General features: G+C 71.0%; 20 protein-coding genes across 29 annotated transcripts; 14 read left to right on the plus strand and 6 right to left on the minus strand.

Annotated features, from left to right (window-relative positions):
* The first annotated feature begins 903 nt into the window (after positions 1-903).
* On the plus strand, positions 904-29,247 carry PLEC (plectin). Its single transcript, XM_037527491.2, is given in 34 exon segments — positions 904-1,441; positions 8,759-8,820; positions 9,086-9,175; positions 9,817-9,894; positions 10,005-10,097; positions 10,777-10,943; positions 11,296-11,411; positions 11,496-11,602; positions 11,679-11,798; positions 11,870-11,965; positions 12,069-12,196; positions 12,438-12,531; positions 12,967-13,121; positions 13,224-13,533; positions 13,645-13,722; positions 13,803-13,964; positions 14,124-14,228; positions 14,314-14,409; positions 14,513-14,638; positions 15,300-15,452; positions 15,523-15,677; positions 15,759-15,885; positions 15,959-16,142; positions 16,213-16,370; positions 16,461-16,639; positions 17,672-17,709; positions 17,712-17,809; positions 17,902-18,258; positions 18,333-18,416; positions 18,524-18,628; positions 18,727-18,825; positions 19,532-22,912; positions 23,023-29,101; positions 29,104-29,247. Coding segments are annotated over 34 exon segments (14,061 nt in total). The 3' UTR covers position 29,247.
* Positions 29,248-55,148: 25,901 nt separating this feature from the next.
* EPPK1 (epiplakin 1) lies at positions 55,149-68,084 on the plus strand. Its single transcript, XM_037527605.2, is given in 25 exon segments — positions 55,149-55,177; positions 57,680-58,905; positions 58,908-60,749; positions 60,752-63,466; positions 63,469-63,549; positions 63,552-63,584; positions 63,587-64,035; positions 64,038-64,068; positions 64,071-64,183; positions 64,185-64,274; positions 64,276-64,387; positions 64,390-64,431; positions 64,434-64,578; positions 64,580-64,707; positions 64,710-65,087; positions 65,090-65,161; positions 65,164-65,430; positions 65,433-66,110; positions 66,113-66,541; positions 66,544-66,584; positions 66,587-66,740; positions 66,743-66,826; positions 66,829-66,966; positions 66,969-67,355; positions 67,358-68,084. Coding segments are annotated over 24 exon segments (10,302 nt in total). The 5' UTR covers positions 55,149-55,177; positions 57,680-57,695; the 3' UTR covers positions 68,041-68,084.
* Positions 68,085-72,856: 4,772 nt separating this feature from the next.
* On the plus strand, positions 72,857-80,321 carry NRBP2 (nuclear receptor binding protein 2). Its single transcript, XM_037493400.2, is given in 20 exon segments — positions 72,857-72,979; positions 73,368-73,490; positions 73,552-73,653; positions 73,761-73,850; positions 74,009-74,049; positions 74,131-74,144; positions 74,147-74,224; positions 74,418-74,441; positions 74,505-74,588; positions 74,664-74,719; positions 74,804-74,899; positions 75,771-75,903; positions 75,971-76,051; positions 76,054-76,072; positions 76,162-76,212; positions 76,282-76,417; positions 77,040-77,093; positions 77,173-77,236; positions 77,494-77,549; positions 77,632-80,321. Coding segments are annotated over 20 exon segments (1,494 nt in total). The 3' UTR covers positions 77,701-80,321.
* A 1,344-nt stretch (positions 80,322-81,665) lies between these two features.
* On the plus strand, positions 81,666-91,139 carry PUF60 (poly(U) binding splicing factor 60). 7 transcript variants are annotated; one of them, XM_037492059.2, is made up of 12 exons: positions 81,666-81,747; positions 84,136-84,222; positions 85,956-86,051; positions 86,129-86,218; positions 87,032-87,082; positions 88,991-89,152; positions 89,225-89,317; positions 89,406-89,619; positions 89,713-89,903; positions 90,024-90,159; positions 90,416-90,651; positions 90,723-91,139. In XM_037492059.2, the coding sequence occupies exons 1-12, from the start codon at positions 81,724-81,726 to the stop codon at positions 91,020-91,022; spliced, it is 1,680 nt and encodes a 559-aa protein (XP_037347956.1). In that variant the 5' UTR covers positions 81,666-81,723; the 3' UTR covers positions 91,023-91,139. The 7 variants fall into 7 exon arrangements, with proteins under 7 accessions (XP_037347956.1, XP_037347613.1, XP_037347783.1 ...); XM_037491637.2 differs by having other exon boundaries at positions 81,709-81,747; positions 84,139-84,222; XM_037491716.2 differs by lacking the exon at positions 87,032-87,082 and having other exon boundaries at positions 81,683-81,747.
* A 519-nt stretch (positions 91,140-91,658) lies between these two features.
* SCRIB (scribble planar cell polarity protein) lies at positions 91,659-103,636 on the plus strand. Its single transcript, XM_037506953.1, has 37 exons — positions 91,659-91,823; positions 91,991-92,108; positions 92,175-92,253; positions 92,327-92,416; positions 92,497-92,553; positions 92,644-92,707; positions 92,783-92,857; positions 92,921-93,065; positions 93,357-93,475; positions 93,580-93,779; positions 93,860-94,026; positions 94,091-94,221; positions 94,327-94,452; positions 94,859-95,023; positions 95,149-95,514; positions 95,838-95,900; positions 96,357-96,446; positions 96,537-96,614; positions 96,822-97,151; positions 97,220-97,300; positions 97,371-97,625; positions 97,798-97,908; positions 97,984-98,277; positions 98,354-98,530; positions 100,500-100,610; positions 100,690-100,746; positions 101,280-101,534; positions 101,645-101,728; positions 101,842-101,955; positions 102,040-102,199; positions 102,278-102,419; positions 102,501-102,686; positions 102,776-102,918; positions 102,997-103,028; positions 103,138-103,212; positions 103,374-103,425; positions 103,494-103,636. The coding sequence occupies exons 1-37, from the start codon at positions 91,665-91,667 to the stop codon at positions 103,634-103,636; spliced, it is 5,094 nt and encodes a 1,697-aa protein (XP_037362850.1). The 5' UTR covers positions 91,659-91,664.
* Positions 103,637-103,844: 208 nt separating this feature from the next.
* Positions 103,845-114,616, minus strand: IQANK1 (IQ motif and ankyrin repeat containing 1). Its single transcript, XM_054692790.1, has 14 exons — positions 114,542-114,616; positions 113,470-113,692; positions 113,191-113,376; positions 108,779-108,906; positions 108,541-108,705; positions 108,235-108,426; positions 108,035-108,160; positions 105,605-105,747; positions 105,486-105,546; positions 104,902-104,994; positions 104,668-104,782; positions 104,508-104,595; positions 104,294-104,428; positions 103,845-104,217 (listed from the first exon to the last, which is right to left on the minus strand). Exons 1-14 carry the CDS (start codon positions 114,614-114,616, stop codon positions 103,845-103,847), a joined length of 2,103 nt encoding a protein of 700 aa, XP_054548765.1.
* A 5,797-nt stretch (positions 114,617-120,413) lies between these two features.
* Positions 120,414-125,610, plus strand: FAM83H (family with sequence similarity 83 member H). The gene is given in 11 exon segments (XM_037528708.2): positions 120,414-120,740; positions 120,743-120,939; positions 121,614-121,778; positions 121,857-121,981; positions 122,111-122,301; positions 122,304-122,965; positions 122,968-123,289; positions 123,292-123,360; positions 123,363-123,680; positions 123,683-124,428; positions 124,431-125,610. Coding segments are annotated over 11 exon segments (3,519 nt in total). The 5' UTR covers positions 120,414-120,493; the 3' UTR covers positions 124,908-125,610.
* A 655-nt stretch (positions 125,611-126,265) lies between these two features.
* On the minus strand, positions 126,266-131,104 carry MAPK15 (mitogen-activated protein kinase 15). The gene is made up of 14 exons (XM_037507052.1): positions 131,036-131,104; positions 130,052-130,150; positions 129,840-129,869; positions 129,651-129,741; positions 129,142-129,272; positions 128,910-129,073; positions 128,618-128,757; positions 127,946-128,003; positions 127,605-127,742; positions 127,426-127,531; positions 127,170-127,332; positions 126,886-127,079; positions 126,650-126,825; positions 126,266-126,323 (listed from the first exon to the last, which is right to left on the minus strand). Exons 1-14 carry the CDS (start codon positions 131,102-131,104, stop codon positions 126,266-126,268), a joined length of 1,617 nt encoding a protein of 538 aa, XP_037362949.1.
* A 5,191-nt stretch (positions 131,105-136,295) lies between these two features.
* Positions 136,296-137,807, plus strand: CCDC166 (coiled-coil domain containing 166). Its single transcript, XM_037507099.1, has 3 exons — positions 136,296-136,745; positions 136,880-137,338; positions 137,457-137,807. Exons 1-3 carry the CDS (start codon positions 136,296-136,298, stop codon positions 137,805-137,807), a joined length of 1,260 nt encoding a protein of 419 aa, XP_037362996.1.
* Positions 137,808-139,382: 1,575 nt separating this feature from the next.
* Positions 139,383-145,065, minus strand: ZNF623 (zinc finger protein 623). The gene is made up of 2 exons (XM_037493632.2): positions 145,027-145,065; positions 139,383-142,549 (listed from the first exon to the last, which is right to left on the minus strand). Exon 2 carries the CDS (start codon positions 142,488-142,490, stop codon positions 141,063-141,065), a length of 1,428 nt encoding a protein of 475 aa, XP_037349529.1. The 5' UTR covers positions 142,491-142,549; positions 145,027-145,065; the 3' UTR covers positions 139,383-141,062.
* A 2,035-nt stretch (positions 145,066-147,100) lies between these two features.
* GFUS (GDP-L-fucose synthase) lies at positions 147,101-151,433 on the plus strand. Of its 2 annotated transcripts, none has more exons than XM_037495097.2 (11): positions 147,101-147,161; positions 148,133-148,289; positions 148,622-148,736; positions 149,576-149,704; positions 149,818-149,891; positions 150,031-150,164; positions 150,251-150,315; positions 150,520-150,586; positions 150,707-150,786; positions 150,902-151,001; positions 151,138-151,433. In XM_037495097.2, exons 2-11 carry the CDS (start codon positions 148,144-148,146, stop codon positions 151,191-151,193), a joined length of 966 nt encoding a protein of 321 aa, XP_037350994.1. In that variant the 5' UTR covers positions 147,101-147,161; positions 148,133-148,143; the 3' UTR covers positions 151,194-151,433. The 2 variants fall into 2 exon arrangements, with proteins under 2 accessions (XP_037350994.1, XP_037350901.1); XM_037495004.2 differs by lacking the exon at positions 147,101-147,161 and adding an exon at positions 147,461-148,028.
* A 1,710-nt stretch (positions 151,434-153,143) lies between these two features.
* On the plus strand, positions 153,144-155,764 carry PYCR3 (pyrroline-5-carboxylate reductase 3). 2 transcript variants are annotated; one of them, XM_037495519.1, is made up of 6 exons: positions 153,144-153,234; positions 154,066-154,130; positions 154,535-154,714; positions 154,928-155,155; positions 155,358-155,450; positions 155,583-155,764. In XM_037495519.1, the coding sequence occupies exons 1-6, from the start codon at positions 153,144-153,146 to the stop codon at positions 155,712-155,714; spliced, it is 789 nt and encodes a 262-aa protein (XP_037351416.1). In that variant the 3' UTR covers positions 155,715-155,764. The 2 variants fall into 2 exon arrangements, with proteins under 2 accessions (XP_037351416.1, XP_037351456.1); XM_037495559.2 differs by having other exon boundaries at positions 154,943-155,155; positions 155,583-155,750.
* A 1,465-nt stretch (positions 155,765-157,229) lies between these two features.
* On the minus strand, positions 157,230-160,416 carry TIGD5 (tigger transposable element derived 5). The gene is given in 3 exon segments (XM_037529876.1): positions 157,230-159,607; positions 159,610-160,158; positions 160,161-160,416. Coding segments are annotated over 3 exon segments (1,938 nt in total). The 3' UTR covers positions 157,230-158,474.
* Positions 160,417-164,134: 3,718 nt separating this feature from the next.
* On the plus strand, positions 164,135-171,094 carry EEF1D (eukaryotic translation elongation factor 1 delta). Its single transcript, XM_037497669.2, is given in 11 exon segments — positions 164,135-164,302; positions 165,149-165,779; positions 165,782-166,183; positions 166,186-166,225; positions 167,299-167,419; positions 167,578-167,653; positions 170,079-170,177; positions 170,263-170,363; positions 170,437-170,655; positions 170,729-170,923; positions 171,006-171,094. Coding segments are annotated over 10 exon segments (1,923 nt in total). The 5' UTR covers positions 164,135-164,302; the 3' UTR covers positions 171,045-171,094.
* A 983-nt stretch (positions 171,095-172,077) lies between these two features.
* NAPRT (nicotinate phosphoribosyltransferase) lies at positions 172,078-175,999 on the plus strand. The gene is given in 14 exon segments (XM_037492314.2): positions 172,078-172,180; positions 172,183-172,302; positions 173,174-173,301; positions 173,369-173,451; positions 173,696-173,826; positions 173,909-174,024; positions 174,236-174,432; positions 174,503-174,643; positions 174,875-174,959; positions 175,048-175,128; positions 175,200-175,302; positions 175,368-175,522; positions 175,613-175,720; positions 175,798-175,999. Coding segments are annotated over 14 exon segments (1,614 nt in total). The 3' UTR covers positions 175,861-175,999.
* A 1,271-nt stretch (positions 176,000-177,270) lies between these two features.
* MROH6 (maestro heat like repeat family member 6) lies at positions 177,271-181,332 on the plus strand. The gene is made up of 14 exons (XM_037507228.1): positions 177,271-177,504; positions 177,663-177,815; positions 177,958-178,112; positions 178,586-178,703; positions 178,830-179,008; positions 179,079-179,216; positions 179,293-179,407; positions 179,478-179,621; positions 179,690-179,863; positions 179,950-180,117; positions 180,348-180,467; positions 180,704-180,806; positions 180,907-180,972; positions 181,085-181,332. The coding sequence occupies exons 1-14, from the start codon at positions 177,271-177,273 to the stop codon at positions 181,330-181,332; spliced, it is 2,115 nt and encodes a 704-aa protein (XP_037363125.1).
* Positions 181,333-183,714: 2,382 nt separating this feature from the next.
* GSDMD (gasdermin D) lies at positions 183,715-188,602 on the minus strand. 2 transcript variants are annotated; one of them, XM_037493828.2, is made up of 12 exons: positions 187,871-188,602; positions 187,169-187,235; positions 186,303-186,523; positions 186,025-186,217; positions 185,526-185,694; positions 185,339-185,441; positions 185,054-185,107; positions 184,829-184,888; positions 184,562-184,734; positions 184,344-184,485; positions 184,188-184,261; positions 183,715-184,092 (listed from the first exon to the last, which is right to left on the minus strand). In XM_037493828.2, the coding sequence occupies exons 3-12, from the start codon at positions 186,517-186,519 to the stop codon at positions 183,853-183,855; spliced, it is 1,425 nt and encodes a 474-aa protein (XP_037349725.1). In that variant the 5' UTR covers positions 186,520-186,523; positions 187,169-187,235; positions 187,871-188,602; the 3' UTR covers positions 183,715-183,852. The 2 variants fall into 2 exon arrangements, with proteins under 2 accessions (XP_037349725.1, XP_037349647.1); XM_037493750.2 differs by having other exon boundaries at positions 187,169-187,241.
* A 1,486-nt stretch (positions 188,603-190,088) lies between these two features.
* ZC3H3 (zinc finger CCCH-type containing 3) lies at positions 190,089-230,330 on the plus strand. The gene is made up of 12 exons (XM_037507302.2): positions 190,089-190,176; positions 191,319-192,627; positions 193,034-193,230; positions 205,935-206,088; positions 219,615-219,772; positions 222,710-222,752; positions 222,831-222,995; positions 223,356-223,425; positions 224,707-224,838; positions 228,152-228,324; positions 228,717-229,087; positions 230,073-230,330. The coding sequence occupies exons 1-12, from the start codon at positions 190,131-190,133 to the stop codon at positions 230,102-230,104; spliced, it is 2,850 nt and encodes a 949-aa protein (XP_037363199.1). The 5' UTR covers positions 190,089-190,130; the 3' UTR covers positions 230,105-230,330.
* A 4,441-nt stretch (positions 230,331-234,771) lies between these two features.
* On the plus strand, positions 234,772-235,773 carry MAFA (MAF bZIP transcription factor A). The gene has a single exon (XM_037494816.1). The coding sequence runs from the start codon at positions 234,772-234,774 to the stop codon at positions 235,771-235,773; it is 1,002 nt and encodes a 333-aa protein (XP_037350713.1).
* Positions 235,774-255,493: 19,720 nt separating this feature from the next.
* On the minus strand, positions 255,494-261,658 carry RHPN1 (rhophilin Rho GTPase binding protein 1). The gene is given in 15 exon segments (XM_037507422.2): positions 255,494-256,030; positions 256,218-256,379; positions 256,477-256,623; positions 256,824-256,900; positions 257,032-257,226; positions 257,322-257,363; positions 257,366-257,636; positions 257,897-258,090; positions 258,292-258,458; positions 258,539-258,663; positions 258,894-258,971; positions 259,405-259,480; positions 259,591-259,716; positions 260,160-260,278; positions 261,584-261,658. Coding segments are annotated over 15 exon segments (2,103 nt in total). The 3' UTR covers positions 255,494-255,781.
* Positions 261,659-262,798: the final 1,140 nt, after the last annotated feature.

The following is a 262,798-nucleotide window of genomic DNA, read 5'->3' on the forward strand; positions in this document are numbered from 1 at the left end:
GTGTGCGCTGTGTCGGGGCGCTGTTTGGAGCCGGCTCTGCGGCGCCATGGCGACGGCCCGTAGACCCGCCCGCGCCGCTGCCCGCTGGCCGCCCGCCCGCGGCGCCGCCCTCGGCGGGATCCCCCACCCTCGCCCTATTTAGAGTCGGCGCCCGGGCGGAGCGCGGTGGGAATGGGCGTGTCGGGGGGGGGGGGGGGAGGCCCGGCGGGTGGGCGCTCTGTCGGGTGTGGCCGCCGGCTCGGCCCGGCCGCCCCCCGCGCCCCCCATCCCCGCGGCGCTGCGCCCGCGGCCCCGACCCCCCCGCGCGCTCCTCGGCCCGGCTGTCCAGCCCCGGCGGGCGCCCGGCTGGGGCGCGGCGTCCGCGCGGCCAGTGTCCCGGGGCGGCCCCTTCGCCGCTTGACGGACAGCGGCCAGCCGGCCGGCCACGTGCGTGTCCGCGCCGCGGCGCCCCCCGCCGGCCGCCCTGCGGGCCGACCCGGCCTGGAAGGCCGCGCCCCCGCACCCCCGCACCCCGCACCGCTGAGGACCCCCTCCCGGCGGCGGCTCTGCCGCCCCTGCCCGGCCCGGAGGAAGTGCCTGGCCGCTGACGTCATTTCTGCCTGGGCCGGGCGCTGCCCCCGGGGGCGCCGCGGTGAGGCGCCCCCCACGGTGCCGCCGGAGGGCGGGCGGCGGCGGGAGGGGCGGCCGGCGCTGCTGAGTCAGAGGGGCCGGCCCGGCGCGGGGGCGGGCGGCGCGGGCAGAGCAGGCCGGATCCCGGACGGCGCACTCCGCGGCGCGCGCTCCCCCGGCCCAGCGCCCCGGCCCGGGCTCTGCTCGGCGCTCGGCCTCCTCCCGGCCGCCTGCCCGCCGCCCCGCGCCCCGCGCCCCCGCCCCGCGCCCCCGCCCCGCGCCGCGGCGGCAGCCATGGTGGCCGGCATGCTCATGCCGCTGGAGCAGCTGCGCGCCATCTACGAGGTGCTCTTCCGAGAGGGCGTGATGGTGGCCAAGAAGGACCGGCGGCCGCGCAGCCTGCACCCCCACGTGCCCGGCGCGACCAACCTGCAGGTCCTGCGGGCCATGGCGTCCCTGCGGGCGCGGGGCCTGGTGCGGGAGACCTTCGCCTGGCGCCACTTCTACTGGTTCCTCACCAACGAGGGCGTCGCCCACCTGCGCCAGTACCTGCACCTGCCGCCGGAGATCGTGCCGGCCTCCCTGCAGCGCGTGCGCCGCCCCGTCGCCATGGTGATGCCCGCGCGCCGCGCCCCGCACGTGCAGGCTGGGCAGGGGCCCCTGGGCTGCCCGCCCAAGCGGGGGCCGCTGCTGGCCGCGGACCCAGCCCGTGAGGAGCGGCGCAGCTACCGCCGGAAGGAGCCCGAGGAGGGGATGTCAGAGCCCCCTGCGGTGCCCGCGCCTGCCCCAGGGCTCCTGGCCAGGCCTAGCCTGGAGCCCGCGCCAGCCACAGGTTAGCCGAGGGGCCGGCCAGGTGGGCGGGAGCGGGCCCCGGCTCTGCTGGCCCCAGCAGGTGGCGCTCTCTCTGCTTGGGGGTGCGGGGCCAGTCGTGGCCCGCGTGGCTCCTGGCTTGGGGACGCAGGCTGGGAGGCCTCAAGGCCGCCAGCCACTGCGCCCCTCCCCGGGCGACCTCAGCCGGGCGGCCTGGACTGGCAGCAACAGCTGGTGTGGCAGCCCTGCCCGCCCAGCTCACGCGGCCTCCTCCTGTGCCCTGCTTGGTGCTCGCTCCTTCCCGCCCATGGCCTGTCTGTCCACCCGCCCTGTGGGCAGGGGGCTGTGCTGGGGGGGCTGGGGCAGGGCCCGGCTCAGCCTCGCCTGCCCGGCCGTGCTCATGTGGCTCCGGGGTGGCGGCTGCTGGGCCAGCTCAGGGATGGCGATGGCCAGGGACAAGAGCAAACCTGAGGGGCATCCCAGAGGCCAGGCCCAGCCGGCATGTAGGCGGGTCTCCCTGGCTCGGGTGGCCAGTGGCCCACAGTGGCTGTGACCCTGGTCTGAGGCCTCCTGCACCCTGCCTGCTGCCCCAGGTGGACACTGACAGGTGCCCCATGGCCTGAGGTCCGCCTGGTTTCGGAGTGGCTGGAGGGGGTGCCTGGAGTGAGGCCAGCAGGTGGCAGGAGCTGGCCAGGCAGATAGGGCCCCAGAAGCAGGCCCCAGGTGTTGAGCAGCGTCAGCGGACTCAGCCAGGGTCTGGCTGGACCTGCCTGGCCACGCCCTCGGGGAGGATCAGCTTGTCAGGGCCAGAGCTGGAGAGGCCTCCAGGGCCGTGGAAGTGGCCAGTCCCCTGCCCCCCCCGCCCCTGTCAGTGGGGGACAGTGTCTTCTGCCAGGCCTGCAGTCCCTGTGCTGCCCCTTCTCTGATGGGGGTGGCCAGTGCAGCCCCCTTCCCCCTCCCCCTTCTGGCCTGGGGCCGGGGCTGGCCGGCTGCCTGGGCTGCCGGGGCTGCTGGGCGTTGGCTGCTGGCCGGCCGGGGCTGGGTGTGGCTGCGGTGGGGACCCCAGCCCTGACCGAGGTGACTCAGTCTTCCCTTCCCAGCCGCAGCCCCGCGGCTCAGAGTTTCCAACAGGAAATGAGGTCCAGGCCGGGCTGCCGGGAGCCTCCCCCCCCCCATCCTGCAGGCTGGGCCTGGCCTTCTCCCCACGGCCACCCAGGGCAGCGTCCTGCCAGGGACACCCCTGCTGTCGTCTTACACGTTGTCACACAAGGGTCACACGGCCTGTCCCCCCCCCGGCTCTCCCAGGGCCCCGCAAGGACCCGGCAGTGAGGGGCGCGCCGGGGGCCCCTCTGAGGGCTGGAGCGGGATGGGGGGCGATGGGCTGCGTGCTGGCCTCATCTGCACCTCAGAGAGACGCTCTCCGGCCCCAGGTCACGATGAAGCAGGTGTTTACAGGGAAAGGGCCGCCCCAGCGCCCGACGGGGCAGCTGTGGGCATGGCCGCACCCGGCTGCGGGGCCCGGCTCCCATCCTGGGGGACCCTGCGGCAAGGCAGCCAGCTGCGTGTGGGGGCCCTGCCTCTGCAGGCCACGTGGCGGGGACCTGGGGTCGGCCTGCGTCGCTCTTGGGGCCGCCCGAGCTGGCAGGGCCAGCCTGGAAGGAAGGGTCACCTCTGCCCTGGGGTCCAGGGTGGCAGGGACTGGGCCGGCCGTGGGGCCGCAGGGGGAGGGAGAGGCTGCTGTGGCTGAGGGTGTCCAGGAGGGTGAGGCAGTGCAGGGCTGCTGCTGGGCCTGGGGGGCAGGGGAGGGGAGGACGGGGCAGGCGGCATGGTGGGGGAGCTGGGCCCTTGGGCTGGCCACTGACTACGGGCCTAGGGGGCGGCCATGAGGAGGAGCCTGTGCTGCCAGAGCTGGGTGGGGAGCGGGGGTGAGCAAGCCCTGCCTGCCCCCTCCCGCCTTCCTGCCTGCCTTCCCTTCCTCTCGCCTCTGCGCGGCCCGGCCCGGCCACCATGGACAGGTACAGCATGGAGGAGCTCATTCAGCTGGGCCAAGGTAGGGGCGCGGCCAGGGCCGGGCCCGCGAGCCGGGGGCTCCAGGCTCCCCACCAGGCTGGGCTCCCGGGCAGGCAGCACTGTTCGTGTGGGATGGGGACCTGGAGCCCAGGCGCTGCCCCGTGGGCGGGGGGCCTGGGGGGAGGCCTCTCCCCTGCCTGGAGGAGCAGCTGCCGGGCCGCGCTGCGGAGGCCCCTCCAGCCGGCCAGGCCTCGGACGCAAGCTGCTGGGGCAGGTTGGCCACTGGAGGCTGGGGGCCCAGCCCCCTCCTCTGTAGCCTCTCCTGGAGGCCCCCACCCGGCGGCCCGGACTCGTCCCCCAGGTGTCGGGCCGACGGCATGGCCTAACTCAGGAAGTGCCGCGGGGATGGACGCCCCCGTCCGCTCCCCACTCGGCCCCTGCCCGCCCAGGAGTCTCGCCCGAGAGGAGGCTCGGCCCCTCCCCCTCTGCCCTGACTGCCCCACTGCCAGCCCTGGCGCCCGGAGGCCCAGGCCAGCACAGGACGCCCTGGCCCGGCCCTGGTGCGGACCGGTGGTTGTGGGGGCGGCGGCAGCTGCTCTCCCGCCAGGAGGGTCCTCAGCACCCTGGACGCCAACATCAGGCGCCGCCAGGTTGGAGGAGCGGCCTGTGCTGGGGGTGCCCAGTGTCCAGCCTGGCTAGGGCCGCCTGCTCTCCAGGCGGTGGAGTGACCGGGCGGTGCGCGGGGAGGGGGCAGCGCCCGTGTCCTCTGGCCTCTCCCGCGTTCACCTGCCAGTGACTCCTGATGGGGAGACGGGCGGGGACTGTACCCCGCCCGGGGTCCTGCTGCCTGGGACTCCTGCTGCTGCTGCTTATTATTAGACTCCCCGGGGGTGTCGGGTGGCGCCGCCCAGCTGGACGCCCCGCAGGGCCAAGGCCCAGCGCCCCGGGCTGCGCGTCATGTTCTAAGTCTGGCCGAGTGACGGCCGCAGGCGCCTCGATATTTATATCCGGGGCCCTGCCGCCCCTCCCCCACGGCAGGCTGCGCTGACCGCCGCGGGGTGCCCTCCTGCGCCGGCCACCAGCGACCCGCTCGCGCCACTCCGGCCCGACCCCCCACGCCCGCCCCTCGGTCTGCCCCTGCACCCCACCACTGCCCCCATGAAGGTCGTGCCGGGTAGGTGGGGTGGCGGGGGCCGGGCTCCCAGAGGGCTGGGCCGGGCTCGGGCCAGCGGGCGGGGGCTCTCCAGCCCCCCTCCGGCCGCGCCCCTCCCAGCCGGCCTGCTGGCCCCTCGGGGTGCCCCGTGCCTGTCTTGAGCGGGCCGGTCCGCTGCAGGCTGGGGCCAGCGAGGGCCGGGGCAGCTGGCGGCGGTCGCCAGAGGGCACCCGTGGGGCAGGGGGGTGCCGGGCGGCGCGGTCACCGCGGCGCGGGGGGCGCCGCGGCTGGGCCCGGGCGGCAGGCCCCTCCCCCGGCGGGTGTGGCCGCGGGGCGGCAGGGGTTAAGGCGCCGCTAACCTTGAGCGGGCGGCGCGGGCCGCACAGCCGGGCGCGCGGGCGGCGCGGGCGGCGCGGGGCTGCGGGGCTGCGGGGCGCGGCTCGTGCGGCCCCCGGGGCTCGTCCCCGGCGCCGGCGGAGAGTGCGGCGGGGCGGTCCCGCAGGCGGGGCGGCGCCTGGCTCTGGGGTGCCCCCCCGCCCGCCTTCCACGCACGGGAGGAGGGAGGGAGGGGGCTGCCCGGCCTCGCGCCGCCGGCTCCGAAGGGCGGGGCCGCGCGCTCTGCCCGCAGCCGGGCGGCCGAGCATGGAGCCCGCGGGCGGCCTGTTCCCGTCGCTGGTGGTCGCGGGCCACGCCGCCACGCTGGCCGCCGTGTGGCACTGGCGCCGGGGCGGCGGCGCGCGCCGGAGGAGCAAGGTAGGCGCCGCGGCGGAGCGGGGACCCGGCCTCGGGCCGGCGCCGCCCCCGGAGCGGCCCCGCCCCTCCCCCTCCGGCCCCCGCGCCAAACCCCGGCACGTGGTGGGGGGTGTCGCGGCCCCCGGCGGCCCGGGCCCGCTGTGCCCCGCGGCGGGGCGGGGGAGCCCCCGGCCGCCCCCGCCGGGCCGGGCCGGGCCGGGCCGGGCGGCGCCGCGGGCTCAGCGCGGAGGCTGCAGGTGGCCGGTGCCGCGGGCGGCCCGGGGCGCGTCCGGGGAGGGGCGCGCGGCGCTGGGCCCCGCCCCCGGCTGAGGGGCGCAGGGGCCGGGCCGGCGTCCGGCGCCTCCACCTGCGCCCGGCGGGCGGGCCCGGGCGCGGGCTGCGCGCTGCCCTCCTGCTCAAAGTCACCGCGGGGGCGGCCGTCCGGCGGGCGGGCGGGCGGGGCCGGGCTCGGCGGGGCGGGGCCGCGGCCCGCGCGTCCGAGGGCGGGAGCGGCGCCCCGGCCTCCCGCCGCCCCGCGCAGACCCCGGCCTGAGGCCCGAGCCGGGACGGGGCTTCCGGGCGCGGCTGGTGACTCAGCGCCGGGCGGTCAGGGCCGCGCTCGGGCCTGGCCGGGCCCCTTCGGCCCTTCCCCCCCGACGGCTCGTCCCGCCCTCCCCCGTCTGGCCGGCTTCCAGCCGCGCCGCCCGCGGGCTCCTGGGCTCCGTGCCGGGCTGTCCCCCGCGCGTCCTGCCGGAGCCGCCTCCGCGTGGGCTTCGGGCCAGGGGTTCCCCGGCGCCCGGGCGTCCCCCGCGTCTGGGCGGCTCCGGGACGCCCCTCCGCGGGGGCTCGCGGCCGCCTCCGCCCCCTCCCGGCCCCGGCCGGCGCGGCGGGGTCCTCTGGCTGCAGCGGGGCGCGGCTTCCCGGCGCGCTGGGCGGGGCGCCGGCCGGGGCAGGGCGCGGGGCGCGGGTCACCCCGCTCCCTGTCGCGACGGCCCGGCGCCGGGCTCATGGCTGCCGCCGGCGCGGGGGGCGCGGGGGCGCGGGGGGCGCCTTCGCCTCGCAGAGGGCGGCGCTGCTGGAGCGGCCGTGCTGGCTGGACGGGGGCAGCGAGCGCGCCCGCAGGGGCTTCCTCCACGCGCGCCTGTGCTGCGCAGGTGGGTGCGGCCCGCGAGGCGGGAGGGGGCGCCGGTCCCCGCCCGGCCCGGAGGGGCGGCCTGCCCGGTGCGGCCCCGCCCCGCCCCGCCCCGGCTCCGGGAGCCCCCGGGAAGCGGGCAGGGGGCTGTGGCCTCGGTTTCGGGGCGAAGGGGCGCCCGGGCCGTGGGGTGGGGGACCCGCCGCGAGGGGCCGCTGAGGCGGGATCCAGGGCAGCCGCCGTCTGGGCGCCGCCTCCGCGGCCGGTGCCCTTCTGGGCTTGGGGGCGCCCCATCCCGAGCGTCCTCACGAGCTGTGGCGCCCCATCTTCAGTGTCCACATCTGGACCCGCGCCGCGGGCGGAGGGGTCCCGCGTGGGGGTCCTGGGGAGCCGCCGAGCGCGGCCGCGGGGAGGGGGCGTGTGGGCTCCGCGGCCGGCGGGGGCGGACTTCCGGGGGCAGGCCCCGGCCTTGGGGGGAGGCCCGCCCACCCCTGCGCCCCGGAGACCCCTCGGTGGCCTGGGAGGGCCGGGGCCGGCGGGGGCTGCCCTGCGCCCCGCGGGGGCCCGGGCTGCACCCCTGGGGAGCAGGCGCTGCTGGGGTGTGCGCCCCGGGGCCCGCTGGCGCTCCGGTGTGGGGATCACATTGGGATCGGGGGGGCCTGTGCCGGGAAGGAGCCGAGGGCCTCCCTGCTCCGGCGGGCCGGGCCCGGCTGCGCCCCGGGCGTGGGGCGTGCCCGGCTGGGCGGGGCGCGGGGCTTGGGCGCCCCCAGTGGCCGCGCGCGGTGGCGGCCTCGCGGCGGCCGGGCCTTCCCGAGCGGGGAGGATGGGGGGGCGCGGGGGACGGGGGGGGGCGCGGGGGGGCGGGCCCCGCAGCTGGAAAGCGTCGACCCGACCCGCCGTGCGCGCCGGGACATTCCGGGGCGGCCGCGCGCCCCCCCCCCCGCGGGGTCGCCGCCCGCAGTCCTGAACCCCACCCAGCGCGGACAGCCCCCACCCGCCCTGCCGCGCTGCCCCCAGGTGCGGCTTCCTTCCCAGTGAGTCACAGCCCGGCCCCCCCAACCCTGACTCATGCGGCCCCTGGGGCGCCCCGCACCCCGCTGTGGGAAGAGCTGCAGTTCGGGCTGGTGAGTCACCGCTCAGCCACGCGCCCCCCACCCGCGGGCGCGCCGGGCCTGGACTGTGCCCCCAGCCCCGACAGGGTGGGGAGCGAGGGGGGGCCTGGAGTGAGCAGGGCCCCCGCGGGCGCGGGTCCAGCCAGGGTCGCGCAGCTTCGGGGACCCAAGGGCAGCCCCCCAGTTCCCAGCGTGGGCCGACTTTGCACCTGGCAGCCCAGCGTCCCAGTGGGGGGCAGCCACGCCCCCCTTGGGGGGCTGCCCGCCCCCGGCCGTGGGGGTCTTCGTGGCCCAGGCCCCCGCGGTCTGCAGTGAGCCGCCGTTCCCCGCCCCGCCCCGCCCCGCCGGCGGCGGCCAGCAGGGTGGGTGAGGAAACCCCGGCTTCCTGCGCCTGGGTGTGGCCGCGGGGGAGGGGCGGCTTCCTCCTCGGGACACTCCCTCCCTGGGGCGGCGCTGGGCACGGGCAGGGAGCCCCGGCTGCCTGCTCCACCACCAGTCCTCCGAGCTGAGCTGAGCGGGCACCGGCGCGCCAGGGCAGCCTCAACCACTCCTGTGCGGGCAGCGAGGGGGGCACAGACAGGCTGGGCCGGCACCATGTCCCAGCACCGGCTGCGGGTGCCCGAGCCCCAGGGGCTGGGCCAGCAGAGGAGCAACTCCGAGGACAACCTCTACCTGGCTGTGCTCAGGGCCTCCGAGGGCAAGAAAGGTAGCGGTGGGGCGGGCAGCCACTTCCTGCCACAGGAGGCCTGGCTCGCAGGCGGGGGTTGAGGCTGAATTTGGGAAACGGGCTCTGGGCGGTGCTGGGGCTCGGCATATGCCACCTGGCTCAGGTGGGGCCGCAGGGAGGCGCCCTGCCCTACCGGGGATGGCACCTGCTGGCCAGCCGGGGGCAACATCGGGGCAGCCTTGCGCAGCTGGGAGAGGCCCCTGGCACTGCTGGGGGTTTCAGAGTCCCTCTCCCCTTCCTGCCCTCCCCAGCGGCGGGCACTTTGGGGGGGTGGGGCAAGCCAGGCCCCTGCCCTCCGGCTCTGGGCGCGCCCTCTCTCACCAGGAGGTGTGGAGGGCTGGGGGCACTGAGCGTGGAGGCCCCTGTTGTGGCCGCCCGGCCGAGGGGTGCTGCCTCCTCCGGGTGTGATCCTGGGGCCTTCCTGCCCCGGGCGCCCGCCGGGGTCCAGCCTGGTAACCGCCCATCTCCCCCAGATGAGCGGGACCGCGTGCAGAAGAAGACCTTCACCAAGTGGGTCAACAAGCACCTCATCAAGGTTGGTGGCCGGGGCGCCCGGGGCGGCGGGGCGGGGCCTTTCATCTCTGAGACCTGTTATTTCTGTCTCCTCCTCCCACGCCGCTCGCTGGCCTGTCTCTGTCCTGCTCTCCTCCTCCCTCTCGGGCCCCGCTGGCCCTCCCTTAGCACTGGCGGGCAGAGGTAGGTGTCGGGGGCACGCTCATGGCCGCCCCCCTGCCTCTGGGGTCTGCGCCTCAGGGGCCCGTGGGCGCGGGATCTGCGTCCAGCACACCCTCTGTCCGCAGGCCCAGAGGCACGTCAGTGACCTGTACGAAGACCTCCGTGATGGCCACAACCTCCTCTCCCTGCTGGAGGTGCTCTCGGGGGACAGCCTGGTGCGTGCACTCCCGCCCCGCGGCCTCAGCCCCCCACCCGGCCCCGCCCGCGCCCCCGGGCCGGAGCGTGGGCCGACCCCGCTGCTGCCCTCGCGTGGAGCCCGACTTGACCTCACGCTCTGCTCTGCTTTGGTTTCCTCTGCTGCTTGGACTCTGAACCTTGACCTCTGCCCTTTACCCTTTGCCCTGCTCTGGCCGGGCAGCCAAGAGAGCGGGACGTAATCAGGAGCTTGCGCCCGGTGAGTGGCTGTGCCTGCCGGCCACGCGCACGTGGGCTCCGCGAGGCCTGGAGCCCGGCTCACCCGGGCCGCCCTGCCCGCCCGTTGGCAGGTGGCACGTCGGCTGCTGTCCCCCCACCTCCCGCCCCGTCACCCCCTCCATGCTCGGTTTCCTGGCTATTGTCTCCTCCCCACCCCCTTCCTTCCTTCCCACAGCCCAGGCCTGGCCTCCAGGTTTCCCGAGGCCCCTGCTGGGCTGGCCCTGGGCCGGCGGGGTCCTTGCCCAGCCAGGGAGGGTGAGCCGGGTCACGGGAGGGTGCGGCCGCACGGGGCAGACCCACGGCCGGGCTCTCGGTCAGAGCCATGCTGTGCGCCTGGCCGTGCCGGGGCCTGTGGACGCTGACCGCCGTGCCTCCCTCTCAGCCCCGGGAGAAGGGGAGGATGCGCTTCCACAAGCTGCAGAACGTGCAGATCGCCCTGGACTACCTCCGGCACCGCCAGGTGAGATAGTGCCCCCCAGGCCCTGCAGGTGCCCCCAGCCCCGCCCAGGCCCCCGCCAGGCCCCCGCCAGACCCCCACCAGGCCCTGCCTGACCCAGCGGCCTCCTGCAGGTGAAGCTGGTTAACATCAGGAATGACGACATCGCCGATGGCAACCCCAAGCTGACGCTGGGCCTCATCTGGACCGTCATCCTGCACTTCCAGGTGCGCCGGCCTCCCGCCAGGTCCCTCCCCGCCCCGCGCTAGCCCGGGCCCGAGGGCCCAGTCTCCCACCAGGCCCGCCTGTCCATGCCTTTTGGCCAGGGCAGGGCCTGCGGCGCCTCCCCGCCCAGGAATGCGTTCTCCGCAGCCTGCCCTGGGAAGGTCTGCAGAAGCGGGGCTGGGCGGCTGACTCACCCCAGCCTGCCCTGGCCACACAGGAAGCAGCAAATCTGAGATGGGGCAGGCAGAGGCTCGTGGGCATGGCGCTGAGTCACCGGGCGGGCGGGCTGGCAGACAGACAGACAGACAGAGACAGACGGCCAGGGATAGGCCAGCAGACCCAGGCCCAAAGGCTCAGCCTACAAGCTGTGCCAGGCAGGCCGGACCCCCACTACCAGCCAGGGGGCGTGGCCTCCCCGGCCTCTGCGAGAGCTTCTTCCCCCCGCGGGGCACCCCCACCTGGGCCTGCCCTGCGGCGTGCATCCCGGCACCTCCCCGCCGAGGGACAGGGCACTGGCCATGGAGAGCAGGGGTAGGGGCGGCTGCTGGCGGGTGGGGCCCGGGCATGGCGAGTCGTGGCCGCCCCGACCTGGAGGCCCTGGGGTGGGGGGCTGCCCTGGCCCTGGACGGGCGGGGGTGACGCGCAGGCTGAGCTCGGACCCCTGCCCACGGCACGGGGCAGATCTCGGACATCCAGGTGAGCGGACAGTCGGAGGACATGACGGCCAAGGAGAAGCTGCTGCTGTGGTCGCAGCGCATGGTGGAGGGCTACCAGGGCCTGCGCTGCGACAACTTCACCACCAGCTGGCGCGACGGCCGCCTCTTCAATGCCATCCTACACCGGCACCGGTATGTGGCCCGGCCGGCACCCAGTGGCGGCCCCGGACAAGTTGGGGCAGGGCAGGCAGGCGGGAGGGCGGCCCGAGAGTGGCCTGCTGCGGAGGGGCGGTGCCCGGGCCAGCCCCTGCTGCCCGCCCTGGGCCTTCCGGCCTCCCTGGCCCGGAATCCATGCCCTCCCCCTGCACTCTTGGGGCTGGGCCCTCGGGACCTGGGGCCACTGGGGACCTGGCCGGCTGCCCGCCAAGCGTGGGCCGCTCTGGGCCCCTGGGGGGTGCGGGGCCTCCGTGGACAGGGCGGGCCGTGCTGCCGGGGCGCGTGTGCGCGCCCCTCATGGTGCGCTGACTGACGGCCCCACCCGCAGGCCCGCCCTGGTGGACATGAGCCAGGTGTACCGGCAGAGCAACCTAGAGAACCTGGACCAGGCCTTCGCCGTGGCGGAGCGGGACCTGGGGGTGACACGGCTCCTGGACCCGGAGGGTGCGTGTTCTGCCCGCCTTGCCCCCGCCTGGCCTTCCCTGCCCCCACCTGGCCCCCAACCTGCTCCTCTGTGCTCCCCCACAGACGTGGACGTGCCGCAGCCTGACGAGAAGTCCATCATCACCTACGTCTCTTCCCTGTACGACGCCATGCCTCGCGTGCCCGACGTGCAGGATGGGGTCAAGGCCAACGTGAGTGGGGCGCGGGGCCGGGCGGCGGAAGGGTGTGGGGCCGGGCGGCAGCCCTCATGGCCGTGCCTGCCTGCAGGAGCTGCAGCTGCGCTGGCAGGAGTACCGGGAGCTGGTGCTGCTGCTGCTGCAGTGGATCCGGCACCACACTGCCGCCTTCGAGGAGCGCAAGTGCCCCTCCAGCTTCGAGGAGATCGAGGTGGGCCCCCGCCGGGCGGGTCCTGGGCACACTGGGGGCTGGTCATGGCCCTGACCCCCCTCGCCCCACAGATCCTGTGGTGCCAGTTCCTGAAGTTTAAGGAGATGGAGCTTCCCGCCAAGGAGGCGGACAAGAGCCGGTCCAAGAGCATCTACCAGTCCCTGGAGGTGAGTGAGGCCTTTGGGCCCGAGCGGGGGCAGCTGAGCAGCTGGGGCAGGGCCCGGGTGGGCCGCAGGCCTGGCTGCCGCCTGAGCTCGGCCCCACCCGCAGGGGGCTGTGCAAGCCGGCCAGCTCAAGGTGCCCCCCGGCTACCACCCGCTGGACGTGGAGAAGGAGTGGGGCAAGCTGCACGTGGCCATCCTGGAGCGGGAGAAGCAGCTCCGCGGGGAGTTTGAGAGGTGGGCGGCAGGGGAGGGCGGCAGGGACGGGCGGGGCCTGCGGTTGCGGGGTGGGGGGGGGCGCGGGGAGGGGGGTGGGGGTGGGGAGCCACCCGAGGGTGAGTCACTGCCTGGGAGGAAATTCTCCCCCCCGGGCTGGGAAGCCAGTCTTGCTTTCGCGTCCTGACGGCGGGCTGGGCGGCCGGGGAGCGGGGAGCGGGGGCCGGGGGCAGCCAAGCCACGGGCCGGCGCTGTGCCGTAGGCTGGAGTGTCTGCAGCGCATCGTGAGCAAGCTGCAGATGGAAGCCACGCTGTGCGAGGAGCAGCTGAACCAGGCCGACGCCCTGCTGCAGGCGGTGAGGGCCGGGGAGGGAGCCCGTACCCGCCTGCCTGGCGGCAGCAGCAGGCGGGGCATAGGCCCAGCTCCTCCTCCTGGGGTGCGGCCAACTCTGATTGCTGGCTTGGCACAGCCAGCTTCTGGGCACCAGGCAGGATGCAGGAGAGGCCGCCCCGCCCTGACTCAGCCTGCCCTGAGCGTTTGCTGCTCGGATTGGCTGGTGGGAGGGACCCAGGACCATGGGGCCCAATAGCTCCTGCTGTTGGGGGAGTGGCTGTTGGGAGTGGGGGGAAGTGAAGAAGGCACGGGGACCTGGGCATGAGGCCCTGAAGGATGTGGATGCTTGGACCCAGGAGATCTCTGCCCCTGAGCCCAGTTCCCCTCAGAGCAAGGCCCTTGGGGGGACGGGCAGGGCAGGGCAGGGTCCTCAAGTCACAGCACCCGTGCCCCGCAGGATGTCCGGCTGCTGGTGGCAGGCAAGGCGCCGCAGCGGGCAGGCGAGGTGGAGCGGGACCTGGACAAGGCGGACAGCATGATCCGGCTGCTGTTCAACGACGTTCAGGCTCTCAAGGATGGCCGGCACCCGCAGGGCGAGCAGATGTACCGCAGGTGGGCCTGGGGCCGGGGCTGCGGGCGAGGGGGTGGGGGGGGCGAGGGGGTGGGGGGGCGACGCCCCCGCTGGCCTGGCCTCCTGACCCCCACTGCCCCCAGGGTGTACCGCCTGCACGAGCGCCTGGTGGCCATCCGCACCGAGTACAACCTGCGCCTGAAAGCTGGCGTGGCAGCGCCCGTCACCCAGGCCACCCAGGTGCCCCTGCAGAGGCGCCCCGAGCTGGAGGACTCCGCGCTGCGCTACCTGCAGGACCTGCTGGCCTGGGTGGAGGAGAACCAGCGCCGGGTGGACGCCGCCGAGTGGGGTGTGGACCTGCCCAGCGTGGAGGCCCAGCTGGGCAGCCACCGTGGCCTGCACCAGTCCATCGAGGAATTCCGCGCCAAGATCGAGCGCGCACGCGCAGACGAGGTGGATGGCTGTGGGGGAGGGGGCGGGCGCTCGTGGTGGGGGTGGGCGGCTGTGGGGGGACGGCGCGGGCATCAGCCTTGGCCCTAGGTCTCAACCCCCTGGTCCCTGCAGGGCCAGCTGTCCCCGGCCTCCCGGGGCGCCTACCGCGACTGCCTGGGCCGCCTGGACCTGCAGTTCACCAGGTTGCTGGTGAGTAGGGCGGGCGCAGCTGCGGGCGCGGGGGCTGTGGGGCAGTGGGTGGGGCAGCTGCTGACACCCCCGTCCCCCAGACCTCCTCCAAGGCCCGGCTCCGCTCCCTGGAGAGCCTGAACGGCTTCGTGGCGGCCGCCACCAAAGAGCTGATGTGGCTGAGCGAGAAGGAGGAGGAGGAGGTGGGCTTCGACTGGAGCGAGCGCAACGCCAACATGGCCGCCAAGAAGGAGAGCTACTCGGTAAGGCGGGGTGCCTTCCGGAGCCTTCCATGCCTCCTCCCCCAGCTCAGGGGGCAGCGGCTCAGATTCTGCTCCAGGCTCCATGGGGTTCCTCCCGGGGTCCCCAGTGGGTCCCTGGTGGGACCCTGACACCCCGTGAGATTGCCTTCCCCATGCCAGGCCCTGATGCGGGAGCTAGAGCTGAAGGAGAAGAAAATCAAGGAAATCCAGAGCACCGGGGACCGGCTGCTGCGGGAAGACCACCCTGCCCGGGCCACGGTGGAGGTGGGTGCTGTGCGGGTGGGGACCCGTGGTGGGGGAGGGGCGCGTCCCGGCTGTAGGGGTGGCCCTGACCACCGTGGCCCCGCAGTCCTTCCAGGCCGCCCTGCAGACGCAGTGGAGCTGGATGCTGCAGCTGTGCTGCTGTATCGAGGCGCACCTGAAGGAGAACACCGCCTACTTCCAGGTGAGCGCTGGCCCGGCCGGTGGCCCCTCCGCGCCCCCCACCCCCCAGCGCAGTTGGGCACTTGGGGGCTCCGGCTGGCACGTGACCCTGCTCGCTGCCCCAGTTCTTCTCAGATGTGCGGGAGGCGGAGGAGCAGCTGCAGAAGCTGCAGGAGACGCTGCGCAGGAAATACACCTGCGACCGGGCCGTCACCGTCACGCGCCTGGAGGACCTGCTGCAGGACGCCCAGGTGAGCCGCTGCCCCCGCCCCAGCCGGGAGCAAGTGCGGCCTCTGGGCAGCGGCCGGTGGGCTGGGCGTGGGGGGCCCAGCTGGACGCGGGAGCGGCCAGACTGTGTTGGGAGGGGCTGGGCCTGCAGGGGCTGGGGAGGACGGGACGGCTGTGGGTGAAGACGCAGGCGTCGGCAGCGGGTCCTGGAGGGCTGGCCCCCGGCCCCTGGGGTGGAGACGAGCCGGCCACTCTGTCGTCAGCACCTTGGCTGGGGCCCGATGTCTGGGGCAGGACCCGTCCGAAGGCCTGAGGAGGCAGCTGGAGGCCGGAGGTCTCCTGTGGTCAGGGGTCAGGGTCAGCGAAACCTGGGGTCAGCCTGGGGGGCACGAGAGTGTTGGCAGCTTCAGAGGGGGCGACTCTCACCTGCAGTTGTGGACAGTGGGGCCCCTTGGAGGGGATGGGCAGTTGGCAGGACCAGCGACCTGCCGCCAGAGGAGACAGGAGGGGGAAGATGCCCCCCAGTGAGGGGACCAGTGAGGGGGCGGCTAGACCTGCAGCCTGCCCAGCCCAGCTGCGCCTGGGGCAGCAGGAGGACCCCTGGCCTGGGGGCAGGCCAGCATGGGACAGGTGGGAGGGCCTGGGCGCTGGTCACCTGCTCCCATGAGCCCCTCCTGCCCGCAGGAGGAGAAGGAGCAGCTGAGCGAGTACAGGGGCCACCTCTCCGGCCTAGCCAAGCGGGCCAGGGCCATCGTGCAGCTAAAGCCCCGCAACCCAGCGCATCCGCCGCGGGGCCATGTGCCGCTGCAGGCTGTGTGTGACTACAAGCAGGTGGAGGTGAGAGGGCCATGGGCAGTGGGTGGTGGGCAGCAGGCGGCGGGCAGGACGCTAACTTTGGCTGTCCCAGGTGACTGTGCACAAGGGAGACGCATGCCAGCTGCTGGGCCCCGCGCAGCCGTCCCACTGGAAGGTGCTGGGCAGTGCCGGTGGCGAGGCGGCCGTGCCATCCGTGTGCTTCCTCGTGCCCCCGCCCAACCAGGAGGCGCAGGAGGCCGTCAGCAGGTGGGTGGTCGGGTCTGGGGCTGGAGACCCGACCAGTGGCCTGGACGGTGCCCGATACCCTGACCGCCCTGTGTCCCGCAGGCTGGAGGCCCAGCACCAGGCCCTGGTTGCCCTGTGGCACCAGCTGCACGTGGACTTGAAGAGCCTCCTGGCGTGGCAGAGCCTTAGCCGTGACGTGCAGCTCATCCGCTCCTGGTCCCTGGTCACAGTAAGCGCCGGCTGCGCCCGGGCAGGGAGGGGGCCCCGGTGCGCCCGCTCAGCCCCTACCCCCGCCTCCACAGTTCCGCACGCTGAAGCCCGAGGAGCAGCGCCAGGCCCTGCGCAGCCTGGAGCTGCACTACCAGGCCTTCCTGCGCGACAGCCAGGACGCCGGCAGCTTTGGGCCCGAGGACCGCCTGCAGGCCGAGCGCGAGTACGGCTCCTGCAGCCGCCACTACCAGCAGCTGCTGCAGGCCCTGGAGCAGGGTATGCGGGCGCGGGGCACGGGCGGCGGGCGTGGGGGGGGCGGGCACGCGTGAGCTGGCCACATCCGCAGGTGAGCAGGAGGAGTCCCGCTGTCAGCACTGCATCTCCGAGCTCAAGGACATCCGGCTGCAGCTGGAGACCTGTGAGACGCGCATTGTGCACCGCCTGCGGCTGCCGCTGGACAAGGAGCCCGCGCGGGAGTGCGCCCAGCGCATCACCGAGCAGCAGGCAGGCGGCCCCGCCCCGCCCCGCCCCAGGCCCGCCCCGCCCCCAGAGGCCCCGGCCCCGCCCCGCTCACCTTGCCCCTCCCCTCCTCAGAAAGCGCAGGCCGAGGTGGAGGGCCTGGGCACAGGGGTGGCCCGGCTCTCTGCCGAGGCGGAGCAGATCCTGGCCCTGCCTGAGCCGTCCCCCGCAGCGCCCACCCTGCGCTCCGAGCTGGAGCTGACCCTGGGCAAGCTGGAGCAGGTCCGCAGCCTGTCGGCCATCTACCTGGAGAAGTGAGTGCGCGGTCAGTGGCCGCGAGGGCGTGAGCAGAAAGGGGCCTGCCCGGCCTGTGCCGGTGGGCGACAGGATGCTGGTGGGCAGCGGGCAAGGGCAGCCCAGGGGTCTGCTGGGGGATCTGGCCCGAGATGGCCCGTGTGGACCGGGAGGCAGGGAGACGGGTCTGGCCCCGCCTGCCTGGCAGAGCGGGGACTTCTTATGCCTGAGGGGGGCGGGAGGAGGTGTCAGCGTCCGGGTGGGGCCCACTGAGGCGGGGACTGACTGTGGGAGTCCGGACATGGTGGGCCCACTGGGGGGCCCGAATTAAAGGTTGTGGCCAGAATGGAGGGCGGGCTCGACGGGTCAGGAGGACAAGGAACAACAGAGGGAGATGCCAGGGTGTGAGTGTTGGGAAGGGGCTTCTTGGCAGAGGAGAAGGATCAAAGGGGTGGGTGGTGGGTGAGGCAGCAGAGACCCCAATGCCTAGGCCTCCTGGGGGCCTGCACCCTCCCGCAAGCCCCTACTCCTGCCAGAGCCCCCTCCCCTGCAACATCCTCCAGACCGCTGTCTCGGCTGTTTCAATTCAGCGGCCTAAGGGGACATGTTTATGAGCCCCAGGGCGCATTTTCAGAAGTGTGGTCCTCTTCCTGCGGCCCGGTCAGTGCCTGGCCCTCGCCTCCCTTGTCCACTGTGGGCTCTGAGGCGTGCTCGCACCTCCAGCACGTGTGCTCATGCACACGCACGCCAGCCCCTTCTTCGCAGAGCTCTCAGTTGGGCCTCGCGCTGGCACATGCCACCCGCCGCCCAGACTTGAGGCTAGAGGGCTGCGCTACTTCCCACCCCAGCACCTGCAGTGGCCGCTCCCCGCCAGCTCACCCTCGCGCCAGCACTCAGGCAGGCGGCGTCCCTTCTTCCGAGAGGCTGCGCCCCCTCTCCCCAGGCCTGTTTCCCCTGAGGCCTGCACCACTGGGGTCAGCCGCCCACCAGGAGCACTGCTCCCTCGCGGCCGGGCCGCCCCTACCCTGCCCTGAGCCACGCTTGTCCCGCAGGCTGAAGACCATCAGCCTGGTGATCCGCAGCACGCAGGGGCCGAGGAGGCACTGCGGACCCACGAGGAGCAGCTGAAGGAGGCCCAGGCGGTGCCCTCCGCCCTCCCAGAGCTCGAGGCCACCAAGGCCACACTGAAGGTACTGTGGCCGGGGGCGCACCGACCACAGGGGCCAGGGAGGTGGGGGCTCGGGCGCCCAGCTGCAACGGCAGCTGCTCTCTGGCCCCACAGAAGCTGCGGGCCCAGGCGGAGACGCAGCAACCGGTGTTCGAGGCCCTGCGGGACGAGCTGCGGGGGGCGCAGGAAGTGGGCGAGCGCCTGCAGCAGCGGCACGGCGAGCGGGACGTGGACCTGGAGCGCTGGCGTGAGCGGGCGGCCCAGCTGCTGGAGCGCTGGCAGGCGGCGCTGGCCCAGACGGACCTGCGGCAGCGAGAGCTGGAGCAGCTGGGCCGCCAGCTGCGCTACTACCGGGAGAGCGCCGACCCGCTGGGCGCCTGGCTGCGGGACGCCAAGCAGCGGCAGGAGCAGATCCAGGCCTTGCCGCTGGACGACAGCCGGGCCGTGCGGGAGCAGCTGCGGCAGGAGAAGGTGGGCTGGCAGGGCACGGTGGGAGGGGCTGCCGCAGGAGGCGGTGTGCCAGGGGCTGACCGCATCCCCCTCAGGCGCTGCTGGAGGAGATCGAGCGCCAGGGCGAGAAGGTGGAGGAGTGCCAGAAGTTCGCCAAGCAGTACATCAACGCCATCAAGGTGAGGCTGCACCCGGGCCGCCGAGCCCAGGCCTCGCTGGTGAAAGCCTGGGGTGGGTTCGGAGATGGGAGGGAGGAAGTGCTGCTGACCGACCAGTGTCCCCGCAGGACTATGAGCTCCAACTGGTCACATACAAGGCACAGCTTGAGCCGGTGGCCTCCCCGGCCAAGAAGCCCAAGGTCCAGTCCGGGTCTGAGAGCGTCATCCAGGAGGTAAGGCCGAGGGGCTTGGCCAAGCCTGACCCGGAGGGTGGCCAGGGCGGGCGCGAGGCCCGAGCCCTGGCTGACCCCGCCTCTGCCCCCCTGCCCAGTACGTGGACCTGCGCATGCGCTACAGTGAGCTGACCACGCTCACGAGCCAGTACATCAAGTTCATCAGCGAGACGCTGCGGCGCATGGAGGAGGAAGAGGTACAGCTCGCTGCCCGCGGTGGGGCCCTGGCCTGGCACGCTCTGCCTGGTGACTGCCGCCCGGCGCCTCTGCTGGCACGCCCCCGCTGCCCTCCGCTCTCTTGCGTGTCTTTTCTCGGGATCCTGTGCTGGCCTGCCCACCCGCTCGGGAAGAGGTGGGGGTGGGAGGTGTGTCCTAAAGCTGCGGCCAGTGTCCTCCTATCCTGTCCTCCTGCCTCCCGGGTGGTGCCGGCGTCTGGCCTGCCGTTGGCCACCTCTCTGCTCGTGGCCCTGGCTCACCGGCCCTCTTCTGAGCTATGCCAGCTCTGCACTGCCGTCCCACACTGGCTGCCCCCCCGCCCCTCCTGCGGTGCTTTAGGATCGGGCACGGGTCCGGGAGAGAGACTCTGGCCGGAGCCAGACCAGCAGGTCTCCACGGCGCCTTGCTGGCTCTGCCAGCCTCCTGCTTTGTGCGCTCCCGTCCATCTGTCTCCGCCACCTGTGGGACAGGGGAGGACACCTGGCCCAGGCCGCTAGGCACCGTGGGCCAGGCCGCGCTCCGCCCCGGCGCCCGGGCGGGCGGGTGCACGCGGCTCCCTCCGCTGGGCTGTGACGCCGCCCTCCGCGCGCGCACGGTCGGCCTCAGCTGCGGTGGTGCCGCGCCAGTTCGCGCCTGGCGCCGCGCTCACGCTCTCTCTGGTTCTCTCCTTCTCTGCCTCGGCCACAGAGGCTGGCTGAGCAGCAGCGGGCAGAGGAGCGGGAGCGACTGGCCGAGGTGGAGGCTGCGCTGGAGAAGCAGCGGCAGCTGGCGGAGGCGCACGCCCAGGCGAAGGCGCAGGCGGAGCGCGAGGCTCAGGAGCTGCAGCAGCGCATGCAGGAGGAGGTGGCCCGGCGGGAGGAGGCGGCCGTGGACGCGCAGCAGCAGAAGCGCAGCGTCCAGGAGGAGCTGCAGCAGCTGCGGCAGAGCTCGGAGGCCGAGATCCAGGCCAAGGCACAACAGGCGGAGGCGGCGGAGCGCAGCCGGCTGCGCATCGAGGAGGAGATCCGCGTGGTGCGCCTGCAGCTGGAGGCCACGGAGCGCCAGCGGGGCGGGGCGGAGGACGAGCTGCAGGCGCTGCGGGCGCGGGCGGAGGACGCCGAGGCCCAGAAGCGGCAGGCGCAGGAGGAGGCCGAGCGCCTCCGGAGGCAGGTGCAGGAGGAGAGCCAGCGCAAGCGGCAGGCGGAGGCGGAGCTGGAGCTGCGCGTGAAGGCCGAGGCGGAGGCGGCGCGGGAGAAGCAGCGGGCGCTGCAGGCGCTGGAGGAGGTGCGGCTGCAGGCGGAGGAGGCCGAGCGGCGCGTGCGGCAGGCGGAGGTGGAGCGCGCGCGCCAGGTGCAGGTGGCCCTGGAGACGGCGCAGCGCAACGCGGAGGTGGAGCTGCAGAGCAAGCGCGCGTCCTTCGCGGAGAAGACGGCGCAGCTGGAGCGCACCCTGCGGGAGGAGCACGTGGCCGTGGCGCAGCTGCGCGAGGAGGCCGAGCGGTCGGCGCAGCAGCAGGCCGAGGCCGAGCGCGCCCGCGAGGAGGCGGAGCGCGAGCTGGAGCGCTGGCAGCTGAAGGCCAACGAGGCGCTGCGGCTGCGGCTGCAGGCGGAGGAGGTGGCGCAGCAGAAGAGCCTGGCGCAGGCGGAGGCCGAGAAGCAGAAGGAGGAGGCGGAGCGCGAGGCGCGGCGGCGCGGCAAGGCCGAGGAGCAGGCGGTGCGGCAGCGGGAGCTGGCCGAGCAGGAGCTGGAGAAGCAGCGGCAGCTGGCGGAGGGCACCGCGCAGCAGCGCCTGGCGGCCGAGCAGGAGCTGATCCGGCTGCGGGCCGAGACGGAGCAGGGCGAGCAGCAGCGGCAGCTGCTGGAGGAGGAGCTGGCCAGGCTGCAGCGCGAGGCGGCGGCCGCCGCGCAGAAGCGCCAGGAGCTGGAGGCCGAGCTGGCCAAGGTGCGCGCGGAGATGGAGGTGCTGCTGGCCAGCAAGGCGCGGGCCGAGGAGGAGTCGCGCTGCACCAGCGAGAAGTCCAAGCAGCGCCTGGAGGCCGAGGCCGGCCGCTTCCGCGAGCTGGCCGAGGAGGCCGCGCGCCTGCGGGCCCTGGCGGACGAGGCCAAGCGGCAGCGGCAGCTGGCGGAGGAGGACGCGGCGCGGCAGCGCGCCGAGGCGGAGCGCGTGCTGGCGGAGAAGCTGGCGGCCATCGGCGAGGCCACGCGGCTCAAGGCCGAGGCGGAGATCGCGCTCAAGGAGAAGGAGGCGGAGAACGAGCGCCTGCGGCGCCTGGCCGAGGACGAGGCCTTCCAGCGGCGGCGGCTGGAGGAGCAGGCGGCGCTGCACAAGGCCGACATCGAGGAGCGGCTGGCGCTGCTGCAGCGCGCGTCGGAGAGCGAGCTGGAGCGGCAGAAGGGGCTGGTGGAGGACACGCTGCGGCAGCGGCGGCAGGTGGAGGCCGAGATCCTGGCGCTCAAGGCCAGCTTCGAGCGCGCGGCGGCCGGCAAGGCGGAGCTGGAGCTGGAGCTGGGCCGCATCCGCGGCAGCGCGGAGGACACGCAGCGCAGCAAGGAGCTGGCGGAGCAGGAGGCGGCGCGGCAGCGGCAGCTGGCGGCCGAGGAGGAGCAGCGGCGCCGCGAGGCCGAGGAGCGCGTGCAGCGGAGCCTGGCGGCCGAGGAGGAGGCCGGGCGGCAGCGCCGGGCCGCGCTGGAGGAGGTGGAGCGGCTCAAGGCCAAGGTGGAGGAGGCGCGGCGCCTGCGCGAGCGCGCGGAGCAGGAGTCGGCGCGGCAGCTGGCGCTGGCGCAGGAGGCGGCGCAGAAGCGGCTGCAGGCGGAGGAGAAGGCGCACGCCTTCGCGGTGCAGCAGAAGGAGCGCGAGCTGCAGCAGACGCGCCGGCAGGAGCAGAGCGGCCTGGAGCGGCTGCGCGGCGAGGCGGAGGCGGCGCGGCGGGCCGCGGAGGCGGCGGAGGAGGCCCGCGAGCTGGCGGAGCGCGAGGCCGCGCAGTCGCGGCGGCAGGTGGAGGAGGCGGAGCGGCTGAAGCAGGCGGCCGAGGAGCAGGCGCAGGCGCGCGCCCAGGCGCAGGCCGCCGCCGAGCAGCTGCGCAAGGAGGCGGAGCAGGAGGCGGCGCGGCGCGCGCAGGCGGAGCAGGCGGCCCTGCGGCAGAAGCAGGCGGCCGACGCGGAGATGGAGAAGCACAAGAAGTTCGCGGAGCAGACGCTGCGGCAGAAGGCGCAGGTGGAGCAGGAGCTGACGACGCTGCGGCTGCAGCTGGAGGAGACGGACCACCAGAAGAGCATCCTGGACGAGGAGCTGCAGCGGCTCAAGGCGGAGGTCACGGAGGCCGCCCGCCAGCGCGCCCAGGTGGAGGAGGAGCTGTTCTCCGTGCGCGTGCAGATGGAGGAGCTGGGGAAGCTCAAGGCGCGCATCGAGGCGGAGAACCGCGCGCTCATCCTGCGCGACAAGGACAACACGCAGCGCTTCCTGCAGGAGGAGGCGGAGAAGATGAAGCATGTGGCCGAGGAGGCCGCGCGGCTGAGCGTGGCGGCCCAGGAGGCGGCCCGGCTGCGGCAGTTGGCGGAGGAGGACCTGGCTCAGCAGCGGGCCCTGGCCGAGAAGATGCTCAGGGAGAAGATGCAGGCCGTGCAGGAGGCCACGCGGCTCAAGGCGGAGGCCGAGCTGCTGCAGCAGCAGAAGGACCTGGCGCAGGAGCAGGCCCGGCGGCTGCAGGAGGACAAGGAGCAGATGGCCCAGCAGCTGGCTCAGGAGACACAGGGCTTCCAGCGGACCCTGGAGGCTGAGCGGCAGCGGCAGCTGGAGATGAGCGCAGAGGCAGAGCGGCTCAAGCTGCGGGTGGCTGAGATGAGCCGGGCCCAGGCCCGGGCGGAGCAGGACGCCCAGCGCTTCCGGAAGCAAGCGGAGGAGATCGGCGAGAAGCTGCACCGCACGGAGCTGGCCACGCAGGAGAAGGTGACGCTGGTGCAGACGCTGGAGATCCAGCGGCAGCAGAGCGACCTGGACGCCGAGCGCCTGCGGGGGGCCATTGCCGAGCTGGAGTGCGAGAGGGAGAAGCTCAAGCAGGAGGCCAAGCTGTTGCAGCTCAAGTCCGAGGAGGTACCTGCGCTCTGCCCGTGCCGGCGGTGGATGGGTGGGGTCTGCTGCGGGTGGGGTGGCGTGCCCGGGCCCCTGCTGCCTCTGACCTCTCTCCCCCCCCCCCTTTCCAGAGGCAGACGGTGCAGCAGGAGCAGCTGCTGCAGGAGACGCAGGCGCTGCAGCAGAGCTTCCTCTCCGAGAAGGACAGTCTGCTGCAGCGGGAGCGCTTCATCGAGCAGGAGAAGGCCAAGCTGGAGCAGCTCTTCCAGGACGAGGTGGCCAAGGCGCAGAAGCTGCGGGAGGAGCAACAGCGGCAGCAGCAGCAGATGGAGCAGGAGAAGCAGCAGCTGGTGGCCAGCATGGAGGAGGCCCGCCGGCGGCAGCGGGAGGCTGAGGAGGGGGTGCGGCACAAGCAGGAGGAGTTACAGCGGCTGGAGCAGCAGCGGCGGCAGCAGGAGCAGCTGCTGGCCGAGGAGAACCAGCGGCTGCGGGAGCGGCTGCAGCGCCTGGAAGAGGAGCACCGGGCCGCGCTGGCACATTCCGAGGAGGTGGCTGCCTCCCAGGCCATGGCGGCCAAAGCCCTGCCCAACGGCCGAGACACTCTGGACGGCCCCAGCGCGGACGTGGAGCCTGAGCATGCCTTCGAGGGTCTGCGGCGGAAGGTGCCTGCCCAGCGGCTTCAGGAGGCGGGCGTCCTGGGCGCCGAGGAGCTGCAGCGCCTGGCAGACGGCCGCACCACGGTGGCTGAGCTCGCGCGGCGTGAAGATGTGCGCCGCTACCTGCAGGGGCACAGCAGTATCGCCGGGCTGCTGCTGAAGCCAGCCAACGAGAAGCTGAGCGTCTATGCCGCCCTGCAGAGGCAGCTGCTGAGCCCGGGAACGGCCATCATCCTGCTGGAGGCCCAGGCAGCCTCGGGCTTCCTCCTGGACCCTGTGCGCAACCGAAGGCTGACCGTCAACGAGGCTGTGAAGGAGGGCGTGGTGGGCCCTGAGCTGCACCACAAGCTGCTCTCGGCCGAGCGCGCCGTCACCGGCTACAAGGACCCCTACACCGGGGAGCAGATCTCTCTCTTCCAGGCCATGCAGAAGGGCCTGATCGTGCGGGACCACGGCATCCGCCTGCTCGAGGCCCAGATCGCCACGGGCGGCATCATCGACCCCGTGCACAGCCACCGCCTGCCCGTGGACGTGGCCTACCAGCGCGGCCTCTTTGATGAAGACATGAGCCGCGTGCTGGCCGACCCGGGCGACGACACCAAGGGCTTCTTCGACCCCAACACGCACGAGAACCTCACCTACCTGCAGCTGCTGGAGCGCTGCGTGCAGGACCCCGACACCGGGCTGCGCCTCCTGCCGCTCACGGATCAGGCTGCCAAGGGCGGCGAGTTGGTCTATACTGATTCGGAGGCCCGTGACGTGTTCAAGAAGGCCACGGTCTCCGCACCGTTTGGCCAGTTCCAGGGCAGGACGGTGACCATCTGGGAGCTCATCAACTCTGAGTACTTCACAGCCGAGCAGCGGCGGGACCTGCTGCGGCAGTTCCGCACGGGCAAGGTCACCGTGGAGAAGATCATCAAGATCGTCATCACGGTGGTGGAGGAGCATGAGCAGAAGCGCCAGCTCTGCTTCCAGGGCCTGCGTGCCCTGGTGCCCGCTGCCGAGCTGCTCGAGAGCGGCGTCATCGACCAGGCCCTCTACCGCCAGTTGCAGCAGGGCGAGCGCTCCGTGCAGGAGGTCGCCGAGGCAGAGGCCGTGCGCCGGGCTCTGCATGGCACCAGTGTCATTGCCGGCGTGTGGCTGGAAGAGGCAGGGCAGAAGCTGAGCATTTACCAGGCCCTGAAGAAAGACCTGCTGCAGCCAGAGGTGGCTGTGGCCCTGCTAGAGGCCCAGGCTGGCACCGGGCACATCATCGACCCCGCCACCAGCGCCCGGCTGACCGTGGATGAGGCCGTCCGTGCTGGCCTGGTGGGGCCGGAGCTGCATGAGAAGCTGCTGTCGGCCGAGAAGGCCGTGACGGGCTACAAGGACCCGTACTCGGGGCAGAGTGTCTCCCTGTTCCAGGCCTTGAAAAAAGGCCTCATCCCCAGGGAGCAGGGCCTGCGCCTTTTGGACGCCCAGCTGTCCACGGGGGGCGTCGTCGACCCCAGCAAGAGCCACCGCGTGCCTCTGGACATCGCCTGTGCCCGGGGCTACCTGGACAGGGACACCAGCAAAGCCCTGTCGGCGCCAAGGGACGACGCCAAGACCTACTATGACCCCAGCGCGCAGGAGCCAGTCACCTACAGCCAGCTCCAGCAGCGGTGCCGGCCTGACCAGCTGACGGGGCTCAGCCTGCTGCCCCTGTCGGAGAAGGCCGCGCGGGCCCGGCAGCAGGAGCTCTACTCTGAGCTCCAGGCCCGGGAGGCCTTTCAGAAGGCCACAGTGGAGGTCCCCGTGGGCGCCTTCCAGGGCAGGACGGTGTCCGTGTGGGAGCTCATCAGCTCCGAGTACTTCACAGAGGAGCAGCGGCAGGAGCTCCTGCGGCAGTTCCGCACGGGCAAGGTCACCGTGGAGAAGGTCATTAAGATCGTCATCACCATCGTGGAGGAGGTGGAGACGGCGCGGCAGGAGAAGCTCTCCTTCAGCGGCCTCCGGGCCCCTGTGCCCGCCAGCGAGCTGCTGGCCGCCGGGGTCCTCAGCAGAGCCCAGTTTGAGCAGCTCAAGGATGGCAAGACATCAGTCAGGGACCTGTCCGAGGTGGACTCGGTGCGGACGCTCCTCCAGGGCACTGGTTGCCTGGCTGGCATCTACCTGGAGGACTCCAAGGAGAAGGTGACCATCTACGAGGCCATGCGGCGGGGCCTGCTGCGGCCCAGCACAGCTACCCTCCTGCTGGAGGCCCAGGCGGCCACTGGCTTTCTGGTGGACCCGGTGCGGAACCAGCGCCTGTACGTACACGAGGCTGTCAAGGCCGGCGTGGTGGGGCCGGAGCTGCACGAGAAGCTGCTGTCAGCCGAGAAGGCTGTGACGGGCTACAAGGACCCGTACTCGGGCACCACCATCTCCCTGTTCCAGGCCATGCAGAAGGGGCTGATCGTGCGGGACCACGGCCTGCGCCTGCTCGAGGCCCAGATCGCCACGGGCGGCATCATCGACCCCGTGCACAGCCACCGCCTGCCCGTGGACGTGGCCTACCAGCGCGGCTACTTCGACGAGGACATGAGCCGCGTGCTGGCCGACCCGGGCGACGACACCAAGGGCTTCTTCGACCCCAACACGCACGAGAACCTCACCTACCTGCAGCTGCTGGAGCGCTGCGTGCAGGACCCCGACACCGGGCTGCGCCTCCTGCCACTGCGAGGGGCAGAGAAGGCCGAGGTGGTGGAGACCACACAGGTGTATTCTGAGGAGGAGACCCGGCGGGCCTTTGAGGAGACACAGATCGACATCCCCAGCGGTGCTGGTGGCGGCCAGGGCGGCTCCACCATGTCCCTGTGGGAGGTGATGCAGTCAGACCTGATCCCCGAGCAGCAGCGGGCCCAGCTGATGGCCGACTTCCAGGCTGGCCGGGTGACCAAGGAGCGCATGATCATCATCATCATCGAAATCATCGAGAAGACCGAGGTCATCCGCCAGCAGAACCTGTCCTCCTACGACTACGTGCGCCGCCGCCTGACGGCCGAGGACCTGTACGAAGCCCGCATCATCTCCCGGGAGACCTACAGCCTGCTCCGCGAGGGCACCAAGAGCCTGCGCCAGGTGCTGGAGGACGAGTCTGCCTGGCGCTTCCTCTACGGCACGGGCTGCGTGGCCGGCGTCTACCTGCCCGGCTCCAGGCAGACGCTCACCATCTACCAGGCCCTCAAGAAGGGCCTGCTGAGCGCTGAGGTGGCCCGTGTGCTGCTGGAGGCGCAGGCTGCCACGGGCTTCCTGCTGGACCCGGTGAAGGGTGAGCGGCTGACTGTGGACGAGGCGGTGCGGAAGGGTCTGGTGGGCCCTGAGCTGCACGACCGGCTGCTCTCGGCGGAGCGGGCGGTCACCGGCTACCGGGACCCCTACACGGAGCAGACCATCTCGCTCTTCCAGGCCATGAAGAAGGAGCTGATTCCTGCCGAGGAGGCCCTGCGGCTGCTGGATGCCCAGCTGGCCACGGGTGGCGTCGTGGACCCACGCCTGGGGTTCCACCTCCCCTTGGAGGTGGCCTACCAGCGCGGCTACCTCAACAAGGACACACACGATCAGCTGTCGGAGCCCAGCGAGGTGCGCAGCTACGTGGACCCCTCCACGGATGAGCGCCTCAGCTACACGCAGCTGCTCAAGCGGTGCCGCCGAGACGAGGGCAGCGGCCAGCTGCTCCTGCCGCTCTCAGACACCCGCAAGCTGACCTTCCGCGGCCTGCGCAAGCAGATCACGGTGGAGGAGCTGGTGCGCTCCCAGGTCATGGACGAGGCCACGGCGCTGCAGCTGCAGGAGGGGCTGACCTCCGTCGAGGAGGTGTCTAAGAGCCTGCAGAGGTTCCTTGAGGGCTCCAGCTGCATCGCCGGTGTCTACGTCGACGCTACCAAGGAGCGGCTGTCGGTGTACCAGGCCATGAAGAAGGGCATCATCCGGCCCGGCACGGCCTTCGAGCTCCTGGAGGCCCAGGCGGCCACCGGCTACGTCATCGACCCCATCAAGGGGCTCAAGCTGACGGTGGAGGAGGCCGTGCGCATGGGCATCGTGGGTCCCGAGTTCAAGGACAAGCTGCTCTCGGCCGAGCGCGCCGTCACCGGCTACAAGGACCCGTACTCCGGGAAGCTCATCTCCCTCTTCCAGGCCATGAAGAAGGGCCTGATCCTCAAGGACCACGGCATCCGCCTGCTCGAGGCCCAGATCGCCACGGGCGGCGTCATCGACCCCGAGGAGAGCCACCGGCTGCCCGTGGACGTGGCCTACAAGCGCGGCCTCTTTGACGAGGAGATGAATGAGATCCTGACCGACCCCTCTGACGACACCAAGGGCTTCTTCGACCCCAACACGGAGGAGAACCTCACCTACCTGCAGCTGATGGAGCGCTGCGTCACCGACCCCCAGACGGGGCTGTGCCTCCTGCCGCTGAAGGAGAAGAAGCGGGAGCGGAAGACGTCCTCCAAGTCCTCGGTGCGCAAGCGCCGCGTGGTGATCGTGGACCCGGAGACGGGCAGGGAGATGTCGGTGTACGAGGCCTACCGCAAGGGGCTCATCGACCACCAGACCTACCTGGAGCTGTCGGAGCAGGAGTGCGAGTGGGAGGAGATCACCACCTCCTCCTCGGACGGCGTGGTCAAGTCCATGATCATCGACCGCCGCTCGGGCCGCCAGTACGACATCGACGAGGCCATCTCCAAGAGCCTCATTGACCGCTCCGCGCTGGACCAGTACCGTGCCGGCACGCTCTCCATCACCGAGTTCGCCGACATGCTCTCGGGAAACGCCGGCGGCTTCCGCTCCCGCTCTTCCTCCGTGGGGTCCTCCTCGTCCTACCCCGTCAGCCCCGCCGTCTCCAGGACCCAGCTGTCCTCCTGGTCTGACCCCACCGAGGAGACGGGCCCTGTGGCCGGCATCCTGGACACAGAGACGCTGGAGAAGGTGTCCATCACGGAGGCCATGCACCGCAACCTGGTCGACAACATCACCGGGCAGCGGCTGCTGGAGGCGCAGGCCTGCACCGGGGGCATCATCGACCCCAGCACCGGAGAGCGCTTCCCCGTCACTGAGGCCGTCAACAAGGGCCTGGTGGACAAGATCATGGTGGACCGCATCAACCTGGCCCAGAAGGCCTTCTGCGGCTTCGAGGACCCACGCACCAAGACCAAGATGTCGGCTGCGCAGGCCCTGAAGAAGGGCTGGCTGTACTACGAGGCCGGCCAGCGCTTCCTGGAGGTGCAGTACCTGACGGGCGGGCTGATCGAGCCTGACGTACCGGGCCGCGTGCCCCTGGACGAGGCCCTGCAGCGCGGCACCGTGGATGCCCGCACGGCCCAGAAGCTGCGCGACGTGGGCGCGCACTCCAAGTACCTCACCTGCCCCAAGACCAAGCTCAAGATCTCCTACAAGGACGCGCTGGACCGCAGCATGGTGGAGGAGGGCACGGGGCTGCGGCTGCTGGAGGCCGCCGCCCAATCCAGCAAGGGCTACTACAGCCCCTACAGCATCAGCGGCTCCGGTTCCACCGCCGGCTCCCGCGCGGGCTCGCGCACCGGCTCCCGGGCCGGCTCCGGCGCGGCAGCTTCGACGCCACCGGCTCCGGCTTCTCCATGACCTTCTCCTCCTCCTCCTATTCCTCCTCGGGCTACGGCCGCCGCTACGCCTCGGGGCCGGCGTCCTCCCTGGGGGGCCCCGAGTCTGCGGTGGCCTGACCCCCTGCCCGCCCCCCCCCCCCCCCCGCTCTGCATGTGGCCAGGCTCCCGCCAGCCGCTGGGGTCTTCAACGATTGTAACGGTGTCTTCCTCCCAAGTGGTGCCTCACTAAGGTTTTACAAAAAGACCAGACTAATAGACTAACCCGCGCCCGCGTCTTGAGGAAGGGGCCGTCCCGCCCCGCCCCGCCCCCGTCTCCCCGCCCCTCTACCTGCCACTTGCCACAGCCAGGTGCCTTGGGGGGTCCAGAGCTGGGCCCCTTCCTCCCCTCTCCCCAGGGGGGTTCCGTCCCGGGGAGGCTCCCCGGCAGACCCCTTCCTCCCCGCGGGGCCCGCGGCTGGCGTCCTGTTCCCGGCCGGTCAGCTCGCTCGCGGGCCCTGCCGGGGAGGAAGGGGGTCCCGCCTGGGCCCTCCCCTCCAGCCTGCCCAGAGAAGCCCCTTCCCCATGGGAAGATGAGGGTCCAGTCTGCCGAGCCAGCTGGCCCGGCCAGCCCCCGGCCTGTCCCCGCCCCCGCAGGCTGCGCTTGCTTCATTTAGCTGCTGACCCCACGCCCCTAAGGCCCCAGGCCTCTGGCTCCAGCCTTCTCTCGCCTCAGCTCCCTCATAAGTGCCTTCTGTGTTCTCCCTCAGGCCCCGGTGCTGGGGGGGAGGGGCTCACCCCGCCCAGCTCTCAGGCTGCGCTCTCCTGGGCCCCCCAGCCTGTGGTAGCCCCCTCTGGGGGCCGCCTGTCTTGTCTGGGAAGCTCCAGCCCCTCCATTCGGCCCAGCTGGGCGTCTGCGTCGCCCCTCCCGCTCCAGCAGCCCCTGGCCTGGGGGCTCCCGCTGCCGCCACCCCCTGACTGAGTTTTGCATGTCCCACTGACCCGGGCCAGTGGGGTGGGGCCCCGGGCTCCCTGCTGCCTCCGTGAGGGCAGAACACTAACCCGACCAGGGTGGGCCTGCGGCGCTCGCCCCAATAAAAGCGATTCCAACCTCCCTGGAGTCCTGCGCCTTTTCTTTCCTGGGACCCTGGTGGGGCAGGCGGCGCCCGTGTCCTGGCTGACGGGCGGTGGGGCCAGGTGTCGGGCAAGAGAGGGCCTGGGCCTGGGGCCACCTGCCTTGCCCTTGCCCCTTGGGCAGGCCAGGGTGTCCCTGGGGGCTCGCCCTGTGCCTGGAGGCCACCCCCTGCCTTGGGCGGGGAGCAGCGTGCTGCCCTGCCTACCCGCTGCGGGTGGGCGGCCTCCAGGGAAGGGTGTGGCCGTGGCTGGCCAGCTGAGGCTGCCGGGTGGGCACCTCCCATCCTCGCGGGTTTATTCCAGCTCCTGGGCAAGCTCACAGGAGGGGTGAGTGGGGCTCAGCGCAGGGGACCCTGGACCCGAGCGGGCCGGCCACCCACTCTGCTGAGGGAGGGGCGGGCCTGAGGCCTGGTTTTCTGCTCACTTGAGGGGCGGGACGCCGACTGCCCAGCGTGTGGGGCCTGAGCCCACAAAATCCGGGCTGGAGCAGGGGTGCCTCCTCAGGGCCGAGTCCCGAGCCCAGCGAGTCAGCGCTGGTGGCCCTCCAGCCCCTTGGGCCTCCCGCCAGGGCACTGGGAAGGCCGAGAGCCAGGCTGACCTGCAGCTGGGCACCCCCTAGTCAGCCCTGGGCCAGGGTGCCGGCAGCGAAAGTACAGGTGCCGGCTGTGCCCGTCCACGTCCAGATGTGCCCCGAGGCCGGCGGCCCCGCCCTCCCCTGCTGCCTTCACCCCGCCGGCCCCGGCCCGGGCTTCACGGCGGGACTCGGCCAGGGCGGCCGCGGGGCCGCGCGAGGGGCGGGCGCGGCGGAGCCCCAAAAGGCCAAACCCGAGCCGGGGGCGGGCGCAGGCGACACCCCCGGGGCCTGCGGCTGTAGCTGGGCGCGGGCCGGGCCGCCGCGGCCGGAGACCCCGGGCTCCGGAGCGGGCGCCCTCGGGCGCGTCGGGCCGGGCGGCGGCCGGCATGGGCGGCAGGGACGGCGCCGCCGCGACAAGCGGCTCCTCGGGACGCCGGGTCCGGCGCGACCCCCAGCCGCCCCCGCGCTTCACAGGCTGGCCCGGCCAACGACGGCCGCCGCCAGCCCTGGCTTATAGCGGCTCTTGGGTGCCCCGCCCACAAGTCTGATTGGACCATTTTTCAATCCTGTGGCTGATTGGCCATTTAGCACCAATCACCTCATAGCCCACACCTGATTGGCCTATTCCACGATCCCGGAAGTACACAGTTGCATAAAAGAGCTCTGCGGGCTCTTGCTTCTGGTGGAGCAGCAGGGTCGGGGCGCGGCGCCCCCCCCCCGCCCCCGCCCCCGCCCCCGCCCGCCCCCGCCGCGGCCCGGCTGAGGCCGCGGCTCGGTTTACAACCCGGCTCCTCCGCTCAGACCGGCCGACCCCGCCCCCCGCGAGGACGCGTCAGGGCCGCGCACCCCAGTCGCCCTAGCAAGGCCGCGCCCGCCCGCTCCGCCTGCACCCCGCGGGCTGCGGCGACCTGGGGGCGCGCGCCCCAGCCCAGCCTCTGCGGAGGGGCCGCCCGGGGCCCAGGGCGCTGACCGAGGGCGGCGAGGGGGAGGTTTGGGGCGCGGTGGGGCTCAGGGGCCTCCCCCAAACGACACTTGGGGACCCGCGCGGACCTGGAGCAGAGGTCGCGCCCCGAGGCTGCGCCCCAGGGGGGGCCTGGCCGAGGCCCCGCGCCGCCGGCAGTCGCGGCCGGGCTGCCCGGGGCGGGCGGGCGGGCGGGGCGGGCGGGCGACCCCGGCCGCGGCCCCGGGAGACGGGAAGGTCCGGGCGAGGGGGTCTCCGAGCAGGCGCGACTCGGCCGCGCTGCCCCGCCGACGGCCGGGACCTGACCCACGGGCCCCCAGTGAAAGCGGGGGTCGGCGAGGCCCCGGCCCCCCGGGGGACCGCGAGCGGGGGCGGCGCGCGGGCTGCGGTCCCGGCGGCCCCGGCGGAGGGGGGCCGGAGGGCGGGCGGGCGCGGGGCCTGGGAGGCGGAGGCGGAGCGAGGCGCGAGCCGGGGCCGCCGCGGGCCGCGAGACCGGCGCCCCGACAGCGAGCGCGCGGGGGACAGTCGGACGTCGCAGCCGGCGCCGGAGAGGCCCGGGGCGCGGGGCTCCCGAGCAACAAGCGCTGGTCTCGCCCTTCGCGCCGCGCCCTCCCGCGGGGCCCCACGAAGCCCGGCCCCCCCAGGCGGACGCGCGCTGCCCCAGGCCGGACCCCAAGAAGCCCGGCGCCCCCAGGCGGACGCGCGCTGCCCCAGGCCGGACCCCAAGAAGCCCGGCGCCCCAGGCGGACGCGCGCTGCCCCAGGCCGGACCCCAAGAAGCCCGGCCCCCAGGCGGACGCGCGCTGCCGCAGGCCGGACCCACGAAGCCGCGCCCCCAGGCGGACGCGCGCTGCCCAGGCCGGACCCCACGAAGCCCGGCCCCCCCAGGCGGACGCGCGCTGCCCCAGGCCGGACCCCAAGAAGCCCGGCCCCCCAGGCGGACGCGCGCTGCCCCAGGCCGGACCCCAGGAAGCCGGCGCCCCCAGCGGACGCGCGCTGCCCCAGGCGGACCCCGAAGCCCGGCGCCCCAGGCGGACGCGCGCTGCCCCAGGCCGGACCCCAGGAAGCCCGGCGCCCCCAGGCGGACGCGCGCTGCCGCAGGCCGGGACCCGGGGCGGCGCGCAGCGGGGGTGGCGCGCAGGGGCCTGCGGGGGGGTCCCGGGAACGCCCGGAGAGTCCCGCGGCGGCCCGCGGCCGCGCCCGACGCCCGGCGCCAGCGCCGAGGCCCAGGCGCGGGGGCCGCACGGGCGGCGGGGAGGGCCCGGCTGAGCCGCGCGCCGCGCCCCGGGCCTCGCGCCGCGCCCGCCGACGGCGCTCGCTGCCCGGGCCGGGGGCGCGCTCGGGTCTGTGGCGCCCGCCCCCGCCCCCGCCCCCGCCCCCCGCCCGCGCGCCTCGGCCGTGCCCGCCCTGCGGCTCCGCGCGCCCCGAGGGAAGCGCGGTCTCCCCGGCCGAGCGCAGGGAACGGGCGTCCGCGGCTCTCCCGCCTCGCCGGAACCGCGGCCTGGGGGGGGGTGTGCGGGGGGCCTCGGCTTGGGGGGGCGGCCCTCGGCGGTGCCTGTGGCGCACCCCCGGGCCCGGGGCGAGGGGACCCCAAGACGCGCAGCGTGTGAACGACACCCAGAAAGAGGATATCCTTTCGAGGAGGACAGACACGGAAGAGGGAAGGGGGCGCCCCGTCCAGAACCCGACTCCCGGCCCGGCCCGCCCGCGACCCGCGGCGCCAGGCGGGAGCCGGAGCAGCCTCGGCTGCCGCGGCCCCCCACCCCCCCGCCCCTTCGGGCTCTGCCTGTCACCCCAGATCACCAGGGAGCCGCCCGCAGAGACGGGGCCCTGCCCAGCAAAGCGGGGTGCACGGCCGCCCACCTGTGACCGCAGGGCCCCCCCCACGCCCCTCCGCTGCCGGGGCCCCGCCGCCCGCCTGTGTCCGGAGGTGGCCGCGGCCGCCCTGGCCTCGCACCCCCCGCCCCCCCTCCCCCGTCTCTGACGTCGCTGCCTCGCGGAGAAACCCGCCGGGAACCTCACCTGGGGACGCCTCACCCCGAGTCACCCCGAGGACCCCGCGCTCTGCAAGACCCCGTCACTCTCACCTAGAAATTCCACTTTGGGTCGCCGCCCGGGAGCAACTCGGGACTCCCGCACTGTGCAGCCTGGTCAAGACACCAGGCCCCGTGGCCACGATGAAGGGGTGTGCACACACCACACACACCCCACACACCCCACACACACCACACCAGCCATCCCACACCACACACACACACCCACCACACACCACACACCAGCCATCCACACCACACCACAGACCAACACACACACACACCACACACACCCCCACCACACACACACCACACACACACACACCAGCCCCACATCCCACACCACACCACACACCCACACACAAACCACACACCACATGCACCACACACCACATGCACCACACACCAGCCATCCCATACCACACCACCCACCACACACACATCACACACCACGTGCACCCACACACCACACACACCACAGATCACACACACACCACACACCAGCCATTCCACCCACACCACAGACCACACACACACACCACACACCACACGCCACACACACCACACACCAGCCATTCCACACCACACCACAGACCACACACACACCGCAACACCCCCCACCACACACACACCATACGCACCACACACACCACACCACAGATCACACACCACACACACACACACAGCCATTCCACACACACCACAGACCACACACACACACCACCCACCCCCCACACACACCACCACACACCACATACACCACACACCACACCAATACACCACATACACCACACCACACACATCACACATACATCACAACACACACACCACACCACACACACCACATACCACACCAAGACCACACACCACACCAATACCACGCACACACCACACCACATACCACCCATACCATACCCCACGCACACCACACATACACACCAACACCACATACCACCCATACCACACCACACCACAGACCATACACACCACAACACATGACACCACCACCACACCACAGACCACACACACACCACACCACAGACCACACACACACCATACCACACACACCACACCACACATCACCCATACCACATCACAGACCACACCACAGCACACACCTCAACACAACACCACCACACACCACATACCACCCATACCGCACCACACACCACACCACAGACCAAACAGCACACACCACACCACACCCACACCACAACACACCACACACGCACACCACACACACCACACATCACATACCACACATACCACACACACACACTTACAAATATTTAACTTTTTTAAAAAAGATTTATTTATTTATGCATACATAACTGGGTGCTGGCCAGAGTTGTGGGGGGGAGAGGACTCCCAGAGACAGAGTGGGGAGCAGACCAGGTGGATCCACTAAAAACCACTGCTGAGGGAGCAGCGGGGAGACAGGAGAGGTCTGCTGCGCCCTGTGGGTTGCTCCCTGCCTGGGGATGGACTCAGGCCGCAGAGGCTGCTGGCAGCTCCATGTGCTGGACTGACCCTGCGCCCCCAGGGAGGCCGGGAGTATTTGACCCTGCGCCCTCGTGGCAGACAGGAGGCTCACGGTCCTCACTGCCAAACTCTGTCGCCGCTGAAGGACGCGCCCTTCCTGCCGTCGCCCCCTCAACGAGGTGTCCCCATTGACACCCAGGCACTCTGCAGATGCGGGGGCATGCCGGGGGCCTCTCCCACTCGGCACCACCCACTGGACAGCGAGCAGGCGCCCCCAGGTTTACACACATGGCGAGGGCGCTCACGGAGGGGCCGGCACCGGCAGCTGTGATGCCCCCGCACTGCCCGGCAAACCTCAAAACCGCGGTGCCGTGTGACCCTCTGCTCCAGCTCTGCAGATCCTGGGAGTGGAGGGCACCTGGGTGGGGGTGCAGAGCCCTTAGTGATGGGGCCCAATGTGTGGGCCAAGGGAGGTTGCCACTGGGGAGGGACCCACTGGGAAGGCCCCACGCAGGGGGCACCACGTGGCCAAGTGGCTGCGTCCCATGCACAGAGCTGAGCGGCAGAGGCGGCAGCACGGCCTAGATGGCATGAGAGGGGGGTGCTCGTGCCAGGGGCTGAGGGTGAATCGCCTCAAGGACACGCGCGGCCTGGACAGTCTGCAGGCGCCACCTCGGGCCGCAGGAAGAGGGGGAGCGCTGGCCTGCCCGGCCAAGCAGAAGGTGCATCTGGAAACTATGGAATGTGACTTCTCAGGGAAGGGGAGGGGGTTGGCCAGCGGGCACCCAACAGGAAGCAGTGCTGGAGGAAAAAGGGATCCTTTGTCAGGAAGCGGGTGGGGCTGGCAGGGCAGGGCAGGCAGCAGGGAGGGGCGGGCAGCATGGGGGGCAGGGGCAGGGCCTGCCAGCACTTGCAGTGGCTGGTTGCGGAGCCATCGCCACCCCCCCCCCCGCACCCACCGCTGTCTCTGCTGCTTGCTGTTCTGTGAACCCCGGGAGACAATTCAACATGCAGAACATCGTCCCTGAATCTGCGGACCCGCGTCGAGGACCCGCGTCGAGGACTCGCAGGCAGCCGCTGGCCCTAACGGCTGGGCCTGGACATGGTGCTCAGGACCAGGCCCAGGGTGAGGCCTGTGAGGCCATGGCCCTCCCGGCTCACGTGGGTGGGCCCGGGGCGCCCACTTGTCTGGAGGCCTCCCTGGGCCTGTCCCAGGATGGGGGCATGTCTGCAGCCTCCTGGGAAGTAGCTCCCCACTCTGGTCTCCTCACAGAACATGAGGCTCGAATGTAGAATGTGCTGGAAGGTGGGCTGACGTGGGCTGCAACGCACACGCTGGGAAAACACCAACCGCTCATCTTTCGGGAACCACGGAGACCGACTCGCTAGATGTGTTTTATGTATATTCTGAAACTGACGAAGAGAGGAAAGAGCAGCCGTGCCAGGAGCCTGCGTGGTGGTGGCGGCGGCCCCGCGCCTGTCTGCTGCTGCTGCTGTGGGCTGGGCGGCTGAGGGAGTCGGCGGCTTAGATGGCAAAGCGCGGTCCACGCGGTCAGTTCCAGCTACTCACCCACACCCACTGTGTGCGGCAGCTCACTGCGTCCCCACACTCGGCTTGGGGGGCCGACATGGATGCAGAGGCGGGAGCCATGGTGGCAACGGCGACCGCGACGGCCGTGACGATGATGATGGTGAAATAGCAGACCCGGGGGACGGAGCGGATCTGATTTCCGGAGTCAGTGTCTCCTTAGAGCCAACTCTCCGATTCTCCACAAAAGCAGTCCCAAGGCGGACGAAGAAACAGGGCCGCACAGGCCGCTCTCAGGAGGAAATGCGTGCACACAGCTGCCCGGAACAGCCTGCTGTCAAATGCACGCGACAGAGACCTTCAAGCAGGAGCTGAGTGGCGCGCAAAGAGCTCGGCGAGGTGGTAGGGCACGTCCGGAGGATGGCGCGAGCGGAATGGAAATACTAATAGACGGAGAGCCGAGGAGAAACCGAAAAGAAACAGAAATGGAAAATTCCCTGGTAGGTTTCGAAGGCCGATTTGGGTGCCTGGAAGAATCAGGGCCCTGCAGAGAGAGCACTGGAGCAGACGGGGAAGGCTGGAAGACCGGGGAACAGTCCCAGGACCAGCCAGCACGCCTGGGGCTCCGCGCCGGGGAGGGAGGGCGGGAAGGGAGAGAGAACGCGGGAATAAGCGCCCGAAAACTCACCAAGCGGGATGAAAGGCGTGGAGGAGACGCGGGAACTCCACGGAAGGCGACCCCAGAGCGCGCACAGAAGAGCGAGCGACCGAGCCTCGGCGGGCTTGCCTGGGCACCCGCGTCCGAGCCCTTGCAGGCAAGAGGCCGGCGGCCGGCCGGCCAGCTGCTGAGAGGGAAAGCGCTGCCCGCCAGGAATCTCGTGGGTCCTTCAGACGTGAGGGATAAATCAAGAGAGTCCGGATCACCCGGCGCCGAGGGAGTCCCGCACCAGGGAGTTCCTCCTGCGGGAGCCCTCGCCGGGGTCTGTGGGCCGACCCGGGAGGCGGCGGACAGAGACGCGGCGGCTGATGTCATGGGCGGCGGCTGATGTCTTGGGCGGCAGCTGATGTCATGGGCGCCGGCTGATGTCCTGGGCGGCGGCTGATGTCCTGGGCGCCGGCTGATGTCATGGGCGGCGGCTGATGTCATGGGCGGCGGCTGATGTCTTGGGCGCGGCTGATGTCATGGGCGCCGGCTGATGTCCTGGGCGCCGGCTGATGTCTTGGGCGGCGGCTGATGTCATGGGCGGCGGCTGATGTCATCGGCGGCTGATGTCTTGGGCGCCGGCTGATGTCATGGGCGTCATGGGCGCCGGCTGATGTCTTGGGCGGCGGCTGATGTCATGGGCGGCGGCTGATGTCATGGGCGCCGGCTGATGTCATGGGCGGCGGCTGATGTCATGGGCGCCGGCTGATGTCATGGGCGGCGGCTGATGTCTTGGGCAGCGGCTGATGTCCTGGGCGGCGGCTGATGTCATGGGCGGCGGCTGATGTCATGGGCGTCATGGGCGCCGGCTGATGTCTTGGGCGGCGGCTGATGTCATGGGCGGCGGCTGATGTCATGGGCGCCGGCTGATGTCATGGCGTCATGGGCGCCGGCTGATGTCTTGGGCGGCGGCTGATGTCATGGCGGCGGCTGATGTCATGGGCGCCGGCTGATGTCATGGGCGGCGGCTGATGTCATGGGCGGCGGCTGATGTCTTGGGCGGCGGCTGATGTCATGGGCGCCGGCTGATGTCATGGGCGGCGGCTGATGTCATGGGCGGCGATGTCTTGGGCGGCGGCTGATGTCTTGGGCGGCGGCTGATGTCATGGGCGCCGGCTGATGTCTTGGGCGGCGGCTGATGTCATGGGCGGCGGCTGATGTCATGGGCGGCGGCTGATGTCTTGGGCGGCGGCTGATGTCATGGGCGGCGGCTGATGTCTTGGGCGGCGGCTGATGTCATGGGCGCCGGCTGATGTCTTGGGCGCCGGCTGATGTCATGGGCGTCATGGGCGCCGGCTGATGTCCTGGGCGGCGGCCTGCGAGCAGACGGCGTGGCGCTGACACGAAGACAGGCGCAGAGGCCGAGGGACGAGCCGCGCTCGCGGGCGCCGAGGGACCCTGCACAAGGGCGCCGAGACCGATGCGCGACGACAGACTTTTCCGTAAATGACGCCGTGACAACCGGACACCCCTGCGCAAGATGAAGAGGCGCCCTCGCCTCCCGGCAGGTGTAAGAACTAACTCAAAATGGATGAAAGGTGAAAAATACAGAGAACCCCAGAAGGCCTGGCGGGACGAGGCTGCCTGTCGCTGGCCGGGCAGCGGCGGCTCGGCTGTGGCAGGCGGCGGGCGGGCCGCGGCAGGGCAGGGCGGACTCTGCGCTGGTGAAAATGTCGGGTTGCCCGGAAAGGCACCCGCGCGCCAGGAGCGCCCACGACGGCAGAGGACCCGCAGGCCAGGCAGGAGGCTCACGTCCAGAGGACAGGAGGGGCCCTGAGTGGACATTTCTCCAGAGAAGGCAGGGGCTGGCCAGGGGGCGCGGGACAAGGCCTGGTCGCCAGGGGCCACCACCTCGCAGCCGCTGGGGCTTTATGAAACCCCGGAGACAAGGCTGGTGAGGGTGCGGAGTGAGAGTGTCGGCGGGCGCCGTGGGGCAAACACAGAGTAGGATGCCCCTTCCCTGAGGAATCAGAGGGGCCGCCCCCACCCCGTGCCCCCCGCCCCCGCCCGCCGGCTCAGGAGACAGGCGGCCTCGCCCTCGGGCTGCCCGTACCTCATCGCCACGTCCCCGCAGCTGCAACGTGGTGAGGCGGGCACCTGCCGCGGACGCTGCGTCAGAGGCATTGCCTGGGCGTTGCGTGGGGCCTCACGGGCACCGCTGGGCCGTCCTGCTGCGGCCTGGGTGGGCCAAGCGCCGCCTGTGGAGTAACTGCCCAGCGCCCTGCACTGCGAGAGACGGCGCCTGGGGAACTTGGGGGCGTCAGAATCAGGGAGACGGAAAGTGGGGGCCAGGGGGCGCTTGGTGCGTGGTCGCAGGTGGAGATTGCGGGGGGTGAGGGGTACCGGCTGCACAGTGTGATTTGGGGCCAAGCTGTCAATTTCATGCTGTGCGCTTTACATTGGGTCTGTTTGTTTTCCACAAGGATGAAATAAAGGGAACGGAACAATTGTAGAACATCCGAGAAGACCGGAAAGCCAAGAATTGGAGAATGACTGAATCAATTTTTAAAATTGAATATAAAAATCAAGAGCCTCCCTGGGGGCGCAGGGGTTAAGCACCTCACTGTGAAGATCCACCCCTGCCAGGGCGCTCCCCACAGGGCGCAGCAGCCCTCTCCTGTCTCCCGGCTGCTCCCCGCAGCAGTGTGTTTCAGTCAGTCTGCCTGTTCTGCCCCCACTCTGTCTCTGGGGAGTCCTCTCACCCCTGCACCTCTGGCCTGCACCCCAGCTCTTGTGTGCTTTTTTTTTTTCTTCTAAAAAGATAAAGAAAGAAAACCAAGCATTTACCAGCTCTCCCGGCCACACCTGCCCCAAAATGAAATCTTCCCACCTGTGACCCAGGACGCCCATGGGCCCCGGCCACCCTGCACGCTGGCCCCGCAGCCCCGGGCAGTCTCGCGCCTTCGCCTTCGGGCTGGAGCCCCTTGGGCCGCGGGCTCCTGGGGCAGTGGCTGCCGCCAGAGCTGGGGGCCCGCGTTCCTGGGCCCCCTGTGAGGGCCCCCGCCGGGCCTGGTCTGAGGATCCTGGGCTGGGGGCCATGCCGCCAGTGCCCCAGGTGAGGAGGGCTCCTGCTTGCGGGCGTTCTGCCCACACCTCCGTCCCCTTTGTGGCTGCCCCAGGGCCAGGGGGCCCTCTGGGCTTCTCGCACCCAGGGGGAGCCCCCCCTCACCCCGCACATCGGGGGGTCGCTCCAGGCAGGCTCTGCCCAGGGAGGGGGACTGTAGGGCAGGAGGCAGCAGCGAGGAGCCCGGAGCAGAGCTGGCCTGGGGCGTGGCCGGCCAGAAGCTGCCCCCCCAACCCCCCTCACTGTGCCCAGAAGAGCCCACAGCTCAGGCGCGGGTATCCCCATACTCGCCCCCAGACTCAACGCGCACCCCCCAGACTTTGGTAACAGGAAGGACTTTGTGGGAACCTCGTGAAACCTAAGTTGTTTTTTTTTAATTAATTTTCAATCCCGTGGGCTGAGAGAAGCTCCGCTGAGGCAGGGGCCCGCGGAGTGGGAAAGCTGGGGAAAGCAGGCGCCTTGTTCCAGAATAAACATGGGGCGCTGCTGCCGACCCCCATCCCAGGGCCTCTCCCGTTTGATGTCAGAACCTTACCTAAGAAGACAGCCCCCCAGTGTCCCTTGGGGATCCGCTTGGAATGAGAATAATTAACTGTAACTGAGAGCCAGCCAGGCGCGGGTGCCGGGGTGACTTAGCACAGTGGGCAGTGCTGGACCCTGTGGCACCTCGGTGGGGGTGGGGGTGAAGGGGTCCAGCAGGGAGAGGCCTCCTGCCCCAGCCCCGGCTCCCCTCTCTGTGGCCCTGTGGGACATGCCTGGACAGGCTCCGGAGGGACCTGGGAGTTCCCACACCCCGTTTTATTAAGTTCTTTTATTGATAGGGGATATAACTTTAAAAGCTCACACTATGAAGCTGACGGCAGCCACTGCAGCCTGAGTCCATCCCCAGCCAGGGAGCTGCCCACAGGGCACAGCAGACCTCTCCTGTCTCCCCGCTGCTCCCCTCAGCAGTGTGTGTCAGTGGATCCGCCTGTTCTGCTCCCCACTCTGTCTCTGGGAGTCCTCTCACCCCCTGCACCTCTGCCCCGCACCCACGTTCTGTGCATAAATATATAAATCATTTTTAAAAAATTACCTCACAATCGATGGACACGGATGTGAGAGCTGGACTGTGCACCTGCAGCCGTTAAACTCAGGAGAACACACAGCCGTGACTTCCTGCCGCTTTGAGTCGGGAGAGGCTCCTTCCAGACGACACCGCGAACATGCGACACCACGGGGAGAATCAGTCAGACTCATTAAAATTAAAAACTTTGTTCTTCGAAGGACACCGTCTATAAAGCGAAAAGACAACCCACAAAACGGGGGAGAACATTGGAGATCGTCTGATAATCGCATCTAGAATTCCTCTCAGAAGCCCTTGCGGCTCAGTGATAAACGACAGCCCGGCTACCAGCGGCGGAGGCGAGCAGGCGTCCCCGGGGAGACGCGGCCAGACGTCGAGCCAGACCCAGCCGGCCCGGGACGGCCACGTGGGGAAGGACAGGCGCCTGCGTGGCTGGAGGGAGTGACCTGGGGGAGCCGCCGGGGCCAGCCCCGGCACCGGGGCCAAGCCAGGGCCGCAGGCCCCGCGGCCCCTCCCCCAGAGACTGGCCGCCCGGACCTGGCCCGGCTGAGCCGGGTCCGCAGCAAGCCCACGGCCCAGGCCCCGCAGCAGAGAAACGTGCTCGTCCACACCATGAACAACCCTCTGCTGCCGGGAGCCCCGAGATCCCACAGGGAGCCGGGCGCCCACTCACTCAGACGCCGGGCGGGCAGACACCGGGGACAGGAGGGCGACGGGGCATCCAGGCCCGGAGAGTGGACTGCATGGGGCTGTTGGGCCGGGATGGCGGAGAAGGCCCCGCCACCCTGTGCCAGGCCACACTGGGGAGCGGCGACTTCCACGGGGTGTGAGGTGCGTTTCCAGGGGGCAGTGCTCAGATTTCCAGGCCTGCCGGCAGGCAGGACACAAACCATCCCTGGCTTCAAGGCCTGGGGCTCTTCCACCCTGCCCCGGGCTTGGGGGACAAAGCACTCTGTCCTGTCCTAGCTCAGCCTCCAGTCAAGGGTTAGGTGAAGGTGCCCAGCACCCCGCAGTGAGCCCGAGGACTGCAGGCCAGGCAGCGAGATGGCCCAGGTCCCCAGCGCAGACCTGGCTTCCCAGGCGGCGACGTGGCCGTGCTCAGCCCGCGAGGAGATGTGCAGGGCCGGCTGCGGGGCCGCGCAAGAAGCCAATTCATTTAATTTAAGGACTTTTAGAGACTTGCCGACGTTGAGCCCGGAAACCAGCCAATGCCGACCCCGCTGCTCGTGGCCCTCGGTCCCCGCCCCGTCCGCCCAAGCGCCGCCACCGGGCAGGTCTCTCAAAGCCCAGGGCTCCTTCGTGAAATAGCGTCCACGGTCCCCTCATCGGACCCAACATGCGGTCGTCCTGCCGTCACCGCAGGGTCAGCCCCTGTCCCGCAGGTCCAGCGCGGCTGCACAGGCAGGAGCCAGCAGGCCTGCTGCCCGGGCTGGCCAGCCCTTGCAAACCGGAGCGTGGGGCCCAGAACAGGATCCGGGCTGGGTCCTTCAAACTCCAGCTTTCAACCCAGGACCCCAGGCCTAAAAGGTGTCCCCAAACCGCCACACTGAGGGGCAGAGCAGGGCTGACTGGGGGCGGGAGCCCAGGCTGAGCTTTCCCTGCAGAGGCCACACCACGGGTGGCGAGGGGTGGTGTTGGGGCCGGGCGGGGCCGGAGAGGCCACCCACTCTCCCTAGTGGTGGAGGGCACCTCGCCCGCTGGTCCTGGGCCTTAGTTTCCGGTCCCGCTGCACCAGGTGGGCATGGGAGGGTGGGGCAGGCTGTGGGCGGCAGCATCTGGGGTGTGGCTTCCGGCCTCACTGCTTGGGCGGCAATGCCGCCTCCACTCTGTCTCCCAGCCTCGGCTTCTGCGTCCAGCGCCGCACAGGCCACGGACACTCTCTCCCTGGGTCACCCTGGAGATACACCCGCGGTCGGTCACAGCACCACGGGGGGCTGGCAGCACCCTAGGACTTGTGGCTTGCGCCCCGCCCCATTCTCTCAGTCCGTGAGCTTTTCAAAGACTTCACAGTGTCGCAGTCACGCCGCGGGCTCCCTGTCTGACCCACCTCACCCAGTGCCGAGTCTGCCTGAGCCTCGCAGAAGGCTGGACACCGTTGCACCACCCGCCCTTTCTTCTCTTTCGGGAGTGTGTGAACACAGCCCCCACCCGTGCAGCTGGGTCTCCCACTTCTAGGGAGACCGCGGGGTCAGCACCCCTGGAGTGCAGCGAGGAGCCTTGCCCTGGGGCCCGCCAGGCGCTGCTGAGGCTCCCTGCCAGGTGAGTGTCACCTCGTGTCTCCTTTACCCACGGGCATCCATGGCCCCATGGCCCTTCTGCTGTGTCCACATCCTGGTCACTCTAAATAAAGCTGCAGTGAGCAAGGCCCGGGCCCCTGGACTTGGCATGACAGAGGGCGGCGGCCGGATCACGTGGGGTCCTGTTCCTGGCTTTCACGGGCGGCCGTGCCAGCATTCCTCCCGCAGTGGACACAAGCCCTCCCACACGCCGCCGTGCTCCTCTCTGGGGGTGGCCGCTCACGGGGCGAGGGGGCATTGTCGTGGTTTTGATTTGCATTTCCCTGATGATGGGTGATGTGGAGTATTTTTTGAGTACTCATTGGCCATCTGTACATATTCTTTGGGAAATGTCTGTTTAGATTTTCTGCCCTTTTTTTTTAAAAAGATTTATTTATTTATTTTATACAAGAACCAGGGCACAGGCCAGATGCGCAGGAGGGTGAGAGGATTCACCAGAGACAGAGCAGGGAGCAGAACAGGCAGACTGACGAAGAACACTGCTGAGGGGAGCGGCGGGCGAGACAGGAGAGGTCTGCGCGCCACGTGGGACCCTCGCCAGCCGGCTGGGATCAACTGGCACTGTGGAGGCTGGGGACAGCTTCACAGCGCTGTGCTCAACCGCCTGTGCCACCAGGGGAGGCCCAGATTTTCTGCCCATTTTTAAATCAGATATTTCTTTTGCTTTTGGGTCATGTAAGTTCCTTATACATTTTAGATATTGACCCCCCGTTAGCCTTGCTGCAAGGACATTCTCCCTCCAGCTGCCTTTTTGCTGTGACATGGTTTCTTCTGCTGTGCAGAGAGGCCTTTCGGTTTGATGTGACCCCACCTGTTTAGTTTTGCATTTATTGTTTTTGCTTTTGGTGTCAGGTTCAAAAACATCCTTGCCAGGGCCTCCCTGGTGGCGCAGGGGTTAAGACGCAACCTGTGAAGCAGGCACCGCAGCCACTGCAGCAAGAGTTTGATTCCCGGCCCACCAGGGAGAAACCAACATGGTGGGACAGAACTCTCCTGTCTGGCCCGCTGCTCCCCTCAGCAGTGTACTTCGGTCCGTCTGCCTGTTCTGTCCCCTGCTCTGTTTCTGGTGAATCCTCTCAACAGCCCCCCCCCCCGCATCTCTATCCTGTACCCCAATTCTTGTATAAAAATAAATAAATCTTGGGCCTCCCCGGTGGCGCAGGTGTTGAGCGCTGGGTTGCGAAGCTGCCCGCAGTCTCTGCAGAGCCAGTTCAATCCCCGGCTGCTCTCCGGCCACCGGAGGAGGGTCCCGCATGGCGCGCAGACCTCTCCTCTGCCCGCTGCTGCTCCCTCAGCAGTGTCCTTCGGTCCTTCTGCCTGCTCTGCTCCCCGCTCTGTCTCCGGTGAATTCTCTCACCCTCTGGCACATTTGGCCCGTACCCTGGTTCTTGTATAAAAATAAATAAATCTTTAAAAACAAAACCAGGCCTCCCCGGTGGCGCAGCGGTTGAGCGCTGGGTTGCGAGGCTGCCTGCGGCCTCTGCGGAGCTGCTTCGATCCCCGGCTGCTCCCCGGCCACCGGAGGAGGGTCCCGCATGGCGCGCAGACCTCTCCTGCCGCCCGCTGCTCCCCTCAGCAGTGTCCTTCGGTCCTTCTGCCTGCTCTGCTCCCCGCTCTGGCTCTGGTGAATTCTCTCACCCTCCCGCGCTTCTGATGGTACCCAGTGCTTGTATAAATAAACAAACAAATAAATAAATAAAACATGCCTCTATAAAAAATAAATAAATAAATAAACCTTTAAAAAAAAAGAGTAAAACCTTCTAATTTAAAAAAAAAAAAATCCTTGCCAAAATTGAGGTCAATGAGTTTACCACACTGCTTCCTTGTAGGAATTTTATGGTTTCAGGTCTTCAAGTTTTTAATACATTTTGAGTAGATTTTTGTGTGTGATGTGATGTAAGACAGGAATCCAGTTCTCCCAACACCATCTGTGAAAGAAGCTGTCCTTTCCCTGTTGTACATTCTTATCTTTTTTGTCATAAATTAAGTGAACAAATGCACATGGGTATATTTTGGGGCTTTCTGTTCTGTCCCATTGATCATGGTCTGGCCTTATGCCGATACATACTGTTTTGATTACTGTAGCTTTGTGATATCGTTTGAAATCAAAGTGCACGACGTCTCCCGCTTAGTTCTTTCTCAGGGTTTCTTTGACTTTTCAGGGTCTGTCGTGATGCCATATACATTTCAGGCTTGTTTTATTTCTGTGGAAAATGCCGTTGGAAGTTTGGCGGGGAAGGCGCTGACCCCGGCGGCTCTGCCCCCGCACCTCTGGGCCGAGCGGGGGGGGCCCCCGCCCCCCCTCCAGGCGCCCGTCTGCCCGGAGATGCCCGCGCTCTCGGCCCGTGTAAATCTTTGCTTAAAATCGTCTGTTGTGTTTGTTCTTTTTCAAATCCATCCAAGGCGCTTTCAGGGGGCGCGTTTAACCCTCCCGCGCGGCCTCTGCTGCGGGGTGGGGCCGACCTCGCGCCCCCGTGCGCCTCCCCGCGCCCCCGCGTGCGCCCCCGCCCCCCCGCGCACACGCCACACTGACCCCGCGGACTGTGGGGGCCTCGCGCGCCCTCGCTCCTCTCCTGGCTGCTCTGAAGTCACTTGCGGGGAGCCGTTTCCTCCCGAGGGGCGGGCCGGGGAGAGCCCAGTCCCGGCGGGCCGCCCCCCTTCCCGCCCGAGGCCGGGGCGCCGACCCCGCGCTCCCCGCCCCCGCCGCCCCGCCCGGCCCGACTAGGCCCGTCCGCGGGGCGCCCGAGGGGTTTCCCGGGGCCCCCGGCCTCCCTCCAGGTCAGCGCCGCGCAGGCCGCGCCCCGCGCCCCCACCCCGCCGCCTCCCGCCGGCCGGCGGGGCTCCCGGGCTCCGCGCCCCGCCGCCCTTTCTGCCCGCCCAGCCGCAGCCGGGGCAGCGACCCCCGGAGCCGCTGCCCCCGCCCCCCCAGCCCCTCCCCGGAGCCCCTCCCCGCCACCTCCCCTGCCCCTCTCCCCGCACCCGTGGCCCCCCTCCCCTGGGGCCCCCACCCCGTGGTGTCCCCTCCGAGGGCTCCCCCACTCCTGCCCCCTGAGGGCGCCCCCCTCCCCCCCTCCAGCACCCCGCCCTGCTCCGCCTCAGGCCAGTCCCGCCCGGGTTTTCCCGCGGCGCCCTCGGCCCAGCCCGGGGCCCCGCTCCGCCTGCGGCCCCGGCGAGAGGACGCGCCCCTCAGGCGGCCCTGCCCCCCTCGGCCTGCCGCGCGGCCCGCCCCGCCCCGCCCCAGCCCGGCCCGGCTCGCCCGCCGCGGCGGGGACGGGGGGGGGCGGGGGGGCTCGGCGCCCCGCGGGTGGCGCGGGCTCCGTGGGCGCGGCCGCGGGCGCAGCAGCAAGCGGGCGAGGGCGGCGCTCAGGAGGGGCCGCGTGAGGCGCGGGGGCCGCGCCCCCCGCCTGCGGGCCCAGCCTGCTCCCCCAGGCCGCAGAGCGGCGCCGGGAGCCGGGCGGGCCGAGGCCAGGCCCTCGCGGGCCTCTGCGCTCCTGACCAACCCGCCGCACGCTGGGCAGAGGCCACCAGGGCACACCTGCAAACACCCGCCGGCCTGACCCTTGGGGGCGATGACCCCCCGGCCCGGGGCTCCCGGCCTCCTTGCCCGGGCCACGTCTCCGGGCTTCTGGGGGAGTCCCGGGCTCCCCTGCCCTCCTGGCCTGGAGATGCCCCAGGATCCGCACCCCTCGGGGCCCAGCTGGCAGCAGGCGCTGCAGGCCCAGGGGCCAGAGCCTGGGGCAGGCTGGGCTCCCACAAAGGGAGCACTTGGGTGGGCCCTGCGGCCAGCCTCCAGGGCACCTGCCCTCTGCCCCGGGCACCATGGACGCCAACCGCCAGGGCAAGGAGGTCAGTGGCCGCGGCTTCTCCGTGGCCCATGCCGCTGGCCAGCAGTATGGCCCAGCACGGGGCGGGGTGGGGGTGCCAGCCCCTCCCATTTGATTTGACCCAGGCCTCACAGCCTCCAACCTGGGCCCCGGAGTTGAGGGGTGCCGACCTTCTGAGGAAGGACACCCTGTAAGTCCTTTGTCCACACGGGGTGCCCGGGCCTGGGCCCAGGGCCAGTGTTGGCCAGGCCGACCTGGTCCCTGGAGTGAAGGCTCTGGAGGGAGCAGCTGCGTCCTGGCTCTGGAGCCAGAGGCGAGGGGCAGGGTGGGGGCAGGGTCTGAGGGGCAGCGCCTTGTGCTTTGCTCTTGGGGTCTCAGATGGCGGGTGGTCACCCCCGCCTGGACCACCTGTAGGTAGGTGTCCATGTCCCCATCGGGCTTCTCAGGGCTCCGGCCCTGGGCTCTGGCCAGCGGTGGCCTCATCTCAGCTGGTTCGATCTGCAGGACTTGCCAGGTGAGGCCGTGGTCAGGCGGACGGCACGAGCGAGGGTTTGCGCCCTCGCGGCCAGCCCTGGCCACCCTGCGGACTTGCCCCTTCCTGAGCCTGAGCCGGGGGGTGGGCCTGCACCGTGGACGCTGCCTGGAGGGCTGCCCAGGCAGCTGCGCGGCCTTTGCTCTGTCCAGAGGCAGCCTTGGCCGCCGCGCTCTGGAGGCCGGGCCCAGGGCGGGAGCCGGTGGTTTGGTCTCCACCTGATTTCACTGAGCAGGAGGAGATGACTCATGGGGGACCTGCAGGGGCCCGTCCTGCTCTGCGTCCACGCACTTCTCAGAGGACGGTCCCCTGTGTCCCTTCCGGGGACAGTTGGGGTCTGGCCCTGACCAACAGATATATAAAAAGGGTAATTTGTTGGCAGGATAAGGGGCCTGGTGAATCGTGGGGTTCAGGGGGGAAATTGGGACAGTGGGGTACGGAGAGGTCCCCAAGAGATGGGTGGCGCAGCTGCCTGGGCCCGACGGCGGCCGGTAGGGTGGGGGCTGAGGCCTGGCGCCACAGAGGGACAAAGAAATTCGGGCAGCGCCTTCCTTCTGTGTGGGGGGCCCCCAGGTATTCCCTGCCCACTCCCTGCCCCGACCTCGCCCCGAGGGCCACATCCTCACCACCCAAGTGGCGTCACTGACCTGTCCTCATGCCCCAGGGCTCTGCTGTGCCCCTGTGCTGCGTGGCACTGGGGGCCACGGGCCCTGCCAGCTTCCCCAGTGAGGGGGATGCTTGCAGGAGGGAGGCCCCTCCCTGAGAACCACTTGTGGGGACATGGTGCCCCTGGGGTGGGGGCCTGGGCCTGGGCTCCTGAAAGCACACAGGGTGACCAGGGGCCATGGGGTCTGGGTGGAGGAGGCTTGTCAGGAAGTGAGGCCAGGAAAGGCCATGGGAATAGCAGGGGGGAGGGCAGGGGAGTGGGAGGCAGCTTGAGCCCCTCCTGGGGGCCAGGCCAGGAGGCTGGGGGCTCCCTGGGGCCGCAGTGCAGGCCTGCCAGGGACCCCAGCCCTGGGGGGATCTCTAGACCTCGACCTCTCGGCACAGGGCCTCCTGGGAGCCCCCGAGGTACAGCTGGCCGCTGCCCGTCCTCCCTGGCCTGCCCTCTGGTGCCCATGCCCGTCCTGGCGTCCCCTGGCCTATGGCGCCCTGGCGTGGCCGCATTTCTGCAGGCACCTGGATCAGGCCCCGCCATGGAGCCTGGCTCCAGGGCAAGCCCCGCACAGTCCCCCACAAGGACGCGCCAGCCGGGGGGAGCTCTCCACACGCCTCACGGGAGGCCACTCAGCCGCTGGCCGCAGGTAACCCGGAGCCTGCGTGGGGAGGCTGGGCGTGGGCACTGACCAGCATTTGGGCCCTGGCCAACCCCCATGCCTGGCCCCGCCCCCCTGGCCCACCGGCAGCTGCATGACCCCCTAGAGCCAGGGACTGGGCCCTGCAAGTCAGGGCCTGGGAGGGAGGGGCAGGGCGGGGAGGCCTCTCCCGGGGTTGGCGCCTTCTGCCCCACGTGCCTCAGCGGGCGAAGGCGAGGGGGGCCTGACCCTCGTGTCCGAAACCACAGCTGCAGGACGGCCGGCCTTCTCCACGCCGCCCGCAGTCGGGGCACTGCCCACACGGCCGCCGCCAAGGGTCTGGGCATCGTGGCAACCCCTGTGGGGGCGCTGTGCCGTGCGCCCCGCAGCCTCCAGGGCGACCTCCACGCTGGAGTGGAAAATGGGCCCCTGGGCCCGCTCGGGGCCTCAGGTGGGTGAGGTAGCCGGGAGGGCCCTGCTGCAGGGCGCGGATCCTCCAGGGGCAGCGCCTTCTCTGGGTCCTCTGGGACGAGAGACGCTGCCTTTCTGGCCCCCCCACCCCGTCGCTGGGCCACGCAGCCCCACACCCGCGGGGCGGGACCAGGAGCCCGGCCCAGCCCCTCCTGCGAGCCCTGATCAACCAAGGCGCTGGGTTCCCTCCGCCTCTGCCCGTTGCTCTCCCCCCGCTGCCAGCCACTGGGCTGGGGATCCCACGTCCCTGAGCCCCACCCGCCACGGCCCCTACTCGACCCTGACTCTCCCAGGAAAGCCTCTTCTTGGCTCAGGGCCGCCTCTGCCGTCCAGGGGCCGTGGGGCCTCAGCCTGGATGGCTGTCCTGGGGGCACACTCCAGGAGGCTCGCAGAGGCCCAGGGACCAGAGCTGCAGGGCGGAGGGTGGCCGGTGTGGCCTGTGGGTGCAGGGTGGGGGGGGGGTGCGTGCGGGTGCCCCCACCCTCGGGCACACAGCACCAGTGAGGGGTCTTGGGGAGCAGCCCACAGGCTCAGCCCAGGCCCTGATCTACAAGAAGGCCAGGGGCTGCCTGGAGACCCCAAGACCTTCCCGGACCCCTGGCCAGCTAAAGCCCCCACCGCACCGGCCCTGGGGCTCTGGCAAAGTCAGGTCCAGCACCCTTGGGTGGGGACAAGTCTGCGGGCCAGGAGCCGGGGCACCACAGGAGGCCTGAGGAGGGGCCCAGGGTCAGATGGGGCTGGTCCAGGCCCCCTGGCCCCACAGATCTCCTGGTGGGGGTGGACTCGAGGGCTGTGCCCTTCTAGCCCACGGCAGGTGCCCGGCTGGGGCGGGGGCTGAGAAGGGAGCAGGCAGGGCGGGTGGGCCGGGCGGCATGTGGGACAGAAAGCCCCTCGGGGACAGGCGCCCGCCACCCTCCACCCACTGGCCTGCCCTGGCCTGCCTGCCCGCCCACCCCACCCAACATTTCCGCGGAACGTTCCCCGGGCAACGGCACCACAAACCCAGGGAGGTAGCCAGCCTGGGCAGGGGCGGGAGCCCAGGGGGCCTGATGGGCGGGGCGGGGCTGGGGGTGGGTGGGGCGGCTTGGGCTCCCGGGCACCCATGCCCCCCAAGGCCAGGCACCCCCTTCCCAGGCAGCGCCGGCTCCTGAGAGCCTGGCCCGACGGCAGTGGCCTGGGCCGGGCTGGTCCTGTCTGTTGGACAGTCTCCACCCCGCGAGGGGCCCGCCGGGTGGAGGAGCCAGTCAGACGTGGGTGGGGGCCACACCTCAACACCCAGCCTGGAGCATGTCAGGAGCTGCAGTGGCACCTCCCGGCGTCGCCCCTCGGCGGGCCAGGGGAGGGGGCTTCCTGGCCGGAACGGGGAATCTAGGTGTGGGGGCGCCGTGCCATGAGGCTCCTGGAAGCCAGACCTGACCAGTCTGGGGTGGGGGGAGTCCCTAAGGTGGGCGGGGGACGGCAGGGCATTGGGGCATGTGGAGGTCAGGGGGTGCTATCAGGGTCTGCTGAGGAGGGGCTGGTCCTGGCCCCTGGCTCCCCCAGAAGGGCTTGCAGGGGCGGTGAACGTCCCGTGTCCTCCACCATCAGGGACCTTCCGAGAAGGCCCCCCCAGCCAGCTGCCTCCCAGGCAGTGTGGTGGCCGCATGAGGGGCTTGGTGAGGCATGGGAGCCCCCCTCCAGCCCCCACTGCTCGTGCAGAGGGCCCCTCTCCAGCAGCGCCCCCCTCCCTCATGATGAGGCTGGGGCCTGTTTCCCAGGGGGCTGGTGGCCAGGCAGGGGCGAGGCTGCGGCCTGACTGAGCCCCGGCTGCACAGGGTGTCAGGGGCCCCAGGGCCCCAACCTCATTTTGATCTCCCTGGCCCCACCACAGCAGGGTCCCTCCCCCGTAGGCCACACCCCGGGGACACCCCCGGCAGACTCCCTAGGACTCTGGGGCTGCGGAGCCCATGCAGTGGAGCGAGGGGCTGCGGGGACGGCCCAGGCCAGAGGCGGCGTCCTGGGTGGGGCAGCCTGGTGGGCGGCTGGCAGGCGACCCTGTGGCAGCCCCGGCCCTGGGCATGCTGGGCTGCACTGGACAGTGTGAAGGGGCTGCAGGCCTCCCGGGGAGCCCCGTCCCTGACCCACGGCCATCGCCGCTGCCCAACTGCCGGAGCAGGCAGGGTGAGGTGTCTGGACCCTGAGCCAAGGCCGGCTGCCCACTCGCGGAGGTGCATCTGGGCAGCAGGGGGTAAAGAGGCCCCTCCCAGGCTTGGCTGTCCTCCCCAGCTCAGGGCGGCTGCCAGCTGGCCGAGCAGCTGGAGCGGCGGGTGCGGGGCGGGGAGGCCGTGGGCACTGGCACACTCGTGCCTGCTCAGTGCGAGCCCCGCTCATCCCAGACGGCAGGACTCGCCGGGCCCGGGGGGCTGGACCAGGCAGGAGCTGGGGGCCACGGGCAAGGTGGGGCTGGGCGCTGTCCGGCCCTGTTCTCTGCTGGGCAGCCTCTGGGGGTGCTGGTCAGAGGCTCGGTCCACCTACTGGGCTGAAGGCCACGTGGTAGTGGTGGCCGACTGGGCAGACCTGGAGGTTGGGGGCAGACAGGGCGGCCGAGATGCCACTGGGGGGGAGGGGCGTGCCCCGGCCGTGGGGCTGAACCAGGTGGGCCGGGACCTGCGCTCCGAGGGGCTGTCTCAGCTGCCGGGCTGGGGCCAAGCTCCTGGCGTCCGGCTGGTGCCCGGCAGAGGGCCGCATGGTCAGGGCGCTGGCAGGGCTGGCGTGGGAGGGTCTGCTCCAGCCTCCCTTCAGGCTACCTGCTGCTCTGACCCCACCCCCCTGAGGCTGCACCTACAGGACCCTGTTCTGGATCTGGCTGGGTCCAGAGCGGCCCCGGGGTCAGGCCTTCGAGGATAGGTGTAAACTGGCCCCGCTGGCCTTCCCCACGCCGCCCTGAAGCAGGGCCCCTGCCCTGCCTGCCCCAGCAGTGGAGGGCCACTGAGGCCCAGGGCAGAGGGCCTGGCCATGGGCTGAGGGGATGGGCCGTAGTGCCCCTTGGAGCTCGTGGTCTGGCCCTCCCAAGGCCGTGCAGCCGCGGGTGCAGGCAGGAGGTGAGGCCCCTGATACAGGAGCTCCCGTGGGGGCCATGGGGTGAGTTCCCACACCGTGGGGTCAGCCTCCACCTGCCTGCCCCAGCCCCCACCCCAGCCGCCCCCCCCAGACTCTGCCCCGGGTTGCACCTCCCTGGGGGAGCCGCAGGTACTCACCCCCCACCACTGGGCCTGAGGGAACCGTGGCCGGAGGCTGCCTTCCCCGCAGCCACCACTGCACCGAGCCGTGCAGTGGGGCCTCTGACCTGCTGAGCTGGGCACAGCTCTGAGGGGCTCTGGGTGCCCGGCGGCAGCTTGGGCAGGGACACCAGGCCCAGGAAATGGCAGGTAGCATGGGAGGCAGGGGTGGGAGTGGGCCTAGGGTCCCCTGGGTGGTCTCCTGACACCCCAGCGCCAGTTCCCTGGGGAGCCTCCCTGCTGCCTGGGGGTTGGAGGAGCTGCACGGGGCCCTGGTGCCTCCTGGGCCGAAGCGCTGGAGCAGAGGTGCCAGGAAAGCTCTGAGGCCAACCAGGGAGAAAGCAGGGCTCAGACTAGGGCCCATGCCCAGGACAGCCCCCTGGGGAGCCTAGAGGCTCTGAGCTGGAGGCCACTGCGGGGAGCTAGAGCCACCAGGAAAGGAGCAGCAGGGCGAGGACCGGCAGGCGCGGGGCAGGCGGGAGGCATGTGGCTTGTGCCCGCCGGAGGGGAGGGGCAGGCAGACACACTGCCTGGGGTGCCGAGGGTATGAGGGATGCCATCCTGTGGCCTCCACACTCTGCAGCCAGGGGCAGGCACGTGTCTGGATTCCGGGGTCCAGGAGGGACGCTCACTGCAAGGGTTCAGCTGCAAGAGGGAGCGGCTCAGACCACGCTGGCCCACGTACCGTCAGCACCACCGCGCCTGCGGGCTCCATGGATGGGTCCCAGTGGCCAGCAAGCAGGGCTGAGTGGCTGACCTGCCCATGCCAGAGGTCAGGGCACCCCTGCAGCAGCCACACAGCGTGGCCAGTGTGGGGTGGGGACAGGGACCGGCCATCCAGTGAGGGCCCAGGGTGCCTCAGGAGGGTGGGCCCGGGGACCATGGGGGGCTCTGACCCCAGCGCCCTCCCTGGAGCACGGACCTGCCCTCTGTGCCTGCGCAGGGCCGTGGGGGGCTGGGTGGCCCAGGGTGAGGGTCTGGTGAGAACCACCGTGTAGGGGTAAGACGGCGGGGCGGGGGCTGAGGCCTCCGTGGGACTGGGAGCACCTTGGTCCTGGCCAGTGGGAGGAGTGGAGGGCCACTGAGACCACGTCACCCCAACCTTTGGGCAGCAGAGCGGAGGACCAGCCGGGAGCGTGCCCCGGGTGGAGCTCCCAAGGCTCTGGGCCTGCACCCCTGCCCTGGGGCGGGCGCCTGGGCACCGCAGCTGCCCTGAGCACGGAGGCGGGGCCGGTGGGCTGAGGCCGTCCCTTCCGGACAGAGGCGCCAGCGTTTGGGCGCACAGAGACCTTTTCACTGGTCAAGGGCACAGAGGGGCACAGAGGGGCAGGCTCAGGGGCACCCTGAGGCCACCTGGCCGAAAAGACCCAGGACCGAGCGAGGCAGCAGCGCCAGGAGCCGGGCCGAGCCCCTGCGCGCGCCCTTCCCCGGCCCCCGCCGCCGGGGCCGCAAGGGCGCTGCACAGCCGCGCGGGCAGGTGCGCCCGGCCCTGGCGGACGCGGTCCCGGCCGCGGGAGCGCCCACCCGCGCGGGGCGGGAGAGGCCGCGGCCCCGCTGCTCCGCAAGCCCCAGCCGGGCTCCCTCCCCGCCTCGGGGGGTGTGTGGGGCGGGCCGGCCGGCCGGCTTCCCGGCACCTGCCCGCCCCACCCCCGGGCGCCCCCGCCCCGCCGCCTCCAGGGTGGGAGGGGCCTCGCGCGGCTTCAAATGCTGCTGCGGGAGGCCGCGGGGCGAGGCCAGCGACTGCCCGCGGAGCCAGCGCCGGCGGCCAGCGGGGCACACGGCTGAGCAGCACCGAGCGGAGCCGACACCCCGGAGCCGACACCCCTGCGCGAGCTCTGGGCCTGACCCCGAGGTGGGTGCGCGGGCAGGTCGCCCTCGGAGCTGGCTGGCCCACACGGGGGCCTCCCCAGCCCTGGGTGCCAGGCAGGGGCGGGCAGCGGTGGCCTGCGAGGTGGGGGTCAGGCCTCCAGCGATCTCCCAGCAGGAGGGTGGCCTTCTGGGCTGGGCCCTGCCAGCTGGTTCCTCCCGGCCCCCTCCAGGGTGATCAGTGGAGAGGGTGGCCCCCGGTGCCAGGGGGGAGGAGGGCCCTGCCCACTGCGGGAGCCGCCTGCCGCAGGCCCTGTGCCGGTCCCCAGGCCACACTGTCCAATTTGGCCCTGGGTGGGCAGGACTTTCCCAGAGGCTCGTGGCCGGGCAAAGGGCAAGGTGCTGCCTTGTGTGCGTTGGGGCAATCTGGACCCAGCACCCACCCGTCCCAGTCCTAGGCTGGGTGGGGAGCTGCCTTGCAGGGTGGTGGCAAAGGGCGGCCTCACCCAGGGCCTCACCCAAGGGCACCCGACTCATCCTGCTCAGGAATTGCTCTCCTGCCCTGGTGGCCCGAGGTGGTCCTCCTCCCTGCCCCACCCCCGCTCCTGAGGGCTCTGTCTGCCCAGCATCTTGGTTTCTGCGACGTGGGAGGGGCGCCAGTCTCCCATGCCCACCGGCCCTCCCCTGTTGCCCCCCCCCCGGCTCATGGTCACCACAGAGGAGGGCCACCCCAGGGGCCCGATCCCACTGGGTGCAAGGGCCTCTCCTGCCCCGCCTTGGCCCGACCCGGTGAGCGCACTGCTCTGACTGCCCTTCCCGGGCTGGCGGCTGCCCCGGCTCCTGAGAGCACTCGGACCCCCACGGCACCAGCAAAGCCCACCTGAGAGGAGACAGGCCCTCGCGGCTACCTCTGGCAGCAAAGCAAGGTCAGGCAGGGTCTGGGCTGAGAGCCGGACACGGAGCGAGAGGGCAGGGCCTCCTGAGGCCGAGCAGGGTAGCGGGACGTTGTGGGCCCTGGACGGCCAGGGCAGCCGGTGTCAGCCGCACGCAGGACACAGGGATTTGTCCCTGGGGCAGCCCCAGTGGTGAGCAGAAAGCCCGGCGGGCCAGCGCTGACGGGTCATGGGCCTCCCGGGGTCTGACTGGGCCCTTCAGCCAGGCCTCCGCTGCTGGGTGGTCCCCCAAGCGGCCCTCACCACCTCAGGCAGCAGCGCCAGCCCCGGCCACCCCTCAGGCAGCTCCCTGCAGTGGGTCACCCTCTTGGGCCAGGGCCCTCTGCTCACTGGCCCTGCCACACCCCTGGTGTGGATGCGTTGTTCCCGGCGGCCAGGATGGCTGAACTCCGGCCCTAGGGCTGGGGCCGCAGGTCCCTGAGGGGTGGCGGGGCCAGGCCTGCCCTCCCCCAAGGCCCCGTGCCGCCGTCCTGCCAGGCGGGAGTCCCCACACAGAGCAGCAGCCTGAGCTGGCGCTGGGCGCGCCCTGGCCTCCCACCGGAGCTGCCTCAGCCTGCCCCACCAGGGGTCAGCACCCTCCGCTCCAGCAGCCGGTGCTGTCCAGAGGGGCGCGCACAGCTGTTCATGCTTTCCAAAGCCAGGGCTGCTTGGCAGTGCCCCCCTCCTACCACCTGTGTCCTGCCCACCTCCCAGCGCCTGTAGCTGTGCCTGGGGAGTGGCCGGCTGCTAGGAAGCCCCTGTCCTACTCCTGCCACCCGCAGCCCCCATCTCGCAATTCCCCCTGCTCTGCAGCCCCCACACCCTGCAGCCCCCCACAGCCCCCACACCCTGAAGCACACCCTCCCCACAGGACCCCCATCCCGCAGTTCCCCCTGCTCTGCAGCCCCCCACTCCACAGCCCCCCCCTTGCAGGCCCCTTCCACCCCACAGCCCCCTACACCCTGCAGCACCCCCTGCAGCCCCGTCCGGCCCAGAGCATCTGTATTGGTGACTGGGCTGGGAGCCAGTGTGGCTGTGGGCACCAGGGAACCCTGAATCAGGGGTGACAGGTGGAGCAGAGCAACCTGCAGGGGTGGGGGTGGGGAGTCACACAGGAAATGCATCTGCTGGGTTTGGAGGCAGAGTCTCCTTGCCAGGCTGCCCTGGGTGCTCTCTTGGCCAGAGCATGGGTGCAGGAATGTGAGGGGCGGGCTACGGGCGGGGGGGGGGGGTGCGTGGAGGGAGGCACAGAGGCAGGGCCTTGGGAAGCAGGGCCTGGCTGGAGGTCACCCAGGGGTGCAGGGGCAAAGGGTGACTCTGGGGCAGGAAGATGTGAGGCCAGCCCCAGCGCAAGCAGAGCTGGGCTGAGTCCATCAGGCTGGAGGACGGGGCTGGGCCCAGGGGGCGCCCCAGGACCCCAGGGGAGGGTGCAAGGGTTGAGGGTGCCGCTGGAGGAAAGGCCAGATGGCGTCCTCCAGGAGGAAGCCTGGCCCACTTCCTTCTGGCTCTGGCCAGCCTCAGGCTGAGCCCACCCCCACCACCCCCCGCCGCGGGATGCTGACCCTTGACCCCAGGAGGCAGCCGCACAATCCTCACTGGGTGCCCTGTCTCAGCAGGGCCGCAGCTGACACCATGAACGGCCACGCCTCTCCTGTGGACATCCCGGTCACGGAGCCCACCCTTGTCCCCGAGGCCATGAAGATGGTGCTGGGAGCCATCAGCCCCGCTGGGGCCCCGGCCGAGGTGCCACAGGCCCGGAGCATCGCCGGGGTGTATGTGGAGGCCTCTGGCCAAGTCCAGAGCATCTACGCCGCCATGAAGCAGGGCCTCCTGCCCAGTGGGCTGGGAGTGACTCTGCTAGAGGCCCAAGCGGCTACCGGGGGCCTCGTGAACCACACTCAAGGCCAGCTGCTGCCCGTGTCCGAGGCCCTGCAGCAGGGCCTGGTGGGTCTGGAGCTGAAGGAGAAGCTGCTGGCCGCTGAGCGTGCAGTCACGGGCTACCCTGACCCCTACGGGGGAGGGAAGCTGGCCCTCTTCCAGGCCATGGGGAAGGAGGTCGTGGACCCAGCCCTGGGGAGGAGCTGGCTGGAGGCCCAACTGGCCACAGGGGGCCTAGTGGACCCCACCCGAGGCGAGCGTGTGACCCCAGCACTGGCCTGCCAGCAGGGCCTGCTGGACCAGGAGACCTGGCTCAGCCTGTCCGAGCACAAGCCTGGTACGGGGACCCCAGGTTTCTTGGACCCCAACACTCTGGAGCGGCTGCCCTACCGCGAGCTGCTGGGCAGGTGTGTGCAGGACCCCGCCACAGGACTGCCCCTCCTGCCCCTCAAGACCACTTTCTGTACCCTGAGCGGGGCGGTTAGCCTGGAGGAGCTGCTGCAGGCAGGCGTCTTGGACGAGGAGACAGCCCGCGGCTTGCGGGAGGGCAGTCTGGCTGTGTCTGATGTGAGCGCGCGCCCTGAGGTGCAGCGCAGCCTGCGGGGCACAGGCAGTGTGGCGGGGGCCGTCCTGCTGCCCGCCGGCCACAAGAAGAGCTTCTGCCAGGCCGCTGCCGAGCACCTGCTCCCCACGGGCGCCGCCGTCCCACTCCTGGAGGCTCAGGCTGCCACCTACACGCTGGTAGACCCAGCCACGGGCCAGCAGCTGGGGGTGGACGAGGCGGTCAGGGCAGGCCTGGTGGGCCCTGAGCTGCACGGGCGCCTCCTGGAGGCAGAGCAGGCTGTGACAGGGTACCACGACCCCTTCACTGGCACCCGCATCCCCCTCTTCCAGGCCATGAAGAAGGGGCTGGTGGAGCAGTCACTGGCTCTGCGGCTGCTGGAGGCCCAGCTGGCCACAGGGGGCTGATCTGTCCAGTCCGCAGGCTCCGGCTGTCCCCAGAGGCTGCTCTGCGCCTCGGCTGCCTGGACAGGGAGACCCAGCAGCAGCTCTCACGGGCAGCTGGCTTCTCAGACCCCAGCACCGGGAGCAGCCTCAGCTATGCGCAGCTGCAGGCCCGCTGCGTCACAGACCCCGAGACGGGGCTGGCCTTCCTGCCCCTGTCAGGGGGCGGCCTTGGGGAGGAGCCCTGGGGGGCCCCATTCATTGAGCACAGCACCCGGCAGGCCTTGAGCGAGGCCACGACCACTGTCTCGGTGGGCAAATTCCAGGGCCGCCCCACATCCCTCTGGGAGCTGCTCTTCTCCGAGGCTGTCCCCGCAGGGCAGCGGGCTACTCTGGCGCAGCAGCATCGGGAAGGGGCCCTGTCACTGCAGGAGCTGGCGGCCGTACTGAGGACCACCATGGAGCAGGCCGTGGCCACAGCCAAGGTCACCTTCGCCGGGCTGAGGGCCATGGTGACGCCGGGAGAGCTTCTAGAGGCCGAGATCATCGGCCGGGACGTGTACGAGCAGCTGCTGCGGGGCCAGGCCACGGCCCAGGATGTGGGCCGCCTGGACTCGGTGCACAGGTACCTGCAGGGCACGGGCTGCGTCGCGGGCCTGCTCCTGCCGGACACCCAGGAGCCAGTCAGCATCTACCAGGCTCGCGGGAAGGGGCTGCTGCGGCCGGGCACGGCACTCATCCTCCTTGAGGCTCAGGCTGCCACCGGCTTCCTCATCGACCCCAGGGAGAACCGCAGGCTTTCTGTGGAGGAGGCGCTGAGGGCCGGCATCATTGGCCCCGACGTGTTCGCCAAGCTGCTCTCGGCCGAGCGCGCTGTCACCGGCTACACCGACCCCTACACCGGGGAGCAGATCTCCCTGTTCCAGGCCATGCAGAAGGGCCTGATCGTGCGGGACCACGGCCTGCGCCTGCTCGAGGCCCAGATCGCCACGGGCGGCATCATCGACCCCGTGCACAGCCACCGCCTGCCCGTGGACGTGGCCTACCAGCGCGGCTACTTCGACGAGGACATGAGCCGCGTGCTGGCCGACCCGGGCGACGACACCAAGGGCTTCTTCGACCCCAACACGCAGGAGAACCTCACCTACCTGCAGCTGCTGGAGCGCTGCGTGCAGGACCCCGACACCGGGCTGCGCCTCCTGCCGCTCAGCAGCACACGGCCCCAGCTGGTGGATGGTGCCACCCGCCGGGCCCTCCAGGGCCTGCTGCTGCTGGTGAGGCATGGGCGGTTCCAGGGCCTCAGGGTCTCCGCCTGGGAGCTGCTCAACTCTGAGTACTTTCGCGAGGACACCCGCAGGCAGCTCCTGCGCGGCTTCTGCCGGGGCCAGGTCTCGCTGGAGCAGGTGTCGCAGCTGCTAGAGACAGAGATGGGCAGGTGGGCGGATATCAGGCTGCCCGCCCTGCGGGGCCAGGTCACCGCCCACCAGCTCCTGGAGGCCGGCGTCATCGACCAGGAGTTGCTGGACCAGGTGCTGGCAGGGGCAGTGAGTCCCGAGGCCCTGCTCCGCCTGGACGCTGTCCTCAGGGCGCTGCGGGGCTCGGGGGCCGTGGGTGGGGTGCTCCTGCCCTCCACCTGCCAGCAGCTCAGCATCTACCAGGCCATGAAGCAGAAGCTGCTGGGACCAGGCGTGGCCCTGGCCTTGCTGGAGGCCCAGGCTGCCACCGGTGCCGTGGTGGACCCCCGCAGTGGGGAGACCCTCTCAGTGGATGAGGCCGTGCGCCAGGAGCTAGTGGGGCCCGAGCTGTATGGCAGGCTGAGGCGGGCCGAGGGCGCCCTCACCGGCTTCAGAGACCCCTTCTCTGGGGGCCCGTGTCCTTGTTCCAGGCCATGAAGAAGGGCCTTGTCCCCGTGAAGCAGGCTGCCCGCCTCCTCGAGGCCCAGGTGGCCACAGGAGGGGTCATTGACCCCACCGGCCACTACCACCTCCCCATGTCCGTGGCCGCCCAGCGTGGCTTCATCGACCAGGAGATGGAATCAGCCTTGTGCCGCACCACAGAGACCTTCCCCACACCAGACGGCCGAGCTCTCACCAGCTATGCCAGGCTGCTGCAGCAGTGTGTGCGGGACGAGGCCACCGGCCTTCACCTCCTGCCCCTGCCCGAGGGCGCTCCCACCGTCCCCACAGACCAGCAGGTCCAGGAGGCCCTGCAGGCCACTCAGGGGGCCGAGGACGGCTCATCCCTCTGGGAGCTCCTGGGGTCCTGCCACTTCACTGAAGAACAGCGCGAGGCCTTCCTGGAGGACTTTCGGGCTGGGAGGACAAACGTGCCTCAGCTGCGGGAGGCCGTGTGTGCGCAGCTGCAGGTGGCGGAGCTGCAGGCACAGGCCCATGTCACCCTGCCAGGCCCCAGGGGCGAGGTCCCCGCCGTCTGGCTGCTGGACGCTGGCATCATCACGCAGGAGACGCTAGAGGCGCTGGCCCAGGGCAGGCTGTCTCCCGCTGAGGCCACGGAGCAGCCTGCAGTGAAGGCCTGCCTGTGGGGCACTGGCTGCGTGGCCGGGGTGCGGCTGCAGCCCTCGGGGGCCACGGTGAGCATCTCCCAGGCCGTGAGGGACGGGCTCCTGCCCGAGGGCCTGGGGCGGAGGCTGCTGGAGGCCCAGGTGGCCACCGGCTCACTGATTGACCCCATGAGCAATCAAAGACTGTCGGTGGAGGACGCAGTCAAAGTCGGCTTGGTGGATGGGGCGCTAAGTGAGCAGCTCGGGCAGGTGGAGCTGGTGGTGGCCGGACACACTGACCCCTGCTCCAGGGTCTCCCTCTCCTTGTGGCAGGCCATGGAGAAGGGGCTGGTGCCCCGGAGCGAGGGCCTCCCCCTGCTGCAGGCCCAGCTGGCCACAGGGGGCGCAATAGACCCTGTCTATGGGGTGCACCTTCCCCAGGCCACAGCCTGCAGGCGTGGCCTGCTGGATGGGCCAACGAGCCAGGCACTGACTGGGACAGATGAGGACAGCAAGTTCTTCTTCGACCCCCACAAGCGGGACAAGCTGACTTACCGGCAGCTCCTAGAGCGCTGTGTCCAGGATGCCGACACTGGTGTCTGGCTGCTGCCGCTGCCCCAGGATGCAGCGCTCGAGGTGGACGAGCACACGGCCGTGGCGCTGAGGGCCATGAAGGTGCCGGTGAACGCAGGCCGCTTCCAAGGCCACAGCGTGTCCCTCTGGGACCTCCTGCACTCAGAGTACGTCTCAGCCGACAGGCGGCGGGACCTGGCCACCCTCTGCCAGTCTGGGAGGGCCACCGCCCTGCGCCAGGTGGTCAGTGCTGTCAGCACGCTGATTGAGGCCTCGGCAGGGCGGTCCCCCCAGCCTGCCTTCAGAGGACTGCGCAAGCAGGTGTCCGCCAGCGACATGTTCCGGGCCCAGCTCATCGACAAGAAGACACTGGACGAACTGACCCAGGGGAGGAAGACCGTGCAGGAGGTAACAGCCATGGACGGGGTGCGGCGCTTCTTGGAAGGGGGCAACTTCATCGCCGGGGTCCTGGTCCAGGACACGCAGGAGAAGATGAGCATCTCGGACGCGCTGCAGAGGGGCGTCCTGCGGCCCGGCACGGCCCTGGTGCTGCTGGAGGCTCAGGCGGCCACCGGCTTCCTCATCGACCCCGTGCGCAACCGCAAGCTGACGGTGGAGGAGGCCTTTGCGGAGGGCATGTTCGGCAGGGAGACCTACCAGAAGCTGCTCTCGGCCGAGCGCGCCGTCACCGGCTACACCGACCCCTACACCGGGGAGCAGATCTCCCTGTTCCAGGCCATGCAGAAGGGCCTGATCGTGCGGGACCACGGCCTGCGCCTGCTCGAGGCCCAGATCGCCACGGGCGGCATCATCGACCCCGTGCACAGCCACCGCCTGCCCGTGGACGTGGCCTACCAGCGCGGCTACTTCGACGAGGACATGAGCCGCGTGCTGGCCGACCCGGGCGACGACACCAAGGGCTTCTTCGACCCCAACACGCACGAGAACCTCACCTACCTGCAGCTGCTGGAGCGCTGCGTGCAGGACCCCGACACCGGGCTCTACATGCTGCAGATAGTGAAGAAAGGTGAGACCTACTTGTACATCGACGGAGCCACCAGGCAGTTCCTGCAGTCAAAGACCATGGACCTGGGCCTGGGCAGGTTTGCCGGCCTGACAGTGTCTGTCTGGGACCTGCTGTCCTCTCCGTACTTTCCCGAGGACAGGAAGCGCAGCCTGGTCCAGGAGTACAGGGCCCAGAAGCTACGCCTGGAGCAGCTGCTGGAGATCATCACCAAGACTGTGGAAGAGACGGAGCAGCGAGGGCTGGCGGTCAAGGTGGCGGGCATCGGTGGGGAGGTGACGGCCGCAGAGCTGTTCAACGCCGGCATCATCGACAAGAAGACCCTGGATGCACTGCCCATGGGGAGCTTGGGTGCTCAGGCCCTCTGCCAGCTGAAGCACGTGCGGCCCTACCTGGAGGGCAGTGGCTGCATCGCGGGGGTCACTGTGCCCGACACCCGGGAGGTCCTGAGCATCTACGAGGCCAGCAAGAAAGGACTCATCCCATGGGGTTTGCGGTTCAACTGCTTGAGGCACAGGCAGCCACGGGGTTCTTGCTTGACCCCAAAAAACACCAGAGGCTGTCTCTGCTGAGGCCCTGGCTGCTGGCCTCGTTGGTGAGGAATGGAGGAAAGGCTCCTGGCAGCGGAGCAGGCGGCCAGGGGCTGCAGGGACCCGGCCACGGGTGACACACTGTCCCTCTTCCAGGCCATGGAGCAGAGGCTGGTCAGGAGGGACGAGGCCCTCAGGCTGCTTGAGGTGCAGATGGCCACGGGCGGTGTCCTCGACCCACGATACCACCACCGGCTCCCGCTGGACACGGCCTACAGACGCGGCTATCTGCGTCCGGAGAGCCTGGCCCTGGTGACTGACCAGCAGCACATGAACAAGCGGTTCCTGGACCCGAGCACACAGCAGAGGGCCACGTACCAAGAGCTCCAGGAGCGCAGCCGCCAGGAAGAAGGCACGGGCTGGCTGCTGTTCCCTGTGGTCGGCGGGCCCAGGGGGGGGAAAAATGCCCAGGACAATAGAGGGCGGATCGGGGGCTACCAGAGGGCTCTGGAGGCCGCAGAGGAGTGGAGGTGGCAGTTGGGCGGTTCCGGGGGCAGAACCCTCAGTGTGGGAGCTGCTGAACTCTGAGTATGGGACGGAGGAGAAGAAGCTCGAGCTAGTGAGGGCGTACAAGCGGGACAGCCAGCGCACGCTAGAGGAGGTGGTGCGGGACGGTGTCCCAAATGATCCACGCCCGGGAGACGCAGACTAGGCCACTGTGGTTCCGGGGGCTCAGGAGACAAGTCACCGCACTGGAGCTCTTTCCATGCAGGCGTGATCGCCGCGGACACACTCCGGGACCTGGAGGGCGGAGGGCGCTCCACAGCAGACGTGGGTATGGCCCAGGAGGTGCGGCGCTACCTGGAGGGCACGGGCACATCGCTGGCGTGCTGCTGCCCCCCAAGGACAGCGCCGGGCGGCCGAGAAGATGAGCATCTACGAGGCCATGTGGAGGGGTATCCTGCGGCCCGGAACGGCCCTGGTGCTGCTGGAGGCCCAGGCGGCCACCGGCTTCCTCATCGACCCCGTGCGTGACCAGCGGCTAACCGTGGAGGCAGCGGTGGCCAGGAGTGGTTGGTGGAGAGCTCCGGGACAAGCTGCTCTCGGCCGAGCGCGCCGTCACCGGCTACACCGACCCCTACACCGGCGAGCAGATCTCCCTGTTCCAGGCCATGCAGAAGGGCCTGATCGTGCGGACCACGGCCTGCGCCTGCTCGAGGCCCAGATCGCCACGGGCGGCATCATCGACCCCGTGCACAGCCACCGCCTGCCCGTGGACGTGGCCTACCAGCGCGGCTACTTCGACGAGGACATGAGCCGCGTGCTGGCCGACCCGGGCGACGACACCAAGGGCTTCTTCGACCCCAACACGCAGGAGAACCTCACCTACCTGCAGCTGCTGGAGCGCTGCGTGCAGGACCCCGACACCGGGCTCTACATGCTGCAGCTGGCCCCTGCGGGCTCCGCCCTGCACCAGCTGAGCCAGGAGCTGCGCAGGGCCCTGCGGGAGACGCAGCTGGCGCCGGGCGGGGGCGCCCCCCCGGGCCGGGCCCGCTCCGTGTGGGAGCTGCTCTTCTCCGGGAGGTGTCCGAGAGCCAGCGGCAGGACCTGCTGCGCAGGTACGGGGCGGGCTCGCTGACCCCGCAGGAGGGGGCGCCTCCCTCGCCGCACTGCTGGCCGGGGCCAAGACCGGCGGCCCGAGCCCGGCGCCCCCTGACGCCCGGGCGGCCCTGCGCACCGCCACCATGGAGGTCCGGGTGGGCCAGCTGCGAGGCCCGGCGGTGCCCGTGTGGGACGTGCTGGCGTCCGGCTACGTGAGCGGCGCCACGCGGGAGCAGCTGCTGGCCCAGTTCGGCTCGGGCGCGCTGGGCCTGCCCGCGCTGACCCGCAGGCTGACCACCATCATCGAGGAGGCCGAGCTGGCCCTGGACGGCCGGCACGCCGCCCCCGGCCAGCGGGGGCCGGCTGAGGGGGCCAGGCGCCCCCCGCCGGCCCGGCCGACACCGAGCACGACGCCGCGGCCCGGCGCGGCCAGGAGCAGGCCCTGCGAGCCGCCACCATGGAGCTGAGCGTCGGGCAGTTCCGGGGCCGTCCCGTGTCCGTGTGGGACGTGCTCTCCTCCTCCTACCTGAGCGCCGAGCGCCGGGCCCAGCTGCTGGCCCGGCACGCGGCCGGGGACCTGGGCCTGCCCGCCCTGGTGGCCGCCCTCACCCTGCTGGTGGAGGAGGCCGAGCAGCGGCTGGGCCGGCTGTCCTTCACCGGCCTGCGGCGCCAGGTGTCGGTCTCCGAGCTGCTGGCGTCCAGGATCCTGGGCCCCGACGCCCTGCGGGACCTGGTCCAGGGCGCCAAGACCCCGCGGGAGGTGGCGGCCACGGACGGCGTGCGGCGCTACCTGGAGGGCACGGGCAGCATCGCCGGCGTGCTGCTGCCCCCCAAGGACGGCGCCGGGCGGCCCGAGAAGATGAGCATCTCGGACGCGCTGCAGAGGGGCGTCCTGCGGCCCGGCACGGCCCTGGTGCTGCTGGAGGCTCAGGCGGCCACCGGCTTCCTCCTCGACCCCGTGCGCAACCGCAAGCTGACGGTGGAGGAGGCCTTTGCGGAGGCGTGTTCGGCAGGGACACCTACCAGAAGCTGCTCTCGGCCGAGCGCGCCGTCACCCGCTACACCGACCCCTACACCGGCGAGCAGATCTCCCTGTTCCAGGCCATGCAGAAGGGCCTGATCGTGCGGGACCACGGCCTGCGCCTGCTCGAGGCCCAGATCGCCACGGGCGGCATCATCGACCCCGTGCACAGCCACCGCCTGCCCGTGGACGTGGCCTACCAGCGCGGCTACTTCGACGAGGACATGAGCCGCGTGCTGGCCGACCCGGGCGACGACACCAAGGGCTTCTTCGACCCCAACACGCAGGAGAACCTCACCTACCTGCAGCTGCTGGAGCGCTGCGTGCAGGACCCCGACACCGGGCTCTACATGCTGCAGCTGGCCCCTGCGGGCTCCGCCCTGCACCAGCTGAGCCAGGAGCTGCGCAGGCCCTGCGGGAGACGCAGCTGGCGCCGGGCGGGGGCGCCCCCCCCCGGGCCGGGCCCGCTCCGTGTGGGAGCTGCTCTTCTCCCGGGAGGTGTCCGAGAGCCAGCGGCAGGACCTGCTGCGCAGGTACGGGGCGGGCTCGCTGACCCCGCAGGAGGTGGGCGCCTCCCTCGCCGCACTGCTGGCCGGGGCCAAGACCGGCGGCCCGAGCCCGGCGCCCCTGACGCCCGGGCGGCCCTGCGCACCGCCACCATGGAGGTCCGGGTGGGCCAGCTGCGGGCCCGGCGGTGCCCGTGTGGGACGTGCTGGCGTCCGGCTACGTGAGCGGCGCCACGCGGGAGCAGCTGCTGGCCCAGTTCGGCTCGGGCGCGCTGGGCCTGCCCGCGCTGACCCGCAGGCTGACCACCATCATCGAGGAGGCCGAGCTGGCCCTGGACGGCCGGCACGCCGCCCCCGGCCAGCGGGGGCCGGCTGAGGGGGGCCAGGCGCCCCCCGCCGCCCGGCCGACACCGAGCACGACGCCGCGGCCCGGCGCGGCCAGGAGCAGGCCCTGCGAGCCGCCACCATGGAGCTGAGCGTCGGGCAGTTCCGGGGCCGTCCCGTGTCCGTGTGGGACGTGCTCTCCTCCTCCTACCTGAGCGCCGAGCGCCGGGCCCAGCTGCTGGCCCGGCACGCGGCCGGGGACCTGGGCCTGCCCGCCCTGGTGGCCGCCCTCACCCTGCTGGTGGAGGAGGCCGAGCAGCGGCTGGGCCGGCTGTCCTTCACCGGCCTGCGGCGCCAGGTGTCGGTCTCCGAGCTGCTGGCGTCCAGGATCCTGGCCCCGACGCCCTGCGGGACCTGGTCCAGGGCGCCAAGACCCCGCGGGAGGTGGCGGCCACGGACGGCGTGCGGCGCTACCTGGAGGGCACGGGCAGCATCGCCGGCGTGCTGCTGCCCCCCAAGGACGGCGCCGGGCGGCCCGAGAAGATGAGCATCTCGGACGCGCTGCAGAGGGGCGTCCTGCGGCCCGGCACGGCCCTGGTGCTGCTGGAGGCCCAGGCGGCCACCGGCTTCCTCCTCGACCCCGTGCGCAACCGCAAGCTGACGGTGGAGGAGGCCTTTGCGGAGGGCGTGTTCGGCAGGGACACCTACCAGAAGCTGCTCTCGGCCGAGCGCGCCGTCACCGGCTACACCGACCCCTACACCGGCGAGCAGATCTCCCTGTTCCAGGCCATGCAGAAGGGGCTGATCGTGCGGGACCACGGCCTGCGCCTGCTCGAGGCCCAGATCGCCACGGGCGGCATCATCGACCCCGTGCACAGCCACCGCCTGCCCGTGGACGTGGCCTACCAGCGCGGCTACTTCGACGAGGACATGAGCCGTGTGCTGGCCGACCCGGGCGACGACACCAAGGGCTTCTTCGACCCCAACACGCACGAGAACCTCACCTACCTGCAGCTGCTGGAGCGCTGCGTGCAGGACCCCGACACCGGGCTCTACCTGCTTTCCGTGTCTTGAGTGTGTAATTTTCTTTGCTCGCCCATATAAAATGCATTTTGCAATCCTCCCGGTGGCGTAGCAGTTTGAGCGCTGCGCTGTGAGCCTGTCTGAGGCCTCTGCATTGCGGGTTCGATCCTGGCTGGCTGGTGAGAATCCCAAGGTGCAGCAGACCCATCCTGTCTCTCAGCTGCTCCCCTCAGCCTTGTATTTCTGTAGATCTGCCTGTTCTGCTCTCCGCTCTGGCTCTGGTGAATCCGATCAACGCCTGTGGTCCTGGTGGTACCCCAGCTCTTGTATAAAAATAATAAATCAATCTTAAACAAGAAAATTAAGAAATTGGGCCTCCCTGTGGCGCAGCAATTGAACGCTGGGCTGCGAAGCTGCCCGCAGCCTCTGTAGCGCCTGTTCAATCCCGGCTGGCCGGGGAGGGTCCACATGGCGCGCAGACCTCTCCTGCCGCACCCGCTGCTCCCCTCAGCAGTGTACTTTGTTTGTCTGCCTGTTCTGTTCCCTGCTCTGACTCTGGTGAATCCTCTCACCCTCCGGCGCTTCTGACTCTCCACAGTGCTTGTATAAATAAATAAATAAAATTGTTTAAATTAAAAAATTAAATGCATTTTCTGCCACATCCCTTTTTCCTGATGGTTTGCTTGTTTGTGTGTGTTGCTGATAGCCGCGCAGCCCTCCCTTGGAAATCCCTTTTCAGATTTTCCTTCTTGCACTTGTGCCCTCCGCCTGCCCCGCCCTGCCCGCTTCCTTGCGTGAGGACCTTCCTGCAGGCCTGAGCTGCTGCCTGTGCTGGCGCCCGTCGTTGGTGTTCCGTGTTTACGCCGGCTCCGTCCTTTCTCGACGACCTCACGTCCATCAGTTCCTGAGTTTTTCTTCAGACTGTCCTCCAGTCCCAGAGCCATGCCCTTTCTGGCTGGACCCAGGGCCCCCTTTCCCAGGCGGTTGGCGGTGCGGGCCCCACTCCAGCTGTCCCTTGGAGGTGCCGGTTCACATGAGTGTCCAGACCCTGCCTCCAGGAGCTGAGTTGGGGCCAGCGCAAGTCCCTCGTCCATAGCAGCTCTTCTGCACAGCAGGCAGAGGCAGACCTGCTGCCCATTCATTCTTTTACTTTTTTTCAAAAGATTTATTTATTTATTATACAACTGGGGTGCAGGCCAGAGGTGCAGGGGTGAGAGGACTCCCCAGAGACAGAGTGGGGAGCAGAACAGGCGGATCCACTGAAATCCACTGCTGAGGGGAGCAGCGGGGGGACAGGAGAGGTCTGCTCGCCATGTGGGTAGCTCCCTGGCTGGGGATGGAACTTGGACTGCAGAGGCTGGGACAGCTTCGTGGTGCTGAGACTGACCCTGCACCGCGGGGAGGCGCGGGACTTCATTCTTTCAGGGAACCTAAAAACCCATCCACTTCATAAAGGTTCTGAGGAATCCCCAGCTCAGTGCAAAGCCCCCCACCCAGGGTGCTCCTGGGGTGCAGGGGTCCTCCTGCGAGCCCAGGGTGCTCCTCCGGTCCTTGGAGCCTAATTCCTTGGTCTCGGGGCTCAGGCCAGCTCCAGAACACGAACTGGTCACAATGTATGGAAAAATCTAGAAAAAGGTGGTCCCTCCAATTTGTTCCTATCAGTACTTCATGCAGGAGTGTCGCTCAGGCAGTCACGGCAGCAGAGCACCCCAGGAGGGAGCACCCCCGGAAGGTAGGCAGTGGCAGCGGGGCAGCCACAGACCGGCACCGCTCACCACGATGCGCCTGGACACCGAAGCTAAAAGCAACACAGTCCCCCCCGCCCCGCCCTCTGCCCATGCGCACCCCCTGCACCCATGTGCCTGCCCTGTGGGGCCCCCCCGGGGCCCTGCCTGCCCTCCACCGATGCACCCCCCCATGTGCCTGTCCTGTGCGGGGCAGTGCATCCAGGAGTCCGGCACCTCCTGCCCAAGGGCCCGGGACAGGGCGCATGAGGCCCGCACCTCTGGCCGACACCCCGTCCTTCTCCGGAAATAGTAACCCTTGGGAAAAAGCAGCAAGAACCTCCTACGTCGGGACGGCTTTATTTGTGTTCTAATAAAAAATGCTGTTTTTGATGTGAGGCTCCCTGGGGGTGACCAGGCCCCGACCCACATAGCCCAAGGCGGCCTCGGGCTGTGGAAAAGTGAATTTCCATCATTCACACCAGGAGTTTGTGGGCAGAGGCAGCGAGGGAGACAGCGGCTATTTTGAAAGTGAAAAGAAAAACATGACATTGCTTTTTGGTTTGTAAGTAACATTTTCTTCGGTGTTACAGCTCTGACTTATGGACAGAAACCGGACACCTGTACCTGCCAGCGGGAGTGTGTGTGTGGGGGGCGGGGTGTGTGTGGGGGGGGCGTGTGTGTGGTGTGTGTGTGTGGAGTGTGTTGTGTGTGAGTTGTGCTGTGTGTGGAGGAGGCCGCCCCCTCCCTTCAGCTAGGCCTGGCAAGCCGAGCGTGTGGCTGGCACTGGGTTGGCCGGGTCCTCCCAGGGCTGGTGCCCGCCAGCCTGGCCCCAGGTTGACCGCAGAAGCTAAGTACTTGCTGCTCCTGGCACTCAGGAGCGAGGCGGCGCCAGGGTGTCCTGCTGTTCCAGGCTGGTCCCATGGGGCTGCAGGGGGTAGCCTGTGGGAAAGGTGGGGGTGGACGCTCTGCTCACCCTCCAGTGCCCCCCCTGGCCACTCCCAGCCCGAGTCTGTGGGCCCAGCTGCTGACCCAGCTGCCTGTCCCACTGGGCCTCACAGATCAAATCCCGTCACACAGTTTTTCCCTTTACTGATTTCTCGAGGAGGCTGGGGGACCCCCGTGGGCCAGCAGGTGGCAGGGCGCCCCCAGGTGGCTGCCCAGGCAGGCGGGCACCTATACCAGTGGGGTGCCCGTGCAGGGATGGGCGGGGCAGCAGGAGTGTCCTCTCTCAACCACTGCTGCTGGGAACTGGGGTCTGGCAAGCCCCTCCAGGCACCTGGGGCTCACGGGGCAGGGATGGAGCCAGCTCTGCCCACTGCTGAGAGCCAGGGGCACCGCACATGGCACACTGTCCAGGTGCAGAGTCCTCGCTGTGGACGCTGGAGGGCGGCGTGGCCCCAGGCATGCAGACGCACAGAGCAGGTGCCCAGCAGCAGCTTATTCTTGTCCGAAGCCCACAGCTACAGTGCCAGCTGGGCTGATTCCTCAGGGCGGCTCCAGGCTCCAGGGCTCGGAGCATCCTGGGCTGTGGCCATGCTGGTCCATGAGTTCCAGTCTCTGCCTCTCGCCTGGATGCTCCTGGTAGGTCTTCCCTCGGGGCCCTCTCCTTTCTCTCTGGCCCCCGCCAGCCTCGTCTCCTTCTCAGAGGTGCATCTGCAAAGGCCTCTGCAAGCAGAAAGGCCCCGCTGCTGCCCGCGGAGGACCCCTGGCAGGGGCGAGGCCGGTAGTGACCGCGGCAGTGCTCCCTCTTGCCCACCGGCCCTGGGGAGGAGTCTGTGGGCGCCTGCTGCATGCAGAGTCCGAGACCCATGAATGAGGGGGTGACATGTGTGGGGGCTCAGAGAGGTGACACTGTGTCAAGGTCGGAGGGGAGTGGCTCTGAGGATGTCTGAGGGGCACCCACCAGGCAGGGGCATGGGCCATGGCCAGCAAAGCAGGGCCTGTTGGCCGGTGGGCACAAGGTAAGGGCAGCAGACGAGGCAGACAGGGGCACACGCATCCTCAGAGCGGGGCCCGGCCCACCCCCCGGGCTGGCCTTCCACAGGGGCTGGGAACAGCCTGCACTGGCAGCAGACTCGCCACGGCGAAAGGGGAGCCCGAGGCCAGCACCCCGGACAAGCCCACACGCCCCAGATGAGGGTCCCCTCCTGTGGCCACGTAGCCTCCCTGATCCTGAGTGACAACGGCTTTGGTCGGGTCAGCGCGCGGGCTGCCCTCGTGGCGGGTGGCTTGGGGCCCCTGTGGACCGCGGCCAGCCAGACCCCGGGCGCGGCCCTGAGCAGCTGTCCCAGGACCGAGGCCCTGTCCCAGGACCGAGGCCCTGCCAGGCCGTCCAGGCGCGTCTCTGCACCGCACAGATTCCCCGGGAGGGTCCCGGCTGCCGGCCAGGGCAGGGCAGTGGGGAGGGCAGGCCCCAGGGGCAGGGAGGGGTGGAGGGTCAGGGGAGGCAGCCGGAGGCCGGTGGCTGTGCTCTCTGGCCAGTGAGGGTGTGAGGACTCAGCAGCCAAGAGGGACGGAGACCAGGCGGGGCTGTGGCCAGGGAGGCGCGCGGTCACTCACTGGCCTGCACTGGCCCGCCCGTCTGTGTATTTTCCTGCCGCCTTCAGGGAGCCGCCGCGCCCCTGGGGAAGGCCAGTGGGGCCGCGCCCGCCCCGCCCTCGGCCCGGGAGAGCCCGGCGCCTGGTGTCCGGCTCCACGCTGGCGCGGCCGGGACGGAAGCCCCGGGACTGGGCCGCGTCGGGAGGTCCGGCTCCGACCGTGCGCGGCGGGCCCAAGCGGCCGGCAGGGCAGGCTCCGAGGCCGGCTGGGGCGGCCGCGGGGCCCACTCGGCCGGCCCGGCGCGGGAGCGGGCGGGGCCGGGGCGGGGCGCGGGCTCGGCCCACCCCGCCTGCTCCACTCGGGCTCGGGCCCCGGGGGGCGGCTCCGGAGGGGCGGGCCGGCTCCTCCCCCGCGCCGCGCCCGCGCCTCGGAACCCGCGGCCGGTGGGGGCTGAGGGCGGCGGCGCCTCGCCCGGCTGGGGTCCGCGCCCGCCGGGGTCCGCGCCCGCCGGGGTCCGCGCCCGCCGGGGTCCGCGCCCGCCGGGGTCCGCGCGCGGCGGGGGCGGCGGATCGCGGAGGGCGGCGGCCTGCGCCCGCCGAGCCATGGCGGCCCCGGAGCCGGCGCCCAGGCGGGGCCGGGAGCGGGAGCGCGAGGACGAGAGCGAGGACGAGAGCGACATCCTGGAGGAGAGCCCCTGCGGCCGCTGGCAGAAGCGGCGGGAGCAGGTGGGCGCGGGCAGCGGGGACAGCGCGCCCCGCGGGGGGCTCAGCCGGGCGGGGCGCCGGGGCCGCGGCCGCCCCAGGCCCAAAATCCGTCCGCGGCCCGCGCCGCCGCCCTTGGGGCCGACCCCAGCCCTTTCACCCGCCCCCGCGCGCCGAGCCCGGGTCTCCACCGAGGTCCACGTCCCCGGCCTCGGCGCGCGCTCGCGGGCCCCTGGGGACCACCCTGGCCCCGAGCCCGCTCCAGAGCGCGCGGCCCGCACTGGAGGCCTCGCCCGCCGCCCAGCTCCCCGCGAGCGGGCCGGGACCTGCTCCGAGCTCCGCGCCCGCGGGACGGGCGTGGGCAGGGCCGGCCCCCCTCGCATGCCAGCGCGCTCTCGCCCGCCGCGCCCAGGTGAACCAGGGGAACATGCCGGGGGTTCAGAGCACCTTCCTGGCCATGGACACGGAGGAGGGCGTGGAGGTGGTGTGGAACGAGCTGCACTTCGGCGACAGGAAGGCCTTCGCTGCCCACGAGGTGAGCCCCGCTGGCGCCCCCCACCCCAGCGGTAGCCCCCCGTGACGTCGCCCCCTTTCAGGAGAAGATCCAGACCATGTTCGAGCAGCTGGTGCTGGTGGACCACCCCAACATCGTCAAGCTGCACAAGTACTGGCTGGACGCCTCCGAGGCCCGGGCGCGGGTGAGCCACGGGGGCGCGGGCGCGGGGGGCGCGGGGGCGCGGGGGGCGCGGGGGGCGGGCAGCGCGAACTGCCGCTGGCGGAGGCCTCCAGCCCGCCCGCCTCGCAGGTCATCTTCATCACGGAGTACGTGTCCTCGGGCAGCCTCAAGCAGTTCCTCAAAAAGACCAAGAAGAACCACAAGGCTATGAACGCCCGGGTATGGGGGTGGGTTGGGGGGCGCGGGCACGGAGCGTGCGCTCTGGCTGGGCGGGGCGGCTCGGGAGGGGGGGGCGGGGCGGGGCTCGGGGCCCCCCGCGGCCACCGCTGCCCTGCGCCCTGCGCCCTGCCCCGCCGACGGAGTCCGTCCACCGCCAGGCCTGGAAGCGCTGGTGCACGCAGATCCTGTCTGCGCTCAGGTGAGGGCTGGTTCCTGGCCCGGCCCCTCGGCTGACACCCCTCCTCCGCGCCCTGACCGGCCTCTGCTGTCCCGCCCGCAGCTTTCTGCACGCCTGCAGCCCCCCATCATCCACGGCAACCTGACCAGTGACACCGTCTTCATCCAGCACAACGGCCTCATCAAGATTGGCTCTGGTGCTGGCTGGGCAGGGCTGGGCTGGGCAGGGCTGGGCAGGCAGGGATGGGCAGGGCTGGGCTGGGCTGGGCTGGGCAACGCTGGGCAATGCTGGGCAGGCTGGGCAGGGGGCGTGGGGCTGGGTGCCTGCCGGGAGCTGAGCAGAGCCCGGCGGCCGCGCCCTGACCAGCCCTCTCTCCCGCGACCGCGCAGTGTGGCACCGAATCTTCTCCAATGGTGAGTGGGGGCTGGGGGTGGGGGGCGGGGGGCGTCTGCCGGCTCACCCCCGGCTCTCCGCAGCGCTTCCTGATGACCTCCGGAGCCCCATCCTGGCTGAGCGGGAGGAACAGAGGAACCTGCACTTTTTCCCCCCGGAGTATGGCGGTGAGTCCTGCCAGCTGCTGCCCGTGCGGCCCAGCGGCCCAGCCCCCCGCCCGCCCTGACTGGCTCTCCCTCCAGAGGTCGCCGACGGGACCGCCGTGGACATCTTCTCCTTTGGGATGTGTGCCCTGGAGGTAGCCTCATAGCCGGCCCCCCACCCCAGCTGTGTGCTGCACTGCCCCTGCCCCTGCCCCCGCCTGACCTGGGCCGCCCCCCAGATGGCCGTGCTGGAGATTCAGGCCAACGGGGACACCCGAGTCACAGAGGAAGCCATCGCTCGTGCCAGGCACTCACTGAGTGACCCCAACATGCGGGTAAGCAGCTTGCCTGGCCCTTGGGCTCTGGGTGGGGCCAGCAGGTGCTTCAGGAAGGCCTGGAAGGGCAGCGGGCCAAGGCCCAGCCGTCCCCACCGAGGACCAGGCCTGAGTGTGAGCTGAGACCCAGGCCTGGGGCCTGAGGGGTCTGCAGGCAGGAAGCCAGCACACGCCTCCTGCGTGGGCAGCTCATCCTGCTGCTTCATAGCTGAGGAAACTGAGGCCCACAGGGCCCAGTACTCTGTCCACGGCTGCAGGTGAGCGGGGGCCAGTGTTATGCCCGGGACTGTCCAGCGCCATGTCCTGCCCCTCACTCCAGGAGCTGGGCTGAGGTGTGGCCCTGCGGTGGGGGCGCCGAGGGTACGGGCTGAGCAGGGTAGGACGGGAGGGAAGCCTCTGGCCGGAGCCCACTGACGCCTGGGCCTCAGGAGAGTGAGCAGTGAGGCCGGGGAGGAGCTGTTGGACGGGCTCACAGGGGCAGGGCCCCCAAGGCCACCTTGGGGTTGGGCCTGAACTGGGGCAGGCTGGGGCAGTGGGGCTGCTGTGCTGGCCTCGGGGCTGGTCAAGCACCTGGCATTTTGCCATGCCCAGGGCTGTGGGCAGGGCTTAGTGCCCTCCCTGCGCATGCAGGCGTCGACTGTGAGCTGGGCCCTGTACCCCCGGGGCTTCTGTAAAGATTCAGGAAGTAGCACGAGGGAAGGACCTGGGGCCTGACCGTCGGTGGTAGGGTCGGGGTGGACAGGCCCCCTCTCTGGCCCCTTCCCGAACCAAGGCTGCCCTGGGCACTGCTCCCCTGGGGCTGGGCCCGGGGCAGCCTATCCTCGTGTGGGGTCAGGGCAGAGGCTGCCATGTCCTCTCTCATGTGCCCCAGGAGTTCATCCTCTCCTGCCTGGCCCGCGACCCCGTGCACCGGCCCTCCGCCCACAATCTGCTCTTCCACCGTGTGCTCTTTGAGGTGCACTCGCTGAAGCTGCTGGCGGCTCACTGCTTCATCCAGCACCAGTGTAAGGGGCGGCTGGCTGGTGGCTGGGGGGACGCAGCACGGGCCACCCTCACCGAGACTCCCCGCAGACCTCATGCCTGAGAACGTGGTGGAGGAGAAGACCAAGGCCATGGACCTGCACGCCGTCCTGGCGGAGATCCCCCGGCCCCCGCGGCCCCTCTGCAGTGGCGGTGAGTCCTGTGGCCAGCGTCCCCTGCGCCCGCGGCCCTGCCAGGCTGCCCACTGGCCGGCCACCCACTGGTGCTTCTGCCTGTGCCAGGTATTCAGAGGTGTCCTTCCTGGAGCTGGACAAGTTCCTGGAGGATGTCAGGTGAGAAGGGTGTGGGGGGGGAGGGGCGCCTGCCAGGACGGGTCCCCAGTCACCCCACTGTGCCCCCAGGAACGGAATCTACCCGCTGATGAACTTTGCCGATGCGCGGCCCTTGGGGCTGCCCCGGGCACTGGCCCCACCCCCTGAGGAGGCCCAGAAGGCCAAGACCCCGACACCAGAGCCCTTTGACTCTGAGACCAGAAAGGTGAGCCCCACGGCTGCTACCCCTGCGGCCAGCCCTCCTCGCGGCAGCGGGGCCGGCCCTGCTGACCCCTGTGGGGATGGGGACAGTAGGACAAGCCGGGTCACACCTTCCCTGTCTCCTTGCCCCTCCCCGTCGTGCCCAGGCCGTGGCCCTGACTCCAGCCCTCCCCAGCTCTCCCTGCCAGGACCCCTGGCGTCTCCTCTGAGGACCCCAGCAGCGCGTGTTGTGTTGCCGGGCCTCCCCTTTTGCACGGCCCCCGCTGGGGCCTCTCCTGACCGGCCAGGGCCCCCAGCCCTTTTCAAGAGTCTCTGGTGTCCGCCTGTGGCGAGCCTCTCTATCACCTTGCTGGCCCGAGCCCCACCTGGCGCCACGTCTGCCTGTGCCACTGCCTCCCGCAGTGTGGCCCGTGCCACCGCCGCCCCCCACCCCTGCAGGGCCCAGGCCTGCCCGCGTTCCCGCCCCATGACAGCCCCTGCTCATCCCTCGCCACTCGGCCTCTGAGGCTTTTTCTGGAAGTTTCTGTAATTTGCCACATGCCGGAGGCGCGTGGAGGGCCCCTCTCCTGCCCAGCCGGGGCGGGGCCGGTGCGCGGTAGCTGACTCCAGCCCGGGGCTCGCCCCAGGTGGTCCACATGCAGTGCAACCTGGAGAGGAGCGAGGACAAGGCGCGCTGGCATGTGAGCGGCGGCGGCGGGTGGGCGCGGGGAGGGGGGTGGCCTGGTGGGCTCTGGAGCCAACACCACCCCCTGCCCCCAGCTCACCCTTCTCCTGGTGCTGGAGGACCGGCTGCACCGGCAGCTCACCTACGACCTGCTCCCAAGTAGGCCGGCGGCCCTGCAGGGGGCTGAGGCAGCCCCGGGGAGCCCTGGGAGGCCCTGCCCTGCAGGGGGGGTTGGGAGGGCCTGGGGGGAGCCCTGGCAGAGCCCTGGGGGGTCTGGGAGGGCCTGGGGGCGGGGGGGCTGCGGGGGCTTGAGGGAGTGGGGGGCTGAGGCAGCCTGGGGAGCCCTGGGGGTGCTGGGGAGCCTGGGGGGGGCCCCCAGCGTGGGGAGAAACCTGACCACGTCTCACCCCGCGCAGCCGACAGCGCCCAGGATCTGGCCGCAGAGCTGGTCCACTATGGCTTCGTCCATGAGGTGCGAGGGCTGGGTCGGCTGGCCAGGAGGGGTGGGTGGGTGCGCCCCTCCACCCTCCCCACACCCCCTTCCCGCCCTCCAGGATGACCGGACAAAGCTGGCTGCCTTCCTGGAGAGTACCTTCCTCAAGCACCGCGGGGCTCAGCCTTGACGGCACCGCAGCCCCAGCACTGCCCTGGCCCTTGGGAAAGCTCGGCTTTGGCCACTGGGTGGGCCCCAGGGCCCCTCTGCCAGTGTGCTCGGGGGCTGAAGACTGAGAGCCCTGTTCCAGAGGAGCCCCGGGGTGGAGCTGGGGCAGGGCCGCTCAGGACTCTGGCACGCTGGCACCCCGCCCACGTGCTCCATTCCCAGCCCGGAGCCCACCCCCACTGCAGCTCTCTGGGGGAGCTGCCCTTGCAGGGGCGGCCTGCAGGGAACCAGTGCAGAGACGGGCCAGTCCTCAACAGATGTCCGCCCAGGGGATCGTTGGTCCCCACTTGGTACCACAGACCCCAGCCCGGGGCAAAGTGCCTGCAGGTGCCACGCATGGTGCTGGGCGTGGGGCAGCCCACAGCCTGGCAGGAGAAGCGGACCAGGAGCAGACACCCCAGGAAGTCCAGTCCCCAGCCCCATGTGGCCCTCGCACCCCCTACCATGCAGGCCTGCCCCCACCTTCCACCTGCACACCCACTTCTGGATACTCTTCTGGCCCCTGTGGCCCTCCACAGGGCTGTCTTCTCTCTCTGATCCCAGCCTGGAGGCATCGGGCTCTGCCCCCTCGCTCGCACCGCCCCCTGGCCTCCCTCCCCACCGCTCTCCGGCTCTAGGACCCTTCCCTCCCGTCTTCCAGTCCAGCAGCCCTTTCAACATTGTAAATCGCATGTATGAATTCCGTGCATTCAGGCTTCTTTTTAAGCATCACGAATGTCAGAGCAGGAGATCTCACTGCCCTAAGCATCTACCACCAACTTGGCGCCTTAGGCCCCACAAGTCCCTGGAGGACCGGGAGCCAGTGAGGGTCGCATGCTCTCTGGGCTCCAGGGCCAGACCTCTTCCTGCTCCTTGGCCTGCAGGGGTCAGGCCTGGCAGACGTGGGTGGGTCCCGCTTCCGGCCTGCTGTAAATGTATGGCTGCGTCCGGCTTCCAGGCGCTGCTGCCCGCCTGGGCTCAGGACCGTGTCCTCCCTCCTGGGGGGGGGCAACAGTGGGAGGGCTTCTCATGAGCCATCCATCCGATCTGCAGCCAGGAACGCTGGCGTGATTATGTGGGGTCTCCACCATGTCTGCAGAATACCCTTTGCCGTGTAAAGTAACACTTGGGTCTCGGGTTGGGGTGTGGACGTCTTTGGGGGGTGACATGGTCCTACCTGCCACATCCCCCTACCCAGACAAGCCAAGGCAGAGCAGATGTGATGGGCAGACCTCGCAAATCTTACACATTCCAGCACTTTTACAAAAGTATTCAAATTCTCACCCCTTTCAAATTATAGGCCTGAAGTAACTTGCACATTCTAGTTGGGACTCCTGATGCTAAATTGTTTGATTCTGCAGCATCTTCAAGAATTGAGTGGCAAGTGCCTGACAGATTGTATCATAATTAAACTAAAGAGCATTACCACACTGCTTCATTCACTCACACCTAGGTGGAGGTTTGCATCTTAACTTTTATTTTTTCAAAGCATATACATATCATTTTAAAAGTGGCATGGGGTCTTACAATGAATGCAATCTCTGACTCAGATCCACCCCCAAATGCAATTCTTAAAATACATGTTTCACAAAACCACACAAGGTTTTACTGCTTTTTATCGGGTTCTCTACATTGTGTCCCCTGGGGAGTGCGGGGGGAGTCACTGGCCTCCACCCGGTGACCCAGCAGCATCCTAGTGTGAAGAGTGTCACACCCCATGTCATGGGCAATACTACAACTTCATTACCGCTGGTCTTGTCAAAGAACAGTTGTGCTAGGATCATATTTCTTTCCTGGCCAACTTGTTTTCTCAGGAGTTAATAATTGCCTTTGATTTTTTTGGTTTGTTTTACTCTCTACACACAGCTCATCAGTTCATCATCAGACTCTCCTGCCCAACCCTGGGATTCCTGCATAACTGACAGCCCCATCCCTGTGTCTCCCAGAACCACCCCCCCATCCCGTGCCCTCCTCCCACCCTTGCTAGCAAGCTCTCTGCCCCAGGCTACTGTTATGGGGCACGCTCCAAGGCACCTCCTTTCTCTTGCGTCCAGACCCCACGCTTGCCTTTTCCATTGCATGTGCTCTGAGGAGCGTTTTCCTGGTTTCCTGAGAAAGGCCGTGTGGAAGTTGTGGGCTCTGCTGCACATCCCTATCTACTCTACCTGCTTGCTAGTATAACTAAGCACAAACGTCCGGCTAGGTTGAAAACCGTTCCTACCAGGGATTTTGCGGGTCTCATGTCATTTTCTGGTCCCAGGAACTCCCATGTCTTCCCCAATTCTGGCCAGTGTGTGATATCTCCTCCCTTGGTCTTCTCTGCCTCAGTGATTTGCAAACAAAGATGTTGGCGTTTCTATGACTTGTTATCCAGACCCTCCCTAGTTCTAGGAAATGTTGATTTCTCCCTTCTCCTTTTCTGGAATTCTTATCATTTAGGTGTTCAGCTTATCTTTTGAGAGGGGTAGTTATGGGCACAGACTGGCATCGCTCTATGCATCTAGCTGGGTGGTATCGGTCTGTGTCTCCACTTTCTCATCTATAAAAATGGGGATACAAACAGCACCCCCTCCATGGGGGGCGATGCAGGGATGCACAGGTGTGTGCATGCCAAGGGACAGGAACAGCACCCACACACAGGTGGTGAGTCCTGGTCCCCACCCCTGCAGCTATCCCCTTCGGTCACCGAGGCCTCTGAGGGCCAGGCTGGCTCTCCACTGGAGCGCTGACCAGGGCGACCACCACACACTGTGTTCCTGTGGCTTTGCTGTTACAGCCTGGGAGAGTCCCTCTTTCTCTTTCAACCTCCCTTGAATTGTTCCCTTTCTTCTCATCGTTTTCTTGTCTTTTGCATCTTAAAAGGACAGGCTTATTAGGAGAGGGGAAAGGAGAGGGTCCGTGCCTCTGCCTGCGTTCAGTGCAGCGTCCCCACGTCCCCGAGGCCCTCGTCACGTCCCCGAGGCCCTCGTCTCAGGCGCTGCTGCTGCTTGGTCACGTCTGCTCCTGCGCTTCTCCGTTCCTCCCTCTTCCTTACGTGTCTGGTGGGCTGTCCAGTTGCATTTGAGGGAGCGGTTACCCCAGTGGCCACGGCGTATTGCCTGGTGAGCGGGGAAGCAGGACCCGGCCGGCACCCCCTTAGTGCCCCAGCAGCTGCTGCAAAGAGGCGCCCTCTTCTCTGAGGGCTGTGGGTGGCACAAGCTGGGGCCCAGACTCTGGGAGTCGGGATGGGGGCAGGCCCCACGTCACTTAGGCCCTCACTCTCAGAACAGGACCCTGTCCAGGGGGCCTCGGTGTGGGGACAGAGACGCTGTCTCCCTCCAAGCGGCTTCCCGCGGGTCCCCCTGCACATGGCCTCCGCCGGCCAGGCCCCCAGTGCCCGGCACCTGCAGTTCCACAGCCTTCCACCCCTTTGCCGCCCTGGGGTCTTGTCTCTCTAAGACCTTTTCCCTATCATTGAGGGGCGAGGGGGTTGCCCCACCGTGTCCAGCGGGACACGCCCCGTCCCTGAGCCAGGGTCCTGGGCCGGGTGTGGCTGGCCCGGGCGCGGGCGGCTCTTCCCACTCCACTGCGGGCGCCCGGCCCGCTTAAAAAGCAGTTTGGGGGCCGAAGGGTGGGGGCCCCGCCGCTGTCACGGAGGCGGGGCGCGGCGCCCGAGTCGGGCGGGCCGCGCTGAGAGGACAGCTGAGCCCGCGCGGCGCCCGGGGCCGGCTCCGGGCCGGGTGCCCGGCGGAGGGGGCTGCTCGCGGGCGCGGGCGGGACAGCGCAGCGTCTTCCCGGGAGGCGCGGGGCCCGGCCCCCCCCCCGCCCCGCCCCGCCCCGCCCCTCGGGCCTCCGGCCCCGCCCGCACCGGAAGCGCGTGCGCTGCCCGGGCCACGTCGCGGGAGGACCTCACCTCCTCCTATCGCGAGACTCCGTCCTCTGCGGCCGGCGCCGCCGGGCCCAGATCGCGCGAGACCGCGGAGGAGCAGGAGCGGGAGGCGCGCGCGGCGGCCGCTACGGGCGCAAGATGGCGACGGCGGCCCTCGCTCTCGTAAGTGAGACCCCGGGGCCGCGGGCCGCCGCCGGCTGGCGGGATGGGGCCGCCGGCCCGGCCGGGGCGCCGGGGGCCCCCCGAGGCTGCGGCGGTCGCCGCGGGCCGCGGGCCCTGGTCGCGCGAGGCGGGGGCGGGGCGGGCGCCGCTTCCGGCCGCGGGGCGCCGCTTCCGGGCGCGGGGCGCGGGCCGGGCCGCCCGGGCCCCGGGGAGGGCGGCCCGAGGGAGGGGCGTGCCCGCCCGCAGCCCTGTCTTCGGCGCTTCGCTGCGAGCGCGCGGCCAGGGCCGGGGCTCTTGGCCGCGGGTGCATGGGGGCCTGGGGCCCCTGCCCGGCCCGGCGGGCGCCGATGACCGGTGAGGGCTGGACCCGTCTCCCCGGAGCGGACGCCGACGCCGGGAGGGCGCGGCGCTGGCTCGGGACGCCGCCCTGCAGAGGGGCCGCGCGGGGCTCAGCTCGGCTGCCGCGCCCTTCCCGAGGGAGCCCCGGGAGCCGGGGGAGGCGAGCGCGGAGGGTCGAGGGCAGCCTCGCCCGCCCAGACTCCCGGGGCGGCGCCGAGCGGAGCCGGCCCTGCCCGGCCGGGCCGCGGGGCTGGAGCGCGCGGCGCCCCTCGCTGCTGCAGCCGCGGGCTCGGCGCTCGGCCGGGCGGCCTGGTCGCGGACCGGCCTCGAGCCGGAACATCGCGCTGGGCTTTCTGTTTGCGGCGGCCGCAAGCCCGGGCCTCCCGCGCCAGAGTCTGGCGGGCGCGCTCGCGTCCTGCCTCTGGGAGCGGTCTGCCCGCGGGCTTGCCGGGGCCCAGCGAGAGCCGCGCGCTCGCCCCGGCAGGCTGGGCAGCGGTCGCCGTGCCGCCCTGCCGGGCTCTGGCGGAGCGGCGCTGAGGTTGGCCGGGGATGGGGGGCGCAGGGAGACGCATACGGGCCTCCCCTGGGTGTCCTCACCTGGCGCTGCAGACGCACAGCCTTTCCCCGCTGGGGCGTGTGCTCCAGGCTTCCCGACTGCCACCCCCTCCTGGGGTCATCGTCCCTGGTCCTCTCTCTTCCCGCCGTGAGGCCGCTTCACCTCCTTCCTGTGGGGCCCAGTGTCTGGGGCTCCCCAGCGGCCTCTGCCTGGCCTGCCTCTCGTCTTCCAGCTGCGCTGTGCACAGCGGGCATCCTGTGTGGGGACTGAGCAGGTGGGGCGCAACCTGCTCTGGTGACCGGTGGTCACTGGCGCCCACGGCTGGCTGGCACTGACACCAGCCCCAGGAGACAGGCCCGCAGGGTCCCTCACCCCGTGACGCATCTGGGTTTCTGGCAGGATCAGTCCTTCAGGCTGTTGACCAGCAGCAGGGCTGGAGCTTGGGTCCCAGGGTGGCCCTCTGCCCTGGCCACCAGAGGGGGCTTTGCCCCTCAAGTCAGTGCTCAGGGGGTGCTTTGTGACCACAAAACTCTCTGTGTTCGTCCCCAGAGGCTGACAGCGAGTGACTGGTGGTGACGATCACAGTTTTCTCTGAGTGCCCTTGGCACCTGCTCCGAGTGGAGCTCTGGGCAGGCAGGCAGGGCCTGGAAGCCCCCCCAGCAGCGTTCCCTCTTCAGCATGGTCCCGGGTCCCGTGTTGGCCATAACTGTAATTTGGAGGAGCAGGAAGTTACTTAGGACCGCGTCCCCTCGCCAGTTTCTTGCCCGTGACGTACCTGCCACCTGCATTGCCCCATTACCCTGCTGAGCCAGGTCTGGAGCTGCTGCCCACGTGGCCGGCTCCGTACACCAGAGCCCCTTGGTCTCACCTGGTGTGCCTCAGGGGCATGACCCGGCTGTCGGCTGCTGTCCTGGAGTGGCCCTGGGCAGTGGCACCACGGAGGGAGCCCACCCGCTGTGCGCACCCCCGGGATAGCCCTCCGGTGTCTCCGAGCAGCTGGGCAGGCACTGGCGTTGCCACTCTGCTGTGGGCCAGGCCAGGAGTCGTCTACCAAGGTGGCCTCCCTGGGGTGAGGGGAGACAGCCTGCGGGCCAGGAACTGGCCTTGAAGGCTCGAGCTGTGTGGACAGAGGGCCGCTCTGATCAGGAGAGGACAGGTGCTCTCCCAGCTGACAGGAGCACGGGGAGCTCGCTGCCCTCTCTTCCCGCCCCTCTGGGCACCTGCTAGCGACTTGGCTGCCCTAGATTGTGCTGTGGCTCCTGCCAGGCCAGCTGCTTGTGGCAGCTGTGGTGGCCGCGGTGTGCCCGGGCATGCGCAGAGCGGTGTGGGCTGGGTATGGTCAGGACTCGGGGCTGAGCCAGACCGGGTCACGCCCAGGCTCCCACCAGCCTCCCAGGCCGGCCGTGGGGGAGTTCAGCCCTGAGCAGGGAGACGAGCGAGGGCCTGGGGGGTGTCTCGGGACTGTCCCTTACCGCTCTCCTTCCTGCCTGCAGCAGGTCAATGGCCAGCAAGGAGGGGGGTCCGAGCCGGCGGCGGCCGCGGCAGTGGTGGCAGCGGGAGACAAATGGAAACCTCCACAGGTACTGACCTCAAGCAGGCCCGCCCACCTGCCTGCCGGCCGCCCTCACACCCTGGGCCCAGAGACCTGGCTGGGGCTGGGCGGGAGGAGCCAGCGACCCTCCTCTGCCCCCCTCCCCTCGGCCTGGCTGCGGCCTCCTCCTGGGCCTGCCTCTCCCCTTCGCGTCTGCCCCGCTGCTGCGCGGGGTCAGCTGTGCGTGTCCCGGAGGCCGGGCAGATGCGCCGCGTGGGGCCTGCCCCTTGCCCGTGCGCACTCACGCGGGGCGGGGGAGGGGGTGCACCCTTCCAGAAGGTGCAGCGTGGCGGCGGTGAGAGCGGGTGTGCCTGTCACGTCTCTGAGTTACTCAGCCGGACCAGGCCAAGTGCGAGTCAGCGCCCGGGAGGCCTTGCCCTCCCTCTTGTCTTGGAGGGCCTCAGGGTGGGCTGGGTTGGCACGTTCTGGCCTCCAGGCATGCCCTTGGGGCGAGTCCTCCGGGAGGCGGAGCTGGGCCTTGCTGCGGGCCAGGGGTTCTTTGTGCTTCTCTGCTGCGACCGAGGGCTCTGGCAGGGGCTTGGCAAGGCAGCCGGGCCCTGTGGTGCCCTTCTCCGCCCCCAGCCTGCTCAGGGGAGGGGTGTGGTATGCAGCTTGGCTCCTGGCAAGAAATGGGGCTGAAGCTGGCGCAGGGGAGGGCAGGGTGTCCTCCGGCCGGCCGGCCGTGGGTTGGTGGGAGAAGGGCCTTTTGTTTGCCCAGACAAAGAGAAGATTGAAAGCTTGAGCCTGGGAGGCAGCTGGCGTTGCTAGCCCTGTGCGACAGGCTCGCGAGTCCCAGCCCTGCTCGATGGCCGCTCCCACCGAGAACCTGGCTTGGGCCCAGCTGGGAGGGGCCTGCAGAGCCCCCCTGCCCCGGGACCTCAGCCAACGCAGGGGCGGGTTTGGGCCAGCCGGCCCCTTCCTGCCACCTCTGTCCCTCTGTCCTGGCTCATCCTCGTTCCTGGGCCAGGACCCTGCCCATCTGCTCCCTGTCCCTGCCAAGGCTATGTCTTGGGGGCTGGTCACCCTGTCACTAGACACCCCGGGCCCACTGAGCTGGCGGCAGAGGCCCGGCTCAGATGTCCCCCTGCCAGTGGCTGTGCGGCTCCCCCGCTCTCGCGGCTGTTTCTCTGCAGACGGCTCGGGTGGGTTTTGACAGAAATGTAGACGTGGTCCTCGTGGCACCTGCTCTGGCCTGCAGGGAGCAGTGCCTGCCCCCACCCCAAAGCCTCTCCTGCTCCAGTTTGGCTCGGGTGCGGGTGGGTGTCCACCTGTCCCCCTGGGCCGCTCCGCTCCCGCCTTCTCTTCTCGGGGTGCTGAGGACAGCCCGGAAGGAGCTTGACGGAGACGGGGCTGTGGCCTTAGGGACACTCCTGGCCAGGCCCACAGCATGCAGGGTTGGGTCACAGGGTGCTGCCTGGGCTGCGCCCCAGAAAGGTGCTGAGAGGCTCTGTCCCTGCTTTCTCTTTCCTAGCTAGGAAATTCCTAGCTAGAGAAGAGTCTGTGGGAGGCAGGATCAGGGCCATGAGGAGTGTGGGTGCCGGGGTGCCAGGCAGTCCGGGAGCGCGGAGGCTCTTGCCTGGACTCGAGGGGCGTTCTGGGGTCAGGCCTGCTGCGGGCTTGGGCCCTCGTGGGCTGGGCTGGAGGCCGGGGCCCGCGGTGGGGTGGGGGCCCGCAGGGAGGTCTCAAGCGAGCTCTTAGCAGTGTCCCCACTCCCACCCCCAGGGGACAGACCCCATCAAGATGGAGAACGGCCAGAGCACAGCCGCCAAGCTGGGCCTGCCCCCCCTGACGCCCGAGCAGCAGGAGGCCCTGCAGAAGGTGAGTGTGTCCCCGGCCCACAGGCCCCGCGCCCGAGGCCAAGGCCGGCCCCCGCGCCTGACCGCCCCTTCCCACAGGCCAAGAAGTACGCCATGGAGCAGAGCATCAAGAGCGTGCTGGTGAAGCAGACCATCGCGCACCAGCAGCAGCAGCTCACCAACCTGCAGGTGAGCCGCGCCGCCGTCCGCCGGGGAGCCCGCGCCCGCGCCGCCTCCTCCTTCTCTTGCTCCTGTGCCTGCGGCCGGCGTCCCCACAGGCGGCGGTGTTCTCTCGGTCTCTCAAGGTCTCCTGGGGACCCCAGGGTCCTCCCCGTGGCCCGAGTGGCCCAGCCTTGCCGGCCGTTGAGGCCCACGCCCGCTCCCTGCCCCTTCTCCGGGCCCTGCCCAGCTCCCAGTCGGCTCTTCTCGGACTTCCTGCTGCGGCCTCAGGGTCGCCCCCGGCCCCTGCCCCCCAGGCCGCGCTGTGCAGCCCATGCCCAGCGGGTCGGCTGGGCCTCCCTGCCCCCACGGCTGTCAGGCCCTACCGCCTGGGCTGCGCCCGCAGAGAGAGCAGGCTGGGCCCTGCGCCAGACCTGCGGCCAGAGGCTGCGGGCCTGGGGAAGAGGCCAGGGTGAGGCCCACAGGTGCCTGGGCCTCGAGCCCCTGCCCCCCCCCCCCCCGCCAGTCCCACGGCCAGGAGCTGCCCTGGCTCTTCGCCGTGTTCGTCCGCCCCCCCTCCTCGTCCTCCTCGTCCTCCTCCTCGTCCTCCTGTCCCTTTCCTTCTCCCCCGGCCGGCCGGCCCGGCTGCGAGGCGGGCACCTGGGGCTCTGAGGCCCCTGGGCAGGTGCCAGCGGCCAGCCAGTCGGGCCGCAGTGTGGGAAGGCAGGCGGGCCCTGCAGGCCGGGCGGGGACTCCGGGCCTGGCCGCCGTCTGCGTGAGGTGTGACGAGAGCGGGGACTGCTCGGCGCCAACAGACTGAACTCTGTCTTTACTGTCTTTCAGATGGCAGCAGTGACAATGGGCTTTGGAGATCCTCTCTCACCTTTGCAATCGGTCAATAGACATGCTCACTTCTTCCGGGGCTCATGTCCTTAGTCAGGCTAGAGGGGGGCAGTGCAGCCCGCGTGCTGGGGACCTTGCTCCCCTAGCCGGCCCTGCCCGCCAGCTCAGGACAAGCGCAGCAGAGCGCCAGGCGTGGCGGGGCCAGTGGTGTGGGCGGGCACCCACCGGGACGCCCGGGGAGGCCTCCGTCTGCTGTGAGGGCCCGCCTTAAAACTAACCGGCCAGGTAACTGCAGCGGGCAGCCGGCCAGGAGGGTAGCTGCCCACGCCAGGCCACCTAGCCCAGGCCACCTGCATGCACGGCGGTGCCTGGGCCTCCAGCTCTGCCGTCCCCAGGCTGCCCTGGCTCCTGGGTTGGGTCAGGAGGAGAGGAGGGTCCTAACTCGTGGCCCCACTGGAGGGTGGACGATGGCCGGGGGCGGGGGGCGGGCACGAGTGAGTGAGAAAGGTGAGGCCTCGGGCCTGGCTGTCAGCGCGGGGTAGTGGCCGTGACCAGAGCGGGCCAGGGAAGAGGCCGTGGCCGGGCCTGGGCTGCTGTGGGCAGAGGAGTCTGGGAAGGAGACGCCCCTCCTTCCCCTGGAGGCAGGCTGAGGAGGCGGCCAGGCCCCCCGGGAGCCTCCGGTGGGGACAGGGCCCTCTCTGGGGGCCAGCCCGGGTGTGCTGCACCCCAGGAGACTGGCCGGCCCTTGAAGGCTGGGCAGCTCCAGCGCCCTCTCTGGGAAGGTCGGCCGAGCCCTGGTCTGGGGGTGTCAGGGTGTGGGCTCTCTGTCCCGGCTGTTGGGGCGTCCACGGTGACAAGACAGGTAGCCTTGACCTGTGGGCAGCTGGTGATTTGTGTCTGGACTGCCTGGTGTAAAAGGGGGTGCAGCTCCACCTGTGGGGGTCCTTGGTCTCAGCAGGTCCTTGGTCCTGAGGCCTGGTGATGGGGGGCCCCATTGGGGGATTTCTGAGTTTGGGGGAGAGAGGGCTGTATCTTTAGGGAGGGAGGCCCAGCCTGTCCTAGGCCTGCTGGCGTCTGAGGAGGAAGCTGGTTGCGGGTCACGGGGGCCTTTAACGTGGGTGCGGGAAATCTTGTTTGTGGAGGGCTTGGAGCCAGGGTTCCCTCATATTTGCCTGCCCCGGGTCTGCAGCCCCCTCCTGGAGGCCTGCTGTGTGTGGCTCTGGGGAACCCCCACTGCCTTGGAAGTGGCAGAGTTGGGGACCCTCATCCCTAAGGCACGATGGTCAGGCTGTCCGGGGGGGGGGGTCACATCTGCCCGTGCAGGACCCTGGGCCTGGCCCCTTCCCAGTGCTGGGAGCCTTGCTGCCTCTTGGGGTGCCCCTGGCCTCCTGGTGCTGCAGGAAGTGGCTGCAGAGGCCCTGTGTGGGGGCAGGGCCTCCACTGCGTCCTCTGTAGGGCGCCCCTTCTGGGCACCTACTCTCCTCCCTGGGGGTCTCTACTGGGTGGTAGCTGCCCTGTCTTCTGCTTCCCCTTCTGCTCAGCCCCAGTGGGTCCCTCCAGCTTGGATGGCTGCCCCTGCCCTCTTCCACGGCGCATTTGGCCAGGGCCCCGGGAGGACCTCGCACCCAGCCCAGGGCACCTGACCCAAGGCTGGAGGGTGGGCCGGGCAGGCCGGCACGTGCCCCTGGCTCCTGCCCCGCCGCCATTGCTGCCAGTCTGCCTGGGACCTGGGCTGGCTGCGTCTGTGACCTGCCTTCAGGCCTGGCCTGCCTTCCTGGGGGTGGGGTCCTGCTGACCCCGCCACCCTGAGTCACTGCAGGGGCCGAGCCTGCGCCGTGCTACCGTGGGGAGCCCTCCCCACAGGGAGCTGGGGAGGGGCCGGGAGAGGAGTGGGCTACCCGGCCTCTTCCCCACTCACTTACAAGCCAGTGGCTTTCTCTCCCCTCTGTCCTGCTCCAGATGGCAGCTCAGCGGCAGCGGGCGCTGGCCATCATGTGCCGGGTGTACGTGGGCTCTATCTACTACGAGCTGGGGGAGGACACCATTCGCCAGGCCTTCGCCCCCTTCGGCCCCATCAAGAGCATCGACATGTCCTGGGACTCCGTCACCATGAAGCACAAGGTGAGGCTGGTCCTCCTGCCCTGCCCTGCCCCCACGCGGGCTCTCCCAACTTAATGTGGGTGCCTCGTCCAGGGCTTTGCCTTTGTGGAGTACGAGGTCCCTGAAGCCGCACAGCTGGCCCTGGAGCAGATGAACTCGGTGATGCTGGGTGGCCGGAATATCAAGGTGAGGCCCGGGCGGCGCGCTCCGCTTGTCACAGTCAGCGGCCTCCACGGGACCAAAGCTTACCGGGGCTCCTGGTGTCTGCCCCCAGGTGGGCAGGCCCAGCAACATCGGGCAGGCCCAGCCCATCATCGACCAGCTGGCAGAGGAGGCACGTGCCTTCAACCGCATCTACGTGGCCTCGGTGCACCAGGACCTCTCGGACGACGACATCAAGAGTGTGTTCGAGGCCTTTGGCAAGATCAAATCCTGCACGCTGGCCCGGGACCCCACAACTGGCAAACACAAGGGCTATGGCTTCATTGGTGAGCCTGGGGGCCGGGGCGGGACTGGCCCTCGCACCGCTCCGGGACGGGCAGGGCCGGTCCTCACCACCGCACCCCACCCCCACCCTGCAGAGTATGAGAAGGCCCAGTCGTCCCAGGATGCCGTGTCTTCCATGAACCTCTTTGATCTGGGGGGCCAGTACTTGCGGGTGGGCAAGGCCGTCACCCCCCCTATGCCCCTGCTTACACCTGCCACGCCTGGAGGCCTCCCACCTGCGGCTGCAGTTGCTGCGGCTGCCGCCACGGCCAAGATCACAGCTCAGGTGAGGCCCGGGCAGTTCGACTGTGGGCAGCACAACACAATCCTCTGGGGCTGCTGCCTTGGGTGGGCCTGTGAGAGGCAGCCAGAGCGGAGCTGAGCACGACGGCCTTTTGGATTTCAGGAAGCAGTGGCTGGAGCAGCGGTACTGGGCACCCTGGCCACGCCTGGACTGGTATCCCCTGCACTGACCCTGGCCCAGCCCCTGGGGGCTCTGCCCCAGGCTGTCATGGCAGCCCAGGCCCCGGGAGTCATCACAGGTGAGGTGACAGGTCAGGGCTTTCCTCTGCCCCTTGCCCATCTCTTGGCCTGCACGTGCCGGGGTCACCTCTGTGGGACGTGCTTCCCTGTGGGACATCACCTCTGTGGGACATCGATGATGACCTGGAGGGGGAGGTGACAGAGGAGTGTGGCAAGTTTGGGGCCGTCAACCGCATGATCATCTACCAGGAGAAGCAGGGCTCCTGGGGTGGGGCGAGGTGGGTGTGACCCCTGGACCTGTTGGATTTGCTGCAGGTGTGACCCCCGCCCGGCCTCCCATTCCGGTCACCATTCCCTCTGTGGGGGTGGTGAACCCCATCCTGGCCAGTCCTCCCACGCTGGGTCTCCTGGAGCCCAAGAAGGAGAAGGAGGAGGAGGAGCTGTTTCCGGAGTCGGAGAGGCCAGAGATGCTGAGCGAGCAGGAGCACATGAGCATCTCGGGCAGCAGCGCCCGCCACATGGTCATGCAGAAGCTGCTCCGCAAGCAGGAGGTGGGCGCCGGGCCGGGTGGGGGCGGCTGGGAGCGCGGGGCAGTGGCTGCAGCTCTCGGCTCTCCCCACAGTCCACCGTGATGGTTCTGCGAAACATGGTGGACCCCAAGGACATCGATGATGACCTGGAGGGGGAGGTGACAGAGGAGTGTGGCAAGTTTGGGGCCGTCAACCGCGTGATCATCTACCAGGAGAAGCAGGGCGAGGAGGAGGACGCGGAGATCATCGTCAAGATTTTCGTGGAGTTTTCCGTCGCCTCAGAGACTCACAAGGCCATCCAGGCCCTCAACGGGCGCTGGTTTGCCGGCCGCAAGGTGGTGGCCGAGGTGTACGACCAGGAGCGCTTCGATAACAGTGACCTCTCCGCGTGACCGCGCGGCCCCTGGACCTGGACCTGCTCCCTGTCCCTGCGGGTGTTGAGAGTCCTGGGTGGTGTCTGGGGCCTGCGCCCCGCGCGCGGATAAAGGTGCAGATGCTGCTGGCCCTGAGCGTCCCCCTGGACCGTAGTCCTGTGTTTATTGGGCAGGGGCCCCGGCCTCTCCCCGGGGCGGGGCGGGGCGGGGCGGGGCGGGGCGGACCGGGCTCCTGCGGGCGCGCGGGAGGCGGCTGGCGGCGCGGGCGGGGCCGCCGGGGTGGTGCCGCCGCTCGCGGACTTCAGCTCCCGGCCTGCCTCGCGCTCGGGGACGGAGCGCTTCCCGGCAGGCTGTGCGCGGGCCGCTACGGGTGCTCGGAGGCGCCGGCGCGCGGGGCCTTCTGGGCATCGCAGTTCCCGGGGCGAGGGCGGGCCTCCCTTCCCGGCGGGCTGCGCGGCGGCCGGCGGGTGGCGGCGGGTGGCGGCGGCGGCGGGTCCGGCGGCGGCGGGCGAGCGGACGGGACCGGACGAGCCGAAGCGGGCGGGCGGGCGGGATGCGGGGCCGCCCCCGGAGCGCGTGAGCGCCGCGGCCGCGCCCCCCGCCAGGCCGGCGGCCGAGCCCCTCCCCGCGGGCCCATGCGGGGCGCCGCCCGCGCGCACCATGCTCAGGTGCATCCCGCTGTGGCGCTGCAACCGGCACGTGGAGGCGGTGGACCGGCGGCACTGCTCGCTGCAGGCCGTGCCCGAGGAGATCTACCGCTACAGCCGCAGCCTGGAGGAGCTGCTGCTCGACGCCAACCAGCTGCGCGAGCTGCCCAAGGTGCGGCCGCCGCGGGGCGCGGGCGGGCGGGGCGGGCGGGGCGGGCGGGCGGCGGCGGCGGCGGGAGCCCCTCGCGGCCCCCCCCCCCCGCGCGCGGCGGAGCCCGGGGGGGGCGCGGCCCCGGCCGAGGCCCGGCCTGACCCGCCCGCCCGCCCGCCCGCCCGCAGCCCTTCTTCCGGCTGCTGAACCTGCGCAAGCTGGGCCTGAGCGACAACGAGATCCAGCGCCTGCCGCCCGAGGTGGCCAACTTCATGCAGCTGGTGGAGCTGGACGTGTCCCGCAACGGTGCGCGGGGTCCGCGGGCGGGGGCGCGGCGGGAGGCCGCGCGGCCTGACTCCCCTCCCCCCGCAGACATCCCCGAGATCCCCGAGAGCATCAAGTTCTGCAAGGCCCTGGAGATCGCGGACTTCAGCGGGAACCCCTTGTCCAGGTGGGTGGCCCCCGGGGCGGGCCGGGGCGGGCGGCGCGTTCCCCCGCGGGCGTCTGAGCGCCCCTCCGCGCAGGCTCCCGGAGGGCTTCACCCAGCTGCGCAGCCTGGCCCACCTGGCCCTGAACGACGTGTCGCTGCAGGCGCTGCCCGGGGACGTGGGCAGGTGCGTGCAGGGGGCTGGGGGTGGCCGCCCCATCCTGCCCTCCCCAGGCCCCGCTCGCCCTCACCCGGCTTCTCCCTCAGCCTCGCCAACCTCGTGACCCTGGAGCTGCGAGAGAACCTGCTCAAGGCCTTGCCTGCGTGAGTGCCCCCCGCCCCCATCTTCCCCCTGCGGCTGCCGGCGGCCTGGCGGCCGGGCCCACAGCCACGCGCCCCTGCTGCCTCCCGCAGGTCCTTGTCCTTCCTGGTCAAGTTGGAGCAGTTGGATTTGGGCGGCAACGACTTGGAAGTGCTGGTGCGTGGGGGCGGGGCCGGGCAGGGCGGGCAGGGCGGGCAGGGTGGGCACTCCTCTCACACTCTCTCTCTACAGCCTGACACCTTGGGGGCCTTGCCTAACTTGCGCGAGCTGTGGCTGGACCGGAACCAGCTGTCCACGCTGCCCCCGGTGAGTGAGGGCGCGGCTGCCCTGGTCTCCTGTCGGGCTGCTCCCTGACCCGTGTCCTCTCAGGAGCTCGGGAACCTGCGGCGCCTGGTGTGCCTGGATGTGTCCGAGAACCGGCTGGAAGAGCTGCCCGCCGAGCTGGGCGGCCTGGTGCTGCTCACGGACCTCTTGCTGTCCCAGAACCAGCTGCAGCGGCTCCCCGACGGCATCGGTGGGTCAGCGAGGGCTGAGCAGCACGGGACCAGATGAGGGGCTGGGCTGCGCCTGCCCGGCACCAGATCTGAGCTCCCAGGCTGGGGGGCCAGGCTGCCTTCTCTCGGGGACGGGAAGCTGCAAGGGTACCCAGGGGGGCGCGGGTCAGGTGGATTGAGAGATGGCAGGTGGCTTTACGCGGGGCTTGGGGATAGGCCATGGGGTTGGGGGGGTGCCTGGAATTCATGTTTGTGGACTCGGGAGCTGTTACCATTTTTCCAGTCTCGTGTTTCTGTACATTCGCCACCAGGTCAGCTGAAGCAGCTGTCCATTCTCAAGGTGGACCAGAACCGCTTGTGCGAGGTGACGGAGGCCATCGGGGGCTGCGAGAACCTGTCTGAGCTGGTCCTCACGGAGAACCTGCTGACGGTGGGGCCCACCCTGGGCACAGGACAGGCCTCCGGGGACCTGGGTGGGGGTGCAGTGCTCGGCGAGGGCCCTGGAAGACCCCGTCAACTGGCCCTTCCCCACAGGCCCTGCCCCACTCCTTGGGGAAGCTGACCAAGCTGACCAACCTCAACGTGGACCGGAACCGCTTGGAGCTGCTGCCCCCTGAGATCGGGGGCTGCGTGTCCCTCAGCGTGTTGTCTCTGAGGGACAACCGCCTGGCTCTGCTACCCCCCGAGCTCGCCCACACGGCGGAGCTGCATGTGTTGGACGTGGCTGGGAACCGGTGAGCACCATCCCCCCATCCCCCCAACCCCACTCCCGCACGGAGCCGCAGGACACACGCCTGACGCACGGTGCCCGCAGGCTGCGCAGCCTGCCTCTGGCGCTCACCCACCTCAACCTGAAGGCCCTGTGGCTGGCCGAGAACCAGGCTCAGCCCATGCTGCGCTTCCAGACAGAGGATGACGCCCAGACCGGGGAGAAGGTGCTCACCTGCTATTTGCTGCCCCAGCAGCCAGCGCCTGACCTCGGTAGGTGTGGGCACCCGGGGGGTCTGGCCCTGGCGTGGGCTGCACTGATGCTCACCTCTTACAGACGCGCCCGGGCCAAGGAGCAGCCCTTCGGGGAGCTGGAGTGACACCTTGCCTGGTCGTGTCAGCGTCATCCAGTTTTTGGAGGCGCCCCTGGGCGACGAGGATGCCGAGGAGGCGGCGGCCGAAAAGCCGGTATGGGGGGGTGGGGTCCCCCGCCAGCCGCCCGCCCGCCCGCCTGCCTGCCTTACTGTCCCCACCTGACGCGGGTCTGTCTCCCTCACTCTGGGCCCACGGCAGGGGCTGCAGCGCCGTGCCACACCCCACCCCAGCGAGCTCAGGGTGATGAAGAGGGGTGTCGAGGAGCGCCGGGGCGAGGCTCACGCCCAGCAGCAGGACCCCAGGCCACCCTCACCCTCGGAAGAGGTGCTTACGGGCATGCAGGGGGTGGGGGCACCCCAACTGGCTGCATTTTGCCTATGGCTGGGGGGTCTTTTTCGGGCCCCAAGAACTGTGTGGGGCGGGAGCTCAGGAGGACCGGCCCAGGGCGGTGGTCCCGCCTCTGCCGCTTGGGGTGTCACCAGCCGTGCGAGGGGCCAGTCCTAGGGCCAGGCAGACCGCACTCTGTCTGTGAGGTTCTGGTCATTGCTCGGCCACGCGGCTTCTGCTTTCTTGGGGGTGTCCTGGTCCTGTCGCGGCGTTGCTGGGGGTGACTGCAGGGGCAGCACGTCACCAGGGACGCCGGCCGGGGCAGCCGAGAGCTGTCGGAACCATCCTGAGCCACGGGTGCTGTTTCTGGGCCTCACCCACCCGCGCTCGCCCGGCTCCGCAGGAGAGGAGGCTGAGCACCTCGTCGGGCCTGAGCGGAGACTCGCACCCCTCTGCCGGCACCTCCTCCCAGGGGGATGCCGAGGCTGCGCCCGCCGAGGCAGAATCCGACCCACGGGGAACCCCGCCCGCCAGTCTGGAGGAGGTGGCCGAGGAGGCTTACGAGGAGGTGAGGCCCAGGCTGGGGCCGGCCAGTGCCACCGGAGCCAGCGGAGCCGAGCCCCGCCTGCCGCTCTGGCCTGGGGCGGCCCCTCCTCGGCCCTCAGGGCGGCCCCGTCTCTGCTTTCCCCGCAGCCCACAGTGCGCTTTGCTGAGGACGCCCTGCTGCCCAGGGAGGATGGCGAGCGGGAGGAAGGGCAGCCTGAGGCGTCCTGGGCTCTGCCGAGCGGGCGGCAGCGCCTCATCCGCAAGGACACGCCGCACTACAAGAAGCACTTCAAGGTGTCCAAGCTACCCCAGCCCGAGGCCGTGGCGGCCCTGCTGCAGGGGGTGCAGCCCGGCGGGGGGGGCCTGGCAGGGCCCGGCAGCTGGCACAACGGCCCCCACGCGCCCTGGGCCCCGCGGGCCGAGGAGGACGAGGACGAGGACGAGGACGAAGCTCGGGAGGCAGCGGCGGGCGAGGAGGAGGAGGAGCCCGCGGCCTCCGCGCCCTCCGTCAAGGTGGGTCTCGGCCCTGGGGCCTGCCGTTCTGGCCGCAGGTGGCCCCTGGGGCTGCTGACCGGATGAACGGGCCTTGTGGCCCCCCCAGGGGCCCGGTCACTCCCTTCTCTCTGACTTACGTCTCGGGCCCACCTGAGGGCAGGGCCACGGGGGCCGTGGGCACTGGGTGCCCCCAGGCCGTGTCCACGTGGAGCCGCGGGCCTGGCCCTCGCCCGGCGCGGTGGGGGTGGCCTGGCGCTGCGGAGCTTGGTGTGGTCTCCCACTGTTCTCTCGCGCCTGGGGCCTGGCGGCTCACTGCATGCTCGCTGCTCCCGTCCCGACAGGGGGTGTCGTTTGACCAGGCCAATAACCTGCTGATAGAGCCCGCTCGCGTGGAGGAGGAAGAGGTCTGTACTGTCGCTCTCTGCTGGCCGCCCCGCCCGCGCCGCCTCCCGCTGCCGCCCGCGCTCCCCCCGCTCCTGCTCCTGCTTTTCCTGCTCCTGCTCTCCCTGCTCCCGCTCCTGCTTAGGTCTCCTCCGCACCCGCCGCCTGCTGCAGAGCTAGGCTGGGCCGACACGTCCCCACGCGGCCCTGAGGCCTGCCGACACCACCAGACAGGGACGGCGCTGCCGCCGGGCAGCCCTACCCCGGGATTGGAGGCCGAGGGCCGAGCCGAGGCCCTTGTCCCCGAGGCATGGACCTTACGGACCCAGCTGCTCGGTGCCCTGGGCTTCGCTCTGCCGCACCTGGACAGGCTGCGACAGAGGCGGCCACTGAGAGGGCTAGCCCCTGCCCCTTGCTGTGCCCCCGGGAGGCCTCGCGCAGCCCGGGCCCTCGCACATCCCACATCCGTTCTGTTCCAGCTGACGCTGACCATCCTGCGGCAGACCGGAGGCTTGGGCATCAGCATCGCGGGTGGCAAAGGTTCCACTCCCTATAAGGGGGATGACGAGGTGAGCAGCTACCCGTCAGGCTGGGGCTCCCCTGAACCCACAGCTCCCCTGGCCCCGCGGTGGGCACTCAGAGCTCTCGCCGCTCCCTAGGGCATCTTCATCTCCCGCGTGTCCGAGGAGGGCCCGGCTGCCCGGGCTGGGGTGCGCGTGGGCGATAAGCTCCTGGAGGTGAGCCTGGCCTGGGCCTGTCAGAGCAGCAGCTGCGCCCCGGTCCGCAGGAGGCGGGAGGCACGGGGCGCCCAGGGCACAGGCTTCTCGGGGAGGGGAGAGTGAGGCTCGGGTGCTGGTGGGTGCCCCCCGGGGCCCTGGCAGGGCGGGGCCTGCTCTGGGGAGCGGGGGTCCCGGAGGGGACAGGCCTGAAGCCCCCACCCACAGGTGAACGGCGTGGCCCTGCACACGGCCGAGCACCACCAGGCCGTGGAGGCGCTGCGGGGCGCCGGGGCCTCCGTGCAGATGCGGCTGTGGCGGGAGCGCATGGTGGAGCCCGAGAACGCCGTCACCGTCACACCGCTGCGGCCAGGGGACGACTACAGCCCCCGGGAGAGGCGGGCAGGCGCCCTGCGCCTGCCCCTGCTGCCCCCCGAGGCCCCAGGCCCAGGGCCCCTGCGCCAGCGCCATGTGGCCTGCCTGGCGCGCAGCGACAAGGGGCTGGGCTTCAGCATCGCCGGCGGGAGAGGCTCCACGCCCTACCGGGCCGGCCACGGGGTGAGGCGGCGGGCGCAGGGGGTGTGGGGTCGTGGGGGGCGGCTGGTGCTGACCGCTCCTGCCTCTAGGGCATCTTCATCTCCCGCATCGCGGAGGGCGGCGCTGCCCAGCGGGCCGGCACCCTGCAGGTCGGAGACCGCGTCCTCTCGGTGAGCACCCTCCCGTCGTGCTCCTCTGCCTTGCTGGCCCGCGGGCCCCTGACCGCCTCTCCTCTCGCAGATCAACGGGGTGGACATGACCGAGGCCCGGCACGACCACGCCGTCTCCCTGCTGACCGCTGCCTCCCCCACCATTGCCTTGCTCCTGGAGCGGGAGACTGGGGGCACCCTGCCCCCCAGCCCCCCACCAGACTCGCCCTCATCGCCATCTGCTGCCACCACCTTCGTGGTTCCTGCCACCCTTGGGGACCCCGGGCCGCTGCGGCTAACCCCCAGCCTGCTGGCCGCTGCTTTGGAGGGGCCATACCCCGTGGAGGTGAGGTCCCGGTGCTCGTGTTGGTCCCCGGGGAGCGGGCACCCCAGCCCCCGGCCCTGGACACCAGTGTCGCATCCTGTGCGGTCACCTGTACCTGAGTCCTCCCGCCACAGCCGCCGGGCTAGGCCCCACCCGGGCCCTGACCGACACCCCCTGTGCTCCTCACATGCAGGAGATCTGCCTGCCCAGGGCTGGGGGCCCACTGGGGCTCAGCGTGGTCGGGGGCTCCGATCACTCCAGCCACCCATTCGGCATCCAGGAGCCCGGCGTGTTCATCTCCAAGGTAGGGCGGCCCCGGGCTGGGGGATCCCGGGCGAGGGTCTGCGGCCCCAGCCACCACACGCTCCCTTGTTGACAGGTGCTGCCGCGAGGCCTGGCTGCACGCGGTGGCCTGAGGGTCGGGGACCGCATCCTGGCGGTGAACGGGCAGGACGTGCGCGAGGCCACGCACCAGGACGCGGTCAGCGCCCTGCTCCGGCCCTGTTCGGAGCTGGTGCTGCTGGTGCGGCGGGACCCGCCCCCGCCCGGCCTGCGGGAGCTCTGCATCCAGAAGGCCCCTGGGGAGAAGCTGGGCATCAGTGTGCGAGGGGGCGCCAGGGGCCACGCGGGGAATCCCTGTGACCCCACGGATGAGGGCATCTTCATCTCCAAGGTAGGCCTGCCCCGCCCGCCCGCCTGCCGGCCCGGCCCTGGTGTCCGGCAGCCCCTGTGAGGACGGTTTCCCACAGGTGAGCCCCACGGGGGCCGCTGGGCGCGACGGCCGCCTGCAGGTGGGGTTGCGGCTGCTGGAGGTGAACCAGCAGAGCCTGTTAGGCCTGACGCACGGGGAGGCGGTGCAGCTGCTGCGGAGCGCAGGCGACACCCTGACCGTGCTGGTCTGCGAGGGCTTCGAGGCCCCCCCGGAGGTCAGTGCTCCCCGGCCTGTGCCTGCCGGTGCAGGTTCTGATCTGGGAGGGGGCGAGGGACCTCCAGACGGGCAGCGCCCCAACGCCATGGCCCTCAGGCCTGGGCAGGTGAACACGCCTGAGGTGGGCGCGGTGCCTCCACCTGACGTGCCACCAGACAGCAGCTCAGGCTGACCCAGCAGGAGCCAAGACTGGGGGGCAGCTACTCTCTCAGGCCAGCATTGTCTCTTGGACGGGCCCCCTGGGTCTTGCTGTCCTTTCTGCTTTCATATGCCCCGGGGTTCCTGGGCTGATGTGGCCACCCCACGCTTCCCGCGCTGACACCTGCCCCCATGGTGGGCGCGTTTCCTCTGTCACGGAGGAGCGGCCGAGCAGGGTGGAGGTGCCCCAGCTCTGGCGCCGGGGGCTGCAGGAGGCACCTTGGGGAGTTGGCCAGCCCTGCGTGGCTGGACGGTAGTTCGCCGCGGAGAGCAAGAGTTGCTGCCCCCAGGGGGCAGGTTGGGGGTGCCGTCTTCCCTGGTACCTTTGGCACCCACGCTGCCTCGCTCTGCTCGCACCATGGTGTCCTCGGCAGTGAGGCATTGGGGTCACGGCGAGTGGAGCTTGTGCAAATCTGCCGCCTTTTCCCTCACAGCTTGCGGGATGTGGCTCTTGCCGAGGAGAGCTTGCCCCGTTGGGAGCTCATTGAGACGGTGTGTGTAGCATCTTACAGCCCCTGGAAGCGCAGCTGGGCCCGGTCTCTCCTCTGAGGGGGTGGCTAGTGCCCCACGGGCCCCACGCCACGGGAGCTGTGCCCTGTGCTGTGCCGCGGCCTGCACTTCTGGAGGGCTCCCACTGGCACCGCCCTTCGCTCCATGTCCTGTCATCCGCTGGACAGGTCACTCGCTCCCCTTGTGGAGCCTGGGGCCATGCAGACCTGCAGTGTCCACATAGGGCCTGAGGTCGTGGTGCTGCCAGGATAGGGCTCGCGGGCACAGCCGGGTGCTTCGAGAGGCTAGTTAAGGTGGCTGGACATGCACCCCATTTCCCATGGGTCCAGAGCATCCGTGGGGCCTGGGGGCCCCGTCCTCGGCGCTTCTGCCTGCAGCGGGTCAGCGTCCTCTGGCGCCGGAGCCCTCCACGTATACACGTCCCCGTCTTGCCTGCTTCCGAGGGCTGCGGCCCCACCTGTCCCAAGCACGCAAGCGCCCGCCCGCCCCACGCTGTAGCCCAGCCGGGCAGCGGGCACCCTCCTGCCGCTCCGGCCGAGCTGCCCTTGTTCTCTTCTGAGAGACACAAGCAGAAGCGTGAGATGATCTTGAAACTCGGAGGCCGTGCCGGGCGCCCTGGGCAGAGCAGCAGCCCGCTGCGGGGGTTGTGGCTGCTGGCGTAGGTTGCTGTGGCCAGGCCCGTCCATCGGTGACGCCATGTCCAGGGCCGCCAGGTCGGTCTCCTGGGGTAGAGCGGCCACTCCCCACGAGGGCTCCGGGCCCGCTCCGGCTCCGCTGTGGGGGGCGACAGCTGGCCGCCTTCCCTGCTGTGTTCGAAGCTCAAGCTGCCCGGGGCTGCGGCTCCCCTCGCGCACGAGCTCCTCTGGCCTGAGCGTCCTCCCGGGGGGGGGCCTGCCCGGCCCGCGGCCCTGCTGCTGGGGAGACCTGGGACCGGCTGCCGCGCTCAGCTGTCTCCCAGGCCCTGTTCCTGCCCGGCAGGCCTTCTCTGACCGCTCTCTGCCGGCTCTGCACAGCCGTTGTCGTCACTGCCCCCGGGGTCTCAAGCGCAAGTGTGTCCAGCGCCCACGGCCCGGCCCACCCCCGCTTGCGCAGTCGGCACCCAGCGCCCCAGAGGGCGGGGCACGGCCGGCCTCTCCCAGGCCAGCCACCGCTGCTGCTCGCCCGCCCCCCCCGAGCCAGGCGTGGCCTCTGGCGCTTCTGGCCCAGTCTCCAGCCCAACCCAGGGGTGGAGCCGAACGCCAGCCCTGTCTGCCCCGCAGGTGTCGCCGGGCGTCATCGCCAACCCCTTCGCGGCCGGTGCCGGCCGCAGGAACAGCTTGGACAGCATCTCCTCCGTCGACCGGGAGATGAGTCCCGAGGGCCTGGGCAAGGTGAGAGCCACGAGGCGGGCAGCCCCGGGCCGGGCAGCCCAAGGTTGGCCCCCGTTGACCGGTGCCACTCTGCTCCCAGGAGAAGGAGCTGCCTGGATCCTCCCTGCCGACCCCGCCATGGGGGCCGGAGGCCCCGGTGAGTGGCAGGGCCCACCACGGGGTCCCAGGGGGCCCGCCTGCCAGAGGCGTGGGTGGGGGTGTCCGCGTCGGGGCGTGGATGCAGAACCAGAGCGGGAAGCCCCGGAGGAGCCCAGTGTCCACCGCCAGGATGGAGGGCGCCGTGGGCAGCTGGCGGGAAGGTGGCTGGTCTGCTGGGCAGTGCCAGCAGAGGGCCCTACCTGGATGCCAGAGCCCCACCCCGCCGCCGCGTCCCTGCTCTCCGCTTTGTCCCGCATTCGTCTGGGTCTGCCTACCTGTCCCACCTCTGCCATGAAGCTCCCCGCTCCCCCGCGGCAGTCCCTTGTCCTGGACAGATGGCCGCTCACCCCGGGCCTCCCACCTGCTCCCCACCTTGGGGGACAGGGAGAGCTGCTGACGGCAGGCCGAGGACAAGCCCCTGGTGCTGGTTGAGGGCGCCTCCGGGCCTGTCTGGGGACAACTGGGCTGTGACCAGGGGGCCAACTGTTCTCGGGCCCCGCGGCTGCCCCTCATCCACCGCTGCTCCTGCAGGCCCCGCCTGGGACGCCTGGAGCGACGCTGGCCAGAGCCTCCTGCTCGCCCGGCCAGCAGCAGGTGAGCACCCACAAGATGGTGTGGACAGTGCCGCCCCCCCGCCCCGTGACCTGGGACCCGGGGCACCACCATGGAGCCTGTGACGGCTCACCCTGCCCTTGGGTGTGTGGGGTCCTCGGGGCCAGTTGCCTACCCCTCCCCGCTGCGGAGTGGGGTTCTGCTGCCGAGGCCAGGCCTGGGCCCACTGTCCGGGTGGGCAGCAGCTGACCCCCGGGTTCTAGCACACTCTGTCTCTCCCTCACCCTCTCACCCTTGCGCCTGGACCCGGTCCCCTCCCGGTCTCCCGCCCCTGTCCTCTGCAGACAAAACCGGGGGTGATCCAGCCGCTGGCTCAGGCCTGGCCTAGGGGCCCCCCGGCCCCCGGGGGCAGAGGTGACCCCCGCACTGTGAGTGCCCCGCCCGCGGGAGTGGGGTGTGGGAGGAGCAGCGGAGCAGCTGCCGCCGCGGGTGGTGACGGCCGCGGGGCAGCTGTCCAGCACGGCTCCCTGTGCCGCCCTAGCCCCCCTCCCCGCCCTCCCCCGACGCGCTGCCCACCAACGTGAAGCAGGCCTACCGCACCTTCGCCGCTGTGCCCGGCCCGGCCCTGCCCCTGCCCCAGGATGGACCCGCGCAGGTAGGTGCCGCCCGCACCCCCGCTCCCCCTGCCCCGCCGGCCCAGAGGGGCCTGGGGCGTTGTCTCAGGGCCCGCTCCCCCCAGACCGCCCTGCCCGGGCCCGCCGCCCCCCCGGAGCAGCTGTCCTTCCGCGAGCGGCAGAAGTACTTCGAGCTGGAGGTCCGGCTTCCCCAGGCCGAGGGCCCCCCCAAGCGCGTGTCCCTGGTGGGTGCTGATGACTTGCGGAAGATGCAGGAGGAGGAAGGTAGGCGGGGGCGGGGGGCAGCTGGGGTCAGAGGGCCGGGGCCGCGCGGTCCTGGGCTGACCCGCCCGCCCCCCCCAGCCCGGAAGCTGCAGCAGAAGCGGGCGCAGCTGCTGAGCGAGGCGGCGGCCGAGGCGGGGCCCCCCCTCCGCGCGGTGGGGCCCCACGACGAGGAGGAGCCCGAGGAGGAGCTGCCCTGGGCCGGGTCGGGCCCCGCCTCTGGGTGAGAGCCCCCGCCTTCCCTGGCCGTCCTCCGCCCGCCCGCCCCAGCCCTTCGAGCCCCCACGCCCTGTCCCTTGTCCAGGCCCGGTCCGGTGTCCTCGCCACCCCCGGGGGGCAGCGCCCCGGTGCGGACGGCCAAGGCGGAGCGGCGCCACCAGGAGCGGCTGCGTGTCCAGAGCCCGGAGCTGCCGGCGCCCGAGCGGGCTCTGTCTCCGGCCGAGCGCCGCGCGCTAGAGGCCGAGAAGCGGGCGCTGTGGCGGGCAGCCAGGTATGGCCGGTGGGCGCGGGGGGGGGGGCACGGGCGGGTGGGCAGCAGGTGCTGGCGGCCCTGCCCACCCGCCCTCCACGGCCCCGCAGGATGAAGTCCCTGGAGCAGGACGCCCTCCGCGCCCAGATGGTGCTGAGCAAGTCCCAGGAGGGCCGCAGCAAGCGTGGGCCCCTGGAGCGGCTGCCCGAGGCCCCCTCGCCTGCGCCCACCCCGTCGCCCACCCCCCTGGAAGGTCCGTGGGACCCCGGCAGGGGGAGGGCTCAGCCAGCGAGGTGGGGGTCTCGGCCAACGGCACTTTTCGCCCCCCCAGACCTCGGCCCCCAGACCAGCACCTCCCGGGACGCCTGGTGAGGAGCCAGTGCAGCTGCCTGCCCCCCCAGCCCTGCGCGCCCCGGCTGGGGCTCGGGCCCCCCACCCGCTCACTCTCTGCCTTCTCCCCTCACGCTGCGAGGCCCCGCCCGGGAGGAAGCGCGCCTACCGGCTGCTGGCCGCCCTCCCCTCCTCCAGGCCCGTCTGTGGCGTGCAGGTACCGGCGCCCACCCGGCGCCGCGCCTGGCCCTCCGGTGCCTTCCCCGCCTGTCAAGTGCTGATGCTGGGGCATGGGGCACCCCCCACTTTCTGACTGGGCTCTGGGCGGCTCGGGGGAGTTCTGGGCGCCACCCCACGCCCTCCTTCTCCCCGTTTCAGTCCCCGGACTTTGTGGAAGAGCTGAGGTCCCTGGATCCGTCCCCCAGCCCTGGTGAGTCGGTGGGTCAGGGCCGGCGGGCTGCGGGCGCCTGCCCCTCAGCTCACTGCCCCCGCCCACAGGTCCACAGGAGGAGGACGGAGAGGTGGCCATGGTGCTTCTGGGCCGGCCGTCACCAGCTGCGAGGCCCGAGGAGGTGGCGCTGTGCAGCAGCCGCCGCCCCGTGCGCCCCGGCCGCCGCGGCCTGGGCCCCGTGCCCTCCTAGAGGAGCAGCTGTCCGCCCCCCCCCCCCGCCCCCCCCGCCCCCGCGCGCGTCTTCTAGCCTGAGGTTAGCGTTTCCAAGAGACCCCTCCAGAGTCCCGGCCACCCACTAACTGCCCCCCAGACGGACCTCTTGGCAAGACTGTAACTAGTGACGTTTGTACAACCAAAGACTCTATTTTGTGGTTTAAGGAAATAAAATTGATTACGTTTTAACTCGGGCGGTCAGTCTGTCCACCCTGCTCCTGCGGGGCTGGGGCCAGTGGGCGCCCCCAGCCCCCAGGGCCCATGCCCGGCGGCGGCTGCACATACACGGGGAGCAGGCGCCGCAGCTGCTCGTCCGGAGGCCGCGAGGCGCGGGTGACGAAGATGAGCCGGAAGCGGTGCAGCCGCGCCTCCTGGAACCCGGCGGGGTCATACTCGGGCCCGTCGTGGGGCCGCCACAGCGCCTGGTACCGGCCGTGCGCCAGCAGCGCGCCGCTCAGCAGCTCCTGCGCCAGCCCAGGCTGCACCTGCTCCAGCTGCCGCTGCACCACCGCAAACAGGTCCGCCTCGCGCAGGTCGAACACCAGCGGCTTCCCGTACCTGCGCGGGCGGCGGGGGCGAGGGTGGGCTCGTGGGGCGGGGCGGGCGGCGCTCCCTTGGCACCTAGCGGCCTCACCTGAGCGCCCCCAGCAGCGCCAGCCGAATCCGCTCTGGGCGCAGGTGGTCTGGGTCCATCGTGTCCACGTAGTTGGTGTCCCGGTAGCGCAAGAAGGCGGCCGCCTGGCCCGAAGGGTCGATGACAAGGGGCCATCTGGTGGCGGCCACCAGGTCACCGTCTCGGCGGCAGCCTGGCTCTTCCCACGCCCACCCCGCCAGCCCTGCCCACTGACCGGCCGTCGGCGTGGATGCGGCCGCCCACGTCCTCCATCAGCACGTCGTGCAGCTCGGCGACCTGGCAGCGGAGCCCCGGCTCCTCCTCTGCGGGCCATGGGCCATCAGAGCGTGTGGCTCCGCCCCAGCCCGCCCGCCCGCCCTGCCCGCTGCACCCACCCTCTGGGTCCTGGGTCTGTTCCCGCAGCTCCAGCCGGGCCATCGCCAGCATTTCCTCCGCCCTCCGGGCCTCCTGCCGCAGCCTGTCCACTTGGGCCTCCGCGTCCTTGATGGCCTGGAGGAGGGGCCCCCACTCCCCTCAGCACCTCGCCAGAGCTTTACCCCACGTCCTGCCCAGTCCCAGAAAGGTGATACCCCCAGTTTGGGAGGGGAGGGTACCCCTTGGATGCCCACCTGGAGCATCAGCTCAGCCTTGCCCATGCTCCTCTGCTGACACTTGTTGTGCTCGGCCACCCTCCGGCTCAGCTCACAGCAGGCCTGCTGCAGCTGGGGGGGACAGGCCTGCTGCAGCTGGGGGGGACAGGCCTGCTGCAGCTGGGGGGACAGGCCTGCTGCAGCTGGGGGGACAGGCCTGCTGCAGCTGGGGGGGACAGGCCTGCTGCAGCTGGGGGGGGACAGGCGTGCTGCAGCTGGGGGGAACAGGCCTGCTGCAGCTGGGGGGACAGGCCTGCTGCAGCTGGGGGGGACAGGCGTGCTGCAGCTGGCGGGGGACAGGCCTGCTGCAGCTGGGGGGACAGGCCTGCTGCAGCTGGGGGGGACAGGCCTGCTGCAGCTGGGGGGGACAGGCGTGCTGCAGCTGGGGGAAACAGGCCTGCTGCAGCTGGGGGGACAGGCCTGCTGCAGCTGGGGGGGACAGGCGTGCTGCAGCTGGCGGGGGACAGGCCTGCTGCAGCTGGGGAGGTGATCCCCAGGCCAGGGCTTCTTCCCCTCTCACTCCCCCACCCACCGCACCCCCACCTGCAGAGGCTGGCACCCACCTCTTTGTGGCACTGCTGCTGCCCCTTCACCAGCCGTTGTACTTTGAGGTTCAAGCTGGGAGGGCGGGAAGGTGCTCAGTCAGAGGGGCTTCGCCACCCACCACCCCTACCCCTGGCCTCACCTCTTGGCCTCCGCCTCCTGGTTCTGCTCGGCCTCCCGGGCCTGGCGCTGCCGCTCGGCCTCCATGTTCTGGAGCATGGTGTCCGTGAGGCTCAGGTCCCACGACTGTAGCACGCTGACCACGGCATCCAGTGAAGCCACCTAGTGACAGGGAGTGGTCAGGCATGGTGGGTGTGGCCTGTGGGGTGTCACAGCTCGTCCCAGAGGGGCCGGAGGGTGTGCCAAGGTGGAGAGACTCGCAGCCACCGGTGCTTCCCTCCTGCTGTCTCCCGCTGACTTCAGTAGGACGCGGGGGCACTCCTGCCCCGCCCTCCCCCTGCTGCCGCCTCTCGGGGGGCAATAATGGGGTGCAGGCTGCCAGGAGGTCTGCTGTGGGCGTCCGGCCAGCAATCGCTTCTTGCTTGAGAGGGTCAGCACCACCTGCCTGCTGCTCCCGGGCTCGTCCCGAGGCCACGCCCTCCTCCTGTGGGGGCTCCTTTCTCTCTCTGGTTTTATTTCGAGTGCACGGGCCCCACCAGGCCCCACCAGCCCGCAGGGACAGCCCTTGCCTCTCTAGAATCTGGTGTGGACACTCGCCCCGCGCGGACACCTGGCGCCAGCCGGGACTGTCTCGGCTGCCTCCCCGCGCCACGGTCTCCTGGGGTCTGGACAGACGCCGCGCTCGTCTGGGCGCCTCCCGTCCGCGTTCCGGACTCTGGCGCGGCCGGTGGACCACGAGCGTGTCACCCGCGGGCCCTCCCTGAGCACGCGCTCCCCAAGCAATTCTTCCCCCCGACCGCCCTGCCGCCCGCTCCCCGCAGCGGGTCTGCCCTCCCCGACGGTGGCGCCCCGCCCTCCCTCCTCGCAGCCGCTCCCCAGGCCGCCCCTGGGCCCGCCACTCCGTCTCCGGGCTCGCGGCCGCCCCCCGCCACGGCCTGGCCAGCCGGGCCCCTTTCCCGTGTCCGGCCTCTTGGGGGTCACCGGCGCTGCCGTCCCGGAGAACGTTACTTCTCACAGTCTGTCTGGGTTTGCCGCGCAGTTCCCGGGGGGGGGGGGGGGGGGGCGGCCCGGGGCGCGCCGGCTCGCCGCCTTCTGTGTCTGCGCCCCCTGCGGCTCCGCGCGGGCCGACCCCCGGTGGAGCCTCGTCCGTGCTGCGCCCGGGCTGGGGGTGCGGCCGGGGCGGGTGCCCGCCCTCCCGACTGGCGGGCTCCAGCAGCTCTGCTCCTCTCGGCGGGCCGCGGCGTCCTGCTGCCCCGCAGCCTGGCCCTTCACTAACGTATTTCAAGACAGTCGCCGATTCCCGGGAAGTCACAAAAACCGCACGTTCCCGGCAGCGGCGCCCGGCACCCTCCTGCGCGGCAGACGCTTCTCCAGTGCCCGTGTGTGGCGGGAGCTGCAGGGCGTGGACGTGCCCGGGTGGGCCGCGTGGGGGCGAGAGGCTACGGGTGCAGGGGGGTTACCCACAGGGGGCCCCGCTGTTCCGTCCTGCTCAAGGAATCGCCCTGCCTGGAGCCAGAGGCGGCGCCGCGCGGCCGGGGGGCAGAGGGGAGCAGCGGCCCCAGACTCGGCCGCAGACGGAGCGGGGGCTCAGGGCTGCGGCTCCCGGACCCTGGAGAAACGCCCCTGAGGGCCCCCCGCGTGGACCTGCCCGTCGGCGCCCCTGCTTCGGCTGCCACAGCCACCAGACCAACACCCCAAGCCTCCGCCCCAGCGCCTGCCGCGCGACCGCCGACCCCGAGTGAGGGCCGCTTCCCGCTGCGGTCACCGCAGCCCCTCCAGGGCACCGCGCCCCCGGCTGCTCTGCCGCCCAGCGAGGCCCGTCGCCGTGGGCGGGCAGCAGGCACTCTCGGGCCTGTGGGGTGCGGGGTTGGCAGCCCCTTCCCTCTTCACGGGGTCTTTGCTGAGCAGAATGTTCAGATTTTGCCAAGTCCAGTTGGGCGGCATCCTTCCGGGCACCTAGGCAGTGCGACCCCTTCCAGCCCTGGCCCTCAGCTCTGCCCGGCCGGCCCGAGGGCGCCCCCCCAGCAGGCCTGGGCTTGGCCAGGCCACCACCCTCCTCCGTGGGTCTTTTGTGTGGGTGGCCAGGTGTGGGGGAAAGCCCCCCACGGGAGGGGTGAGACCGGGCCCCGGGGAAGAGCAGAGGGCAGCACTCCAGCTGGATGGGGGGACCCCAGCCACAACCTTGGGGAGCCCGGGGTGGAAGCCTGGAAGCAGGGCTGCTAGTGGGGGGCAGGCCCCAGATTCTGGCCTCAGGCCTCAAGCTCCTCGTCAGCCCTGCAGTTGCCAGCCTCCGTTTCCCCACCTCCCTGCCACTTCCTGAGGTGGGTGAGGACTGAGCCCCGGAGCCCACGCAGAGGCGGCCGCCCGAAAGGGCCGTGGGCTTGACCGTGCTGGGCGGTGTGGAGGGTGTTCGACCCGCCAAGGGGCGGCCCCCGCCTGCGCTCCGCACCTGCTCCGGGGTGCTCCCGTCATCCGCGTGCACCCGGGGGTCGGCGCCCAGCTTCAGGAGCAGCTCCACGGCTTCCAGGTGGCCTCCGAAGGCCGCTCTGTACAGCGGAGTGCGTCCGAAGGCGCCCTGCCGGAGGGGCTCCCTGAGTCGTCCGCGGTACCTGCCGACGCCCGCACCTCGCAGCGCCTGCCCGCGCCCACCTTGCAGTTAGGGCTGGCGCCCAGCTCGGCCAGCAGCTGGATGGCCAGGGGCTGCCCGCCCGCGGCCGCCTCAGACAGTGGCGTGTTCCCGTTGCGGTCCTCGCACTCCACCATGGCCACGCGCTGCCGCGAGCGCCGCGCAGTCCCCGCCTCGTCGTGGCCCACGCCCTCGCGGGTCAGCGCCTCCTCCACCTGCGGGCGCCGGGTCAGCGCGCGGCCGCGCCCTCGGTGCCCCCACTGCCACGCCTGCGCCACGCCCCCCTGCCCCGTGGCCCCCTGCACCCCGTGGCCGCGCACCCCACGCACCTCCTGCAGGACAGCGCGGATCTCGCTCAGGTTGCCGTCGAAGGCAGCTTCCAGCAGGCGGCCCCGGCGCTGCTGCTCCTCCCGCCGACGCCGCTCCGCCTCCTCCTGCTCCTCCAGCCGGCGCCGCGCCGCTGCCTGCTCCAGCCGCACCAGCGCCAGGAAGGCCTGCGGGAGGGCCCTCCTGAGGAGCTGCGCCCCTGGCCTTGAGGCACGGCCCTCTAGGCCACCCTCCCCTCACCTCCCTCTGCTGCTTCTCCATCTGCTCCAGGTGCTCCTGGCGCTCCCGCCGGCGCCGGCACAGCTCCTTCCTGGCCAGCAGCTGCCTGAAGGCGCACTGGATGGTCGTGGCTGCCCGGGCCTCTGGGCCTGGATCTGGGGAGGGGAGCGCTGGTGGGTCCCCGCTCCCTGCAAGCTGCCTGCATGTGCCCCCAGCAGGTAACGGGGGGAGGACATGCCCCCAGAGGATCAGTATCCTGGGCCACAGACTCAGGGAGTCGAGCCGGGGACCCCAGCCGGTCTCCTGGTCCCCACCTGGCACAGAGGGAAGGAGAAGCAGCCTCAGGTGAGCCTCTCAGAGGGTCCCAGGCCAGGGGACACCCGTGCCCACGCCGGGCCACAGGGTTCAGCCTCCCATGCCAGGCAGGGATGGGCTGGGGGCTCGGTGGCAGGGCCACCCCAGGGCCAGAGCTCCACGCAGGTGCAGGCGAGGGCGGGTGGGGACCCACGGAGGTCCCAGCAGCAGCACCTCGGGGACATGCAGAAACCAGAGCCCAGGGCCAGCCCTCGGGTCACTCAAGAAGAAAGAGCCCGAGACACAAGTGTGAAGCGGGGGGGGGGGGGGGGGGGGGAGGGGGAACAGCGAGAGGGACATTGGCTGTGGCAGCAGGACACTGAGGGGCAGGGCCCGGGCAGGAGGAAGGCCCCAGGAGCTTGGGGCACGCTCGTTAATCTGAAGTGCAGGTTTATTTTTTTTTTACTATCTACTCCCCTGGCCTGGGTCGTCTTTCTACAGTCACCGCCGCCCGGGTGTGTCCTCCCGGCGCGGGCCCCGCCCCGCGCCCACGTGGACAGCGGCACCTGGCCTTCTCCTGGCGAGGCCCGGGCCCTGGGTGGCAGCGGCCGGGCTGCCGTGAGGCGGGCGGCGGAGCGGAGCCATCGGGGTCCCGGGGTCCCGGAGTGTGGGGGATGCTCGGATGCCTGGATTCTGCAGCCCCCTGCGCTGGGGGAACGCTGTCCGGCTGTGTCGGCCGATGCGGCCTCCGGGTTCCGCACCTCCTTGTCCACGCCAGCTGTCCCGCCCTCCCCGGTGACCACACACGCGCTAGGAAGAAGCGCCGCGTCCTCGGGCAGTCGCTCGGGGGACACGGGGAACCCCAGCCTTCGGGGCCCCCCTGGCAGCTGCACCCCAGCTTCTAGCCCCTCAGCCAGCCAGGCCCACTGCAGGCCAGGGAGCGGCCTCGTCCAGCAGCCCAGCAGCCCATGGAGGCCAGCGTGCAGCGGTCGCGGGGGAGGGCCCTCGGGCAAGACATGCGGGGAAGTGGGAGGCCGCAGGGCAGCTGGTGGCTGAGGGCGCGGAGTGGAGTGGACGCGGCTTCGGGGCGGGAGGGCGAGAGCGGCGTGGCCCAGGTGACTTCCGAGAGGTCAGCGCAGGGGAGTTGGGCTGGCGTGGGCCCCTCTTGGACCGTCCTCCCAATGGGGCGGCCATAGCTCCCAGGCCTTGTGCCCCACAGCGGTTCTGGCTGGAGACGGGTCTCCCCGGGAGGCCACGTTTGGAGCCACTTGCAGAGAGAGCTGGGCCCGGGCTGAGGGCGCCTCCAGGGCTATGCCACCCCTGCCAGCGGCCAGCAGAAAGCCAGGGCTGGCCACCTCGGGCAGCGCCCACACCCCGACAGAAGGGCCCTCTCTCCACCCAGCCACAGGCCCTGCCTGCAAGAGCCAGCGCGCTGGTGTGCAGCTTCGCCGTCAGGGACTGGTGAGGCAGCCAGAGGACACGCTGCGGGCTGTCGGCTGCCAGGAGTGCGGCGGGTGAGCCGGCAGAAGGCCCCGCGCAGGGGACGAGGCAGAGAGGAGTGGGGAGCGGCCAGCGGGAGGCCTGTCCAGGAGCAGAGAACAGAAACGTGAACAATAAGACAGGACACATTTGAACCGGAGCGGGTTCGGCCGTGTCGTTCAAACACCCAACGTGAAGTTTAAGGCAGGGAGGTTACTAGAGTTAAAGAAAAATGTTTTGCAAAGTTCATCCAGGTGAGGCGATGCTAACAAAGCTGCACGTGTCTAACGATAAGGCTTCAGGAGAGGTAAGCAGAACTACAGGTCGACACGTCTCCCTCGCGCTGCAGGACCAGCAGGCCGGGGTGACGCCGGAGGGAGCCCCCGAGGGGCTCGGCCACGTGCAGAGCTGCGAGGCATGTGGCCAGCAGCAGCCGCTGGGGGTGAGGGCAAGGGTGTTCTCTAAACACAGCGATCCAAGCTTCACACCAAGTGCCAGGGCATGGCCAGAAGGACGTGTGTTTTTAGAAGTCCCAGAATCCACTTTACACGAAATTTTGGGACGCGCCCCATCACAGGCCTCCAGCTGCAGGCGGCCCTCGGGCCCCCGCCGGGAATACGGCCTCAGTGAAACCACCCTTGCTGCAGACCAGCCTGGCTGACTGCTTGAGAAAATGGTACCAGAGCAGGCCGTTCCCATAGCAACGGTCCAGCCAGAAGCCGCAGCGTTGGCAGGTGGGTCCAGGCCCTGTCCCTGGGGCTGTGCCCGAGCGCTGGGTACTGGTCAGGAGGACGAGGCGGGTGTGTGTGTCGTGTGCTGGGTGTTACTGGCTGCTTTGATAAGTTTCTTTTTATTTCTTAATTTATCTTTGTGTACAAGAGCTGGGGTGCAGGCCAGAGGTGTGGGGGTGAGAGGATTCCCCAGAGACCGAGTGGGGAGCAGACCAGGTGGATCCACTGACACACACTGCTGAGGGGAGCAGCGGGGAGACAGGAGAGGTCTGCTGCGCCCTGTGGGTCACTCCCTGGCTGGGGATGGACTCAGGCTGCAGTGGTGACGGCCTGAGACTAACCCCTAGGCCAAAGGGGGGGTCGGGGGGCCTTGACAAGTTTCTTTTTCAAAGCGATGAGCTCAGAATCGAGTTGTGTGTTTGGCCAGGAGGAACGAAAAGGTGGCGTTCCTGAGGCCTGGGCCACTGCTGGGCAGCAGTGACGGTAAAAAGGCCAAAACTGACACCAAGGCGTGCTGGCTGGATGTGCTGGGCTGTGCCCAGCTGTCCCTGCCGCCTGGTCCCCGCCCGAGGCACCGGCAGTGAGGGGCAACGCGCTGTCTCCAAATACCCACAGTCAGAAGCAGCTGCAGGCGCGGGCGGGTGAGCCCAGGGGAGGGGGCGCCTGCAGGAGACACCCCCCAGTTGGCCGACTCGCACAGTGACCCTCCCTCACAGACAGAAATAAGCCCTGAAGGATGCGCCGCCTCGCCCTGCGAGGCATAGCCCAGGCCCCACACCGGGTGGGGGGGGTTGGAAACACGGTGCTGACAGGCGGGTGCCCCCCGGTCTAGACAGGCCCCAGGGGTGGCGCTCACTCCTGGGTCTCACCCAAAGGAGGGCACGCCAGCACCCCGTGGCTAGCGCACAAGCCCTGTGCCCCCATGTCCAGTCCACAGGGGGTGGGAGCATGATTCCTTCCAGCCGGCCAGAGGCACAAGCCGTGGGCTTTGGCCAGGGGTGTCAGCCCTGGAAAGGCGCAGCAGGGTCAGAGGGCGGCCCGGTGGGGCCTGGCCTGACAGGCAGGGGCTGGGCAGTGTTGCCCCTCAAATGTGCTGTGACCCTAAAGCTGCAGGAGGTAAGGCCTTGGTTGGCGAAGGCACCCGGGGCAGCCGGCCACGTCTCGGGGAGGTCCAACTGCCTGGCCCTGACTCCAGCCCTCGCGGTGCCCTGCACCCCTGCCCAGCGGGCGGTGTTAGCATGGCCAGAAGGACCGCGGCTCCCCGCAGGCAGCGCTGCTCTGGGCCTCGCCTGGGCACCACTGGTTCTCGGCAGGAGGCAGGAGATGGACGAGGACGCTGGACGAGCAGGGCCCATCACCGCCAGGCCCTAAACGTGGGGGCTGCACGCAGGGCTGGACCCGCCGGGAGGGGGCGCCCTTGAGGAGGGTGGGGCCGCAGCCTCTTGGAAAGCAAAGAGGCGCCCCACTCCTTCCCTGGCAAGGCGAGGGTCCTGGCCTCACCCGGCTTCTCACCCAGACTTGGGACCCCAAGAAAGCGACAGCAGGACCCACGCTGGCCAGGGAGCTGCAGCCGGGAGCTGGTGCCAGCGTGGGCCTCGCGTGGCCGGTAGACACCTCGGGACAGTCAGCTTGCGTCCTGGCTCCCGGCCACTCGGCTCCTCCCCGAGTCTGCAGCGGGGCCCCTGGGCGGCCGCCTCTGCTGCCGCCTCACGGCCCGGTGGCCTGGCTCCCGCCGCACACGGAGGCACGCCGCGGTCAGCTCTGCCATCCACCCTGGCCTCAGGATGCGATCAGCCCCGGGCCTGGCCTCGGGCGCCGGCGGCACAGATGACGGGGTTATGGGCAGAAGGAAGGGGACCCTCCCAAGCACGGCAGCAAGAGCAGCACCCCCAGGCAGCAGCCCGCACTCCGCCCGCCCAGAGCTCTCGCCTGTGGAGGCCTCTGGGTGCAGGGCAGAAGCGGGCTCTTGCACCTGCTGGACAGTCCTCCGCTGTGGCTGGCGGTTCTGTCCTGGCCGTCCTGAGGAGGCCGGGAGTGAGTTTGGGCTGTGCACCACCCTCCCCAGCAGCCTGGGGGGCTCCTGCTGTCCCCGGGGTGCCCCAGGCAGCCCGTCGGCTTTAAGGAGTGATGGGCCACATCTCTACGGCCAGAGGCCTCCCCTAGGCCTCCTCTTGGGGGCGCCGCTGAGCCCAGCAGGTAGGGGCCCACAGCAGGTCCCCAGGAAGCCGGAGCTCCGGAGCCCCCCACCCCCGGGTGACCCGCTGCCGCCACCTGTGGGGCCCCCACCGGCCGCTTCTGTCCCGCTCTGTGTCCACTGAGCTTGCCGGTTGCCGGCCGTCTGCTCTCCTGAGGCCTCTAGAGCCTGGGCTGAAGCGCGGGTGCCCACGCCGGGCTGGGCCGGCAAACCAGTCCAGCCAGTGCAGCAGAGCGGCTGGGAAGGGCCGGGCGTGGGTGTGAGTCAGAGGCCCCGGGCTGGGGAAACACTGGGGAGCAGGCTCAGGAAGCCCCCGGAAGCCCAGGGGTGCCAGGTCCAAGCCCACTGACGACTCCAAGGCCTGGCTGCAGTTGGCAGGACAGTCGGACCCCAGTCAAGGACAGCCTTGAGGGCCCCGCCCGCCCGGGGAGGCAGACTCTTCGCTCTGCCCCTCTGTCCGCGGGTGCCTCGGAGCCTCAGAGGCGCCTCTTCCACCAGTCCGGGCCTGGCCCAGCAGGGACCATAACCCCAAAGGCCCCGGGCAGCCTGGGGCCGGGGGTCTCCTTGTGCGCTGGCGGGGGCTGGGGACACGGGCAGGCTGGGCCGGCCCCGGCAGTCAGTTGGGTCAGGACTGTCCGTGGCCAGTGGGGTCCAGATGGCGGCGTGGCTGGGGGTGCCGCCGGCGGCCTTGGGGCTGGAGCCTGAGCGCTGCGGCCGGCTGGGACAGGCGGGCGGGGCCGGGGGGGGGGGGCGGTGCCCGCCCAGGGCAGGACCAGACTCGTCACAGCCGCGGCCTGGCTGCCGAAAGCCACCCCCTCCAGTTTCTCTCTCTCTCTCCCTCCCCGTCTGGCCAGCGGGGCCCGTGGCCGGCCAGCCCCGCGCCCTGTGTCAGCACGTTGGTTACTCAGCCCTCGCCGGGGGCCGCCACGCCACCAGGGCCTATAAACTCGCGGCGGCCCTGCCTGCCCAGCGCGGCCGTGACGCCCACAGGCAGGGCCGGGGCCCGGAGCCGGCGCCGTGGGCACCAGCCAGGGGCAGGGCAAGAGCACAGGGTCCACTGAGGCGTCCCGGGAATGCCATCCGCACCCGCCTGACCAGGCTGGCAGCCGATGAGGCAGGCCCGTGGGCACAGACGCCGGCGACGGAGGCAGCGACAGGCATGTCCGGGAAGCGAAGCCGCGCTCGCAGACCCCGAGCCAGGAGGGCGGGCAGGGCCCCGCAGGCCACAGGCCAGCAGGGCCCCAGCACCCAGCCACCGCCCCCTGCCGCAGGGGGCGCTCCAGACGAGGCGGGGGCGGCCCCCGTGGGGCACGTGACCTCTAGCCAGCCGGCTCCCCAGGGCCACCCTGGGGCGCCTGGCTCAGAGCTGGCACAGGCAGCCGAGAGGCCAGTGCAGGCCGCCGCTCTGGGGTCAGAGCTAATGCTGGGGCCCCCCGCGGAGATGGCCAGCTGCGGGCCGGGGAGCCTCGCGCCGGGCCTGGGCCCCGAGCTGCTGCGGCTGCACGAGGTGCAGCTGTGCCTGGCACAGGAGCAGCTCCTGCTGGAGGACCGGCGCCGGCAGGTCCAGCTGCAGATGCAGCTGTGGCAGGAGGAGCAGCTGTGGCAGGAGCAGCTGTGGCAGGAGGAGCAGCTATGGCTGCAGCAGCTGCAGCAGGAGCAGGCCTGGGTGCGTGTGGAGGGGCTGGAGCTGGCCCTGGCCCTGGAGCAGCTGCGCACCGAGGGCCTCGAGGGGCTGCAGACCCCAGGCCAGGTAAGGACGGGATATGGGGAGGGCTCCCAGCACCCCGGGGGGTGTGGCCGTGTCAGCCGCCTCCAGGAGCCACGGTGGCCACCACATCACGGCCGTGTCCACGTTTGCAAGGGCAGGCTGGGCTCTGGCTGGCCTGGCACTCAGGCGTCGTGGGAGGCCAGGGGAGTCGAGGCAGAGCTGCTGCTGCACCAGCCAACTGGGAGCCTGCCCAGAGGGCTAGGGAGGGCTGGTGTGGGGGTGCGGGACGTGTGGGGGCGAGAGCTGGACAGCAGCAGCAGTGGCGCCCCCCCGCCCCCCCTCCGCAGCCTGCCGCTTCCAGCCGCCGCGCCCCTGTTTATTGCGGCGTGTGCCTGGGCTTGAGATTGCGGAAGCCGCGCGGCACCTGCACCTCATCCTCATTCCAGCAGGCTGTGCCTCAGACGCCGCTGGGGCTATTTTTGGGAAGCAGGGGCCAGCTTGGCCTGGGAGCGGCCACCACCCTCCCAGCAGGTGCCGGGCTGGGAGCCCTCTGGGTCCAGGACTGGGTGGGCCTTGAGCAGAGGGGCTCTGCCTGGGGGCGGGGGGCTGCTTGCAGCAAGCACAGACCCTCGCTGAGCGGCGGGGCGCAGTCGGGACCAGCTGGGTCCAGCCGGGGCGGGGGGCAGGAGGCCCCCTCCCTGACCCACAGCAGGGCTGAGGCCGCGCCAACCGGGGCCAGGAGAGTGGCCAAGGGTGCAGGGCAGGCAGCGGGGCAGAGGTTGAGGGGCCACGTGCTGAGCCCGGGAACCTCCAAGCCATGGCCGCAGGGCAGGGGCAGGGACGTGCCCAACTCTGGGGTCCCCAAAGGCCACTCCTGTGGCGGTGGGGCTTCTCACAGGAGTGTCCCTGGGTGGCGCAGAGGGTGTCCAGAGTCAGAGTCAGGGTGCCCAGGGGCCAGAGCGTCCTACTCACCCGCGGAGGCTCTCGCCTTGGCCCTGGGGAGGGGTGCCGGCCGCTTCCCTGGCACAGCTTTAGAGCCCTCTTGCTGCTCATTCTCCTGAGGGGTCGGAGGTCAGAGAGAGTGTGTCCCCGACACAGAGGTGGCAGGGATGGTGCCCCTGCTCCGCGGGCCATCGGCAGGTGTGAACTGTGCCCCACAGCGGCCAACCGTGCGAATGGCGTGTGTGCCCAGCAGCAAGCCTGCCCTCGCCCCCAGTCCCCCCTGGGCCAAGTGTCCAGCACTCACCTCCCTGCTCAAACCATGGTGCTGGCTGGACACAGGCATGCGCAAGCAGGTGCGCTGCACGGGGATGCCATGCTGGGCCTGCCAGCCCTGGCCTCCACGCTGCTGCCCTCCCCACCCCGGCCATCATAGGCACCGTCCGCGTCCCAGAGCGGCGCCCACTCCCTCGTCCATGAGGTGCCCCAGAGCTCCTCTGCCCTGGGAGCCCTCCCTGCCCCAGGCTGGGTGCCCAGACCCGACCCTCCCTCCGCACAGGTAACCTGCTTGGGCACCATGGCCTGGACACTGGCCTGCCCCTCTGTGAGGTGTTGCTGAGTGTTTGGGGGGGAGCTAAAGAAACTGGGGGTGGCCCTGGGAACAGGAGAACAGGGTCGTGGTGAGAGGGCAGGGCTTGGGGGGGCCTGGCCCCACCATGGTTAAGGGCTGGGAAGGGCCCAAATGGGGTGAGACCCCCAGAGGGGCTGGGGCTCTGAGCCAGGCCCTGAGTGTTTGGGAACAGGGGCCCTAGGGGCAGCTGGCCCCCCTGGGAAGCTGGTGGCAGCAGGTGCACTGTGCCAGGAGCGCCCCATGAGGTCCAGCGCCCCTCCTGTGAGGGCGTGTGCCTGCGGGTCCAGTGTGGGGGGACCGACACAGAAGCAGAGCGGGGAGCCCCGGGAGCGGCGGGCCCGTGCAGGGGCCCACAGCTGGGGGAGGCCACCCATGTGCCTCCTGCCTGTGGGGACAGCGGTGGACTTGGGAGACGGCGTGCCCGCAGGGGGGTGTCCCCTGTGCGCCAGGGCTGGGGGGGTGTCCCCTGTGCGCCAGGGCTGGGGGGTGTCCCCTGTGCGCCAGGGCTGGGGGGGTGTCCCCTGTGCGCCAGGGCTGGGGGGTGTCCCCTGTGCGCCAGGGCTGGGGGGTGTCCCTGTGCGCCAGGGCTGGGGGGTGTCCCCTGTGCGCCAGGGCTGGGGGTGTCCCCTGTGCGCCAGGGCTGGGGGGGTGTCCCCTGTGCGCCAGGGCTGGGGGGTGTCCCCTGTGCGCCAGGGCTGGGGGGTGTCCCCTGTGCGCCAGGGCTGGGGGGTGTCCCCTGTGCGCCAGGGCTGGGGGTGTCCCCTGTGCGCCAGGGCTGGGGGGGTGTCCCCTGTGCGCCAGGGCTGGGGGTGTCCCCTGTGCGCCAGGGCTGGGGGTGTCCCCTGTGCGCCAGGGCTGGGGGGGTGTCCCTGTGCGCCAGGGCTGGGGGGTGTCCCCTGTGCGCCAGGGCTGGGGGGTGTCCCCTGTGCGCCAGGGCTGGGGGGTGTCCCCTGTGCGCCAGGGCTGGGGGGGTGTCCCCTGTGCGCCAGGGCTGGGGGGTGTCCCCTGTGCGCCAGGGCTGGGGGTGTCCCCTGTGCGCCAGGGCTGGGGGGTGTCCCCTGTGCGCCGGGGCTAGCGCGGGGGCGTCCGGGCGGGGTGGGCGACCCCGTGCTCACGGCCCCAGGTGCGGCCCCGCCTGCGCGGCTGCGGCCTCACCTGCCTCACCTGTCTCCTGCCGCCCGGGCGAGGCCGCCGGCCCCGCCCCTCGCGTCGGGCTGGCCCGTTTCCTAGCGACCGAGCCGGAACTTCCGACTCACCTGGACTTCCGGGGCGAGGGTCAGGGGTCAGGCGTAGGGACTTTGAGCCCGGGGTTCACCGATGTGTCCTGGGGCGCGGGCCCCTGGGAGCGGGGCCCGGGTGGTCTGTAGGGGCCCCGGGGCGGGGCGCGGGCGGGGGCGCGGGCGGGGGCCGGCGGGGGCCGGGGGCGCGGGCGGGGGCCGGGGCCGGCGGGGGTCGGGGCCGGCGGGGGCGCGGGCGGGGGCGCGGGCGGGGGCCGGGGCCGGGCCGGGGCGCGGCGCGGGCGGCGGGGGGCGGCGGGGGGCGGCGGGGGCGGCGCAGGAATGCGGGCGCGCCGCGGGTGGGGCCGCCCCGCCCCCAGGTGCTGCCCGGGCAGGCGGCGGCAGGCGCGGCGGGCGGGGCGGGGGCGGGCGCGTGAATCAGGCCGCGGCGGGCGGGCCGCGCAGGGAGTGGCTGCCGGACCGACCGGACCGCGAGGCCGCTGGGCGGCGGTCGGCTGCTGCTGCCCCTGTCCCGAGACCCCGCGCACCTGGCCAGGTAGGCCCCTCCCCCGGCGCGGGCGGGGCGGCTGGGGCGGGGTCGGCGCCCCCTCCGCGCGGGGCGCCGGGGCCGGGGCCGGGGCGGCGGCGAGGGCGGCGGCGCGGCCGCGTGCGCCGGGCCGGGCCGGGCCGGGCCGGGCCGGTGCCGGCGGGGGCCGGGAGGAGCCGAGTGGGCAGGGGCCCGGGCCCGGCTGGCCCAGGCCGTCCTGGCGCCTTCGTGCCCTCGCGGCGCGACCTCGGGGGAAGGACCGGGCCGAGCTGGACCCTTCCCGTGGCGCCCCGCCCCGCGCGGTGGACCGGGGTGGCCGAGGCCGCCGGGTGCGGTCTGGCTCGGGAGCGGTGCGGGGAGAGCGAGGCCCCGTCCTGACCGGGCCTGCGAGCGCGGGACAGGTGGGCCGGGCGGACACTTCCTGGGGCGCGCCGACTCCCTTCCACGGGCGGGAGTGGCCCGAGGCCCGGCCCTGCCCCTGAGCCCCACCGCCCAGGCTGCCCGCCGCTGGGCATACCCCCTGCGCCCAGCCTACTCGGCAGGGTGGCCGCGGTGCAGCACCCCAGATCCTTTCCACGCGGCCCTCCTTCGGGTGCCTGGGCCCCACCTCCGCGCTGGCAGCGTCGGGGCTGGGAGTCCTGGTCAGGGGCCCACTAGCTCCCTGAGGGCGGACTTGAGGTCGGAGGTCAGCACAGGAGAGCACCCTGCTGAGTCACCTCCTGGTGGGATGGCGCCCTTCCTCCCCAGAGGCGGGGTGGGAGCCGCCCGGTGGGGGCAGCAGACCCTGGAGGCCTCGGGCCCTGGCCTGGTCGCTCGGGGCTGCTGGCGGCTCAGCAGTCTCCTCGTGCAGCCAGGCAGTCAGGCTGGCCCGGCCCAACCACCCGGGCAGGGACGCTGGCCCTGCACTCTGCCTCTCGAAGGAGGTCAGCAGGACAGTGCCTCCCAGGCCCGCAGGCCAGTCACTGACCCCACAGGGCCAGATGCCTCATCGCCCCTGAGCCCCCCGGACAGCCCTCGCCCCATCGTGGACCGTGTGGCCGCTTCAGGCTGGCCCAGGCCCAGCGAGGACCGTATGGCCACCGCCCATGTGGGTCAGAGGACAGCGTCGCCTGGTGCTGTCAGCCAGCTGGTGTCTCCAGCGGGTTGTCGACTGGGTGGCCCCAGGGTGCCCCACCTGGCAGCACCACGTCATGTCAGCTGCCCGCCGGCTCTCAGGCCTCTCCTCCCTGGTGGAGCAGGGCGCCCAGCGAGTTCAGGGCCTGTACAGGAGCCTCCAGGCTGGGCTTCCTGGAGACGGGTGGGGCGTGGCTGGCGCTTGGGCGGGGGCGGGTGGAGAGCCAGGAAAGGCTCCCTCTGGAGGGGAGCAGGCGTGGCCAGGGCCAGGCCAGGCCAGCTGGCAGGAGGCAGGACTGGAGGCTAAGAGAAGCCAGTGGGAAGCACTACCTGGGGGCAGGTGGGCTGAAGGGGAGAGGTGTGAGTGGCCAGGGGCTCATGGTAGGGGCGGTATGAGTGGGGCTTGGGCTGCCAGGCAGGACACACCCCAGAGCTCTGCCGAGCCGTCACATGCCAGGGCAGCCTTGGGGCCACCTGCCGTAGTGGTGGTGCGAGGGTGGCAGCTGCCTGGCCTGGCCAGCACCCGGGCGGCCCAGGACTCCAGGAGACAGAAATGCTCTGCAGACGCGCGCAGCCTGGGTTATGTTTTATTCATCGGAACAGCCGTAAATTGTCGCTATTTATCTACATGTACCTATCTGTTTTATGGGGGAAGGGGTCTGCAAAATGCAAGTGCTTGGGGCACAGGCCATTGGTGCCCCCACGTGGAAGCTGGGGAGATGGCACCTCCACCTGGACATCCCTGGGGTTGGTGCCTGGGAGGCCTCCGGCCAGGGCGCCAGGAGCGCGGTCAGCCCCCAGATCCAGCGCACAGGGGCTGTCGCGTGTCCAGGGCTCCTGCCCCGTAACGCCCCTGTGCCCTCCCCAGGTCCCCGGCCCCAACATGGCCCGTCGCTCCCAAAGCTCCTCGCAGGGGGACAACCCGCTGGCACCCGGGTACCTGCCGCCGCACTACAAAGAGTACTACCGCCTAGCGGTGGACGCGCTGGCCGAGGGCGGGCCTGAGGCCTACAGCCGGTTCCTGGCGTCCGAGGGGGCGCCTGCCTTCCTGTGCCCTGAGGAGCTGGAGCACGTGGGCCGCCACCTGCGGCCCCCACAGCATGTTGCCCGCGAGCCCCCGAAGGCAGCCCTCCCACAGTGGACTTCGATGGCTCCTCGGGCACCTACTGGCCCATGAACTCAGACCAGGCGATACCGGAGCTCGACCTGGGCTGGCCCCTGACCTTCGGATTCCAGGGCACTGAGGTCACCACACTGGTGCAGCCCCCGCCACCCGACAGCCCCAGCATCAAGGATGAGGCCCGAAGGATGATTCGCTCTGCCCAGCAGGTGCGCCGCCGCGGGGAAGGGCTGCCGGGGGCCTGGGGAGGAGAAACAGCGCCCAGCTGGGGTGCGGACGAGGCCAGAGCTGCTGCCGCCTCTCAGGGCCCAGGCCACACCAAGGGCACCCTGGCCGCCTCCCAGTCTGCACATGTGCGCTCCTGGTGGCTGCCGCTGCCCAGAGCCCCGGGCTGCCCACCGCGCTGGGCTCTTGCTCTGCTCTTGACCCACCCGAGAGTTTCCTACCCCTCCCGAACAGCCGGCAAGCGGCAGAGAGCCAGTTAGGCCGCGGAGACTGAGGGTGCGGGGCAGGCCCTAAAGACCCTCTGACCCCAGGCAGTGACCCCCTCCCAGGGGCAGAACGGGAGCCCGAGGCTCAGCCCTGACCCCCTGTACCAGGGCGTGGTGGGGACATGACTGGTGTCTCGGGGCTTCGTCCCCACCCCCTCCGGGCCGCTCTGGCGAGGGAAGCCCTGGCCCCCAGCGGCAGGACAGCCTGGCCCTCCCCTGACACGACGCAGGCCCTGTGCCACAGGGCCATCATGCACCAGCCGCCTGGCCAGCGACCCGGCCTTCCTCAAGCCCCACACTCGGCCCAGGGGCTAGAGGCCATGTTGGTGCAAGTGTGGCTGGAGCGTGGTGGGAGCAGTGGGGGTCTGCCCTCTGTCCCTGACCTGCCGCAGGTGGTGGCCGTGGTGATGGACATGTTCACCGACGTGGACCTGCTGGGGGAGGTGCTGGAGGCGGCTGCCCGGCGTGTGCCCGTCTACATCCTGCTGGACGAGATGAACGCACAGCACTTCCTGGACATGGCTGACAAGTGCCGGGTCAACCTGCACCACGTGGATGTCAGTGCCGGGGTCCGGGCGGGTGTGAGGAGGGGAGGGCCCTCGCGGGCACCTGACGCCTCTCGTCTCTGTCCCCAGTTCCTGCGCGTGCGCACGGTGGCCGGCCCCACCTACTACTGCCGCACCGGGAAGTCCTTCAAGGGCCACGTGAAGGAGAAGTTCCTCCTGGTGGACTGCGCCGTGGTGATGAGTGGGAGCTACAGGTGTGCCCTGCCCGGCTGCCCTGTGGCCCCTGACCTGCCGCCCCGCCCCACCCTGCCCCGCCCCGCCCCCGCCCCCCCCCCGCCCCTGCCCGCTGCCCCGGCCCGCCTCTGACTCGCGCGTCCCCGCAGCTTTATGTGGTCCTTCGAGAAGATCCACCGCAGCCTGGCGCACGTGTTCCAGGGCGAGCTGGTCTCCAGCTTCGACGAGGAGTTCCGCATCCTCTTCGCGCAGTCCGAGCCGCTGGTGCCCTCGGCGGGGGCATTGGCCCGTGCGGACACCTATGCCCTGGCCCCATACCTGGGAGCCGGACCCCTCATGAGCAGCCAGATGCCGGGGGCTCCTACCCCTTCTCTTTCCCCAAGCGAGCGCACCTCCTGTTCCCGCCGCCTCGGGACGAGGGCCTGGGCTTCCCCTCCTTCCTGGACCCCGACCGCCACTTCCTGTCGGCCTTCCGTCGGGAGGAGCCCCTGCGGGCGCCCGGGGGTGCCCTGGAGCCGCACGCGGGGCTGCGGCCGCTGTCGCGGCGGCTGGACGCAGAGGCCGGACCCGGCGGCGACCTGGCCGGCCCGCGGGGCTTCTTCCAGGCGAGGCACCTGGAGGTGGACGCCTTCAAGCGGCACAGCTACGCGGCGGCGGACGGTGGCGCAGCTGTGGAGAACTTCGCGGCCACACGACAGGTGTCGCGGCAGACGTTCCTCAGCCACGGCGACGACTTCCGCTTCCAGACCAGCCACTTCCACCGCGACCAGCTGGCCCAGCAGCACTACCAGTGGGACCCGCAGCTGGCGCCCCCGCGGCCACAGGGCCTGTTCGAGAAGTTGCGCGCTGGCCGCGCCGGCTTCCCGGCCGACCCCGACGACTTCACCCTGGGCGCAGGGCCTCGCTTCCCAGAGCTCGGCCCGGACGGACACCAGCGGCTGGATTATGTGCCGTCCGGTGCCTCCCGCGAGGTGCGCCAAGGTTCAGACCCTCCGATCGGGCCGGATCTGGGCCTCGAGGCCTCGACCCCGGGGGAGCCTCGCACCCCAACCTAGGCCAGCGTTTCCCCTGTCAGGCGGTGGGGAAGCTGGGCCCCGAGGCCCCTCCGGACACAGACCCGGAGCGCAGGGGCGGGCCTGAGGGCCGCGCGGGGCTGCGGCACTGGCGCCTGGCCTCCTACCTGAGCGGCTGCCACGGGGAGGACGCGGGCGAGGAGGGCCTGCCTGCGCCCATGGAGGCCGAGCCCTATGAGGACGACGTGATGGCGGCGGGGGGCCGGGGGCCGGCGGCAGACCTGTTCCCCTCGCCCTTCCGCTCGCCGGCTTCCTTCGCGGGCCCGGCACCGGGGGCGGTGGCGCAGAGGCCGCGGAGGGCGCGGAGGAGGCAGGCGTGGCCAAGCAGGGTCCTTCCGCTCGCGCCTGAACCCGCTGATCCAGCGCAGCTCCAGGCTGCGCTCCTCGCTCATCTTTAGCTCCTCTCAGACCGAGGGCCCCGGGGCCGCAGGGCCCACCGCGGAGAAAGTGCAGCTGCTGCACAAGGAGCAGACGGTCAGCGAGGTGCTGGGCCCCGGGGGCGAGGCCGTGCGCTCCTCCGCCTCCGCCAAGGTGGCCGAACTCCTGGAGAAGTACAGGGACCCCGGCGGCGCGGGGGCGGCAGCCACTGTCGCCCGCCACAGCAAGGCCGCCGTGGGCCAGGCCTGGCGAGAGGAGGTGGGGGCGCCGGGGGCGAGCGCCGCAGCCTGGAGAGCTGCCTGCTGGACCTGCGGGACTCCTTCGCGCAGCGGCTGCACCAGGAGGCCGAGCGGCAGCCCGGAGCCGCCTCGCTCACCGCCGCGCAACTGCTGGACACGCTGGGCCGGAGCGGCACTGACCGGCTCCCCTCCCGCTTCCTCTCTGGCCAGGGCTGCTCCACCTCCCCGCAGAGGCGCAACAGCCCCCCACCGGCGCTGCCCGAGGGGGACGGAGGGCACCAGGCACCCCACTCTGAGCCAAAAGGGAGCCCTACCCCGGTGGCCCCTGAGCGGAAGGGGAGTCCCACACCCGGCTTTCCCACTCGGAGAGGCAGCCCAACCCCAGGATTGACTGAACCAAAAGGGAGCCCAACGGCGGCCTACCCTGAGCGCCGGGGCAGCCCGGTACCCCCAGTGCCCGAGCGCAGGGGCAGCCCGGTGCCCCCGGTGCCCGAGCACAGGGGCAGCCCGGTGCCCCCGGTGCCCGAGCGCCGGGACAGCCTCACCCTCGCTTTCTCTGGGGAGTCTCCGAAGACCGCGCCCGCAGAGGAGGCGGCCGGCAGCGCCATGGAGGCCCTACGCAAGGGGTCCCTGCGCTTCCGGCAGCTGCTGAGCCCCAAGGGGGAGCAGCGCGCAGAGGAGGAGGGCGGCCTGCCCGCGCCGCAGGAGAACGGGCAGCCCGAGAGCCCCCGGAGGCCGTCCCTGGCCCGGGGCGACAGCGCCGAGGCCGCCCGGGAGACGAGCGGGGCCCCCGGGCGCGCGTGGCCTCCGCCACGGCCAACGCTCTGTACAGCAGCAACCTGCGGGACGACACCAAGGCCATCCTGGAGCAGATCAGCGCCCACGGGCCGAAGCACCGCGGGGGCCCCGCGCCCGCCCACAGCAGCCCCGAGCTGGGCCGAGCCCCCGCTGCGGGCGGCCTGGCCCCCGACATGTCCGACAAGGACAAGTGCTCGGCCATCTTCCGCTCGGACAGCCTGGGCGCGCAGGGCCGCCTGAGCCGCACGCTGCCCGCCAGCGCCGAGGAGCGCGAGCGCCTGCTGCGCCGCATGGAGAGCATGCGCAAGGAGAAGCGCGTCTACAGCCGCTTCGAGGTCTTCTGCAAGAAGGAGGAGGCGGGCGGCCCCGGGGCCGGCCCCGCGGAGGAGGACCCCAGGGACAGCAAGGTGGGCAAGTTCATGCCCAAGATCCTGGGCCCGTTCAAGAACAAGAAGTGAGGGCTCCGCGCCGCGGCGCCTCCGCCCTCGCCTCCTCCCCGGGGGCGCCAGCCGGGCACTGCCTGGTGCCCCCACCACTGTGCCTCAGCCCCTCTTGGCCCCTCACTCACCTCAGGGACCCCTCTCTGTGCCTTGGCCCCACAACCTGCGGGGGGCCCCCTCTCTGTGCCTTGGCCCCACAACCTGCGGGGGCCTGTCTGCTTCTGCCCCCCTTCTTGGCCCCCCCTTCTCAGGGCTGTGTTCTCTGTCCCCCTTCCTCACGCCCTCCTGGATGTGTTGCCCCTCAGGTCTGCTCTCCTGAAAGGGTCCCCACCTTCACCTCCGGGCCCTGGCTGGATTGCAGGGTGTTGGGGGGTGTGGAGCCAGGCCACCAGATGCCCCTCTTGGGGAGCACTGCAGGGCAGGCTGTTGGGGGCTGGATGTGGGGGCCCTGTGGAGGACCCCCAAGGTGCTGCCCTGACCACACCACCCTGTGAAGTGCAGGCCCGGAATTTGGGGTGCAGTAAAGCCCAGCCTCGTGCGGAGGGCCCCCGCGTACCCAGAGAGCCGCAGTGGCACCCCCGCGCCTAGTGGTCACTGCAGGTGCTACGGCGGGAAATCACCTTCTGCCATTTCTCTTCACATAGTTGTTGGTTCTAAGTATTAAAAAACATTTCCAGTTGCTCAGAGTAGTTGGGATTCCAGAAGCGCCCGCCAGTGGGTGGGCCTGGGGCGGCTCCTGAGGCTCTGCTGGCCTGCCCGCCCTGGGTGGGGGCGCAGGGGCATCCATGGAGCTGACCGGCAAGCGCTCTGCCTTGTGGTGCAGGCGGCTCCTGAGCACGGGCTGGGGGTGGGGGGCGGCCTCCCAGACCGGCTGCACGCTTGGGTGTCAGCCACGCAGACCCCCGGCGCCTTCCTGGAGGTCAGCAGCCCCGCCACGGGACATCATGAACTTAGGCGCCCTGGGCACCACTGCCCATGCTTGCGGGGAGTCCCAGAGCCCTCCCCACCGGCAGTGTGCCCGGTCACCATGCTCCTTGCGCCCCCAGCCCCTCTCTGGGGGGCCGCCCACTCCCTCCTCAGCCGCTGCGGCTGCTGGCACAGCCCAACATCCCCACGGCCCTGGCCACCCAGCCCTGCCCACCCCCCTCGCAGCTGCTGTCTAGCCAGTCCTCCCCTGCCCTGCCCTGGGGCCAAGGGCCAGTGGCCAGCTTCCCTGGACCCCTTTCGCTCGGCCTCTGCTCGAGGACTGGCCTTCTTTGGGCCGGCTCCCTCCTGGGTGGTCTCTAGTCCACCCCCTGGGGGGACACGCCCCCCCTCCTCGACCTCCCCGCCCATGCTGAGGCACGAGGGGTCACTCCTGTCACCCCTTCTCTGGCTCAGGGTCGCAGAGGTGGGCGCGAAGCGGCTGGCACCCGGCCAGGCAGGAGGTCCACCCTGGGGACAGCGGCCCCCGGGGGCTGGGGGGTGGTCAGGAAGCCGGCCCCAGGGGTCTGCGTCGGGGCCCACAGCAGCGCCCGCCCTCCCGGAGCCGGGTTCTGGCGGGGAGGGGGCTGCCCAGGTAGGGGCCCCTCACGGGCATGGAGGGGGCAGGCGGGCGGGCAGAAAGGCTTTATTGGAGGAGTTGGGGTGGGGCGGGTGTGCCGGCCGCTCCCGGGGGGCCAGACGGGGGTTCGCGCAAGCCGGGGAGGGGCGCAAATCCCGGCCCTGGGGCTCCGCGGCCGGGCTGGCGGGGGGCGGGCGGCGGCGCTCAGGCGCGGGGCCCGGGGGGCAGGGGCGGGCGGCCCAGCGCCGAGCGGCGCACGGTGCCGAAGGCCTGGGCGTAGCCCCCGAGCGCGGCGCGCGCGGCCGCCTGGGCGCCCTGGGCGGCCGCGGGCCCGAACATGCGGCGGCCGGGCCGGGGCTCGGGCGCGCGCCCCCGGGGGAGGCCGGGCGGGCCCTGCGCGGCGGGGGGGCGCGGGCCGGGGGGAGCCCCGAGGCGGGGCTGCCGCGTCAGGACCCGGTCGGCCGCCGCGGCCGCGGCCTGCGAGGCCAGGGAGGGCGCGGGGGCGCGGGGCCGCTGCCCGGCGGGGTGCTGGCGGCGCGGGGCGGGGGCCACCCCCGGGGCCGCGTCCTCCCCGCTCCTGGCGGCGGCCGGCGGGGGCTGGGGGGCCGGGCTCCGCCGCGGCCGGCCGTCGGCTCCGCCCGGGGCTTCTGCGGGTCGGGAAACCCAGCGGGGTCAGGCGGGCGGGCGGGCGGCGCCGAGGGGCGGGCGGCACCGAGGGGCGGGCGGCGGGCACGCACCGTGCGCGGGGCTTCCGTGGCCCCCCTGCGGCCAGGGCCCGGGGTGCGGCGCGCGCGGGCCCGCGGGGGTCGGGGGCGCCGCTCCGGGCTTGAGCGCCGGGGCCGCGAGCTCTGCCCCCGCGGGGGCGCCCCCCGGGCCCTTCTCTCCGCGATCCAGGATCAGCTGCGGGAGGGGGGGCTCAGGGGTGCGCGCGGGCGGGGTGGGGGCGGGGGGGCGCGGGCTGGGGGGTGCGCGGGCGGGGGGCGGGCGGGGAACCTGGTAGAGGCGGCTGCGGTACTCGGGGGCCGAGAGCTGGGCCGCTTCGTCCACCGGGAGCCGGACCTCGGCCTCCAGCGACCACTCGCGCTCAGGGCGGTGAAACCTGCGGGCCGCCGCGACCCGGCCTCGTCGGAGCGAGTCCCTCGGCCGCCCGCGCCCCGGGCGCCCCCGCGCACCTGCGCACGTAGGGGTGCCGCAGCGCCCGCGCCGCGCTGAGCCGCCCGCCGGGCGCGAACACCAGGAGGCGCCGCAGCAGGTCCAGGGCCTCCGGGGGCGTGTCGGCGGGCAGGAGGGCGTCCAGCGTCCGCCGGGGCCTGGGGCCGAGCACAGGGTCCCCCACATCCTCACCGGTGGCCCCTGCTGCCCTCGCACCCCGGGCCCGCCCGCCTTGGCCTCCGCGGCCCGCCCCGCCTGCCGGAGGGCAGCTGGGCCGGTCCCGGAGGGCGCCTGGACGCCGCCCGCCGCCCCCCACCCCGGGCCAGCGGCGCGGGGCGGCGGCCGCAGGAGGGGCACTCACCGGGCGCCCCCGCGCTGCAGAATCCAGGCGCCGCGGCCGGGGCCCAGGGCAAGGAGGTCTGGGTGAGGGGACAGAGGTGGCGCGGGACGGGGGTGGGACGGGGGTGCTGGGGGACAGCCTCGCCTCCCCAGGCCTCACACCCCCTGCCCAGACCCCGCCCTTGCACCCCCGCCCCTGCACCCGCGGCCTCCCTGGCTGGAGCCCCTGCTGCAGGGTCCCTATCCCCACCCCCACCCCCGCCCCCGCCCCGAGAGCCAGCCTCGGGCTCCAGACCTTCCCCTCTCTGGACCCGCCCCCAGCCTAAGGGGCCTCCCCCGGCCCCTCCCCGCCCAGCTCTGGAGCAGAAGCCTGGGGGCTCCTGGCCCCGCCACCCCTCGGCAGCAAGGGACTAGCGTTCCTGCCCCTGCCGGCTGGACCCCTCCTGGGCTCTGAACCTCATGGGCCCCATGATCAGGCTCCCAGCCTTTGCACTCCATCCAGTTGGCCCCCACCCCCAGCATCTCCCCAGGGGCCCACCAGCTGCCAGGCCTGCCCCGGCCTGCCCTGTCCTCCTGAGGCTCTGGACCCTTCTCTGTGCGCTGCCCCCAGCTCCAGCTGCCAGCCTGGCTTCCCCGGGCAGCGTGCTCCAGCCCGCTGCACCCCAGCCTCTGTGGACCCCCTCAGGAAGCTCACCCTCCTCGGAGGGCAGGGGGATGGTCTCCAGGATCAGCTCCAGCTGGTGGAGGGTGGAGGTGCCCGGGAACAGGGGCCGGCCCCGCAGCATCTCCCCCAGGATGCAGCCCAGGCCCCACATGTCCACCCCAGGGGTATACCTGGCGCAAGCGAGGGAGGCGAGGTGGGGACCCCAGAGACGGGGGGGGGGGTGGGATGGCAGGCATGCCAGGGCATGGGGTGGGGTGTCGGAAGGTGCTTGTGGGGCAGAGGAGGCCCGTGCCCAGCGGCGGGTGGGGGGTGTCCCAGTTACCAGCTGGAGGACAGCAGCACCTCCGGGGCTCGGTACCAGCGTGTGGCCACGTACTCCGTCAGGGCCTGGCCCTCAGGCCCTTCGGGGAGGCCACTCAGGGAGCGGGCCAGGCCAAAGTCGCAGAGTTTCACCAAGCAGCTGGCATTCAGCAGGACATTGGATGGCTGGGGAGAGGGGGTGGTGAGGGGCCCGGCCCTGACGCCGGGTGGGGGTGGGGGCGCTCAGGAGGCACCTTCTGGTCCCGGTGGACGACGCCGCCCGAGTGGATGAACTTGGTGGCCCGCAGCAGCTGGTAGAAGATAAAGCGCTTGTGGGTGTCCCTCAGCAGCCGGCCCTCTCGGATGACGGCGTGCAGGTCAGTGTCTGCAGGACAAGCAGGTCAGGCGGGGAGTGGCGGGGGAGAAGCTGGTCTGCCCCACCTTGAAGGCCCCGGGGCTCCCATGCACGGCCCGGGCCCCTGGGGTCCCTAGGGCTGGTGCCCTGCAGGCTTCTTCCTGACCGCGGTGCCTGCAGCCACAGCGCTGTCTGCCCGGCTGTTTCATGCTCTATTTCGTGCTGTTTGTTTCATGAACTGAGCCGAGAGAGGGGAGCACAGCTACATGCAGTGGACAAGCCAGGCGCTTCAGGGGCACTCGCTGCCAGTCTCAAGGCCAGATGTTTGTCTTTGGGCACAGGGCACTACCCCCTTGGAGGGGCCTGGGCAGGGCGGGGTGGGCTGGCCGCCCAGTAGGGCTCACCCACCCATGGACTCAAACACCAGGTAGATGTCCCTGTCGTTCTCTGCCCGGATCACGTCAAGGAGGCGGATGATGTTGGGATGGCCCCCGAATTCCTGGGGAGAGAGTAGGGGTCAGGCTGGGGGTCTGGGGGCTGGAACCCCCCCCTTCCCTTGCTGGACAGAGTCGCCTGGGGAGTGCCTGGGCCACTCACCTGGAGCAGCGCGACCTCCCGGAACGTCCTCTGCAACGAGACAGACGCAGTGTGGGGAGGGGCGAGAAGAACCACAGGGTTCTGTCCTCGTCACCCCAGCACCCATGGCCCTGGGGTGACAGGGGCGGTGCGCTGGGCCAGAAGCCCGCCGCCATCAGGAGCCTTGGCTCTCTGCAGAAGGGGCTCCCCTACGCCGGTCCCCACGCTCTCACCTGGGCGTCCGTCTTATTCCTAAAGGCATCAAAGATCTTCTTGATGGCCACAACCTCGCCCGTCCTCCTGTCCACCGCCTTCCACACGATGCCATAGGCCTGTGGACGAGGCGGGTCAGCCTTCCTGGCTCCGAGCTATACTCTGCCGGCCTCCCCTGCCCCGGGGCTACCCCTGCAGACACAGGCCTGGCCTTGCTCTGGCCCTGGGGAAGGCGGGGCTGTGGTTTGGGGGGCCCCACCCTGCACAGCAAACCAGCCCCTCTTGAGGAGGGTCGCAGGGAGCAGGGGTCGGGGTCCGAGAGGCTTCTGGAGTAACGGAGGTCACGGAGTGGAACTTTCGCGGGACCTGATGACTGGGTGGGTCTCACCGCCTGTCGGCACGGGCTGGTGGCGCCACCCTCAGATGCCATCGCGTCCTGCCGCCTTTCCAGCCCTGCTCTCCGGGGCCGAGCACCGGGGCGGGCTCAGCTCAGCTCAGCTCAGCTCCTCTGGTCTGGCCCGACTGATTCTGCTCCCCAGCTCCGGCAGGTGCCCCTGCACGGGGCAGCACTGCTCTCCCTCCCCGTACACACGAACCGCCAGGCGCCTGCCGCCTCGCCAGCCCCCACCAGCCTCGCCCCCCCACTGTCCTGGCAGCCCCGCCCTCCCCGCAGGCAGTCTCCTCCCGGCCTCAGCACCGGCCCCATCCAGGTGCGCTCCAGGTGTGCCCGGCTCACACGCGGTCTCCTTCCTGCACCCGTGCTGGCGACTGCCCGCCCTCGGGGTCTGGAGCGCGCCCTGGGCACGCACAGGGGTCCGGCACGGGGCGAGGGTGGGGGGCGGGCGGGACCTGAGACCTTGGGGGGAACCTGGCTGTCGCCTGCCCAGAGCCCTGGGCGGACGCCTTGCTGGAGCCTCGTGACTGGACGCCCAGGCAGCGGGGACCCGGGCCTGGCAGGGCCGGCCGGGCAGCCCGGAGCAGCGCCCCCGCGCCCCGCGACGCACCCCTTTCCCGAGCCGCCGCTTGAGCAGGTATCTGCGGGCGACGTGCCGGTCCAGCTCCGCGGCGCTCATGCTGCGCTGGGCCCGCGCGGCGGACGCGGTTGCCGTGGGAACGCGCGGCGCCTCCCTCCCGCCCGCGCCGCCCCGGGGGGCGGGATCCACGGCTCGGCCGACCGGGGGCGCCGAGGAGCCCCGCCCGCGAGGGGGTCGGGCGCTGTGGGGTCCGGGCGCTGGGGGCGGGGCGCTGGGGGTCCGGGCGCTGGGGGGCGGGGCGCTGGGAGGCGGGGCGCTGGGGGCGGGGCGCTGGGGGGTCCGGGCGCTGGGGGGCGGGGCGCTGGGAGGCGGGGCGCTGGAGGCGGGGCGCTGCGGGCGGGGCGCTGGGGGCGGGGCGCTCGGGGGCGCGGCCGGGGTGTGGGGCGCTGGGGTAGCGGCGCTGGGGGAGGGGCGCTGGGGGGCGGGGCGCGGCCTTTCCCTCCGCCCTCGGGAGCTGGGGGCCCGCGAGGAGCCCGGCGTGCGCCGCGCGAGTCGGAGGTGGGGGGCGGGGCGGGGCGCGGGGGCGGGGGGGGCCGCGGGGGCGGGCGGGGCCGCGGGGGCGGGGCGCGGGGGCGGGGCCGCGGGGGCGGGGCCGCGCGGGGGCGGGGCCGCGGGGAGTCGGGGCCGGGCCGGGCCGCGGGGCGGGACAGGCGCGGACCTCGCAGGGCGCGGGGGAAACTGGAGGTGCGCGGGGGAGGCTTCTGGCTGCGACGGGCCCTGGGTTTTCATGGCAGGGGTACGGTGTGAGAGAAAGGGGAGCCAGGGGAGCCCCAGAGCCGCGGTGGGCATCTGGAAGGACAGAGCGGGGGTGGGAGGCGTTTAGAGGGGCGCTGAGAATGGGGGCGTTTCCCGCCTCAGTTGCTGATGTGCTGTAGGAAGACATGGCCTTGGGGTTCAGGGACGAGGTGACGGGCCAGGATGTCGTGTGGGGTGTCACTTAAAGCCGCAGCGGGGCTGGCGCACCCCCAGAGCCCGGCTGGCACTCGGGGCGCCTCCCACTCGCCCAGGGGCCGGCAGCTTTAAAGTCTTTCATTCTGTTGTGGAGGAACAATTCTGTGAAAGACAGTAGCAAATGAATCATTAGAAACAAATGTGAAAGGCCCTGGGGTGCCAAATAAAAGCCCACGCGGTACTGGACTCCGCGCGGACATCCTCGGGCTGCAGACCCCCGCGCTCCCCCTCGCCGTGTCTGCGTCCCTCGTGGCGGGCGGGCGGGCGCCGGTCCCTGCGCTGGCCCAGGCGGTGCGAGGGAGGGACGTGGCAGGGGAAAGCCAGGGCGCTTGAAAGCTTTGGCCGGTGGCCAAGGGCCGGCGGCGTCCCGCGGGAGGGGCCCGCCATGCAGGACAGGGGCTACTGCTGGGCACGCCAAGTGTGGGTGGCACAGCGGGTGGGAATCTCCCCAGATGGAGCCCATTGTGCATATACTCACAGATGGACCCCGTGCCGAGGCCAGAGAAGGCCGGGAGGCGCGCTGATGGAGCCGGGGCGACTGGAGCTCACTTGCCGGGCGAAGGACCCGAGAGCTGGACTCGCTCCGGCAGGGCCCACGGTCAGGCCCTGGCTGGGTGGGGACGAGGAACACCAACGCGCTGCACCCCGCATGGCGCCCACACCCCTGGCACAGCAGGAGCAGCCACCTGCAGCTGCCGGGACAGCGGGACCAGCTGCCCCCCCAGCACCAAGATGTGTGATGTCTGGAAGGCCACCCCGCCTTTTACCAGGCACCCTGAGTCAGAGGGTGTAGCCACCAGGAATGCGGCCAGCAGGCAGGACCAGGCCGCCAGCGGTGAGTCTTCAGCGACAGGGCTCTGCAGAATGTCCCCTGCACTTAACCAGCAAATCGATGACAAGATTGACGTTTCAGTGGGCACTTGACGCACCCATTAATGTTTTTTTTTTTTTAAGATTTATTTATTTATACAAGCACTGGGTACAGTCAGAAGACGGGAGGGTGAGAGAATTCACCAGAGCCAGAGCGGGGAGCAGAGCAGGCAGAAGGACCGAAGGACACTGCTGAGGGGAGCAGCGGGCGGCAGGAGAGGTCTGCGCGCCATGTGGGACCCTCCTCCAGTGGCCGGGGAGCAGCCGGGGATCGAACCGGCGCTGCAGAGGCTGCGGGCAGCTTCGCTGCAACCCAGCGCTCAACCGCTGAGCCACCGGGGAGGCCCCCATTAATGGGTTTTAAACATGCTATTTTGGGCCTCCCTGGGGGCACAGGGGTTAAGCACAGCACTATGAAGCTGTCCGCACCCTCAGCATCACGGGTCCAATCTCCGGCCAAGGACTGACCTACAGGGCGCAGCAGACCTCTCCTGCCTCACCACTGCTCCCCTCAGCAGTGCGTGTCAGTGGATCCGCCTGTTCTGCTCCCCACTCTGTCTCTGGGGAGTCCTCTCACCCCTGCACCTCTGGCCTGCACCTCAGTTCTTATACGTATAAATAAATATTTTTTTTACATATAGATTTATTTTATTTATACAGGAGCCAGAGTATAGGCCAGATATACAGGAGGGTGGGAGGATTCACCGGAGACAGAGCAGGGAACAGAACGGGCAGACTGACTGGAATACACTGCTGAGGGGAGCAGCAGGTGCGGCAGAAGAGGTCTGCTGTGCCATGTGGGTTGCTCCGAGGCCGGGGGGATTGAACCCGCACTGCAGAGGCTGTGGACAGCTTCACAGCGCTGCACTCAACCGCCTGTGCCACCAGGCAGGTTAAGTGCTGCGCCCTAAATAAATCTTCAAAAAAAAAAAAAAAGGTGAAGGCTCCAGGGACTCTGCCTGAGGGGAGATATCAAATACTGTACAAAAACGAACAACGATGTAAGAAAATTAAATTTAATAATAATAAAGAGTGTTTTCTGGTTGGTTGTTGGTCAGCAGTGAACACTCCTGTGACAGATGTGTGTGCAGGGCCTGGGGAGGCCATGGGCGGTTTCTTGGGGGCTGGGAGGTTTCGGGAGGTCTGGAGGGTTCAGGTGGCCAGGCTGAGGTGGGTGGGCCTGGGGCCTCTCCTTGCCTGGCCAGGTGTATGCTAGTCCGTCAGATGGGACAGTGGCTCCCCGTGGGCCCCGAAGGTGGGGGAGTCTGGGGCCCAGGCAGTTGCTGGGGGCAGAGAGGCCTGGCTTAGAAGCGTGGAAGACAACACTGCAATTATGCTATGTGGAGGGCCCCCGCTGCAGGGTCTCGGGGGATCTTTTCCAATTCTTGGGAAAAACTTATCTTTTCCTGATTTTCTTTAAGAATCTGGGTACTGGGCCTCCCTGGTGGCACAGGGGGTTAAGACGCAACCTATGAAGCTGTCCACAGCCACTGCAGCACAGCACGGGTTGGATCCCCAACCAGGGAGCTACCCACATGGCGTGGCAGACCTCTCCTGACGCCCACTGCTCCCCTCAGCAGTGACTTTTGCCAGTCTGCCTGTTCTGTTCCTCACTCTGTCTCTGGTGACTCCTCTCCACCCCCACCTCTGGTCTGTACCCCAGTTCTTCTATGCATAAATAAATCAATCTTTGGGGGAAAAAAAAGAATCTGGGTACTAATTTCATATGAAAAGTCTGTATCGGGGCTCCCCGGTAGCGCAACAGTTGAGCACTGGGTTGCGAAGCTGCCTGCAGCCTCTGCAGCACCGGTTCGATCCCCAGCCACTGGCGAAGGTCCCACATGGCGCGCAGACCCCTCCTGCCGCCCGCTGCTCCCCTCAGCAGTGTCCTTCCGTCCTTCTGCCTGCTCTGCTCCCCGCTCTGGCTCTGGTGGATTCTCTCACCCTCCCGCGCTTCTGACTGTACCCAGTGCTTGCATAAATAAATAAATCTTTAAAAAAAAAAAAAAAAGAAAAGTCCATATCACTGAAGTTCAACATTCAGATGCTGTTTTAGGATCAACATTTCTTTTAAAATGTTAATGTTTAAAAAAAATGGAGAGTCTGTATTTTCTTGAAGTTTGTCATTTTGCTTTTATTCATAAATCACATTTCTTAGAGACAAGGCCTGTGTGTTCGGGATCAGAGCTCCCTTGCAGCCCGGGGTGTGGCTGCCGCGCCAGCCTCCTCCCCATGGTGTCTGTGCTGAGCACCTCACGGATTACCAGGTGCAGCCCTCAAACCTGCCCACCACGTTGCAGCCAAAGCAGACGGGCCTGGACGGAAGCTCAGCTAAGCGACCACAGGGCCAGAGTCAGTTTATTTATTTTATTATTTTTTAAGATTTCTTTATTCATTTACACAAGAACTGAGGTGCAGGCCAGATGTGTGGGAGGGTGTGAGGATTCACCAGAGACAGAGCGGGGAGCAGGACAGGCGAATCTACTGAAATCCACGGCTGAGGGGAGCAGCGGGGAGACGGGAGAGTCTGCTGCGCGGTGGGGGTAGCTCCCTGGCCAGGGATCGACCTCGTGCTGCAGCGGCCGAGGACCGCCTCATAGGTTGCGTCTTACCCCCCTGCGCCACCAGGGAGGCCCAAAGTCGGTTTAGATTTAAGGGGCACGTGGGAGGGGGTGGCCCAGCTGTCCCCAGGCAACTCCTGGGTGCCCAGTGGGCAGGTCCTGTGTGGGCCGCCTGGCAGCCCCGCCGAGCTTGAGTTAAACAAGGGGCTCCACGGGGTTCCCACAAGGCCTCCGCGCGGCACAGAGGCCAGGCTTGGGGCCCTCTCCCCTCAGCCCTGGCCCAGCGGGGGGTGAAGCAGCCGAGCTGGAGAGCTGCCCTGTGCGCAAGCGCGTGGGGGCCCGAGCCGAGACAGCAGAGGCTCGGCCGGGGAGGGCGTCCCGACGGCCCCGGGCTCCCCAGTAACCCCAAGTCTGTGGAAACGCCACAAACAGCCAAAGGAGTCACGAAACGCTTCGGGGGGGCTCGCGGCCCAGGCACAGCGGCGGCTCTCGGCGAAGCCTCCCCCACGTGGGCGACAAGCGAGGGGCCCCACCTGGCCGGCGGGCGGGCCCCGCGGGCCCAGGGCGCCCACGTCCCCGCGAGCGCGCGCGGACGGCCCCGCCGCCAGGGGCGAGGGCGCGGGAGCTCGTTGGGGGGAGGTGGCCCGGCCGGGTCCAGACACCGGCGGGCGGGCGTCGGGGCGGGCGACCGCGTTCTGTCTCCATAGAGACGGGCGGGCCGTCAACAAGGCGCCCCGCAAGACCGCCGGTCCCCGAGGCCCAGAGGCCCCCCGTCCCCCGACAGGCCCGAGTCCCCCCCCAGTACCCCGCGGGGCGGGGGCGAGCCCGAGCGCGCAGGGGCCCCGCCCATGGCGCCCAGGAAGCCGCGCGGGCCGAGCGCGGGCCGGCCGGGCGCGCCGGGGGAGGGCGCGGGCGCGGGCGCGGGGCCGCCGCCGTCGGAGCGCGCGCAGTTCCTGCGGCGGGAGCTCGCGCTGCTGGCGGGGAAGCTGGCGGCCAGCGAGGCGCGCGCGGAGCGGGTGCTGCGGGAGAACGCCCTCCTGGACGGCGAGGCGCTGCGGCTGCGCGAGGAGAACCGGCTCTACGCCAGCTACGTGAGCGCCCGCGCGCAGCGCTGCGCCCGCGCCGTCGTGCGGCTGGACGAGCAGAGCCGCGCGGACCTGGCGCAGATCCGCCTGCAGCGCGCGGAGCTCGAGGCGCTGTACCGCGGCCGCGAGGAGGGCGTGCGCGCGCAGCTGCTGGAGATGGAGGGGCGCGCGGCGCAGATGGCGCGGCAGGTGCAGGAGCTGCAGCCCTACAAGGCCAGTGCGCGGGCGGCGGGGGCCGGCGGCGGGCCGGGCGGGCCCGGGGGCGGGCGGGGCCGGGCGGGCGCGGCGGGGGGCGGCGGGGGCGGGCGGGCGCGCGCGCCCGGGGCTGACCCGCGACCCCGCCGCAGGAGCTGCAGCTGGAGCAGCTGGCGCGCATCCGGGCGCTGGAGCGCGAGCTGCTGCACAAGCGCGTGGAGCACACGCAGCTGCTCCACCGCGTCAAGCGGCGCTTCCTGGAGGACAAGGCGGCCTTCGAGCGCGAGGCGCGCCAGCGCGTGCAGTCCCTGGGGCGGCGCGCGGAGCGGGAGGCGGCGCGCGCGCTGCTGGCGCACACTCAGGCCATCAAGGCCGACAACGGGCGCCTGCGGCAGGAGCTGCTGCGGCTGCTCGGCCGGGCCCAGCTGCTGCACGTGCTGCGGCGCCGGCTGCTGGAGCAGCGGGACCTGCTGCGGCGCGAGCACGAGGACGCGCGGGACCTGGCGCGCGTGCACGGCTGGCTGCGCCGCGGCCCCGAGGGCCCGCCCCTGTGGCAGCCGCCGCCCGCCTCGCGGCCCGGGTCCTCGGGCGACTCCGAGGAGTCTCCGCGCGCGCCCCCCTGGAGCCCTTCGGGGCCGGGCTCGGGGCGCGCGTCTCCGCTTTCCTCGCGCGCGGCCTCGGAGTCGGGCCTGGCGCTCCCCGCGCTCTCGGCCGGGGGCTGCTCTCCAGGGCGGACTCACGGGGGCCGCCCTGGGCCCCGTCCGGGCCTCGCTCTCGAGTCCCCTCCTTGGCCCCCGCCCCCCGGCCTCCCGGGCCTCGTCCCTGCTGCCCCCGGGGCCTTGGGCCCGGGATTCCCTCTTGACCCCGCGGGGGCCTGACTCCCGAGTCCGGTCGCTGACCCCGGCTCCCCTGGGCTCCGGGCACCCGTCCTTGACGTCGGGGGCCGCGCGCTCTTGGAGGGCCTTGGTGCCCGAGGCCTCACAGCACAGCACCCTGGCGCAGGAGGCCGGGCCGGCTCAGGCTCCTCCCAGCCCTTCGTCCTGGGCGCCGGGGGACAGTGGCTCTGTGGCCAGGGGCTGAGCCCCCCAGGCCTGGCGCGGCCACCGCTAATAAAGGCGCCACCGGCCTGCTCCTCTGGCCCTGGCTCTGTGCACGGCTCTGGGAACCCAGGCGCCGGGGTCCGTGTGGCCTGGGCAGGATGGCGAGGTGGGCCCCGGCAGGGCTGAAAAGACGGGCTGTGGGCAGGAGGGCCAGGGGCGAGCGTCCGCCGCCCGGCCCCGGGAGAGGCAGCGGTGTCCCCAGCGTCTGCAGGAGCTGGAGCTTTCAGGGGCGACCTGTTGGGGCTTGAGGGTGACTGGCCCTTCCCGCGGCACCTGCCTCAGAGGCCGTCCCGGGGAGCATTTCCCCAGCGGCTGGGCGGCCCCTGCCGGGTCAGGCCCCTCGGTTCTCTCCTGTTCGCGGGCAGCGGGCTGTCCTGCCTGCAGCTGGGCCCGCAGCATCCTGTGGCCACCGAAGAGGCGCGGCCGGCCGCGAGTCAGCGGGCACAGGCTGCCCAGGCTGCCCCTGCCGTGGCTTGTGTGCCGCAGGGGCCCTCCTGGGGCAGGGCTGGTCGGGGCTCAGCCGGGAGAGCGGCTGGAAGGCAGACCCCCCCCTGCGAGAGCCGGGGGTGCCCACGGGCCCCCTTGGCCCAAATGTGGTGTGCGGGGGGCACTGCGGGGAAGCAGGCCAGGACCTGGGCCTGCAGGGTGGACCTCAGACCCCGGGCTGGACGGAGCCCTCGCTCCCCGAGGGCGGCGGAGAAGGTGGCCCCGGGGATGGTGGGCCTGGCCCTGGTGACCCCTGGCCTAGTCCTGGGAGCCGGTGTCCCGGGTCGGGCTGCAGCAAAGGCCTTTCTGGAAGTGTCCCTGGAGCCAGGCCAGGAAAAGCTCACGCAGCCACTTCGCTTTCAGAGGAACCAGGGCTCCTTGGAGATCGGGAGGGAAGGAAATGGACAGCATCTCGGCGGCGCTGGGACGCGGGCCCCAGTGCTCAAGGCTGCCTCGCCTCGCGGCCCCCAAAGACCAGCGAGTGGTGGCTGCCCAGCCTGGAGGCCGGCGCGATGGGCACCTGGGCAAGCTGGCCGCAGAAGAGCTGCGACCTGGCGTGACCCAGGAAGAAGCTGCCCCCACCCCCGCCGCAACCACAGGCCCACCGGCCCCCAGCTTCTGGGTCTAAGGACCAGAGAGTGTGCAGGGCAGGGCCAGGGTAAGATGCGGGGCCGCAGCCCGAATCCCCTGCGGGGCAGGTGACCTCTTGTTTTCTAAATTAACAGCAGTGAATTAAGAAAATCCGGGGACAAGGAATCATGTGGTTCAAGAGACTCAGATGCTTCTGAGTGCAGCTGACAGCCCTGCACCCCAAACTTCCTCCTCCCAGGCCACCTCTCCCCTCTGGACACCTCTAGACATAGCACCTGGAGGCGCTTGTCAGTTTCTGTCCTTCCCCTTGAGGTGTCTGGGCCTGGCTGGCCGCGCGTCAGCTGGAGCATGGACTCGCCCTTTCCGAGTGGAGCCTCCCCTCGCCTCTGCCCAGGGCCCGCCCCATCGCCCGCACCCCGTACCCCCACACTCTGCAACCCCACCCCACGCCCTCTGTCCTCACCCCCATACTCCCAAGACCACCCCCACCCCCGCCCCTGCGGCCCCTCTGTGTGCCAACTGCAGGGTGTCCTGGAAGGGCACAGGTGGCCAGGGCCGGGGGGCGGCAGCTGGCACACCTGGAGATGTGGTCAATCAAAACCATCCAATGTAACAGCAGGCCCCGCTCAGGGCAGGCACAAGACTGTGCGCAGCTGCCGTGGAGGTGTCTGGGGGTTCTTAATAAAGATGCGTTTCTCCTTTAACCCAGAAGTGGAGTCCCTAGGTGTTCACCCGCCAGGTGAGCGCCTCTGCACAGGTGCCCGCGCGGGCCCCTGGCCCAGCTGAAGCCCGCATCTCCATCCACCGGTGACCCGTGGCAGTGAGGTTTCCGCCCGCCTGAGGGCCGGACGCTAGGCAGGGGGCCAGGGCGCGGCCCCGCAGGGCCTTGTGTGCTTGAAACAGGCGCTGGCCGTATGAGGCTGAGACCCCAGAGAGACGGCCAGTGCCCCATTTGTGCCCCGCTCTGCAGGAAATGCTTGCCCCGGGCTCGCAGGGCTCCGGGGAGGACTCAGACTTGGCTCGCGGGGCAATGGCGGTTGCGTGGCCTTGGAGCTGCTCGTGGGTTGTGCTCAGAGAGAACCCGAGGATGGCCAAGCCCGTGCCTCTCCAGGACGCCCGGCCTGGCAAGGCTCCGCCCTCTGGGCTGGCTCCAGCGCGCCTCCCTGTGAGTCCCCGGCCCGGGCCTGCAGCTGCCCGTGACCCACAATGGCCTCCGCTGGCCATGGCGAGGCCCCCGGCAGGCTGTGAATCCCGGGGTGGGGCCCCGCCCGCCTGTTCTCCCCAGGCCGCGCTGGCCCCATGACCTCCCCGCGGGTAATGGGCGCAGAAGCGCAATGAGGGGCGCACAGAGTGCGCCATGGAACTGCTAAGGCAGAAACGGGCTCCACAGCACGGGGGCTGGGCGCCCGGAGCGAGCCAGGAGCCACAGAGGACACCCTGGGGCGAGCGGACAGCGGGGTGCCGGCGTCACGGTGCCTGCAAGCTGCGTCCGCGAGCAGAAGCCTTGGCGGGGCTGGACCGCACGGCCCGTGGAACGGGTTATATTGTTGCCAAACATCCAAAAATTAAAAAACATACAGAGAGGACTGAGACGTGCAACGACACAGACGGGGGCATCCCGGGGACCAGGGACACACGAGTGCACCGGAGAGCACCGGCGCGCGCCCGACACAGCCCGATGGGCGGGGAGGCGGGCGCCGCGGGCAGAGGGCGCGGGACCCTCCCAGGCCGCGTGGTCCGGAAACGGCCAAGGAGAGGGGCGGGCGCAGGCGGCTCCCGCGGGGGCAGCGAGCCCTGGGGCGGCCCCGGCCGGCTGCGTGGCGGGGACGGGGAGCTTGGAGCTCACGCTCCGGACACTCGGCGCCCACTCGCCTTCTCATGGCTGCGGTTTGCTGCGTTCCTCTCAAGCACCAAGACTCGACGCGCAGCTCTGCTCTGAGAAGGGTCAAACCGGGGTGCACGAGTCGTAACTGTGACCAAACACAGAGCCCCCACTGTCCGAGCTCTGGATCTGAGGCGTGCTCGGGCAGCCCACCCCCCGCCCAGGGCAGCGGCCAGAGCCCCAGGTGGTGGGTGGCAGCTGCCCCCAGGGGAGGGCCCCGGCCTCGACGCAGGACCCTCCGGAGCTCGGCCAGGACAAGGCCGGGCGGCCAGCGCCTCACTGAGCTGCAGCGTCACCGGACATGCCCCGCGTGTGCCCCTGCCCTGCGGGCACCTCGCCCGGGGGCGCGGAGCTCTTCCCTAGGGAGAGCCCCTCTTGGTGAGGGGCTGGGTGGCTCTTAAAGTTCAGGGTCGCGCTGAGCTCTTTCCCATACTGACTGCGCTCACAGAGTTTCTCTTCGGTGTGGATTTTCTGGTGCTGGAGGAAGTTGGACCTCTGGATGAAGCCCTTCCCGCAGTAGCTGCACACGTAGGGCTTCTCGCCCGTGTGGGTGACCTGGTGCAGCAGCAGCTTGGAGCTCTGGATGAAGGCCTTGCCGCAGTCCCTGCAGGCGAAGGGCCGGTCCCCCGTGTGGATCTTCTGGTGCTCCGTGAGGTGGGCTTTCTGCAGAAAGGCCTTCCCGCACTCCTTGCACTCGTACACCCGCTCTCCGGTGTGGATCTTCTGGTGGCGGATCAGGTAGGAGCTGAGAAAGAAGGCCTTCCCGCACTCGCCGCACGCGTACAGCTTCTCCCCGGTGTGGATCCTCTGGTGCTGAGTGAAGTTGGAGGTCTGGCTGAAACGCTTCCCACACTCGGTGCACACGTAGGGCCGCTCCCCGGTGTGGGTGCGCTGGTGCTGGATGAGCTTGGAGCTGCGGATGAAGGCCTTGCCGCACTCGCGGCACGCGAAGGGCCGCTCCCCGGTGTGGATGCGCCGGTGCTCCACCAGGTCGGAGCGGTGGCGGAAGGCCTTGCCACACTCGGCGCACTCGTACTGCCGCACCTCCGTGTGGGTCTGGTAGTGGCGGACGAGGCTGGAGCTGCGGATGAAGGCCTTGCCGCACTCGGTGCACTCGTAGGGCCGCTCCCCGGTGTGGATGCGCTGGTGGCGGATGAGCAGGGAGCTCTGGCTGAAGCCCTTGCCGCACTCCTTGCACTCGAAGGGCCGCTCCCGCGTGTGCACGCGCTGGTGGCGCACCAGGTCGGAGCCGTGCCCAAACGCCTTCCCGCACTGCGTGCACTGGAAGGGCTTCTGCCCGCCGTGGGCGCTCTGATGCCGCGCCAGCTCTGCGCAGCCCAGGAAGCCGCTCCCGCACACGCTGCAGGCGTACAGCCGCTCCGCCAGGGGGGGCCCTGCGGGGGGCCCCTCCCCTGCGGGGGTGAGCGGGCGCCTGAGGAGGTCGGGCCGGGGGGTGATGCCAGGGCCTTCCCCACAGTGCAGATCGCTCTGGAGGCCCGAGCAGCCCGAGCTCCCCGCCTGCGCCGGCCCTGCAGTCTGGATGGCCCAGTGGGTAACAGCCACCTGCCCGAAGCCTTGTTCTCTGTGCGGGGGGCTCCGCAGGCTGTGCCCGTCCAGGTTTCCCAGCAGCCCCCCAAATCTGGGTTCAGGCATCCCCCCAGACTCCGGGGCGGGGAGCTCCATCACTGCGCGTGTTTCCGACATGCTCTCACGAGGGCCCCATCCTCAGAAGCTCAGGCTCCAAGTCGCCGGCCTCACAGCTCCTGCATGAGAATCACAAACAACATCTCGCCTCTGCTCACCGCCGGATCTGCTGGCCGGTGGGGCAGAACCCCTGAGCAGCAAAGAGGGGGATGCACCCCTCTGCCCATGTGGGGCTCGCAGGGGCCCAGCCTGACACCCTGCAGGGAACACAGCCCGGCGGGTGGCAGACGGGCAGGGAAGTGGCTTGGACCCCACCAAGTCAAGACACATTTCCAGACACACCGCGTCCGACCTCGCCCGGCCCCTCCTGCGGCTCCTGCGGGCGGTCAGCCACCCTCCTGCGTGTTAGCGCTCACTCCCGGCCTTCACGCCCGACTGGGAGACCCCACCTCACTTCCTACCCGCCCGCGCCCTTGTCCCTGGAGCTCTCTACACCGCAGCCAAGCCCGGCGGTCTCTGCCGCTCCCCCACGCTCCTGGAGCCACCTCCCGTGTCCTCTTCTCCAAGTCCCACCCGGCCGAGCGGTGGCCGCTGGCCACACTGTGACACCTGCGCTTCTGGCCACCGGCTCAGGACACCCCAGCCAGTGCCACAGGGAGCCACTGCTGCCGTGGGCCCGCAGGCCTGTCCGCCTCTTCCCGAGTGGGTAGGCCCGGGTGGCTGCCCTGGGTGCGGGCCGGGGAGAGCAGCAGCGAGCGTGGCCTGCGTGGATGAAGACGCCAGACCCCGGCCTGCTTGGGCAGGGACCCACAACTGCACCGCCTGCGTGCCCCCAAGTCAAGTCCCGTTGACAAAGGGGGCACAGAGGGACGCCCGCGCCCGCCCGCGGCTGAACAGGAAGGCACGGCTCTCAAAGGGTCCTGGCGGCCGCCAGCCACTGCGGGAGGCGCATCAGCCCAAGAGGCCCCCTGGCTGGGTGACAGCCCCGCCCCACACCGGCGAAGCAGCTGCCATGGCGGCGGCTGGGGGGAAACGTCTGTTTTAAAGACCCACGAGCTTGGTTCAAAAAGCCTCTCTTGCTTAGAAGGTCACTGCTCACGCCACAGGCCCGTAGGCTGCTGGAGGGCGGGAGATGGGGGGAGGAAGCGCCCCGGCCCCCACCCAGTCTCCACCCCGCAGCGCTGCTCCACTTCCTGCCGCCTTCACTTTGAGTTTTTGGGTCTTCAGCAACTGAAGAGTATTTCGAAGGATGGACACCATGTGGGGCAAAAATCCCTGCTGTTTCCACCACTGGCCGTTCCGCTGACACAGGTTCCTCAGGCCGGGCCGGGCGGCAGGTGGGGCCTCCGCAGCACAGCCGCCTCCTCGGCTCCGGGAAGGCCCAGGGCCTGAGCGGTGTTGGGGTGCTGGGCGGGGTGGCCCTCAGGCGGGGCCTGTACTTCTGGGGGCATCTTGCTCAGAGGCCGCCCTGCTCCTGCCTCGCTCCCTTCCCGAGGCTGACTCTTTAAAAAGGGCAGAGCTGACTGTGCCCCGGAGGCCGGCAGGTCCCCCAGCTGCTGCAGGTGCGGCCGTGGTGACAGCCCCTGCTTCTAAGGACAGAGCCTCCAGACCCGGCCTGGGCCCCACGGCTCACTGTAGCTGCCTGCTCCGGGCACACGTACCAGGAGACCAGGCACCTGCAGGGTCTGCTCTGCCCCTTTCCTACATTCAAGCAAAATCTGACTGTGGCCTTCCATTTGGAGATCCTGGGGGCGTGGGGGGCTGAGACCGGGGGGCCTGGAAGGGACCTGCCCGCGGGCAGACGGGGGCATGCAGGGCTGTCTCTGCCCACACTGGCCAAGGGCACCCGCTGCCGTCACCATTGCCTCAGGCCCACAGGAGCCGCATCCTGGCCTGGCCAGCAAAGGGAAAGGCCAGGCCGCCCGGCTGGTGCTCCCTGGCGGCGCCGCCTCCGGCCCGAGGGCCGCTGCGCAGTCTTCCCGGGAGACCCGCGTCGCTTCAGTCACCCCCGCCCGGCAGCAACGGGCAGGCCTGACGTCCCTGGGCGGCTCGGCCGGCCCCTGGCCCCGGCCCCGCCGAGGAGGGCGCGCCGCGCTGCCGCAGGCTGGACCCTCACGGCCCGCGGCCTCCCCCTCCCCCGGGAGGGGTGCTGGGCCCGGGCCGGCACCGAGAGGCCGTCGCCGAGTCCCGCGCCCGGGGGGACGGAGGCCCGTGCGCGGCGGGGCATCCCCGAGGTCGGCGCTGGCGGGCGGGACCCGCGCGGCCGTCCCGGGAACGCCCTCCGCGCGCCGACGGCCCCAGGACGCGCGGGCCGGAAGCGGCGAGCCCGGCCCGCCGCCCAGTCCCGCACCCGACGGTGCGCGGGGCAGCCGGCGCGTCCCGGCCCCGGCAACACGCCACGGGGCGGAGGAGGCCACAGCGGGGGGCGCAGGGCGGCGCCCGCCCCCCCCGCGCCCGACCCCGCCCGCCCGGGCCCACGCGTGGGGAAGCCGCTCTCGGGCGCCGGACACGCCGGGCCGGGCCGGGCCGGGCCGCGAGCGGGGAAGCCGGGGCCGGAGCCGGACACGCGCGCCTGCAGCCCCGCCCGGCGACTCACCCGCGCCTGCGGCCAGAGCGCCGCGCACGCCCCGCTCCGCGCCGCCGCGCCGGCCCACAAAGCCCGCTCCGCCGCCGCGCGCCGGGCCGGAAGCCGCGAGGCCCGCGCGGGGACTTCCGGTGCCGCTCTAGGCCCGGCGGCCGCCCCTCGGTGGTGCGCCTCCGGCGGGGCGGGGCGGGGCGGGCGGGGCGGGGCGGGACGGGCGGGGCGGGCGGCGCGGGGCGGGGCGGGCGGCGCGGGCGGCGCGGGGGGGCGGCGCGGGGCGGGGCGGGGGGGCGGGGCGGGGCGGGGCGGGGCGCGCGGGTGGGGCGGGTGCGGGGCGGGGCGGGGCGGGGGTGCGGGGCGGGGCGGGGGGGCCGGCGCGGGGCCGCCTCACCCACGCGCGGAGGGGCGCGGGGAAGGACCCCGCCGACAGCCGACTGGCCGCCTCTCCCCGCCGCGGCCCGCGGGCCTCGGGCTGCCGCTGCGCGCAGAGCTGGCCCTTCCCTTCCTCGCGCTCCTGCTCCCGCGGCGCCCACGCGGCCCTTCCCCTCCCGTTCGCGCGCCGCCGCCCTCCCTGCTCTTCCCTGTCGCGGCGGCGCGGACCGCAGGGTCGGGCAGCCCCGGCCCCAGGCCCCCACGTGGGCGACGCCGCACACAGCGGGGCGGCCCAGGCCAGGCCCCAGTCCCGAAGCCCGCCCGCCCGCCCGGGCCCCCCGGCGGCCCGGGAGGGCGGGGCCGGCAGGTCTGGGAGGGGCAGCATCAGCCAAAGGCCCCCGCGGTCACAGGGCCCGAGTCCCAGGGCCAGGCCCGCGAGCCCGGCCGCCCCGCGGACCAGTCTCGGCCGCGGAGGGCGGGGAAGGGGCGGCGCTGAGAAGGCGGCCAGGCGTCCGGGGCTTCAGGGGACGAGGCCTGCCCCCCGGTACTGGCCCGGCCACGGCCCGTGTGGCCGGGGAGGCCGGGTCCGGCCCCGCGGGGTCCAGCCTTCTCCACAAGGACGGCCTGGGGCGGCCAACGTGGGCCCGCGCCCGCCCGCGCCGTCGCCCCAGGGCAGCCCGGCCTCGCTGGCTGACCGGAGAGGAGCCCCTCGGGCGGGGCGTCCTCCGAGGGCCCGTCCCTGCCGGCTGCTCTGACCCGCTGGAGGGGGCTGCGGTGCGCACGGGAGCCGGTGGCTCCTTCACACGTGCTCGCTCCACGGGCCTCCCCAGGCCTCTTCCCTGCGCCCCCTCCGCCCTGCTCCCCGGATGCTGCCTCCCTCCCTCGACGGCACCCACGAGCCGGCCGCGTCCTGGCCCCCCGGGCACGGGGTGTGGCGTGTGCGCGGCGCGTCCTTGGGAGCTGCGGGAGGACCGGGCGGCCCGCGCGGGGGCGGGCGGGGGAGGCGCTGCACGCGCTGCCTGAGCCCCGACGGGCGTGGGCGCGACCTGGGCTCCCGCCACGAACCCCGCCCCCGGCGGGCCCGCCAGGCCTCCGGAGGCCGCCGGCCAGGGTGCGGGGCCGCGTCCACCGCGCGGGGCTCCACCCGCGCGGGCGCCGGAAGCAGAGGGGCGTCCGAGGGGAGGCGCCCCGGGACGAGCCTGGCGCCTCCGGGTCCCCGGCGGCAACTCCCGGTCCGTCTCCGCCTCCCCTCTCCGGCGCCCCGGCCGCAGCCCCGGGGGACGCTCCTCGGTGGTCCTGGAGGCGGATACCCCCCGCCCCGGGAGGCGACTCCGGGCGCCCAGCGAGCCGGCGGCCCCAGCCCCTCCGGACCCGCGTCCCAGGAGCGGGGCCCGCCAGCCCGGCGCCCGTCTCCCCTGCGGCTGCGGAGCCAGCGAGGCGCAGCCCCTCGCCCCCCGCCCTCCGGTGCTTGGCTGGGGCAGGGTGCCCCGGTCACCCAGCGTCCGAGGCCAGCGACCCTGGACCCTGACGGCCCCGCGGGGCCCCCGCCCCCGCCGGCCGCCGAGCGGGAGGCGGAGAGAACTACATTTCCCAGGCTGCCGCGCGGCCCGGACTCCGCTTCCCACGAGCGCTCGGGGCCGCTCCCGAGGACTCGGTTTCCCAGAGTGCCGCGGGAGGGCCCCGGCCACGCCCCCTCCACCTGGGCCGGGCGCGTGGCTGGCATCGCCGCCGGCGCCGGAAGCAGCACTGCGAGCGGGGGCAGGTGGGGCCGGGCGCAGGTGAGGCGGCGGGGCACGGGCGGAACCCCCGGGGCCGCGGCGGGCGAGGCAGGACCTGGGTGCCTCGTGAGAAGCAGAGTGACTTAAAGGGTGCCGGGAGCCTGGGGGTGCGGAAAGGGCTCGTTGGCGCAGGAGGGGTCTGGAGGCGTGAGAGGAGGCTGGGGGCACGGGAGGGGGCCCGGCTGCAAGATGCCCGTGGGCATGGAGGTGGCCCTGGGGCCTGGGCAGGGCCTGGGGTCCCGGGACAGCATCGGCGGTGTGGGAAGGGGCCGGGCCAGAGTCGGTGTCTTCCCGCCCCCCAGCTGCTGGACGGCCAGTGAGGTCGGCGAGCCCCCGGCTATCAGGGCAGGGCCCCCTCCTGTGAGGGCTGATCCGGGGACCCTGAGGGGGGCAGAGGCCAGAGCAAATTTCCAGCGCCCACGTAGGGTCTTCTGGGGCAGTGGTTCCCCAGGCCTGTCCAGTTTCAGCCAGAAGCAGGACTTGCCCAGGAGGACCACGCTCACCAAGGCACTCCAGCGATGGTTGGTCACCGCCAGCAAGCACTGGCGCCATCCCTCTCCTGCCTGGGCATGTGGACTTTGGCTGGAGCAACCCTCAGGATCCGAGAAAGGAAAGAGGCAGCCCCCAAGCTGCCTCTCTCTTGTCAGCTGGAGGAGAACTGAGCGTACCCTATCTTGGGCCTTGGGCTAGGCCTGCTGGGTGGAGCCTGCAGTCAGGCTCTTGGCTTTATAGCTCTTGGCACAGGGCGTCCTGGAACCAGAGCTGGGTGGAGGGCATAAAGCAGGTGAGCTGCATCTGGATGGGCCACAGAGCTATCCCCTCAGCGGGGCCTCGTCCTGTGTCGGCTGCCCCCAGAGCCTTAGACAGGTAGCAGTCATGGGCCCAGTGTACCACCCCAGCAGGGGCATCTGGGGGTGGGCTTCCAGCAAATGGGAGCCGATGGCCTCAGCCTATGCCCTTTGATCCTGCAGGTGCAGCCAGTATGTGTGAGCCTCAGGGGTCTGTGCGGATTCTAGTGACGGGGGGCTCCGGGCTGGTGGGAAGAGCCATCCAGCAGGTGGTCGCCAATGGGGCTGGACTGCCTGGAGAAGACTGGGTGTTTGTTTCCTCTAAGGATGCCGACCTCACGTGAGTGGCCATCCCTGGGCACCCCCACAGGCCCTCCCTGGACTCGGGCTGCGGGCAGGGCCTGTCACTGAGCCTGGTAGCCACGCGTCCTTGCCCCCACCCGCCCACCATGTGGCTGGCTGGGCCTGGGCGGTGCGGCTCAGCTTCCGGGCAAACATCCCTCCAGCTCTTCCTGGAAGCCCACGCCCTCCTGCCAGCCAGGACCTGCACGGGCCACTTTCCCTTTGGCAGCCCCTGCCATCTGTCCTGCCACGCTTCTGTCCCCGGAGCTCTGCCCTGGGGTGCTAGTGCTCCGGGCCTCCACGGGCTCCTGATGGCCTGGCTTCCCCCAGGGATGCTGCACAGACCCGCGCCCTGTTTGAAAGGGTCAGGCCCACGCATGTCATCCACCTTGCTGCGATGGTAGGGGGCCTGTTCCGGAACATCAAATACAACTTGGACTTCTGGGTAAGTGAGGGGCCACCAAGGTTCCCCAGCTGCTTTTCCACCTCGGGAGGTCCCTAGGGGCCTCCATCCCCACACTTGGTCCGCAGGCAGGGGGGCCTGCAGGTGTTGGGCCTGATAGGAAGAGCCACGCGACTGACTGGCAGGGTGGGCGCTCGGGGTGCGGAGCTGAGGGGCCTCCCCGCCACCTGCTCCCGGGACTGTCAGCAGGTGCAGAGGTGTGCCATCTGGGAATGGGGTGCCTGCCTGCACCCAGCAAGTATGAATGGCCCGTCCCAGGGCAGCTGGCCTGGCCGTTGGGCGCTATCACCCCAGGTCCCTGCATGTCAAGTGGAGCCTCTCTCAGGTGCTCCCCAGACTAGTCCAAGCTCCTGGCCATCTCACCAAATTTCCAGACGGGGTGGTGAGGCTGGCCAAGGCCTCACTGCTATTGGGTAGTACGGCCAACATGGTATCTGGAGTGGGGGGCCCCTCTCCCCAGTAGCGGGAGCCCTGCACCTCCCCTAAGGCTTTTTGGGCCCCCTGGTCCCCTTCCACCCTTCCACCACTGCTTGCCCTCAGCAGAGGTCCTCAGGGCTGGGACCTCTCCTCCAGCGCCTTCAAACCCTTAGAGCCTGGGGCCAGTAGGGCCGCCTGATTTAGGGTGGAAGCCCTGCTGTCCGGGAGGGGCAGCCATTTCTGGAAGGTCCCCACAGGGGGCTTCACCTTGTCCAGGGAGCAGTTAGGTCCTGCAGAAGCAGGCCCCACTGGCGTCAGAGGGGCCAGGGTGTGTTCCCCTTCGGTCCCTGGAGGCCAGGTGAGGGCTGGGGTCCTGGTGGGGCCTGACCTCCTGGTCCCTGCAGAGGGAGAATGTGCACATCAACGACAACGTCCTGCACGCCGCCTTCGAGGGGGGCGCACGCAAGGTGGTGTCCTGCCTGTCCACCTGCATCTTCCCGGACAAGACCACCTACCCCATCGATGAGACCATGGTGAGGCCGGGGCGGGCCTGGGGGCAGGCGGGGTGGGACCTGGGTGGAGTGGGGGTGGGGGTGCGGCGGGGGCGGGGCCAGCCCCGGCACAGGCTCCTCCCCTCTCCCCGCAGATCCACAATGGGCCGCCGCACAGCAGCAATTTCGGCTACTCCTACGCCAAGAGGATGATCGACGTGCAGAACAGGTGTCCACCCTGCTCCCCACGAGGCCGGCAGGGATGGGGCGGGCCGAGCCCTGGGGGGGCGCCGAGGGTGACCACGGGCGCGAGCCCAGCGGGGGGCTGGCGCGTGGGCGGGCGGAGCCAGCAGCCGGCGCCTCTGCAGGGCCTACTTCCAGCAGCACGGCCGCACCTTCACCGCGGTCATCCCCACCAACGTCTTCGGGCCCCACGACAACTTCAACATCGAGGACGGCCACGTGCTGCCCGGCCTCATCCACAAGGCGCACCTGGCCAAGAGTGAGTGCCCGCCGGGCCGGCCGCGCCCCACGCCGAGGCTCCCGGCCCGCCCTGACCCCTGCCCTGACCCGCCCTCCCGTCTGCAGGCAGCGGCTCGGCCCTGACCGTGTGGGGCTCGGGGAAGCCGCGGAGGCAGTTCATCTACTCGCTGGTAGGCGGGGCGCGGGGGTCCCTGTGCGGGGGCACGGCCTGAGGCGGCCTGGGCAGGGCAGCAGGTCCTGGCTGGGCCGGGGCTGAGCTGTGCCCCCTGGGCTGGGCAGCGGTGTGGACTCCGGCCGGGGCCTTTGCGGGAAGGGCCCTGTGTGCCCCCCTGGCGGCGACTTGTGATCTCTGGCCTGGCCTCTCTGCTCTGCAGGACTTGGCCCGGCTCTTTATTTGGGTCCTGCGGGAGTACGATGAGGTGGAGCCCATCATCCTGTCAGGTGGGCCCCTGCCTTTCACCCTGCCGCGGCGAGGCAGCTCCTCTGTCCTGAGAGCTGGGGGGGCGAAGGGGGGCTGCGGCAGGCCAGGGGGAGGAGCCTGAGCGGACCGTGTCCCCACAGTGGGTGAGGAGGACGAGGTGTCCATCCGGGAGGCAGCCGAGGCAGTGGTGGAGGCCATGGACTTCCGCGGGGAGGTCACCGTATCCTTGGCTGGGGCCCGAGGCGGCGCGTGGAGACTGCGGGGCTGGGTGGGAGGAGGCCCCGGCAGGGGCGGGGAGGCTGTGCCTTGTGCTGTGGCCTTGACCAGGCGCCCAGTTTGATACCACCAAGTCAGACGGGCAGTTTAAGAAGACGGCCAGCAACGGCAAGCTGCGGGCCTACCTGCCGGACTTCCGCTTCACGCCCTTCAAGCAGGGTGAGGCGCTGTCCCTCCTCCTGCCCCTGCCCCTGCCCGCCCTGGGCTCTGGCCGCGGAGGGGGGACGCCTGTGGGTTTGGGCTCCCGCCGGCCGCGCAGAGGCAGCGCACGGGGTGACCCACCCGCCTCCCGCAGCCGTGAAGGAGACCTGCGCCTGGTTCACCGACAACTACGAGCAGGCTCGGAAGTGAAGCGGGCGGCGGCCCCTCGTGCCTGGCTCGGAGTCAGGGTGTGGCCGGCCGCCTGGCCGAGGGCGCCCTGCACGGGACCGCCGGTCCTCCTCAGGGAGGCCGCGCAGCCAGGCAGGCACCACACGGTCCACCACCAGCGCCCTGAGCGTGTTCACTGCACCCCCGCAGCCAATAAAGCGCTTTCCTGCAGGCCCGCCTGGACCCCCGCCGCGGCCGGCACTGCCTCCTAGGCAGACGCCCGTGTCTTCACTCTGATTGCCCGGCCCTGGGCGCTACTGGGGGGCAGCGAGAGGACGGTGTGCGACCACAGGGTGGGCGGGCCACGCTGTCAGTGGTGGGGGGACAGCAGGGCCACCTGCCGCAGCCCCGGCTGGTGTCCACACAGCCGCACACAGTTCTGGGTAGCCAGAGCACCCTGGGGACCTGGGTGCCCCGCCCCCACCCCACGATGCTGGGAACAAGGTCTGGGTTTGGACAGGCTGCGTGGGCACAAAGATGGACCCGAGGGGAGGGTGCTGATGGGGTGGCTCAGGCTTCCTGGGACCCCAGGAGAGAACCGGGGCCTGGCCTTGCCCCTTGTCTCCTGAGCCCCTGGGCTGTCGCTTGGGTCATGGGGTCAGGCCTGCCCTTGTGACAGTAAGAAGTAGCACCCAGGAGGGCCTGCCAGCCTGCTGGGCAAGGAGGTGGCCACGTGGGCCTCCCATTCTCATCAGGAGATAGGCCACTTGCCAGTCAGCCCGTGCTGCACGCAGGAGTGCCAGCTGCAGTGTTCCTGGCCAGAGCCCACCAGACTGCCCCCCAGCCTCGGTCCCAATGCTAGCCGCCTCCCCTGGGGGGTCCTCTGCCATTTCACCTGGTGGCCCCCACCTTCCCCTCCCTTGTCTGCATGGCTGGAGACGGTGGTCTCCCCAGATCCCGGCGTCTCCACTCGCCGGTCACTGCCCCTTTCTCTTGGCCCTGGCCCTGGCCGCTGCCCTTGGTGCCCCGCCTTTAGGTCTCCCTTGAGGTGTCCTCCTGGCACCTGCCTGTGCAGGCTTGTCTGGAATAGCGGCGCCCCCGCTCCCAGCATGCCCCTGGCGCCAGTCCTTAGTGAGTGGAAACTGCCCAAAGTGAGGGTTCAGGGAGGGGTAATAGGTTCACCCCCAAATAGGAGCTGGGGCCAGCCAGGTGAGGATGGTGGGGAGGAGGCTGGCCCTGAGCAGAGTCTGGGCGCAGCTGCCGGGACTGTGGTCGTGTGGCGCCCCCTCCCCGGTGCGGCGCCCATCCCTGCCCAGAGCTGGCCCCCGCTGCAGGTGCGGAGTGGACCGATGGGGGCCTTAATGTAGCGGAGAAGCTGAGGGAGCGTCGCTGTGGATAAAAAACAAAGTCTCTTCAGGACGCAGCCCTCGGCTGGGTGGGCAGTGAAGCGCGCCCCGTGTGGCAGTTCACAGGCATCCCCCACCCTCTCCCCGGGGGCATGAGAGGTGGTCCGGGACGCAGACCAAGATGGCCAGGCCTCCGCTGGGCACCCGCCTCAGGATGCCTCCTGCCTCCTGGGCCAGTCCCTGCGAGGTGGCAAAAGCCAGCACCCACGTGGACGGGAGGGACGGCTCCAGCAGCACGGCCGGGCGCTCTGAGAACCTGCTTCTCGCCGGGAGGGTCGGCCTGCGGCTGGCGGCCCCGGCCCCGGCCCCGGCCCCGGCCCGCCCGCCCGCCGCCTCCCGTCAGGGCCGCCCAGCCCGCGCGCCCCGGCGAGCGGGCCGACCGCGGGGCCAGCCTGGCATCGGGGCCACCCGGGACCGCGCCTGCGGCTGGCGCTGCCGACCTGCCCTCCGGGAGCCGGGACGTGCCCGCGCGCTGGGGCCGCGGCCGGGGCGGGGCGTGCGGGCCCGGAGGCCGCCGTGCGGCGGCGCCCATTGGCGGGCGGGGCGGGCCGGGGCGGGCCGGGGCGGGCCGGGCGCAGGCGGCGCGATGGCGGCGGACGGGCGCGGGCCGCTGCGCGTGGGCTTCGTGGGCGCGGGCCGCATGGCGGAGGCCATCGCGCACGGCCTCGTCCGAGCAGGTGGGGCGCGGGCGGGCCGGGCTTCGTCCCGGAGGGGCCGTCTGCCCGCGGGCGGGGGCGCGCGGGCCCGCTCCTGCCGGCGTCCGCGGCCCTTTGTTTCCACGACGCTTCCCCGCCGACCGGCCGCGGGGCCCGGCGCCCGCCCCGGCTTCCCGCACCCGCCCGGCCCGCCGCTCCGCGGGGGCCGCGGCCGCGCGCTGCGGGCCTGTGGGCCGGGCCCCTGCGTCTTCCGCGTTTCCGCGTGTCTGGCCCCGGCTGGCCTCCCGGCGCGCCGCCGGCCTCGGGAGTGAGGGGCAGCGCCCTGGCGGGGACGCGGCACCTCTCCGTGCAGGCGAAGGGGCCGTTTTCTGCCGCGGCCTGAGCCCGCGGGGCCAGAAAGGCGCTTACCGGGAGGCAACCGAACGGCCGCCACCTGCCCCCGAGGCCGCGCCGCAGGGTCACGGCCGCCACAGCGAGCGCCAGCCGGGCCCAGCGTGCAGGCCCGTCCTGGACGGCTCGGGCTGTGACTTGCACCCACGCCTCCCGCGCTCCCAGGTGCTGCCACCCCACCCACACTTAACCTGTGCGCCCACCTGCCCTTGCAGCCACACCTGCTGGGAGGCGCTCGCTGCCCTCTGCGGGCGCCCCCTCCCCAGCTTCCCAGCCTAGGAGCTGCCCAGCTCCTGCCCCGGCTCCAGCAGAGCAGGTGCCAGTGACTCCACAGCAGGCTGGGCGCGACCTGACCACCTTCGGGGGCGCCCACTGGGCACTTGGGTTCTCCAGGAGCCTCAGGCCGGCCAGGGGCTAGGACGGCGGTGCCGCCTCACCGCCTTCTGCCTTTCTGCTCTCCAGGCAAGGTGGAGGCTCAGCGGGTGCTGGCCAGCGCGCCCTCGGACCGGAACCTCTGCCGTTTCCGGGTGAGCTGGACCAGCTTCTGGGAGTGGGGGCGCTTCCCAGGGTCCCCACCCCTCCCCAGGTCCTGGGCCTGGAGAGCGAGGCTTATTTGGCTTGGAGACTGGCTGGGCCAGGGAATGGGGTCAAAGGCCAGAAGTCAAGGTTGTGGAGGGCCGGGCAGAGTGAGTGTGCGGCCCACGTGTGTGTACGTGTGTACCCGTGCGGGGCGGAACAGGACAGTCCTGGGCACTTACTAGGGTGGCCGGTCTTTCGGGTGTTTGTGCAGTGCAGGGTGGGTCCTGAGCCATAGTCTGAGTGAGTGGGGGTGCCGAGGCATTGGCCTTGGAAGACACCCAGGGGTGCCAGGCAGCACCAGCAGGCTGGTGGCCGGAGCAGCACCCTCACGCGGCCGGTATGGTGTCCGCAGGCCCTGGGCTGTCAGACCACCCACTCCAACCAGGAGGTGCTGCGCAGCTGCACGCTGGTCTTCCTGGCCACCAAGCCCCACGTCCTGCCGTCCGTCCTGGTGGAGGTGGCCCCCGTGGTCACCGACAAGCATGTCTTGGTGTCTGTGGCTGCCGGGGTCTCTCTGAGCACCCTGGAGGAGGTGAGTGGTCCTTGCAGGTGAGGTGGGGGCTGAGTCCCTGATGCCAGCTTCCTGCCCCAGGCTAGCCCTTCCATGCACCAGGACGGGTGGACAGGTGGTGGGCAGCCCCGGCGTCCAACACAGGCGGCCGGGGCGGCGGTCCAGTCCTCCCACTAGGCCTGGGAAGCAGCCCAGAGAGCCTGCGGCTAGCGGGGATGAGCTCATGGACGCCAGCCTCTCTCTGAACAGCTGCTGCCCCCCACTGCGCGGGTCATCCGGGTTTCGCCCAACCTGCCCTGCGTGGTGCAGGAGGGGGCTGTGGTGATGGCACGGGGCCGCAACGTGGGGAGCAGCGAGGCCGAGCTTTTGCGGACCCTGCTGGAGGCTTGTGGGCAGTGCGAGGAGGTGCCTGAGGCCCAGGTGGATGTCCACACTGGCCTCAGCGGCAGCGGCGTGGCCTTCGTGAGTGCTGTCTGGCCCCCTGCCCCACACCCACCCTTGCTCCCACTGTTGCCCCTCCGGTCCCTGGACCTCCTGCCTTCTGGGCTTGGTACTGGCCCAGGCCTTGCCCTGTGTCCCCTCGCGCCGCACCCACTCCTGTGTCCACGCCGGGTCCAGGCTGGCTCCACATGGGGCAGCCGGGCCCTGACACTGCCCCACACAGGTGTGTGCCTTCTCGGAGGCCCTGGCTGAGGGCGCCATCAAGATGGGCATGCCCAGTGGCCTGGCACACCGCATCGCGGCCCAGACGCTGCTGGTGAGTGGGCGGGTCTCGGGCATGGGCAAGGGGCCTGCGGGAGGCCCGTGTCCTTGAGGCGATGGGAAGGAAGGACAGCAGGCCATGGACACCTGGCTGAGCTGCACAGTCACTGCCCCTGTGTCCCCTCAGGGCACAGCCAAGATGCTGCTGCAGAGTGGACAGCACCCGGCCCAGCTGCGCACCGACGTGTGCACCCCGGTGGCACCACCATTCACGGGCTGCATGCCCTGGAGCGCGGCGGCCTGCGGGCAGCCACCATGAGCGCCGTGGAGGCGGCCACCTACCGCGCCAGGGAGCTGAGCGGAAAGTAGCCCAGGCCCGACGCTGAGAACAGAGACGCGCCATGCCCGCATCCCCCGCCCCGCCCACTGTCCCCCACAGGGCACACAGCTGGCAGCCTCACCCAGCAGCTCCCCTGGCCACCTAGGGCAGGAGGCTCCGTGGTCAGTGCTGCTGATCGGGTGCCTCTCGCCCTCTGCTGCCCAAGCACCTACAGCTGGACCCCATCAGCGTCGGGGCATAGGGGACAGACGCAGCTGCCTGGGCCCACCCCTCAGGAAGCTGGGGGTCGCCCACAGGCAGGACAGCCTGGCTGAGAAGCCACACCTGTGAGGGGCGGGTGGCAGTGGAGGTGTCTGGTCTCTGGCCCCAGGAGAGGCTCCTGGGCACTCCCCTGGATGCACCGGCCGCAGTTGGGCCTTCCCGCAGTTCCCCAGTCCCAAGACTGCAGGGGTGTGGGGGTGAAGCCCAGATAGCTCCCTGGCAGGCCCAGCCACGCCCCCTCTACCGCCCCCCAACTCCCTGGGGGCCCTTCTCCTGCCTCCCTGCCCCAGCCCACTGCCCCTGCCCCGCCCCCTTTCCACTTTCCTTCCCAGCCGCTGGACTCCCCTGGCACCCCCTGTGGGGGAATAAACACTGACCCCCAGCTTGGTGACTGACAGTGCGCCGGAGGCCAGGGAGGCCCACTGAGTGCCCAGCGGCCCAGTGCGCAGACAGGTGCTCACGGCTGCAGGGCAGGGGTGTGGAGGAGTTGCTAGTCTGGCTGGGCAGGTCTCCCCCACCCGCCGCCGGCTGAGCCACTGGGCAGCCCTCAGCAGGGACACGGGGTTCAGCACACCTGCCTCCGGGGCAGCTGGGGTGCAGGAGGGTGTCCCAGCCATTGGCTGCGGGTGCTGCAGTGCCCGGTGTGCGCCCAGCGAGAAGCTGCTGTACAGAATAGCCCCTGCCCCTCCCACTGCTCAGCCCCGCACCGTCACCGTGGCTCCAGCCTGGAGCTGCGGACTCCGGACAGGGCAGCTGAGCTCCGCCCCGCCCGGTCAGCGTGAAGGCCCCGCTGGCCTGCCAAGCCGTCCCTCCCCCAGGGACTCGCCCGAGAGTCAAGTGTCACCAGGGGCCAGACACGCCCAAAAGCCCACCCCTGGCTTGTGGGAGCCCCGGCCTGTCCCCACCCCTGGTGTTGGGGTCCCTTCCCAAGTACACAGCCCCCTTGGGGGAGGCTCCTCTCCACACACAGCCCCCGCCAGGTCCCTGGGCAGGCCTCGAGGCCCCTCTCAGCGTCTCTCCTCTAGCCTCGGGGATGGATCAGGGCCAGGGACGCCCGCCTGTGCCCGAGGGCGGCCTCTCCACACGTCTGGGCAGGGGCCAGGCGGGCCGCGGTGACCAGGAGCTCCCAGCCGGGGAGCCCCGGGCGTCCATCGGCGGGAGAGGCGGACGGCTGAGCCCGAGGTCTGCTGAGCCCGCACCACCGAAGGCTCCCGCAGCGGTGCGGGCCGGGCAGGGCCGGCGGGGGGAGCTGTGGGCTGCCACTGGGGCCTGACCGGCCAGCCGTGCCTCTGGCTCCCCCCACGCCTTCTCCGAGCTCTTGTGTCTGGGAGGTGTGTCAGCTCCCCCTGGACTAGGCTGTTTCGCGAAAGAGTTTCTGTTCCTGGAAGTGCACAGAACCTCCCTGGGCTGCCTCCCCCAGGGCCTCGACGCCCCGCCCGTGAGTTCGCCCATCTGTCGCCCCCACAAGCTGGACCACTAGCAGAACACAGGGACAGGCGAGGATGGGGGAGCGCCGGAGCAGCCCGGACACGTAGGGTGGGCAGCCGCGGGCTGCCCAAGCCAGCAGGCAGTGGCTCCCTGCCCTGTTCGCGCAGGTGGACAGGCAGGTCCTGTCCAAGCAGCTTGGCCGGAGCCTCGTCTGACTCCGCGGGGAGCCCCGGGCAGGCCCGCTCTTCCAGGTGGGGCCTTTGGCAGCAGCAGTGCCCAGGAGGACCGGGGGTCTCGGCCTCAGAGCCCGGCACGACTCTGATCGTGAGCCGTGTAGAGATACAGGTCCTTCCTCTTCCAAACGGTGCCACCTGAAGCTGGCTGCTGGGGCCGCCCCCCCGGCTGTGCAGGAGGCGGAGGGGGCACTAAGGCACTGCGGTGCCCCGGGCCCAGGAATGTGGCCAGAGTGGGCTGGAGGAGCCCAGCAGCCGTTCCGTCGCTGATAAACCACCAGGGCCCAAGTCCAGGCACTCAACAACCCCGTGGAATGAGAGAGCTGTTCAGAATGGAATTTTCTAAGGGAAAATTTTTAAAAATCCGAGTGGAGCAGAAATGTACACTGCTGGCTGCACGGGCAGGAGCCACAGGTGCCGGGTCACCCACAGACACCCCGACACACCCCAGGCCCCTCTGGAGAGCGGCTGTAAAAACTGACTTGGCGTGCTTCCCCGGAGAGCGGCGGCGCGGGGACTGCAGCTGCCAGGGCCCTGGCTGGGCTGTCCAGTGCAAATGAGGGCTGCAGCCTGCCAGCAGGGCGGGACACGGCCTTCACTCTGGGGGGTGCAGGGCTGCACCGGCCGGCTGGCCGGATAACAACACCCCCCACATGGGCACTCGCCCCCCCGGGGAGGAGGAGCAGGAGGACCCTTCTCCGACGGGCCCTCCAAGTCAGGCTGGCCTGGACCTCTGCAGCCCGAGCCATGAGGAGAGGCCAAGCCCTCCCCGCAAGTGCAACAGCAGAGGTGGCGGAGGGGCCGGGGGCGGGCTTGGTCACACCCCATCGTCGGGGATGGCCAGGGAGGGCCCGACGCCCCCCAGCCTGCGGGCCATGCTGATCAGTGAGCGCAGCTGCACCAGCTTCAGAGGCCCCACCTCCCGGGGGTCCTGGCTCTCCAGCCACCGCAGAGCGGTCTCCAGGCCCCGCACGGCCTCCTCCGCAGTGGGCACAGGAGCCCCACACTGGTCAACAGCCTCTTCCTCCTCCGCTACCCCCTCGATGGAGGCCGGGCCGGCTGGAGGTGGAGGGGCAGCAGGGGCCAGCGCGTGGGGCCGGCGGGGGCCGCCCTCTTCCCTGCCGCCGTGGGGCAGCCCCCCGTCGTCGTCCAGGTGCAGCCACTCGGCCACCTCCTCGGGCGCCAGGCGCTGGTAGGCCAGGGCTGCCAGGTGTGTGAGGTCGCTGAGCATCCTGCTGTGCTCTGCCGCCTCCTCCGCCTGGCCAGCCGGCTGGCCAACACAGTCCTCGGCCCGGCGGGGCTCGAAGGCCGCCCGCAGACCCAGCAGCCAGCAGCGCTCGATGCTGCCCGCCTGCACCAGGTCCCAGGAGAGGCCGGCCAGGTGCAGCATGTCCTTGAGCATGAAGCTGCGCATGAAGTCCAGCGGGGAGCCCCCAGCGCAGGACACGGCCAGCCGCAGCAGCTCCCGCTTGTACAGCTGCTTGAAGGCAGCCACCACGCCCTGCTCCAGCGGGGCCGGGATGTGCGGCCGGCTGCTGCCCTTGGACAGGAACAGCACCCGCACGGCCCCGTCAGGCGTCTGCAGCTCCTCCGGGGCGCCCAGGGGCTCAGGGCGACACCACCTGGGGGTCTCCTCGCTCTCCTCCAGGGCTGGCATCCTGGCGGCCAGGCTGGGGCAGGGTGGGTGGGCCACCAGCAGGACAGCCTTCTGCTGCAGGCAGCTGCGCCGCAGGTAGCGCCGGACGCCTGGGACGAACTCCTCGAAGAACCAGCCCCGCAGCAGCGGGCGGCTGAGCCAGGCATCAGGGCTGTAGCGGTAGGAGGCCGGGAACTTGTCCTGGTTGTGGTGGCGCAGGCTGGGTGGGTCCGGCAGCTGTCCAATGACCAGCGGCTTCAGCTTGTGGCTGCCGGTGAGGTTGGCGGCCAGCAGCACCGTCACCCGGTCCCCCGCCAGCGCGGGCGGCAGCCCCCGGGGGCCGCGGTGCCCAGGGGCGCCGTGTGCTCGGGGAGCAGCTTCCAGTAGAGGCCGGTGACGTTGGCGTTGTAGATCTGCTCGTCTCCGTAGCCGCCCTCGGCCGGCGCCGCCGGCGCTCGGGCTTGCTCAGGGGAGGCGCCGGCGCCCCCGGCCTGCGCCGGCTCCTGCTTGACGGGCGGGCCGGCGGCGGGGCCCGCGGCCAGGGGCTCGGCCTCGCCGTAGATGCGCTGGCTGGAGATGCCGTGGCGCTTCTGCCAGCGCCAGAACCAGCCGTGGCTGGCCTTGAAGGTGCACTCGGGCCCGTAGATCTGGCGCGCGAAGGCCTCGGCCTGCGCCTGGATGAGCGGCCCGGACAGCGGCACGCCGTGGCGGCGCAGCGCCAGGAACCAGGCGTACACGGCGCGGTCCACCTCCTCCTCGTTGGCCAGCCGCATCTTCTTGCGCCGCGTGCCCACCTCGCCGCCCAGCTGCTGCAGGAACCAGCGCAGCTTGGGCTCGTCCTTGAGCCAGCCGCGCAGCGTGCCGCCGGCACGCCGAAGTCGCGGCACACGCTGGCCTGCCGCTCGCCGCGCCGCACGCGCTCGATGGCCCGCAGCTTGTCCTCGATGGCGTAGGCCTTGCGCAGGGCCATCTTCGCGGCCACGCGGGGCCGCGGCGCGGGGGCGGCGCGCGCGCGGCCGGGCCCGGGCCGGGCGCGGGGGCCGCGGCGGCTCGGCGGGGCGCGCGGGCGGGGGCGGCGGCCGCGGTGCGGGGCCGGGCCGGCCGGGGGGCCCGCGGGGTGCATGGCGGCGGGGGCGGCGGCGGGGGCGCGGGCGCCATACGCGCGGCGGGCCGGGCGCGTGGGGCGGGGGGGGGCCGGCCGCGCGGCCCACCCCTTTGTCTCGCCGCCCGGCGGCGCAGGCGCCCCGCGTCACCCAGGCGGGCCGGCCGCCAGCCCCCCCCCCGCGTCACCCAGGCGGGCCGGCCGCCAGCCCCGCCCCCCGCGTCACCCAGGCGGGCCGGCCGTCAGCCCCGCCCCCCGCGTCACCCAGGCGGGCCGGCCGCCAGCCCCGCCCCCCGCGTCACCCAGGCGGGCCGGCCGCCAGCCCCGCCCCCCGCGTCACCCAGGCGGGCCGGCCGCCAGCCCCGCCCCCTCCGACGAGTCCACGGGCCGCGCCGCGGGGGGGTCGCCGGGCTGCGCCGCGGCGGCGGGCGGTTCGCTGCGCCCCTGCGGGGGGACGGCCCGAGCGGGCGCCCGCGGGGCCGTGCGGGTGCGCCCGCAGGGTCGTCGCGCTGAGGGCCTCGCGGCCGGGCGAGGCGAGCGGGCGAGCCGCTGCCCCCGCGACCCCGCAGGCGACGCGTGGTCGCGCCCGGCGCTTCATTTCCCGTGCGCGGCGCGCGCCGGCCTCCCTTTCCGCAGCCGCCCGCGCCGCCCGGCCCCGCCGCCGCGTCCTCGCCAGCGCGTGAGTACCGGGCCCGCCCCGGAGCCGCGCCCGCCCCTCCGCGCGCCAGGGCCCGGGCGCCAGTGCCGCCTGCCGCCACGCCGGGGGTCGGGGCCGGGGGCGCGCCCCGGGCGGGCGCGGGGGGCGGGGCCACGTGGCCGGCCGCTCCGGGCTTCGGGGCCCGCCTGCCGCCCCGCCCTCGCCCGGCCCGCCGCGCTGGCCCCTCGGCCCTGGCGGGGGCCGGCCCTGCAGCGCGCCCTCCTGCCCGGCACGGGTTTGCTGAGCACCTGCGCCCAGAGGGCCCGGCGCGACCCGGGGGCACCGCAGCGGGCCGGAATGAGTGGCGCGGGCGCTCGGAAGCAGCGCCCGGGGTCCTCCCGGGAACGGGGTCCTCCGGGAACGGGGTCCTTCTGGGAACGGGGTCTTGAGCGCGGCGGTCGGCCGAGGCGACGTGGATGCCGGTGTCTGAAGGGGCTGCGCCTAAGAAGGGACGCAAGCGGGCGCGGCAGGGGCTTTGGAGCCACGTGGAAGACGAGGAGGCTGCACTGCGGGGCTTCCAGGAGAGGGTCTCCCAATTTGGGGGTGTGCCTCCGTGGACACCTTGTAACCCCTTTGAGGGAGGAGCCTGGCCTGGGGCAAGAGAGGGGCGTCCTCTTGCTTGAGGCTGACCTGGGCACTGACCTGCATCCTGAGCCCCCAAACCCAGCTCTGTGGCTGTCTCCTGGGCAGGTATCTCCAGAACAGGCCTTCCTGGAGCCCCTGGGAACTGGCTTCCGTCCCACTGCTGTGGGGCACCCTCTGGCCAGGCCACCGTCCCTTCACTGGGGGGGGGTGTGTGTGGCAGGGTGTCCTGTGGCAGCCAGGGCTATGGCTGAGCGGGCACCCCACTGCTCTCGCTGCCAGGGCCTCCGTCTCTCCACCGGGGGCTGGTGAAGGTGGGTGTCGGTTCTGCTTCTGGGAGCAGGTGAGGTCCAGCTTCCACACAAGCTGCCTGATGGACGGGGGCGCTGTGGATGACAGTACCCTGAAGGTGACGCTCCTGCGAAGCCTGCTGGAGTCCCTCGGGCGTTGCTGTCCTCTGGCGCTAGGCAGGAGGTGCGGGCCTGAGCTTTCCCCAGCCTTGGCCCCAGGCCCACTTTTCAGTGACACTCACTTCAGTGTTGCAAGTGAGTGACACAGCAGGACACTGACGAGGCTGGGGTGGACACCAGCGCCAGGCCAGCCCCTGCCGCTTCTCCGCTCCTGCCCAGCTGCACGCCTGGCGTGCACAGGAGGGTCAGGCCATGGGGGCGGCTCACTGGTAGCCAGGGCTTGCGTTGGGGAACCTGCACCCCAGGGGAGTGACCTGCACGACCAGTGTGGGCCCCAAGGTGCAGGGATCCCTTTCTGTAGGGGTGGGGCTAAATGCCTGGGAGCCAATAGGCAATCGTCTGAATAGGAATATGGGAGTGTGGAGCGTCCCCCCAAAGAGAGACTAGGGATCTAGCGCCCTGAGTTGCCCCAGGCACACCTGGGCACCAAGGGAAGTGGAGCTGGCCTGGCTGGACACACCTGAACTGGCCCAGCCAGCAGCCTGGGGCTGTGCGTGGCAGTGGTGGGGGTGTGGCAGGGACTGCTGTGCTGCTCCAGGCCTCAGGGCTGTGAGGGTGGAGCTGGGGAGGCCTGGCTGGCCTTGCGTGCCCAGGCCTATGGGGTGCCCTCCTGGGCTGCAGCCCCCAGGCTTTGCCAGAGGCCTTGGGGTGTGGGCTGCACTGGGTTGGGCCACTCTCCACAGGATCACCTGCTGGGATGGCTACCTTCCCACGGGACCTGGTGCTGGGCAGAGTGTGGCCCTGCTGGGGCCTCCAGATCTTGGCCTGCAAGTGTGGCAGCCCCCCATTGGCGAGGTCTCTGTGTGCTCCACAGCCGGGCTGGGCCTTGGTGCAGTGGAAGGCAAGCAGCCGCAGCCGCTCGGCTCCTGGGTGGGGACAGGGAGCAGCGGGGCAGGCAGTTCCCCATGGGCAGTGGCTCTCTTGGACGCCTGGCCTTTCCGTCCAGCGGGTGGCACCAGGCCAGAGCCCCCTGCCCTCCCTTGCCGCATCCCTTGGGTGCTGTCCTCCGCCCCATGCCACTTCTCACGGGAGGCTTCCCCGGCGGGGCCTGTGGTGTCTGCGGAGCCCCCTTGCCTGGAGGCTCGCACTTGGAGTCTGCCGGGCCTGCTGTGTGCCCAGCCTCTGGTCAGCAACATGAGGGCCAGCGCCTGTAAGCGAGCAGCCTGTGGCCTCCTGGCCTCCCCAGCGGGGGCGTGGGGGGTGGCCTCCTAAGCTCCAGGTGCCATGGGTCCGGCCCAGGGTGAGCTGTGTCCCTGAGCACCCCCTTGGGGCACCTCCGGCCTGGACTCCGGGGCCTTCAGCTGCTGAGACCCCGGTGCTGCCCTGTCCACAGTGTCCGGCCCTCGTCCAGCAGCCCCAGCCGGGTGCGTGGGAAGGCACCCTGGCAGGCTCGTGTGGGAGCAGGGGAGGGTGCTGCTCCCCTGGGGCCTGCCTGGCCCCCAGGCAGCTGGTGCCTCCTGGGACTTCGGGGTGGGGCTCTGGGGCGCTCCTCTGCCCCCTCACCAAACTCGCTCCACCTCTCCGCGGCCAGCCGCCTCTGGGAGCCCTCCAGCCTGCGAGGGCCGCCTGCCTGCGCCTCTAACCATGCTGCTTTCTCTTCACGCTGTCCTAGGACACTAACACTGAAGTAAGTACTCGCGCCCTTCCCGGCCGCGGCCCGGCCCCCTCCCAGGAGGCTGGCTCTGGTCTCGTCCCGGGGGCCACGGGTCGCACCCGGTGTTTCCCTGGGTGAGCCGGTCACCCTGGTGCCTGCCGCCCTGCCTGAGGGCAGATGCTTGGCCACCGGAGCCTGGGCTGACGGGGCCTGGGCTGACGTGGGGCGGAGACCAAGTGCCTGAGGCCAGGGGTGTTCTGGCTGGGCCCAGCCCTGTCCCCCTGTTCTGGAGCCAGAGGTGCCCTGGAGCAGAGGTGCCCCGCCCGGGCCCGCTGCCGCCGGGACAGTGGGTGATGTCACAGTGGCCCGCCCGCCCGTGTGCCGGCCGCTGGGCGGAGAAGCGCGGCGCTGGCCGGGGGCCTGGCGTGGCCTGTGCCCTGGGCCCCTTGTCCCGGCTCCCCCACCCTGTGGCATGTGCCTGTAGCGGCCTTGGTGGACCCTCGAGTACAACGGGAGACCCCCCCGAGCCCCGCGGGCGCTGGCCTCGGTTGACACCGCCGCGGGGTAACGAGTGGGGCGCTGGTTTTCCTGTGGGGGTGTTAAGAAAGGGTTACGGTCGTACCCGAGGGGCCGCGGGCAGGGCTCCCCTAGAAACCGCTGGGGCGGGGGCTGTGTCCATGTGGGGGCTGGGACGCGGGGCGTCCTGAGGGTTGTCATTTGGCTCATTGCCCTGCTTTAGGGCACAGGCTCTGAGCCGGCCTGTGACCGGGCAGGAGCCATGGACCTGGTCCCCAGGCGTGGCCTCGGGGCCCTGGCTGCTGCCCCACTCCCTCACCTGTTGTCACAGAGGGGTTCTGGCTCACGCCCCGGGCTCTGGCGCAGACCAGAGCAGCCATGTGGGTGCAGGCCCCCCGGGAACCACGGGCTCCTCCCGCGGCGGCAGCAGCAGCGTCCTTCCTGCCCCCCCCCCCCCCCCGTGTGCCCGGGGTCTCCCCAGCTGCCCGCTGAGAAGCTGGCCGGTTTCTCGGGGCTTGGGAGGGGCAGGGGCATGGCCGACTGAGGAGCGGGCATCCTCGGGGACAGCCAGTGGGGTCAGCCCAGACGCAGGCCGGCTGGCTGCACCGACCTCAGCCGGCAGGCGGCGTTTCCATAGGCGCGCGTCCCGCACGGCCCCACCCTGCGCGAGGGGTGGCTGCGCTGCCGGAGGCTCGGGAAGGGCCGAGAGGCACCTGGGTGCGGCCTGGCGGCGTCCGCGCGCATTGGAGTCTGGCTCCCTGCATGTTGCCTCTTGGCGCCCCCACCGGGAGCGGCTCCCACCCCAGCATGTTAGTGGGGGGCCGGGCCCCGGCCCTGCGTGGCCCCCGGTGTTGCAACTGCCTTCTTGTGCTTGCTTTCTAACGCTGTGCGAAGATGAGGAGCGGGAAGGCCGCCTGCGCCCTGGGGACCGTCTGGGAGGCCGAGCAGAAGGACGGGGACGCCGAGCGGCGTGTCTACGAGCACCAGGCCGCGCAGGCCACTGCCCAGCAGCCCCCGGCAGGGGCGCCAGCCGAGGACGGGCCCCGCCGGCAGGGCGCCGAGGAGGCAGAGGCCCCGGGCGGCGGCAGGAGCGGGCCCGGGAAGGGCCGGGCCGGGAGGAAGCCCCTGCAGAAGAAGAGGAAGCGCTCCCCGCGGGGCGGGCTGGGCCGGGCGGACCTGGCCCTCGTGGGTCTCTCGGCCGACCACATCTGGCTGGACAAGCCGCTCTTCGACCGGGCGGAGCGCTCCTACCGCCAGAGGCTGGCGGACGCGGCTGCCCAGACTGCCTGGCCGCCTGCCCTGGCCCCCCGGAGCCCCTGCACCCACGGAAGCCAGGTGGCTTGCCACCACGTGACCTGGGGCATCTGGGTCAACAAGCCTGCCTTCGACCAGGCCGAGCGGGCCTTCGTGGAGTGGTCACAGGCCCTGCTGCTGGCTGCGGAGGGGGCCAGGCGGCAGGGACTGCCCAACACAGGCCAGCCGGCCTCTGCCCCCGGCCCGGCCCTCGCCTGCCAGCCCAGCCCTCCCCCAACGGCCAGCCCCCACGAGGCAGCCTGCAGGCGCTGGTGCGGGAGGTGTGGCTGGAGAAGCCGCGGTACGACTCGGCCGAGAGGGGCTTCTACGAGGCCCTGTTTGACGGCCACCCCCCCGGGAAGGTCCGCCTGCAGGAGCGTGCTGGCCAGGCCGAGGGCGCCCGGCGGGGCCGCAGAGAACGGCGGGGCCGCAACGCTGTGGGAGGCAAACGGGCCGGGCTGCGGCGGGCAGATGGCGAGGCACCCCCTGCCCTGCCCTGCTGGTACTTCCTGCACCGGGACGCCGAGGCTCCCTGGCTGAGCAAGCCCGCCTACGACAGCGCCGAGCACCGCCACCACGCCGCCGAGGCCCTGCGGCTGGCCTGGCGGCTCGAGGCTGCCTCCCTGGCCCAGCGCCCGGGGGCCGGCCTGGTCCAGCTGTGCCCAGCCTGAGACCCAAGTAGGAGACACTTGGGGGGGGCGGGCCCCTCGCACCCCACCCTGGGGGGCCCTGAGATGCGTGGACCCGCCGAGCAGGAAGGGTGGGCAGTCACTGGGAGCGCGTGGCCTTCAGGTCACCCCTGGGCTGCGCGGGCCCTGCTCTGCAGGGCGGGAAGGGGTCAGGCAGGGCTGAACCTGCCCCGTGTGCCGCCCCATCGGGACTGGGCAGCTCCCAGAGTGCCCCGGAAGTCCCATCTGCCCGCCCACCTGGTCACCTCTTCCCTCCTCGGAGGTAAGGTGGGTGTCCGGAGGCGGGCCGAGTACGCGGGTGTTGAGGGAGACTGGCCTCCAGCCTGGGGCCAGGCGTGGTGGTGCCCCAGGCGGGGCGGGGTGCTGGAGGGAGGCTGGGTGTGGCAGTGGCCGGTGCTCTGGCTGCAGGCCAGCGGGCATTTGGAGTCTCCCCTAGGCCTGGAGCCTGGAGGGAGCCCCCAGCTCCCCGTGAGGTGTGGATTTGCTGGTTCGATGGGACGTGGCCTTGGTGTGGGGCAAGCCATGGAACTGCAGTGTGGCGGGGGCCCGCAGCTGCTGGGGTAGCCGTGGCAAGTCACTGGACCCGGCCCTCTTGTCACCAAGTGGGACATGTGGGGCCCCGGGTCCTTGGCACAGAATGGGGGGTGCATCGCTTCTGTTACTCTTGGAGAGGGCCTAGACCCGTGGGGGAGGGCGTGGACCTCGGTGCAGCGGGGGATACGGAACTGTGAGTGTCCTGTGGCCTCAGGACATGAGGCCCATCAGGTCTCCGGTCTGCGAAGGCTCTCGTCACGAGCACCACGCGCTGTCCGCCCCAGAGCCTGGGTGGAGTGGCCATCCCGCCGCGTGGCTCTCAGCGGCGGTCAGCGGGGCGCTGGGTCTCCCGCCCTCTTCCGTGGTCTGGGGTGTAGACTGGGGGGTAGATTCAGCTCGGCACAGATGTGTGGCTGCCCGAGGGGGGCCCTAGGGAGCCAGTGGTCTTGGAGACCGCCCTGGGGGGGGGATCCCCCGGACCCTGTGCAGAGGGACCCCAGCCACGCTGAGCCTCCCTTCTCTCAGCAGGAAAATGGCCACGAACTTCCTCATGCACGAGAAGGTCTGGTTCGACAAGTTCAAGTACGACGACGCGGAGAGGAGGTTCTACGAGCAGATGGACGGACCTGCGGGCGCCTCGGCTCGCCAGGTAGGGGCGCGGGGCGGGGTCTGTGTGCCCGGCCGCCATCTCGGCTGCCACCCTCCGCCGAGCCCGGCGCAGCCCTTCCACTGTCCGCGCCGCGCCTCTTTTTTTTCAATTGAATTTTTTTTAATGAAAAAGACCGGCTCTTTCTGCACTGCCTGCAGGAGAACGGCGCCAGCGTCATCCTCCGGGACATCGCCAGAGCCAGAGAGAACATCCAGAAGTCCCTGGCCGGAGTGAGTACCGCGGCTGGCCCGCGGCGCTCCTCCTGTCCACCCGGTGGCCGGCCCTGGCCCTGGCCCGAACCCAGGCCCCGCCAGGCCTCCGCCCGCCGCCCCGCAGACCCGTGGCGCTGGCTGCGAGGACGCGCGGGGGCTCTGTGTTCCGCCGCCCTCGCCCTCCCGCGGCTCGCCGCGTCCCCGGCCTGTCTTGACTCTGAAGGCGCCGGCGGGGCCTGCAGGCCGGGAGGTGGGGCTCAGGCAGCCGCGTCCTCCCCCACCTCCAGAGCAGTCGGCCTCGCGCCGCCTCTCAACGCAGGGCGCTGTCCCGGCCTCGCTGGCCATGTGTCCCGGGGCTGGCCTCCCCAGAGGCACTAGGGGGTCTGCCGCCCTTGGTCTCCAGGGTCCCGAACCCCCCTTGCTGGCCGCGCACAGCAGCTCGTGCCGCGGCTGGGGGCGGCTGGTCTCCCACGTACTGGGCTGCCCGGGCCTCATGCCCCTCGTGGGCACCGCTCCCACGGAGGCCCGACTGACAGCTCCTGCCAGGGCGAGCAGCAGGCGGGCGAGGGGTGGATCTGCTGCCCCAGCCCCGCGCACAGCGGCCAAGTCCCCGGTGGCCCGGACGGCGCCTCGGGAGCGGCCCTGCTGGTGGGGCTGCCGTGCCGGGCGCCTATGTCTGAGCGCCCTTGGGCTGGCCGGACTGGCCTCGTGGCCAAGCTGCAGTGGCGCTGTGGGGGTGTCCCTGGGAGCCTCGCGAGAGCCCAGCCCCTAGACGGCCCTGGCGGGGTATGCGGGGGCCCCAGGTGCAGGCTGAGAAGCCCGGGCCTCGCTCCACGGTCCTGCCCCCATCGGAGGGCCGCTGGCCGCACCCTCCCGGGTGTTGCTCCCTGGGCTCTGGAGCTGAGCCCACGACCCTCATCAGTTACCCCGGGGGTTGACCGCTGCTTCCCTCCCCTTGTGCGCTGACTCTCTGGGGCCACACCCATCCCGGGGCCGCTCACTCCTGGCTCCCCACGCCTGCCAAGGCCGCGTGGCTCACGCCCCTCCAGACGCCGCCGCGCCCCGCCCCCCGCTCAGCACACCTTCTGGGACAAGGCCAGGGTGTCCTGTCTCCACGTAGCAGCTGTCCCCGGCTGTCCAGTTCTTGACACAGTGCCGAGCTCAACGTCCACGCTCCCTGCCTTGCCTGCATGGGCCCTGGGGCAGGCGCTCGTGTGGCCCCTTGGCCTGTGGGTGCCTCCCCGTGGCTCTGGCCTTGGCAGGGACACCTTTGGGCTCCTGCCGCCCCCGCCAGCCCCACCTGCCTTCCCACCTGCGCCTCGCTGGGCCCCGTGTCCAGGCCACGCAGACCCGGGCAGGGTGTCTGGCCGTCCTCGGCCCCGGTCTGGGGGCGGAGAGGTGTGGTGCCGGGGTTTGGGGACTAGACTCACCACCACTCTGGAGCCCATGGACTGGATTGGGCAGTTGGTGCCCAGGTCCTTGCCGGAGCCTGGGCATCCAGGGTGTGGTGCGAGCAGGGCCGGTGCCTCGGTGGTCTCTGGTCAAGGCTGCCTCGAGCGTCCAGCATCCCGTGGGAAATCACACGCTACGAGGGTGCTTTCCGGGTCCCTTTCTGGGGTGCTGGCCTGAACTCAGGGCCCAACGGCCCCCAGGCAGGTGTGGCCCCAGCCCTGTCCTGGATGAGGCGGGGCAGATTCCAGGAAGGCAGTGGCCGCCGTGCCCTGAGGGTGGGAGCTGCTGTCTCTGGGGCAGCAGGGCTGGGAGAGGAGCCCTGGCCCCAGCGTCCCTGCCGGCTGTCTCTGCATGGGCAGTGCTGGCTCTGCCTTGCCCGCGGGGCGGGGGCTGGCAGCCTGGTATGCTCTCTGGGCACCAGTGGGAGCGCCGGGGGGGGTGTGGGGTCCCTGGAGGGAGGCGCGCTGTGAGGTGCAGCCCACTTTTGGAGCGCGGCATCCCGGTGGCGGCGGTGGGGGGGGGCGCCCTGGACAGCGCTGCTGGGTCAAAGGGCAGCTTCCCCTTTGGGTGGAGGCGGAGGTGGCTGGCAACCAGCCTGGTGAGCGAGAGGGCAGACCTGGTGCTGCTGCCACACACGCCGTGCCGCCCCCGCCGACCTCAGCCGCTCTCCCCTCCCATTTTCAGCTCCAGGTGGCGCTGTCCAGCCCCCCTGAGGCCCCAGGCCGGGCCGCCCCAGGGACTGTAAGTCCTCCGCTTGCCCCCGCCCCCCAGGCGCCGCAGCCGAGTCAGAACCCTGTGCCGGTTGCTTTTTGCTTGGCTGAGGCCTGGAGGGGGTCTGCGCCGCCTTCCCCAAGACTGCCCTGCAGGCCTGGCGCTGTAGGACCCGCCCCTCGGGGCAGCGCGCATAGGCCGGCTGGCGGCAGCCTCTGCTTCCGAGTGGCTGTGAAGGGGCTGGGCCAGGCTGGATGCGGCCCTCATGCCCCCCTTCCTTGCAGGGCGCCGGCCCGGGGCCTCCAGTGGGCCTGGCGGGGACCACACCGAGCTGGCTGTGCGCATCGCCAGCCTGGAAGTGGAGAACCAGGGCCTGCGAGGCGGTGAGGCCCTGGGCGGCCCTGGCCTGGGTGGGTCCCCTGGCCTGGGTGGGCCCTCCCTGCCTGACTCTTGCCCCCGCGCCCCCAGTGGTGCAGGACCTGCAGCGGGCCGTCGCCAAGCTGGAGGCCCGGCTGAGCGCGCTGGAGAAGAGCTCACCTGCCCACCGGGCCACTGCGCCGCAGACCCAGGTGAGCCGCGGGCCGGGGCTGCGCGGGGCCCAGGGCCTGGCCGCCCGGGCCTCACCTCCCTCTCCCACGTCAGCACGTGTCCCCCATGCGCCAAGTGGAGCCCCCCGCCAGGAAGGCGGCCACGGCCACGGAGGATGACGAGGATGACGAGATAGACCTGTTCGGCAGCGACGAGGAGGAGGACAAGGAGGCGGCGCGGCTGCGGGAGGAGCGGCTGCGCCAGTACGCCGAGAAGAAGGCCAAGAAGCCCGCGCTGGTGGCCAAGTCCTCCATCCTCCTGGACGTCAAGCCTGTGAGTGGGGGGGCCGGGGGGCGGCGGGGGGTGGCCCCTGGGCCCGGGGCCTGAGCCGCTCTCCCACCCGCAGTGGGATGACGAGACGGACATGGCCCAGCTGGAGGCCTGCGTGCGCTCCGTGCGGCTGGACGGGCTGACCTGGGGTGGCTCCAAGCTGGTGCCCGTGGGCTACGGCATCCGCAAGCTGCAGATCCAGTGCGTGGTGGAGGACGACAAGGTGGGCACGGACCTGCTGGAGGAGGAGATCACCAAGTTTGAGGAGCACGTGAGTGGCGGCTGGGGTGCGCAGGGGCGGGGCTGGGGGCCAGGCGAGCGCATGCTCTGACCCCCCGCCCCTCCCTCCGCAGGTGCAGAGCGTGGACATAGCGGCTTTCAACAAGATCTGAGCGCGGGCCGGTGGGGGGGGGGCCTGCAGCCATTAAAGACAGATTCTGCCTCCTCCCGGCTCCTGTCCTGTCTGGGCCCTGGCGGGCGGATGGGCGGCACCACCCCACTTGGCCCGGCCCCCACTGGCCTGCATCTCCCTGGGCTCATGGGCCTGTTACTCCAGCCCTGGGGCCCCAGAGGCACGGCCAGGCCTGCCCGTCAGCCTGTCCACGGCCACCCTGTGGCTGTGGCCTGGCAACGCTGGCCTCTCTCCCCTCTTCGCTGGCCTTTGGCCTGGGTGTCCAGGTGGGGCTGGGCAGCACGTGCACAGGTGGCATCAGCCTGCCAGCTCCTCTCCCTGCTGAGCCGTCCAGGACTCCAGTGCCGCCCGGGGCTGTCCTGGGGGAGCGGCTGCAGTCCCTGCCCAGGCTGGTCCTGCGTGGGGCCCGTGGGCTGCCTCCCTGCCCCCGCCCCTGGCAGCAGCTGGGGGCCCGTGGGCCCTCTGCCCACTTGGCCAGCACAGCTGTTGACAGCCCCGCTGAGGAGAAAGGGCGTGGGCTGCAGGGACACTGGTGGGAGCAGGTGGCTGCCAGTGGCCTTTCGTTTGGGGGACTCGGGGACACTAAGGCCTGAACGTTTGGGCGTCCGCTGGTGGAGGGCAAAAAGGCCCCCTCAGCCCTGCAGGGGTGCCGGCTGCCCCCTGGGCCAGAGGTGGGGCCGTGGGCGGCAGGGGCTCCGGGTGGGGCAGGGGCAAAGTTTCGCTGGACCAGGAGTTGCCGCGGCCTCCCCTCCACCCCTGCGCCGGTTCCAGGCGCGGCAGCCTGGCCAGAGCCCGCGGGTGCCCGAAGGGGCCCCTGCTGACCAGCGCGGGCAGACACGCCCCCGCGTCCAGCCACTGGCGCTCGAGCGCCCCGCCACCGGCCGCCCCGCCCCGCGTGTCCCCGCCCTCCGCCGCCCTGAGCCCGTTTTAGGCCCAACTGCGAGCCGAGTGGCGGCGCGGCCCGCGGGGGCGGGCGGGGCGGGGCGGGGCGGGGCGGGGCGGGCGGCGGCGAGATGGCGGAGGAGCCGGACCCCGAGGGGCGCGCGGCGGCGCGGCCCCTGCTCACCGACCTCTACCAGGCCACCATGGCGCTGGGCTACTGGCGCGCGGGCCGGGCGCGGACCCGGCGGAGTTCGAGCTCTTCTTCCGCCGCTGCCCGTTCGGCGGCGGCTTCGCCCTGGCGGCCGGGCTGTCCGACTGCGTGCGCTTCCTGCGCGCCTTCCGCCTGCGGGACGCAGGTACCGCCCGCCGCGCCCCGACGGCGCCCCCCCCCCCCCCCCGCGCCCGTCGCGCCCCCCGCCGCGCCCCGTCGCGCGCCCCGACGGCGCCCCCCCCCCCCGTCGCGCCCCCCGCCGCGCCCCGACGGCGCCCCCCCACCCCGCGCCCCGTCGCGCCCCCGCCGCGCCCGACGGCGCCACCCCCCCCCCCCCCGTCGCGCCCCCGCCGCGCCCCGACGGCGCCACCCCCCCCCCCGCCCCGTCGCGCCCCCGCCGCGCCCCGACGGCGCCCCCCACCCCGCGCCCCGTCGCGCCCCCGCCGCGCCCCGACGGCGCCACCCCCCCCCCCCGCCCGTCGCGCCCCCCGCCGCGCCCCGACGGCGCCCCCCCGCCGCGCCCCTTCGCGCACCCCGACGGCGCCCCCCCCCCCGCCCCGTCGCGCCCCCCGCCGCGCCCCGACGGCGCCCCCCCACCCCGCGCCCCGTCGCGCCCCCGCCGCGCCCCGACGGCGCCCCCCCCCCCCCGCCGCGCCCCGACGGCGCCCCCCCCGCCCCCCCTGCCCCGTCGCGCCCCCCGCCGCGCCCCGACGGCCATCCCCCCCAACTCCACCCCCTCCCAACGCTGCCGCTGCCTCCTGCCCCGCGCCGGGCCTGGGCTGCCGCCTCCCCCTGCGCCCCTGCAGTGGCCACCGCGCTCTGGGCCCGCCGCCTCGCCCGGCCACCCTCCCCCGCGCCCCTGTGGCTCCGCTGCAGCCGCCCTTGCCCATCAGACGCCGACCCCACCCAGCAGAGACCGCAGCCCCCAGGCTCCCAAACCAGCTTTCCCAAGAGGCTCCCAGCATGGGCCGCCCCCAGCCTGGCGCCGCACAGCCCAGAGGGCCTGTCTTCCGCAGACGTGCGGTTCCTGGCTTCTGTGCTGCCCCGAGACACGGACCCTGCCTTCTTCCAGCACCTCCGCACGCTGGACTGCTCCGGGGTGACCGTGCGGGCCTTGCCCGAGGGCTGCCTCGCCTTCCCTGGGGTGAGTGCCGGGCGCAGGCAGCAGGGTGCGCCCAGGGAGCTGGCGCGGCTGACCACCCTCCCTGCAGGTGCCGCTGCTGCAGGTGTCAGGGCCGCTGCTGGTCGTGCAGCTGCTGGAGACGCCCCTGCTCTGCCTGGTCAGCTACGCCAGGTGGGCCGCTGTCCGTGCCAGGCCTGGGGCTGCCCTGAGGCCCCAACGTGGCCCCCACCAGGGCTCGGCCATCAGGGTGGGGTTGTGGCTCCAGTGGGGCCATGAGCGCCCCTGGGTGGACAGCGGGTCACCCCATGGGGCCCCCTCCCAGGAGCAGGGTCTGTGGGGGCCTGGGCCCAGGGCGAGGGTGGAGCTCTCCGGGGTTGGCCTCATGCCCTGCTCCCCTGACCCGCTGCTCCACCAGCCTCGTCGCCACCAACGCTGCACGGCTCCGCCTGATCGCGGGACCAGAGAAGCGACTGCTGGAGATGGGGCTGCGGCGGGCGCAGGGGCCCGATGGGGCCCTCACGGCCTCCACCTACAGCTACCTGGGCGGTGAGGCCGGGGCGGGAGGCTGGGGTGTGGGAGGCGGAGGCTGGCGCCCGCCTGAGGTTACCTAATCTTCTGCTCCGGCCAGGCTTTGACGGCAGCAGCAACGTGCTGGCGGGACAGCTGCGAGGAGTGCCCGTGGCCGGGACCCTGGCACACTCCTTCGTCACATCCTTTTCAGGCATTGAGGTGCCCCCTGACCCGGTCAGTGTCCCTCTCCCCTCTCTGCTCCAGGGAGCAGCTGCCCAGGCCAGCCCTCGCTGGGAGGGGCTGGCCAGACCTCGCTGGGTACGCGGGCAGAGGCCACACCAGCCTGGGAGCTGCCACACGGCTCAGCCTCACCCCGGTGGGCCAGCCCGCTCTGCCCCAGGCCCCAGGCCCCTCCCGTGGGCTCCCTGGACCCCTCTCCTCATAGATGCTGGCTCCAGCTGCCGGTCAGGGCCCCAGCGTGGACCTGCCCGAGCGCGTGGCAGTGTGGCTACAGCGCGTGTGTGCCCACCTGAGGCTGGGCCTGCAGGAGCCGCACCCGGGCGAGCGGGCAGCCTTTGTTTCCTACGCCCTGGCCTTTCCCCGGGCCTTCCAGGGCCTGCTGGACACCTACAGCGTGCGCAGGTGAGGCTGGGCAGCGCAGGGCAGCTTGGGAGCCCCGCACGGCTCCCTCCATGCCTGTCTCTGCCCGCAGGAGTGGTCTTCCCAATTTCCTGGCAGTGGCCCTGGCACTGGGGGAACTGGGCTACCGGGCAGTGGGCGTGAGGCTGGATAGCGGCGACCTGCTCCAGCAGGCCCGGGAGATCCGCGGTGTCTTCCGGGCCACCGCAGCCCAGTGAGTCCAGGGGAGGCCTGTGTCCGGAGCTCGGCGGCCGCGGCAGGCCAGGGGCAGCAACCAGGGGGGGTCCCGCCTGGGCACCCCCTGGGCGAGGGGATGTGCCTGGTGGGGAGGCCAGTGGCGGCTCGCCTGGGGCCGCCTCGGGCTCCTGCCACAGGCCAGAGCGGGAGGTCTCAGCGGGTGCTGGCGTGACGAGCGCGCGCAGCGGCTGAGGCCGCTGACCTGCAGGTTCCAGGCACCCTGGCTCGAGTCGGTCCCCATCGCTGTCAGCAACAACATCGATGAGGGGGAGCTGGCCCGGCTGGCACAGGAGGTGGGCGGGCCGGGCGCGGCCGGGTGGCGAGTGGGGGCGGGGCCCTGGCCTGGAGACCCACCGGCCGGTGCCACCTCCTCTCCTGCAGGGCAGCGAGGTGAACATCATCGGCATTGGCACCAGCGTGGTCACCTGCCCGCGGCAGCCATCCCTGGGCTGCGTGTACAAGGTGGGGCTGCGCCCAGGGCTCGGAGGGCGGCAGGGGCCCTGGGGAGGCCCCGCTAACCCCCCCTCCTGCAGCTGGTGTCCGTGGGCGGCCAGCCGTGCATGAAGCTGACCGAGGACCCGGAGAAGCAGACACTGCCTGGGAGCAAGAGCGCCTTCCGGCTCCTGCGCTCGGATGGTTGGTGAGCTGCCCCCTGGGGCCCTGCAGGCCCAGGCCCCCCGTCACCCCCGGCTCTCCCCCAGGGTCTCCGCTGCTGGACCTGCTGCAGTTGGCAGAGGAGCCACCGCCACAGGCTGGGCAGGAGCTGCGGGTCTGGCCGCAGGGCGCCCGGGAGGCCTGTGTAGTGAGGCCAGCTGACGTGGAGCCGCTGCTGAGAGTCTGGGTCCAGCAGGGACAGGTGGCCACCACCCCCAAGCCCCAGGCCTGCGCCTCTGGCAGCCCAGTGGTGCCCTGGCCTTGACCCGCGCCTCTCCCTCCCTCCCCGCAGCTGTGCCAGCCCCTCCCTCCCCTGGCCGAGTCCAGAGCCTTCGCCCAGACGTGCCTGGGCCGCCTGGGCCCCCAGCACCTGCGGCTGCAGCAGCCAGCCGAGTACCAGGTGGGTGTGGGCTGGCCCGCGGGCCCCGTCCCCCCACCGCCCAGCAGCGCACCCACCCCGTCCTCTCCTCCCTGCAGGTGGTGCTGTCTGAGAAGCTGCGGGCCCTGGTGGACAGACTGGGGGGCGCCCCGCTGCCCTGAGTGCCCCCCGGCCTGCCTGGGAATAACACTCGCTGTCCCCACCTCGAGTCCTGTCGTTTCTGCGCCCCGCCTGCCGCATATGCGGCCCGCTGCGGCCCGCTGGGCAGGAGGACGGAGTCACGGAGTCACCGAGGGCGGTTCTGGGGAGGCCCCGCTGCGGGGAGGGCCAGGGGGAGGGCCAGGCCGGGCTGTGCTCCTGCGGGAACTGAGCTCTGGGCCGGCCTGAGGCTGGGGGGAGCGGAGCAGGGAAATGGGTGGCCGCCACCTGCGGCGGGAGTGACCGCGGGTGGGGGGCCCAGGGCAGGACGGGGTGCTGTGCCCAGCACCACCCCGGATTCTACCTGCCGAGGGCGCTGCCCCCTGGATTCAGCTTCAGTGGAGCCTCTCGAGCCTTCAGAGTCGAGGGGAGCCCAGGTGCCCTTGCCACAGCCAGCCCAGCGGGGGCCCCGGGCCCCGCCACCAGGCTCCCCGGCCCTGCCACCCGCCCGGGCCTGTGCATCAGAGAGCCGACACCGGAGCGCTGCGTCCTGAGGAGACCCCCAGGGGTCCGCACCTGCGCCGGGCGTGCTGGGTCCTGTGCCTGGGCAGCAGTGACCTCAAGCCTCCGTGACCTTGCACCTGGGCTCCCGGGCACTTGGGAGCTTCCCAGGACAGGTCTGGGAACCCCAGGACACAGGGCAGGGCTGGCCTCTCCCCTCCGGGTGGCACAAGCAGGCAGGCGAGGGCGTGTGGGAATGCGGAGTGTCTGGGGTGCTTCCGGCAGCACTTCTGCCTGCCTCGGAATTTGGCCCGACCGGCTCTTCTGGCTCCCCAGGGCTCCGGCTGGGCAGGGCCCGAGCTGCTGGGCGAGGTGACCTGGGGTTCAGGGCAAGGCCTGGTCTGCCTGTTCTGGGGCGCCTGAGCTGGAAGAGAGACATTCACACAAGCACACCCATGAGATGTTCCTTCTCGGGGCACCCTTCCTGAGCACCAGCACCCCAAAGTCCTCCCAATAACGGCGGGCACCTGCCAGAGCCCGAGCCCCAGCCAGGCGCCGCCCAGCCCCCAGGCCCACCCAGGGCACCCTGCCGGCCGAATGCTGAGTCAGGCTGAGCCTCCCGTGCAGGGCCCCGACTTCTGGATTCTGCTGGGGTGTCCTCAGGACTGTGCACAGCTGCCTGGGGTCCCCCGAGAGAGGGCCCTGTCTCCCCCTGTCCTGATACTTCCAGGGCCCTAGGGTGCAGCCCGGCCGCGCATGGGCTCGGAGCCAGAGGGAGACCAGGCACACGCCCCGGCCGCTCCCCACCCCCACACAGCACGCGCACGCCCCGCCCGCGGCCGGCTTCTAGGTCAGGCCCGGGCACGACTTCCTGGAGGACCAGCGGCCGGCGCGCCAGGCTGAGCCCACCGGAGCGGGTGTGCGTGGAGGCCATGGCTGGGGGCGTGTGGGGCCGGGCCCGGGGGGCTCCGGTGGGAGCCCTGACCCTGACGGCTCTGGCTGAGGGGATCCAGGCCAAGCAGGGGCCGCCCCAGGGCCCCCTCTGCGTGGGCTGCCCGCCCGAACCCGAGGCGGAACCTGCAAGTGCCCCTGTGGCCCCCACAGCGGGCAGCGAGCCCGGCTCCCCGTCCTGTGCCCAGGAGCCGGCCCCCGAGGGGCCCCGGCAGGTGAGGGAGGGAGGCTGGGGTGGAGTGGGGTGGGGTGGGGCTCGGGATGGAAGGGGAGCGACGGTGGGGTGGCGTTGTGGGGGCCGCGGGATGGCTGAGCACTGGGGAGGAGGCGCGGGGGAGGCAGGGGTCCCTCCTACCCCTCCGCCCTGCCCTAGGTCCCCCAGAGCTCCTGGGAGGAGGGCGCCCTCGCCGACCTGGCGTTGTACACAGCGGCCTGCGTGGAAGAGGCCGGCTCTGCGGGCACCCAGGCGGCCGCGCTCGCCCTGTCCTCAGCCCTGCAGGCCCAGGGGACGCGGCTGGAGGACCAGGTGGGCCCACCCCGCCCTGCCCGGCTCCCGCCTGTCCTGTCCACTGTGGGGGCTGGAGGACAGCCTGAGGGCAGGCCTGCCTCTGCCCGCTCCCTGCTGGGGGTGCAGGGGCCTGGCCACTGACACCTGCCTGCCCCGCCAGGTGCGCGCCCTGGTGCGCGGGCTGCTGGCGCAGGTGCCCAGCCTGGCCGAAGGCAGGCCCCGGCGGGCGGCCCTACGGGTGCTGAGCGCCCTGGCCCTGGACCACGCACAGGACGTGGTGTGCGCGTTGCTGCCCTGCTCGCTGCCGCCCGACTGGTAACTGCCCCGCCCGCGGCCGCCCCGCAGCCCCACGCGGCTTCCTTCCCCTTCCCGCTGGGCCTGGACCTACTCCTGGGTCATGGAGGGGGCAGATCCCTGAGCTCCCTCCCTGCTGGACCCCCGCCCCCCTCGGGCCCTTGGGCGGGGCCCCTGGAGGCCAGCCAGGTGGTCTGCGCCGCCCTGGCACTTCGGCTGGCCCCAGGAGACGTCACCTCTGGTGTATCCTCTGCACTGCCAGGTCTGTCCACTGCCCAACTTGAGGGGCCCCAGCACCCAGCCAGGCTGCCTGCTCCAGGACCTGGCTCCATCGGGGCAGACAGTTGCCACGGTCTTCTTTCCTTGGGGATGGGGTCGGGGGGCGGGGGGGCTCTCTTGCCCACCATTGCTGGCATCCTAGAGGCCCCTCCACCGGGCCTGGGACACCCTCCAAGCCCCCCAGCCCTGACCAGTCCCACTGGCCGCACCTCCAGGGCAGCGGCCGAGCTGTGGCGCAGCCTGAGCCGGAACCAGCGTGTAAATGGGCAGGTGCTGGTGCAGCTGCTGTGGGCGCTGAAGGGCACCTCTGGGCCGGAGCTGGAGGCCTTGGCGGTAGGTGCCCGTGGCTGGGTGCTGGGCCAGTCCCTCCCAGGGCCTGGAGGGCCAGAGGGGGTGGGCCGGACCCAGTCACGTCCCCACCTGGCAGCCGCCGAGCTAAGCAGGCCGCTTGCTCCGCAGGCCACACGGGCCCTGGGGGAGATGCTGACCGTGTCCGGCTGCGTGGGCGCCACGCGGGGCTTTTACCCGCACCTCCTGCTGGTGCTGGTCACCAAGCTGCACGAGCTGGCACGGGGCGCCTGCTCCCCTGACACCCCCAAGGCCCCGTTGCACCGAGGGCCACCCCACAGCCACGCCAGGTGAGAGACCGCGCTGTGGGGAGGCTGGGCCCGCGCCGCCCGGCCTCACCCTCGCCCGCTGCCCCCGCAGCTGCGCAGTGGAGGCCCTGAAGGCCCTGCTCACCGGGGACGGCAGCCGCATGGTGGTGACGTGCATGGAGCAGGCGGGCGGCTGGCGGCGGCTGGCCGGCGCCCACACCCACCTGGAGGGCGTCCTGCTCCTGGCCAGGTGCTGGGCGGGAGGGGGGCCGGGCCGGGGAGGGGGCTCCCGCCTGCGGGCCCTGAGCCGGCTTCCCGCCCTGCAGTGCCTTGGTGGCGCACGCTGACCACCACCTCCGCGGCCTCTTCGCCGACCTGCTGCCCCGCCTGCGCAGCCCGGACGAGGCCCAGCGCCTCACCGCCATGGCCTTCTTCACTGGGGTGAGCTCACGCCCGCGGGGAGGGCCGGGCAGCGGGGAGGGGGCGTGCTGACCGGGCCTCGCCCACGCAGCTGCTGCAGAGCCGGCCGACCGCGCGGCTCCTGCGGGAGGAGGCCATCCTGGAGCGGCTCCGCGCCTGGCAGGGCGACCCCGAGCCCACCGTCCGCTGGCTGGGCCTGCTGGGCCTGGGCCACCTGGCGCTGAACCGCGGCAAGGTGAGGGCGGCCCGGGCGGGCGGGCGGGCGGGCGGGCGAGGGCTGCGCACGAGTGTCTGTCCCCGCAGGTGCGGCACGCGAGCACGCTGCTGCCAGCGCTCCTGGGCGCGCTGGGCGAGGGCGACGCGCGGCTCGTGGGCGCTGCGCTGGGCGCGCTGCGGAGGCTGCTGCTCCGGCCGCGGGCACCCGTGCGGCTCCTGAGCACCGAGCTGCGGCCTCGGCTGCCACCGCTGCTGGATGACGTGAGCCCCGCCCCCGGCCCCCCACCGGCCCCAGACGCCCCTCCAGACCCCTGCACTCCACTGCACTGACCCGCCCTCCCACGCAGGCTCGGGACTCGGTGCGCGCCTCCGCCGTGGGGCTCCTCGGGACGCTGGTGCGGCGGGGCCGGGGTGGCCTCCGGGTGGGGCTCCGAGGCCCCCTGCGGAGGTTGGTGCTGCAGAGCCTAGTGCCACTGCTGCTGCGTCTGCACGACCCCAGCCGGGATGCCGCCGAGGTCCGTCTCTGTCCCCAGGCTGCGCCCCCCACCCCCCACGCGACTCACCGGCTCTGCTCACCTGCTCTCTCCGCAGAGCACAGGGCGGGGCTTGGGGGGGTTCCCTCCAGTTCCCGGGGTCCTGGTGGGGGCAGGCCATCAGGCTCCTCTGTCCCCAGCTGGCCACCCCCCAGCCACCTGTTGCTACTTTCTGGACTGGCTAATCCTGCTCCCCCCCACCCCCGTCACAGAGCTCTGAGTGGACCTTGGCCCGCTGTGACCAGGCCCTGCGCTGGGGCCTGCTGGAGGAGATGGTCACTGTGGCCCACTACGACAGCCCCGAGGCCCTTAGCCGTGTCTGCCACTGCCTGGTCAGTGGCACTGGGGCAGTGATGGGTGTGGTCAGTCGCCCAATTGGTCCCCCGCACCCCGGGCCCCTGTCCCCAAAAGGGAATCTATCTTTCCCACAGAGGCCGTGCCAGGTCTGAGGCCTTGGCCCCAGTGCCCTGCCCTGGGGCTCCCGGGGGATGCCAGCCCTGGGCTCACCTGCAGTCTCCTGTCCACGCAGCATCGACCCCTGTCCCACCATGAGACCTTCCGTCCCCAGGTCCAGCGGTACCCGAGCCACGTGGCCTGCTTCCTGAGCCAGACCCAGGGCTACCTCCGGAGCCCGCAGGGCCCCCTGCGCCGGGCGGCTGCTGTGCTCCTGGGTGAGCTGTCCGGGGGTTGAGTCCCGGAACCTGCCTGGGGTCCCAGGGTGTGGCGCTGCCCCACGGGAGGGCCAGCGCTCACAGGTCTGCTTTATCCCAGGCTTCCTGGTTCACCACGCCAGCCCCAGCCGCATCAGCCAGGGGCTGCTGGACTCCCTGTTCCAGGGTGAGGACCCCACCGCCAGCGTGAGGGTCGGAGGGGCGGCGGGTGCAAGGGCGGAGCAGATGGGAATGACCTTGGCTGGCCCCGCCCTACCTGAACTGCTCTGTCCCCGCAGACCTGGGGCAGCTGCAGAGTGACCCCGAGCCCGCCGTGGTGTCCGCGGCGCAGGTGTCCTCCCAGCAGGTGGCGCTGCTGGCCCGTGCACAGGGCCGACTCCCCGCCCGGCGCCTGGTCCTCCTGGCCCTCCTGGCCCGGCTGGGCCGCCGCAGCCCCCCACCCGCCCGCCCGGCCCCAGTCTATGCAGACAGCCCCTTCCAACGCCGGAGCCGGGCTGGCCGCTGGGGCTGCCCCGGGCCCAGCTGAGCCTGGCCCCTCCAGCCTAGCTGCGAGCCCCAGGGCTCTGCTGCCCTATGGGGCCAGAGGTCTGAGTCAGGCACACCCCGCTACATGGTGGCCCGTCCTGGCCCAGCCAGCTCTGAGCAGACACCAGCTGGGGGGGCACCCTCCGTCTGGTGCTGGATGCCAGTGCCCCCAGGCCTGCCGGGGACCCCTGCAGCTCACGCACTGCCCTGTGGGTCCATCTGCTCAGGCCTGGGGTCTCCCAGGCCCCACTGCTCTCGAGCCCATGCCTGAGGGAACACGGCTGGCACCCTGAGAGGCCCCCCCCCCCGTCAGCGCCTCCCTGCTGGCTATCACCCGCATCCTGCGCCCCTCTCGCTCGCCTCTGCTCTCGGGCCTCGACCTCCCCGCCCAGACCGCGCAGGCCTACCTGGGGGGCCTTCCATGGAAGGGGCCTGCCTTCCACCTGGGGCCAAGGCCTGCGGGTTCAGGCATGGGTTGTGCCTCTGCACCCGCTGCCTGCACCCCCGACCACCCCACCTTGCACTGTGGTGGGTGGCCGGTGCGTGGAGAAGACGCCCCTGGGGGTCTCCAATCAGCCGTTTCTCCCGGCCAGGGTAGACCACCCACAGCCTCACCGAGGTGTCCCGGTGCCCTGCCCACCGCAGGGCTGCCCCCCCCCGCCCCTCCACGGGGCTGCTTCACACAGCCCCGGGGGCCCTCGGAACAGGCGGGCTGTCCTGCCCGCCCCCATGGGCAGCGCTTACAATAAACACACGTGGACTGTGGGCACAGCTGTTTGGGGTCCAGCCCGGTGGTCCTGACCAGCAGAACCGGGGCCCCAGCAGACTCCAGGGCAGTTGCGGGCCGTGGGGCAGGGGGTGGTGGGGCGGCCGGCTCGGCGGCGAGCAGGCAGGGCCGGGCCGGCTAGGTCAGGCAGGGCTGCGCGGCTGGTGCCGGTAGATGGTCAGGCTCCGCCAGGCGGGACGGGGCTGTCTTTGTGGGCCACTCCAGGGTGGGAAGGGCCAGCCGAGGGTGCGGTCTGCCCTGACTAGAGGCGTGGCGGGTGTTTCACTCTCCAGGGCAGATACTGAGACGAGATTAAACCTACAAACAGCACAAGGGCTGGCGAGGGCATCGGACCCGGGGAGGGAGGGGGTGGGAGCGGCCTGGTGCCCTGTGGCCTTTGGAAGTCCAGCCTGGCAGGGAGGCGGCGGCCCAGACGCTGAGCCTGCCCAGCCTGCCCCTTCCTCTGGTCTCGGTGGCTGTGAGAGTGTCCCCCCGGCCCCTGACTCAGTCCAGCCTGGCCTGGGCCTGGCCGGGCAGCCCCGACGGGCAAAACCACTGGCAGCCCAGGACACAGTGGTGAGTGTCGCCGCGCCGAGGGCTGCGTGTCCAGCCTGGGCGGAAAACCCTGTCTCCCAGCTGCCTCACCCCGCCCGGGAGTCTGGCCTGGCACGTCGGGCAGGCCCCCCCAGCCGCCTGCTCCACCCGCAGACAGAGCCACGGGGGCGCCCTCCCAGGCCAGAGGGGGTCGGGGGCCACCCTGATGCTCGGCCCCCTGGGGCCAGGTCCTAGCGGGGTCCTAGCCCGAGGCACAGGGGCCCCCCAAGGGGTTGGCGCTGGGTCCCACACCCAGCCTGGCTGCCGGCCCTGTGGCTCCCTGGGGGGCCTGGGGAGGCCCCGGCTTCACCCCGTGGGGAGTCACTCTCTGCAGCCTGATCTGGGGCGCAGTTCCCTCCATCTTTGGTTTTTCTTTCTCGCTTTAAGTTTCTGATTGCAGATTCAGGACGATGTGCCGTTCTTGGCGAGTCACGCAAGTGACTCACTTAGTCACGTTTCCAATAAAACTAAAAAGCGGAAATACCACAAGTGCCAGAAACACGGTAGCAGCGTCTTCTTGGTGCTAACCCTGGTCCCTGGTGGGCTTCTTGGGGGCAAATTCTTGGCAGAGCGGGCCTCCTGTCCTCCTGTCCTCCTGTCCAGGGCACCGTGGCGCCTGCGAGGGCTCCACAGAAGGGTGGGGACTCCTGCGACCCCAGGCCTGGGAGGTGTCTCGAGAGACTGATTCCGGGCAAGCACCCGGGGCTGCCACCGCCCCCCCCCAGCCGTGTCTCCCCAGGGGCCTGCGGGGCGCCCGGGGTGTGGGGCCATGCCTGTCAGCCACGCCTGCTGTGGCCGAGCAAGCCCCCTCGCTGCCCGTCTGCTCTGGAAGCAGGATAAGACGGCCCTGAACTGCCTCCCCGCCCTGAACTGACCACGAGCTCCCCGGGAAGGCTGGGTGCCAGGTCCCCGGGTCCCAAGGGTGGCAGGGTAGGAGCGAGCCCTGGGGGAGACGCCTGCTCTTGGCCCTACGGCCCTCCCCTGGCCCAGGGCCCCTCAAGAACACAGTGACCTCCAGCCATTCGCACATGGTGTTTATTCAGCCCCGAGTCCACAACCGTGGCGAAAGGCCACCGGCCGCTGGGCTTTGTCCTTCCTGGGCTGCCAGCAGGTGGGCGCTGTGCAGCTTGGCCAGGAGAGGTGCCTGATGCAGGCCAGCAGCTACTGGGCCTCGCCCAGCCTGGAGAGCAGTGCCAGGCAGGCATAGAGAGCGCAGAGCTGGCCCTGGGCCTCGGGCTCCCAGCTCACGTGGGGAGCATCGCCCCGCAGCTCCAGGCCACACTCTTCCAGCAGAGTCCAGGCAGGCGCCTCTGTGCTCCAACTGCTGCCCAGGAGCCATGCGGGCAGGGACACGGGCTGGCGCAGCTGCCACGGTGTACTCTGCTCCAGGACGCTGCCCACCTGCCGGGAAGGTGGCTGTGAGCGGGTTGGCGCCGGCGTCACCCAGGGGCCAGGGCCCTGCCATTGCCCGCCTGGCCCGCGTCCACCCTCCTCACCAGGCTGAGCGGTGCCTGCAGGGCCCTGGTCTCCAGGCCCCAGGCCAGCAGCCCACGCTGAGTGTCACTGAGCGCTGGGGAGAGAGACCGGGTGAGTGCGGCGCGGCTTCTGGGCACCAAGGCATCTGGGGATGCTCCCACCCCACCCCGCCTCACCTGCCAGAGCACCCAGCAGGTACAAGACGATCTCAGTGAGCTCCTCTACCAGCCTCCCGTCGGACAGGCTCAGGCACCCCAGGATGATGCCCACTGGGCCAGACTGGGGTGGCACATGCCCGCTTCTCAGGCCCTGCTCCAGCTGGGGTGGCACGGGGTGAGCCTGTGCTCCCGACCCCCCGCCCGCCCCCGCCCGCCCCCGCCCACCCGCCGCTCACCAACTCCTCTAGACCTCGCAGGGCCTCCTCCTCGGGCAGCACCTCCACCAGGCCGCCCCGCAGCTGCCCACACAGCTCCCCGGACAGGATGCACAGGCCCTTGGCCCGCTCCGCCACCTCTGCCTGGAGGCCCTGCCAGTCCTCGGCGGGCGCGGAGCCCCAAGCAGCTGCATCTACAGGCAGAGGCTGGCGTTGGCCGGTGCCACCGGAGAGCCCGGGCGGGGCAGGGGGTGTCCACGGCCGCTGAGGCGGTAGGGAAGGACTGACCTGACTGGATCCGGCCTCCGGAGCCGCGGTGGAAGATCTCAAAGCCGAGGGACAGGAAGCCTGCAAGAGTGACGCAAGGTCAGCGGGGCTGGGGGGGGCACTGACTGGCCCCCCACTGGCGGACGGCCCACCTTGCACTGCTGGTGTGAGCTCCTGAGTCGGGGTGGGGTGCACACCCCAGGGCCTGGGTGGTGCACAGAGCTGGGGGCTGGGGGCTCGGCTCACCTTCCTGAGGGGGCCCGAAGGTCTTCTGTCTCTTGTCCGGGAAGAGGACGACTTCTGGCAGCAGGCGGGAGCAGAGCGCGAGGCGGTGAGTAGGCCACCTCTCCCTCAGCACAGGGTCCCCGCAGTTCCCCCAGGGCTCCCCAACCTGCCAGAGCCGGCACCCGGGGCCTCCACCCCCGCTGCAGGGAGCAGTGCGGCCAACGCTAACAACTCCTGCCCCCAACTTGTCCTGGGCTCCCCTCTCTGCCTCTGTCTGATCCCCAGCAGCCCGCAAGCCCAGCGCACCCCAGTCAGAACCCATAGTCAGCAGGGCCGGCTGGAAGGCGAGGATGCTGCCCGAGGGGATGGTGATCGTCCGCTTGTGGCTCAGGTGGCCCTGGCCCTTCCCCTGGGGACGGAGAGGCGCAGTGGGTGCTGGGCAGGGGCGGCCTGGGGCAGGCCTCCCCTCCCGCCGGCCCGGCGCCCCGCGCACCTGCAAGCACATGGTGGTGGGCAGCATGAACCGGCCAGCGCCCTCCCGCTTCTGCGTGCTGGTGACCTCCACCTCCCTCTGCGTCCGCAGCGCCTTGGTCACCACGTACAGGTTGCGCCCTTGGCGCCGCAGCTGCCGCAGGATCTGGGGCTCCGGCCGCCGCAGGCGTCTGTGGGCGCGAGTGCCAAGGGTGCTCGCCAGGGCCGCTTCTCGCCCGCCGCAGCCTCTGCCCAGGAAGGGGAGACACGCCCAGAACCCCCAGGAATCGCCCTCCCTCCGTCCTCCCCGTGGGGTACTCCACTCCCGCTCGGCCGGCCGTGGCTGAGCGCCTGTGTGCGGGCTCCGCCCCTGCTGGTGGCCCCCGCTGGCTGCCCGGGGCCCCAGGCCCCGCCTCGCTGCCCTGCCCTGCCCGTCGCCGCACTGCTCCCGGCCTCCCGCCAACACCAGAGACTGCGGTGCCCCAGGTGGTGACTGCGGTGGCCCGGGCTGCCCAGCTCACCTCTCCTGCCGCAAGGCGGTCCACGTGCAGGGGGGCACGCTCAGCAGGCACAGGTGCATGGAGGCGCTGGAGCTGCTGGACATCGCGGCCTCCCCTGCCAGCTGCCCCTGCCCTGGGGCGGCCAGCTCCACGCTGCCCTGCAGCCGCCCGTCCACGGCGTCATGGAAGTGGAAGGGGCCGGCCTGCACCGCATCTGGACGAGACCGGGGCTGTGGCTGGCCCAGCGGCTGCGGCCGGGCCCTCCCACCACCCCACCCGCTCTGGGCCACCCGGGGTACCTGGTTCTGGGGCATCGGGCTCCAGGATGTCCCTGATGGACAGCTCCACACCCTGGAAGCGGGGCTTCCAGAACACGGAGCCACAGGGCTCCTTCACCAGCAGGCAGTAGGGCTGGAAGCTGGCGGAGTGGCCCAAGCTGCGCACGGGCACGAGCTCCCTGCCACAGTCCAGCTCCTGGAGCGTGTTCCTGACCACCTGCTCGAAGGCCGAGGGCATGTTCCTACAGAGGAGAACATCAGGCTGAGCGGTCCCAGCACGGCAGCCCTGTCCAGCGCCCCCCGCGACCCAGCACAGGCAGAAACGGCCGGCCCCCCCAGCCACGGTGTGGGCGCCCTGCGGGGCGGCCAGCACAGCCCTGGCCGGGACCCCGGCTTTTCCTCCACGGGCGGTGGGGTGGAATGGCAAGGCCTCCATCGCTTCCTCAGCCGAGGAAGCAGAGGCCGCTCCAGAGAGCCCCATGAGGGAGGGCGGGGCAGCCGGGGCCGGGAAGGCGGGAGAGGTGGAAGCACCACCTCCTGCGAGCAGGGTACAGGGGCCACAAGGCCCGGCTCTAGGCGTGTTCTCTGGAACATTCTTTGAGTGCAGGGTTCCGAGTGCCCGTCTGGAACATTCTTTGAGTGCCCGTCCGAGTCTGAGACTTCAGGGCCAAAGCGGGCCTCACCGGGGACAGCTGGGCCGCGGCAAGGGGACCCTGGGCACGTTGGAGGGCAGGGCCGGCCGCCTCCAGGTGCCTGACCACCCTGGTGCCTGGCATCCTGGAAGTGCAGGTCGTGGCCAGCAGGTCCAGCGCCCCCACCTTGGCAGGGCGCCAGGAGCAGCGCTGGCCTCCCCCCACCCAGGCCCCGGGCCCCAGGCTGCAGCTCACCGTGCGTGTGGCTGGCTCAGGTCCTGCGCGTCGGGTCAGCTCTGGTTCTGGCCCCGGCCCCAAGCACCTAGACCTGAAAGTGAAACCTGATGCCAGCGGTGGAGGGGCCACCCCGGGCACCGCCCCAGGTCCCGCCCTGCCCAGAGCCCTTCCCTCCAGCCAGCCCGCCCGCCCGCTCCTGCCTCACGCCCTCCCGCTCTCAAATCTGCAGGCCTGGCCTGGACGGAGAGGCTCGCGGCCACTTCCTCAAGGAGGACGTGCAGACAGGCACAGGCCCCGGAAGAGGCTGCTCTGCCGGCCACTGTGGACACGGGGCCAGAACCCGGAGGCCCCCCAGACAGACTCCACCTGTGGGTGGCCTGGCGAAACTGGGGCTCTCGGTACCCCGGGAGTAGTCAGCATCGCCCCCCGCCCCGCCCCACCCACGACGTAGGAGACTCAAAGACGACGGCCCGTCCACCAACACCACGTAGGGGCGGCCCTGCAGCGCACGGCCCAGCACTGCCCACCCACGCCCTCGGCGGCAGTGTGGGGTGGGGTGGGGACTGCTGCCCCGGGAGCCGGCCGGCCGTCCAGTGCCCCCAGCAGCCAGGCGGCAGAGCCACCGGAGGGAGCAGCTTAGAGGCTGCACCCAGCAGGGGCTCTCTGGGGCGCAGGGCACGGGACATGTCAGAGCAGTCGCGGCCCGCGGATTCTACTCACCCGGTGAGCCAAGCGGCTGCCAGTGCGTCGCAGGAAGTGCGAGAAGCTGGAGAGGTGACCACAGGCAGGAAGGAAGCACCATCTGATGCAAGCAGAGCTTGGTGGACGCGGCCACAGCAGGAAACTCCAGGGCTGGGGGGCTGCGGCTGGCCTCCGAGGCCGAGTCCGTGGTCTCCAGGTCCTGCTCCTCTGAGCCCGGAGTCTGCTGGCAGAGGTGTCCTCGGCCACCGGGTTCAGCCCCTGGAGCCCCTCTGAGGCGCAAGCAGAGGTGCGAGCTGGTGGCAGCCCCCTGCAATGTCTGGGGGGCCTCGCTGCTGCAACCCCCTCCTGCTTCCACTTCTGTAGCAAGAACCAGGCCCTGGAGGGGCTGGCTGGGCGCGTGGCTCAGGGCAGAGGTGGCTTGTGAGGGCAGGAAGGAAGACTGTGGGGAGTGGGTGCCAGAGCTGGCCCTGCGCCCTCCCCGGTCACGAGTCCCAGGCTGGAGGGGCACCAGGACATCCCCAGATGCGGGAACTCCAGGGGGGCCCAGAGGTGCTCGCCCTCAGCCACCCAAAACATGGAGAAAGGTGGGGCCCCAGGGAGGTCTGGGCGGGCCCTGGGGCTCAGGGCTGGGGAGGGGTCCCGACGGGGCTGGGGCCCTGGGAGGGGCTTCCATGTGAGGGTCTGAGGGGGAGACGGCTCGCTGCCACTCAGCTCCCTCCCCGGGCCGGCACCCCCAGGCACCGCCAGGCCCCTGCCCTGGGTGCTGGCCCCGGGAGGACGGGGCGGGTTGTTCACGCGCCCAGGAAGGGCCTGGGCTCGGGATGTGGAGAGGGAGGTGCGGCTGCAGGTAGAGGGCCATGGTGGCGTGAGGGCCCTGGAACCCCACCTGCGCTGGGGCGGGGCTGGGTGCACGTTGCGGACCTGGGACACCTCCGCAAGCCAGGCTGGGGTAGCGGGCTTGGGCCCCCCACCCCTGCGCCAGCTCCCATGGATCTCTGGGAGTTCTCAGCTGCCCACCTGGAAGTCCACTCCCCCCCACCCCAGCCCTGCTGTGCCCAGCCCCCTTGCTCCACAGTCGGTTCCCCCAAACAAGGTCCTTGCAGCCACGGAGCAGACAGGCTGGGTCTGAGCGGGGCAGCGCCTGCCTTCCTGGGCTCTCTGGCCAGCCCCGGGCAGGTTGTGTCCACCGCGGCCAGGGTGATGGGTGTGGCGGGCCTAAGTGTGGCGGGTGAGCTGGCCGCTGTGTCGGGAGGGTGGGCGGGCGCACCAGGCACTGTCCAGCCCCAGCTCCCTGGCCCGCCCACAGACGCCCGAGACCCTCCAGGGCAGCAGGGCGGGGGTCTCCAGCGCACGTGCTTTTCAGGGCCCTGGTGGGCACCTCGGCTCACTCCTGAGACCCTCCCTGCCCTCCGCGTTGCGCAGGACGGCCAGGCGCTGGGCAGGGCCCCGGTCACACGCGGGCGTGGGTTGCCCTGAGCCCGGCGCCGACCGCCTGAGGAGACTCCGGGACGGCCGAAGACACGGCCCGGGCGGGCGCAGGGGGACAGCGGCGGGCAGGGCCAAGCCGGGGACGACGGGCGGTGTCAGGCGGGGCTGGGGGGGGGGGAGCGCCCAGACTCCGGGCCGGGGCCTCGGGGCTGCGGTCTCGGGCCGGCAGGGAAGGGCGGCCCGGGCGCCCGCGGGAGGCAGGAGGGGCCGCTGCCCGCGGCGGGAGGTGGACACCGCCGGGCCCTGCGCGCCCGGCACGCGCTCGGCGTCCCTCGCAGGAGGCGGCACGCGGGGCGGCCGAGGCCGAGGCCGAGGCCGAGGCCGGGGCGCCCGCGGCGGCCCCAGCGGCGTGTCCAGGGCCCCCGGGTCCGGCGGCGCCCGCGCAGGCTCCCGCGGGGCCGGGGTGGGCAGGCGGGGTCCGACGCCCCGGGGCCGACCGCACCCCGCTCCGCGCCGGGGCGTCTCGCCAGGCCGCGGGGTCACAGGTCACGCCGCTTCGGCCGGGAGCGCGAGCGCGGCCCTTCGCCGCGCCCCCGCGGCCCCGCCCCCGCCCCGCGCGGAGGCCCCGCCCCGCCCGCCCCGCCCTGACGACGCCCCGCCCCGCGCGCGTGCGTGCCCCGCCTCCCGCGGCCGTTGCCGGGCCGACGACGCGGCCCCTCGGCCCCTCCGGGGCGCATGCGCCGTCTCGGGCCGCCCCGCCTCTCGCCCCCCCCGGCCCCGCCCCGTCCGCGGGGAGCGGGCGCGCAGCGATGACGTGCGGGGGCCTGGCCGGGCGTCGCGGACTCTGGAGATGGAGGAAAAGGAGCAATTACGACGGCAGATCCGCCTCCTGCAAGGTGGGTCGGCCGCGCCGGCGCCGCGCGCCCCTCTCCCCCGCGCCTCCGCGGGCGCCCCCGCCCCCCCAGGGCTGCTCCGCGCCGCCGCCCGGCGGGGGGCGCGGCCGGCGGGGCGGGGCCGGGCGTCCGGTCGGGGGCCGCTCGCTCCGCTCCGCTCCGCTCCGCTCCGCTCGGGCGCCGGCCCCTCGGCGCTGCGGCCGGGGCGGCGGGGCCGTCGCTTAGTAACGGGGGGCGGCGGCCCGGCGGGCTCGGGCGGGCGGGGTGCTCCCTGCCGCCGGCCCTGCCCGCGGCCGCCCCTCGCCGCGCTGGGCCGGGCTCGACTGCCGGCCGCGGCGCCGCACCTGCCGGCTTCCAGGCGCGCGAGCGCGTCCCCGCGTGGGCGCCGAGTCCTCCAAGATACTCCCGCGGCGGCGAAGGGGAGCGCCTGACGGGGGCGTGGAGGACGCGTCCAGTTGGGCCGCCGCCGCCGTCCACACGCGCGGCTTGGTCCTGCCTGCCCCGCCGCGTCACCGGCCCGGGCGCGGCTCTTCGCCTGTGTGGCCGGGGGTCGCTCTGGGGGACACTGACCCGTTGGGCTCCTTGTCGGGCCCTGCGTGGTTCCAGCCCCTCCTGCACCGAGACAGCTGCCCTGGGCGTCGGTGGAAAGCCTTGTGGGGGTGGCGCTGGCCTCCTTGTCCCCTGGAGGACGAGAGGGACCCGGGCGGCGCGCTCTTCCTGTAGGCAGGGGTGGAGAGGCCGGGCTCTCACTGCCCTGGCCAGGCAGGGAGGCCATCTCTGGGCTGTCCGGTCCCCTTTGCCTCCTTGGGAGAGCCAGAGGGCTTCCTTTCAGGCCACCACAACCTGAGGCCTTGCTGGCCTCCCAGAGCAAGTGACCCTGCCCTCCAAGGTCGGGGCTCTCAGCCAGATGGGGTGGGTCATGCCACATGGGTGCCTTGGCAGGATGAACAGCCAGAGTAGAATTAATGGGGAAGGGCCACAGAAAAGACTGGCCTGGGGCTGTGGGGCCAACCGTTGTGCTTCTCGGACACCAGGAGCTGCTCCTCCTGCATCAGGACCTGGCGGGGTCTGGGGCTATCAGCTCTGTGGGGAGACTCGCCAGCTGATCTCACCCTTTGGGGAACTGAGTGATTCTGTGTTTTCAGGTCTCATCGACGACTACAAAAACCTCCACGGCAACGCCCCTGCCCCTGGTGCCGCGGCCACTTCCCGCTGGCAGCCGCCCGCTTATAATAGCAGCAGGGCCTTCGGCGCTCGCTACCCTCGTCCAGGCCGGAGGGCTTTCGCCCTCAACCATGGAGCTGAATGGCGCAAGAAATACTCCCTTGTGAATCGACCCCCAGGGTCCTTGGATCCTGCTGGCGAAGGTGCTACACAGCCCTCCCTCAGGGCGGGGGGCAGCCAGGACCCGGACCCCCAGCAATATGTCCTGGAGAGGCAGGTCCAGCTCAGTCCTGATCAGAACATGGTCATCAAAATCAAACCGACATCGAAGCCAGGCTCAGCAGGTGCCTCGGGGGTTCCGTGGGGCTCCCTGCAGGAGGACCAGGATGCCCCCCGGAGTGACCCACGGCCTCGGGAAGGTGAGGGTGAGCCGCCTGGTGGGCAGCGACAGCCCTCCAGGCCTGCCCGGGCCAAGGGGAGCTGCAGCGCTGAGGACCCACTTCTGGTCTGCCGGAAGGAGCCTGGCAAGCCCCGGGCGGTGAGGCCTGCGAGCAGCGTGGGCGACAGCTCCCCGGAGCCCAGGCGGACGGTCAGCGAGAGCGCGATCGTGGTCAGGGCCCGCTGCTTGCCCTCCACTCCACCCCCGCGCAGTGGCACCACCCTGGGTCGGAAGGGGGGCCCACCTGCTGGGGCCAGCTGTGCCGCACAGCCCCTTGGGGATGGGAGAGCCAACGCCAGCTGCCCGGAGCCGCCAGCTGCCTCCGGTTTGGGGGCAACCCACGCCAGACCAGCCTCAGGCCCCAGGCAGACACGAGAGGCCTCGCACCTTGGGCCTTGTCGAACCAGCAAGTTCCAGAAGAGCAACTACAAGTGGGTGGCTACCTCAGTGAAGAGCCCCCGGGCCACTCGGAGGGCCCTCAGTCCACGGGCGGCTGCGGAGAATGGGTGCAGGGCCCCTGTCAGCACAGCGGAAAAGCCTCAGCCCAGAGCCGACCTGGATGCCAAGGCCCGGAAGCCGACCGCTCCCTCCGTACCCACGGCCTCCCCCAGCAAGTACAAGTGGAAGGCCTCCAGCCCCTCTGCCTCCTCGTCCTCCTCCTTCCGTTGGCCCTCGGAGGGGGGCAGCAAGGACCGTGCCTCCCAGCTCTCTCCCGTTCCATCGAGGTCCCCCCCGGGGGGCCGGCCAGCAGTGGCGTCCAGTAGCCTGAAACCCCTCGTTGGCGAGACCTCGCTTTCAGCTTACAAAGTGAAGAGCCGAACCAAGATCATCCGGAGGCGGGCGGGTGCCAGGTGGTTTGCCCTGCCCAGGGTCCTGTGGGGGGCCGGCAGGGACGGGAGCCCACCTGTAGGGGTGTGGGAGACGGCGGCCTGGGGTGAGATTTCCGGAGGGGGTGAGACTGTGATTATGTACCGCTGAGGCAGGGGCTGCGGGGGGCCGGGTCCCAGCCAGACAAGGCCCCATGAAGGAGGCCGGAGCACCGCAGGTGCGGGACCCCGGGGTCGGGTAGAGGCGCCCCTGGTCGCCAGGGGAACGGTGAGTTTGGGTTGCATCGAGTCAGCTGCTGGCAGCCAGGCCGACACCACGGGTCCTCCCAGGTGGGGGCTTTGGTGGTGAGGAGGCGGGGCTGGGGGGACTCGGTGGGTCTGGTGGGGAGCCCGGGAGCCTGTTGGGAGCCACCGTGCTTTGTCTCCCCAGTCTTCCTGGGGACAAGCAGAGCAGCCCCACGCCCGCCGCCTCTGCCAGGAGCCAGCTCAGTCCCCGCCGGCGGCAGACCCTCCTGGGGAAGACCAGCACCGCGCTCAAGAGGACGCCCCACAGGGCGCTGGCACCCACCGCCAGGCTCCGGCAGCACTGCCTGCCTCCCGGCCGCGCTCCCCTCCCCACCAAGGAAGGTAGGACCTGAGGCTGCCCTGCTGGCCGCCCCACGGGGGGTGGGGGTGCAGGTGAGGAAGCCGGAAGGCAGGTGAGGGCCTCCCCTGTGGGCGGCTGCCCTAAGGGGGTGGTGCCCCATGGGCCACCAGTCCTGAACTCTTCCTCCTGTCCCCGCTTCCTGCCAGCCCAGCTGTGGCCACGAGCTCCAGGCTGGCGCTGTGGAGTCTGGGGTGATGGGCTCGTGGGGCCGGCAGGACCGTCTTTCTGGGGACTGTGCCGTGGGCCCCCGGGATAGGGTGCCAGGGTGGTTGCCCTTACTCTTTGGGGGAGGGTGTCCAGCATGCCACCCAGTTTGGACTGCGCCCCAGGGCGATGGGGGCCCCTGGTGGCCACGCGGGGACTTGTGCCCCCCTTGAGGGGGTGGCACAGGTGGGGCTTCAGCTGCAGATTGGCAGGAGGAGCCTCTGGTAGGAGGGGAGGGGAGAGGAGGGGAGGGGAGGGCCCGGGCAGGCGGGGCTCAGATGGCATCTGGGGGCTGTGGGGAAGAGTCTGGGGGCGCGCGGGAGCTCTCCGCTCGGCCTCGCGGCAGGTGTCGGCACCGTCCAGGCCGGGTGCGGGGGTGCTGACCTGCAGGGGCGCGCTGTGAACTGGGGCAGCAGCACAGCAGTGGTGGTGCCGTCTGATCTGGGGCAACTCTGGCCAGAGGGGCCATCCTAGGCTCCTGCCCGTGTGCTTGGCGGGCCGGGATCCTCCTGCTGCACGCCCTGCAGCCGGCCGCGCCCTAAGCGAGGCAGCTGGCCCTGCTCTCCTAGGAGGTGGCGTGGCAGGAGTGTCTGGCCAGAGGCGGAGTGCGGAGTGGTCCTGGCCCTCCCGGCTCTCGCTCCACGTGGAGCTGCGTGCTCTGGGGACGCGGTGCTGCTTTCGGGGGATGCCTGAGGGCAGGTGCTCCGGGCTGGAGCCCCGAAGGGCTGCCTTGGTTCCGCAGGCCTCTGTGGCTCGCAGGTGCCCATCACTGCCCATCTAGTCTTCTTGGGCCCTTCCTGGCTCTGGAACTCTGGGGGCTGGGCTTTGGGGTGCTGGCAGATTCCAGCATCCGTCCCTGGCCTTGGGTCTGTGGCTGGCCCTGTGGAGTCCCACTGGCCCAGGGTTGGGATGGCAGATGTGGGGCGTGGCCTGGGCTCTGGTGCTCTCTACCTCCCTGGCCCTGATGTAGGGGGAACCTGCGGGGTTTGTGGGGCGACCCGGGTGGGCACATCTCTGCAGCCTGTGAGCCGGCCTGGCTTGCGGCCGCTGGTCTCGTGACCGACACCCTCCGCCCCCGCCGCGGGGCGGGCTGCAGAGAGGACTCCTCTGGACTCTGTCTGACCCTGCTGCGGGAGGGAGCATCCTGGGGCCAGTGGCAGCCCGGGCACAGGTCGGGCCTGGCGTGGCCAGGAACCACGGTTGCGGCGCTGTGTGAGGGCCGAGGGGCGACGTGGACGCCATGGGCTGTGGGGCTCAGCCCAGCGGCAGAGGAGGGGGCAGGATGCGGATGCTGGGCACAGGCCTTGGGAACCAGGTGGGGAGGGTGTGGGGCGGTGGGGGTGCCATGCTGGGGGGGTGGAGGGAAGGCGGGGGAGAGGGTGCTGCTGGGTGAACAGCTGGAGTCACCTTCCTCTGGTCCCCCTACCTGATCCCCCTTCTACTCTCACCCGTCTTTGTCCCGCAGGTGGTGCCAAGCACCTCCCGGGCTGGGGGTCTGGGTGCAGAAGGCAGCACCCGCTTTCTGGGACTTGGGAGCAGGCGGGACGGCACCCTCACGGGGACAGGTGCTCTGGAGAGGGGGAGCCGGGGAGGTGGTGGAGCGCGCAGAGAGCCCGGTCGGCAGGAGAGGGGCTGCTCCTGGCCCCAGGCCTGTGGGGGACAGGAGCTGCCCGTATGGCCAGCAGCCCTCAGTGAGAGGTGGGCGGCCACGTGGGGCAACGGGGCTTGGTTCCGGCTAGGGCAAGGGAGGGGGCCGCTTGGGTGTGCTTGGGGACATGGGGTGCCCGAGTCGGGGCCCAGTGGGGTCCAGGGGGATTGGGGGGCAATGAGCCAGGATGCCCATGTGGGCGAGGCCTTGGAGCCCCCTCGTGAGGCCCGTGCCAAGGTGGCTGTGGCGCAGAGGGGCCTGCGGTGGAGGGGGGGCTGGGGAGACGGTTGGGGCGAGGTGAGGGCGGGTTGTGACCCTGGCGGAGGGCGCAGGGGCGGCCGCTTCACTTCCCGGGCCGCCTTCCTGCCAGGTGGCCGGCCTCTGCCTGGCCTCAGTCTTCCTCCTTGCTCTGCCTGCTTCTGTCCCTGCCCGCCCCCCCCCCCACGGGGCCGGCACGTGGTAGGGGCCTGCGCTTGGGGAGCGGCCACAGCCAGGGTCTCCTGCCTCCTGGAGTATACAGACCCTGGGCCTTGGGGCGGGCAGGGGGGCTGCCCCTCCTTGGCTGCCCTGCCTTTCCCCTGCGCAGATGCTTGGTCCCAGACCCAGTGCTGGGGAGGGGCTGCGCCAGCAGGGAGAGGGAGGGAGAGGCTTCCGGAGGGGCCGCTCCCAGCCCCAGCCCCGGTCAGCCCCGCCGCGGGGCCCAGCGGCCAGCAGAGGGCGCACTTGCCCCTCGCAGCCCCACGTCCCCCTCTTTCTGGTAATTGATTGCCTAATTTCCCCTTTATGTGAAAGAAAGCAGATATCGAGTCATTTGCAGCAATAACCTGCTAATGCCGGGCCAGTATCGAGGCTCCCCTGTTCATTTCAAGTGGCAGATAAAACCCTAATACATAATTATCCTTGCAAATTGGATTGTTTTAAATAACCCAAAGGCTCCGGCCGGGAAGGCGATCCCGTCTCCCCGGAGCGACTGTGCGGCGTAATTGCCGCGTTCAATCAATTTCCCTGGCGTTAGAAATTCCATCGCCATCAACATTAAGCTTTATTCATGGTGATGGCTGAGAGCCGGACCGTTGCTCCTCTTTTTCTTAACTGGCAAAATTAATCAGGGAAAAGATTTTAAACATTTACCCGTGCGAAAGAGGTCAGCTCTGCCACTGTATTGCTCAGCAGATAAGGGGCTAATAAAAAGAAAATTGAATTACTAATGATCGCCAGGACCGGAGTGTATAAAACCTGGCCCTCGCCGGCGCAGGGGAGGGAGAATCAATTTTCTGGGGACAAGGTGCGTTCGTCTTTTATTTTGGCGCATATTATCAGCAATTTAATTTGAGAGGCATAAACAGGAGGAAACAGTTAGGGAATAATGAGCCCGGAGGTGTAAGTGCCGCAGGATGTATGCCGCGCGCGATTTATTGGGCACAACAGATAATCGCTTTAATTGAATTCAAAACTGCCTGGTTCAGCAGGGCCCCGGCGGGGGACTGCGCAGGACTCGGGGCTCCGGCCTGCCCCGCCCCGCCCCGCCCCTCCTCCCTGCCCTTCGCCTGCAGCGTGCCCCTCCCCCCACACCCCCCCCGCCCCCCCCCCCCGTCTGGTGGGGGTCCCCATGTGGCCCCGCGGTCCCTTGTGTGCCTTCCTCCCCGCTTCCCTTTTCTCCAGGGGAGGGTCCCTTGGCCGTAGGGGCAGGAGCAGTGACACCCCAAGAAGTGGCCCTGGACCTGGGTCTCAGCGGCACGGAGACCCTGCCTGACCTGCCGAGGGACGGACCAGCATGCCGGGGGAGCGCAGCTCCTTGCACGACTTTGAGGGCCAATGCACGCCCTTGTCGCCGCGGCGGGGCTCTGGTGCACACGCGCGCGTGCAGTACATGGCCACAGCACGCACACACGTGTGCAGCACACGCCATGGTGCTGCCCGTCAGGCTCCCGCCCGTCAGGCACCATGTGTGCCCTAGGCTGGGCGGGTGGGAGGGCTGCAGCGCCCCTGCCCACGGGGCAAGGGCTGGTGGCTCTGTGGACAGCCAGGACCTCAGGCTCTGGGCTCGTGGCCGCCCAAAGTTGCTCGGAAGCCTCTGCTGTCCTGGACCAGGGACATGCCTCCCCTAGGGCTGCAGGCATGCAGGGAGCCCAGGGCCTGACGAGCTGACGAGGACGACAGTGAGGGGCCGGTGCCCGGCCTTGTGGACAGGGCTGCGTGGACAGGTTAGCCAGATGCCCCTTCCCCTGGGCCTTGGCACACAGCCTGCCTCTGGCCCTGCGACCCTCACCTGCTGTGCTGTCACCCCTGGGTGGCTGAGAGAGGGTCTGCGCCTGCCTGGGCCGCTGGTGGAGAAGGCAGGTGCGGCGTGAGCCTTGCTGCACAGCCCCACTGGCCGGCTCTGGCTGCTGAGGCCCCCTTGGGCCATTTCTGAGGAGGCGCTCACCCCCAGGGCCCCAGCCCCTGGGTGAGATGTTCACCCTGGAGCCCCTACCCCGGCAGGAACAGCCCCTTCGCGGCTCCTGGGCCTGCTGGCCTGGCCCCTCAGCGGGCCCATGGGTGACCGCCTCCCCGTCGAGGGTGGAGCAGTCTCCTCCCTGCTGGGGCACACTCGTCTGTCGGACATGCTTGCGGGGCTCTGATTGAGCGGGTGCCGGCTCTTGGGGAGCAGAGCTGTGCCTACTGAGAGCAGTGACCCACTCTGCCCCAGTGGTCCCTCCAGCTGTCCCCTCCAGCCTTTAAAGGGGTCCTCACTTCACCTGCAGCAAAGACAGACTCAGCCCGCCTGGTGCCTCAGCCCAGCTGCTCTCAGCAGCCCGCGAGCCTCCCCCTCGCCTTGGGGGTCCCCTTGGGGTCGCTGCTGGGCACTGGGCTGCCTGTGCTGGCCTCCAGGGCCCCCAAGGGTCAGTGGGCAAAATGAAGCCCATGACCCTGTCCTGGGCCTCTGAGGAGGGCATTTCCTCACCACCGTGCGCCCTCAGGGAGGCTTCCTTAGGATGGTGTTGGGGAGCCGAGGGCTGCCTGGGGTTCGGCCTCCATGCAGAAACTGCCTTGGGAGCCTGGCCCCGGGGCTCTCCTGGAGTGGGGCCTGCTGGGTAAATGTGGGCATCTGCTGGGCCCTGGCCCAGGCAGCCTCCAGGGCCCACGGGGCTCCACCCTGTGCTGCTGGGTTTCTTCCGTTTAGCCCGAGGCCTCCTGGCCCAGCCCCGTGGGATGTATGTAGGTTTCCTGGTCCGGGTGTCCCGAGGCCACAGCTGCGCAGAGCCAGCGGGTGGGGGGGATGGGGGGACTCGGGCCCCCTCGCTTGGCAGGCGGGCAGCTGGGCGCTTGGTTTTTGCTCCGTAAACGTTGTCAAGGGTGTGCGCACGTCAAAGCTGCAGCCCCGCTTTCACCAGGGACAGAAAATGCTGACCTAGGCGCCGAGAGCGGGCCGCACAGCGCCCCGAGCCTCCAGGTGTCACTGGGCACGGCCTCCGGTTCCGCGCCTGGGCCGCATCCATGCATTATCCTGCCGTCGCCCGCCTGACGCCCGGCTGGCAGAGGAGGGGCGCCGGGGGCTGGGCTCACACCTCTGGGCCTGGGGACCTCTTCTGCTCCCGGGCTTCTGGGCTGGGCGAGGCTGGGCACCCCTTGTGTCCACAGAGCAGGATGGCGCCCAGGGCCTGGCTGCAGGCCTGAGGACCCGTCCTCCCGTTGGGGCCGGGAGCTCTGCCCTCGGTCAGCGCCTCGTGTGCATCTCGCTAGTCCCCAGCCGCGCCGCCCCGGCTCTCGTTCCGTTCCTGGCCCGCACCAGCCCTCCGTCCTCCGGGAAAGAAAGGCAGCCTCGGCGGGCTCCGCTGGGTGGGAGGGCGAGGGACCTCCCGCCCCAGGCCAGGGGGCCGGGCCTCGCAGGCCGTCGAGCTGGCGGTCGCCACCCGTGTGGCCGCGCGCTCCCGGGTGCCCGAGCACAGGCCGGGGCCGACAGCCGCCCACCCTCCCCAGCCTTCTCCTGTGCCCCCACCATAACCCCGGCGCGTGGACATCGGCGCGCTGGCCCCTAGCCACTCCGCGTGGCCGTGGGGCTCGGCCATGGGGCCCGGGCTCCTGCCTGGCGTTTCCAGGGCCAGTCAGCCGCTGGCGGCCGGGCGGGGTCCCAAGGGGGTGTCGGTGCCGCCGGGTCAGCCTCGGGGTCTCCTGCACGGCCCCGGCTGGGAAGACTGCGGGGGAGGCAGTCCAGCCTCCAGGCCCGTGGTGCCAGCGCTGTCTCTGCCCCGTGAGTGGTCGTTGGCATCGCTGAGCCCCGGGTGCTGGTGGCCAGGAGGTGGGAGGTGACTCCTGGGGATGGGGGGGCCACGGGCGGGTGTCCAACAGCTGCGGCCCGTCACCTCTCATGGTCTGGAGTGGGGTGTCCCGGGTGCTGATGCAGAGGGGAGCACACAGGCCCTGCTGCCCCTCAGCGGCACCTCTCGAGCCCCGAGGCTCTTGGGCACAGCCAGAACACCCGAGCCCCGCCGCCCGCCCCATGGCCGTGTCCGTGGCTGCGGGACTCGCCCCGGGTGGGGCTGGGGGGGAGAGGGCTGGACGCAGGCGCAGTCTCAACTCAGATCCAGGGTCCCCCAGGGTGGGCCGGCAGGGCGCTCTGTGCGGTCAGCTGGCGAGGAGGCGGCTGGGAGAGCCCCCCCAGCCCGCCTGCCCCCGGCTGGAGCTCTGCTGAGCGGCTGCCCGCATGCGGCTCGGCGGGACGTGGCAGGCGCCCGAGCTCGTGCCCTGGAGGAGCAGCTACGAGACGGGGTCTCCCGCACGCCGCCCCTTGGCTGCCTCGCCTGCTTCCTGGTGGTCAGTGGGGACTGCCATTTAGACGGGGGGGGGGGGGCTGCTTTTGGGGAAGGGGCAGTTTTTCCCATAGCGACTAAGAGAGCTGCTAGAATCTAGAAACTTCCATGGTGCTTCTGAGTTTGTTCGTTTCTTTACTTGACAGTTCTGCATTTAGTGTTCCGAGGCCCTACTGAGTGCAGCGCACGTGCAGTTGTTATGGTCTCCCTGTGCTCCCATGCAGCGCTGTGGAGTGGCCTTGCCCCTCCATCCTGCTCCTCGCACCCTTTGCTCTCAGTGTGTGGTGTGTGTGTGGTGTGGTGTGGGGAGTGTGTGCGTGGTGATGGTGTGATATGGGGTGTGGGGGGGGGGTGTGGTGGGTGTGTGTGGGCATGTGTGTGGGGTGTGGTGGGGTGTGTGGTGTGTGTGGGGAGTGGGGTGTTGTGTGGTGTGGTGTGTGTGTGGTGTGGTGGGTGTGGTGTTGGGGTGTGTGGGGTGTGTGTGGTGTAGGATGTATGGGGGTGTGTGTGTAGGGTGTGTGGGGTGTATGGGGTGGTGAGTGTGTGGGGTGTATGTGGTGAGTGTGTGGTGTTTGTGGGGAGCGTGGGGTGTGGTGGGTATGTGGGGAGGGTGGTGTGGATGTGGGGGGGGTGTGGTGCAGTGAGCATGTGGTGTGTGAGGTGTGTGTGCGGTGTGTGGGGTGTATGTGAGTGTGTGTGGGGTGTGTGTCGGGTGTGTGTGTGGTTTGTGGGGCGTGTGTGTGGGGTGTGTGTGGGGGGTGTGGTGTGTATGGGGTATGTGGTGAGTGTGTGGGGTGTGTGGTGAGTGTGTGGTTTGTGGTATGTGTTGTGTGTGGTGAGTGTGTGTGTGGAGTGTGTGTGGTGTATGGTGTGTGTGGAGGGGTGTGTGTGGGGTGTGTGTGGTATGTGGTGTGGGGGGGGTGTGGTGGGGGTGTGTGTGTGGGGTGTGGAGGGTGTGTGTGTGTGCAGAGACACGCAGAGCAAGGCGGCCCCGGCGGCGTGTGGCCCGCGGGCCTGTGTGTGGGGCTGGTGAGTGTGGCGCCCAGTGTAGACGAAGTCAGTCTTCTACAAGAGGAGGTCGGTGTTTGTGCCCTGGGGCTGCCCCTGGGGTGTCACGGGGGGACGGAGGGGGGCCCCCCCCTTCTGCCAGCTGGTTCGGCTGCTCCCTCCGCCCTCCCTCCCTGATGGGCCCTGTGTCTCCCAGTTGGTGTCCAGGGGGCTCTTTCTGTGGCCACAGCGCGTGGACTGGCCCCCCAGGTGCTTGGGAGCCAGGTGGCCTCAGGTCCGCCACTCGGGGCGCAGCTGCTCCGGGGGCTGTGGGTGCCCAGCGGGGCTGTGCCCCGACCCCCGACAGTACTGCCGCGGAAGACGAAAAGGGTGAGTACCCGGGAGGCTCAGCAACTGCGCTCCCCCCGCCCCCACCCTGGGTGAGGCCTGGGCAGCTGTGTCGAGTAGGGCCGCGATCCTGTTGAGCCTGGGGTAGCCAGGAGTCGAGGGCCCCCGCAGAGCCTGTGAGTGGCAGTGGGAGCAGGTGCTTGAGCTGGCAGGCCCTGGGGACCCCCGGGGAGCACCGGCTCTGGCCAGGGCCCTCGAGAGGGAGAAGGCGGCAGATTCCCCTCTGCCCGGCATGGGCAGCCCGTGGGCGTCGGGCTCCCCGAGGCCTGGGGTGGGCCAGTGCTGGGACGCCCCAACAGGGGAAGGAGTAGGCCTGGGGGCCCCTCCGGCCCACCCTGCTGGGAGCCCTGGCAGGCCCCACCCACCTGAGCCCCCTCTCCTGGTGGAGCCGCGGGGCTGGGTTGTGGGGAGCCCGGGCCGCCTGCTGTCCTGAAGGAGCGCTGACCGCGCCCATCACCCAGCGTGGCCCTCACGTCTCTGTTGGCCGGCCGCGCCCCATCTTGTGCTCTGGGGTCTGAGCCCCAAGGCTGGCAGCCCCCCCGGGCAGGGACTGTTACAGGGCAGGGAGGGACCCCACAAACCTGCCTGCTCTAAGTGGGCCCTGCCGTCCCTGTCAGCGCCGCGCATGAGGCTTCGCAGGAGGAGCCTTCGTGCAGCGGGGCGCAGCGCAGGAGAGGCGGGGCCGTAGTCGCCAAACCCAGCCCCCGCGGTCGCCCGGCCTGAGGGGGTGAAAGTCCACCCAGCGGGCGAGCCCCAGAGTGAGGCCCCAAAGCTGCCCCAAGTCCAGAGCACCTTCCCGTGGGGACCCACAGAAGAGGGTCAGAAACAAGCAGACAAGCCTGGGAGGAAAGGAGCAAAATCAAAGCCAAGACAAAAACCACCATGGTCAGCTCCCCGCGGGGCTCCCCGGCCCGTGTCACCCCATCCCCACAAGGCCAGCGCGGCTTCCTCCTGCTCCTCCCTCCGCCCCACCTGCCGCTGCTTCTCCTCTCCTTAGCTCCACCCTCCCTTGGGTGGGGCGGGGAACCTGCAACCTCCCTTTTTCCTGGGGACCCCCCCCGTTATAGGACGACAACCCCCGAGAGCTGTCCTGGGGGTGGCCCCGCATGCGTGGCCCCGCTGTGCTGGGCGTGCTTTGGGCACCTGCAGGCCCACTGTCTGCTGCCTGCCAGCTCGTTCAGGCTCGGGGTGGGGGGCCTGCAAGGAGCTGCCCTCTGCCGCGGCTGCCTGCGGGGGACCCTGGCCTGCTGGCCCGCCTGCCTGGCCGTGTCCTGGCTCGGCCCCCCCCACCCGACCCACCCCCTGTGTCGTGGGCAGGTCGCCTCCCTTCTCTGGTGCCTTCCCACCTGCGCAAGGGCCAGCTGGCCGGCAGTGCTGCCCCGCAGTGCGCATCGTGGGGCAATACAGGGGCCAGGGGGCCGAGCCACCCCTCCAAACGAGCCGGCGCCCCTCGAGTGGGCACAGCAGGCGGATCCTCATGTGTCCTGGATGGGGGGGCTGCTGGGCGGGCAGCAGGCCGGGCTCCAGCGCGGGACACCTGGCGCCCGCAGGCCTGGCCACAAAGGCCCGAGAGCCTCCGCCTGCCTCGCTGCTGGCCGGGCCAGGGTGCCGGCTCCCTCCTCTGACCCCGGGAGACGCAGGCGTGGGCCTCCGGGCTGCATCTGGAACGGTGGCCCCGCTCGCCACTGCGTGCCCTTACCCTGGGTGCCGCCCGGCTCGCCTCTGTCGCCAGGCACCTCTCCCTGCTGGCCCAGCCGCAGCCTCGCCTAGGACCCCTGCCCTGGGGTGTCGAGCTTGAGGGTGCCGAGCCTGGGGGGGCCTGTCTGAAAGCTCGCTGCCTCCAGAGCCCACACGGGCGGGAAGTCCCCTCGCGCGGGCCCCAGGCCACATGCTGAGTGGTGGTGGAGGATGGGCAGGGCGCAGAAGGGGGACCTTGGGGGGCCACAGGGCTGGAAGCTCTGGGCCTGGGTGGCAGGGTGTCCACAGGCCTGCGCGCCCCCAGCCTTGCCGGCCCCTCCGCCCATCCTGCCTCCTGCCCACACAGGCCACAGCGACCCTGTCCCTCCGCTGCGGTCAGCTTCGTCGGGCGTGCGGTGCAGCTAGAAGTGACCTTCCAGCCCCGGGGACCATGGGGCCCGTGGACCACCTGAGGAGGGGTCAGTGACGGGGTGGCTCGTGGCCCAGACCAGACCCCGTGGGGGAGCGTGGCTTCGAGGCCGGGGAGCAGTGTCGGCGGGGCTGGACGGGGTGGGGCTCGCGGACTAAGTGCCATCCGGGGTGTGGATGGCGCAGGGCAGGGTGGGGGCTGCTGGCCAGGCAGTACCCGTTGCTACGGCCCTGCCCGTCTGTGGGGAAGCCGGGTCCTGACCCTCAGCCTGGGGAGGGGCGTCCCGAGGCGGTGCCTGTGCGGCCCCTACCGGCTCCCCCTGCCCAGGAATGAGACGTGGTTTCTAGGGCGATGGACGCTCCGTCCGTGACGTGACTGGGCCCGCTCCCAGCACAGGCGCCCGCCGTGGCCGCTGCTCGGCTGCCCTGTCTGCTCGGTCCTTCCCCAGAGGCCTGGGAAGCAGTGTCGGGGCAGCCCGCGGCGGACAGGCGTCTTCCTGCAGCCTCTTCAGCCTCCTGCTCCGCGGCTGGTTTCTGGCGCCACCTGAGGACACTGTGGGCTCGCCCAGCGGTGGCCCTCTGGCGCTGGCCCTCGGGGACGGCGCCTGCGTCCCCACCTCCTGGCGGCCTCTGTGCTGGCCGCGGCCCCAGGCACTCTGCCCCACGCCCCGCGGCTGTGGGAGTAGCGGGTCTTCTCTCTTCCTCCATCCGCTCCCTCCGTGTGTCCCCCGCTGGCGCCCAGCGCCTGACCTCCTGCCTCTGGCCGGCCTGGCCGCCCTGCATGAGGGCAGGGGCAGCCTGGTGCTGCTCTGCCTCGCCGAGGGTTGAGGGGCTCCCGCCCGCCTTCTGCTCCCCCTGCAGGTGCCGCGGGGCAGGGGCGGCAGTGCTGCGCGGGCCTGGTTGCATGTGGCCCCGAGGGGCCGGGGCCGGGCGGTGCCCACTGCCGGGAGCCGGGCCGGGCAGCAGCGCGGCCCTGATGAATGGGCTCATATCCCGCACACGCGATGCCAGCAGTTTCGTGGGCCGTCTCCAGCGTGGTAGTAAAGTTTTTAATTAGGAAAGCTAATGAGATCGATCCGTCATCAGGCGTGACCTGGCGAGCGGTGGAGAGGGCCGTGTGCGGGCCTGATAACGCCGGCGTCCCCGGCAGAACGGCGCAGAGGGCTTGACACGGTGAGACGTGTCGAAGGGGATCCATCACTGGAGGGAAATCACGGCCCTGGGAGGCGTGACCAGGGGAGTTCACCGGCGCATGTGTGGGTTACACGGGCATGTGCAACCCCGCCGGCCCGCCCAGAGGGGGCCTGTGGCCTCAGCCTGTGCCCGAGGCGGCCCGGGCCAGGCCCTCTCCCTCCCCCAGGGCCCGTCCGTTTGCCCGTCCACCTCGCTCTCTCTGTCCTGCTGGGGGCCCCTGCAGCCCGTGGCCGCGCTGCTGCCTACCTGTCGGGGAAGCCTGGGGCCTCCCGGGGCTGTGGCGGGGCTGTGTGCCCTCAGCACCCACCTTCCCCCGGACGGGGCGGGAGCCGGCCTGCCCCTGGTGTCCACGGTCGGGGGGCGGGGGTGGGGGCTGGGACACAGCGGCGGGGCCTGTTCAGGATGGAACTGGCCGCAGGGTCGAGGCTCCTGGGGTTTAGGGCTCCGAAGATGACTTGCGCTGACAGGATTTCCCTCTTGTCTGTGGGCAGCGACAGCCCCTGCGGGCTGGTGGACTGGAGGCCCCGCGCCTGGGGACGGGTGTGCGTGGAGTGCTTTTCGGTGTCACCGGGGGCCCGGGGGCCGGTCCTTCCCGACATGCGCCTGCCCAGATCTTCACCAGGCCGCCCACCCACCCTGGCCAACCCATGGCACTGCGGCCACGGGGGTCGCAGTCAGCTCTTGGTCTGGGGTCTCTGGGGTCGGACCTTCCTGTGGCTGGACCCTCTCAGGGCGGGGTCGGGACCCAGACCCTGGCCAGGAGGGCGCTTCCTCACGGCCGTTCTCTGGTCAGTGCGGCCAGCGCTGGGCTGCCTTTAATCATCTGGGCGGCTAGAGCTGTGGCTCATGAAAGTCGGGCTGTTAGACGCGTTCCTTGATGCTACAGAGAAGCTCGTGGAGGGGAATTGGGGCAACACAGACCCCTGTTAATCATGTGAGATGCTCCGGGAGGAGGCGTGCGGGGTGCGCGGCCCCCCACCAGCTGTCATGACAGTGCTGGCGACGGCATGAGCATGTGGGCTATGTGGGTGTGGGCTGCGAGGCAAGCCTCCTGCACCAACTGCAACCCCTGGCTGCCCCCGGCAGCCTAGGGAGCAGCACCCACCCAGGGTCAGGGGTTCCTGGTGCTCTGGGGTGGGGGTGCCCGCCTGGATGCTGCCCCGGACAGCTGGCCCGGGGAGCTCGGCTTCTGCTCCCTGCCAGCGTCCTCAGCAGCCCCTCGTGGGCCAGGGCCTGCTGCCAGCTGTCCTGGGGCCCAGGTGGGACATGTGGGGCGGAGCCGCAGCCAGTGTGATGGGGAGGCCCCACCGCCCTCCACTGACCACTCGTGTCTGTTTTCCCCCCACAGCCTCCAGCCTGCATGTCCCGCGGACCCCGCCCACTGGCAAAGTGATCAAGACCCGCTACCGCATCGTCAAGAAGACTCCGGCAGCTCCTCTCCCCGCACCCCTGGCCCCCCTCTCTGTGCCCTCCTGGCGGTCACGGCGGCTCTCCCTGTCCAGGTAGGAGCCTGCGCGCCCAGGCCCCGCGCCCAGCAGGTGGGCAGCCCATGGTTTGTCAGCCGGGAAACACCTGGCTTTCTGTCTGGCAGCCTGTGCGCCACGGAGGCACATGTGGACACCACAGACACGCGTGTGCAGAGACACAGGCATGTGCACCCCGAGCCCACACGTGCACACACACACTGGGCCCACATGTGCACACAGACACACACACTAGGCCCACACATGTACAAACATTGGGCCCTCGCATGCACGCAGACACGCACATTGGCAGGGGCCGTCACGAATGGGGGAGCACCAGCCCATGGGGCCATGTGGGGAGCGAGGTTCGGTGTGGCCGGCGGCTGCCCCTGGCCCGTAGGTCTGCCTCACTGTCTATGGTGCATCGCTTGTTGAGGGTGGAGGGGCAGCTGGCCCCTCCCCGCTCTCCTGCGCCCCAGTGCTGGGGCCTCACGCTCTGTGCCCTGGCTGGGAGCTCACGCTCTCTTCTGTGGTCCCGGGCCTGGAAGCAGAGGCTGCAGAGACCAGGAGGCTGCGTTTGGGGCACAGAAGTGGGGGCCCCGCTCTCGTGAGGCGACTCCGCTTTCGGGCCTCGGGGGGCTTGGCCCAGCAGTGGGGGCTCTTCCTTCACAGAGGGGACAGCGGCAGCCTGGTGGGTGGGCGGGACCCCAGTGGGGGCAGCCCTTTCTCCCCGGCTTCCTGTCCACCCTGGCAGCCTACCTCACGGGGAGCAGTGTGGAGCCCCTTGGTCCAGCCTGGGCTTCCAGGCAGAGCGTGGGCCTTCCGGGGCCCTGGCCTCGGGCCGGGCCATAGGCAGAGCTGCGGCCTGTTCCACCCACCCTCGGAACCACAGTACCCTGGGGGAGGCCGCAGCCGGCTGGGCCCTACCCCTGACTTTCCTGGTGGCAAAAGCAGCAAGTATATTTTAAGTTAACTTTACTGCATTTTTTGTGGTATTTTTGTTTTAGATAGATTTATAAGCGCCTTGGGGGCTATTTCTGCAAATTTACGAAGATAATTCTCTCTTTCTGGATGCGGGTAGAGCTACACCTGCTCCTCCACGCCCGTCTGTGTGCTAAGTGGGCCTCGTTTTCTTCCACTCTGCCGTCTGGCGAGCGTGGTCTTCTTAATGTGATTCCACCTCACTAAATCACTGTGATCAGCGTCACGATCGAGCTAAATTAACTTAAATTAATTTACTTAATAAGAGCCCCTGATCATCGTGAATGAGATTTATTGATTCTGCTCCCGCCCCCTCTGGTGCTGGGCACAAGCCCTCCTTGGCCCTAGCCACCGCCTCCCAGCCCAGCATGCAGAGGGTGCCGACTGGGCTCCCCGAGTGGGCTAAGGACTCTGGCCGGGCGGCGGCCGCCCCCTCCCCCCCCCGCCCCACCAAGCTGTGAGGGCCCCTGGGCAAATGTGCGGGCGGTGGCCCCTGAGGGAAGCCGTGGAGGGTGGGCGCTGGGTCGAGGCCCTGCCTGCTGCCACAGCCTGCGCAGGTGTGGCGGGCCCAGCTTTCCAGAAGCCCCAGCACAGGGCCGGGCCCGCATCTCCAGGCCCAGAGCCCCCGCCACCCCGCCACCCCCGTGTGTGGAGACCCAGGCAAGCACCCCGCGCACGTGCCTCAGCAGGGGGTGGGAGCCCAGCTTGGAGCTGGCCCTGCCCCGCCTGCCATGCTCAGACCCATCCCGTGTCGCCCGCCTCCTCAGGGCGTGCCAGGCATGGGGCCTGGCCCCTGGGGATGGGTAGAGGGAGGCGCCGAGGACTGGTCAGCTCAGGAGACCCTGGGCCATGTGGCCTCCCTCACCAAGGTCACCTGTGGGGCTGCCTGCTTGGCAGAGCAGCTGCAGCCAGGTGCCCAGCCCAGTTAGCCCCTCACACCTGACTGTGCCGGTCTGGGCTGCAGAGAGGCCTGTCTGGTGTGGCCTGTCTGCCCCGGTTCTCCTGCCCTGTGCCCTCTGCTGCAGTGGGGCTGCCGGGGCAGTGGCCGGCTCCCAGGAGGCTAGGCGTGGCTGACTTTGGCCATTACCTCAACTTCTGCCCTGCGGGACTTATGTTCTCCTGGACAGAGGCAGCTGGCAGTGGAGCCAGGCCAGTGTGGGCTGGGCCCATGGTGGTGAGAGCCGGCCTGTTCCAGCAGGCAGCCAGCCTGAGCCCACGGCTCAAGCGCTGTCCTTAGGGGCCCCAGAGGGAGGACACCCCAGAGTGGCCTGGGCAGACCCCAGCAGTCCAGGGTGTTTCGGTGGGCAGGGCTGGTGGATGCAGGAGGGGCTGAGGCAGGTGAACCGGCTCCGGGGGCGCCGTGGGGTGCCTGTGCCCAGGAGGCTGTGTGCCCTTTTCCTCATGCACACAACATGGCCCCTGCCCTGTGTTTCCTGCTTGTGGTAGGGGTTGAAGATAGTGCTGGCGCAGCAGTGGCGGGGCCCTGACCCCACCTGGAGGGGCCGGTCAGAGCCCGTCTGGTTCTTGGCCAGTTGGCGTACATCTGTGTCATGCGGACGGGAGGTGGGGGATGCTGGGCAGCAGCCTCTGGATCCCTTGGGTGCTGCCAGCTGGGGTCTCAGGGTAGGACCCTCCAATTGAGAGCCCAGGCTGGACGAGGCTGCTGCTTCCTGGCCAGGCGAGCGCATGGAGGCTGGAGCTGGGGGGTGGGGCGCCTGGGACAACCTGTCTGCTCTGCTGCCCTGGCCTCTGGGTGCCCAGTGTGTGGGGGCTCTGCCTGCTCCCAGCTCTGCTCCCCGGCAGCGGCCCTGAGAGCGCGCGGGGCGGAGGCGCAGCCGAGCCGGGAGCCGCTTCTCCTCCTAAGATTTGTGGGGCCGCCTGCCCCTCGCCAGCTCCCCGCAAGTCCATTAATCTGAACTGAAGCCGAACGAGACTTACGTCCCTAAACCGCCTGTCACTTTTTTTCACCTTCCAAACCCACGTGACTTGACGGTGCGGAGCAGACGGGAGCTGCCGGGCCGGGGCGGCGTGCGGGGGCCGCAGCGACAAACGGGCTGTCAGGCAGCCGCCGCCCCGTTCGCACGCCTGTGCGGCGACTCTCACGTGCTCTCCGCGGCCTGACGGGTTCAGGCTGCGATTTTGAAGTCTCTGAAGTGCTTCTGCAAAGTGACAGCTCATTAGAGAGGGATTCAGCCCAGGATGGGTGCCCCCACCCTTCTCCGTGCGCCCCGGCCCCGCCGCCCATGTCCCCTCGTGGAGAGCTGGCGGGTAGGCGAGCGGCAGCGTCCCTGAGCGAGGAGATACACTGACGGGGCTGTGGGGCCCACCGTGGCCATGTCTGGCCCCCCTCCCACAAGCCCCTCCCCCAGATGCCATCCCGCAGACCAGGGCTTCCCCAGAGGTGGCAGGGAGACAGTCATCCCCTGCTGGGAGGGATGGCTGTGCCCCGACCTGCCCTGGCCAGGCACACGGCACTGACTGCCCTGCTGAACGGGGCAGCGCTCCCTGGCTATCCCAGCCTGCTGGCACTGCTGGGCCCAAGGCTGCCTGCAGTGGGGAGGACAGGTGGGCCACAGAGGGGTGCCTGGGCGCAGCCCCGGCTTGTGTCTACACAGAGCCAAGAGGACGCCCCACATCCCTGCCGCGCAGTGCGGGAGTGCGGGACAGCCCGGCATCTGCGGCCCTTCCCAGGCAGGCCAGGCCCTGCCTCCCTCCTCAGCTGCGATGCTGTGGGCCGGCCCTGGGCACAGGCGTGCTGACCTTGCCCTGGCCCTTGTGTGCCTGGGGCCTGCCTCTCCTCTCCCGCCCACGCACCCGGGTCTGGGGAGTCAGCTTGGCGCTCGCTCTGTCCCACCATGGGATGGCCAGCTGGGTCTGGCAGCCTGGTGGGGGCAGCCCAGGGGGGCAGTGACAGGGGAGCGGTGAGTCTGTCCTGTCTTGGGAGGGGAGACTTTCGGCGGTTTCCCGGGCAGGCGGCCTGGCCTGGCCACCCTGGCTCTGCCTGCCCAGGTGTGCCGGAGAGACCTCTGCTTCCTCCCCGCTCCCAGACAGACCAAGAGAGGGTGGGCCGCCCTGAGGGGGGCCAGCTAGGGGGGAAGGGGAGGGAGCACCCCTTTGTTTTGATATCTCCTGCACTTACAGAGAAGTTGCAGAGTGAATTGCCTGTCCGCGCCCGGCCTCAGGGTCCGGAGCCCTGTCCCCACACACCCGCTTGTAGGGTGGGGGGCTGTCCCCCCCATGCTGTGGGAGCCGGGTGCTGGGTGGCCCCTTCTCAGGGTGCATCCGCACACTCGGGGCGCCCAGGAGGAGCCCTTAGTCTTCAGAGCCCTCTGCAGGGCGTCTGCGGCGCGCTCTGCCCCGCCCCCACACTGCCTAGCCCTGGCCCTGGGAGGCACCGCTGTTCCAGCCTCGGCACCGGCTCTTCCCGGGCTCGCCTGCCACCGCCCCTCCCGGCCCCACCCACCGCCTCCGCAGAACCCTGCCCACAGCTGCAGGGACCCCTAGCCCAGCCGGGGCGCCGGGGGCCCGCGGGCGCCTCCTTTCTCCACCTGCCCTGCCTGGGGTCCGCGTGGCAGTGCAGGGGCTGTGGGGCCTCAAGGCTGAGAGGTTCGAGCTGGCCTTGCCGCTGCCCTTCGGGAGCTCCGGCCAGCCACTCCCAGGCGCCTCCACCCCAGCGCTTCCGGGCCAGCCACCTTCTGGGTTTTTTGGGTCCTGCGCCTCAGACCTGTTCTGCCGCCCCCCCAGGACGGCTTTCGAACACCCATGCTGCCACCCGGCTGCCGCCGCTCCATGCTCAGCACTGGCTGGGCCCCTGGGTGCCTCCCACCCTCAGTCCCCTTGTGGGGCGGCTCTCTCCTCCCCTGCACGCCAGGAGCGGGCCGCACGCCCCTGCAGACCCTCCTGGCGCCGGCCCTGTGTGCCCGGGCACGGCTAGTGTTGGCCCAGGTAGTGCTGTCCTGGGGCCCACGGTTGTGGTCACTGGCTGCCCGTGACACCGCTGGCCACTGCTTACAAGCGGGTGTTTAGGAGCCAGGCTGTTTTGAGTGGGTGGTTTTCTTTTTGTTGTAGAGTCACAGGGCAGACTTGTTAGGACTCTGCTCCCCCTCCCCGTGCTGGACACCCTCACAGGTGGTAGGGCCTGTTTCCCAGCCGCTGCACCCTCCCCTCTCTAGCTCCCTGCTGGAGGCAGGACCCCTTCCTGTGGGGCGCTCCCCATGGGAGTCTTGCTGGCAGGGCCTGGGGCCCCAGGGGGATGCAGGGTCTTCCCCGGCAGCAGGGAGCCCAGGATGCCATGGCTGAGCCAGCCTCACTGCCGCACAGACAGCCCCGGGGCCCTGGGCCAGCTGCGGAGCGGGTGCCGGGGCCACTGCCCATCCTGTCCCATGGCCAGGGGTGCTGGGAGCAGCCCTGGAGCGGCCTGGCCAGCAGTGTGGATGGTGCCAGGCAGGGGCTAGGGGCCCTGAGAGTCACCCAGGACAGGCCTCTCTGGTGCCCCACTCTGCTCCCCGCCCGGTGCTGAAGCCGGTCTGCTCGGTCGGGTTTTTTAGAATTTTATTTTATGAGAACAGGCGGTTACGGCTCCCCACGTGCCGTAGAAGTTAATGTGATGGCCTCCCTGTGCCTGCGCTCATTTTTATAATTTTTTATTTCATGAAACAGGACAGGGAGCTTAGTGACTTATTACTATTCATTCCGTTTCAATGCAGTAAATATTGATTCAGTTGGGGGTTTTCAATTTAAACCACTCGGCGATTATATAAAATATTACTGGCCTCTGGAATTATGCTTACCGGCCCCTTTGGCTGCTCATTAAGGCGGCGAGCGGTTGCAGGCACGGAGCCTTCATCACCCTAACAAATGGGCCGCGGCTCCCGCGCGGGTGCCCAGCTGCGGGGGCGGAAGTCCGCTCGGCGCGTCCCCGGCCATTTGTCTGCTCCTCTGTCCGTCCGATGCGGCGGCCGTCTGGGTGCTGCTGGACGGGCCTCTCCCCGCGGGGCCTTCCCTTGCGAGCCGGCAGCTGGCAGCGTTGGCGGAGCCCACAGGGCCCAGGGGAGCTGGCAGGCGGGGCCCGACCTCGGGCTGCGCTTCCCCTGTCCTGTGCGCTGCCCACACCCATCTGGAGGTCTGCCCCCTCCCCTGACCCCTGCCCCGCAGGCCTGGAGGAGAGTGTGGGCTCTCAGCGGTGGCTAGTGAGCCACTGGCCCACCCTCCAGGTGCCCACGGGCCTTGAGGTTGCCTCGGCACTGGGACAACGCGCTCCCGGCCACGTGTCTCCATCCCTGCCGCGTGGTGTCTTCTGGCCATTCAGGGGTCGGCTTGGGTGGGGCCCTGCCCTACAGCACCAGGGGCCGGGCCAGTGTGCGCCCGCCCAGGCCTGGTTCCTCGTGGGGGAGCCCTGAGGGCACACGACCTCACCTGCTGCAGAGACACCGCAGCACTGAACCCACTGGCGTGGCCGCCCAGGGCCCCTGCAGGAGGGCCAGGCGGCCTCCCCTCCGCTTGCTGGGAGCCTGGGCGGGCTCCCTTCCTGGGGGGGAGAAGCCAGTCCTTGGCTGCAGCCCCCGCCGCCCCAGCCACCTCCTTGTGCCGAGTCACCCCCATGCCCCCCGGCCGTGCTGGGAGCGAGCAGCCAGGAAGCCGCGCCCTGTCCTGGCGGCAGGAGGAGAACGGCCACCCTCTCGGCTCCAGGCGGCAGGAGGGCGCCCGTGATCAGGTCCGGCCCTCTGCGCATCCCTCTCCAGCCCGGTCCCAGCCCAGAACCCGCCACCTCATGGCCTGGGCCGGCCGTCTGGGCAAGCAGGCGGCTTTGTCCCGAGCCCGGCCTCAGTCTCCCTCAGCCAGGAAGAGGAAGAGAGTTTGAGAAGGAAAGTGGTTTAATTTGTCGACAAATGAGGGCAGCAGCCTGGCGTCTGAGAGACCCCGTCCTGCTCTGGGGCAGGGCGCAGGGGCGTTGCACAGAGGGGGAAGGGCATGGGCGAGGGTCTGCGAAGGGGAGGGCCGGGCCGGCGTGGAGGTGGAGGCAGCCGCCAGCCTGCTTTTCCATCAGCTGCTGTTCGGCTCCCTTCTCCTTGGGGCGCAAGAAGACAGCCCTGTCGGGCCCGGGGGACTCGCCAGAAATGTGGGAAAGACCAACTTGTTCCTGCTTCTCTGCGAGACCGGGCATCTGTCGCTGCGCCAGCTTCAGGCGCGCAGGACTCAGCTGCTGTCACCGGGCACGGGGCCCTCAGGCCGTCGCTGTCCCAGGCCTACCCCCAGGAGCCCCCACGGTGTCCCCAGCGTCCCTCCTGCCTCTCACCACCTGCGGTTGTCTGGGCGGGGCCCACGGGAGCCACCTCGTCACTTGACCACCCGGCCGCCCCACCCTCCTGCGCCCCTCCCCAGCAGGGGCCTTGGGCCTCCTCCACCCGCCCTCTTCAGGCCCTTGGGCACCCTGGGGGCTGGATCCGTATGCTCGTCCCAGCCTGTCCCGGGCTCTCAGCCACTTCGTGCAAATGGGGATACCCAGGAGTCGCGGGTGTCTGAGGGCCTGCCTTCTCCCCCAGCGCCGGCTCTCGCGGGCCTGGCCCGGCTGCCCCTCCTGTCCCCCAGAGCGGCAGGCAGGTGCCCCGGCTTGCATTCCCCTGGCTTTCCTCGAAGTCAGCAAGGTTTCCTCGGGCCCCGCCCATTCCCCAGAGTCCGAAGCGGGTTTAATTTGCGGTTAGATGTCTGTTAAGATTGCGTCCACTTCCCAAGTCAGCACTTAATTGGCAAGGCGCTTGATTTAACAGCGTGGGAGCCTCCACCGGAAAAATGGCTGGAATAAATCACCGCCTGACGCCAGAAAATAGATATAATCTCAGCATTAACTACATTAATAGTAGCAGGAGCCGAATTAAGAAAGCCATAAAGCATAGGCGGGGGGAGCATAAATTATGACCAGCTCTATTGGGTCCACCAGGGGGCGGGGGTGCACCCCCCACCGGCAGGATGGGATTTGGGGGGCAGAGAGATGGTCCAGGCTCCTCCCCTGGCCCCCACCCTGCGCAGTGGTACCTGGGGGGCCGCCCCAGGTGGGTGGAGCCCGTGAGTGGGCCTGCCTGGCAGCAGGTAGGGGAGTAGGTAGGTGGGTGGGCAGCCTGGCCCCCGGCTGTAGCAGTAGCCACTCAGGCTCCGAGAGACTGGGCACCGGACACCCGCCCGTGTCTGTCCCACCCCAGCACTGCAGGGGCCAGCGGCAGCCATGTCAGCTGGAGCAGGTGTGGATTTGGCGGGCATGTGCCAGGCCCAGCCCCGCCCTTCCACTGATGGCCTGTGCCCTCTGGTGTCTGCAGCCCAGACTTCCGGGAGGAGGCAGCGCCTTGCCGCTTAGGTAGCGCAAAGCTGCCACCCTGCGGGCCCATCAGGCAGGGGTTGGCTGGCTCCTCCCTGCCCTGGCAAGGAGGGTTAGTCCCGGTGCTGGCTGCCCGGCTCAGGGCAGGGCGCCCTATAGCCCCACCCCGGCTGGTGTCCCCCAGTGTCCAGTGTCTGCGCAGCGCTCCCTGCCAGTCAGTGGGGGGACCGGCCCTCCTCCTCTCACGTCCACGGCCCCGGCCACGTGTGCTGCGGTGCCCGCAGCCAGTTTCTTGCCATCGTGGACGCCGTGATCTCTGTACTCCCTGCCCCAAGGCGGTTTTTCCTCTCAGAATGTTTCCTTTTCTGGGAACGTAGACCTGTTGGTCTTGGGAGCCTGCGCTGGCTACTCAGCACAGCCGCCGGCCGGGTCGCCGGAGATCCACTCGGAGAAGGGGCCAGGGCTGCCCCCGTGGGCAGGCCTCTGGCGCCTCCGCTCCAGCTGTGGGCACTGTCCAGGCTGCTTCCGTCCTCAGCATCGCTCCTTGGGGTTCCGTCTCGTATTGTCGCCCGGGTCGGGTGTACCCGTGCCCTGGTGGAGGCCGCCTGCCCCGCTGCCCTGTCTACACTGGCTTTGGGGCGAGTCCCAGACCGGTGCTGCGTCTCCTCAGCTCACTGGCCATCCGGAGCGGAGGTGGGGTCTGGAGAGGGCTGTCCTGCACAGGGTGAGCCGTAGACGGGTGCGCCTGACCCCGGCTCCCCCAGGTGTGCAAGAATCGGCCTGTGTGGTGCCGGCTGGCAGCGTGGGGTTGGACACAATGCCGCCTGCACCAGGGCTCCTTCTGCTGGGCCCGGGGTGGGGACGGCCTGGCATGCAGTGCTGAGGCCCCTCCTGCCGTGTGACGCCCACCAGCCGGTCTGCACCGCGCCCCCCACTTCCCCCTACCCCCCACCCCCGTCCTCACCTGCCCTGCCCACCTCGAGGCTCATGCCCACTTTCAGTTACTTTGTTACTTCAGTTACTTTGAATACAAAATTGATTCCTCGGGGGCATCCATCACCCGGTTGCCAGTGTGCGCCCTGCTGGACAGGGCCCGGCCGGGCCAGAGAGGGCGGGTCTGCCGCGGGGCTGGGCAGCGGGAGAGGCCAGCGAAAGGAGGCGGCGGCGGGGCTGGGCTGCCCGCCCCGGCTCCCGGCCCTCTGCCCCCCAGCTGTGCTCTGCCCGATGGACCAGGGCCATTAAGCCCCAGTAATACCTGTTTTTTGCAGCTAACGTACAAAACACCAATAGCTTCAGCTGAAATGGATTTTAAAACTGTCATTTTATGGAGAATTTTACTTTCCATCTTGTTGTTTATTAGACTCTTAAAGGGAAAGCGTGTAATGCAGCCGTTGATCGAAACACCGGTCGAGTAGATGTGAGCGTGTAAGTGGCCGAGCCCTCGAGAGGAGGCCCACCGCCAGCTTCCCCGTCCCCGCCCGCTCACGGCCCCTTCTGCTCGGCTGGGGCGGAGCAGCCAAGCGGCTGGAGGGGGGGCAGCGACCCTGGGGGCAGGCCCTGCCCCGCCCTCCTCACCCCATCCAGGCACCTCCAGCCTGCGGCCCCCCACCAGTGAGAAGGCGTGTGTGCTGCCCTGCAGGGCACCGCCCTGGTGGGGCCAGAGGCCAGACCTCGCCCCCCTCCTGGCCCTGAGGCCCTGCCTGAGCCCGCGCTGGTCTGCTGGGGCCGCTTTCCCTCCGTGCTCCCAGAGGTGGAGCCGGGCCTCGCGGGCAGGGGCGTCCAGGCAGGGCCCGCGCCTCCCGCGGCGCCGTCAGCGATTCTGTGGAAAGCCCACTTAAGCAGTTTGCGCCCGTCACGGTGGGGCTGCGCTGACCTACTTGGGAGTCCCCGCTTCTGCTGACGGCGCACTCCCGCGCTGCAGAGCCCGCAAACCCACTCCCTTCCTGAAAGCTCCCACCCGCCCCCGTCTGGTCCTCAGGGTCCGCCCCTCCCCCACCCAGTGCCGCCCCCAGGCCACCCACATGAGGGTTGGGGGCGACCAGCAGCACACGGACCCCTTGTTCCCAGCAGGTCCACAGTGTCCCCCCAGGCCGCAATGTCCCCCCAGCTGCTGTGGTCACCAGGCCAGGTGGGGCCCTCAGGGCGCCCCTCCAGGCCTCTCGCCCCAGGGGGTGTCTGCAGGGGAGTGAGTCTGGAGGCTCCCAGGACTGGAGCCCTGCCTCCCTGCAGCTCCAGCCCCTGAGCCACAGCGCCCTGAGCCACAGCACCGGGGCCTGGGCTGGGCCGGCCCCCAGCTCGCCTTGTGTCCAGGCCACTGCCCGGGCCCCTCCGCACACAGGCCGCTGTGCTGTCGGAGCAACGAGGGCGCCTTCCTCTGGTGCAGAGATGGCAGAGAGTGTGTCCCTGCCCGCCCAGGCCCGGCGTGGCCGGCGGGTCTCCCCAAATCTGCTGGAGCAGGCCAGATCCGGGGCTAGTCAGGGAACTGCCCAGCTGCCCCAGGTGCTCCTCACGCCTCCCTGCCTCAGACCCTCGGGCACTGGCAAGACCTGAGGGTGCCCTGGCCCAGCCCTCCCTCGGCTGTCACCGCAGAGGCCTCTAGGCCTGTGGGGCTTCCCAGTGGGGGTGGGCTGTGTCCAGGCCTTGGGTTCTGTGTGAAGGTCTCTACAACCCTGGGAGGAGGGTCCATCCCAGGCCCCAGGGCCTTGGAGAGCCTCAGGGTTGAAAGAGCCAGAGTGTGGGCCTCCCGGGTGGCGCAAGGGGTTAAGCACCGCACTATGAAGCTGTCCTCACCTCTGCAGCATGAGTTCAATCCCCAGTTGGCCAGGGAGCTACCCACATGGCGCAGCAGACCTCCCCCATCTCGCCCACTGCTCCCCTCAGCAATGTATTTCGTCAGTCTGCCTGTTCTGCTCCCCACTCTGTCTCTGGTGAATCCTCTCACCCCCTGCATCTCTGGCCTGTACCCCAGTTCTTGTATGCATCAATAAGTAAATCAATCTTCAAAAAAAAAAGCCAGAGTGGGGGCTGCAGAGGAGCCCTGCTCTCGGTCTGAGCGTTCCTGGCCCAGAGCACCACCAAGGTGGGGCTACTCCTGGGGTCTCCACCCACTGCAGTTGTCTGTCCAGCCCAGAAAGCTTCGCCTCAGGCTGGAGTGGGGATGGCCACGGGAGTGGGTGGGGAGCCAGCCATGCCTGGCCAGGTCCTGGGGCAGGAGCATGGGCCGCTGTGGGCCCTGCGGGCGCACCCCTGGCCCTTGGCAGACACACAGCTGAGGGCAGCCTGAGAGGCCACCTGCTCTGGGCAGTGGCCTCGGGCAGGGAGGAAGCAGGGCCCTGGACCGAGGCACCCCCAGTAGCAGCACTCCCGGGTTTTGGTGTCTGAGGAAAGCACCTCCGTCCTGCCAGACTCTGCCAGGGCCCCCAGCTTCCTTCCCTGGGGTGGCCTCCGGCCTGCCCCAGCCCCGTGCTCTCCTCTGCGCCTGCAGCCCCGGCAGGCGGACGGCCCGCCCTTCGGCAGCAGAGGCCGAGGCTGTCGCCCCTGCCCCTCTGCGGGCTCTCCCTGTTACTCCACTTTCCATTTAAAATGTTACCCACTGTCCTTTGCCCCTCCCCGCGAGGGCAGCCCAGCCCTGGTGTAGTCAAGGTTGTGGTGATAAATCCTGGGGCATTGTCACTTCTATTCGGGGTAAATTGGCTGGCGCTTTCGGGCTGAAGGGAAGATAATTCGCTGTAGTATTTCAAATGGATTAGAAATGGATTTGAAGGAAGTCCGGGCCTCCCATTACAAAGGCGGGAAGGAGGGCTGTCTGAAGGCTCGGTTCCCTCCCTGGCCGTCATTATCCACGCTTAATACCTTTCCTATTTTCCAGCGTTAATGAAATTTCCTGGCGGCGTCGGCCTGCCGGACGGACAGGAGAAGCCTTTAGCTCCGCGGGCCCCGGCTGCAGAAAAGGAATTACAGGCCCTTGCCGTGAGGGCCTTGGCCCTGCTATTATCTCGTTAATTTTATCCCCCCTCTCAATACAGCTTCCTTCCAGAGGCTGTCCTCCCCATTAGGGGGCGATTTACGGCAGTGCTCTGACACCCGCGGCGGAGAGGCTCGGGGAGCAGCCCAGGTCCATGGCCAGCGGGGCCTAGCCCGCCCCTGGCCAGCCCTCCCCGCCTGCTGGCCTGCTGGCCTGCTGGCCTGCGGGGGCAGTGCCTCTGGGCATGAGACCTTAGGACTGTGGGCTGTGTGGCTGGCCCTGCTGGGCACGCTGGGCGTGGGCTACACTGCCCCCGAGAGTCGTCATGGGGGCTGGCACGGGAGGAGACCCCGGCCCCTTCTCTGTTGGAGGCGGGGCCCACCGGGAGGGTCCCCAGCCTGCAGGCCTGGCCACCCCCGAGGGCCCTCCTGCGTGGGGACAGCCGGACCTGCCGGGCACGCCTGGTTCCTCTGACTGTGTCCCGTGAACTTGAGTTTCGTTAAGGGGAAGTGGGTTCAGTGCTCCATGACTCCGCGGCCCCTCCTGCCACCCCGCCCTCACTCCAAAGCTTCGGGTCTCCCTAGAGCCAGAGGCTGTGGGGCTGGAAACACCCCAGCTTGCAGGTTTGCGGAGGCCCAGAGGGGCCCCTCCCACGCGCCTGTGGGGATCCACCGTGGGCGCCTGCGGCGTTGTCAGGACGCCTCTCAGCCACGTCTGGGGCCATGTTCCACAGACCGCTCTCGGGGGCCCTGGGAAAGGTTTGGCCCTGCCCCTGGTGAGTTGGGGGTCATGTGCTTCCCAGGGAGGGGCAGGGCTGTGGGGTCCTCTGTGTGAGCACATTGGCCACCCTTCCAGGACCCCTCAGCCACCCCAAAGGCCGCAGGGCCCACCTCTCTTCTCACTTCGGCCAGTCCCCTGCTGGCCGCTGCCGCTGTGCCCTACCTGGGGCCTCCTGGGAGGACGGGTGGGGCCTGGTGCCGGCCTGCGTGAGCTCGCCGCCAACGCCGCTGCAGCCTGCAGCCACTTCTCATGCGGTCACCGCTTGCCGTGTGGACGTGTGCCCAGCAGGGCGTCGGCATCCTCCTGACCCTCGGCCTCCCTTGGTGTTTCACCTGACGGGGATAAGCCTGGGGAGGGACAGGAGGGCAGGTGGCCTCTGTGGCCCCAGACCTTTGGGGTAACTCCCCAGGGCTCTCCTGGCCCCTGGCCCTGGCGGTGCTGGCCTGAACCACCTGCCGCCCCCGCCTGCCTGGCCACGCCGTCAGGGCTGGCATCCACCAGCTGCGGCTGAGGTGATTCCTGTCCCCGCAGGTCCCTGGTGCTGAACCGCCTGCGCCCGGCAGCTGGGGGCTGGCGGGGCCGCGGCTACCGCTGCATCGGAGGCGTCCTCTACAAGGTGTCGGCCAACAAGCTCTCCAAGACTGGCGGCCGCACGGGCGACGGGGGCAGTAGGCCCCTGCTGCGTGCAGGTGAGGGGGCCGCTCTTGGGTCTGGGTCCCTCCTCAGAGCGCAGGGCTCCCAGCTCCCACGGCCAAGGGGTCCCTGCGGGTGGCCCCCGAAAGCGCCGGAGCCCTGTGCCTGGCGCCCCTCGCCTCTGGCGCTGTGCCGGCTCTGCGCCTGGCCCACAGAGCGGGCCTGGGCCGACAGCTCACACTGACAGAGGCACCGGCTCTCGGTCCAGCTGTGCCCCCTTCTGTTATCAAAGGGGAGGAGCAAGGCAGCAGGCGGCCCCTCAGCGCCTGTCAGGCCAGGAGGGCCGCCTTGCACACCGTGGCCCCCCTGCTGCCCTCGGGGCCCTGCGGTGACCCCAGGGCGCATGTCCAGTGCAGGCCCTTCTCTGGCTGCCCCGGGGACCCCTGCTGAGCCAGGGGCCTGAGAGCCTGCTCAGCTGGCTGGGCAGGGCTGGCGAGGACTCTGGTGTGCCCTCCACCATGCCAGCCTGCGGGAGACAGCGGACTGTGGGGCTGAGGAGCAGAGAGGGGCCTTGGCGCGGGAGGTCCGCAGGGCACTGGAGGGACTGGGAGTGCCAGCCCCACAGCTGCCCCTGGGCAAAGGGCGCCCCTGACGGCCCTCTGGCCTGAGCGCCACCTGCACCGGGGGCCCGGGGGGCCGTGACGGGCGCAGTGCCTCTCTGAGGGGCCTGGCTGAAGGGGCACCTCCCATGGGCCCTGGTCCCAGAGGGCCGGGTCTCCCGTGGGTGGGGCCCGAGGGTGGGGGAGGCGGTGGGTTTGGGCCCAGCGCGCTGGCAGTGGACTCAGGGGTCACACTCAACACTGGGGCGGGCACCTCCTTGGCGCTGGGTGGCCCTGGGAGTGGGAGCGGCCTCCAGGGCTCGGGCCTCCCCGCGCTGGGCCGTCCCCATCTGCCCACACCGCCCGCTCCGGCCAGGAGGAGAGGCGACTGCTCCTGCAGCGGGAGGTGGGGACGCCGCTGCCCCGCCGCTCAGACGGGCAGTAATTAAAGAAATAAATTTCCTCCTCCGGTGTCAGCGCAACTGGGGCGTCAGCAGGCGGCTCCTTGGGAGGGGCGAGCTCCTCCTGGCCTGCGGCCCCCAGCCCTGGCCTCCCTGTCCCCCAGCGCCCCCTCGGTCTGCCTCCCGCCCCCCCCTTTCCTCCCTGCCCCTTCTCTGGCCTCCCGGCAGTCAGCTCCTCTAGGGTGGGACCGGCCCCTGGTTGGGATCCAGACCGGACTTTGTGGGGAGCAGAGATGCCGTGGGGTCCTGCGCACCCCTCTGGCCTGGGGGCCCTTCAGGGATGTTGCCTTCTTAGGGCTCCCCTCAGCCTCCCTGGAAGCCCAGGCGCTTACCCTGTGACAGGGCCACCCCCATCCTGAGGACCAACCCCAACCCCCGTCCCTGCTTGCTGAGACTGGACGGGCAGGCCCTGGCCCTGCAGGACCCAACTGTCTGAGCCTCCACGCTTGACCGGGGCCAGGCGGGACGGTGGGCTGGAGGGTGACCACTGTCCAGAGCCCCCATCCCCAGCCTCCCAGTGGCTCCCACCGGGTGCCCTTCCCCAGAGAGTGACCCCAGCCCCTGAGCTGGGGACCGCATCCTCGGGGTGTGTGGGCAGTGAGGGCTGGGTGGCTGCAGTGGGACTCCCTGGGCCTGGCGGGACCCCCCAGATCCACAGCCCCACCTCGCAGTGGAGCAGGGGACTGGAGGGAGCGGCTTTACTATTTTGAGCAGACCCCCGGGAAGTGCAAGGTGCCGTTCTCTGGAAAGTTCCCGCCTTCTGCTCCAGGTTGCAGGGTTTTGGTGAACTTTTTAACACCTCTCAGTTAGCTCTGCTGCCTGGTTTCCAGCCGCGCTGCTTTATGCGCATTTTTTAGCACTGGAAGCATTTGGAAAGCTGCCTCCGTTCTCAGACCCCCCCCCACCCCAGCCTGCGCGCTGGCTCTGCGGAGCACGTGGAGGGGGGAGTCAGCCTTCCCCAGATCAGGGTGGGGAGCAGATGGCACCACAGGGTCACCAGCAGCCAGACGACAGCCCCAGACTGCCCTTGGCCACTCCCTGGGGCTGGCACCCCAGGACAGGTGTCCTGCCTGGAGCCCCTGCAGCTCCCTGCTGGCCCCACTGGAGCAGCTCCTCGTGAGCAGCACCTCCCACTCTTGGGGTGTCGCCCGCCCATTGAACTTGAGATGGACGCAGAGGGCGGTGGCTGCCCCTGTCAGGACGAAGCTCACAGCCCTTGGGGCTCCAGAGCGCAGGACCTGGGCCTTGTTGGGGGCCGGGAGAGGCCCGGGGAGACGAGGGAACCTGCAGGTGGCAGGAGGGCCAGGCCATTGGGGGCCCGGGTGCAGGCGCCTGGGGAGCCCCGCTGTAAACCTGGGGTGGCTTTGTCCCTTAGGTCCCCGAGGTTCTGAGGGACGTCACTTGGCCCCCTTTCTGCCCACAAGTGCCTGTAGGGAGGGCCCTGCTGGCCCAGCACGCTGAGGGCCCTGGGGAGCAGGCACGCCCTGCCTTGCCTTGCCCTCCTCCGTGCTGGGGGGCGACCACACATCTGAAGAGGCAGGAGCCCCCGCACGCCCCAGCCTCGAGTGACTCCTCCAGCTCCCTCCCTGTCCCTGCCATCCGCGATGCCCTGTAGGCCGCAGTCGGAGACCTGGACAGGCCCGGTAGGGTCTGCGGGGTTTGGGAGCTCCCGTGAGGCGTGTGGGGGTGGCGAGAACCCCAGGCATCACCCACGGGCACTTCGGGGGCCGTTTTACCACCTGTTGCTGCCCACTGCCCCCCTCGCCTCCTGCTGAGCCAGCCACACGTGCCCCTGGCAGAGGGAGCCCCCAGGCAAGGCCCTGGCCTCGGGGCCCTCCTCCCGCCTACGCTGTCCACCTCCGCACTGGTCCCAGGGTGGCGCCGAGCGGAGCGCTGGACCGAGGGGCCGGCGTGACCCAGAATCTCCCCACAGCCCGCGCAGACCCGGCCAGCAGCTGCAGCCGCTCCCTGGCCAGGTGCGTCCTCGCAGTGGGGGTGGGGGCGGGGCCCCCCCCGAGGCCGCCCCCCCTCACAGCCCTTCGCCCTGTCCCCAGCCGGGCCATCCAGCGCAGCCTGGCCATCGTGCGGCAGGCGCGGCGGCGGCGGCAGCGCCGGCAGGAGGAGGAGTACTGCATGTTCTACACCCGCTTCGGCCGCTGCAACCGCGGCGAGCGCTGCCCCTACATCCACGACCCCGAGAAGGTGGCCGTGTGCACCAGGTGGGCGAGCGGGCGGCTGCCCTTCCCCCGCACGCCCCGGGGCGCCCGCCTGCCCCCCACCCCTGCGCCCATCGGCTCCCGCCTGCACCGCTATGCCCCCCCGCCCCCCAGCTACGCCCCGTGGGCAGGTCTCAGGGACCCCCGCCCCAGGGCGCCCGCCTGCCCCCCCATGCCTGGCCACGTCCTGGGGCTCCCGCTTGCTCCCCCCACGCCCCTGGGCTCCCACCTGGCCCCCCACCCCGTGCTATGCCTGTGGGCTCCCACCTGCCCCCCTAGCTACAGCCCTATGGGCAGATCTCGGGGACCCCGCCTGCCCCCCGACCAGGCTCCCTCCTCACCCCCTGGCCCCCATGCACACAGATTTGTCCGGGGAACGTGCAAGAAGACCGATGGGACCTGCCCCTTCTCCCACCACGTCTCTAAGGAGAAGGTGAGCTCAGCCCCCCTGCCGCCACGCCTCCCCCCCACCCCGCGCCCTGGGAGCGGCTGCGGACCCAGGCTCTGCTCTCGGGAGGCCAGCTCAGTGGAGAGCACCCCAGGGCCACCCCACGTCCTGTGCCCCACGTGCCTCCGGTGCCCCAGACCCTGCCCAGGCCTCGGGGCTTCTCCAGGCCTGCCCGGGAAAGAGGGTTGCGGAGGTGGGGTGCCCCCGCTTGGGCACAGCAGGCAGCTTGGGCAGGTTGGGGTGGCGGCGGGCGGGGGGTGCTGCTGCTACAACAGCTTTTCCCCTTGAGGAACTTAAAGAGAATCAGCATTTTTCTCCCTGATAGAGCTCCGAAGCTCTGCTGTGAGCAATTTGGAGATTCACATCGAGTTCCGGGTTCATTAGCTCCCGGCCCGGCGCCGCCCGCACCGTCTGCGCCCGCCCGCGCCCTGAATTAATGTTATTGTTATTTGTGTGGACGTGGTGGGTGCAAACAAGGTTAATTGAAATGAGAATGCGGCTTTCTCTTGATAACGGCCGCCCTGACAGCTAGGAGGGTCCGTTTGGTGGAAGAGTTGGCTTTATTATCCCTTTTTATTAGAGCTAATTTGGGCTCTATATCAAAAGCCACATTAAGGGAATTGTCTGCGGCCGCGCCCGCCCAGCCAGCCCCTCTCCCCTCCGCGCTGCAGTTAAAAGACAATTAAAAATAAACCCGCTCCTGGGTCGCCCTTTGTTTCCTGCTCCCCCTCTGCCCTCCCTGGCCTCAGGCAAGTTCCTACCTCACCCCCAAAACGTGGCTCTGGGGGCCGTTGAGGCTCACTAGCCAGCCCCCAGCAGGTAGGCCAGGTAGGGAGCTAGCGGAAGCCCCGAGCGCCCAGCAGGGGCCAGTGGGGATTGTGGGGCGCTGGTGTGGGGCCCCAACCCAGATCTGACCAAGGAGGGGCAGGCGGAGGGACGGGCGACAGCCCTGGCAGATGTGGACTGGCAGGCGCGTGACTCCGAGGAGGCTGGAGTGGTGCGGCGGGGCCCCCAGGAGGCAGGCTTCACACCTGCCCTGCTTGCTTTGCCGGTGGACGGAGGAGGAGGAGGCGCTGGGTACCTGCGTGCCCCGGGCAGTCTCCCGCTGGTCCCGCCCCCAGAGTCCACCTCCCAGCTAATGCCTGAGCCCAGACACTGCCAGGTGTGCAGCGCCCCGTAGGCCCCGGCCGGTCCCGCCTGCAGCCCCTGCTTCCTCTGCCAGCCCCAGCAGGCTGCCGAGCGGCCCTCACCCACCTGCCCCCACAGATGCCCGTGTGCTCCTACTTCCTGAGGGGGATTTGCAACAACAGCGACTGTCCCTACAGCCATGTCTACGTGTCCCGGAAGGCAGAGGTCTGCACGGACTTCCTCAAAGGCTACTGCCCGCTGGGCGCCAAGGTGAGGGCCTGCCTGGCTTGTGCCCTCAGCTTGCTCAGTCCAGGCTGTGGCTTAAGCCTTGCTGGGCACAGGGGTGCCGGGTCTCCGCACCTTAGCATGTCAAGGCTTAGAGGCTGCTGGGGGGCTGGGATGGGGGCGCAGGCCGAGGGTGCAGGCTGGTGTCCCGGGAGCACAGTTGGGGAGCTGGTCTGGAGAGACGGGCGCCCACTGGGGAGGCCCTGGCGCCCTCCTGCTGCGCCTGGGCAGCCTGGCAGGTGCCGATCTCTGGGCAAGCCCCAGGCAGCTCTTGGAGAGCGTCTTCCTGCCTGCCCACGCCCGGCCGCCCGCCGCCTCTGCTCCCCAGCCAGCCGGGCCCTGCGGGGGCACGGCAGGTCCCCAGAGCCAGTGGACTTGTGTCAACTCTGCAGCTCTCCTGAGGATCCGGCGGGCGGGGCTCCGCTGCCCGAAGGGAAGGGGCGCCTCCCGCAGGCGGCCGCCGGGGGCAGCGCGGGGCGGCACGGTGGGCGGGAAAGCGCCAGCAGCCTTCGGGGGCGGCGGGCGGGTGAGGGTTAACTTTATTCTCTCAATAATGTAAAAAGTGCTGAGTCGTCAGCGTGCGTCGGAAGTCGAAGTCCTCAACCGGGCCCCAGAGAGTTTATAATATTCCACTGAATCAAGGGAAATTGTTAACCTTGCTTCATAAACCGCGGCTCGTTAAAGGGGCCGCTCCTGTTTGTCGGCGGCAGGCGCCGGCCCGCCCTCGGGTGCTGGGGCCCAGAGGCCCTCCCGCCTTCTGGGGTCCCCCACACTCTCAGGGCCGGGGTCTGGCTGGCGGCCTCCCCTGGGCCCTCCCTTGGTGCCAACCGGGCTCCTCGGCGGCCTCTCTCTGACACTCCCTCCCCAAGGAGTCGCTGCCAGTTGGCGCTTCTGCTCCAGACGCTTCTGCCGGCCCTCGCCTCTGCCTGTGCTGGTGGTGCCCCCGGGCAGAAGGCGCCCACCCGCCTGTCTGTCTGTGGCAGCGCGGATCCGGCTCCCGCGTCACCCGGCGCTGCGGTCGCTGTCAGCTTCCTGCCTGTGTGGCCCCACCTTGTGTCCCCCACACCTGAGCCCCCGCCCCCCACGTCCTGCAGCGTTTCCAGAACAGCCGGATGGAGACGTAGCTCGCGTTAACTGCCTGGCACGGGTCTCTCCATGTGTCGCTGGTGCAGTCACAGGAAGTCATTATAAGTGAAACCCGCTGTCTCCCAGGGGGGATTCAGCGGCGTCGGGCCTCCTGCGGCCACCACCCCCACTCCCAGCTGCCTGCCCGTCTCCAGTGGGCGACCCTGCCGCGGCCAGTGCTGCGCGGCCAGGCTTGCAGGTGCTGCCCGCACCTGTGTGGCACGTGACTTCGTCCCTCTGTTATAGGGCAGCCCCGATACAAGACGGGTTGCCTGACTGTGGGACATCCTTTCCCCCTAACACCTCTGGCCTCACTTGTCAGCTCTCCCAGCATCTCCGGGGCTTCCTCAGGGTCTCCTGTCTGAGGCCAGGTCACAGGCGACCGGCCGCTTATGCCCCTGACCTGGCCTCCCGCCTGCTGCCCGGAGCCCCGGCCGGCGCACGGTCCACAGGCGGGAGTGTGCAGGGCGTCCACGTCCTGCCCCTCGTCCGCAGGGAGGGCCCATCCGTCCCAGGTGTGCGTCTGGCCAGGCAAGGGCTGGGCCTGGGCCTGTCGGGCAGAGACCAGCCTCTCCTGGCTCGGTGCTCTGGCGTGAGGAGGGCGGGGCTCGGCAGGTCCCTGTGTGTGAGAGGCTGGTGTGCTGCTGCTTCGGTCTGGGGGTGTCTGGTCTGGGGGTGTCTGTCGGAGGGGGGCTCCGCAGGGGTCTGTGTCCGCACCCTGAGGGGCCTCCAGCCGGCTCCGCAGGCTCCTTGGCGCTGGCATGAGGGAGGCCGGCCCACAGCGGGGCTCGGGGATTTGGGCGGGGCCCGCGCCGGCTCTCCCTGACCTTGTGGGTCCCAGCAGTGGAGCCCCCAGCGCCTGGAGGCCGTGGCCGCCAGCTCGGCTCCTCTCCACGGGCGGTCAGCGTGCAAGGCCCTGCGCAGCCTGGCCTGCCAACGGCACGTGGCTCTGTGCCCGCCGCGCACGCCTGAGACTGGGGTCCGAGGCTTTTCTCTGCTTTGCCCAAGGCCCATCGGCAACGCGGCCTTAGCTGTCTTCGGAGAACCAGCTTTCGGTCTCATCACTGACCCTCTCCGGCTCTCCTGACTCCCGGCCCCAGCGTTGCTCTGCCTGCCGTGGGGGTCTGCTGCTGGCGCTCCCCAGGCCCAGGGCGGGGGCTTCCAGCACTGCCCAGAAAGCTGACTTTCCCTGGGGGGGGGGGGGAGGGGGGGCGGGGCAGGGGCTGGGGGTGGCGGCACACCCTGAGGCCTGAGGCGGTGCATTTGCATTTTGATCTGGTCTTTGAGTTTCTGCAGAGCTGCCTCAAGGCCCCACGGACTCCCAGGTGTCCGAGTTTGGGGCGCTTCCTTGCTGCCCTTCTGCCGCCGTTTCTGGTCTGACTCCCTCATGGCCAGGAGCTGGCGCCACGGCTCTCTGGGGGCCAGCGCCGGTCTCCTTCCTGGAGGTCATTTCTTGAGGCTTGTATGGCCCATCTTTTTTTTTTTTTAATGATCCATCTTTTTTTTAATAGTCCAGCAGTCAGTTGTTTCTTTCTGCACCTGGCATGCCTGTGGTCCCCGGGAGCGCGGTCCAGTGGGCACGGGGACGTGGCCGAGCTACCCGGGAGCGCTGAGCACACGGGCACCCCACGAGAGACCACCGTGCGGGAACCCGGGGCTGGGGCTCTGTCCCAGGGCCGGGTGTGCGGCCCTGTCCCTGCTGCCCGATGGACGGCTGTCTGGTGTGGGTGCTGCCGCTGCTCGGCGTCTCAGGGTGCAGCTCGAGGCGCAGCAGGGGGCATGTCAGGGTCGCACTCAGTAGCCAGTGCCAGGTGGGGTGGGAAGGACGGGCCTGGGGCCGCAGGTGGGTGCCCGGCAGTCAGCCTGGTGTTGGGGGAGCTTGTGTGCGGGCGCCCCTGCAGCGCTGGGTGGGAGGTGGCCCAGCTTCCCCACCCCCGGGTATACTTAGCCACCGTGACAGGTGCCACGGATCGGGTGTGCTGGCCTCTGCCACACTCCTGGCCTCAGCCGACCTGCCGCTCCCCGGTCCCAGCCTGGAGGCCCGGGCCAGAGCCGCGGTCAGAGGCCTGCATGCTGGAGCCCTGCTGGCCGCTCCCTCGCGGCTGTCCTGGGGGTGGGTGCCAGCCTCGGCCCGCCAGTGTGGCCACCCCAGCACATGCCCCTTCTCCCCCAGTGCAAGAAGAAGCACACGCTGCTCTGCCCTGACTTCTCCCGCAGGGGCGCCTGCCCCCGGGGCGCCCAGTGCCAACTGCTCCACCGCAGCCAGACGCGCTCCTGCCGGCGGGCAGCCCCGGAGCCCAGCACCGTGCCCCCCCGGAGCAGGGCCTCCTCCGGCCACGGCACCAGGTGACGGGAGGTGGACGCTGTGTGCATGGTCGGGGGCCCAAACCCAGAAGGAGCCTCAGTCCCAGATTGAGGGCGCGGTGACCCCAAAGGCGCCCTCAGACTGGACAGCGCCGAGGGCGCCCGGCTCAGAGGGACCTGTGCATGCGGGGCCGGCCCAGGAGGGGAGGCTGCCAGTGTGGGGCCCAGCCAGCCCCCCGGCCGGTCCCAGCGCCTCAGGCCAGCGCTCCTGATGTCGCTTGACTGGCCTTGGGGTCGGGGGCGGCCTTGGGCCTTGATGGCAGCGTCCGGTGGCTGCTGGGGCGAGACCTGCTGGAACACTCGGCCACCGCGGCCAGGGACCGCGCGGCTGGTCGGCCAGCGCTGGCCTCACACGTGCGCCCTTCCCCCCGCAGGAAGTCCTCAGCCGCCCAGCGCGCGCCCAGACAGCCCAGCGCCCCTGCCTCCGCCGGCTCGGCCTCCGTCCCCCGCCGGGGACCGCGGCCTCAGGCTCGCCCTCGTCGTCCAGGGCGCCCCCCCGCTCCTCCTCGTCCCCCTCGTCCCCCCCTCATCCTCCGACTCCCCCCCTCGTCCCCCTCGGCCTCCCCATCCCTCTCCCCGGACCAGGAGGCACCATCTGGCCGGGAGGCCGCTGCCCCTGCGGTGACCAGCTCCAGCCGCCTTCCCAAGCTGCCGTCCTTCATCTCCCTGCAGAGCACCCCGAGCCCGGGAGGAGCACCCCAGCCCCGGGCCCGGACGCCCAGGAGTCCCGCCGCCAAGGACTCAGGTAGGCGGCCCCGGTGCCTGCCCAGCCCCGCCTGGTGGGACGCTCGGCCTGGCGGCCCCCGAGCACCTGACATGGGCGCGGGCAGGGCTGGCCGGGGCAGCGCGGCGGCCGCAGCCGCACAGACCGCCCCAGCCAAGGGCTGATTTAATTAGAAAGCACCCATGTCTGCTCATTTGTTCTGGAAGAGCTCCGCAGCGCCGGCGAGAACAGATGTTCCCCCCCCCAAGAGCGTCGGGGCTGCGCAAATGGCCCCACTCAGCCTTGTTTAGGAGAGAAAAGAGGATTTTATGGCTGCACACGACCCTTTCCGTAAACACTTTACAGCTCTCCGCGCGTTTGAGTGACGATGAACCCCACGCGGCGCGCAGGCTGCAGACTTGCGCCCACACGGCCGTCACTTTATCGTCCTGTGTCACGGCCGTAACGTTAATGGGAGATGCTCGCAGCCTCCCTCGCGGCCCCGCTGCGCTCGCCCCACTCCGCCTCCCGCGACAGCCTCTGCTGGGGCCATGCGCGGTGGCCGGCGCCCCCCCTGCAGGCCCCAGCTCCCCCGTCTGGAGGGCCCTGGGGGGGGCGGGGCCCCGAGGCAGCCTCCTCCCTTGGTGCTGGGGGAGCGGCCCGGCAGCCCTCGCTGCAGCGCTCCCAAATCGGAGCCGCCAGTGGGGGGCGTCACCCTCCGGGTCACACAGTGGGCCTTGGGGGTCGTGGGTCCAGCCAACAGCAACGAAAGCCCCCACGCCGGGCCGCACATGTGACCAGGGGGCCCCCGAGCAGTGGGGCTTGCACCGCATCTTAGAGCCCAGCCCTGCTCTCCCGGGTGGTCAGTGTCGCCATTGCCCTCCTGCCCCTGTGGCCCTGCGTGGGCAGCGGGCTCTGCGGGCACCTGCTTTGTGCAGCTCTGCTGCAGGCGGCTGCGCCCACTGGACGCTGGCCCCCGGTGGTGGCCAGCAGGGGCTCCCGCTGACCTCTGCCCTTCTTGGAACAGGGCCGCCTCTGCACATCAAGCCTCGGCTGTGAGGACCTGCCACTGCCCACCCTGGAGGGGCCGCCGTGGGCCTGTGCCAGCACCATCCTCCTGCCTGGGCCCCACCCTGCCCGCCCTCCACGCCCTCATCCCCAGCCACCCCCCAGGACCCAGCCCTGCCCGCCTCGAGGCGTGCCAGGCAGGGCTGCCCCACTGTGAGCACCCTCCCCAGGGTGCCGCGGGCCCTGGCGGGACGCCGTGCCCCACAATAAAGGCTCTGGCCCGTGCGTGTCCGTGTCCTGTTGCTGCCCGCGCGCACACCCAGCTCCAGATACCGCCGCGGGCTCTGGGCTGCCCCGGGGCCCAGAGGTCCAGGACCCAGGGGTTGCTGGGAAGGGGGTGCTGGAAGCCCCGCCTCCACCCCACGGCCCCTGCCTCACCTCCGGTGAGCTGTCCACCGGCCTGGCCGGACCTCCCCAGCTAGAGGAGTGCGGCTGCTCTCCCTCTCCCTGAGCTGGCCTGCGGCGCCGGCAGCACACAGCGGCCTCCGGAGCCTGCCCCGGGCGCCACGGGAGAACGGCCGGCCTGAAGCGGGGATCAGGGCGTGCCAGACCCAGCCTGAGAAAGCGGCCATCCCTTCTGGGGCCAGGGAGGCCGGCCCGTGAGCCCGTCCCTGCATGGGTCAGCTGCTGCCCGCCATGCTGGCAACGCAAAGTACAGGCCATGCCCCACCCGCAGCCCCCCGTGGCGGCGGTGTGTCCCTGTGTCTGAGGGGGGTGGCCGGCAGCAGCGGAAGGGGCTCCGGCCGAATGGTGTGGCCATCCGGCACCGTGCCCAGGCCCCACACCGGCCCTGGGCACGGCGAGTGGCCAGCACAGTGGGCGGCGGCGTGAGTCAGATTGCTGGAGAGAGCGCCCTGCTGGCTGTCCGTGCCACCCCCAGCCCCCGTGCCCTCGTGAGCCCCACCAGGGACACCTTGGCGGCGGGAGGAGGTAATCTCCCTCACGGGGGCCTGCCCGGGCCAGCTGCCTCAGCCCCTGGACGGGGGCACACACTGACCCCAGCTGCGCAGGATCTGCCCTCCCTTGTGGTCCCGGGGCCGCATGGCGGCGGAGCAGCCCCACCGAGACGGGCCGCCGGACGCCCAGCACTTGGGAAGGGCCCCGGGAGCACCGGGAGGGGCGGTGTCACCAGCCGCGGGGCCCTGTCCCTGCCCCGGGCAGCGGGAGCAGCTTCTCTGAGCTGAGTGGCCGCTGGCCACCTCCCTACATGCCCGGGGCCACCCCCCGCCCCTGCCCCGGGTTTCTGTCCTGTGGGCCGTTGGCCATGGCTCCCATATGAGGGCCGGGCATCTGGACGGCGAGGTGAGCCCGGGGCCTGGTGGGCCGGCTGGGCAGGCCCTGGCGCGGGAGGGAGGCTGGCCCGGCACAGCCGCCAGGGGTGGCTTCCGTGGGGCAACCCTGCCCAGCCCAGCCAGGCTCTCGGGCACCAGGGGCGTTGGTGTGGGGAGAGGCGGGGAGGGGCGGGGAAGCCCATGGCCAGGGGCCAGCTGGGACTTTGGGGTGGGGGCCTGAGGATGCAGAATGGGGCGGGGGTGCCCCCCAAAGGGCAGGGAGCTGAGAAAGTCCCGGGTGGGCACCCCGGCCCCCATGCACCCAGCTGCCCCGCCCACCCCCATGCTCCTCCCCCAGGCAGGGTGGCCTCCGCGCACCTGGGGTGGTGCCTGGGTTAGGGCAGGCCTGGAAGTGCGGGGGAGCAGAGGAGGAAGGTGGGAGCCGGGGAGAGCCCAGGACCCCCTCCCAAGCGGGTCAGTTTTGTTCACAGGCTCTGGGCTTGGCTGCTGTGAGCCCTACGAGGGGGGCCTGCCTGAGCCCCCAGGGACCTGCTCTGGGCTGCGGGCACTGATAGTGGGTTGGGAGGCTCCCCTGACCCCAGCCGGGATGAGAAGTCCCCCACTCAGCGGCCCCCACCCAGACACAGCACGGTGCCTTCTGGTGGGTGCTGGTGGTGATGCAGGCTGTGAGCACCCCAGACCCAGGGCCCGCCCACACTGCCCACAGCCCCTCCCCCCTCCCCGTCCTGTGCTGGGGGGGGGTCTGGGACCTGATGGAGGGGCGCGGTCACCTGGTCAGTGCGTGGCCGCTCAGTGGGAGACATACTGGCCATGAGCAGCAGAGGCCGCTCCCTGGGGCCACTGTCCTGGGGGCGGGAGAGGCGCCAGTGTCCCAGACCCTGGATGGCCCAGCGCTGGGGGCCTGGCAGGGTCCTGGCCCCCACATCTGGACCTGGAGCCTAGGCCCTGCCCCAGCCCTGCGGTGCCCACAGTCTGCTCCCCCCAGGCTGCAGCCTCAGCCCCCCATGGCCATTGGAGGTGTGTCTGCCCTCCGCGCCCACCACAGCGGGCTCCGTGCCAGGGGTGGGTGAGGCCGCAGAGGTGACCACCAAGCCCCGGGGGCCGATGAAACTCTGGGCGGGGTGTCACTGAATGGGCTGCAGGAGGTCCCGCTGGAATCCCGTGTCCCGGCACTTCCTGGGGGTGTGAGAGACCTGAGGGGGTGGGTGGCCCCCGAGAGGGAAGGCGGAGTTCTCCTCGTGCCCAGGAAATGGGCACCACCTCACTGGCCATTGGCACCCAGTGGAAGAGCCTGAGATTGGCCCAGCTGCCCACGCCCCGCCTGCGCGTCTGTGGCCTCCCGCTGGCCGCTGCTGGGGGCAGGATGGCGTCCCTGCCTCTGCCCCCCGGACTCCGCCGGCATGCGGTGGGAAGGCCTGGCGCCGGCCTGGGGCCAGGCAAGCCAGCACCTTTCCGGGGCTGGGCGAGCCGGGCACAGCTGCCAGGGCCCCTGGGTGGCTGCCCCAGGAGCCCTCGAAGCCCGTGGCCAGGGGCTCAGCGCCTTCCCGCCCCTGCTGGGAAACAGGCTGGGGTGGGGCTTGGGATCCCGGACCTGGCCGACCACCGAGGCAGCTGGGGCTGGGGCCCCGGGGCTTGAGGAGCGGGAACTCCCCTCAGCCGGCAGCCCCCCACTAGCCTGGGAGGGACCTGAGCTGCTGCTCATGCGGTGGCCGGGCTGCAGGCAGGGTGAGGCGGTGGGGGCTGCACCCTGCCCGAGTCGGGAGGCCCCAGCCCAGCCGCGAGCAGGGCCACCGCGGCACAGAGTGGGCTGGGCTGGGGGTCAGGCTGCTGTCCCCTGCATTTGGTGACCCTGCACCTGGGCAGCGCAGTGTGACTGTGTGGGTGCCCTGAGCCCCGGCCCCAGCGGTGGCCCATGAGGGGCTCCTGCCCACAGGCCTGGGCCCTCCTCCCTCCTGAGCAGGATGACCGGGTCGGGCCCAGCAACTTGGCTGGAGCCCCCTGCAGGGCAGCGGCCCAAGGGTGCAGCCGTGGGGACCCTGCCCCCACCGCCGCCACCCCTGCCTGGGCACCAGGGCTTGTTTCTGCCGCTGGTGGAGCCCCCTGCCCAGCCCTGCCTCGGTGCCCAGCCCAGCCCCCGCCGGGAGTGAGGTCTGCGCCGGGCAGGCCAGGGGTGTCTTCTCGCCGGGAAGTGAGAGGCTGTGCCGGCAGCCAGGGAGGGCGCGCCTGGACGCCCCCAGCTCCTGCCCAGCTGCCAGGCGCTCTCTGCGTGGGAGTTTCCTGAAGATTGAAATTTTTAGGGCCCCCCGGTGGCGCAGCGGTGGAGCGCCGCCCTGTGAAGCTGCCCGCAGCCTCCCTGCCCGCCGCGGGCGCGACCTCTCCGGCCGCCCGGCTCCCCCAGTCTGCGGGCTCCGCGCCCCGCTCGCCTCCGCGGATCCTCCCACCCTCCCGCGCCTGTCTGTGCCCCGGATCTTGTATAAATAAGTAAATTAATCTTTTTAAAAAGGCTGAATTTTTTAATTGTCAAAGTCCGTGGGCGGGAACCACCGAGGCCCGCCGCCCCCCGCCGCCCCTCCCGAGCCCGCCGCGGCCGCCCCCGCCCCGGGCCCCCGGCACCCCGGGCCCCCGGCACCCCGCGGCGCCCGCGCATCGCGCGCTCAGGCGGCGGCTTCGCGGCTCCGCCGGGCCCGCGGGCTGCGCACCGAGACGCGCCCTCGCGCCGGGCCCGGGGGACGCGCCGGGCCGCGGGAGGGCCTCGGGGTCGCGGCCGGCGGAGCCCCCGCCCTGCGCGTGCGGACCCTGAGGCCGCGGGGGCCCCGGGAGCTCGAGCGGTCACCGCGCCCCTCCGCCCGCGGGCGGCCCCCCACCCGGTCCCCACAGCGGTTCCCCGCGGGAGATTGACAGCTGGGCTCTGGGTTGCCATGGGGATAGGCAAATGAGGGCGGCGGGTCCCGAGCGCCGATTGGCCCGGGGGCGCGCGCCACGCCCGGGGAGGCGGGCCCGGGCGCCGGGCTCTATAAAGGGGCGCGCGCGGCCCGGCGCTCGGCCGCGCAGGCGGGGCGGGCGCGCGGGTGGAGCGCGGGGAGCCCGGAGCGCGGGCCCCCCGCCGGCCCCGCGCCCGGACCGCGAGCCTGGTCTGCGCCCGCCGAGAGCGCCCCGGCGCCGGGAGGCCCGGCCCGCGGCGTCCCCTGCGGCTGCCTCCGAGCGGCGCGTGAGAAACTTTTCCTGCGCGCCCGGGCGTCGCGGGCCGAACCCGCTCGCGCGCGCCCCGCGGACCCGCCGCCGTGGGGCGCGGGGGGAGGCCCGCGGCGCCCCCCTCCGCCTCCCGTCGGGGCGCAGCCCGGCGCGGTCGGGGCCGGCACCCGGGCGATGGCCGCGGAGCTGGCGATGGGCGCCGAGCTGCCCAGCAGCCCGCTGGCCATCGCGTACGTCAACGACTTCGACCTGATGAAGTTCGAGGTGAAGAAGGAGCCGCCCGAGGCCGAGCGCCTCTGCCGCCGCCCGCCGCCCGGCTCGCTGTCCTCGACGCCGCTCAGCACGCCCTGCTCGTCCGTGCCCTCCTCGCCCAGCTTCTGCGCGCCCAGCCCCGGCGGCGGCGGGGGCGCGGGGGCCGGCGCGGCGCCGGCCGGGGGCGCCGCGGGGCCGCCGAGCGGGGGCCCCAGCGCCGGCGGGGGCGCCCCGGGGAAGCCCGCGCTCGAGGACCTGTACTGGATGGGCGGCTACCAGCACCACCTGCACCCCGAGGCCCTCAACCTGACGCCCGAGGACGCGGTGGAGGCGCTCATCGGCAGCGGCCACCACGCCGGCCACCACGGGGCGCAGCACCCGGCGGCCGCCGCGGCCTACGAGGCCTTCCGGGGCCACGGCTTCGCGGGCGGCGGCGGCGCGGACGACCCGGGCGCCGGCCACCCCCACGGCGCGGCGCCCGCCGGCCACCCCCACGGCGCGGCGCACCCGCACCCGCACCCGCACCCCCACGGCGGCGCGGGCCCCCACGGGCGCCTGGAGGAGCGCTTCTCCGACGCGCAGCTGGTGTCCATGTCGGTGCGCGAGCTGAACCGGCAGCTGCGCGGCTTCAGCAAGGAGGAGGTGGTGCGGCTGAAGCAGAAGCGGCGCACGCTCAAGAACCGCGGCTACGCGCAGTCCTGCCGCTTCAAGCGGGTGCAGCAGCGGCACATCCTGGAGAGCGAGAAGTGCCGGCTGCAGGGCCAGGTGGAGCAGCTGCGGCTGGAGGTGGGGCGCCTGGCCGCCGAGCGGGACCGGTACAAGGAGAAGTACGAGAAGCTGGCGGGCCGGGGCGGGCCCGGCTTCCCGCGGGAGTCCTCGCCGCCCCGGGCCGCGGCCAAGGGCGCGCCCGACTTCTTCCTGTGAGCGCCGGCCCCGGACGCGGCGGCGGGCCCGTCCCCCGTCCCGGAGGCCCCTGGCCGGCCCCGGCGCCGACCGCCGCGCGAGCCCGAACCCCGGCGGCGGAGCGCGGCCCCGGCGCCCGCGCGCCCCTCGCGCCCCCGCGTCCCGCGCCCCCGCGCCCCCCTGCCGCTGCCTTTTCTACGCCCCTTTTTGCAGCGTCTTGTTTTATACATTTGTGCCGCTGCCCGGAAGGGCCACCCGGCGCCAGCCCTGCCCGCCGTCCCACGGACCCGCGTCCCCGCATGCGCCCCTGGCTCGAGGGGCCGCGCGCGCCCGCGCCCGCGAGGGGCGCCCCGTCCGGCCCGCCGAACCCAGGGGCGGAAACCGCGGGGGCTGCCCGACCCCCGCTGCTCCGCGCCGAGCCGAGCCGAGCCCGCCGAGGGGCGCGCGGCCTTTCCCCGCGAAACCTCTCAAGGGGCGGCCGGAGCCTCCCGGCCCGGGCCCCGGCGCGCGCACGAGGGCCCTGCAAGTCCTTTAAACCGCGGCCGTCTCGCGCGGGGGCGGGGGGGGGGCGTGGGGCGGGCGGGGCCCCCACCCGCGCTGGCCGCGCGCCGCAAGTTTCCTTGTTCGAGGGTTGGTTCTGGGGGGCGCTTTTGCACTTTCCCGCAAAGCTGAGCAGAGGGGGAAGAAAACAAAATAAAACTTAGACTCGAAAGCTGCTGGGGCCCGCCTGGTTTCTGCGCTCGTGTCTGCCGCGCTCCTCCCTCAATGCCCCGCCCAGGCCCCTGGCCCGGCCGAGCTGGCCGCCCTGGGCGCCGCCGGGAGCCGAGAGGCCACAGCGCTGTCCCTGGCCCCCCTAGGGCCGGGCAGGCGGGGCGTAGGTGGGGGCAGCCCGGAGGGGGCAGTCCCTAGCTCCCCGGAGCTGCCATGCCCTGACCCGGGAGGCCCCCTGCGGGTGCCAAGGAAGGAGAGGGCTGCTCTGGGGTCGCGCCCCCAGGTCCTGGGGCACCTCTGGACGCAGCTGGACGCCCCTCCCATGTCAGGGCGGCCGGCCCCTCGTGGGGGACCACGGGCTCCCCGTGCACCCCACCTACGCTGAGGGCAGCTCCCGGCACCTTGGAGTTGGTGGCTGTGTCTCACCCCCAGAGAAAGGGGGTGCTGCTCCCTCCCTGCCCAGGATGAAATGGGGGGGGGTTGGGTGTCTGCGGGGTGGACCAAACCCACAAACCCACCAGACCCGGACTCTGGAGGGAGGGGGCGGTGGGGCAGCACCTGGGGTGCTGGTGCGTGCAAGGGAAGCAGAGGGGGGCGAGGGCGCGGGCGCTCTGGACTGGGAAGGCACCGGCCAGAGGAGCCGCCCAACCCGCCTCTCTGACTCCTGTCCTTTGACCCGCTCCCTCCCTCCATCTCTTTTGCCGGTTTCCCCCATGCCCCGGGGTTCCCACATGATCGTGGGGGGCACAGATTGTGGGGGGAGAGGGAGATTTAATTTCGTGTTCAAAGATCTTTCCAAAAGCAGGGGGGACACGCCAGCTCTGGCAGGACAGCGGCTGCAGCGGCCCTGGGAGCACGAGGCCTGTGTGGCCCTCACCTGGGGCGGCCCCCCCCACCCTGGTGCCCCTCAGCTGGGCCTCAGGCTGTCTCCCCAGGTGCTGGGGCACCCCAGCTCCCCAGCAGAGGTGCTGCTGCTCCTGCAGGTGGGGCGGGGGACAGCGTAGCACTGCAGGAGGGCGCGCGTGTGTAGGGGCGTGTGCAAGCTTGTGCATGGACGCGCGTGCCATGTCACCCCCGCACATGCAGGCGGCAGGCGGTGCAGCACCCAGGCCCCGCCCCAGGTCCGAGAGGGCCCGCGGGCCACCAGGCTCAGGAGGAGCCTCCGCTCGGCCCCCAGGGCCCGCAGCCTGGTCCTGCCCCCCTCCGGGAGCTGCGATCCAGCGGCCTCGGCCCGGCCCCTCCCGGCCCCGCCCCCGCCCCCCAGGGGCGCTCCCCCGCGGGCGTCGCCGCGCCCCCTCCGAGCCCCTCCTCCGCGCCAGGCCTGCTGGGGCGCCGCAGGGACCCGGACGACGCCGGCTGGGCCTGGCGGACAGAGGGCAGCGGCCAGGGGGCCGGGGCCGAGCTGAGGCGGGTCCCGGCAGACGCCAGGGGGCGGCGCCTCCCCTCCGGGCGGGGCGCCGGCCTGGGGCGGGGCCGGGAGGACGGGCCGCCCGCGCACTCCACGCGCCCCTCGTCACTCGCGGAGCCGGAGCCGGTGCGCTCCGCGGCCCCACACGCAGCTGCCCGAGGCGTCCCGCCCAGGAGAGCTGCCCGGCCCCGCCGCGCCCCCTGCCAGCGGCCTCGCGGGGCACCCAGCTGGGCCTCATCCTCAGTGGCCGCAAGGGTGTCCCCATCCCAGACGCCAGCCACCGCGCAGCTGGAGCAGGACGCCAGCCAGGCCCGGAGAGGGGGGGATCCCCCCCTCCACGCCAGCCCAGTAGCTCGAGCCCAGTAGCAGCGACAGAGGCCCGGTGACAGACACAGCCTGCCCGTGGGCCAAGACCCCCCACACACACACTCGCACACACACCCACAGGGCCCTGGCTGCCGGCCTAGGAGACCTGCAGCTGCGCCCCCCCACGCACCGGGCCCCACACCTGGCCCTTGCACCCCCAGCCCGGTTCCTGGGTGCGGGCAGCGTGACCACATGGGCTGCCCAGGCGGCTCTCCCCAGCAGGCCCCAGCTGCAGGCCGCTGGCACCCTCACAGCTGCTCCCAGGGGGATGGAGGGGCCAGGCCTGTGTTACCTGCCAGGCCTGCCAGGAAGGGTCAAGACACCCCTGGCCCAGGGTGGCCATGTCTTCTCTGGCTCAGGGCCCTGGGCACTGGGACACAGTGGGAAGTTGCCCTCATGGTGCCCTTGTGGGACCCCAGCTGCTCTGGAAAGCGCCTGCCAGCAGGAGCATCCAGGTGGCCATGGGAGACCTGCTGGTGGTCCCCGCATGCCAGGGCACAGCTGCCGGGTCCACAGCTCTGCCCCTGTCCTGCCCAGCCCCACCTCCTCCCTGGGCCCAGCCGCAAGACCAGCCCTTCTGCCCACCAGCGAGGTCCTGCCAACCCCAGGGACCCTGGCTGCAGCGTCCGGAGGGCCTGGAGAAGGGGCTGTCACTCGAGAGCTGATGGAGCACCTGCCATGTGCCCAGGGCTCTGCAAGGGTGGGGGCTCTGGGGACCCAAGGTCAGCTCTGGGGCGCCGGGAGTCGTGTGGACCTGGGGGAGGGGCACCCGGGCTAGGACGTCCGAGGGGCACGGACTGGCCAGCGGGTGTGGGCAGCGGGGCGGGAGGGATGGACGTGTGGCCTCCTGCGGGAGGAGAGGCTGGGTCTGCCTGCAGCATGAGGAGAGGGTCGGCGCCCCCAGGTCGAGGCGTCTAGAACTGAGTGCCCCGGAGAGGCCTCAGGCCTGCCGGGCGCAGGGAGGGCGGGAGGCAGCCCCCCCCCCCAGGCGAGGCCGGTGCAGGGGTGGCCGGCCGGCGGGCCGGGGAAGGCCGTCGGGTCCCGCTCCGCGCCTGGCGACCCGAGGCCCCCGGCCCGTGGACTTCGCGAGAAGTTCCGCTCGGGGAGCCGGGGCGGCGGGGCCTGCGGGGCGGAGCTCGCGCGGAAGTGGGGCGGCGTGCGGCCCCACCCCGCGCCCCTGCGCCCCGCGCCGCACACTCCGCCAGGCTGGCGCACCCCGAGCTCGCGTGCGCGCGCGGCCCGCCCCAGGGAAGCGGCGCCCGGCCCTGTGCTGTCGGCGGGCTCAGCGCCGGACCCCCGACGGCGCGCGGCCACGGCTCCCGGCTCGTCGCTCGCGGGCCGGCGGGCGGGGCCGCGGGGCGGGGCCGTCGGCGCGAAGGGCCGCCCGGGGCGGCAGCCGCGGGTCTCCCCTGGCCCCGCTCCCGCCGCCCTGGAGCAGACACGGGGTGGGGCGCGGTTCTCAGGACACAGGTGCTGCGCCAGAATCCTGCTCAAATGCACATTCCCAGGCTATGGGGCGCCCTGGAGCCCCCAGGACTGCCACCCGGCTCCCAGGAAACCCAAGCACTGCCATGCCCTCCCAGACCCAGACCCCGACCGGACAGGGCCCCCGCAAGTTCGCAGAACTGCGTTTCAGGAAGCGCAGAGGACCGAAGCGCCCGGGCCGGTGGCGGGGTGCGGGAGGCCTGGAGGCTGGCCGGCACCGGGCACCCCGTGGGTTTGTTCCTGTGGTGGTGAACTTTCCAGAGGTTTCTCCTTCCTGCCTGGGGCTACTAGGCAGTGGGTGTCCCCGCTGGAAGGGGCGGGCTAGGGGCGGTGCCTCCCTCCCCCTCCCACAGACACGGTGGGAGAGGCCACAGGCCAGGCCACAGGCCACACCAGGCCCCTCCAGGCTCTGCCAGGCCGTCCTTTCTCCTGGCCTTTGTGCGGGGCTGTCTTCTCCGGCCCCTGGGGGCGCAGCCACACTCCATCCACGCTGTCTAACCAAAGTCGGGGTCCTGGGAATTGAAGGAGTGTGGGTGTTTCTCCACCCAGCCAGCACCCGGTGGGGGTGCTGAGAACCCCTCCTATTCCAGGCTTTTCCCAGGTCGTCTGGGAGTCTGGGTGAGGGTGGGAAGCAGGGGTGTCTGGGGCCAGAGGGAGAAGGGGGTGCTCAGCGCTGACCAGCAGGCTCCCTTTGGCTGCAGGCAGTGCAGGCGGGTGGGGGCGCCAGGCCAGTGAATGGGGCGCCTGCCCAGCCCTTGTCCCCATTAAGGGGACAATGGGAGAATAAGCACTTTGCTTTCTTCATTTCCTCGCTGTCTAATATCATCTTGATGATAATTTCTCTTTAATGGGCTATTTGCGATAATTATGATGCACTGGGTGAGTAATTGTATCTGACTCCCAGCGCCCAGCATGGGGTGGGTGCAGGCTCGGGCCCTCCCAGCCCTGGCCACGGTGCCCTCTGAGGGGCCCCAGCGGGTGAGGGGGGCTTCACCACCGGGACCACAGACCCCAGAGGCGCTCCGGCTTCTCGGAGCTGATGGACACCCCTCCCAGGTACCGCCGGCAGTGACCCAGCAGGAGGGGCTGCGGGCCCAGGCAGGGACCCCAGAGGCGGATCCAGGCTCCCCACTCCTGCTTGGCTTCCGAGATGCACCAGGGTGGCCAGAGGGGACCTTCCTGCTTCAAAGGGCTGTTGCTGCCCATAGACTAGGGCCAGCCCAGTGGCCGGCTGCGCCTCGGGGCTGGGGGGGGGGTGAGGGGGAGGGCACAGCAGGGTGTCTCCAGCCTAACGTGTTAGGGAGCTCCCCCCGGACTCTTGCCTCCCATAGCCACTCTCTCCCTCCCTCATGCCTGTCCCCTCCTAGCCCCATGTGGCGGAGAGGCAGAGGACACGAGGCTCCCCCAAAGTGATTGGGCCCCACTCTGTGCCTGTACCGTGCCAGCCTGGAAGTCCGGAAGTGCACAGAGCTGCTCCCCAAGGTTGTCCTGCAGACATGAGATCTGCCCCTTCAGGAGAGACCTGAGTCTCACAGGGACCTCAAAGCCGCTCCCTTGCAGGCCTTGTGGGCACACCCTGTGCTGCCCCCCCTCAGGCTTCCTGCAGCTGGCTGGGCGCTGCTCAGCCCATTCCCACTCAGGGGCCTCCCGGGGGCGCAGGAGTTAAGCACAGCACCTAAGGAAGCTGTCGGCCACTGCAGCATGCGTGAGACCCCGGCCAGGGAGTGACCCCCAGGGCGCAGCGACCTCTTCTGTCTCCCTACTGCTCCCCTCAACACTGTTTCAGTGGATCCATCTGTTCTGAGTCCTCTCACCCCCGCACCTCCGGCCTGCACCCCAGCTCTTGTATGCATAAATAAACATGCATAAATAAATCTTAAAAAAAGAACATACCATTCAAGGCCCCAGGAGTATCCCCAGTGGGTAGACCCCTCATCTCTGTCACCATCACCACCATCACCATCACCATCACCACCACCACCATCACCACCATCACCATCACCACTACCATCACCACCATCACCACCATCACCATCACCACCATCACCACCATCACCACCACCATCACCACCATCACCACCATCACCATCACCACCATCATCACCATCACCACCATCACCACCATCACCACCATCACCACCATCACCATCACCACCATCACCACCATCATCACCACCATCATCAACACCATCACCACCATCACCACCACCATCACCACCATCACCACCATCACCATCATCACCATCACCACCATCACCACCATCACCACCATCACCATCACCACCACCATCACCACCATCATCATCACCACCATCATCACCACCATCACCATCAACACCATCACCATCACCACCACCATCACCACCATCACCACCATCACCACCATCACCATCACCACCATCACCACCACCATCACCACCATCACCATCACCACCATCATCACCACACCATCACCACACCACCATCACCACATCACACCATCACCATCATCACCATCATCACCATCACCACCATCACCACCACCACCACCACCACCACATTACCACCATCACCATCAACACCATCACCACCATCACCACCATCACCACCACCACCATCACCACCATCACCATCACCACTATCATCATCATCACCATCACCATCATCACCATCACCATCACCACCACCATCACCACCATCACCACTATCACCATCACCACCATCACCATCACCACCATCATTGCCATCACCACCATCATCACCACCATCACCATCATCACCATCAACATCACCACCATCACCACCACCACCACCACCACCACCACCATCACCATCACCACCATCACCACCATCACCATCACCACCATCACCACCACCATCACCACCACTACCATCACCACCACCATCACCACCATCACCACCATCACCATCATCACCATCACCATCACCACCATCACCACCATCACCACCACCATCACCACCACTACCATCACCACCACCATCACCACCATCACCACCATCACCACCACCATCACCACCACCACCATCAACCACCACCCATCACCACCATCACCATCACCATCACACCATCACCACCATCACCACCAACACCATCATCACCACCATCACCATCATCACCATCACCACCACCATCACCACCATCACCATCATCACCATCACCACCATCACCATCACCACCATCACCACCACCATCACCACCACCATCACCACCACCACCATCACCACCATCACCACCATCACCATCACCATCACCACCATCACCACCATCACTACCATCACACCACCACATCACCACCATCACCACCATCACCATCACCACCATCACACCATCACCATCACCATCACCACCATCACCACCATCACCACCAACACCATCATCACCACCATCACCATCATCACCATCACCACCATCACCACCACCATCACCACCATCACCACCACCACCATCACCACCATCACCACCACCACCAACACCATCACCACCATCACCATCACCACCATCACCACCATCACCATCACCATCACCACCACCACACCACACCACCATCACCATCACCACCATCACCACCATCATCACCACCATCACCACCATCACAATCACCACCATCACTACCATCACCATCACCACCATCACCATCACCATCACCACCATCACCACATCACCACCATCACACCATCAACAATCACCACCACCACCATCACCATCACCACCACCATCGCCATCACCACCATCACCACCATCACCATCACCACCATCACCACCACCACCATCACCATCACCATCACCACCATCACCATCCCCACCACCACCACCACCACCAATGCACGATTCACTAGCAGTGCCTGCAGTGGACACAGGACCTTGTTAGATTCCTGATCATCCAGGTAGGAGACAAGACACAGCCACTTGAATTTCTGAGAAAGTGCCAACGAGCACTTTTGCAGGGCGCAGTAGAAGGTTGTGGCTCTGGGCCTGGGCTGTGCGGGGAGGACCTGAGTCTGGCCTCTGTGACTGGGCATCAGGATGAGCAGGCAATGAAGTGAATGGCAGGACCATAGGAGAAGGGCACTGTGGGGCATGGCTGTCCAGGACAGAGACTGCACAGCCTGCTCAGAGGCCAGGGGCTGGACAGGCCTTGGCCTCCACCCTGGGGTCCAAGTGCTGCACCCCTCAACTGCCTGGGTCACTTCAGGGAGCTGCAGCCTGCCAGCCGTACAGGTAACACTGAGGCCAGAGGTGGACTAACCCCAGGGACCTGGGGGTAAGGGCTGAGAAGGTGGGAGCCCCTCCCCACACACAGGGCTGGGGGCGCCTGCATGCTGCAACCCCCATTCTTTGCTGGCTGCGGCAGCAGGACCAGGACACCAACGAGCAGGATCTCCCCTTCTGTCTTTTCTGGTCAATAAACCTCAGCTCCCCGGGCTCTGAGGTGGGGGATGACGGCGCTGCCCCCATCATAATTACGCACACGCAGCCTAATTAATTGAGTGGCCGGGAAGCTAATTAGCAGCTTGATTGAGACTGGAGGAGGGTGAAGGGCAACCCTCTTGGAGGTCTGCTCTGTGTCCCCCACCCTTGCCCCCGCTCCAATCTCTGCACTGCCATGTGCCACTGTCCAGCCTTCCCCACCCGGTCTGTCCCCCACCTTGCATGTTCTGGCCGAGGCCCCAGGGCCTCTCCTCTCCTCCTCTGCCCCCTAGGGTGCGATGGGCCCCGGCTGCTCTGTCTCCTCAGTAGCCCCACCCAAAGGTCAGGGGGTGCAATCTGAGGGACCCACCCTCCAGGTGGGAAAGACGTGGTCTTGGAGCCCTCCAGGCTGCGGGTGGCTGCACACGCCCGAGCCTCCTGGCAGAGCCCTCCCCACCGGAGCCCACCCAGTTCCTCTGCCCCTTCGGGCCCCCTGCAACAGCCGCAGGCCCAGGTGGGCTGACATATGACCCCACCTTGCCTTGCCCCTCCTGCGCCCCTCCCCACTCCTCTGCACCCCCACCCCCCCCCACCCACCCCGACAAGGCTGCAGCGGAGCCGGAGGGCCTGGCGCAGGCCCTAGGAGGGTGGCAGCGCGGCCTGGCTTCCCTGGTGAGTCCCGGCCGCCCATCTCTGAGCCAGGGCTTCTCCCGCGCTGGCAGGCCCCCAACCCCAGCTGTGGCCAGCTCCAGATGCGGGAGACCCCTCCCCCCCCTCTGCCCCGGCGCTGCCCCGGCGCTGCCCCGCCCCAGGGCGCTCTGTGTCCAGGCGCTCCCCGCGCGCCTCGCCCAGCCTGGGCGCCCCCTCGCGAGCAGGTGGGTTCCGCTTCCCGACTGGGACACAGGGCGGCGGGCGACGAGGCCAGAAATGACAGACGGGGCGACCGGGAGGCTGGCGGCAGAGACAGGCGACAGGGTGGCGGTTCGGTTGGGCCACCGGCGCTCTGGCGCCCGCGGGCAGGCCCTGCCCCCAGGCGCCGCCCCTGCCCGGGGGTGGGGACAACGCGCCCCGCCCTGCTTCCACCTCCCGGCGCCGGCTCCTGACCGCCGGGCTCGCGTCCGCAGCTCCTCGGCCCCCGCCGCGGCCAGGCAGCTCACTGGGGGCTGGGCGCGAGGGTGGCAGGGGCGCGGGGGCGGCGCGGGCGGCGGGGGCGCGGGGCGCAGGGGCGGCGCGGGAGGCGGGGCGCGGGGGGCGCGGGGGCGGCGCGGGCGGCGCGGGCGGCGCGGGCGGCGGGGGCGCGGGGGCGCAGGGGCGGTGCGGGCGGTGCGGGCGGCGGGGCGCGGGGGCGCGGGGGCGGGGCGGGGGGCGGCCGGGGCCGCGGGCGGTAGTGGGCGCACGAGGGTCACCGCGCGGGCCGTGGGGCACCTGCGCCCGGGGCGGGCCTCCGCCCCTCCTGCTCCCCGCGGCGGGCCGGGAGGGGAACAGCTGGGCCGCCCGCGCGCTTCCCACCTCGCCCCGCGCCCGCGTCGGACGGCCCAGGGCGCCGGCGGTGGCAGCTCGGGTGTCACCTCCCCCGCCCCCCGCGCGCGGCGGGCACGCGGCCCCTCCAGATGCGCAGAGCCGGGGCCAGCTTCCCGGCGGCGGCGGGTCCGCCCCGGGCGTTGCCATCTGACGCCGCCCGCCCCTCCCGCCCCGCCCGCCCCCGCCATCTGTCGGAGCGGCGCCCGGTCGGCCGGGCGGGCCGCCCCAGCCCCGGCGGGAGCCGTGGGAGAAGCGGCGCGAGGGTGCGGGCCGCCTCCGGGCCCGCCGGGAGCTGCGGGGGCTGAGACACCGGCCTGCCCGTGGGCCCCCTGGGCGCGACCCCCCCGCCCGCCTGGCCCCACCCCAGCGCAGGCCCCACCCCAGGCTGCCAGCTTCCCCCAGGCCCCTGAGGAGCCGCCACGTCGGGCTGGCAGACCGGGCCGAGCCCCCTGCTGCCTGCCCCAAGCCGCAGCCCCGGGCAGGGCCAGGAAGGGGCGGTGCCTCTCCTGGGGGCCCAGTCCCCGCCGCTCCCCGCCGCGCCGTCGGGCAGAACCCAGGCTTCTGGCCCTGCCAGCTGGCCCTGCCCGCCACCCAGGCAGCCTGTCCCCTGGTCCCCCACACACAGGGAAACTGAGGCTGGGGGCGCGGCCATTCTAGGCCAGGCCCTTGGCTCGGCGGTTGGCTCCTTCTGGGAAGGCGCGGCGGGCTCCCTCAGGCCCGATGACCGCAGGCCTAGCTGGACGGGGCGGCGGCTGGGCTGGACCGAGGGGGCAGCAGTGCCAGGAAGGCGCACGCCTCCTCCTTCCTCCCGCCCATCCCGCCAGCCTGGGGGGCGGGGGCGGTGGGGGGAGTTTGCAGTCCGGCCGTGCTGGTGGCTCTAGGGTCCCAGGGGAGCAGGTTCTCGGCTCAGGTGATGCCCACTGAGCCCGTGGCTGTGAGGCCCTCAGAGGGGCGCTGGGAGCTGCAGCCCAAGAAGGAGCCAGTGGGTCCAGGGGCAGTGGACCCCTTACCCAGAGCCCGCTCCCTCCAGGTGGGGCGACGCAGAGGCCCGTGAAGGTCCCGTGGAGGCCCAGGCCTGTGTGCAGCGGGTCCCCATCCTGCCAACCTGCTGGGTCCCCAGGCTGAAGGGGACCCCTCTTTGCTCCCCAGCCGCTGTGGGTGCTGTGCTGCGAGCTGCGGACAGAGGCTGAGGGTGGGCACAGCTCCCACCAGGCCCCCTGGAGAAAATTTAGCAGGGCCCTTGGGGGGGGAGCACTTTGGTAGGTGGGCCCCCCCAGGGGCAGGCTTTGGGGTGCTGCTGTCCAGGTGTTCAGGCAGCGGGTTGAGGCCACAGATTGGGGGTACCCCTGGAGATGCGCCTGGGGGCAGAGGCTGGGCTGGGCCAGAAGGGGCTGTGGGGGCTGGGCTTGGGCAGGCCTGGGCACACTTTTCTTTTAAAAACCTCCCAGGGCTGCGGTCATCACAGCGAGCTCCGGGCCTCCCTGGGGCGCAGGGGTTAAGTCTCAGCTCTGAGCTTGTCTCCAGCCCCTGCAGCAGGAGCTCCAGCCCCGCCAGGGACTGACCCAGGGGCCAGCAGACCCGCCTGCCTCCCCGCGGCTCCCTCAGCAGTGTCAGGGGATCCGCCTGTTCTGCTCCGGGCTCTGTCTCTGGGGCGTCCTCCACCGCTGCACCCCTGGCCTGCACCCCAGCTCTTGTGTGCATGCATAAAGAAAAATAAATCTTTTTTAGGAACCCCACACTCCGCTTCACTGTGTCGTCGCAGAGTAACGAAGCCCAGCCGGGGTGTCCCCCCAGTCAGAGGCATCGACCGGGCGGAGGCGCAGGTTGGGGAGCTCGGGGGTGGAGGCGCCGGGGCGGGGCGGGGCGGGGCGCGGGGCGGGAACGGGCGGCGCGGAGCGGGGGCGGAGCGGCGCGCCAGGGCGGGAGTCCCCCCAGCTGCTGGCGGGGCGGGGCAGGCGCGGGGCACGGCCGCGCACCCCGCCCGCGGAGGGGCTGGAGGGGGAGCCCGCTGGAAGGAGGCGGACCCGGGCCTGGAGGCCTGGCTGGGAAACGGCGGTGCCGACGGGCGGGAGCCCGGTGTGGACAGGCCCCGGGGGTGGCGCTCGGCCCCGGTTGCACCCGGAGGAGGGCAGCGGGCACCCCGTGGGCGTCCCGTCCGCGGCGGGTGTGAGCACGACTCCTGCCGGCCGGGCGCGAGCCGGGGCTTGGGCGGGGGTGTCAGCCCTGGGGAGGCCCGCGGGGCCTGAGGGCGCCCCCAGGGCCAGGAGGCGGGAGCTGGCTGGGCACCCACTCCGGTGCGCGGGCTCCGGGAAGGGCTGAGGGCGGGCCCAGGCGCAGGCCCCAGCCCACCCAGGCCTCCCCGCCCTTAGTGAAGATGGGGGCGCCGCTGGGCCCGGGAAACGAGCCCTGATGGCTGAGGCAGGGCACGCGGGGGACGGCCGAGGACGGGGCTGCGGGGCGCGGGGCAGGTGGGATTTCTGCTCGGCTCAGAAAACCCACTACGGAAAAGGCACCCGGCAGGGCGCCCTGGGGTGGCTCCGTCCCCGCTGGAAGGGGCGTGGGGGTGGGGGCCAAAGCAGGGCCCAGCCCTCAGGAACCGGACCTGGGTGGGGAAGCACCACGGAGAGCCGCGGCAGGGGGCGACTGGCCAGCTCCCCACCGCCCGCCCCGCCCCAGCTGTCCCCCCCTTCTCCCGCCCGTCTGTCTCCCCGGTGCCCCGACACCTGTCACCTGCCCCTCGGCCGCCGCTGCAGGGGCCTTCGGCTCAAGCGTGCAGGGCGCATCTGAGGCCAGCCCGGCCAGACCCAAGAGCCGCTGGCCAGACCCCTGGCCTCCCCACACGTGGGGTCAGGGCCCTGCGGGTGCAGGTGCCCTCTGGCCATGGGGCAGCGCACCTGAGGAGCCTGGGGCCTCTCTGGCCCTTCAGCCCTTCCCTGAAGCCAGCTCAAGGGCTGCAGACAGGCGCCTGCCCCAGGGCCCCCGCCCGCCGCCCAGGGACTTCCGCCAGAGACGACCTGCTGCGGCGGGCTCGCCCCCCAGGCCCTCTGTGCCCTCTCCCTCCAGGCGTCCCCTGTCCCGGACTGCAGGGGCTTCTTCGGTCAGCCCGACACAGGCCTCTGCGCTGCGGGAGGTGTCCCGCCCAGGCCGGGCGGCCGGCGCTGACCATGGCCCACAGGCTGATGCCGGCTCCCTGCCTTCTCCACGCTGGCCAGGGCCCTGAGCTGTGGTCGGGTGCCCCCGGGCCCCCATCTTCTCCTGCCCCTGCCCCTCCCGCTGCCCTGCGCTTGGCCTCCGCACAGGGGGGCTGCGGCGGCTCTGGGTGCCACAGGCAGGGGAGGTGCCGCTGCGGGCGTCCTGCCTCCTCCCGGCCCCACCCCCAGGCCCAAGGTCAACGATTCGAGCATCGACTGAGTCCGTCCAGCCGGGCTCTGGGGGAGGCCAGGGTGGACTCGGCTCGATAAGGTCCGTCTTGTGAGACAATAAATTACGCCCAGCCAGCGCCGTCAATAAATGAAGGGCTGATACAAACGTTGTCCGCCCCAAGCCCATCCTGGCGGCCGCGGGGGCCGCGGGGGCCGCGGGAGGAGGCCCGAGCGCAGGCGGCGGCTGCCCTGGATGGGGTCCCGGCCCCTCTCCGCGCCGTGGCTGGGCCGGGCCGGGGGCAGCCAGAGCCGGCGGGGAAAAGCCAGGAGGCGCAGCCTGCGCAGTTCCAGACCTTCACCGACAGTTTCAAAGCCAGAGGGTCCCCACTTCATTTGGGGAACGTTGGTGCTAAAAATCCTCCGCGGCGGACGCGGCCCTGGGAGGCACGGGGCCCGGGCCCTGGCCCTGCAGTGCCCGGCCCGCCCGGCGCCCTCCCACGCAGCTCATGGGCCAGCGGAGGCCCCGCCCCAGAGTATGGGGGGGTGCGCGAGGCCCCTCCTGGCTGGAGCATGACTTCCTTTGCGCATGCTCCCCGAGCCCTCCGGGGACCCTTCCCAGGCCGACGCTCCCTTGGGGGACCCGCGGCGGGGGTTGCTGGGACCCCAATCCAGGCCAATGTGGGGGGCTGCGGCCCCCAGGGTCTGGGATGGATGGGGACTTGGGGCCTCGCCCCGTCCCCCAGGCAGATGGGGAAGCAGCTGTGGCACCTAATGGGCCTGGTGACGCAGGAGGGCTGCGGGGGCTTCCGCTCAGCTCCTGCCCGGCGGGCCCAGGGGAGGGCCGTTCAGCGGCAGGAAGGGTCAGCCAGGCGGCCGGCGCCCACAGCGCCGTTCCTCGGTGGTTCCCGGGAGGGGGAGGCGAGGCGGGGAGCTGAGCTCTGAGGAGGCCGGGCCTGCCTCACAGGGGTGCTGAGCTCAGCGCTGCTGACCAGGGCTTCGGGGCCCATTAAAGCCCGCTGGCCGCCGCCGGCCACTGAGGACATCAGCTTCCCGCTGGGCTGTAGTTGCCGCTCCGCCTCCCCCAACGGACGCTCCACTCTCAGGGTCTCCCTGGCTTGCCCTGCCCTCCCTGGGGGGGGGCCCCACTGGACTGCCCCGCCTGGGCCCTGCGGGAGGATGGCCAAGTTCCGCGCCGGACGGTGGGGCCCGCTGCAGCAGTGCAGGGAGTTCAGGGCCCTGGATCGCCAGGAAAGGGTTCAGGCTGCGAGTGCACCTGCGGCTGCTCCTTGCCAGGACACGCTGGGCCCCCTGCCCTGCCAGCCACGGGGCCCGACAGCTGGGGGCCCTCCCGGCCGCCCTCCCGGCCGCCCTCTGCGGGGGGCTCTGTGGGACGGGAGGACGGAGGGGCAGGCGGCAGGCAGGGACTCTGCCCCGCCAGGGCAGGTCTTCCCCCACCCAGGCTCCCAAGGGGGGGCAGTGGGGACAGTGGCAGGGGGTCTGGGGAGGGGGCTCCTGGCTTAGCTGGCCAGCAGGGCTGTCAGCTCATTGGCGGGCCCCTTGCCACCCTGCCAGGGCACCGGGTCTTGCATATGGTGCCCCAGGCTGGAGCTGCGCCACCCCACCATGCTGGTCCTCACCTGACCCTACTGGGCTCGGGAGGGGCCACGGCAGGAGCGAGTCTGTCTGTCCAGGCTGGCCACGAGCGGTCGCGCCTCCCTGCACGGACCTGTGGCCAGGGCGTTGGCAGCGTGGCTGGCCCTGGGGGCGGGGCGGGTCAGCCAGCACCTGTCCTGGCAGCTAGGGCCAGGCAGGCGGGTGGGCAGGCTAGCTCGGCAGGGCTGCGGGCTCAGGCAGGCTCAGGCTGTGCCGTCCACCTCAAGGGCCCGGCCTGGCAGGTGTGTGTGTGGGGGGCGGCACCAGGGGTCCCTGTCACCTCCAGGGGGCAGGCAGGCTGCTCCTGGTACTGACTTGAGCTCCCCCGGGGCAGAGGAGGCGGGACCAGGCTGTGGCCTCTGACCCCAGCAGGTGCCACCACCGGTTCCAAGGAGCCTGCTGACCAGAGAAGCCTGCTCCCTCCTGCACCGCCGGCCCGGAGCGCCCCAGACCTCACCCGGACCCCCGCAAGCCGACCCCAAGAATGCCTGAAAGGCACGTGAGACGCAGGCCTGGTGGGAGCAGGAGCCAGGGACGCTGGTGGCGTGGGCAGCAGGGAGGCCGGCTCAGAGGAGGGCGGGGAGTGGGGACAGGGGACAGGCGTGGCTGTGCTGGGGCCACCGCTGCCCGGGTGCCTGTCGGCAGCAAGGCCAGGCCGCCTTGGGGCGCCCCCTCGCCCCGCCGTCTTCCCCCGCCGCGTCTCTCGCCGGCGCGTCTACCGGATGGATCTCCAGAGCAGGTCTGCAGAGTGGGGGCCGGAAGTCCCTGGAGCCAGGCAGCCAGGCCACCCCAAAACCGCAGACACGGCTTCCGCCCTGCCCCCGCCTGCACCGCTAATGAGTTGGGGTTTGACCCATGAGAGCCCAGCCCGCCGCGCCCGCGCCTGTCTGGCGGCAGCAGGGCCCGGAGCGCGGAGAGCAGGGGCCGTGCCCGCTCCAGCAGGGGCCGTCACACCCCTGGTCGCAGGCGGAGGACCCCGCCAGGGGCTCCCTCCCGCGGGGCTCCCTCAGGGGAGGGCCGGCTCCCCTCCCACCCGCGCTAGCGCCATGCCCGGGCCCCGGGGTGAGGGGGGGCTGGGCCGCCTGCCGAGCGGGGTCCTCGGGGAGGGCGAGGCGGTGTTGGGGGCCCCTCCGCGGCGGGGCCCAGCGCCCCGGGTCAGGAGCCCGAGCGGCGGCCGTGAGCCCCACGGGTGCCGGCGGGCGGGCCGCGGTGTTGAGCGCCGCTGGCGGGTGGTGGAGCCGCCGCGCCCTGCGGGCTAATGGGTTTTTGAGGCCAGATTGATTTTTCATTAATTTGGTAAAAATCCTTTTCCTCTCCCCTATAATTCTGCCTTAAAACGCTCCCCCTGACAGCTCGATCGGTCACTCTGGCCTTCATGCACATCCGGTGCGCCTGCGGGGGGCTGGGGCAGCGAGGGGCCCGCGCCCCCCGGGCGTCCGGGGAGACGCCGCGTTCCGCACGGGCCACCCTGCCGCCGGCCTCCCTGGGGTCCGCAGAGGACAGCCGGTGCCCGGGCAGGCGGGGGACACTGAGGCAGGCAGTGAGGTCCACCCCACAAGGGGGCGGCTAAACCTCTCTCGGTCAGGCAGGGGCACCCCTGGGAGGGCTGACCCAGTGGGACTCGCGGGGACCTGCCCTTGGGGCAACTCCAGGGTCTGCAGAGCAGCCCCCAGGCCCCAGCAGGGCCGGGCGTCCTTCTGGAGGGGATGGGCTCCCCCAGACTGCGGCCCCCAGGGGCCCTGAAGGTGGCTCCCGGCAGCTCCCGGAGCCCCCTGGTCCTGCACAGGGGCCAACCCTCAACCCCCTGCAGCCTGTGACTGCCCTCGGGGCCGCGCGGCCACCCCCACCTGCTGGGCGGCCTCTCCTGGGGGCCACGGCCCCTCCCGCCACCTCCACTCCCCGCTGCCCAGCAGCCCCTCCGCCTGCCCGTTCTGGCTGGGGGCAGCCCTCCGGTCCCCCACTGCCCACTCTGCATGCCCCTGCCCTTGGTCTCGGAGCCCCGGAGGTGCCATTGGGCCTTGGGCAGCCCCTCCCCGGCCGGGCACCTCCCCTCACTTCCTGACCCGCGCAGGCTTGCTGAGCCCCCGGGGTGAAGGTCAGGCCCGCCCCGGGCCTCCGGGCATGCCGGGTGGACACAAGGACGGGCTGCCCAAGAGGCGCGCGGCTGGGCCGGACGCTGCTCTGCGCAGGCTCCCAGCACCCCTGGGCCTGGTGGTCCCAGCCCCAGGGACGCCCCGTCCGGGCCCCATCAGCCTCGGTCTCCCCCGAGCCTCCGGGCTGGAAGCGTCCACAGCAGCGGACCACACCCCCGCCCCTCCCGGGACCCAGCGGCTCCCAGGCCGCTGCATCATGCCGACCCCCACCCCACGGGGCACCGGCCCCAGCTGAGTGTGGGCACCGGGCTAGTGAGAGTGGAGGTGAGGTGCCCCCCCCGGGAGGCCCTGGGGGTGTGTGGGGGGCCCTGCTAGGCGGGAGAAGCGGTTCTGAGCCCCTGGGAGGAGCCCGGTCCCCAGAGCCACGCCCGGAGAGCAGACGCGGGGCGGGGGGGCGGGCGCACCTCCCCAGGCAGGGCCTCAGCAAGACCCTCCGCTGAACCTGGGGGAAGGCCTGGGGTCTCCGTGGTGGCCCCCGAGATAAGTCCATCTGGGAACTGCCCTGGTTTGGAAAAAGGGTCTTTGCAGACCCTTAAATTACGGATCTCGGGTTGGAATCCGGATTCCCCGGCCTCCCCCACGGCCCCTGCTGGATCTGCAGGCGGCAGCGGCCCACGGAGGCCCGCCACAGCCGGGAGGGGAGCCCACCAGTCGGGCGGGCAGGACGGGCCTCTCGGGGGGCGCCCTCTACCCCGGCCTGGGAGCCCGGCCGCCTGGCGGGGACTGAGGACCGGCCCTGCTGCCCCGGCCTCCGGGGTCAGCGCTGCTGGGACAGCGGGGTGCCGCGCCCACGCCAGCCACCCCGGGCCTCAAAGGGGCAGGTCCTCGGCCAGTGGCGAGTCCCGGCTGCTCAGGGCAGGCACCCCCGGGTCTTGAATGCCCGTCCTCCAGATTCTGAGGCCCGGCAGCCTGAACTCCGGTCTGCAGGCTGCCCTGCCGCGCGGCCAGGCCCCCTGTCGGGCCTCCCCTGTACCCCCGCTGCTGCCAGCCCCTCTCTGATGGTGGGCCCGGCGCCCCTGCTGCCCAGGGGCCGGGGTCCACGCGTGGGGGGTTGGGTGGCTGTGGAGAACAGGGGAGACTCAGGCTGTCAGGAGGGGCCGGGTGGGGTGAGGGGGGTGCGGGGAGGGAGCACGAGGAGAGAGTTGGGAGGCGGCAGGGGGCCCGAGGGCCGCCCCCCACGCCCGGCGCTGGGCTCCGTCAGCATCTGGCGCTGCTGACCGAGGCGAAAGCGCCCCGCTCCCCGCGCGGTTTTGCTGGAGAAGCAGAAAGCCCCGCGCTGGCTGACCCCGGGCGCGCTGCCGCGGCCCCTCCTCGCCAGGCCCTCCGCTCGGGCAGCTGGTGTCGGCCCCGCGCGCCCCCCGCCCGCCCAGCCTCACCGCGGGGCCCCCGGAGAGCCGCCCCTATCCCCGCCCCGCGCTGCCCGCCGCACAGGGTTGGGGCCTCTCCGCGGCGTCGCGGCCGGGGCGCCCGGGCACAGGGTCTAGACTGGCCGCTGCCACGTCGGCCTCCCGGGCGGGCGGGGACAGCGGCCGCGCCCAGGCCCTCGCTCTGCGCCTTCTCCCCGGCCGGAGAGGGGGCGCCCCGCCGACCCGCCCTGCCCCTGGGCCAGAGCCCAGCTCGCATCTCTGGGGAGCCCCGACCCCACTGTGGCTGCCTGCTTTGATGCGCCCCGCGTGCCCGTGACCCCACTTCACAGGCCGTCGCGAGAACGCCGCTGTGGGGCTCCCGACACGGGCGTGGGGCGCGGGGCTTCCAGCGCGCTGGCGCGGCAGTGGGGGGCTGGTGGGCGGGGACAGGACAGCGCCGGGTTGCAGGGCCCTGGGGGCTGGGGCTGCAGCGGGAGGCGCCGTCTTTGGGGAGCCCCCCAGCTAACGGAGACGGCGCCTGTCCCCCAACGCACGGGAGCCGGCGGCAGGTGCGGGGCGCCGTGGCCCCCCACAGACGGCCCCTGTGGGCGGGTGAGCAGGTGCTGGCCTTTCTGATGCACTTTTATTGACCAGGTTAGAGCGCCAGGTGACCTTGGCGGGCTCTGCGGAGCGGCATCCTGGGAGCGGGGCGCCCACCTGGCCTCCCCGGCTCCGAGGCAGCGCTGGGTGGGGCGCCCACTTGGGGAAGGGTGCACTCTGCCCAAGTGGTCCCGCACCCCCTGCACCCCGACTCCAGGGCCCACCCCGGAAAGCAGGAGGGAGGTGGCAGGAGGGGCGGGTCCCGCGGGCGGCTCTGCTGGGGGACCCCGCGGGCGGGGCGGGGCCGACGCCCCAGAGCGCGGGGGACTCGGCCCCACGGGGCCTTCCTGGCTCTTCCCGCCCGGCCCGCCCCTCCCGCGCCCGCCCGAGGACCCGCCCGCCGCGCTCAGCGGCCGGCGGCTGCCCCCTGGCTGGGCTCGAGGCCGCGGGACCCAGCGCGGCCGACCCCCCCCCCACGCTCCCCGCCCGGGCGCGCCCCCCCGCTCCCCTCCGGGCACGCGGCAGCCGCGGCGGAGTCGGGGCGCTCTCGCCCGGCCGGGCGGCGCCGAGGGGACTCCAGGGCGGGCGCGCCGGTGCCCCCACGCGGGCGTGTGGGGCGGGGAGGGGCCGGCGAGCGGCCCGGCTGGGCCCGGCGGGTCCCCCAGCGAGCAGGGCGCTGGGCCCCCTGGGGCGGCGGGCCGCGCTAGCCGGCAGAGGCCTGCGGGGGCAGCGCCGGTCCTGGGGCAGGGTGTGGACAGCAGGTGCATCTCGGGAGGGAGGGGGCGCCCCAGCTGAAGGGCCTCAGAGCCTGCTGCAGGGACCCGGGTCCCCAGCCCCTCCCCGCTAGGCTGACGGCCCGGGCGCTCCCCAAACCAGGAGCTGCCCCTGCAGGGACCAGCCACCTGGTCTGGAGTCTCAGCCGTGTGTCGGGGGTGAGGGGGACCCCCGTGCGGCAGTGGCCCAGAGGCACCCCCACGGCCCTGGGCGGGCGGCAAGGCGGCCTGGGGTCCTCCGGGTCAGGCAGAGCACGGGGGCCCAATCCTAGCCTCCGGAGCACATGGGGCCCTGGTGTGGGGGGCCCCAGGGGAGCCCCCACTCGGGCTGTGGGGCAGGGGACCCCTCTCCTGGCTCTTGCCCCTCCTGGCCTTGTGGCCCCAGCCGAGCAGGGGCCCAGTGCCGGGTTGTGCAGGTGTGGGCGGGGCCCAGGTGCACCCCTTCTGGCTCCTCAGGAGCCTCCCAAGGGCTGGCCGGCGGTCCCCCTGCAGCTGGACAGAGAGAGGGAGTGGTCAGTGCTGCTGGCCGGCCAGGGGGTGAGGAGAGGGGCGCTCTTGCCAGCTTGCTGCTGGCCACTCTGGCTGAGGGCTGCAACCTGGGCCAGGTTCCCCCGTGGGCAGGGCTGCGGAGGACGGTGCGCAGGCGGCCTGTGGGCAGCTCAGCCCGGGCGGGACTCACCCTGCAGGGCGGCTCGGCGCTGGACAGCAGCGTGGCCACCTGCAGGCTCACGCCCTCGGCGCCCGCGGCCCTCAGCCGGGCCACCACCTCCGCGTGTCTCCACCACTTGCACGGCTGCCCATCCAGCGCCACGATGTAGTCTCCCCGCTGCAGGCCGGCCACCTGCGGACACACGGACAGGTCCTCCGGGGCACCCCACCCTGGCCATGGCCCCGCCCCCGCCGCGCAGTGGCCCTGGCCCGCCAGGGGGCTTGCGTACCGCAGCCGGGCCTCCGGGGGCAACCGCCGCGATGAGCACCGGGGCGTCTCCCCGCAGGGTGAAGCCAAAGCCGCCCTCCCCTCGAGCCACGTGGACGGGCCCCACCAGCCGCCACCGGTTCTTGGCTGAGAACAGGGAGAGCGGCCCCTGGGAAGAGGCCAGAGGTCAGAGGTCAGAGGCCTGGCTGGGCTGCAGCACTGGGAATAACACCCCCTCTCCCCCCGTCAGGTCAGTCTGCGTCCCGGGACAGAAGCCATTGTGGGGTACACATGGGCTTGGTGGGAGGGGGGGCTCAGCTGAGCTGAGGGGGCAGCAGGCTGGGGGGAGGCTGGGGGGGGGTCGCCCACCAGCCGGTGGAAGATGTCGGCCGCCTTTGCCTGGGAGAAGCTGGGGGTCCTGACCGCCGGCCTCTGGTGGGTTTTTGCTGAAAGCGAGAAGGTGACGGAGGGCAGGGCTGGGCCTGCTCTGCCCCCAGAGCCCCGAGGGGCGCAGTCCGCGGGAGGGGGGGCTTGGGGGGAGGGGAGTGCCTGGGTGGGGCGCGCCGCAGCTGCTCACGCTGGATGTCGGGGGCTTCGGGGGCCTCTGAGAAGTCGTCCTCGCGGTCCAACTCTGCGTGCTTGGTCAGTGCGCGCCGCAGCGCCTGGGCCAGCACGGCCTGCAGCGGGTCCACCCTGCGCAGGGCCCGGCCCGCGGCGTGCAGCCGACAGGCCTCCTCCTGGCCCAGGACTGCGCGCCGCAGGTGGGCCTTGCCTGCGGGGACGCGGCGTCACGTGGGCATCCTCGTGGCTCCCGCGCTGCCCGGCCCTGCTTGGGCCTCCCCGACCGGCCACGCACCCCCGCCTCACCCAGCCTCCTGCGCTCCTCGGGCTCCTGCGGCAGCGTGGGGTGCGGGGCCGTGGACTGGCGGGGGCCCCGAGGAAGACCTGCTGCAGCGGGAGCTCTGCCTCGGCCACTGCGGGGTCAGGGAGGGCGGCGAGGCCCAGCCCGCCGAGAGGGCACTCGCCGGCGCCGTCACACAGGGCCAGGGCCGTGTGGTAGTGGGCCAGGGCGCGGAAGTACTCGGCCTTGACGAGCGCCAGGGTGGTCCAGGACGGGGGCGCGTGGTCGCGCACGGGCCCCTGGGCCATGGTCTGGTGCACAAGGCCGTAGTCGGCTGCCACCTGCGGGCGCCGCGGGGAGGACGGTGGGCCTCGGGAGGGCTCCCCGGCAACTCCGCCTCGGCCCTTCCTCGCCAAGGGTCCTGCCCGCCCCACAGGGACCCATGGGCGAAACAGCAAGGCTCCCGTCCTCCCCAGGCGCGCCTCCCTGCCCCCTGCACCCCAGCCCCACGCGAGGGCCTTGCCCACCATGCGTGGCCAGTGGGTACACGTGGCCCCAGATGCTCTAAGGGCCTCTCCTAGGACAGGGGCGCTGCCCTCACCTGGGCGGCCTCCTGAGCCAGGCGCAGCTGGGCCGGGCCATCGTGGGGGTCCGCGGGGGCGGACAGCACCAGGCCCTCGAAGACGCACTCCTGGGCCTGGGCCAACATCAGCCGCTCCAGCAAGGCCAGCCAGGCGGGGCTCATGTCCGGGCTCGGCGCGTGGGAGAAGTTGTCCCTCAGGAGGCCGAAGGCTCCTGCCGGGAGGGCGCAGCGCATCACTGGGGCGGCTGCCTCCCCTCCCCCTCAGGCGGCACCCTTCCCCCAGAGGGCCCAGCACCCCGAGCATCCCGCCTGTCCCAGGGAAGGGGTCCCTAGGAGCAAGGCCCACGCAGCTGGTGCACCCTGCGCCGGGGCGGGGCCTGGGGCTCTGGAGCGGGGCTCAGGGCGGGCCCCACCTGCCGCCTGCTGAAAGGCCTCTGCGGCTCGGCGGGCGCCCGCGGGGCTGGAGCGGTCCTGGCGGGCGGCGATCTGGGTGTGCAGGGCGCCGATGTTGAAGAGCACGCTGCCCTTCTCGAAGGCCAGAGCCTGCTGCTGAGCCGGGAGCCCGGTGAGCGAGTCGTACCTGCGGGTGCAGCAGCTGGGCTGGGGCCGCCTCGCCCCGGGGATGGCCCCGCCGGGGGGTGGCCAGGGCGGCCCGCGTACCAGTGGAAGCGCAGCCCGAGGCTCCTGCTGGGGGCGGCGAAGCGGGCGTCCAGGAAGCTCAGCTGGGTGTAGTAGGTGGAGAGCAGCCGCAGGCCCCCCTCGCTCCGGCTGGGGGTCTGCATGGCCTGCGGCGCAGGAGCTGCTGGGCCCCACTGGCCCGCCCACCCGCGGCCCTCCCACCCCGGGAGCCCAGCGTGGGGCAGCCTCCCCTGGGCCGGGTGGGCCCCGCCCGCTGCCCCAGGAGGCTGAAGGGTGCAGGGAGGGACAGCCGGGGCCCTGGGGAGGGGGTGTGGGTGGCTGGCAGTCGGGGGAGCTGGGGTGGCCCATCTCCCGGGGGGGGGGCAGGAGGGCCCACCTGCCGCAGCTCAGCCAGCTCCCTGATTTCTGCCTCGTAGGAGGCGCCGTCTTCTCCGAAGTGCCCCGAGATCAGCTCCTGATGGGGGGCAGGTGCTGGCTTTCTCTGGTGTCTCCCCCAGAGGGGGTCTGAGGGGGAAGGCCCTGGCCCTGAGAAGGGCTGGGGGGCCCCACGCTGTCCCTGCTCCAGCCCCCTTGGCCCTTCGGCTGCTCACCAGGCCCTGCCAGGGCCCCCGCGCAGCCTCAGTGGGAGGCGGCACCCCAGCCAGCAGGACCTGAGTGAGAGTCGAGGCTGTCACCGTCTCGGGGGCCCAGTAGGGCAGCCAGTGCTCACATCCATCCCGGGGCGCCTCTCCAAAGCCCACCCCCAGAATCCCCTTCAGCCAGGAGGGCCCCAGATCAGGCCCTTCCTTCCTCGCAGCCTCAGTTTCCTCGTCTCTTCAACGAAATGGCCAAACTAGAGCTGCCAAGTGCCAACCCCCGCTTCGTGGCAGGACGCACCGAACACTCACTCTCAGGGGCGTGGACCAGTCCAGCTCCCTGGTCTCCTTCAGCCCCAGGGGGATCATGGGGACGGCGGCGCCTTCACTGGAACCAGAAGTGCCTGGTCAGGCTGCGTCCAGTGGCCCTGGGGTCCACCCGCCCAGGCCGGCCTCCTCCGCGTGCCCGGGGCCGCTGGCCCGGCCTTCCTCACACACCCCTGGGGCGGGGGCCCGTCCTCGCGGCCCAGCTCTTCCAGCTCCTCCTTCAGCAGCTGCAGGCTGCAGTTGACGTAGCGCAGCTCCTGGGCCACCGTCTCCCTGACGCGGGCATTGCTGGTGGCTCTGGGGGGACCGGGCTGTGGTGAAGGCCACAGGCAGGGGGACGGAGGGCCTGGCTTCCCGCCGCCCCAGCTGCCTGAGCTCTGGAGCCACTGGCCCAGGCCCGCAGAGCGCCTGAGTTGCAGGTGTCCTGGCGCCCTCGGCCACTGCCCTCCACAGCGACCAGATGGACGGGGGCCGCGCTCTGGCCTTTTGCATGCATTTGGGCCTGATGGAGGGGCCAGTGGGTCCCCAGGAAGGCCAGGGGGACTCTGTAGGCCCCGCGGAGCCCTGTCCTGGCGCACAGGCCTCACCAGGAGGGGCTGTGGAGGCGCGGGGTGGGGGTCTGTGCTCATGGCCAGGGTGCTGGGGACGCCCGCCCCGCTGAGCTCAGCTGGGATGGCGCCTCCTGGGGACGCTCTGCTGCTCATGCACCTGGCCCTGTCCACGCCCCCTGCCGGGCCCACCTGTAGAGGTTCTCAGCACCCGCCCGGATGCGCAGCTCCTTGTTGATCTGCTGGTGGATCTGGGCCCTGAGGCTCTGCACGGGACCCAGCGAAGGCGTCCGCGCCAGGAGGTCACAGTCCTGTGGGGATGGATGGGCCCTGTCTCGCCTGGCGCTCAGGGCAGAGCCCTGGGGCTGGGTGGCCCTGGACCAAGGGGAGGGGTGGAGGCCGTGCGGGGAGCAGGGAGGGCCTGGTGACCGCTGGACCTGAGACCACACAGCAGGCGGTGGTGGGCAGGCGGCTGGGGACACTCAGGCCAGGAAGGAGGCGGCAGGTGTGGAGGTGAGACCCGAGAGAAGGCGGGCCAGTCCCGTGGGCCGGGATCTGCCCGGCCGGGAGGGGGTGACACCGGCAGCCAGCTCGCCCACCAGCACACCGCCTCCCTGCCCGGGGTGCCCAGCCCCTCCTCAGAGGTGCAGATTCTCTGACTGCTGGGTCACCCCAGAGAGATGCTGCCCCGTCCCAGGGGGAGACCCCAGGCCAAGGTCAAAAAGCTGGGCCACAGGCTCCTCACAGCCGCTGCCCACCTGCAAGGAAGGCCTCAGCGGGCAGGGCCAGCCTCCCCGCACCAGTGCATGGCAGTGCAGCTGCCAAGTCCCTGCAGCCACGTCCCCCGGCCTCCGCCTCCTCCCCTGGACAAGGGCCCCCCACACGGAAGCCTCTCCAGGGAGGGTGAGCAGCCGCCCTCCGAGGGAGTGGCCGGGGAGGGGCAGGGGCAAGAGTGGCTCTCTCACTCCCTGGACTGAGGGTCCCTGGGGATGTGGGTGCAAACCGTGCCAACTGCCTGCCAGCAAGCCCGGGACAGCCACAGCGGCGCCCCTCCACCCCAGGCATCGCTGCAGCAGTCGGGAGTCCGGGGTCAGGGACGCAGGACCCGGCGGAGGCTCCAAAAAGGACAAGGCCCGCGGCGGGTCCTCCACCCCTGTCCCGGCCCCGGGCGCTGCAGCGCCAGCCGGGGGGAGCCCCCGCGCGCAGGGCTGTGCCCCAGGCAGGCTGAGCAGCCCCGAGAAAAGCGAGGGGGAACCACAGGCGCCAGGAACACCCGAGCGCTGGGCCCGGGGCCCGGCCGTCGCGGACCGGCGGGGGAGGGCCGGGGGCGAAGCACTGGGCTCGACCTGCCCCTCCCTCGGCGGGGCGGCGCGAGCCGGGCTCCGCCCCCCCATGGGACCCCACAAACAAGAGGGGAGCCCGCGCGGGCGCCCCTGCTCCGCAGAGCCTCAGTCTCCGCAGCGGTGAGCCCGGCGGGCCCCTCGGCAGGCGACGGGGCAGCGAGCGGCCCGGGGTCCCGACGCGCGCGGCGCACCCGGAGCGGCCGGGCAGGCGGCGGCAGGGGCGGGGTCCGGGACCCCTCGGGGCTCCCCGCCCCGCCTGGAGGCCGCACCCACCTTGCCGTCGCCGCCGACCGCCCGCGGCGGCGCACCCTCCCGGCCGGCGGCCCGGCCGCCCTCCTCGGGGGTCATGGCCGCCCGCCGCTCGGGCGCGCAGCCTCCAGGGCGCGGGCCCCGCCGGGCGCGGGCCCCGGGGCGGCCGGGGGCGCGGCGCCGAGACAGCGCGCGGCACCTGTTGCTGCCCAATCGGCGGCGGCGGCGGCCCCGACGGACAGCAGCGCTGGCCAACCCGCGCGCGCGAGAGGCGGGCCCCGAGGAGCCCGCCCCGCCCCCGCCGCCGGCGGAGCCGCGGGGACTCGGTCGCCCCTGGCAACCGGCCGGCCCGGCGGGCGCCCGCGGGGGCGCGCCCTGCGCATGCGCCGAGACGGCCGCTTGGCGTGCGGCGAAGGGTGGGGGGGAAGGGAAGAACAAGGCGGCGCGTCGACCCCGCGAGCCGCGAGCCCGGACCGCCGGCCCCGCGCCCCCAGCAGCCGGGGCGGCCCCGCGACTGCGCCCCGCGCCGCCCCGCGCTCGCCGCGGGCTGTTCGGCGGCCCCGCGGCCCGGCCGGCGCGGCGGGAGCAAGGCCCGCTCTCCCCGGTGGGCGCCCGCCGCCTGCCCCCGGCCGCCGCCTGGCACGCCCCGCCGCGGGAGCGCCCGCAGGACCCGCCTGCGGAGCGCGGCCTCCAGCTGCCCTCTGCGGACCTGCGTCCATGTGCCCGAGCCTGCAGGGCCGCCGGGCGCGGCCTCCTCCTGGCCCGGTCCTGCCGCCCCGAGGTGCCCCTGGGCCCGCTCGCCTTCCCTGGGCCCCCCACACGGCCAGGCCGCGGCTGCCCTGGGGCCCTCTGTCCTGACCCCCTCCGCTCAGCCTGGCCGGCCCGCCCCTGCACCCCGACCTCAGCTGGGCCCCTGGGCTGCTCTGCTCCTGCAGCAAAGGACCGAGACCATGTGGCCGGGGGCCAGGGAGGAGGCAGCGGGTGGCCGGCACGCTGAGCCTCCTGTGGGTCAGGGATGGCAGGCCCCACTGGCCCAGCTTGGTGACCCCAAGACACAGTAAGGGTGCCTGTCAGAGCGGGCAGGGGAGGGCTGAGGAAGAGTCTGAAGCCTCCCGGTCCCCAGAGCGAGTCAGCAGGTAAGGCTCGATTGAAATAAAATCCCAGAGGCAGAGAAGGCAGGTCAGGGGCGTGCGTTCGGTGGAGGACAGCTCACGAGCCTCGGGCGTTGTGGAGGGGCTG

Source organism: Talpa occidentalis, unplaced genomic scaffold (genome assembly GCF_014898055.3).
Source record: "Talpa occidentalis isolate TD23 unplaced genomic scaffold, MPIMG_talOcc4v2.1, whole genome shotgun sequence".
NCBI lineage: Eukaryota > Metazoa > Chordata > Mammalia > Eulipotyphla > Talpidae > Talpa > Talpa occidentalis.

Coding starts and splice junctions, on each gene's coding strand:
- PUF60 (XM_037492059.2), top strand. CDS start 81,724: ATGGCGACGGCGGCCCTCGCTCTC. Junction 86,219..87,031: donor AGCAGCTCACCAACCTGCAG/GTGAGCCGCGCC, acceptor ACTGTCTTTCAG/ATGGCAGCAGTGACAATGGG. Junction 89,153..89,224: donor CCGTCACCATGAAGCACAAG/GTGAGGCTGGTC, acceptor TGCCTCGTCCAG/GGCTTTGCCTTTGTGGAGTA.
- SCRIB (XM_037506953.1), top strand. CDS start 91,665: ATGCTCAGGTGCATCCCGCTGTGGCGCTGCAACCGGCACGTGGAGGCG. Junction 100,747..101,279: donor CATGGGGGCCGGAGGCCCCG/GTGAGTGGCAGG, acceptor CTGCTCCTGCAG/GCCCCGCCTGGGACGCCTGG. Junction 103,029..103,137: donor AGACCAGCACCTCCCGGGAC/GCCTGGTGAGGA, acceptor TCACGCTGCGAG/GCCCCGCCCGGGAGGAAGCG.
- IQANK1 (XM_054692790.1), bottom strand. CDS start 114,616: ATGCCTGTCGCTGCCTCCGTCGCCGGCGTCTGTGCCCACGGGCCTGCC. Junction 104,995..105,485: donor AGCAGCAGTGCCACAAAGAG/GTGGGTGCCAGC, acceptor TGTCCCCCCCAG/CTGCAGCAGGCCTGCTGTGA. Junction 104,596..104,667: donor ACAGACCCAGGACCCAGAGG/GTGGGTGCAGCG, acceptor CATGGCCCGCAG/AGGAGGAGCCGGGGCTCCGC.
- MAPK15 (XM_037507052.1), bottom strand. CDS start 131,104: ATGAGCGCCGCGGAGCTGGACCGGCACGTCGCCCGCAGATACCTGCTC. Junction 128,004..128,617: donor CCCCCTGCCCTCCGAGGAGG/GTGAGCTTCCTG, acceptor CCCCTCACCCAG/ACCTCCTTGCCCTGGGCCCC. Junction 126,324..126,649: donor CGCCCGCCCCTGCCCCCCGG/GCCCCGCGCCTG, acceptor CGCTGTCCCCAG/GGTGGACCTCCTGCCTGGCC.
- CCDC166 (XM_037507099.1), top strand. CDS start 136,296: ATGGCGCCCAGGAAGCCGCGCGGGCCGAGCGCGGGCCGGCCGGGCGCG. Junction 136,746..136,879: donor AGGAGCTGCAGCCCTACAAG/GCCAGTGCGCGG, acceptor ACCCCGCCGCAG/GAGCTGCAGCTGGAGCAGCT. Junction 137,339..137,456: donor ACTCCGAGGAGTCTCCGCGC/GCGCCCCCCTGG, acceptor GCTGCTCTCCAG/GGCGGACTCACGGGGGCCGC.
- ZNF623 (XM_037493632.2), bottom strand. CDS start 142,490: ATGTCGGAAACACGCGCAGTGATGGAGCTCCCCGCCCCGGAGTCTGGG.
- GFUS (XM_037495097.2), top strand. CDS start 148,144: ATGTGTGAGCCTCAGGGGTCTGTGCGGATTCTAGTGACGGGGGGCTCC. Junction 150,316..150,519: donor GGCAGTTCATCTACTCGCTG/GTAGGCGGGGCG, acceptor TCTGCTCTGCAG/GACTTGGCCCGGCTCTTTAT. Junction 150,587..150,706: donor GGAGCCCATCATCCTGTCAG/GTGGGCCCCTGC, acceptor GTGTCCCCACAG/TGGGTGAGGAGGACGAGGTG.
- PYCR3 (XM_037495519.1), top strand. CDS start 153,144: ATGGCGGCGGACGGGCGCGGGCCGCTGCGCGTGGGCTTCGTGGGCGCG. Junction 153,235..154,065: donor GCACGGCCTCGTCCGAGCAG/GTGGGGCGCGGG, acceptor TCTGCTCTCCAG/GCAAGGTGGAGGCTCAGCGG. Junction 155,156..155,357: donor GCGGCAGCGGCGTGGCCTTC/GTGAGTGCTGTC, acceptor TGCCCCACACAG/GTGTGTGCCTTCTCGGAGGC.
- MROH6 (XM_037507228.1), top strand. CDS start 177,271: ATGGCTGGGGGCGTGTGGGGCCGGGCCCGGGGGGCTCCGGTGGGAGCC. Junction 179,217..179,292: donor GGCGTCCTGCTCCTGGCCAG/GTGCTGGGCGGG, acceptor CCCGCCCTGCAG/TGCCTTGGTGGCGCACGCTG. Junction 180,973..181,084: donor GCTGGACTCCCTGTTCCAGG/GTGAGGACCCCA, acceptor CTGTCCCCGCAG/ACCTGGGGCAGCTGCAGAGT.
- GSDMD (XM_037493828.2), bottom strand. CDS start 186,519: ATGCCCTCGGCCTTCGAGCAGGTGGTCAGGAACACGCTCCAGGAGCTG. Junction 185,442..185,525: donor CCACCACCATGTGCTTGCAG/GTGCGCGGGGCG, acceptor CTCCGTCCCCAG/GGGAAGGGCCAGGGCCACCT. Junction 184,262..184,343: donor CCTGCTGGGTGCTCTGGCAG/GTGAGGCGGGGT, acceptor CTCTCTCCCCAG/CGCTCAGTGACACTCAGCGT.
- ZC3H3 (XM_037507302.2), top strand. CDS start 190,131: ATGGAGGAAAAGGAGCAATTACGACGGCAGATCCGCCTCCTGCAAG. Junction 206,089..219,614: donor CGGCGGCTCTCCCTGTCCAG/GTAGGAGCCTGC, acceptor CTGTCCCCGCAG/GTCCCTGGTGCTGAACCGCC. Junction 223,426..224,706: donor ACCACGTCTCTAAGGAGAAG/GTGAGCTCAGCC, acceptor CTGCCCCCACAG/ATGCCCGTGTGCTCCTACTT.
- MAFA (XM_037494816.1), top strand. CDS start 234,772: ATGGCCGCGGAGCTGGCGATGGGCGCCGAGCTGCCCAGCAGCCCGCTG.